This window comes from Antechinus flavipes, chromosome 2, assembly GCF_016432865.1.
Source record: "Antechinus flavipes isolate AdamAnt ecotype Samford, QLD, Australia chromosome 2, AdamAnt_v2, whole genome shotgun sequence".
In the NCBI taxonomy this organism is placed as follows: Eukaryota; Metazoa; Chordata; class Mammalia; order Dasyuromorphia; family Dasyuridae; genus Antechinus; species Antechinus flavipes.
Window position 1 is genome coordinate 300,342,706 of NC_067399.1, and position 288,358 is coordinate 300,631,063.

Here is a 288,358-nt window from a genome sequence, read left to right on the forward strand (position 1 = left end):
AAGTGGGGGCTGGTGCAGCTCTTTGCGCTAAGGCTGTCTAATGGCTGGTGCTGAGGATGCTGGGCGGGTATAGTTTAGATGTGTCGTGGGTGTAGTGGTGGAGAAGGAAGGGGCTTCCGAGCGCGGACTGCATTTGTGCTAGTCAGTGTGCCAGGCTGACGTGCGCATGTATGTGTGTGCTCACACGCCTTCGATGTGTGTAGTAATACTGCAGTGGGCTTCTCCCTCTCACTATCCTCTCAGCACATGGACTAGACCATCTGGGCTGCAGAACCTCGCACCTGACGGGATCACATTTTGGATCAGTCTGGCTTATCTTACTGGGGTCTTCCTCTCCAACAATCCCCCAGCAAGATCTTACTTTTGATTCCTTCCAGGGTGCAGCTGCCCTTTACACAAATACAACTAAATTTAATAAGTCCTCCTCTAGTCCCTTCTTACCATATATATATATATATTTTTTTTTCTTGGTGGGCTTTCCTTGAGGTTGCTGAGCCAAATCAATCCAGGCTTTTCTATTATTTGAAATTAACTCGTTGGTCTGCAGCACTGAGGCAGAGAAGTTGGGGACCTTATTTCATTTTCTCTCCCTTTTTGGGCAACGGAGCAATGAAATTTCCAATCGAGACTCCAAGAAAACAGGTGAACTGGGATCCTCAAGGTTGGTGTTTCTTACTTTTCACTCCCTCTTCCACAACTCCTCTCTCTCTTTCCTAGGATTGGTGACAGCATGCGGATTTGGAGTAATCTTTTCTCCATGTGCCCTACTCCGCGAGTAGAAGGAACCTTACCTCTTGTCAGTGTGTGTCTTTAAGCTTGAAAATGCTCTTGGGAATAGCGGAGCAGGTGGGGGAAGGAGGCAGGAGTGTATTCATTCTGAAAATCGACACTACTATTATACGTATTTTTAAGTTCTGGGATTTAAAATATACATATTTTATAGATGGATTACTCAAAAGATATAGAAAGCTAGATGAATGAAATGCAGCAAAATATATAATGATGGCTGTATTAAAATATATTATTTTAATTTTTTTCCAGCGAGCCCTTATGGCTCCTTTGTTTCTGGTGATCTTTGTCTCTCTGGTAAATGGGTGGTATACTTACTTGGAGTCAGATGTGGCTGTCTGCCTAGCGTGTCCTTAGTGGGAAAGGTATCCTGGCAGCAAGCAGAGATAAAAAAAAAATCTGCTGTAACATTTCCCTCAGGGATGGCTCATGTCTTAGAACCCGTTATATAATGGAGCCCAAAGGGACCCTTCCAAGTCTTGACTCAATCTTATTAATATTGGAGCAGTGATTACTATACTCTTACTTTGACTACCTCTGCTATTCCACTCAGGAAAGAGAAGATAGGGTGGGGCGTAGAAAGGAAATATGTACTCAGCAAGTGCTACTACTGAGGTTGGAAAATGCTTCTTCAGCCCAAGAGGGAAAGGGTAAAAACACATTTGTGTTTGATAAGTATGGGAAACTGTTCCTGAAATTAGCATGCAGATGTTTAATCTCCTCCTAAGTGATTAGTATGGGAACAGAACAAGTTAAAGCCATATGTCCAGTTTTGCATCAAGAATGCTCTTTAGTACTTCTCCAAGGGAAGTCTGAAAGATGACATAATCTAGACAATTAGTCTGTACTCCAGGTCTAAATTTGTGTTTGGTGTGTGCAGCAGTGCTGGCTTTTTGTTGTTTATTTTTCCCACCATGTAAAAGTGCATTTCCACTTTCCTCCAGAAGGGAGGTAAAAAGGAAAGCATTCATTTTTTCAACAAATGCCTCATGAACTGGTTGACTTCTAGGGAGTAATATTGCTTCTTTACACCAACTCCTCTGGAAGCTTAATAAACAGCAACCTGACAATTGATCTTCAAATCTATCCTGGAAATAAGAATGTGTCTTTTAAAATACATTTATGAACAATGTCTTATAGGTTCATACAATATTAATAGACACAGTTGAATTCTTATAGTGTCTCACACATGGTGAATGCTGAATAAATGTTTATTGACCAGTCACTCAGTGGAATAGATAGAAATTCCATTTTATATATTCAGAAACAGATTATAAATGGGATGCTTATATTCCTCCAGCAATATTTGTGAATATACATAGAAATTAACATCTTTGTATAAATATTGATATATTATAGCATATAACATATACATTATATATTATATCAATTATTTAAATATTTATATGAATATTAATATATGTTATATGCTATATAATATTGACACTACATATAGAATCTACTTACAATATAAATATATAAGCATATATCTATCAATCTATGTATATGTGCATGTATATGTATACTTACACACACATGTCACCAAAGGTGAGCTTGGTGGGAAAAAATGGTAGGCCATAGGTAGGCGACTTTTCTGCAGCCGCACATTTCAGAGCTCTAACTGCGGTTGGGTGAATAGCCCCTTTCCCTAGGACACTGAAATTTAGAAGGTTCAAAACTTTAATGTGCATCTTTATTCTTCGCAGCACTTTAAACTTCTTTACAGAGAAAATATCAATAATCAATCATTAAATTAGGAAGGTTAAAAAATTATCATTACTTCTATTTCTTTCTCTTCCTTCTCCTCCCTACTCATGGGCTGTGATACCAGAAAAAAAATCTCTGGTTCTCCCTTTTCTTGCTTCTTCCCAGGAATTGACTTGTACACCATAGACTTCCAGGGTCCAGCAGTCTCCCTCTTCTGATTGATTTGAGAACATTTAGTGATACTTGCCTAAGGTGTTTATTTTGTATTCCTTCTCTAGAGGCAAACATTGCTAGTAACAGTTTTGTCATACTCAGTTTTCATTCACTTGTAGTTGTTTAGTTGTTTTCACAGGTGTCTAACTCATTGTGATCCCACTGGGATTTTCTTGCCAAAGATACTGGAGTGGCTTCCTATTTCTTTCTTCAGCTCATTTTACAGATGAAGAAACTGAGGCAAACAGATATAAGTGACTTGCCCAGGGTCATGAAGCTAGAAAGTGTCTGAAGCCAGATTTGAATTTAGGAAGATTCCAGCACCACTACCTACATTAAGCCACTTAAACTACCCTTCATTCATTTACTCCATTGTAAAGCGAGGGTGAATAAAATGAGTGAGGTGTGGTGTTTTTGCATTTCAAGGAGTAGAGGAAAGAGGATAAGCAGAATCATCTTTGCTTAACCAAGTCATGGTCTCAGTGGCAAAGGCCTATCAAAGACACTCAAGGGATAAATTCCTGGGAAACTCAGTTTTCTAGCATTCAGAATTCTCCGAGGACTGAAGTGGAAACAGATGGTCATAAGGAGAGGAAAACTGATAGATCAATGATACAGGTTTTCATGAAGTTTTTTTTTTTTTTGCTTCAACTAAACTAAACTAAAAATGGCTCCCTTATCACTTTTTTGCATAAATAACAATATCATAAAACAAAATAATAATATCATAAAATAATCAATAAACCAGTCAATAGATGGGCCACCTACTGTACTGGGAATACAAAGGTAAAAATGAAAACATTCCTGGGAACTTGTATTCTTTTGGGGGAGACAGTATGTATCTAAATACGTGTATGCAAAATAAAGAGAGGAAGAGAACCTTTGGTTTTTTTTTTTTTTTGGATTGTTTGTTTTTGGTATAAGGACTTCCCAGTTGAGGAAACTCCCCTTACCAATTCAGGTTGTCAGTTTTTGCACAACCTATAGTTATAGAGAGATGCCTAGAACATTGAGAAGTTAAAAGGTTTGCTCAAAGTTATACAGTGAGAATATGTCCATGGTAGAGCAGGAATCCTATTCTTCCTGGTTTCAAGGATACATTTTATAAAGGTATACATCATTTTATTGCACTTTGTTTTATTGCACTTTGCAGATATTGAGTTTTTTAAAAAACAAATTGAAGATTTGTAGCAACCCTGTGTTGAGCAAGTCTATCAGTGCTATTTTTCCAACAGCATATGTTCACATCTTGTCTCTAACACATTTTGGTAATTCTCACAATATTTCAAAACTTTTATTATGATTATATCTGTTATGATGATCTGTTATCTTTGATGTTATTATTGTAATTGTTTTGGGGCATCATGAGCCACACCCATATAAGATGGTGAACTTAATTAACTACAAAATGTATGTCTTCTAACTGTTCCATTGGCTTCCCTAGCCCATGAAATACAACAGTATTGAAATTAGGCCAATTAATAAGTCTCCATTGCTATCTAAGAATTCAAGTGAAAGAGAGTTCACTGATGCATCAAAATTCATTGTTGTCTTATTTTAAGAAACTGTCACCAAAATTTTCAGCCAACTACCATCCTGATTGGTCAGCAGCCATAAACATTGAGTTAATACCCTCAGTCACCAACAAGATTATGATTAGCTAAGGGCTCAGATGATGAGTAGCAGTTTTATCTATGATATATTTTTAAGAAAGGTATGTACATTGGTATTTTTTAATTATAAGCTTTTCATTTACAAGATATATGCATGGGTAATTTTTCAGCATTGACAACTGCAAAACCTTTTGTTCCAGTTTTTCTCCTCTTCCTCTCACTCCCTCCCCCAGATGGCAGGTAGACCTACGTTGGTTTTTTAAAAAAGATATAATATGATTACACACTTAGTAGACTGCAGCAGAGTGTAAACATTAACTTTTTTATTTTATTTTATTTTTAATAATAATAGCCTTTTATTTTTCAAAATACATGCAAAGATAGTTTTCAACATTCACTCTTGCAAAACCTTGTTAAACATTAACTTTTATATGCACTGAGATGCCAAAAAATTCTCATGACTGTTTTATTGTGGTGGTCTGGAACCAAACCCACAATATCTCTGAGATATGCCTGTACTCCATTCCATGGTGCCCCTCTACAAGACATATACAAAATAAATGCAAGGTAAATACTAGGGTAGGGTGAGTAGATAGCTACTCACAGTATATAGCAACAGTGTATTTAGAGAGAAGAGGACAAATAGAAGAAATACTGTGGAGGTAGAAATGATAAGATTATGACATCTGTTACTTCTTTTTGTAAGAAATCATGGATTTATCTGCCCTTTCAAATTTTTTTCCTTTATGAAATTTATTTAATGGTTAAGAAACAATTCTAGGGAGTAGAGCAAACATTATGATATATTGAAAAGAACATTGCATGCACTCAGGCTTAGAGTACTTGAATTTTATCCTGTATCCACTAATTTACCAGATGACCTTAGGCAAATTACTTTCTTTCTCTAAGTTTCAGTTTCCTCACCTGTCATTTAAGGCAAACCCCAATGTGGCCATCTCTAAATCAATTCCAACTCCAAAACTCTATGATTTTCAGTTGCAATATCAGCTATTGTTCGAAAAAATGTAATATGATGATTGTTGAGAAATTGCATTGAATTGAACCAAGACATGGTGGCAATCAAATACTTTATAGAATTATGCACTAATTATGATATTTTGTTTACAGCCCCATTGCCTGACAATTTAATAGCACAAAATGAATGTAATTTGAGAACAGATTGACTTTGATTGCACTTAGGTGAATTAAGTGAAGTACCGTCAAGTACCTTAGGTGTCAAAATCAGACTTAAATTTAAATTTATTATTCTTTCATAGGGTATGACCTTTCTCAATATCTATAAAATTAAAATTGCCCCCAAGTCTTCCACAAACCTTTTATAGCAGAACTTTAAAAAAGCATAATGATGTCCTTTTAATATTGCCCTTTGGCCAATGGCTTCTACTTGAAAATAGGATAGACTGACTAGAATGGCTGTCTTTCACCTCTGTTAGTAAAGTTCAACAAGTGTTATTCTGTCCCTTAAGTTAAAATAAACAAGATATCAGATATTGGATGAAACATTAGAGCTGGATGGGACCTTGGAAATCATGTAAGCTGAATCCATCATTTTATGATTAAGAAACTGAGGCCTACTCATTTCTAAAATATATAGAGAATTAACTCAAATTTATAAGAATTCAAGCCATTCTCCAATTGATATATGGTTAAGGGATATGAATAGACAATTTTCAGATGAAGAAATTTCTAGTCATATGAAAAGGTGTTCCAAATAATTATTGATCAGAGAAATGCAAATTAAGACAACACTGAGGTACCACTATACATGTCTCAGATTGGCTAAAATGACAGAAAAAGATAGTGATGAATGTTGGAGGGAGTATGGGAAAACTGGGACACTAATGCATTGTTGGTGGAGTTGTGAACTGATTCAAATCATACTGGAGAATAATTTGGAACTATGCCCAAAGAGCTATCAAGCTGTGCTTACCTTTTGATCCAGAAGTTTTTCTACTGGGCTTATATCCCAAAGAGGTCTTAAAGGAAGGAAAGGTATTTTTTTTATTATAGCTTTTCATTTAGAAGATAAATGCATGGGTAATTTTTCAGCATTGACAACTGCAAAATCTTTTGTTCCAGTTTTTCCCCTCCTTCCTCCCAATCCCTCCCCCAAGTGGCAGGTAGACCTACGTTGGTTTTTTAAAAAAGATATAATATGATTACACACTTAGTAGACTGCAGCAGAGTGTAAATATTAACTTTTTCATTTTATTTTATTTTTAATAATAATAGCCTTTTATTTTTCAAAATACATGCAAAGATAGTTTTCAACATTCACTCTTGCTTGTGCAAGAATGTTTGTGGCAGCCCTGTTTGTAGTGACAAGAATCTAGAAACTGAGTGGATGCCTCTCAGTTGGGGAATGACTGGAGTTTTGGTATGTGAAAGTGATGGAATATTATTGTTCTATAAGAAACAATCATCAAGATGATTTCAGAGAGTCCTGGAGGGACTTACATGAATTGATGCTGAGTGAAATGAGTAGAACCAGGAGATCATTGTACACAGCAATAGCAAGATTATACGATGATCAATTCTAGACATGGCTCTTTTCAATAATGAGATGATTGAGGCCAGTTCCAATGATCTTGTGATAAAGAGAGCCATCTCCACCCAGAGAGAGGACTGTGGGGATTGAGTATAGATCACAACATAATTTTTTCACTCTTTTTGTTATTGTTTGTTCCATTTTATTTTCTTATTTTTTCCTTTTTGATCTGATTTTTCACCGGCAGCATAATTGTGGAAATTTATGGAAGAATTGCACATGTTTGACATATATTGGATTAATTGCTGTCTAAGGAAGGAGGTGCGGGGAAGGGAGGAAGAAAAACAATTTGGAACACAAGACTTTGCAAGGATGAATCTTGGAAATTATGCATATGTTTTGAAAATAAAAAAGCTTTAATAAAAAATTTGGAAAAAAAAAGAAACTGAGGTCTAGAAAGGTCAAGTGATTACAAATCACATAGCTAGTGGCAGAACAAAAACTTGAACTCATGTTTTCTGATTTCCTACTCAAGTGTTCTTTCCATTGGATCACTCTTCTCAGTGAATAATGTGACCCCGCAAGTAAGGAAAAAGAAAGGGATTTATAAAGAACAATAACAGAAAAAGACAGATTCGCAGAAGTCTCTTATGTTAAAATGATGCATTCAGTATGCTTCAAGTTCTCTGGAATTATCAAATAACAGTTCTTAAAATCTTCATATTTATGTTTGAAAATCTGGCACTGAAAAGGCTGTAAAAGAGGTTAGCAGATCTCCCCTGTGCAAACATATGCTTAGCATTCAGTTAATAGACAGGTCCATATTTTCACCTAGGATTGAAGCACTTATTAGCTATTCCATTCTTGTGAGGAAACATGGCAAAGTCTAGGTAGCTAGGCTAAACATAGGTCCATTTTTGGGAGGGGGGCTAGATTTGAGACATTTGTATGCTATTCTATTTTAGTAGAAAAATATGGCAAAGACTAAGATGGTTAGTCCTGGATTTCTTTTAAAAGGGGCATTCTTATTTTACATTGTAAAAGGGTACTCAAAGGGGGCATATTGGCAGAAACAATGATAAAGCATAACCCTTACTGTCTCCCTAGGTACTCCTCTAAACTGTCTTACTAGGTTAGGAAGAATAATTCTGTAGTGCATAATCTATGAGTTTAAAGAATATATTTCCTTGTTCAGGCACTCCTATTCTGAGAGCCAGAATGAATATGCTTAAATTGAGTATATGTTTGATAAAAGGCAGAATTCAGGTCACATACGGCCATTTGTCTTACCCAATAGTAGTAAGATTACACTAATTTTGCCTTTGTTTATCATTAGGCAGAGTGAAGGAGGTATGGTAGAAAGAGCTCTGTACCTGAGAATAGTAAGATCTGGGTCTGAGCCCTAACTCTGTCAGTACTGTATAATCTTGAGCAAATTACCTCTTCTTTTGGTCTTTGGTATTCTCATTAGTAAAATGAGGAATTTGGATTATATGACCTCAAAGTTCTTTTTCTAACTTTAGCATTTTGTGACTTTACATTTAATGATTTCAATAAATTTCTGAAAACAAAAAAAAATTATTTATTTTTATTTCTGAATTTAAAGATTACCACTCCAATTTGGGACTGTTGCCAGAATAGCCAGTTATATTTATATGGTGGCTTTAAAACCAAAGCTCTATATACATATTATGTTAGATAATCTTTTGTCCTGTGAATTTTTTTGTAGCCACACTTCATGTAATATTGTTCATAATTAGGCAAAATAGTTGTATCAACTTTTAAATTTCCTCTTGTTTTATTTTGACTTCTCCCTTTTCATTTTTTAAAATATTGGCTGTTTGGTTTCCCTCCTTTGTTTTTTAGCATATTAGCTAATAAAATGTCTTATCTATTTTACTTAATTTCCTCCTAAGGTTGCTTTCACTATATTCCAAATGTTTTGGTTTATTTTCTCTCTATTATAATTTAAAAAAATATTATTGTTATGCTTTGTTTTGACTTGCTAATTCATTATATTATTTAGCTTCAATTTAAGTGTAAATCCTGTCTTCAAATGATTTTATTGCTCAAAATTTTATTTCATTATGATCAGCAAATGAAGCATTTAATATTTCTATTTTTTTTGCCTTTTTTCTGAGTTTTTTTTAAATGTCCTGGAATGTGGTCTTTTTGTATAAGTGCTCTGCACATTTGAGAAATAAACACATATATCATTTTATATTTCTATTTAATAATCAGCAGAGATCTATTATATAAAGTTTTTCTAAAATTTTATTCCTCTTTAGCTTTTTTCCTATTTACCTTTTTGTTTGATTTATGTTGGTCATAATAGAAGGACATTGAGATCCTCAACTATATAGCTTTGTTATTTCTCACTGTAATTCAATTAATTTTTCCTTTAAGCATTTAGATTCTGTGGTAATGGGTGTATATATATATATATTAAGTATTTGTGTTATTCCATTGTCTATGGTTTCTTCCAGTATAATATAGTTTTCCTATTTTTCTCTTCTATTATTCTATTTTTATTACTACATTTATTACTACCTATATCTTTCAACACTAACACTGTATATGTCACCTTCCCTTTATTATTTTTCTCTACACTTCCTCTATGTTTTCATGTTCTTTTCACACATACCTTATAATTGGGAGTACATTGTTAATCTGCCTTCTCCCTTCTTACCTGGTATATCCCCCTTTCCTTCCCTTTTCTTTTCTCTTAAAACAAACATAACAAAATGAAATCATACCTAGGTCTTCTTTGTCTTACTTAACTTCCTCTGTGACCTTTGACAATAGTAGCATTCTGAAGGGATTTTACTCCATCTTATAATATATGCAGTTCATCATCATTTTAGGACCTTCTAGTTGCTCAAATGTATTTTTCATTCTAGGTTTCATTTGATTCCTATGTTTGTATTTTATAATTTCTATTCTAGTCTTGTCTTTTTATCAGGAATTCTCTAATTTTACAACAGATGTACTTTCCTCTTGTACAACAATATTTAGTTTTGTTGGTAAAGCGTGCTTGGCTGCAAATTCTACTTTGTGGGCTTTTTTTTGTAATATTATATTCCAAGATTTCCCCTCCCCTTACAATAGTTGTTCTTTCAAACATCTGAAAAATTCAAGTGGAATAGACTGCCTTTAGAGGTGATCTTCATTGGAGAACTTCAAGCAGAGGCTAGATGTTGTTTGCTGAATATGCTGTAGAGGAGATTCTTTTCATGTATGGGTTGCCTTATTATTTTTTTTTTGTCTTTGATTTGGAAACTCTGGATATTTGATATTATATTACTAAATGTTTTCAGTTTGAGATTTTAGGAGGTGATTGACTGATTCTTTCCATTTTGACTTTTCATTCTGATTCTAATAGATCTGGACAATTTCTCTGATGATTTTTTTTGAAATATGGTATATAAAGTTTTTGTTTAGTTATAACTTTTAGACAGTTTGGTGATCCTTAATCTATTCTTATTTGACCTGTTTTCTGAGTCTGTTATTTTTGAGAGTAGGTACTCTACCTTTTGTTTTATTTTTTTGTGCTAATATTTTATTTTTCCTCATGAAGTCATTGATTTGTTTGGTTCATTCTGTTTTTTTCCAGGAGTCCATTACTTGGGTAAGTTTTTCTATTATCTGTTCTAAGCTATTTATGCTCCTTTCAATATTTCCTTTCTGAACTTTCATTTTCTTTTCACTTCTTATCTCTTGCTTCATTTCTTTGGGTTACTCTTTTAATTATTGTGGCTAAACCATTTCCTTCCATTTTTAATAGTTCTTGTACTCTTATTCTGGGTTTATGTCTTAAACTTCTCTTATCCCATTAAAAATTTTTATTTCATGTTTTTTTTTTAAATTTAGCCATACTGCTAGTGTCAGTTTTTAGATTTAAATCTTGTACTCCTGTTCAATTTGCTCGTTTTTGGAAGGTTTGGTCCTCCTCCCCCTCCCCCCCCCTTGTGCTGCTCCTCCATGTATTCTGGTTGCTATTCTCATTGACAATTCAGATGAAGCACCTTGCATTAGGGCCCTACCTATCCTGTCTATCTTCTGTCTCAATCTGCTGGTCCATTGTGGGTTCTGCTTTTGCCCAGTTCTTGTCCTCTCTTTAAATGATTCCATGTCAAGATTTTATTCTATGTCTTGCTGGGATCTTGAGGAGGCTTAGTGTAATTGGTTTCAGACCTCCTACAAATCCTACTCCTCATTCCTCACCAGGTTCTGTGCTTAGGCATGTTGTTGACCCTTCTGCCACAGCTCTTAGTACTTCATGGAGTGCATTTCCAGGCCCTGACTTCCTGCCCAGTGACATGAACAGAGTTTTCTCCTGTTATAAACTATTAATGTTTCTTGAATTGTTTTGAGGTAAATATTTTTCTAGAACATGTTATCATTACTATAATTATTTTCCTCATATAATGTTGCTCTAATTATAAATTTTTACATAACAATTTATGATTTGCAAAATCTTTTATATTTGTTATCTCATTTGATTCTCACAGCATCTTTGTGGAGTTGGTAGTACATAAATTACTATCTCCATTTTGTTAATAATGAAATTAAATATGTTCAATTTAATTTAATAACCATTTATCAATATCGACTATGTGCCACATTCTGTGTTAAGTACTAGGATATATAGGCTCAGTAGTTTGTTTAAGATTACACAGTTAATAACAGAGATGGGATTTGAACCCAGGCCTTTTAAATCCAAATCCAGACCAATTTCCTCCTTTTCTTCATTAAATTTTATTAACACTTTTTGTTGTTTAAGTTAGCTATCTTCCTAATATCACTTTCTTCATACAGTAAAGAAACAAAGCAAACCATTCTAGAAGCTGCATCTGACATTTATTTGCAACATTTCATACTTGCAGGAAACAACTGTTTCATGGAGAAGAGGAATGGATGTTTTGTAATTGGTTCTTTGGAGCTGAGATTGGTCATGGCAATTAATCTGAATTCTGATGCCTTATTGCATTATTTTCATTTATTTTTTTAAGTCATTGATCATATTCTTTTTAGTTTTGCTTGCTTTATATTGTAGCAGTTGATACATGCTCCTCTGAATTCTTCACATCCTGCCTATCTTATAGAGTGCTTTCTTTTCCAGAAACAGAATGCTGGAAGTTTTCCAAAGGATTGCTAATTTCCAAAGATATCAGGCTTGGCATTTGCTTACATTGATTATTCATGCTGAATAAATATTTGGAGCCATCTGTACATTGGTCAGAGAAGAAATGCAAGTCCTTTTACATGTCTCCACCCTCTAAAAAAAGTTCATATTCACAGTGTCATGCTATGGAAAGTGCTATAGACTAAGAAACATGAAAATGTGCCTCTTAAATTTATGATCAAGGATAAATTTCTGAGCTTCTCAAACTTTTCATTTATAAACTAAGGACAGTAATACTTGCAGTACTTGCTTTCCAGGTTTGTGAGGAATGAACTTTGTAAACTTTAAAGCATCATAGACATGTGAGTGATTGCTGTTGTTATATTATTATTATAATCTTAAATCTGTTCCTTACTAACAAATGACTTAAGCTCTCTATAAATGATGGACTTGGGTCAGGTGATCTGGTGATCTCCTAACTCTAAAAATACACTTTCTAATATATTATATACTTATATATTATGCAATATGCTTCTATTATATAAATATAATATATAATTATTCTCTACCATTGCTTATTATTTAAAAGGCTATCTGTGAAAGAGGGATTCAGCTGGTTCTGTTGGCTTCAGAGGGTAAACTAAGAGTGGGGGGTTGAAGTTTCAGAAGGACAGATTTGTTTTGTTTTAGGGGGAAAGTTCATGATAATTAGAGTGGTTCAAAAGTCAATAGGTGCTCTTAGGAACTTTCCTATCATTGGGAGTCTTTCCCTGAGAGCATACGTGTCCACTTGTCAGGGATATTGAAGAGAGAATTTTCATTTGGATTTGAGCAGATGCTTTTTGAGATTCACTCTCAAACTTCCAACTCCAGTGACTCAATGACACAATGATACAGAATTAGATATAGCTAAATATTTGCAGTTTAAAATGAGATGATGCAGGATTGTGGGACAGTAGGTGTGACAATAGCATCAATGGCATTAGTGTTCCATTTTTGACCTGGGAAAATGAGCAGAGGGGAGAGGTCCTGTCAAATTCTAGAAACTCTTCATCACAGAAAAATATTTATTTAGTGTTGTGTTAAGCACTGGGAATAAAAATAGAAAATCATTATTAGTGGAAGACTACATATAGGACAATTTAACAGAGAAGCTGCAAAGACTGCTGGTCCTTATGGCACTAAGATAGGGCTTGATAGTGAGGGGCTAGGAGTACTTAGGATACACTGTTGGTAAGGGAAGAACCCTTCAGGTAGGATCTGCATAGGTCAGGTTAAGATAGTGCTGTTGACAGACGGAATCTGATCTTGTGGATTCTGTATTCTGGCTCCCTGTTATGGTTTCCAGACCAATTTGGGTTGGGGTAAAGAAAGAGTCATTTATTTGCCAAATTTTATCTCATCAAATATAATAATGTCAGAAAATAAACATTTTGAAACTTCAAGGATCTATAATTTTATTAGCATGTTCACTTATTCTACCAATGCACTGAGTCAACAAATATTTTTCCAGTGTCGGGTACTGTGTTAAGTACTGGGGTTTCAAAAAAAGGCTAAAGACGGTCCCTAGTTTCAAGGAGCTTACAATCTGATGGGAGAGACAACATAAAATACCTATGTGTAAAAAAAAAAAAACCCATGTAAACAAATTTATAGATAATCAATAGAATAAGGAGTTTCAAGAGAGGTCTATTTTATAAGGTGGGATTTTAGCTGGAAATTGAAGGAAGCCAGGAGGGAAAGATGAAGAGAAGCAGCATTCTAGATGTGAGAATCAATAAAATGGAATTCCAGTAGTCTGGAGATGGAACTGAAAGGAAGCAGTATTACTGGAAAGGGAAGGAGCAGGTTATGAAAGGCTTTGAATGTCAAATAGAAGATTTTATATTTGTTGTATAAGTAAAACATTAGCATTTATTTCTATATACAGTTATCATCTGGTGGTTAACTTTGTGATGATAACCTCAGTCTGGCTCCTTTTACTTGCCTTCTTTGCTGGTTCTTCATTCATAATGTGTTCATTAATTGTAAGGGTCCTCCAGGACTCTGTATTACTGAAGTCACTGGCTTTGACCTCTTTGCTAATGATTCCCAGACCTGTATGTCCAATCCTAGCCTGTCTGTCTCTTTCCAGTATGACACCATTTCTCTCTGCCTCTCTCCTCTGCTTTTCAAGGTTGGAGGGTAGAATACCAAACTCCTTTCAAACCTTCCTTTATAGAGGGCAGAAACTGAACTCTCAGATCACTCCACTATGTATCAGTTCCTGTGCCTGATTTCAATTCCAGGAACTAGTCCAGGGAACAATATACCCCCTGGTATTCCCTCCTCTCACCCCCAAGTCACAAACTCTTGAAGGGCAGGAACTTTCTCTTTATTAATTGTATCTCCAGCACTTAGCTCAGTATCTGGAATGTAGTAGGTACTTAATAAATGTTTATAGGATTGATATGGGTTGGATAGAAAGGAAAAAGATACATTTAGAAAGGAAGATGATAAAAAAACATAAGATATCAACAAAAATTAAAAGAATTAAACAAAGAAATATTGATTTTGAATAAAAACAAACAAGCATATATTAAGGTACTATGCTAGGTTCTGGAGAAACAAGACACAGATAAGACTTTACTGCTCTCCTGAAACGACTCAATTGGATATTTAAAAAATTACTTCCCCCCAAGCAGTTTCCTAAAATATCAAAAATAAAGGAGGAGAAAATCCAAAATCCAGATTGAACAAAGCAAAATATACCACTGCATTACCTGAGGGTGTCTAGTAGTAAGGGAAAATTTGTAGGATGGATGCCAGGGTAGAAGTGAGTCTTTTCTTGGTTCCCTAGGAATATATGTACTATGTTGTGAAAGAGAGGGTTTGTGCTTGTGTGTGTGTGTGTGTGTGTGTGTGTGTGTTGGGAAGATCTGGTATAGCCTTTAAGCTATATAATCATAGACTTATATGATCATATAATCAAAGAATTTTCAAGATGGAAGGGATCTTAGAGATAATCTAGTACAATACCTTAATTTTACAGATGAAGAAATCAAAACCCAAGAAAAAGAAGCTGCTTGCCTATCATAAGCTTCCTAAGGATTGGGAGCAAGATGTATTGGATAAAAAACTAGATTAGGCATGTAGGAAACTTGGGTTTGAAATCTCCCTCTCCACTTCCCTCCTGCTTACCAGCCTTGTAACTGTGGGGTCATGAACCTCTCAGGAACTCTTTCTTTATCTGTAAAATGAAAGGGTTAAACTTGAGGGACTCTAAGCTTCCTTTCAGTTCTAAAAGCTCTGTCTTTTCATCTTTGTATCCTACCCACCTAGTCTAGCACAGAACTTCATACATGAATATTCAATTGCTATTATGCCTAAGGTCACACAATGAGTTGGTGGCAGAGCCAAACCTGGAATGTAGATCTTCTAACTTCTCATACTTCTTCAACTATTGGATGCTATTTCTTATAAGCACAATAGGTGCTAATGTCTGATTTGTTCAACAAAATTTGTCTAAGTCACTATGATGGTGTTTTAGCTACTTTTTTCTCCATACAAAAGATGGCTTTCTTCATAGAAGGAAATGAAAATTCAGAAATAAAGATAATATAAAAACAAAATATACCAATAAAATATTTTTAAAGAAATAAAAAAAAAATTTTAAATAAAAGCAAACAAACATATATTTAGGCACTGTGCTGGGTTCTAAGAATACAAAACAATAATATAGTACCTATGCTAGTACTGTTACCAGATTAATATTAAAACATAGATAACAGGATATAAACATAGGACCCTGGCCACATTACATCCCTGCTCAAAAGAAAAAGAAAAACCAAAAACTCAATAAATGTGTTTCATCATGGGATGTGCCAACATTAGTAAATACAGAGTAAATTTCAAGAAAGAGATGAGAGAGATCAGTAACAAATTTGAAAGATCAGGAAAAGAATCATTTTAGAGAAGACACGTTTGAGCTGAGCTTCAATGGGAAAAAAGGGGATTCTGAGAGGCAGAGGAGGTCAGAATTTCAGATAGAAGAGCATTTCAGCTATGGAGTACAGGCTATACATTAGGCTCTTTTTTTTTTTTTTTGAGTCCCCTACCTGCAACAGATAGTAATGATGAAAATATCATCTATGCTCTTGAGTTCTTTTAGTTCTTTGTTTAAAATTTCAAGATTCTTAAAAATGCTTTATGAGTTTCATCTGGTGGCACCATTTTTTTCACTACATAATTATGGAAATGATTCAGGTAGGGAATGACCAGAAGTGAATACAGATTTTCAGATTATTTTTGTCGTATCCTAAAATCTGTTGCATACATCAGATTGACAAATAATTACCTTGGATCTTGTCAGCAGGAAATCACCAACAATATATTATTCATTTCTTCTCACCATTATCAGGCAACTTCTCATCTAATGGCATCTGTAGATAGACATCACTATTTCTTAGAGCACAAAAAATTGTGCCTCATTCCCATTTCTTATCTCCAAGTGTTTATTTGTCCTTCTTTAAGTCATATTCTTCTGCTCTTCACCTTCCTAACACCCTTCTACTTGTTCTACATCTCAGCTTTGTTTTCTCTCTGAAGTTCTATTTTAAAAAAATACTTCAGATTTCATTTGCTCCGATATTTTGGATGGAAGATAAGTTCCTTGACTTTTACCTTCTTCTTTAGCCTGTAAAGCATCTTTAACTTTGTGCATGTATAGTTGTTCTTGATACTGAACAGAAAGACCAACATTTCACAGCCTTTGATGATCACTGAACAATTCTCCTTGTTCTTGAAGCCAGACCCTCAGTTCTTTGGCTTTTGTTTTGTTTTGTTAACTCTCTTGAACTAATATTTGTGGCAAACCAATAGTAGCAAATTTCTTATTTGCCAAGTTCAGGGTGTGTTGGTAAATGTTTAATAGATGGTTTAGATGAAGGTGTGAGGACAGAATGTAGGTACACATACTTTTAAATTAAATCTGCATTTATTAACACTTTCTTAATCTAGACAATCAGCAAGACAATAAACCAAGTCCTAATTTGTAGAATTTGCTGATTTCTGAGGGGTAAATGCTCATACTCAAAAGTTAATAATGGGCAACATACCAAGACCAAGTATTTTTATATATATTTGTTTGTATGTTGTCTCCTCCATTAGACTGTAAGATCCTGGAGGTCAAAGACTGTTTTTTCCCTTTTTTGTGTGTATTCTCAATACTTAGGACAGTGAATTACACATAGAAGGAGTCTAATGAATGTTGATTTATTGATGAAGGCTCTTGAGCAGTTTATTTAATTAAAGATAGACCTATTTTCTCAATATCAATTTGTTCTTTCTCCAAAGATTTGAAGAAAATTATGTTTAATTGATAAATTTTGGCTAATAGAGATTTCTCTATATTTACATAGTGTCTTAAGCTAAAGAGCTAATGCATATTATCTTATTTGACAACTTATATTAATGATAACTCAATCTTACAATTGAGACTTTTGGGATACCTTGTATATTGCCGTACATTTTGGAAAGGTTTTTTTCCTTCCCAAAATAGCTCTTTGATGTATATTGTGAAAATATTATTATCTCTCTTTTATAGATGGCAAAATTAGACACAAAGAGATAAGTAATTAAAGGCACTGACTCTGGAAGCAGAGAACTTGGGTTTATATTTTATCAGTGATATTTCCTACTTCTCTCTTCTTGGGCAAGCTAATTAATCTCTGGGTTTCAGTTTCTTTTTCTGTAAAGTAAGGGAGCTGGCCTCTAAGGTCCTTTCCATCTTGGGAGCTTTAGTGCTTGAATTCATGATTTGAATATCACATAGTGATAACAGTTTTCAGTAGTTATAGCTTATAGCTTACTGATAATGAAAAAGTTAATGACATTTTTGATTCTTAATTCAGTTTTAAACATAGACCTAAGGGTTAAAATAAGGCTAGGTGTGTATTACTTACGCTGGTGAAAAATGTTTCACATGACTGACCCTTATGAAATGAATGCTATCTCTGTCAAAATTAACAAAAAACCTATGACAGCTAGATGTGAAGTCTGTGGATTTCAAAGAGGAAGATGGATTCACATAATTTATTTTAAAACTTTATTAAGAGAATTTGAATTTGAAGATTAAGGGTAATACTTTACTCTGATGGATCCTAGATAATCTCAGAAAAGCAGATATGTCATTGATGAAGCATGATTCATTGTGAATCCTAACATCATTGAATTATAGAACAGGCTATTACCTTAGTAGTCATCTAGTCAAACCTCACCCTAAAACAAAAATTGATGTACAATCAATGAACTGTATATATATTGTCTATATTATATTTGAGAAAGCTCCCCTTGAATACTTTCAGTGATGGAGAACTCACTCTTGTAGTAAATTAATTTATTTCATCTTTACATGCCTTTAGTTATTATGAAGTATTTACTTATATTGTGCTGAAATTCATCTTCCCTTAACTTTCATATATTGACTCTAGTTGTATTAATAAAAGCTGGGAATAACAAGGCAGTTCCAATAGACATGGGATGGAAAATGCCTATAAGATCCAGAGACAGATGTATGGAGACTAAATATGGATTAAAGCATAATATTTTCATCATTTTGTTTGCTTGTTTTTTTCCTCATGTTATTCCTCCCCCCAATTTTGGTCTGATTTTTCTTGTATAACATGACAAATAGGGAAATATGTTTAAAAGGATTGCACCATATCAGATTGCTTGCTGTTTTGGAGAGGGAGAGTGAAAAATTTAAAAGTTTTACAAAAATCTATGTTAAAAGTTATCTTTATGTGTATTTGGAAAAACGAAATACTTCTGAAATAAAAAAAAAGCTGAGAATAATAGGTATGCCCATTTAATGTTTCATTCTCCTCTGTTAATACTTTGTAAATTCAGCTGTGTAGATTTACATATGGCTAGGATGTTTGAAACATGGAAATCTTTGGTATAGTCTCAGGTTTAAAATTTTATCATACAAAACTCCTGAGTTTGTCTACCCTTTAAGGTAAGAGGAAAATAGATATTTTTCTTGATTATTGTGCATGGTATTTTCTCTGTTCCCTCTGAGCTACCTAATCAATTGTGATGCACTGCCAAGTTTTTGATCTGTAATTCTAAAGTTTTAAGTACTATCGCTAAAACAATTGTGTATAAGTAGAATGTAAGCTCTTTGAGAGTAAGAGTTATTGTTATTATTTTTTTTTTGTAGTTACATCCCCAGCCCCTAGTACAGAGCCTGATACATAGTAATTACTAACTTGCTAACTGATTGAATGAACAGGAAAGCTGAATGGATCACCATAAATTCAGATAGAAAGGTTAGAATGAAATTAGAATTATGGAAAATTTGCTAGGCAGGGTTAGGGAATTTAGGATGAAGGATTAATGAAAATTGCAACCTGTAGAAAACAGTCAAAAGAAGTCAATTGCTCAGATCTGTGGTGTGAAACTCAAGTAGAAATGGGCAACTAATCTGTACATAAGGTCCCTTCTGGGTCACAGATTGACTTAGTTTTAAAATGTAATGTTATCAGTGCTTTTAAGATATATTAAATTTATTTTGTTAAATATTTCTCAATTAGATTTTAATCTTGTTTGATGGAAGGGTCAAGTGCTGATCAAAAGCCAATAAGGACCCTTTGAATGCAGACAATATAGAACTAACCCTCCCGGGGCTGAACTGCTATTTAGTTTAAAAGGCAACAAAAATTTGGGAAACTTTAGTGGTTGGAGTCAGAGGTCTCAAACACATGGCCCTTGTTTATTTGGGCAAGCTGAATCTGAACATCTCTCATTTTCTCCTGAAGACACCCCACATCCCTCATCACTCTCCCCAATGGTGATCGACCCTTCTTGTGCCCCCTAATTCACAAGGCTAGGAGGAAGAATTGATGTTCTTGCTATTTCCCGATGCTTGATCTTCCAACTTTATACAACAATCTCTCCTCTGAAATTCACACCATCTATTTGTATGACACTGTTTCTATCAGTGACTATGTTACTTACTAACCTCCAAGAAACTTTCCTACACTTTTCAGTAATTTCAGAAATTAACTTACACCCCCTCAGTCTCTTCTGTCATCTTTGGTGTTTTTAGTGTTCATGTTAATGATTCTTTTAATACATGCACTTCTCAAGTCATTACCCTCCCAAGTTCCTAAAAATCTTCATCTTTAATCTATTTTACTTAATCACAAGAGTGAATGATTCTATATCTAGTGACCTATGATATGTATTTGAAGTGTGCTCCCTCTGCATCTCTTAAATCCCTCACACCAGTGCAATGGGAACTTGATATTAAACATTTCTTTCTTTCTTCCTTTCTCCCTCCCTTTCTCCTTCCCTCCCTCCCTCCTTCCCTCCTTCTCTCCTTTCCTCCCTCCTTCTCTCTCACTCTCTCTTTCTCTCTCTCTCTCTCTCTCTCTCTCTCTCTCTCTCTCTCTCTCTCTCTCTCTCTCTCTCTCTTTCTTTCTTTTCCCTAGAATAGCATTAGGGAGTACAGTGGATAGAGAACTGGGTCTAGAGTCAGAAATTCAAATCTAGCCTTAGGCACTTATAAGTTATATGACCATGGTCAAGTCACAACCTCTATTTGCCTTAGTTTCTTCACCTGTAAAATGGGGATAATAATAGCATTTACCTCCCAGGCTTATTGTGAAGATCAAATGAGATAATAATTGTAAAGCTCTTAGCTTGGCACAAAGTATATACTATATAAATGTTAGCTATTATTATTAACACAATGCCTTATTCACAGAAGGTGATTAATAAGTGCTTGTTGAATGGAACTGAATCTTTATCTGTTAAAATCCATCTCTTCTTTTAAGGCCCAGTCATGGTGAAATGTCATTCAAGAAATCTAATTATTTCATTCCTACAACTCAAAATATTTCCTTCCTCTCATTTTCTTCTAGCCCTTTTATTGGACCTTTGCTCTGCTTTTGTAATATTTATTTTGAATCACAATGTGATGAAAAAATGCCACCCCCTCTTCTTGAGAGAAGGGTTTACATATTTTTTTCATCTTTATGCCCCAATCCTCTAGCATTATTGCTCAGCCACTTTACAGAGTGAGAAACACTTGGATTCACATCTCAGATATATGTTGGTTGAATAACTCTGGAGGTCTTTTAACCCCTTTGGGACCCAGGCAACTCTCTGTACTATAAATTGTCTAGATAGGTACACTGGCAGATGAGGTTCCAATAAAGATAACATATTTAGAGGCTATCAAATCTGATTCCCTCCTTTGATAGATGGGAAAGTAGAGGCATTGAAGTAGAATGAATGAGTTTCTCAGGGTCATGCAGTAACTAAGGGAAGATTTGAACATAGTTCTTTTTAAATCCAAGTTTGCTACCCTATTTGCTTTTTCCACTCATGACTCATTTTCACCTGAGAAATTTTTAAATGACCTTAAGTATGTAGGTTATGTAATATAGGTATACAAATAAAACATTTACTGATAATAAATAAATAATAAATAAAACCATATTTGGTTATGAGAACATGAACCAGAGATTAAGAAACTGGGTACTATACCATATTGCCAGAGTTTCTCATACCAATTAAATCATAGGTCTGACCTATAAAAAAGATTTGATTTGAATTTATGACCTAGACCAATGACCTCCTTGTTGATGTAGTCACCTTCTTAGGGTAGGACTAGTGTCTTGATCACAAGAATTCTAATTTTTTCTATTAAATCTATTAAATTAACAAATATAATCAAGATAGTTTGTATACCTCTTTATCTTTTTCTATATACCTATATATCTATACATATGTATATACATACATACATATATAGGTATATATGTATGTGTGTGTGTATGTATATAAATTGACCTGTCTAGTCCTTTTGACCATTTCCTTCAAAGGTCTTGGCAAAGAAAAGGAAGGAGTGTATAATATTAGTGCCAAAGAACTTTAAAGTTGGTCTAGTCCAGTTCCTTTACACATAAATCTGGAGAGTTACATAAATGAAAATTATGGGAGAAATAAATTCTCAGTTTGAAGCCTAGCAATTCATTCAACAGATATGAAAAAAGCACTGTTTTTCCTAGTCTCCTTCATTGGTGAACTACATCACATTTCAATGACTATAATCACCAATCTCTTTTCCCTATAGCAGATTATAAATTTCATAGAGAACATCATTTATTTTGATAGACAAAAGCACTTTGTGAAGAAAGAAGTTAGGATGCGTCAGTTGGCTCTTTGCCTGTGATGTGTATCTCTTCCAATTGCAGGTACCTAGGAACTAACCAGGGTATGACAGGCCATTTACAGAGAAGCAAGCATATCCTGTGAAATAATGTAATCTCCCTTTACCTTGTAACAAGCCCTCTTCTGTCCTATACTGTTCTGATCTATGCTGGGAAATTTACTGTTTTATCTTTTGTGTCAATCTATTTAATGCAAATGTGTTTTCCTCATTATTTCTATGAAAAATTCTACATAATCATCAAGTGACTTATGGACTTCAACTTTACCTATCATTATATCTGTGTGACATCCCTAAATGCTGGATTTGGCCTCAGAATTAGTTTGAAAGTCTGTAGAATGCTTAGGGGAGCAATTCTTTATGAGTGAATTTTATCTTATATTCATATGTATTTTCCCCACAATTCATCAACAAACACTATTAGCAGATTTCTTTGAAAGAAAAAAAAAATCCTTCAATGCAAGGTAATGGTAACACTATTGAACTGTGGAGGATCATGATAGATGAGGCTGAGACTTGTAAAATACTCAAAGCTTTGTAGGCATGGCAGATGCCAGAGTGAGCCAGGAGGGAAGTGAACAACATGGCTTTTACTTTGAATGATTATGGCAGTTCCAGGCAAGGACTCATGAATCATCTAGTCAGCCCCAAGGTGGAATCATTCATGCTCAGTGTGGGAAGAAATTGCCTAACAATTCCCTCTGGATTTAAAGGGTCTTAAAGGGAACTTAAAGGAGTTCTTCCTATCCATATCCACTGTCTATTGTTTTTGTTTCAGTAAACAAACAAACAAACATTTAGAGGATGTACAATTGGTCTTTGAATAGAGTGTATGAATTTCCAGGTTCTGGTTATAGTGTGATAAGGAATAAATATTTTATTTAACTATCTAGTTGACAAAGCAGGCTATATAAGATAACAACTCTTTTCCTTTTCTTGCTCTCTTCATTCCATGCTCTTCTAAAGAAAATCTCATTATATTTTTGCATTTTAAAAACACAATCCCCTGATTTTCTATTCATCTCATAGGCTATTACTTTCCTTTCTTTTTAATTTTAATATCTGTTCTCTTTATTTATGGAATAATTTGTGGGTATGGCAGGGGAAAGATAGAGGTGAGTTTTCTGATCAAAATGGTAAGGAAAAAAAGAAGTTCAAAAGGATCTAGTATCTTCATGTAGCCTTAAAACAAACAAAAAAAAGGGGGTAGGTAGGAAATAAGGAGGATAGAAATAAGCATTTATTAAGCTTCTACTATGTGAGTCATTGTGATAAAAGCATTACAAGATCATCTCATTCAATTCAATAAGATCCCAAACCCAATGACAACAGTAACAATAAAATTACACAAGAAAATGAAAGTAAACCTAAATGGAAAATTAGCAGATTGAAGAAGAGTACTGAAGCAATTTTAAAAAATAATATGAAGAAAGTGAAAAAGTAAAAAGAAGCAAGGCAGATAAGAAAAAATGGAAAGAATATTAAAATCATCTTCAAATGGAGAACTTATACATGGAAAGAAATGAATCTAGAATTAAAACTTATAAGAATTTCCTAAGATGAATTTTAAAAGAGCTTTTAGAACCCTCTCCCAGAAATGAAGTTAGTATTTAAACATGACAAAAAATGATAAGGGTATGATTAGAACAATTACCAACATGGATCATTCAAAAAATAGAGAAGATATGAATAATCATAGAAGATATGAAAAAATTGGTAAAAAAGAAATCAAATCAGAGTTATTACAATGGAAAATTAAATCATAGATAATGCACAACAACTGGAAAATATGTGATTGAAGTCATTGATATGATGTCTAGATACTTTCAGAATTATTGATATCCTATAAGAGTTAGAAAAAGAAATCTGAACTATTTGGCAGGATGTCACTAAAAATAAAATTTCTAGAACCAAGAAAAGTGACAATATGCAAATAGTAATAATTCAGAGGGTCTAAAGAAGAAAATAAGATTCAGTGCCTTATATATATTTTAATTAAATTTCAATACCATGATGATTAAGAAAAAAGCTTACAATTTTCAAGAATAAGAACAGAAATAATATTTCAAGAAATGCCATGTAGGATGACAATGAACTTCTCTAGAAAGAAAAGAAATAATCAGAGAAACTGGAATAAAACCTTTACAAAGTTAGGAAATGTAATCCATGAACACAGAATCAGCTATTTAACAGAATTTATTATGCTATATGGAGATGAGTACCAATACAAAAAGCACTTGAAATTTGGAAATTTTGGAGAGGAACATACAGTTTAAGGAAGTCAGTAAACAAACCAAAAAAAGAAAAAAAGAAAGTTAGAAAGTGATTAAAACAACTCATACTTTTCAAATCAATATAAATGAGAGCCTCTAATAATTGTGAAGACGCTTTTATACATTGGTACATGAAAAATAAGAGAAATTTAATGATTGGGGACAGAATAATCACAAAATATATCCCTCTAATCTCTAAAAAATCCCTAAAAGGAAGTCCAAATTAAAAAGTCTTCTATAGTTACTATTTTTTCTTTTTTATTATTATTATAGCTTTTTTATTTACAAGATATATGCATGTGTAATTTTTCAGCATTGACAATTGCAAAACCCTTTGTTCCAATTTTTCCCTTCCTTCCCCTTACCCCCTCCCCCAGATGGCAGGTTGACCAATACATGTTAAACATGTTAAAGCATAAGTTAAATACAATATATATATATATATATATACATATATACATGTCCATACAGTTATTTTGCTGTACAAAAAGAATCAGACTTTGAAATAGTGTACAATTAACCTGTGAAGAAAATAAAAATTGCAGGCAGACAAAAATAAAGGGATTGGGAATTCTTTATGTAGTGGTTCATAATCATCTCCCAGAGTTCTTTCTCTGGGTGTAGCTGGTTCAGTTCATTACTGCTCTATTGGAACTGATTTGGTTCATCTCATCACCGAAGAGAGCCACATTCATCAGAATTGATCATCATACAGTATTGTTGTTGAAGTATACAATGATCTCCTGGTTCTGATCATTTCACTCACCATCAGTTCATGTAAGTCTCTCCAGGCCTTTCTGAAATCATCCTGCAGGTCATTTCTTACAGAACAATAATCTTCCATAATATTTATATACCACAATTTATTCAGCCATTCTCCAATTGATGGGCATCCACTCTGTTTCCAGTTTCTGGCCATCACAAAGAGGGCTGCCATGTAGTTATTATTGATGAAGGAATTTATTCATATTGCTTTTTTAATATTTGCGTTAATGATATAAAAATAAGAAAGTTATATTCCTTTTTCAATTGAAAACAATTGCACAAAATACAAGGATAGGGTTCATTTACTAATGAGCTGAATTTTGCAAAAAGAAGAAAGAAAAAGAAAGAAGAAGAATTAGGTAGTAGATGAAAAATGATTAAACCATGTACTGCTTATAGGAAATATGTTCAATCAGAAATATCTAAATTAATTTAAAATGACTTCAGATAAAAAAGGTTGTATAAAATTCATCATGCTGCTACTGTTTCATGAAAAATTGAAATGACATTTATGATGTAAGTCAAAGTTAAATTTAAAACATTAAAATTACACATTCAGAATGAGAAGAAGTCAATTTAAATTTATACATGAATTGTATATGTATGTGTATATATACATACATATACCTAATAGTTCCATAGCAAAATTCTGATAGGAAAAACACCCAGACTTACAGTAAGAAATGGCTTAAAAACTCAATAATACTGGGTAATGCTACATGATAAGAATATGAGAAATTCCACAAAAAGATGACTTAGAAAGAAACCATAGATCTAAAGAAAATGTTAAATAAATAGTATTTAATGGTTATATGGAGAAAACAAAGAACATGCATTATTTTTAATGACTTCTGGAAAATAAAAATAATCACTCCTGGGTCAAAAATAAAATGTAGATAAGTAGATGAAGAAAAAAAGATATTTTATATTCTACATTCATAAACCATAATGACAATAAGTTTAGTAATAAATAATAATATGAGTAAAGGTACAGGTCTATATGGAAACTCAGAAAAGGTTGATTAAATCCTATGTAAAATTAAAAATACAAAAATAATAGAATACAAAAGAACAAATGATAACATAAACCCTACATATAAAAAATCTGTTTTATATAGCTAACATAGTATTTAGAGAGTTAAATGCCTACTTCAACAAGAAAAAGACAAAACTTAAATTGAGTATTCACTTTAAAAATGCATGGGAAACCCCCCAAATTATATGACATTAGAAAAATAACCAGTCATTGGAAATAATAATTCAATTAAAAGCAAGAAAATAATTAAATTTGGAAATATCAATTCAATTGAAAGCAAGAAAACATTCAAAAGTCATAAATATATCTTAGATTTAAAAATTAAAAAAACAATCAAATCAATAGGCATTAAGTATATTTTTTTAAAGCATAAATCACTAAAATGAGAAGTGAGAGATCAAAATAAGGGCAAACATAATTCTTTTTAATTGAAGAAATTATTTGTCATAGATCTATGTTAACAAATTTGAGGATTTAAAAGAAATGGAAAGTTATTTGCAAAAAGAAAAAATACTACAGTTAACAAAGGAGTGGATAAATGAAACAGAGAATGTAGGAGAAAACTGACATACCATCAAAAAGATATTTAAAAAAATGAGGGAAAATGAATTTACAATAACATTGTACCAAATTTTTAAATAAGTAATTCAAGTATATACTTTTCCCAAAACATAAAGATGCTAAATGTAATTCCTTTTCTATAAAGCAAATAGAGTATTGATTACCAAAATGGACAAAGGTTGAGAAAAAATTAGAAACCAATATCCTTAAATAGAAAATGTAAAGTTGCTAAGTAAAATTCCTGCAAAAAAATGTTTAGTAGTATATCAATAATTATTCTCAAATAATTTTGATTTGAATTCAAGTATTGATTAATATAATAAATCATATAAAATGACTCCATGAATATATAATTAGAAACAAGTAAAAGCCTCAGCAAAACACATCATTTATGTTAAAACATAAAAGTATGTAAAAATAAGGAGCTATTTCTTTAATATGATAAACTATGCATTTAAAACATGAGCTAATATTGTGTATTTACATGAGAAAAACACTAGAAATCTAAACAGATATGATACTTTTGCCATTTTTATTTGACATGGACTTAAAAATGTCAATAATACTAAGCCACTAAAAGAAAATTAAAGGAATAAACATTAATAATGAAGATGTTAAAATATTTCTATTTGCTGAGGAAATTAATTTATATGTAGAAAATCAAGACAGATAACAGAATTAATTGATACAACAAATGATTTTAGTAAAGTAATGGGATATAAAGAGTAATACTCCTGACAATAATAAAAACTTAACAAATATTTGGGCATTTACTTATCAAAACACAATATAGGGAGACTCATCATGCAATAAAACAAACAAACTGGAGCAGAGAGAAACTTTCAACAAAGTGAACAATGAGTAAACTGATACTTCATGTGTAAAACAATAAAGGCTTAGATTAGAATGATCACCAAGGAAATAAAGAAGTGTTAAACTTGAGAGAAAATGAAGAGAACTTTGAATAATGGAATATATAGGGACATATGAAAAATAAGTTTAAAATATGTAAACTTATAAGTCTAAGGAAAAGAAGGAATAGTGGTACAATTAATGACCAGAAAACCGAAAAAGGTCTTGTTTAGATGGAAAGGTAAGACAATGAGCTAAAATTTTAATATACAGTGTCTCATTTTAAGCTGTTTTAACATATTAAGGATTATATGGCAAGACATCTAATTAGAAATAAATCCCATGATGTTTCAAACATAGTATGGAGTAGTGGAAAATTTTTTAGATTACAAAGTAAGATATCTAGCTTCTAATCTTGGTTTTGCTGCTACCTATACCATCAACAAGGATATTGTTGATACTCAGTGCAAGGCGTTTGGAAGAGTCAGTTAAGAACTGTGTCTAAAGGACTACTGGATTCTGCCCAAGTGATCAAAGTTGTCTAAATTTGATGATTTGGACTAATATGCCCCAAAGCACCTCTCATTTAACTTGTCAAATCAGCATGTACTTAATTGGCAAAAGTATAATAAAGATGGATCAAGATAACGGAACACAGGGAACTTCTGACTGGTTAATTGAGAAGCAGATGCCTGTCTTGTGGCCTATAGAAGCAATTTAGATGTACTCTAGGATTGTTAACTCTTGAGAACTTGTTCTTTGAATTTCTTTTTATCTTGAAATAATGGGCAGAGAAAGGGTATTTCTCTCTCTTAACTACTTAACTACTACTCCCAGCCTCAACCAGGAGCAGCAAGGACAATTCAATTAGAAGTACAAGGTATATTCTTTGATGTAGCTGGGTCTCTGCTGGGTCTGTATCCCAAAGAGATCATAAAAGAGGGGAAAGAATTCACATATGCAAAAATGTTTGTCGCAGCCCTTTTTGTTGTCAAGGAAATGGAAACTGAGTGGATGTCCATCAGTTAGGGAATGGCTGAATAAATTGATATATGAACATGGTATATGAATGTAATGGAATATTATTGTTATGTAAAAAATGATGAGCAGAGTGATTTCAGAGAGACCTGGAAAGACTTACATGAACTGATACTGAGTGAAGTAGCAGAAACAAGAGAGCAATGTACACAGTAACAAGAAAATTATGTGATGATCAATTGTGATGTACTTGGATCTTTTCAATAATGAGGTGATCCAAAGCAATTCCAATGATGTGATAGAAACTGCCATTCATAACTAGAGAGAGAACTATGGAGAATGAATGTGTATCAAAGCATAGTATTTTCACCTTTTTATTGATGTTTTTTGTCCTTTCTTGCATTTCCCCCCATTTGTTCTAATTTTTCTTATGCAACATGACAATTATGGAAATATGTTTAGAAGAATTGCATGTTTATCCTATATCAGATTGCTTGTTGTCTTGGGGAGGGGGTAGGAGGAAAGAAAGGGAAAAAATTTGGAACACAAGGTTTTGCAATGGTAAATGCTGAAAACTGTTTTTGCATGTATTTGGAAAAATAAAATGAAATGCTATTTACAAAGGTACATGCTAAGTACATGAGCAGAGTCTGTTTTTTGCTCTTTTAAAAATATATTCTTACTGCTTAGCACAGTGCCTGGCACATGGTAGGTACTTAATAATATTTGTTGATTTGTTGACTATATAGCAATCACTTCATCTCTGTGGACTTCAATTTCCTAATCTATAAAATGAGGAGGGATGGACTAGATCTTGAAAATCCCTTCCAATCCTGAAAGTCTGGTTCCCTGTTCTGTAGAAAATGTTTTCCTAGAGAAAAATGTTCTTCAATTATTGATTTTCTGCTTCTAAACACCGTAAGAATAAATAGACATATTGCTTATTCAAAATTATGTATATAATTTCATGTCTATGAGATCATGGATTTATATCTGAAGTGTTCATTAGAGGTCATGTAATCCAACTTTCTTATCTTACAGATGAGGAAACTGAGGTCTAGAAAGGTTGAGTAGAATGCTTAAGATCATAGGGATGACAAATATCAGAACCAGATATTGAATCCAGATTCAACTTCCACGCTTTTTTCATCTTTCCAACTCTCAAACCAAATGTTAGTCTGAAACTTCCTTGCTTTTGGCTTTCTGAAAATCAAGGTAACATGATCACCATTAACAGAAGTGGACCTACAGCATTCTTTGAAAAGGCATCTAAACTATTAGTCTTTTGATACCACTGGCACAATAGCTATATTGATCTAAAGAGTTGGTTCATGGTTCATCACTGGTAATGAACCATCGACCAACTCTTTAGCTCAATATAGATATTATGTTTATTATATACATACTATATATTATATATAATTGTTACATATAACATTATTATAATAGAATCATGATAATAAGAGTGTATAATATAATATAGACATTATATAAAAATATATGATCTCAAATTAAGAATTCTTTTGGGAAAGCCTTTGTTTCTTTGAATTCTTATGTTCCTTATTCCCCACTTGAAAAGCTCTGGGAATGATATTGTTATAGTTACTCTAGATATAATTTTGTTGCTACAAAAAAGAGGGTAATGATAAAAAGAAGATTTGGAAAAAAGCCAGAACTGATTCAGGCTTAGCTAGGACAAGACCTGGTATCTGGCTTTCCAGGACAGAGTGAAGCTAATAGGATGTCCCTTCTATGTATGTGGCAATCTGTGAGTTTCCAAGATGATTTTTTTTAAAGTCTTGATTCCCTGAGATATAACGCTTCTTGTCTTGCTCTCTTTTGTGTTTTTCTCATTTTCTTTCATCTATTTATTTACATAGTGCCTATCACTGCAGTGTCTAGAATGAAATGCACTATTTTTAATTGAAATGAATAGGGCACAATAGTTCTTCAAAGCAACTCAGGGCAGAAAGCAGAGGATGTATGTTTTTTAGCTGAAAGTTAGTGGAGGAAACAGTGACTCATTCTGTTCATCTCTAGCACTACTTAAAGGGTTGGTTGAGTTTCAGGAAGCCACTAGAAGTCTACAGCCAATTTACTACCATAAGAGAAGGAAAATGAGATTGTTAAGTGGATTTGTATTCATAATATCAAAGAGCTCTATAATGCCTTCCAACTCAAAGGAAGGGAGGAAAGATGTCCAAAGACAAACCAGACAGCTAGACAAATGTTAGTGCTCAATTGACTATTACATGCTATTTAACCACATTTCTGATAGAGAAAGATGTTGTATAATGAAGTTTTTTGGTTTCTGAAACTTTCATTTTGCGTCACTTGAGTTTTGATTTTTAACTCATGTCACTGGTTAGATTAAAAACCTTGCAAGAAAAATTGCTGGATACATTATTGGATGCCCAACTCCTTCCTTCCATTTGGGTCAGGGTTACTTTTGAAGTTCAAAAATAAATAAAGACGAGAACCAATCAGATTCTCCTATTTTTCGTCTTTCTTATATTAGCTATATCACAAATTTTCTTTCTGAGTGATTTTGCCATCACCAAAAATGGCTCATAAGTTTCCTCTTTTTACACAAAAGGCACCATCTTTGATGCATATACCAAGAGATGTTTCAAACATCTAACTTTTAGGGATTCTAGGGCAATGACTGACTGACTGAAATGGTAAGCATAGGACAGAAGGCTCATGTTTCTCATATCTGCTTAGCATGTGGAAATGGGTTAGAACAGACTATTATAGAAAATCTCACTCAGGCTGAGGATATCATGTTTTTGGAAACGGAGAGATCTTCCCAGCAATTTAGGAACCAAGACAAAATAATGAAATTGCAACAAATTCCATTGATTAGTAGAATACAGGCAATTAAGTATCCTAGAGCTTTCTATTGCTTCTAATTAGCATTTTTCATTTGAAACATCTAGCTGGCATAATGGATCAATGTCAAGAAGACACCTTCCTAAGTTGAAATCTAGCCTCAGATACTTAATAGCTGTGTGATACTGGGCAAGTCATTTGTATCTATTTGCCCCATCTGTAAAATAAACTGTAGCAGAAAACCACTCTAGTGTCTTTGCCAAGAAAATACCAAATGCGGTCATGAAGCATCAGAAATGACCAGAAAATTGAACAAAAAGCATTTCACATTGCCAGGGGAAATGGTCTTGAGGCTTGCTCCATGGGGAAGATGATTAAACTTTTATTCAAAAGATTTTAAAACTTCACATTGGGATTCTACTTATGAATGTCAACTTCAATAAAGTTAGAGGAGGAAAACTTTACAAAAATCTAATATTAGGGAGAAAAGCCTTCAACTTACCAATATAAATACTTACAAAGTATATGCATCCTTCACCAAATAATATACATTTGTATATATTTTCCGAGGAAGGCTAGAATTTGCAGTTTTAAAAATCTAAGATAGCAAATATATTCATATATAGATATGTAAAATAATTTTATGTTAGTTATGTATGTTATATGTGTTTATATATCATTAGATTTACATGTGTGTATATTTGTGTGTTTGTATACATATATGTTTAAACACACATATACATATAAACAAAGATTTATAACTCTACAAGGATCTAGAAATATGGGGACCAGAGACCTTGGGATGAATTGGCACAATCAGAATTTTATTGCCTTGAAGACATCAAATATAACACAAGGAGCATGGAGAGTGAATGGGACCAGGCTATACAGTTTCTACAGGATGGGGAATGAGTCTTTCTTCTTCAGGATTTTTGCTCCACTTTTTTTTTTGGCTTTCTCTTTCTGTACTAAAATTCAAGGGATGTAGCTATGTTAGTGATAATTGTTGAGTATAGGAAACATTAAGTGGAATCTGGGAAGGAGATCTGTAAGGCTGGATAATGTTATGTAAAATTGGGAGGATCCTCAGAGATCATCTATTTGTAAAAGTGGGAGTTTTCTCCCAAATTAATATAATCACAGAATATCCAGATAGCTTGATGATATTAACCAACCAAAAATATAAAGTAGGTATAAGCAAGTTTTTAACAAATTTGAGAAGATTTAAGTACATTGGTTATTGGATAAAGGTGATGCTACAAAGGAAATAGCTCATTTCTGAAAAAATCAGAAATACTTCTGCTCTGATTTAGTCAGTCAACTGGTAAACCAGGGAGTTGGGAGCTAAAACTCTAAGGAAAAATCATTGTGTGTGTGTGTGTGTGTGTGTGTGTGTGTGAGTGAGAGAGAGAGAGGAGAGAGAGAGAGAGAGAGAGAAAGAGAGAGAGAGAATTTCTTTCTCCTAACTTTCTACTACCATGTTCTTCCTGCTCCTCTCTATTCTTCCTCCTATACCCCAATGAATCATGTTATAGGAGACAGATTGATTCAGCAGGTGATCCAGAAGTCCCACTAGAGATTTCAGTGTTGAGGAAAAAGTTTAGCATTAATCATCAGAAGATCAGTGGCTAATGATATATGACAGTATCTTAAGTATTTTAAGTACTTAAAGACAGATGAAGAAGGATAGCTACCTGACTATGCTAATAATTTTAGGGAATGAGACCACTTATGATAGAGTGCTGGCTTGTAAGCTCAATGGAAGTACCATTTTTGAGAACACAGTAGAGCATTTGTTCCTAATGTGAATATCATGAGGACTCTATGAAGAAGTAAAAAGATTTCCAGGAATCATGAATTGTGAGATCTCAAGGAGAGTTTTTATTTATTTATTTATTTATTGGGGCAATTCGAGTTAAGTGACTTGCCCAGGGTCAAATAGCTAGGAAGTGTTAAGTGTCTGAGGCCACATTTGAATTCAGATTCTCCTAATTTCAGGGCTGGTGCTCTATCCACTGCATCACTTAGCTGCCTCAGTTTTAATTTATCTTAAGGAAAAGAACTAACCTAATATGCATAGGGATAGGATTTTAGGAGCTAGTTCAGCCTTGCTCCTATCACACCATTTTATAGACTCAAGAGGAAAGTGCTTTGTAATGTTACATGTTACATGAAAGAAAGTCAGATATTTTTAGAGATTTCCATTTTTATGCCTAATCATGAAGTAGAGGTAACCATGTATCATAGGGCAAGCCCTGTCAGGTTCTACTGAGCTAGAAAGACTTTGAGAGCTGGCTATGTGACAGAATGTCTGCTGTCAAAAGACCATGAGGTGTATGGAGAGGTTTATCAAAAATAGGCTGCTCACTAGGTGATGAAATCTTTGGCCATGGAAACCCAAGAAACAAAGAAAAATATGCAATGTCTTTGAGGTTGGGGGGAAAGGTCTCTTCTACTTTTGTAGGGATGGTGATAGAGGTCTAATAAATATTGAGTTATTTCAAATCCCACTGTGAACATTCCTTTAACCATTGATTCTCCAAATGTGAGATCATTGTCCAATAATCAATGACATACTGCTGCAGCACAGTTTCTTAACATTTTGTGTGCTATGGATCTCTTTAACAATCTGAACTTAGGGACCCATTCTCAGGCAAATATTTTTAAATACATAAAATAAACTACATAGGATTACAAAGAAAATTAGTTTTGTTGAACTATAGGTATTCATATCTATTTCTATCAATCTCTCTAATTATCTATCAACTTATTTCTAATTATCTATCTATCTAATCAAATTCATATATCCCAAGAACCCCTACTCTAATGGAACTGAATCATATGAACATTGACATTCTCAATATAAATTAAGATAATTTAATGGAAATCTAGTAGAACAATGTGCATTTTTCTTACTTTGTGAGAGTCATCTGTACAGTCACTGAACTCTTCCCAAACAAATTTGAATAATAATGAATTCAATGCCATCATCAGTATCATAATTAAAATGAAAAAAATTACTAAATATCCAATATAAATAGCACTAGGGAAGAAAAATTACATGCCACAGCCCATGCTTTCTAGGGATGTGTAGTCTAAAACAGCAAAGATATGATAAATATATATATATATGATATACACATATATAAAAGGTGGAATTATAGATAGTAAAAAAGACTAGAAAGTTTAAATGATTATTAATGGATAATACAATATTCAGGCAATTAATTCTTTAGGAAGAAATAAAAATATATCTATTATATCTTTTGTTTCTGTATTACCTACACCTGTCTCTCTTTTTCCCTTCCCATCTCTCTCTCTCTCTCTCTTTCTTTCTCCTCTTTTTATAGATGTCTGTCTGTTTGTGTTTATTTCTTTCCCAACAAGTCAATCTTTCTTAAAAACAATTAAAAATAAAGAAGGAAAAAATGAAGTTCAGCTATTTTATTTCTTAATGAATCCTTTATTCCCCTTTCCCTTCCCCCCTCCTTTCTCCCCTTCTCCCTCCCTTCCTCCCTGCCTTCCTTCTTTTCTCTTGTATGAACTTACATAGATATATTGGTAAAAGAAAATTAGTATTTTTAAATTATCTATTATGTGCTACATTGTTTATGAATATTATCTCATTTGACCCTACAACTGTGGGAGGTAGATGCTATTATTATTCCTATTTTAGAGTTGAGGGAATATGAGGCAGTCTAAGGTTAATTTACTGAGGTTCACACACGTAGTAAAGGTCTAAGATTGGATTTGAACTCAGATTCTCTGGAGTCATGTGTCAGTACTTAAAAGAAAAAAAGCTTTCTTTAGTGTATTTGTGACATATATATGAATATATGTATATATACATATATACAAAATGTATAGAAAGGTATGTATATATTTGTACATATATCACAAATATATATGCATACATATTAAATGATAAATAAATACTTATACATATATATCAGAATTCTTTTTGTTCCTCCCACCCCACCGTCTGGTTCTTGGTAGAATGCCAGATAACTGAATTACCAGAATAAGTGATCTCTGGATAAATGAAGTATTATTGTATTTGTTCAACAATTAATATATTTGGTATTTTGTAGTTTTAATCCAAATAGAGTTGACATTTCATTGTAACAGAAATAGTCTCCTACCAGAAAACCTTACAATCCAATCATTTTTTTGCCCTGGAACAAGTTGAATATATAATTTTCCTCAAAATTCCTCAAAAATACATATAATAAATATAAAAATTGGACAATTAAAGGTATTCAGAAAAGTCAAATTCTGCAGTGATGCTATCTTCAAAAAAAGTGGCAGCTAGATGAAGGAAAAAGAATACTAGAGTGCAAATAACTAGCTCAAAGTTTTAGTGTAAACTCTGCTACAAATTTGCTGTGACAATTCAGGTGAGCTACTCCACATCTCTGGCCCTCAATTTCCTTGACTTTCCAATGGTGGGTCTGAATTATGTGATCTCTGAGAGATTTAAAAAAAAAAAAACTCTGTCCACAATTCTGAATACCAATATTTCCTTGACAGAAGGATTTTTATGCACTTTGACAATAAACTATTTTGAGTGTTCATGATCTTCTGGTGAAAATAATCTATTGGCAGAGGATAATGATCCCAGAGCAATATGGGCAATGGTGCAAAGACCTGGAGTCAGTTATTTAGCAATTGGTTGAGTTTCAGTCCCTTTTCCTATCAAGAGAAAAGTTGATAGGGAACATTGACCTAGAAACTACAGATAGTGGTGGAACTTCTGAATAGATCCTATAATTAGTTTGGTGTGTTTCTGAAACCTATTTTTACTTAAAAGAAAAATATAGTCCCTGCCCTCAAGGAGATGACAATCTAATGGGGGAGACAACATGCCAAAAAATGTATATTTTTGATATATGGGATAAATTGGAGATTATCAACAGAGGGAAGAGAGCATTAGCTATAAAGGGGTTAGGGAAATACTACTGGTTAGGGAAATACTACTTGTAGAGAGTGTTATTTTAGTAGGGACTGGAAAAAAGTTAGAAAGTCTGGTGGTAGAAGTGAGAAAGGAAAGCACTTCAAAAATATGAGGTAGCCAGTGAAAATTCATGGAGCTGTGTCATAGAATGTCATGGGTTAGAAACAACTGGAAAAAGGCCAATATTACTGGATCACAGAAGTGATGCAGGAGTGGGCTAAGGTGTAAAGACTGGGTAGGAGGAAAAATGAAGGATTCAAATGCCAAATAAAATCTTTTATGTTTGATCTTTGAGGTAAGAGGGAGCCACTGGAGTTTACTAAATAGGGGAACATGATCAGACCTGTGGCTTAGAAATATCAGATTGACAGGTTAATGTAGGATGAACTGGAGTGGGGAGTCTTGAGACAGAGTGACTCGTGGCAGGATGTTGCAATTTTCCGGTGAAAGGTGATAATGGCCTACTCCACAATGGTTGCAGTGTCAGAGATGGGAAGGGAGCACAGGCAAGGAGATATTATGAAAGTAAAATTGATTCAGGAAATAATAGCAGTCTGTGGCACCTGAAATCAGAAGAGGCAACAGTTCTTGGTATTCCCTTGTGACCATCAGCACATTTGTATTATATCTCACCTGAAAACTGCTAGCTCTGTAAAATTGTGGGCACAAACCCAAGAATTTATCTTTGTTCATGCAAGGTATTTTTTTTAATGACTTGGACTGGTGATTACATTAGAAAATCTAAGCTTTCTACCAATAGGAGATCAACACTTGCTTGCTCTTCAATTTCTATTCTTTTTTTCTCCCCCAGTAGTATTTCATTTTTAAAAATACATGTAAAGATAGTTTTTAACATTTATTTTCATAAGATTTTGTGTCACAAATTTCCTCCCCTCCCCATCAATAAACAATCTGATATAAGTTATATATGTACATATACAAGTTAAACATTTTTAACATAAGTCCATATTTGCCATGTTGTGCAAGAAAAAATCAGAATAACTGGAGAGACTTATATGAACTGATGCTAAATGATGTGAGTAGAACCAAGAGAACATTGGAAACAACAAGATTATGTGATAATCAACTGTGATGAATCCTGGCTCTTTTAGACAATAACATGAATCAGACAATTTCCACTAGGTTTCTGATGGAGACAGTCATCTGCATTCGTAAAAAGGACTGTGGAGATTGAATGTGAATCACAAATATTTTCACCTTTTGGTTGTTGTTTGCTTGTTTTTTGCTTGTTTGTTTGTTTCTTTTTTTCCTTTTCGATATGCTTTTTCTCATGCAGGATAACAATTGTGGAAATATACGTAGAAGAATTGCACATATTTAATATATATTAGCTAGACTTGCTGTCTAGAAAAGAAAGTGCAGGGAAGGGAGGGAGAAAAATTTGGAACACAAGGTTTTGTAAGGGTGAATCTTGAAAACTATCTTTGCATATATTTTGAAAATGAAAAGCTACTTATTTAAAAAAGAACTAAGCAGATATCTATCATGCCCTGTATGTAAAGTTCCTTTCTTGCCTCTGTGCCTATATACATGTTTTACTTCATAGTTTATCTTATCTTGGTATTCTTACTCCCTTTGGATCCCAATTGATCAATAAAATCTCTGTTGACCCCTTAAAAAAAAGAAAAAATCAGACTAAAAGGGAAAAAGCCACAAGAATGAAAAAGCAAACAAAAAAAAAAGTTGAAAATACTTTGCTTTGATACATATTCAGTTTCCATAGTTCTTTCTCTGGATACGGATAGCATTTCCCATCCAAAGTCTATTAAAATTATCTTGGATCAACTCATGCAATTTCTATTCTTACAGAGTTGCTAGGACACTGAGAGATTAAATGACTTCCCTGGGAACACACAGTAGATATTAAATGGAAGACTTGAACCTACTCTTTTTTTTTTTTTTTTTTTTTTTTTTGGCAAGGCAATTGGGGGTAAGTGACTTGCCCAGGGTCACACAGCTAGTCAGCTATGGAGTACTAAGAATTTGGTCAGACATTGGAGATACTGAGGTCATCCACTGCATCCTGGGCCATTGTCATTCATCCTGACTTTTGTCTTGCCACTGGACTTTGATGACTCTTGAAGAGAGAGCAAAATCGACAGCTTTGTGCAGCCTTGCCTCACTTAATCCAATTTAAGGCAAGATGTTGCTCCATGATGTCATTGGCCCTCTTCAAAATTTATCCTTAACAACGCAATTATGTCAAGAAATTGTAATAATTGAAGGGTATAGAAAGACAAAAGGGAAGATATCCCTGATTTTAAGAGACTTACATCCTATTGGGGAGAAATTAGTACATTCATGATCAGTTTAGGAGGGAGACAGAACTAGCAATTAGGGGAGATCAAGAAAGAAACCTTTCATAGAAAGTGGCACCCAATTTGACCCTTGAAGGAAGCTAAAGACTAATTATACAATCTAGTGTATTAATGATGGCTTTTAATATGATTCAATGCATATTTTCTTTGCTTCAAGATCCATCCATGCCATGTCCTATAAAAGTCTTCCTTGATCTCCTAAATAGAAAAGATGCTTTCTTTCCCCATCTTAGGCCTCTAACTTTTCCTGTGTACCTTTCTATTCTTATTGGTTATCTTCCTAATCCACTCAAAACTCTCTATTAAATTTAATCTCTTTGAGGGCAGGAAGTGTGTAGGTTTTCATATTTATATTCCCAATACTTAGTGCAGTGCCTCATTGTTTAATAAATTTTGTTGAATGGAGTTACTACCTAACCAAGCATTTTTTAAATCTTGAGTTGAAAAAAATTCATTGAATTTCTTTCTTCCTGAGCTTCAAAAGTAACCAAACCCACATACAGGTTTTCAACCTTTTAAAGGTTTTATGCCAAACATCTCATTGTCATATTAAATGATTTGGCTGTTGTTTAGTCATTTTAGTCATATCTGACTCTTCATGACTTCATTTGAGATTTCTTGGCCAAGATATTGGAGTAGTTTGCCATTTTCCTTTCTAGCTCATTTTACATATGAGGAAACTGAGGCAAACAGGTTAAGTGACTTGTCCAGGGTCACACAGCCAGTCAATGTCTGAGGCCAGATTTGAATTTAGAAAGATGGGTCTCCCTGACTCCAGGTCCAGCATTTATTTCCTATTTTCCAACCGACCCATTAAATGGTTAAAAAGTTTCTAAAAATTTGACGTTAACTAAGTGTAAATATAATAGAAACATGATGTTCAAAGTTACATAGCCATTTAAGTTAAGACTCATTGATCTGTGACTCAAAACCCAAGTCTTCGGATACCAAATTCAGTGATTTTCCTATCACATCATAAAATCATAACTAAATGGTCTAAATTTTGGTAGGTCAAGAAGACTTTTCTTTCTACTGCAAAGGGACTAGCCAAAGACCATTCATTCCTGCCTTATGATGTGAAATCAAATGTTCTGATGCCATCTTGTTTATGAAAGCAATGATTTCTGAGATTACCACCATAGTTCTATGCAGTGTGGTAGTGGTGCAATATCATTGGAAGCTTCCCATGCCCCATTTTCTAGTTTCCACTGGGGAAAAATTCTCTCTTCCTATCTTCTAGTTATAGCTTTAATTGTAAGAAATGTTCTCAGATTAGCTGATGAATAAAAGCTATAGTTACAAAAGGAATACATCATGATACTGGTGTTAGGAGACAAAGATAAAATCCAATGAGATAATACTTGTAAAACACTTAGCTTAATGCCTATTAAGTATTTAGTAAGTATCTTCCTATCTTCCTTCCTTTCTTCCTTTCTCTGTTCCTCCCTTTTTTCCTGTTCCTCCCTTCCTTCCTCCTTCCCTCTCTCCATCCTTTTCTTCCTTCCTTCCCTCCCTCCCTCCTTTCTTCCTTCTTTCCCTCCTTCCTTCTTTCTTTCCTTCCTTCCTTCCTTCCTTCCTTCCTTCCTTCCTTCCTTCCTTCCTTCCTTCCTTTTTCATGAACTTTACTCAAAGGAGAGCATCTAAAGCCATCACATGAATTCTATTTATTTCTTTTACTATAATACAGCAATTCCTAAATAACAGAATAATGTACCACATAGCAGAATTTTACAGCATTTATAATTAGATCTAAATGTGCTTATTGGTCAGTATAAGGATAGAGGCTAACCTGTTCTTTCATTTACTAATACTTGCTAGGTGATACCTTTTCTGAAAATGTATAATCTAAGAATCACTGGGATTCATTGAGAGGTTAAATAACTTGCTCAGAGACATGTAACCAATTAGATTCAGAGGTAAGATTTAAATTCAGGGCTTCTTGACTTAAAGGCCAGTTCTTTATTCATTATAATTGGCTTCTTATTGCCCATAGAACAGTTCAGTGATATAGTGGATAGAATTCCAGTGGCCTGGAATCAAGAAGACCTGCATTTAAATTCACTTCAGACACTTAATTACTGTGTGACTTAAACCACTCATCTTTGTTTACCTCAGTTTCCTCATCTGTAAAATAAGCTGGAGAAAGAAATGGCAAATCCAACATTCTTGCAAAAAAACACCCCAAAATGAAGTCACAAAGGGACATGAATTAAATGACTAAACAACATTGATCAATATATCAAGAGAACTCTTCGTTTCTATTTCCAGTTTATGTCACTGGCTCAGTTTGTAACTTTTTATTTAAATTGATTTCAATTGGGTCTAACCTGGAGAAAATGAACAGGATTAATTGGGCAAAAAATGTCTTGGGTAAAAACGTGTTGCGAATGGAGGATACCCTTCTTGGTGCCCCAACAAATAAAAATTCTTCAGAACTGAGAGAGTGTAGAAAGAGAAATCAATTCAATTTCTTAGGTCTATTTTTATATAGTTCCTCTGCATCCTTTAGATTGCATGACTGAATTAACATTTTCCAGAAAAAAATGATCACATATATCTTTAGCTGTTCATTTTACCATTTTCACACCAAGTTTCTTTGATGAGAAGTGACAAAAAGAAACAAAACCTGAAATGTAATAATCACTTAAAAAAACAAGTGAATAGTTATTGACTGTGATATTTAGTTCTTGGTTGTCTGATAATAGGAAAGAAAAATAATATAGGTAAGTGAATTCACAGAATGACATAGGAAAATCATTATCCCAGAATCCTGGGGTGGGAAGGGACCTTCAAAGGTCAAACTTAATTCTAATTCTGAAGCAATTTAATTTCAGCATGAGTGAATGTGGATTTGAGTTGGAGAACCTGGGTTAAATATCACCTTTTATCTACTTGGAGTCAGAGGATCTAAAATTGAATGGAGGCTCCGGGAAATAGTGAAGGGGTGGATTTCTCTTCCTCTCTTCCTTCCTTTCACCTTTACTTCTACACTCCCTCCAGAACTTGTGGAGCAGGTAGGCAGAAAGAAATTATGGTTGTTTATTTTTCTTGGTCAATCCCCTAGGAATTACCAAGAATAATCCTTCAAATGTTGTGGAGGATCACCAGGAACACTTTATCATTCACTTCGCCAATACTTTCTCAGGTTTGTCATGTCTTATCACCTGCCTTGTTTATAAGTCTTCAAGATTCCTAGGTACTGCCATATGAACTAATTTTACTGCCTAAAGACCACTTGGTCTTACCATCAACCCTGCCTCTAAATCTTTAGGACTTCCAGCCTTTTCCATTAGCCCTAATGTTAGATTTTCTTATCTGTAATTTTCTCTTGTCATGTCATGGAGAATAAAAACAGTACTTATAACATTTATTTCATAGGAAAGATGAGAAAATAAAATGAGATTCATATATAATGTGTGTGCATATTTATGCAAGTATGTATATAGACAGAAGGATATAGATATATATAAACACTTCGCAAACCTTAAAGTCTTACAAAAATGTCAGATGTTATTTTAAATAGCATTTACAATAATAATAACAACAATAATAGCAAACTTTTTTTGGCACTTTAATGTTTACAGGATGCTTTATAATTTTTTTATCTCACTTGACTCGCTGTGACAAAACATAATCTTAAATTCTCTTTTAAAGTTATCTTCTATATATACATTGAAATTTTAAAAGATTATGAAAATATGACTACAGAGACTATAGAGAGAACTTTATTCAGCAATCTTCTATACAGTGATGTCAAATGAGATCAAATAGGAGAGTTATGCTCACCAATGTAGTGGAAAATTATATTACAATTACACAAAGTTGAATAAAAAAAGAATTCCTATGGATAATGAGGTTTTCCAATTTTTCTAGTTATGGATAACAATTTACTAATTCCAACAAGCAGAAGACACTCCTCAATGTAATAATCGGTATAAGAGATTGGTCAAAGTATTCAGACTGGAAAAATAATGTGGATGAATAGCACATAATGCTCACATTATATCACATACTTGCTTAGTGAGTATCAGTATAAATATCCTGAATAAAGTTTTAAGGTGAACAATAAACTGGACCCAGAATTAAGTAGGAAGAAAAGATAATGCTAAAATACACTTGGGAAATTGTACAGCATCTTCAGTAATCCTGAACCTCTATCTCTACCACAAAAGTAGATTTTCTTAAAATGTCAACATTTCCCCAGTGATGCCAAATTGCTTGTAAAACATGAGATTTCAAAATCTCATGAGAATCATCATAGTTATAGACAAACCAAAAGTAATAGAAGAAATTTGGAAAAAAGACTCTAAGTTGATATTGTTACACATTATCACTGAAGATATGCATATAAGAAGTAGAGTAAGAAACACTATTAAAGACATGAAAGATCAAACATGTGATTGGATGATATGTTTAGTTGTTTTTAGGTTCTTTCAGATTCTTTTTAACCTCATTTGGGATTTTCTTGGCAAGAGTCTTGTAGTGGTTTGCAATTTCCTAATCTAGCTCATTTATAGGGTCTTGCCCAGGATCACACAGCTAGTATCAGAGACCAGATTTGAATTCAGGAAGATGGATCTTCCTGACTCCAATGCAGATCATTCTATCTACTGTGCTAATAATATATGGCATAGCTATAAGTTAAAAAAAAGAGGAGGGCCATATTTTTCACTTTATTTCCTTTGTTTTTTTCTTTTATCCAATTCTTGTACAAAATGATTAATATGGAAATGTTTTGCATTATTGCACATGTATAACCTACATCTGCTTATCATTGAAAGGAGTGGGATAGGTAGGAAGGGAGGGAGAGAAGGACGGATAGAATTTGGAAACTTAAAAAAAATTTTAAGACCTCTTAAGCAAGAAAGATATGTAGCCTATGGGTCATCTCCAAAGGATTTATGGAAAGATATGGACAAGATTCACAAAGTATGAAAAAAGCATTAAAGTTTTCTATTTTTGTCAGAAAGGAAAATGCCAATACTAAGGAAATTGTAGACTGAGAGTACTAAAGTGATACTGGATGACAATACCTGAGAAATGCACAAGAAATGTGATGAAAATTTTAAGGAGGGCATGTACATTTTTGTCAAGGGGGTAGGGATCAGGGAAAGTTTTTTGAAGCGGGTAGCATTTATACTAGACTTTGAAGGTTGAGTATGGTTTCACTTCATGGAGATATGGGGGCAAAGCATTTTTAGGCACAGGAAACTGTAAGCAATAGTGAAGTGAGGGACAAATACAGTATGTATTTGGTAAATGTCTATGAATCTGGTTTGGTAAGATCATAATATGAAAATAAATAATATTAAATGTAATTCAGAGGATAAGTAAGGACCACAGTATAGAAGACCTTTGAAAGCCAGCTTAAGAATTTATATAGAAGGTGCTGGGGTATGTGTTGGGGGGTCATTCAATGGTTTTGAAAGGAGGAAGGGAAGGAAAACACGTAGTAAGAACCTACTGTGTGCCAAGCACTGTGTTCAATGTTTTACCATTACAATCTTATCTGATTAGCAAAATAATTCTGGGAGATAAGTACTATTATTATCCCCATTTTACAGGAAAACGGAGACAAGCAGAGATTAAGTGACTTTCCCAGGGTCTAACATCTAGGAAGTATCTGAGGCTGGATTTGAATTCAGATCTTCCTGATTCCAGACCCAGCACACTATCCACTTTATCACCTAATTTCCAAGAGAGGAATAGGACCTCTATGAATTAGGGATGGGGCAGTGTGATTGAGAGGCTTTTGTAGAGATATTGAAGGTGGGAAGGATTGGTTAAAAGGATATTGTGCTAACTCAGATAGTGTTTAGGTTCTGCAGTAGAAATGGAGAGGAGATTATGAGTGAATAAGATTGTTTTAAATGTTTTTCACTTTTTTAGATTAGCCTGAGAATTTAACTAAATTATAGTATTCTATTTTTGGACAAGTGTGTTTCAAGTTCGATGCAATTAGCTTACAAGTGATATTTTGGAACACAACCTTTCCTGAAAATTTTGGACTGTATCTATTTCCCATATTTATACCTACCATTAAGCACTCATAGTTGCTGCCAAACTGGATTGATAGAACTTTCACTCACAAAATCTTGAGTCCAGTTTCTTTTTAAAATGAAATGAAAAAAAAAATCAAGGAACACAATGTAGACCATGGAAGGACCATTGGCCTTGAAGTCCTGAGTCCAAATTCTGTCTCTGATACTCAATATGTGTGTGACTTTGGATAAATTATTTAATTTCCCTAGATTTCAGCTTCCTTATCTCTTCCAGTTTGAAATCTGTCATTGGCAAACAAGAAGAAGCAAAACAGTATAGTACAGTCATCTTGGAACTCAGAGTGAAGAAGAAATGAATTCAAATCTGGCCTCCCTTATAGTATGGCTCTGGGTAAGCCATATCACCTATATCGGCCTCAGTTTCTTTAATTGTAAAATGGAGATTACAATAGCACTTACCAGAGTTGTAAAGATCAAACACAGTATTTGAAAAGTTTCAGATACGTAGCAGGTGCTTAATAAGTGCCTATTTCCTTTCTTCTTTCCTATGATCTGTAAAAATTAGGGTTTGAACTACATGCTCTTTGAGATCTCTTCTAGATCTATCGGTAAACTTACATCACAATAAAGTAAGTCCTTACACAGTTGATTTAAAACCAAAGGGCTACTTATTAGCCTTATGGTCTTGGATAAATTATTTACCTCTTCACAGGTAGATTTCCCTATTGGCAGAATGTAGATAATAATACCTACATTACTTACCAGAGTTCTTGTAAGACTCAACCAATGCTCTATAAACCTTAAATCAGCTTTTCAGTATTAGCTGTCATTGCTATATTCATTTATTACTGCTTTCATTCTTTTCTTTGCTCTATTTTCTGCCAAAAAAAAAATACCAAAAAAAATGAAGATGAGGAAACATAACCACAAGAGCATATTTCAAATTTCTTCTTTCCAGATAATTTTAAAGCAATTAAAGATGGCTTGAATACAAGATGCTGGACTGACTTCACTTCAGCAAAAAGCAGTTAGGAATAAGTGTCTTTCTTGGCTGGAAACAAGCTGCATCATCAAACTTCACTAGCTAGGCAGAATGGTTCTCCCCTGGTACTGTTCAGAGTCACGTATCTTGTGCCTGGCAGGATGCAATGTTGTAGGTGTTTCAATTCGAGGGCTGGAAGAGACCTTGGAGATATTGAGTTCAGGAAGACTGAAAATACCAGGATTACAGATTTAGCACTGGAAGGGAACCTTAGAGGTCATCTCATCCCAGCTCCATAGTTTACAAGGGAGGTAACTAATAGGCCTAAAAGGAGTGATTTGTTGAAGGTCATGGAGGTTAGAGGGTTCAGAGATGAAATTCAAACCCAGGTCCCTATGTCTCCAATGTCAGTATTCTTATATATTGAGTATCAACCTAATAATTTAGAGAGTGATTCCTGAGGTGTAGTCATGGGGGTTTGTGAGCTTGAAGGGGAAATTTTTTATTGAAATATATTTTAATATAACATGTTTTATTAATATATTAAGATATGTTAAATCTATTTTATTATAGCATATTATAATATACTATATTATAATTCTTATTTTTTACTTAACTCTAATTAAAATTTAATATATTCTTTAATTATAACTCCCTCCCAAAACCCCAAAACATTACTTTGAGTGTTTATAATATGTTTTACTAATATATTAAATTTATTTTATTATAGTATATTGCAATATACTATATTATATAATAATTCTTAATTTTTTACTTAACTCTAATTAAAATTTAGCATTCTTTAATTATAACTAACTTCCCCCAAAAACCTAAAAAACATTATTTTGAGAGTGTTCATAATATGTTTTATTAATAGATTAAGATATGTTAAATCTTTTATTATAGTATACCATAATATACTATATTATTTAATAATTCTTAATTTTTTATTAAACTCTAATTGAAATGAGCATATTCTTTAATTATGACTAATTTCCTCAAAAACATTATTTTGAGAGTGTTCATATGTTTAATATATTAATATATATTAAATCTATTTTTATTATATATTACAATATACTATATTATATAATTCTTAATTTTTTTTTACTAAACTCTAACTGAAATTTAGCATGTTCTTTAATTATAACTAATGCCCTCAAAAAAAAAAACCAACCCAAACCAAATAACATTATCTTGAGAGTATTCAGAACATAAAAAGAGGTTGAGTCCCTGTGCAAAAACAACCTAAACAACATTATTTTGAGAATATTCAGAACATAAAAAGAGGTTGAGTTAGCTTTTCATTTTTGAGGGTTCCTTGAAAATACAGATTTATTTGTGATGTCACGTATGTCACTTTCCCCTCCTGTTTATGTTGTACCTTAGGAGAACAGGGAGATATTGAAAAGTATGGGTGGTTAAATGAGTAACTAATCCTTTCCTGCCTTGAAGGAAGTCTCAAGGAGAACCTCAAAGAGACCAGACATGCTTTACAGACTGGAAAAAGAAGGCTGAAAGCAGACATTCTCTGCCCTTTTAGCCTATTGATGGATGGCTTTTTCTGTTCAGTTATCCCCATCACCAGAGTCATGGAATGAAGGAGCCTGAAGGCAACGGCTTCATCATCATCTGCAATAATGAACAGTTTCATCCCCAAATGAAAACACTTCAGCACCGAACCAAGGCATTTATATGTGAAATAATCAGAGAAGCTCAGCTCAGTTCCATGCATATTCCATGGAAGGTCCCTTGAAGACCCATTCCCATATAAAATTAAATCTAACATTTCCCCTCAAAAAAAAAAATATATATATATATACACACATACATGTGTATATATATACATAAAATATATGAATATAACAATGTAAATGTTAATCATTCTATTAATCTTCAGTTATCTGTCCTTATGTCTAATTTCTGCATATTTTAAAAAAGTTAGCCATTCCTGTGTATTAAAATATGGCAAAGATATAAACACATAGTCCATACTCTCGTAAATTTTAAAATTTCATAGAGCAATAGTCCTAGGGTTGCCTCAGCAATATTGACTTTTGATGAGACCTGATCCTAAAAATTTTCTCCTAAGAATCTTTTCTAAGAGTGTCTAAAATTCTATATTAATTTCTATATTAATTAATATATTAACTGATCTAACCTTCCAATGGTCCTGACCATTTGGTCTAGTTGACCAAACTAGATTTCCTGAAGCTCTCTGCAATCTTTACTGTGTGTGTGTGTGTGTGTGTGTGTGTGTGTGTGTGTGTGTGTGTGTTGGGAGAAAGAATGATTGGTTCTGTTGGAACAAGATGGGAATCCAGAAGGTAGCAGCCCAAAGTCCTGAGGAAACCTGGACAGTATCCAGGCTGGACAATAGCCCGCAGCTCAGTGGTTGCTTAGCTCTTGCACAGCTTACTCTGCTGACTCTTGGGCATTGATTGCTAATATTTATATAGCATTTCATACACGATAAAGCACTTGGTATGTTCAAGCCTCACAACCAAGTAAGGAGAACAGAAAGGAGTCAGCATGGCCTGTTGAAAAAACCTTGGCCTTGTGGTCAAAGAAGCTGGGTTGGAATCTTACTTCTGATATTTATACCTAATGTGATCATGGGTAAGTTATTGAACCTCACTGAAACTCAGTTTCCACTGTTATAAAATTGGGGGGGGTGGGATTGGGCTCTATGATCTCAGAAGTCCCTTCTAATTTTAGATACATGATTCTGAGATAAAATCAATAAGTAGCAGAGCTGTTATTTTTTAATCCATGTCCTACAACTCTAAAATCAATATTCTAGGATTGTAGAAGTGAAAGTCATTTATTCCTTACTTATAGAAAACTCAGACCTGAACTCAAGGGTGATGATGTCTCTGTGTGTGTGTGTGTGTGTGTGTGTGTATGTGTATGTAAATTTTGCAGTCAGTAATTGAATAATTTTTCACATATGCTTATAAAGGGTATTGAGTTCAAGTATGACCTCAGACACTTACTGGTTGTGTGACATCGGGCAAGTCACTTGACTCTGTTTGCCTCAGTTTCCTCATCTGTAAAATGAGTTGAAGAAGGAAATGATAAACCATTCCTGTAAATTTGCCAGGAAAACCCCAAATGGAATCATGAAGAATCATACAGGACTGAAACCACTGAACAACAACAATACTTATAAAAGATATTAATAACCTTAACAATCTCTTCCTTGTTTTTGGATTGGTGAATTAGTACTAATTTTCTTTAACTACTTCTCTACTCCCTAAGGAATACATGAGAACTCTTTTCTCCTGTTATATTCCTCTTTTCCATCATCCTATTCATCCCTAGCCATCGATGACTGCATTTGCAGTAAATCACAGGAGTGCTGCTGATGTCAGCAGCACTAATACTGCATTAGAGAATTCACTTTAGAGGAAATTAATGTTAGACTATCCAGGGGTCTGGGGATGCTGCTGAATTTAAAATCCATGTTGTAAGATACTGTCTGGAAACACTTTTATTTTTCTGGATGAAGTTTCTTATTCATTTTTGCTCATACTACATCTGAATATTTTAAAAAGGCCATTTTAATTTTTTGTAGTATTATGTCTTTCCAGACTGATAGCTGAGGGAGCATTTCAGGGCAGTGAAATTTATTGTACTAGGAGCAAAAATACTTGAGTTCTGTTCTGGCTTTTGTGGTTTGTTAGCCTTGGGATCTGGGCCAAGCCACTTGCTTTTTTGACCCTTAGTTTCTTCATCTGTAAAATGAAGACAATAACCTGTCTCAGAGGGTTCTAGTAAGAATCAGAGGAAATAGCGGACAAAAAGGATGATGTGAGCAGAAACCTTTAGGTAGAAACATTTGGGAAAAAAAATCTAAAGTATAATAATTCTTTGGGCAAGGCATGGGGGAGGATGCAGCCACCATCTTGTTCCTTGGAAGTAATTAAGGTGAAGCAGGATGACTTCTGGTGAGATTCTAGGACTTCTGTTGCAACCCTTCAGAAGATGGAATAATTGAACTGTGACAAATGGACCCTTAGCTAGGCTAGTCATTAGATATAAGATATTATGCATTGGGAGGCTGATGATTGAAAGCTTTCCAGCCTCCTGGGACCTATGAGTGCTTGTGAGGCCGTATATAGCCTTTCAGAACACAAGGTCATTTCCACAACTCGATTAGGAATTAGGCTTAGAATAGCTAAGTGACTTGTTCAGGGTCACAGAGCTAATAATAACTTATTCTTATATAGTGGTTTAAGGTTTACAAAGCCCTTTATTAGCATAAAATGCTCTTGACATAATTATTACTATTTTTAAGGATGAAAAAAAAATTAAGCCTAGAGATGTGGACTGACTTCCTAATGGCTAGAATTTGAATTCAGGTTTCTTCTAACTCCAAAGTTCTTTCTGCTCTGTCAAATCAGCTTTCTAGTTAGGCAAGGTATTCAGCTCCCCGATTACAGAGCTAGTCTTTTTTCCCACAATACAATTCTGCCTGTGCTTTGAAGGAAAGTTCATTTACCTCATTAAAATTACTGAGGATTCTCATCATGCAAGTTTCCTAGAGTTGGTTGCCTTTTCCCAAAGGTCTAATTCTCCATAGAAGATAACAATGGGGAGAGGATGGTAAGAGACTGTTTATTTTGTGAAGGTGTGAATAAAACCTTACATAGATCACATTTATTTAATAGCTAATATTTAAATAGTGCTTTAAAGTTTGCAAAAGTACTATTCATATACTACCTCACAGGATATTTTTTTAGCAAGTTTGAGAAGTAGATGTTAACCCATTTTAGAGAGGTGGAAATTGAGACTTGGCAAGGCTAAGTGCATTATGGAAGGTCTCACACCTAGGATGTGTAAAAGCTGGGATTTAAACTTATTTCTTTTAACTCAATAGCTTATACTCTTTTTAAGGCATAGTATTATGTCTCTCAAACAGTGGACCAGGGCCAGTTTTTTTCATAGGCAGAGCAGGTGCTCAGCTGCAGGGTTTGATTTTTGAGAGACCAGGACTTGCTATTTAAAAATATCTTTGTCTGGTTAGGTGCCAGTCACATTACCTGAAATTCCACCATTCTAGAATAATTCCACAGTGTTAATCATTGTTCCTCCCTACGGTCCTTTTTCAAATGGTAAATCTCCTTGGAAAGGGTGACTCATTCATTTGATAGCATATGGATGTGTTTACCAAAGATTCTCCTAATAGGAAAAGCCAAGAAACTATGAGATTACTGCACACTTAGTGGAGAGGTTATTCTGAAGGAGCCATTGGAGTGAGAGGAAGAATTGGTGGAAGGGGCAGTTCAGGGAATGGCATAGTACAGGAATGGGGGTGGTTGGTTAGGGAATTAAAAACTAACTTTAGTTATGCAGTATGTTGCATTTCTAATGCTTGCTAAATTGGCAGACATCAGTAGATCTCACTTCTCCCTCCCCTTCCTATTCTTTTTTTGTAATTCAGGCTATTTTCAACTCTGGGGAAGTGACTTTCTCCCTTCAACCTCCATTTTTTGGACGAGTGGTTTTCTTCCCCCCCCCCCAAAAAAAAAATCTGTATAGTAATGGCAGATGCCTCTCTCAATGCCAGTCCAGTCAGTCAGCTGCTTAATCCCTGTTGCTGACTCACTTGCCTAGAGAAACTCTGATAAATATATTCTCTCTGCCTTAGAAAATTGTTAAAATGAATAAATAATATTATTTTTCATCCCAAGTCTAGCCAAGAACCATATATTAGCAAAATTTGGAAGTTTTCAATCTTTTCCTCCTCTCCCAAACTTCCTAATCACCTTTCTTAAGGTGAAATTTTAATAATCTTTGGTTTAGTTGTTTGTTCTTTATGTTATATACACAGCTACACAAAGAAAGAACACTGGGAAATGAATGTAAACTGTCTGCATTTTTGTTTTTCTTCCCAGGTTATTTTTGCCTTCTGAATCCAATTCTCCCTGTGCAACAAGAGAACTGTTCGGTTCTGCAAACATATGTTGTATCTAGGATATACTGCAACATATTTAACATATATAGGATTGCTTGCCATCTGGGGGAGGGGGTGGAGGGAGGGAGGGGAAAAATGTTATATACACACATACATACATGCATATCTATACAGACACATTATATATGTGTATATACTGAGACATAAATTAGAAAAATATATACACACAAATATATGTATATATACATACATATATGTCTCATGTTTGTTGAATTAAGGAAACAAAGCAAGCTCTTAAACACAGAAAAGTAAATAGGTTTATAAGAAAGAAGAACAGACCTTTCAATGTTTTTGGAAGAAGCAACAGACTCCAGAAGTAGAAACTTTCCTCTTAGGAGAGAGTGAAAAAGAAAGATGGGTCTGTGAGACAATCATTAGTTTTAACCTGCATTCTGTTAGGGTTTCACCATCTTCGGATCTGTCCAGGTAGCCCTGAGCAAAGGTTCAGAAAAAGCTCAAGATGGAATATTATATATGGAGAACAGTAAGAAGGTAATTTGAGTTTGAGTAGTTCACAAACTGCAAGATTGTGAAGGAGAGTAGTGGGTAGTGAGCCAGATACTCCTTTGGGGGCACTGCTCTTCCCCCTCCAAAAGTGACTTTGTATTTATTTGGGGGGTGTGTGTATACACCCCCCCAAATATATATATATATTCTTTATTAACCTGTTCTTTCTTCTCAAGAGAATGTAAACTCTTTGAGGATAAAGTTGATTTTTATCTTTTTATTACCAACATCTCAAATAATGTCCAGCAATTAAATGTTATTGACTAAATGATGGGTTTAAATAGGACATATATGACTGTGAATTTGGTATAGTTTCAGTTTCGCCACTTCTCCTCCAAGTTTCACTTGAGATGATGATGCTAGAAGTGGGTACCTCCTGATCTAGGTAGAAATCTCTCAACATCCTTAGTGACATCTTCCCTTCCCTCACCCCTCCAGATTTACCCTGACCTTAGGACTCTTGGAAAGGGATGATTCTGAATGGCAAGCTCTCTCTTTCCATTCTTTGGAACTAGAGAAAGAAAAAGAAATAAGATGCTAAGGGAACTAATGAAGTGGACACAGTAAAAGCATGATACCCTGGGGAGGAGCCATCATTCTTCTCCCCAAAAAGTATTTATTTGGTGTGTATATATATATATATAAAATATTATATATACATACATACATACATACATATATCTTTTCTTTATATATATATATATACATATATATGTATATATATACACATATATATGTTTTCTTTGTTAACCTATTCTTTCCTCTTAAGAGAATGTAAACTCTTTGAGGGTAGGGCTGGTTTTTGCCCCACTAGTGGGTTGCAATCAGGTTTTACTTAAAAAACAGAAACTAAAAAGACAAACTTTTCCTCTAGCTTTTAAATGTTAGAAGCTTTAAGGCTATTAACATTTTTTTTCAGAAACAACAGGCCAAAATCAATATTTTAAAAGTGAGGAGTGATGAACAATATTCCCTTATTTGCTTTATTAATTGCTGACATGTATAGCTGTGAAGTTTGGGACATACTTTATATATATTCACCCCTGAATCTTAAAATAACATATGCCAGGTAGGTGCTAGATGTATTTTTAATTAATTTACAGATGAGACATTAGGAAAAGTTCAATTACTTCCCCATTGAAAGCAGGATTCAAACCCAAATTACTCTAAGTAACTCTGAACCCAAGGTTTTTTTTAACTTTACAGCATTGTATCTCCCTCATCCAGGCAATTGACAGTCTTCTTGATTTTTGTCTTGCCACTGATCCAATGACTCTGGAGTAGAGGGTGAGGATGATGACTTTTTAAAGCTTTACTTCACTTAAATTCAATTCACCGGCAAGTGAAGACATCACCTTCATAATGTCATTGGTCTTCTTCCAATCAAAGGGTGAACAAAAACAACAAATACTCTCCTTAATAATAGAGAAAGTGGAAGGGCATAATAATCATGGCAATCAACCAATCCATAATGATAGCTAGCATTTACATAGTGCTTTAAAGTTTGCAAAGCAGATTACAAATATTTCATTTCATCCTCACAACAATCCTGGGAGTTAGGTACTCTTATTATCTCCATATTACAAATGAGGAAACTTGAGTCAGATAGAGATGAAGTGTTTTGGCTCAGGTCTTACAATATTGAGAGTCTGAAGCTGAAAATTTGTATTCAGGTCTTCCTGATTCTAGGAAGTTCAATCTCTTCACTTTGGCACCTACATGTCTAGAATAAGTCACCTACTTGTGGGGCAGGCAGCTAGACTGCAAGTGGAGAAAGCACCAGGACTGGGGTCAAGAAGACTCATCTTACTGAGTTCAAATCTGGCCTCAGATACTTTGTGATCCTGGTCAAGCCACTTTACCCTGTTTGCCTCAGTTTCCTCACTTGTAAAATAAACTGGAGAGGGAAATGGCAAACTATTCCAATATCTTTGCCAAGAAAACTCTAAATGGGATCGTGATGAGTCAGACATGACTGAAAAAGAGAAAATTGTGAGTCAGGAAAGTTGAAGGGTAGAGAAGAGTAGGAGGAGAAGATATTAGGAAGTATTCTTTTAAAGAAAATAGTATACAATTAATTATTAAATTCAATTCCTGCTATACAGAATGAGTTACTCCCAGTTTGTATAATATTTGCCATTTCATCCTAGGGGACGACCACAGGATTTTTCCATGAAACTTGCAGATGAAGCCTGTAATATGTTTTGTCTCCCATCAGAATATGAACACCAAGCAGGATCTCTCAGTTTTCTACTTGTATCCCTACTCCTTACAATAAGATTTTGCAAATAGTAAGCCTTTCAATTTTTTTCCCATTCATTTACTTATCATTATTGCAGCATTAGTTATCAATTTATTTTAGTCCAGCTCTTGGATAGGAACTTCCTAATGAATAAACTCCCTTGATGAATATAGATAACATATAGTTTTAAAGAGTTTTCTGGGCAGGGGTAAACTGGATCCAATTCTAACTAGATTGTTTCAGGATTTTTAAATTTTTGGTGTAATCATTTATACCTCAGAAATTAATTTCTACCAATTAGGGTTTTGATTTGTTGTTTTGTTGATTATCTAGACTTAATAAAATCTTAATAATGCAGATGAAACTTAAAAGTATGTGCATATATTTCCTCTCTTCCATCAATCTGATTGTTAAATATTTACCAGCATACCCATATATTTCTCTATAAACATGCTTACTTTCTTAACACTCCTGCTTGAGCCCAGCAGGAGTGAACTAGAAGGTTGGAACAGAGTTCATCACCTGACTAATAATTATTATTAATCATAACAATTTAGCACTTATTTTAGGCAACTAAGTTTACAAAATGCTTTAAATTCATAATCTTATTTGAGTCATACAATGTCTTCTGCCACAGGCCACTAAGAATAGGTGACTGTCCAGGTCATATAACTAGCATAGTTCAGAGGTGGGACTTTTAAGTCTCTTTGAGTTTGAGGTCTGCTCTCTATCCAGTACATTCTCCTGATTCTCCCATAAACAAAATTAATTCCATTAAATCAGCCTTCTTGAGATTTTGCAACTATGAGCAAATGCCATCATCTACTTAAGTAACAGCATTGCACCATACAATAAATATTTATTTATTAGGCTTTATGGAGGTAGAGACTTTGTTATCTAAACCCTCTGCCTCAACCAATGCCTCGAAAAATGTTCTGCATGCAATTAGGTGCTTGGTTAATATTTGCTCAGTTGAATTTGAGAACTATGAATGAGATGGTATTTATTGGTGTCTTAGAAACTTAAAGCTAAGAAAGGGGTCCTTCCAAATCATTTACACAAGACCAACCTACTCTTCTTAAGTATATAAATCTCACCACAAATGTCTCCCTATTTTTTGATTCTGACTGTTTCATCCTAATTGAAATGAGAGGCAGAGCAACCATCAAGAACAAGCCCAGATTGCTGGAGTATATTTAGTCCAAAATGTAGGCTGCTTAGTTCAGTTGGTGTTTGTTAGTAGTAACTTTCCTATTGTCACTACTAATCAAAAACACTGTTTCTTAAAGCAATTAAAATCTCATATTCAAAATGACCTCTGTGAAGGAGGTTGGGAAAATCCCCATGATGTTATGGTACCAGGCAGACTTTCCAGAGAAGGGTTCTACCATTTAGTCCCTCCCTCCTGGGAAGATATACAGATTACTCTCTGTCTGCCCCACCCTTTTCATTTTGTGGGGATGTGCCCCTTGGATGGGCATAGACAGAGTACATTGGGAAAGTTATTTCTCCTAAACCTTGTTGCAACATTAGTCCCTCTCAGCTATCCTTTTTATAGTTTCCAGTGGGACTCAGTAGAAAGAATGGTGAATGAGGTCACAGTGAAGAAATGGGGAAAAGAATAATTAGATCTTGAAAAAGAGGGACAGAATTATAGCTGTATTTCCTGGCCTATGGGAGGTATAACCTTGGATTGAGAATCTACTATATCATCATTCCACTTGTCCCTCTAAATGAGAACTCCTATTTGGGGGTTCCTGTTCCCAGCTTCTCTCTTTTTAATAACCTAACAACTAAAACCAACAAAACCCCACTCTTAATATTAAAGTGTTAGATTTAGAAGACCATCCTTTGTAGTAAGAATGTCGTGGGATAATAGGATCATAGATTTAGAATTCGAAGAGATTCCAGAGGCTATCTACTCCAACCTTTTTATTTTATAATTGAGAAAACTAGTTGAAGGAGATTAAGGAATTTGCTCAAAGACACCCAAGTAGAGAATATTTGGAGTCAACCAGTTACTCAGGCCCTCAGACTCCAATGTCAATTCTCACCCTCTTAATCCTTCCCCTCCTTTTCCTTCCTTATCCTCCCTTTTCTCCTCTTTTTCCTCTTTCTTCTCCAGGCTTCACTTCTTACCCCCTTTCTAATTAGGATAGAAATTAAAGAAATGTGTGATGGAAGAAATGCAATCCTCTACCAACTACCATAATACATTAGGAATTTCTTTCTTTGAATCTATCTTTCTATTATGGCTCATTTTGGTGTGGAGGTGACCCTGGAGTTTGGCGGTCGGTACTATTGGAACATAAGTTCTGGCAGGGTCAAATAAATTGGATAGGCTTCAAATATAGCCCCAGATAAACTCTGTACGCTGCTATCCTAGTCTAGTGGAGCATGAAGAGGCCTAAAGCCACAAGTATGGCCACCAGGTGAAGGATTCTCTGGCCGTGGCAACTTATGAATTAGACATAGTGACTAACCATATGGTTGCTTTGAGTCTTTCTTTCTCTTCCCTCATTAGGAGGATGTGCCTCTGGGGAATCTAGTTAGGTGACTAAACAAATCATTTCCCCTAACCCTGATACAATACTTGTTTACATTTGATAAATATCTGTTCAATGAGTAAATTAGAAATTTATTTAGCCATTCTCTCTGTTCTTCCTCCTTCCCCCAAGCCAATTACGCCTAAATTTGTCTATATAGAATGAATTCTTTTTTTACATCTTCTCATTGAGGTAAAGTTAGAGGTCTTGATCATAGGGGACTTCAATTGCTGTGGGCCACATTCCAGGCTAGCCAAGTAAATTCATCCTCCCAGTGTTCTAGTGCAGATTTACTTGTCTTCTGTCTGTATCAATATATATGTATGCCCTGCTACCTGCCTGGGTAACTGTGGCCCTTTTCTAGATGATTATCTTCTAGTCTAGAGTCAGGAAAAAGAGACCCTTTATATGTTATACATTTTGAAGTGATAGAATCTATAGGAAAATAGGATAGACTTTTAAAAAATGAATAGTGTTTTAGGATAAGGCAAGTCTATTAAAATCATTATCAGCAAGGAGAGTACTATCCCAACTTCAAAGCCAAGGAAAAGTGAAAAAGTTAAATTTGGTAACTAACTAGTAATGAAAACTTATTTAAGTGATTTAGCCAGTATGCTATACCTATTGTTTTCACTCTGCTCTGTTTTCACACTTTTGTGTCTACCAAGTACTTTGATTTTTGAGGCATGAAACATGATTAGTCCATAATCAATTTCTAGGATTCATAAATTATTAAGACATTTTACTGAACAAAAAGTCATTGGTAAGAAAACTGTAATAGTCAGCTTTCTTCATAGACTAGTTGTCAGCTTGGGAAAATGTCCTCCTCATTTGGCCTCTGAAGTATCTTCTGGCTCTGGATCTTTGATCTAACATTGTAAAGTACAGAGATATCAAATAAGATGTCCTCAGTCACATAGCAAATTATTGAGAGACTCTCAGGACACTGAAGAATTCTGAGAGGCAGTGGTTGATTAAAATATCTTTGAAATATTCTGTATCTTAATAACTAACATTAAAATTAACAAAGAAGGTAATTTTGATTTAATTAATTATTAAAATAAACCAGTGAAATTATTATTGCCTCCATTTTACAGATAGAGAAACTTAGAGAAACTAAGCAAGTACTAGTAAATGATACAGTCCCATTTTGCCCAATGTGATAGCCGCATAGGTTTAAGATAAGAAGTACTTGAATGGCATCCAGTCTGGCTAGGTGGCACAGTATATAGAGTGCTGGACCTCAAGTCAGGAAGACCTGAGAGATTTACTAGATGTATGACATTAGGTGTCATCTAACTTCTTGGTAGCTCAATTTCTTTTTTTTTCTTTTTCTTTTTTGCTGAGGCAATTGGGATTAAGTGACTTGCCCAGGGTCACACAGCTGAGAAGTGTTAAGTATCTGAGGACAGATTTGAACTCGGTTTCTCCTGACTTCAGGGCTGGTGCTCTATCCATCTAGCTGCTCTTGGTAGCTCAATTTCTGAGAAAATAAGTGGCTCAGTAGATAGAGTGCCAGAGCTGAACCCAGGAAGATTCATCTTCATGAGTTCAAATCTGCTCTCAGATACTTATTAACCACATGACCCTGGACAATTCTCTTAAGCCTGTTTGCTTCTGGAGAAGGAAATTGTATATCCCTATTTTTGCCAAGAAAATCCCAGATAGGGTCATGAGAGTCAAACATGACTGAATAACAACAACAAGAACAAAGCTCAATTTTCCCATCTGTAAAATGGGGATAATAATAATAGCATCTATTTCCCAAGGTCGTTGTGAAAATCACATGAAATAATATTTATTAAAATGCCTGACACATAGTAGGCATTATGTAAATATGTAATTCTTTATTTCTCTTTCTGACTCCAAGTTCAGTGCTCTGCAGAGTGCTGCCTAGATCTTCTAGATTCTGAAACATGCAATTCCATATTGCTATATTAATGAAGTAAAAAAAAAAATTAAGAATGTTCTGCAACCTTTTGGTAGCTTTTCCAGTATGCCAAATATTCCCAGTCTCTGCCCCAATCAAGTTTCTAGAACTTGAGATATTTTTGATTCAGCTCCCATTGGAGTTAAATTATTTGCTCCTCTTGGGCAATCATATTTGCCATCTCCTAATATCTTATTTACACAGCAACCTGAAAGGACTATGACAGTCGTTTTACAAAGAATGAGAAAAATGAAGAAAGGCTGAAATCTGGGCGAAGGGGGCAGGGCATTGATTCCTATATGAGCATAATTTTCTGTAATACATTGTAAAATTATGTAGAAAAGGTTATCAAGAACTTCCTGCCATTACAGTCAAGGATAAGGGAGAATTGGTTTATTTTCAAGATAATGAAATCGTCTCTACAAGGAATAATTTACTTTAGAGGATATCCTGAGATCCATTAAATTCAGGGAAAAATCCAGAGATGATACACTGGGGAAAAAAATCTATTACTAATAGATGGAAAGGAGTTCTTCTACATTTTCACATTTTTATAATTCTTCTAAGTTTAATAATTTTTACTAAAGGCCTATTTACTTTTTGAAAGTCATGGACCCTCCAGAAAAAGTTAATGGACATGAATACCACTCGCCATGGTCAATTTTCTTCTTCCTTCCTTGAGGTTAGGAAAAAGAGACCCATTTATATGTTTTACATAATGAAGTGATAGAGTTTATAAAAAAAAATAGGATAAACTTTTAAAAAAGGAATGGTGTTTTAGGACGAAGCAAATCTATTAAAATCATTATGACTACCAGCAAGAAGAGTACCATCCTAACTTCAAGCCAAGGAAAAGTGAAAAAGCAAAATTTGGTAACTGTCAGAAGGGTAAAATTTCTTTATTGTATTCAGATTTCCATCTTTATTTTTTTTTCTTTGCCTTCCATAATGCACCTGTATTTCTGGATAAAGACTAAATATTCAGCTTGTCTTGATTTTAACTATTTTGGGGTCTTATTATCATTTAGCTCTTGATACTTGCTATGGCACAGACCAGCTATACAGGTGATGTTTTTTATTATGCTTATTTTCCACAGGTGTTTCCTTGTTCAAGTTTAAGTCAAAGGCACAGATTTTTTTCAAATATACAAATATTTTTGTGGGTATCATGCTTATCATCAAATAAAATCCAAAGAGAAGAAAAATATAGAAAATTATGGAAATAGCTTTATAAATTTTGATATAGGAGGATGAATAAAAATACAGATAGATATTTTATATACATGTGTGTATTTCCCCCCTATATTCCATGGCTTCTCATTCTGTTACTCAAAACAGGCTATTAGCAACTGATCTGATGTTTTAATTGCAGAACTGGGAAGCCAATTTTAATCCCCAAGTTTGAAAGCTGTCCCAAGAAAGACATCTGTGCTTTGTTTTAGGCAAATCTCGATTTTTGTATCTATAAACAAATTTTATTTTTCTCCCCTCTTTTTTTCAGTGGCTGTTCCTGCGGCAGCACCAACTTGTCAGCCCAAGAGTGTCACTAACGGGCACTACCCAGCCCCACGCCTCTCGATTTCCTCTCGAGCCACAGTGGTTGCCAGTATGGAAAATACCTCCCAGGGCTTACAGACCGTCATGAAGTGGAAAACAGTCGTGGCCATCTTTGTAGTTGTGGTGGTCTATCTGGTCACAGGAGGTCTTGTCTTCCGGGCACTTGAACAACCCTTTGAGAGCAGCCAGAAGAATACAATTGCCTTGGAGAAGGCAGAGTTCCTTCAGGACCACAAGTGTGTGGGCCCACAGGAATTAGATACACTGATTCAGGTGAGCTATGAGTGAGTCAACAGATTCTTCTACTTGTCAACTATAAAATAATTATTATACTGAAGAAAAAGGCTATTTACTGTCAGCTTTCTGGATAATTAAGTTTTGCATTTCATGGATTTTTTTGGGGGAAAGGATTGTAGATCTGGTAGAATTTGATATTAGAGAGTCATATGAATCTACTTAAGCTGAGTCTGCATACATTAGGTAACTACTGTGCATCATAGAAGATGGATATGATAACCAACTAGTAGATTTTATTCAGCATTATCTTAGATTTTCAAGTCAATAAATAATTTTTGAATACTAGCTCTGTGCTTGAGACTAGGCTAGTATGTTGTTTTAGAGACCATAGAAAGGGAGATTGTCAAGAAAAAAGAGGGGCTTATAGTTTTTAAAGCTTGGGAAAAATTAAGAGAGAAAAAGACTGAGAATTGGATTTGGTTAGCATTAGTGTTGCCTGAGAAAGCAATTCCATTAGAGTGGTGGGGACAAGAGCCAAGATTCAAGGTGTCACAGAAGCAGTGAGTAGAAGAAATGGAGGCAGTGGGTGTAAGTTACTCTTTGAGAAGTCTCAGAAAGTAAATAGACAATTAGAAGGGTAGCTAAGTGAGAATAATTGAATAAAATGGATATTATTTTCAAGCTGTGGGAGAATTACACATTCTGGAAAGAAGATAAATTAGTTTCTCTTTATACAGCATTTGCAATTGTAATTTGCAATTGAGGAGGGAATAATTGAGTGACTATGGTCCTAAAGAAAGTGGAAAGGATGTGCTCAAATTCATATGTATAGTAGTTTATTTTGAAAAGGAGATGGAGGAATGTCTCATCTGAGACCTGGAGGGCCTGACTCTACATGGCAATATACTATCTAGAAAAGCATAGAATGTACAAGTGCTTCTCTTTTGGGGCTCCACCTTCTTCCTCTATCTTTTTTCTCTCTCTGATTTACTTCTTCCTGAGGCCCTGTTCCTCTAGGTCTTTTGTTTCCAAGATGCAGTACTATGTTATAACAGAAAGAAAGAGCCATGTAGAAAGATGATCAGAATTCAAAGTGTAAAGACTTTTCTTCTTGATGGGAGATAATTTTGTTTAGGAGAGTATTCTCTCTTTTAAATTTATTTTTGTTCATCTCGGTAAGAATGATGAGATCATGTATGGAAATCACTTTGTAACACTTAAATGTTACATAAATTTAACTTGCTTTTCCTTAAATATTCATTTAGTTTTTGATATTTTTACCTTCCAAGAAAAGTTTGTGGCGGTTCTTTTTATTTTCTTTTATAATTAGTCTATACTTTTATGGCCACACCATTTTTGCTCAGACTTCATCCCACCTCTCTGAGGACATACCTGAGTCATACCCTAAACCTAACTATATGCCTAACCCATTTTATATGTGAATTGTTGCTTAGTTGTGATGCTCTTGTCTTGTATTGGTACTTCTGATTTTTTGAACCCAAGTATAGAACTTTACATTTAGCCCTATTAAGTTTTGTTGTACCAGGTTCAGATTATTATAGATTATTATGATCTTTTGGGGTCCTAGTTCTATCATCCAATATGTTATTAATTTCTCCAAACATTTTGTTACCTGACATTTTGATAAATAAAGCACCTATTCTTTACCAGAGGTCTAATTTTGAATACACAAAGGTCAAGAATAGAGATGTAGTAGCATGTGCATCCAGAACCAATGGAGCAAGACTTCTTAATCTGGGGTCCATGAACTTGTTTTGTTTAATATTCTGATTAACTTTATTTCAATATATTTGGATTCCATTGTAATTCTATATATATCTTAAGCATTTAAAAACAGTAATGTGACATGGATCTCTATCATAGGGGCCCTACTGACATAAGAGCTTTATTTCTTATCCTGGCTCTTTAAGCTGAGTGATGGTGTTGTTGGTCAATTCCAGAAGCAAATCCTTCTGCTTCAGCTGCTTCTAACCTCAGAGCAGGGAGAAGAAGCAAAACTCCAGGGATATCAAATAGAAAGTCTTCATATAGTGTAGTTTTCCCTGAGGTTGGCCCTACACTGAGATGTTTATTTGAAAACTAAAACAGCATTTTAATAACAAGAACTACAGAGGCAGAAAAATGCATTTAGGAAAATGCTTTACTGGGCAAATAAATCATTTCACCGGGAAGCTCAGCTCTGATGTTTGGCACAAAATATATATGAATTGCTTATCCTCTTTGGAAAAACCCATAGCTGGATGAATAATTGTGCTACTGAGATTGGATAATAGTGTTATAGATTTAGACCTGGAAGGGACATTAAAGATTATCTCATCCAAATGTTTTCCATTTTATAGATGAAGAAACTGAGGCAAACAGGATTAAGTGAATTGCCTATGGTCACACAATTAATAAGTGTCTGAAGACAGATTTGAATTCTTGAGTCTTTTTGACTCCAGTGCTGGCATTTTTATCCACTATACCACCTAGTTACCTCAGACTGATCAGAGATGTCAAAGACACAATACCATAATAATACTCCTGAGTACAATCTGAACCAGATTAAAATTTAGTTGGAAAATATTTAACAAAATAAATATAAATACAATAGAACATAAGTAATATAAACATCTATTTTTCTAAGTCAACATTCAGCTTGCAGTGATTTTTTCACATGACTTGATGGTCTTTATGTCTCTTTGAATTGAATACCACTGGACTAGATGATGATTTATAATCCCTTCTGGCCCCAGGGTCATACATACATACATACATACACACACATATACATATATAAAAATAACTTTACATATGGGAATATGAAAAAATCTATCATTTATTCATGGGGAATTCTTGGTAGGAGAATTTTGTCCATCAACACAGACTATTTTATCTATGATATAGTAGTAAAGTCTTAGGGAATTTGCCTGAATCACTGAAAAGTTAAGTAACTTGTTTAGGGTCATATAGATACTATGGGTCAGAAGCAGGCTAGAATTCAGGTATTCCTGACTCTTTAGGCCCATCACTTTAAAGTTCCATATACTATCTGCATAGCATTACTCAATATTTGCAAATCTTGTCATTTGTTTGGCTAGCACTGACTATGGGAAGTTTTTGACGGCTCTTATGATATAGAACCTTTTGGGGGCCTATAATACTTATTAAAATTAATTACTTGCAATTGCATCTTTGCCTTTAAAATATATAGAAATACAAGTTTTCCCACTTTAGAATTAAACATGAATTTATAACTGTGTTCCACAGTTATTTTTAAAAGAGAGAAGTTTTTCTTTTCCTTTTAAAATCCAAGACCAATGTTCCAAATTTCTCTTTTATGAAAAACTAATTTATTGGATGAACCAGCATATTTTTCTTACTAATATAAGACCCTTAGCATTCTTCAGATAGAGTTAATTCTGCAATTAATCAATAATTATTTATTAAGCACTTATTATGCATTATCATTTTGGGCTTCAGTTTCCTCATATGCTAGTAAGAGAGTTAGAATAGTTGATCTCTAATATGTCTCCCAACTTTTCTGAGTCTATTAAGTCTCCTAAGTAGATCTATATCTTCTTTAAATATTTTCAAATTTTTAGGGGCGAAAAAAAGAGAAATAAGTTCTTTTACCTCCTAACAGGCAGAAAAGACATTTCTTAATTCATTTTCCATAAAGTCACAAAATAATTCTTTGGGTTTTTAGGAATTCCTTGGGGTTCTTTATCACTTTGATTCTAGTTCTGAGAATGGTTTTTTTTAATTTAGAGAATATTAAAATGTATATTCAGATTGTTTAAAAGCTTAAACCATAAAGTTGATAAAGGAATTAGCATTATTATTACTTGCAATTCAAAAATAACTTCATAGGAATTTAAAGAGCTCTATTTTTATAGACTAGTATCAAGAATATGGCTGTATATATGCATGTATCTTCATATATGCACACATTTATCTAAAGATACACATATTATCTGTATAATATTATATAAGATTTTCAAATCTTATAATTTGTTTGGCTACCATTGATTATGGGCAGTTTCTTATAGCTCTTAAGTTATGGTACCTTGAGAATCACATGTTCCTAAAGCAATTGCATTAATTAATAATATTTTTATATTATATAAATAATATATATCTATATATATAATATAATATTAATATATTATATAATATATATAATATATAAATAAATAAATATATATATGATATATATAAATATATATCATAATTAACACTAATTGCTTGCAATTGCAGCCTAAACTCTAAAATATATATGTATATATGTATATACATATATGTACAAAATCACATAAAGAATTATAATCCATCTCATAAGAAAAATTACATTACTTTTTGTAGAGTTTGAAATGTCTTTGTGGCTCTTTATTTGGATGACTTTCCTACACAAAGTTTTCTAAGCTGGCCGAATAGTCTTACTGCAATGCACCAAGTTCTGAAATGACTGGCAGATAATAAATTGAGGACAATGGCATTAATATGGGCCTTAGCTCTGCTGAATGTACTCTTTTCAAAGTTAAGTTTCAGGATAGGTTTCTTTTCATTAGGAGCAAAATTAAACCACTCCACATTTTCCATATGTGCAAAATCCCTCAAATTTCTTCAATCCTTTCCTTTCCTTTTCATTTCCACTGCAATCTTTCTCTTTCAGATCTCCATCTTCTCTTCCCAAGACTATTTCAGTAACTTTGTCACAGAATTATACAAAGAAGATTTGAAGGGACCTTACCAGCTATCTAGTCCAATTCATATTTGAAAAGGAATCCTCACTAAGATAATCCCACAAAGATATCTGTCTTTTGCTTGAAACTCTCCAATGGCGGGTAATCCATTGCTGTCTAAGGCAACTTATTCCATTTTTTGATAGCTATAATTATTAGAAATTTTTCCTGCCATTAAGCCTAAATTGGACTCTTTCCAATCTCCAACTATTTGCTCTCGATTCTTCCCTCAGAAACCAAACAGAATAAATCTAAATCTGATTCCACATGAATAATTCTTTAAATCCTTGAGAACAACTAACATATCCCATTTCTCTCTGCTTTATCACTCCACCCTAGTATTTCTCAGGTCTTCTCAATGCTAAATATCTCTAGTTTTTTTTTTTTTCAGATGATCTTTGTTTAACATGGATTCTAGGTCTTCACTATCTTGGATACTTTCTTCTGGAAAACTCTCTAATTTATCAGTATCCTTAAACCATGGTAACTTAAACAGAACATAATATATCAGCTGTTAGGTAAGAAAGGCAGAGTCTAGAGGGAACATGATTGACCTCCTTATTGCTGAAAACTATGCATCTTTTAATGTAGCCTAAGATCACATTCATTCTTTTTGGTTACTACATCACATTATTTACTCCTATTAATCTTACAATCCTCTAAAATTCCCTAGGTTTTTTTTTTCCCTAAACAAACCACTGCCTAATTAGGCATTATTCATTCTGTAATTCAGAAGCTGATTTTTCTGAATCTAAATATAAGACTTCTATCTCCTTGTCTCCAAAGCATCCTTTACTCAATTGTCCAATTAATTTTTCTAAATTCAGATGATGGGATCAATCATGTCACAAGGTCATTTGCTGTTGTTTTGGAAGGGTCTTCATAGACCAAGTAGAGTAGCTACCATATTTTGTAGAGGAGGAAGTTGAGACCAATTTGCATCTTTTGCCCAAGGACACTTAGGTAGTAAAGATTTGGATGTACTCTAACTCCTCTAACTCCAGAGTCACTGCTCTTTCTATTATATCACACTGTTATATTATTATTATTTTTTTAATAAAAATAAATCTTTGGTAGCTACTCATTGTTTATAAACTATGAACTCCTGATCTTGTCATTCAAAGTCTGCCACAGTGTGGTTCCAACATCCCTTTCCTTTCCATTTCATCCCATTCCACAAGTTAAATTTTATTCAGCAATTTCTATGTACAAGGCATGGGAATACAAAGAAAAAAACAATTAAAAAAACTTTGACTCAAGAAATACAGGAATATAACACTTAAAGAGATAAGCATATATAATTTTATAGGCATCAGCTCTAATAATTGGAGTGATTAAGAAAAGCTTCATGAAAAGGTGGTAGCTAAGCTGAGCTTTAAAAGAAGCTTAAAATTCAGAGGTTTAAATGAAGAAGAAAATTCATTCATTTTAGATTTGAAGGATAGCACATTCTAAGGCACAAATATGAGAATTGGAGAGTTGAATTTGGGAAATACCTAGAAATATGATTTGGCTACTACATAGAGTGTATAAAAAGGGAGCAATATGAAATAAAGTTGGATGGAGCCAGATTGTGGAGGGCTTTAAATGCCAGGCTAAGAAGTTGGCTTTTTATCTAAAAAATCCCTGACATTTTTTCGAGCAGGCATTGGTATGCCTTAGGAATATTATTTTGGAAGCTATGGGGAAGTGTGAGTTAGAAAAGAGAGAGAATGCAAGCAGTAAGAACATGTATGGGTATATTACAATAGCAACAATGGCAAGAGATGATGAAGAACTGCAGTAGGACAGTGATTTTGTAATTGGAGAGACGGGGATAGAGGCAAGAGCCATGAGGATAGAACTGACAAGACTTGGTAACTAATTGGAATGGAGAGTTGGTGGTGAGGGAGAGGGAAGAATCAAGTATGACTTTGAGACTATCAACTGACTGCTTATGTCCTTAATAAAAATTGGGAACTTGCAAGGAAGGGTTGTTGTTTGTTCTTCTTTCTTGAAGAGGATCACAACATCAAGGAGGTGATGCTATGACTTGCAAGTGAATTGGATTTCAGTGAGGGAGAGTTGTGCAAAGTCACCAGCTCTTCCAGAGCCGTCTGGATTCGGTGGAAAGATAGATATACATCAGGATCATCTGGTGCAGTAGGAGGGAGGAAGGTAGATTTTGGGAAAAGGCAATGTACTTTGTTTTTGACATAAGGAGTTGAAATCTTTACAGGACATCTGGTGGATTTACAGATGGGGTTGTCCCGCAGTCAACTGATAATATAGGACTGGAATTTGGAGACTGGGATGCATATGCAGAGAGAAGATCACTGAATCCATTAGAGCATAGTAGAGCAAATTAGATCACCAAGAGAAAGGATGAAGAGATAGAGAAGAGGGTACAGGAGAGTCTTGAATGACACACAATTAGCATATATCAAATATGACCCTTAATCTAGTGTTTTACTTCAAAGGGAACTGAAAAGAAATGGCTAGAATGGTTAGAAAGAACAGTGTCAAGTCTTTGAAATCAATGAATATCTTAGAATAGGGTATTTTTATTGCTGTTCACAATCTCAAAAGCTACAGAGAGATAGAGAAAGATGAAAACTGAGAAAGACTTTTCATACTTAGCAGTTGAAAAGTCATTGATAGTCTTTGAGAAAACAATGTCAGTAGAGTAGTGGTGTTGGAAAACATTATAGGCAAGGGAGAAGGAAGTAGGGAAATAGAAGCAGTGAGCCAGTAATTTTTTTCAAGGAGTTAAGTATGAAAAAGAAAAGAGATATAGGACAATTGCCTTAAGGGAAAAATAAAGATATTTTAAAGATGAGACGAGTATACTTATAGGAAGAGGAGGATGGATGATCTTAATGAATCCTTTCAATTACTGATCCTATGATTTTCTGTCCTTGTCTTGTCTTATCCCAGCTATGAACAAAGTTTTGTTTCTGCTGTTTCAGTATCTGCCACTTCAGAATGTAATCTCTTCATCCTCTTCAACCCCATATTCAGGTGCCACCATTCTATGAAGCCTTCTCAGACATTCTCTTGCTTTCATTCAGTTGAAGGTTATTTCATTGTCCTCAGATTTCTAAAGTATTTTGGTTGGACCTCTCTTTTGCCCTCATTATTCTCTTTTTGCATAATTATTATTTATATAGATATATCTTTACCCTACTCTGCCTTAGATTGAGGCAATGGAGATATCTAAATGGCATCAGGAGGTGAGGAGAGAGATAACACTGGTCCAGAACACAGATAGTCTTATATGTTCTTCCTAGTAAGGTCCCACTATTTTCGACATAGATTTACCTAAGAGAATAGGGAAGGGCACAGTGTAACACTGTTGATGTTTACTGTGTATTAAGACCTTCAGCAGCCTGAAACATGCTCACTGAACAAGACTACCCTCAGGAACGTGCATGACACAGGGGAGTACAGACACTGACACAGGAGGAAAGCCACTTGTGTAAGCACACTCCCTAGAGTTGTACTACTTTGCCACACAGAAGTATCTACTTGATTCTTGACCTTCCTTCCTCCCTCCCTTCCTCTCTCTCTCCTTCTTTCCCTCCCTTCCTTCCTCCCTCCCTCTCTCCCTTCCTCCTTCTCCTCTTCCTTCCTTCCTTCCTTCCTTCCTTCCTTCCTTCCTTCCTTCCTTCCTTCCTTCCTTTTTTCCTTCCTTCTTCCCTCTCTATCCTCCTTCTCTCCTTTCTCCCCTCATTAAAATATAGTCATCTTTCCTATATGAAGACCACGTTAAAAATTTCTTTTTGTCCAGTTATTTTAGTTATATGTGATTCATTGTGACTCCATTTGAAGGTTTTCTTGACAAATATACTAAAGTATACCTCAGTTTCCTCATTTCCAATAAGGTAGAATAGGGAATGGTAAACTGCTTTACCATTTCCCATTCCACCTTATTGGAAATGAGGAAACTGAGGTGAGCAAGGTCAAGTAACTTGACTAAGGTCATACAGCTAGTATAAGTGAGACTGGATTTGAACTTAGGTCTTTCTAACTTCAGGCTTGGTACTTTATCCACTGCACTATTTAGCTGCCCTGGTTTAGAAATAGTGACCCCATAGAAGCTTTGGCTAGCTCCAATTTTATAATCTGGCTACAAACAACTTTAGAAGCAGAAAGAGAGACTGATAATCTCTTCAAGGTTATAAGCAACTAATGATTCTTAAATGATCATGGCAACATTATCGTATGAGTTAAAGCTTTAAAATTATGCCCTTGTAATTTTTTAGGTTTTATTTAATTAGTTTTTTTCCATCTTTGATTCTTCCAAGTCAAATGCCATTTCTTTTCTTCCTTACAACTACAAGCAAAGGGCTGAACATATAGTAGATTCCTAATGTAGTGATTTGAATGTAGTGATAACTGGAACTCTCTTCCACAATTGCTATTAGGAGGGGAAGGCTCATGAGGTATCAGACTCCTCCTTAACTTTAGTATAGTTGAGATGATCAGCTATCATGGATTTTATTCACTTGGTAGGAGACTGAATTGAAGTTCCTTCAAATTTATAGATTCTATGATTCTATAAGGAAGGATGAAGAATGAAGAACTTGAATGTTTGCAATGTGTTTCTTTTGTCATGGTCCTTCTGCTATTATAAGAATATTGTATCATGAACTGTAAATGAGTCATGATAAATATTGTTTCTGATCCATAGCGGGGGTTTTGGACCTTTTTTCTGTTCTAGACCAACTTTACCCAATGGCACTCTTGAACTCTGGTAAAAATAGTCTGACCCTTCTTATTATCTTCTCCACTCCCGATAATCAGATAGGATATTTAAAATTTAGATTACTAGTAATAATGATTCTAATGATAACTTATATTTAGATGATACTATATATATAACTTTAAAAATACTGTCAGATACTATCCCATTTGATGATCATAGTCACCTTGTGAGATAGGTAGATCAGCTATGTTCCTTATTTTACAGATGAAGAAATTTGGACTTGGAGCTTCTTTCTGATTTCTTTTTTTAAAAAGATTCTTGCGATTTCTATTTTATATCACCTACAGTTCTTGGAAAATATCCCTTCATCTTTTATTTGAAGAGAGCCATCTCTTATAAGAAAGAATAAAAAGAAAGGTGGAAGTAATAGCAATAAAATTGCAGCAAAAGTTATATCTTATTTTTAAAAAGTCTCTTATTTTAGGTTAAATAAAAGGAGAGATTAGTTTCTAACCCTGAAAAATTTTTAAATAGAAAACTGCCTTAGAGATCAAGTCTGTCAATATGATGCCCACTGTCTGATGCTAAAAAAAAATTGGGAGAATTTGCTAAGTTGTAGAGTAATTGTTATGAGATTCTAAGATACACTCTATGTACTGGCTAAGGAGGAATACTGTGGATCATTTTGAAGATTGTACACCAGTACTAAATGCAATACCATTTTCTCTTCCATTATATTTTCAGTGGGTCTGAGATATTTTTTCCCTGTGACTATTTCCTTTTTAAGGTTTTTTTTTCTTTAAAACATTTTTTAGCATTCATTAAAAAAAAAAATCTGAGTTCCAAATTCTCTCCCTCCCTCTTACCCACATTTCACCCATTGAGAAGGCAAGCAGTATGCTATCATTTATACCTGTGAAGTCATGAAAAATACATGTCCATATTGACTCTATTAGAAGCAAGAAAAAAAATTTTAAAGCAAGAACAATAAAGAAATGAAAAAATATGCTTTAATCTATACTCAGGATCCATCAATTCTCCAGAGTTGAAAAGTAATTTTTTTTTTTTAATGATGGGTGCTTTGAAAATGTTTAGGATTGTTGTCTTGATCAGAAAGCTAAGTCTTTCATAATTAATTATCATTATAGTATTGCTGTTATTTTGTACAATGTTTTCCTAGTTCTCACTTTATTTTGAATCAGTTTATATAAGTTTTCCTAGGTTTTCCTGAAACCATCCCTCTCATCATTTCTTATAGCCCCATAGTATTCCATGACACTCATATACCACAACTTCTTCAGCCCCCAATTGATAAGCACCCCCTCAATTTTCAATTCTATGCTACCCCAAAACAAAAAACAAACAAAACCTGCTGTGACTTTTTTGTACGAACAAATCCTCTTCCTTTTCCCCCCCTTATGTCTTTGTTATACAGCTCTAGTAGTGATATTGTTAGGTCAAAGGTCAATTTTGCAGCTTTTTGGGTATAGTTCCAAATTTTTCTCCAGAATGATTAAATCAGTTCAAAACTCTACCAACAATACACGTGTCATTTTTCTATATCCCTTACATCATTTATAATTTTTCTTTTCTTTTTCTATGTTAGCTAATATGACAAGTGTGAAGTGAAACTTTAGAAATGTTTTAATTTGAATACTTGAATAAATAATGATTTAGAGCATTTTTTCCTATTATTATTCATAGCTTTGATTTCTTCTGAAAACTACCTCTTCATATTTTTTGACCATTTATCAGTTAAGGAAAGGCTTTTATTTTTATAAATTTGACTCAATTCCTTGAATAGTTGAGATATTATCCTATATCAGAATCTTGCTGTAAATTATTTTACCCAGTTTTCTGCTTGCTTTCTAATTTTGGCTACATGGGTTTTGTTTGTGTAAAACCTTATTTTCATATATTCAGAATTATCCATTTTACTTTCCCTGATCCTCTCTATCTATTGTTTGGTCATAAACTCTTTCCTCATCCATAGATCTTGGATAAATTTTCCCCTGGTCCACTAGCTAACTTATTTTATCACCCTTTATGTCTAACATTTACCCGTTTTGACTTTATTTTGGTATACAGTATGGGATGTAATTTGTTAAATTACTTTCCAGTTTTTCCCAGCAAATTTTGTCAAATAGTTAGTTCTTGCTCCCAAACCTGAAATTTTTAGATTTACCAAACACTAAATTACTATTGTCATTTGCTAATATGTATTATATACCTAATCTATTCCACTGATCTACATTCTATATCTTAGCCACTACATTTTCATGATGACTGCTTTGAAATATAGTTTGAAATCTAGTACTGTTTGGCTTCTTTCCATCACATTTACTCCCCATTGATTCCATTAATATTCTTGACTTTTTATTCTTCTAGATGAATTTATAATTACTTTTTTCTATCTCTACAAAATAATTCTTTGGTAATTTGATTGGTATGGACTTGTACTAACAAAATTCAATCCTCAACCCTTCCTTTTATAGATTAAAAAATTGACATAGATTGAAATAGTAAAAGCAGCCAAGGTGCTCAAGTCTTCTCTATTCCTGAGTTCAAATCCTGCCTCAGATACTTTCTAGTTGGGTGACCCAGGGTAAATCATTGATTTTCTCCATTTCTTTATTTAGAAAATGAAGTTAATAATGATACTTACCTCCTAAGGTTGCTGTGAGAATAAATGAGATAATATTTGTAAAGTGTTTTGCAAATCTTGAAATATTATATAAATTTTGTTGTCATTATTAATACTGTTGTGTGACTTGGCCAGAGACACTCTGCTAGTAAGTGGCAAAACTAAGACTACAACTAACGGCTTCTTTCTAACTTTCTCTTTGAGTGTTTTATTTGGCATTTGTTGTCAACTTCTTTTAAAATTTTTTATTGATGTTTTTTGTTGGTATTTACATTACAAACATGTTACAGAGTATTGCCACTTCATAAGAAATCTGTCATACCAAAGTAAAATTTAACAAAATATACAACATATTGTCAACTTCTTACTCATCCTCATCTCACATACCAAATTTTTCTATTTCTACCTACACTATATCTTTCCTGTCTCTTTCCTCTATTCACATAAGCACATCCTAATTCAGACCTGCATCTCTTCTTTTTGGGACCAGTGCAATTGTCTCCTAATTGATCTCCTTGCCTCAAGGCTTTCCCTTCCCCAGCCACACTCCACAGAGCTGCTGAAATTATTTCTCTTAAACACAGTTCTGACCATATCATCCCCTTACTTAATAAACTCCAGTGCTTCCTTTTGCCTCCAGGATAAAATATAAACTCCTCATTTTACCTTGTGATGCTCTTCACAGTCTGGCTCCAATCTACCTTTTCAAACTCATTATGTGTTAGTCTGACACTCTTATCTGCAATCTAGCCAAACTGTTTCTCACATACCACATGTAATCTTTCATCTCCATGTGTTTTCATCTTCATCTCCACCTTGAAGAATTTATTTCATTTTAGATTTATTTCATCTTTTACTTGAACCTTTCCTCATCTCTTCAATTGCTAGCATCCTCCATCCCTAGACTACCTTACATTTAATTTGCATTTATTTTGTTTATTCATATATATTGCATATATATATAAATATATACTTAGTATTCAAAACAGGTAACACTGTGTCCTGCATATAATAATTTAATAAATAGTTGCTGATTAATTGCTTTTGGCAAGGATTGAATTTTATGGAATTCATTAAAGCCCTTTACTCTCTGGCTCCAATCTATCTATCCAGGCTCTCTGTTGCCCTTCTCACCTCTATTTTCCAGCCAAACTTGAATGTGCCTTTCTGATTTTGTCTCGTTTTCTTTAGCCTCTTCAGGGCAAGAGTCACATCGCCATTTTATTAATAAGGAAACTGAGGTTCAGAGACAGCTACTGTCTTGCCCAAGGTTACACAGAGGTTGGACAATTATTAGGAGTTCTTAATCCAGGGTCTATGAATTTGTTACTAAGATATTTTGATAATTTCAATTGAATTAGTTTTCTTTGTAATTCTATGTATTTTATTTTATGTATTTAAAAACATTATTCTAAGAAAGGGTTCATATATTTTATTAGACTGACAAAAAGACCCATAGTACACAAGAAAAATTAAGCACTTCTGGATCATATGATCTTTTTAGATTTGACATCCTATAATAATGTGATTATTTAGCAATTGACATGACACTGAATCACTTCTAATTAGACTATGCAAATCCTTACACTTTTAAAGAACATCTAAATGATCCCACCCTTCTTTTTGCTTCCCTCTTTTCTGCCTTTCTATCTTCCTGATCTGTGTCATATTAAATGGATTATCTTTTGTTCAGGAAGTTTCAATAACAAATAAAACAGCAGCAGGTGATGCACAGTATGTTATGCTGAACACCATTGCCTGCGTTAGGGGTTTGTTTGTTTCAAGTGATTGAGCTTTCAGAGAATGCTGTAATGCCTTTTAACAGCTTTCCCCAAATAAGGAGCCTTGCTATATCACAAGTGAGGTGATCAAGCAGAAAGTTATTTGTATTTTACAAGACTGAGCCTGTAGTGATGTTTAGCTCCCCGGTGGCGTCAGGAGCCTTATTATCATGGTCCCTGTGCCTGTTGATTCTGTCTCTGGGAAGTCAAGAAGACCTAAATCTCCTTAACTCAGAAATTAAAAGAGTAATAATGAAAATGATCATGGTTCTGGAAAATGAAATTGCAAATGGGGCAAGGCAGGAAAAATAATTATGCTTGTGTTCATCTTTTTTAATAAAGGCACAAGTCATTGAGTCATTAAATCTGGAAGGGACCTTAGAGATTATCTAGCACACTCTTATACTTATTTAATTTAATTCAGCCAGCATTTATTAAACACCTATAGTATTATGGACACAGAACCAGGCTTTGGGCTTACAAAGAGAGTGAAACAATTGCAGAACTCGAGGAATTTACATTTTACTTGAAGGAAGCAAAATAAATATAAATTTACAACAGGAATCTAGATGATGCAGTAGATAGAGCTTGGTATTTGGAGTTGAGAAGACCTGAGTTCAAGTCGTGTTTCTGATACTTACTAGTTGTTGAACCTTTCTCAGGTTCAGTTTCTGCATCTGTAAAATGGACCTAGTGAGTTGTGAAGATCAAATGGCTTACTTAACATATGGAAAATGCTTTGAAATCTGTAAAACACCCTCTAATTGCTATTTTTCTGAACATACCAAAGTAAATATATGCAAAATAATTTTGGAAGTAGAGAGCATTAACAATTGGGAGGATTAAGAAAGACTCACCTTCAAAGTTGATTATTTAATCTGAATCTTCAAGAGAGCTAAAGGCAGTGATGAACAAAGGGATGCCAAGCATGTAGAACATTTTGTACACAGATACAGTGGAAGGAGATAGGACACAGTGTATGAGGCAAAAACAAATAGGGACAGTCTGGCTAGAATGGGAAGGGTGTGAAGTGAGTAATGAGAAATGAGCTTGGAAGGATAGATTGAAGCCAATTGTGAAGAACTTTAGAGAGACGTTCATATTTTATCCTAAAAGCAATAGGAGTACATGGCAAATAGTAAGTACTGAATAATATTTTTTCATTCATTCATTTGTTCATTCTGAATCATGGAGGTGAAATATTTATGGATAATGACGAAGTCAGGGATATGGCCATTCCTGTATTTTAGGAATATATGTTTGATTGCTATGTAGGGGAAAGAATAAAGATATAGAGACTATATGAAGAGAAAGATCAATCAGCAGATTATTGCAATAGGTCTGATGAGAGATACTAAAGATTTGAACCCATAGGGAGCAGATAAGAGGGCAGATGGGAGAATTGTTACAGAAGTAGACTAGACAAGATTTATCCCCCTAAATGGGTAGGGGAGAGGAAAGCGCCAAGGATGACTGAGGTTGTGAGTATTTCTACTGAAAAAGAGAACTTAGAAAGAGTGGAGGATGAGTTAAAAGCTAAAGGGTAAGATTTTTGGAAAGAGGTAAAGGAGGTCAAAGCAAGAAAAATGTGGAACAACTGAAACTGGATGTCGTGGTGAGAATAAAATATGGTTTTAGGATAGATGAGGCCCAGGGAGAGATGGAAAGATAGGTGATTGTGGTCAAAAAGGAATTTGAAAGCTCTGCCATGCCTCTAGTTCCTTAGTTAATCCACTCGGGCTTTGGAATTCTTACCCTGAGGCTGAACTATTTTGATTAGTGAGTGAATGAATACAAACATACTTAGATCACAATAAATAGTATGTGTCAGGCCAGATCATGTTTCACATCCCATCCAGCTATATACTGGTAACATCTTACCATTGCCCTTACTGCTGCAGACATATTTCCTCTCCTCCTTGAAGGTGATTTTGCTTTTGTATTTGTACCCTCACTGTACACGGCACAATGCCTGGCAAATAATAAACTTGTATGTGGTCCTCTTTGAGAATGAAGAACAAATAACAATATGTGAGGAGGAGTAGTTGCTTCATTGGGAACCTAATTGGCCAGTTCCAGGTTAGGCAATAGTTTCTTTCCTTCTTTTTTCCCTCCCTCCCTCCTTCTTTTTTCCCTTCCCTTTCTGTCTTCTTCCTTCTTTCCTCCTTCCTCTTCCCTCTCTCCCTTCTTCCTTCCTTCCCTTCCTTTCTTTTCCCTTCTCTCTCCTTCCTTCCCTCTCTTCTTTTCTTCTCTTTCCCTCTCTTCTTCTATATTGGACCATTATGTATCTCATTGAAATAAGTCTTACAAGTTGCTTTGACAGAGTAGTTACATTACTTCTCTTCTGGACAAAAAAAAAATGGCTCTGAATCTCTGTGGCACCATCTCCATTTCTTTGCTTCTTGTTCTAAGAGGCCTCAGTTCATGCCCTAGTATTCTATTCTAAGCTGGTACATGGTTATAGGAGTAATGAGAGAAGTGCAGAGTAAGTTTCAGTTGGCTATGCTTATTATTCAAAGAATTGTTAATTTGGGGGCAATAGAATTAAGCATTGAGAAACCCACAGTAAACAGCTGTAACTACAGCAAGACAGAAATAGATGTAATGTATTTTTTATTCATCATTTAATAAAACTGGGCAGTAGACCTAAGATAAATTTAATTGTCTCTTCTTTCTTCCTCCCTGTTACCTCCTGCTTGTCTTTATTTTTCATGGAGTCTGTGTTCTTAGGAATCTCAGAGACAAGGTCTAGATGGCTGTACCAGAATAGTCAGTTAATTTAGTTAAATAGCTTGTCTGACTGCTTCCCCACCTATTCTCTAAGTAACAAGTACAATGAGGATGGGAATGGTGAATGTGCGTGACTCTTTCCTTTCATTCAGTAACATCAGATATCCCAGGATTTGTTTATGTTACCCTATTCATTACCATAGGTAGGAGCTGGACTAAATGTGCAGGGTAGGAAAGAAAACAGAAATAGAAGATTGTATTTTCTGTAATTAAGATCAGGGTTTTTACAGCCTTTTTGATAGTATCCTCTATTATGAACTCTTCATACATTTATAACTTATTTCCCTATTTTATCTTATCCTCTTATTATATTTCCATATAGTCTCATATATGGGAATATATATTGTCATATAGGACCTACCTAACTTCCTAGAACTTCCTAGAACTTAGAGTTCCTGTGTAGCTAGAGTCAGGAAGACCTGAAATAAAATTTGACCTCAGAAGTTTACTAGCTTTCTGACCCTGGGCAAATCACTTAATCCTGTTTGCCTCAGTTCTGTGGAATGTGCTGGAAAGGAAAATGGCAAGCTACTCCAGGTATCTTTGCCAAGAAAACCCCAAATGGGGTCATGAAAAGTCAGACATGACTGAACACAAAGTATGGTATAGGGTACAGAGAACTGAAGCCAGAAAGATTTGAGTTCAAGTCCCGCTTCTGACACATACTTGAAATAAGATTTCTGGGCAAGTCACTTAACCTTTAAGTGCTCCTGGCAACTCCCTAAGACTATACCAATCAGAGAAAATGCCAGTTTCCTTTGGTAATAGGAATTTTCTCACCTGGGAGTTCTCTTTGTCAATTGGAATGATAATTCTGGTCTCTATGTGTCTATCCTGCCACATTGGAGTAGCAAGAGAAGACTTGATTTTAATCTCCCCTTTACTTTCTGTTGGACTTTTGGAAGATCATTTTCACTCTCTGGGCTTCAGTTTCTTAATCTGTTAAATAAGGTTGGACAAAATCCCTCATATCCCTTCTAGCTCTAAATCAACAATCCATTTTATTTCCCTTATTGTACTTATCATATACTTTTTGAAGGCATCACTAAGTGGCTTTTCATCTTCATATTACAAAAATCTAGCAAAGCATCTTGTATAAAGAAAGTCCTTAATGTTGAATTGATTTCGGTTGTATTGAATTGAACATCATTACCAAACACATTTGTTACATTAGCCTGAAAATTTTCTTAGCCTCATGGAGCCCTGAAAATCTTTACTTTTTCTTCTGTGCATTATTTGTAGGTGAAATAATGTTGAAATAAAGATAATGAAAAGCTATTTGTGGTCAATAAATTAATATTGAGCTTCCTATAAATACTGTGGTCCTCTATCCCTCACTTAAGGTCCTTTACACACAACCATATAGTTAAATATGTTACATGAAGTAGGCCCAGAATTTCATAGGAACCTGGGGATCCATAGGATCCGCAAGAACCACTTTTTGATCCTTTGATGGTATTTCTGAGTTGTGGTTAATATAGCTCACCAATTATCTTTTTCCTACCTCAAAGAGAATGCTCCAATAATGGAAAAGAGCCTCCTCACTTTTTGCACATTATTGAAACCGCAAGCCAAAACCAAAAAAACAACAAAAAAACCCCCTTGGAATAATAAATCATGAATTCCCAAGAGTACTCTAGAAAAAGTATATGTGGGCCTCATACTCTAATTTCATTGACAAAATGAAATTCTTGCCTTTTATCCCTGGAGTAAGAGCTATTAAGGCACTTTCTTCTGATGTGAATGGCTTTGATTGTTCAGTCAACCTGGTGCCAACTTACCACTGCATGCAGCCTTCTTTTCTTTTGGAGGGTAATAGTGAAATATAGAAGTAAATGACCTCACACAATGCACAGATCATAGAAGAAAAGCCTGAGACAGTTAGTATTCCCCTGGGCATCATAGTTCATTCCAGGATAGCAGAAACACTTCAGTGTTGCCCTTGAATATGCAGGATTGTGATATATGGAATTCTGTTTTATTGTACTATGGAATTGTTGCATTCTTGTTGGCCCCAGAATAGAAGAATTATTGTCTCCCTCCCACTTTGTCATTTTCCAATCAGCTATAGAAATGTTTCACTCAGTATAGGTTTACACTTTTTTTTTAATAACTTTTAGAACTAGGAGAATGAACTAGGATGTTAGAAAGAGACATTTTTTTTAAGAACTTGGTGCTTTAAAATCAACTAGACCTATTGAGAATGTAAGATCGTGTGTACTATATTTGCCCATGTAGGTTTTATGTGTCCACGTGGGTCTATCTAGTTGTGTTTTTCAGGAAGGCATGGATAGGTATTTCTAGTGTCTCCTTTGTTTACTCTCTTTAAGGGACTCTTTTATTCTTTCTAGGAAAGGAATCATAAAGTTGGCAACATGGTCTGGCAATTTTGCTTTAATCAGAGAAAGGATTCCAGAATAGAATTATATCTATTTACTCCTCTAAATATTATTAATTTAGGGGAAATAATTTTTAAGTTGAAAGTGAGGTTCTGATCACTTTTCCTTTATGAAGAAAGAGTGCCCCAAGGTATTATTTCTAAGACTTGAGTCCTTTCCCACCAGATGCCAGTTCTTCAGTCAACACATATAGCAAATAAACCATTTACCTAAGCCAATACCAATTAGAAATCAAAGAATGTAAACAGAAGAGAATATATAGCAGATAATACAAGAATTGAATCAACATCCCCACTGGGAAGATCTCACTCAAGGGAAAATTCTCTGAAATCTCTATAGTAATAAGATAGGGATTAGGGACCATGATTGAAGTTCCAGCTCCTCTATATGCTGGCTTCTTTTCAAAGCCTTTCTTTCCCTTAAGGGATATGAAGAGAGCCTATAATTTCATTTCTTCTTTCTTGAAACAGGTAAAATACTAGGATCTCTCTTCTCCCAACTTTCACTAATTCCATGTGAAGTTTCAGGCATGGAACATTGAACAATCAGTCTTAAGCACTGACGAGTGACTCATGCAAATAGTCTTTTAGAAGAAGGTTACTTTAGATTTATCTAACTCTGTGAATAAAATAGTGTAGTATAGCAGAAAAAAAGCACTGGTACTAGCCTAGGGAGAGACTGAGTTGGAAACCTGCCTCTCTATAAGCTCCTTTTCTCTTTTTCTTTATCTTAAAATCCTGTGACATTCTCTCTCATTGTCTTCCTTTCTTCCAGTCTCTAACAAGAAGTAGCCTTTCTCCTTGCCAAGGGAAGTCCTTGTGCATTTGCATTTGATTCCATCCCTTCTCTTCCTCTAACAGATGATATTCTCAAATCATCCTCTTCCCCTCTTCTGCTGGAATATTCAACTTCTCCCTATCAACTTGGCTCCATTTGTGATTCCATTTAGGGTTTTCATGACAAAGATACTGGAGTGGTTTACCATTTTCTTCTTCAGCTCATTTCACAGATAAGGAAACTGAGACAAACAGGTTGACTTGCCTAGGCACAACACTAGTAAGCATCTAGAACTCAGGAAGATGAATCTAGCCCTGGTACTCTATCTACTATACCACCTTGCTGGCCTTTTTTACCAGTAGGGATAGTTTATAAATACCAAAAAAAAAAAAAAAAAAAAAAACCAAACCTCACAACCTGATGCAATTTCAAATGGTTGGACTATGAATTCTAGTTAGTCAGGGTATAACCTTTAAGGAGTGTCTGGTTATGATCTCATATTTCACACATTTTTAAAAGCAGGAAACAATGAAAAAGTAACTTATCCATGATAAATTTTTTAACTGTTCAGTCAATTGGCTTGATATTTCCAAATATCCAGACATTTAGTATTGTATAAACAAAATAGAAAGAGTCTGAATTTTTTCTTTTTTTCTATTTTAGACCAGATGTTTTGTAACCATCCAGATACAGCCACCAAGAATAGTTTTCAACAGTTAATACTATGCTCTATTTGGTATAAAAATACTCACATTTCAACAAATTCAATTATTTATTACCATCTCCATTTAGATGTTTCTCAATTATGCTCAATGATTGCATCATCTCCCCTTTTATCTAAGTCACTCTTTTCTCTAATTATTTAATTGTTCTTCTCTTTTCCCCCCACTTTCCCCCTTTCATCTTTATTTTCCTCTCCTATCAATCCCCAGTGGAAATCTTTCAGGAATCTCAGTTTGGTGAGGTGAAAGTTCATCTTTCTATTCAGTCCTTATCAGATTATACCCATTAATTTTCCATCTATAGCACTTTCAAATCATGGGTAGTATTTCCCTTGATTTTTTCATTTATATGGAATCTCCTCCCCTCAAACTCATGTATTTACATGCAATAATAGATATTTACTGAACACTTAAAAAAAAAAAACAGACTTTTGATTTCATAGCTGTAGAGAACTCCTAATGAAGAAATTTCTTAACTAATGCAGATTAGCAATAACTCTGAAATTTATAGTCTTAGAGAGTTACTTGGGGGCATTGAGAGGTTGTGTTAGAAAAAGTTAGACTTTTTCTCCAGTCCTCCAGGTGAGATTGATAGAGCCCATGAGTTGGAGTCAGAAAGAACTAAGTTCAAAATCTGTAACAGACACTTAATATGTGTGATTTTGAACAAATCATTTAACCTTTTTTTGCTTCAATTTCCTCTCTGCAAAATGGGAATAATAAGAGTACTTATTTTCAAGGAGGAAATGTGAGCATCAAATGTGAATAATTAAAAAGAGTTTTGCAAACTTTAATACTACAGAAATGCTAACTATTTTTATTATTATTATCACTGTTTCTTACTTTATGACTAATTATCTACTGACTCTGCAATATTGCTTACTTGATACATAAAGTCTTACAGTTTGTAAAGCACTTTATATACATTATTTCGTCTGATCCTTATAACAGCTTTGAGATTATTACTCCCAGCGTTATTATTTCTACAATTTAAACAATAATGAACAGTTATTCTTGAAAAGAACTCGACAATTAACTGTCATATTTCTCCTTTCACTATCTCTGTGATTTTCTCACCCAAAGCACTACACTGTAGGGACAACCCCTTCTCCCCACCTTCCATATGTATTATGTTCCTCTAACTGAATATAAGTTCTTTGAAGGCAGGGACTTTTTTGTTTTTTATTTTTGTTTTACCATCCCTTAGTAGGGATGGAACATAGGAAATTGTTAATAAATTATTTTAATTCATCCATTTATCCTCCCATTTATTCAACACTATGCTGCATACCATAAATAAAACATAGTAAAAAGATTTTCAAAAAAAGATTTTCAAAGATCAAGTTTCAAAGAACTTATGTATTGTTGGCATTGTATTAATATTTGAAGGGCCTTAAAATAATCTTCTTATAAATCCATACAATAATTAGAGAGCAACACTATGTGATCAGATGCAAAAGTTGTAGTATATATAAACACTATAGAATAGAGGAACAGAGATGGATCAGTATAGACTAAGAATTTGAGGAATTTTATATGGAAGACATGGAGAGGTTTCAGAAAGCTAGAAGGGAGGAAATAGAATCCCCTATTCTTATGTATAGAATGTTATAACTAGAAAGGTCCTTAGAGAATATCTAATCCAATTCCCTCATATAAGAAATAAGGAAATGAAAGCCTAGAGAAGTGAGTGACCCTTATTAGAACCAGAAATCATTTATCTAATCCAGAAAAAGTCCATACTGAGCCTCAGACAGAGAAAATAACATGACCTAAGGCAAAGAGGTGGGACAGAACAAACATGAAACAATGAAGAGATTAACCCTACTTGAAAGGAGAATTCCTGTGGAGAAATAGAGGGACTTAAGGTTGGCTAAGTAAATGTGGCTGTTTCAGAATGACCTTTGAATACTGGGAGAAAAAAAAAAGGCACTTGATGTAATAGTCAGTGAGGAGCCACTAAGCGTTCTGGATCACTGGAATGATCTAATGAAAATGTAATATAGAGGAAATAATTTTGTGAAACAAGGTTCACTTTTGTCTCCTTTTCTTTGCAGCATGCGCTTGATGCAGACAATGCTGGAGTCAGTCCCATAGGAAATTCTTCCAACAACAGCAGTCACTGGGATCTTGGAAGTGCCTTTTTCTTTGCTGGGACAGTCATCACCACTATAGGTACTCCTTCTTTTGATTTTTTGATTAAAATTACTACTGATACAAGTGACAGGCTCATAAAAAGCTTGGTCACCTTCACACCCAAAGTTTCAAAGTTTCACATGAAAACATAAAGCCTCCAGAGTCACCCAAGATATTCAATAAACTTATGTATTGTTGGCATTATATTAATATTTAAAGGGTCTTAAAAATAATCTACTTATAAATCCCTACAATAATTAGAAAGTAATATTATGTGATCAGATGCAAAAGTTGTAGTATAGATAAACACTATAGAATAGAGGAACAGAGATGAATCAACATAGACTAAGAATTTAGTCTATATTCTAACAATACTCAAATATGGAGTTTGACTCAAAAATGGCATATCTGTGAAAGAAAAAAGAATGTACAGAGACATGATCTGTGATTTCATCAGTGCAAAGTTCCCATTGTGGGAACCCCTTCCACCAATGTCTTTTTTTTTTCTTTTTTTCTTTTTTGTCAGAAGGCAATTTGTTGAATTAAGTAACTTGTTCAAGATCATATAGCTAGCAAATGTCATAAGCAGAATTTGAATCCAATTTTTCCTAACTAAAAGTCTAGCATTTTATTCACATTCACAATACCTCCCAAAATGCATGTGAGTATATATATACATATATATGCATGGTGTATATGTGTATTCATCAAAAAAGAAAAATTATGTGAATTACAAGCTCATACTTCAATTTTTTGCAAATCTGATGCGGCCTATGTTCAAACTTATTCTTTGGCTGTAGAGTCTTCTAGTAAAAGTTAAACATAGAACAAAAGAGATCTACTTTTTAGAACAATGAACTGGAAAACATACAATATTGACCACCTACTATGTGTTAAACATTGTGCTAAGAACTGAGGATACAAAGAAAAGCAAAAAATATCCCTGCTGTAGTGGAGCTTATAATCTAATGGGGAGATAATGGGCAACTATGTACAAGCAAGCTATGTATATAGGATAACTTTGAAAATCAACTGGGGGAGGGGGTATGTAGCTAGGTGGTGCAGTGGAGGGAGCCCCAGTGCAGAAGTCAGGAGGACCTGAGTTCAAATCTGATCTTAGACACTTAACACTTCCTAGCTGTGTAACCCTGGGCAAGTCACTTAACCTCAATTGCCTCAGCAAAAAGAAAAAAGAAAAAAAAAAAAGAAAACCAACAGAAGGAAGACAGTAGAATTAAGAGGGGTTGGGAAAGATTTGGAAGGGACTGACAAAAGAGTATAGTGAGTAATAATTACAGTAATGATAATAGCTTATTCTTGTAAAATGCTTTACTGTTTATTAGATACTTAGGGAATGACCAAACAAATTACTGAGTATTAATAGAATAGAATATTATTTCACTGCAGAAAAAAATGTAAACTGATGTTGAATGAAGTGAGCAGAACAAGAGAACATTGTACCCAGTAACACCAAGAATATGTGATGATCAACTATGATAAATTTAGCTCTTCTCAGCAATGCAGTGATCAGGACAATTCCAATAGACTTGGGATGAAAAATGCCATCTGCTTTCAGAGAGAACTATGGAGATTGAATGTGGATTGAAGCATAATATTTTCACCTTTTTTGTTTGTTTGCTTTTTTTTCTTATAGTTATTTCCCCTTTTGGTCTGATTTTCTTGCACAGCATGACATATGTAGAAATATGTTTAGAAGGATTATAAATGTTTAAACTATATTATATTGTTCTCTTGGGGCTGGAGATGTCGGGGACAGAGGGAGAAAAAATTTGGAATACAAAATTCTACAGGAATGAATGTTGAAAACTATATATGTATTTGGAAAAATAAAATACTATTGAGAAAAATTAAAAAGGATTCAGGATACAATATGAAATGAGTACAGGATCATGATACTAGAACTGAAAGCAACCTCAGAGGCTATCTAGTCCAATCTCATAATTTCATAGATTTATAGGAAATTAAAGCCAATCCAAAATCCCACAGCTAGTAAAACATTTGAAGAGGGAATCTGAACATGTCTTCTTACTCCAGAGTGAATGATCTTTCCATGTACCATAATGAGTACAACTTTGAAAAGGAAAATCTTAAAAGACTTAAGAAATCTGAGCAACAACCACCTTGACCCTAGAAGACTCATGTTAAAGCATGATTTCTACGTCTTGATGGAGAGGTGATGGAGGCAATAGGAGTTTACATTTTCAGACAAAACCAATATGTAAAGACTTATTTTGTTTGACGATGTCAACTTGTTACAAAAGAAGAAAAAGAAGGAAGAAATAGTATAGTAATGTCAAAAAAGAAGAAAAAAATGACATTTGTGAAATATTTAAAGAAAATGGAAAGAAGAGATCAGAGAGAAGTTTAGAAATCAACAAATAAGTGAGACAGGTCAGGAACTAATATGTTGAATTGAGTATATATTTTCATTTGTATATAGTAATATTCACAATTTCATGTATAATTTTTCTGTTCTTTATATATAGAAATGTTTGTGTTCCTTGGAGTTTGTCACATTCATAATTACAACAAATACAATTTTTAAAAAGTGTTTTCTTTATAGTTATCTCTGGCAAGACATTTTTCAGTACCTACTTTGTTCCATGTCTGAGAAATATTATCTTATTTGATCCTCACAATTAGATAAGTGCTTTTATTATCCATGTTGTACAGCTGAGGAAATGTAATTTGCCCAGAATCACATAGCTAATAACCATTTAAGAACAGATATGAACTCAGTTATTCCTGACTCCATGCCCAGCACTTTAGTTACTATGTCTCCCAGCTACTTCCAAGAAAGAAGGAATAAACAATCATTCAGACTCTGAGATTTTGGTTGAATTTAAAATCTTGAATCCCTTGAAGAGAAGGATAGATCATTGTTCATTTTATGTTCCATATGTACCCCGAATGTTGAAATACTTCACACTATACCAACAGCAGAGGCTGTCATTCACTATTAGTCAAGAGATGTTCTGTATATCACCTCTGACACTTTTCCTTTCATTAACTAATGGAGTCACTGTTGGATTTCTTGTTAGCCTAGAGACTCAAAATTAAGTTCTTCTGTGTGTGAATTATATGTTTCTGAGTCTTGTGGGAAAAGCCTTGAAGGATTTATTTAGTAAGGTTAAAACTGTTTCTGCAAGTCAAGTTAAGAACTTTATTTGCCACAATTAGAAGACATGGTGATTTTGATATGGGCATAGAGGGAAAAAAAATACTCTTCTTCCTTAGAAAGCATCTTGTTCCCTATAGATTATGATGGCAGTTTATTGATTAGTTAAAATCCAAGGTGAAGTCCAAGAGTTGTGGAAAGCTGCCCAGAAGGAATTATAAAATATCTTCGGGAGTTCAAATGGAAATAAAACTTTATGTCATCCTGCAGTTCACACTGCAGGGACTCATCCCTGACACAATATGGAAAGTTGCAAAAAATTTAGAGGATCTTTGAATTCTCTTTCCCTAATCACATTCTTGAAAAACATTTGACATTGATAGATAGGACTTAGCTTCTATCTGATGCTAGACTTTTTATTTTTGACTGTAGAATTTTAAAAAGTAAATAGATTAACTCTCCATTTATCAGATAGGAACTTTCGGAAACTTCAGCTACCTGAAAGACATGAACCTGGAAATAAGCATAGAAATTTGAATAGTGAGGAAAAACCGATGTCAACAAAATCCATTCATTTAAATGAAAGAAAAGGAGGAGATCATATCCTAATTAATAAACTGCAGCTGATCAACTGAGTTGAAGACAATCTGAGCATCTTGTTAGTTATTACCTTCTCTTCCTCTTAGCCTCCTGCCCTTCATAAAGCATGGTTAGGATGTCACTTTGCTGTTGGTAACTGGTGGAGAAGGAGTGAGTGGTTATAATAATAGAATGTCAATCAGTTTTTGAATGAACATGGGAACAGAACAAGAAGAATGTTTATTGTCCATAGGATCTGAGTGTGATGATGTTCTGTTTTTGTGCCTGTGTTTCTATATGGGTTCCTGACAATTTTGTGGGTGTCCTTGTCTCTAAATCTCTGGAAAGACTGAAGGCTCTCGCAGAGACAAATCACCCCCAGCCTATATGATTAGCTCCTATGTGTCTAGTACTGATAATAATAAAGCCATGATATGGTACAATTTTGAGCTTCTGGTAGTTTCTCTGAGGATAAATAAAACACCAGGACTAGGGGTAAGACACCAGAAATGAAATTCTCACTTATCTGTGAGAATAAATGGCTCTGTGAGATTTAGGAGTGTTTTAAAAATTGAACAGATTTGACATAGTTAGCATAGCAAGCAACAGTAAGGTCATTAGGGAATGGGGAGCTAGTTTGGAGACAGGAGGCTCCATTTTCAAATACTACCTCTGCCATACTAACTATGTGACATATTAGCAAGTAATTTAACTTCTTAGTGTCCTAAGCAACTCTTAACTGTGTCTATCTATATGTTACAAATGAGTTTTGAAATGTATTAATGGAGAAAATTTTCACAAGTTTTCCTACATAAATGAAATCACAGTTTGAGATTAAAAGAATCTCTAAAATACTATAGACACACACCCAATTACATTAAATTGTGATATCTAGTTTCCTCAAGCACCATAATTAGATCCCTGAGTTACCAAGAAAAATGTATTGTTTATTAAGTCGGGAAGTTTCAACTCAAAGTCGTAGTGCAGTTTTAAGCTTTAATAACTTAGGATAACAATCCTAATACATTGCAAAACATTAATTATGAAGTGTATAGTAATTGTATAATAATGTCTCATTCATCTTTGTATGTTCTAAGCATTTAATGCAATGTTGTGCAGCCAGTTAACATTGAGTTGAATTGAAACAGAAATGAATTGTTTTGGCCTTAGTGGATCTTATGTGAATTTAATTTTTATTCAAGTAGCTTATCTCTCTTTCTGTCTCTCTAAAATGTCCATTATTTATTTTTAACAGTCTTATTTATTTTTGAGTTCTAAATTCTTTCCCTCCTGCTTACTTCATCCTTACCCACTGAGAAGGCAAACAATATAATAACAATTATACATATGAAATCATGCAAAACATATTTCTACATTATAAAAAAATCAAGAAAAATAAGTGAAAAAATTATAATTCAATTTTCACTCAGAGTTCGTTATTTGTTTTTTGGGAGGTGGATGGTATTTTTCATCATTAGACCATTGGAATTGTCTTGGTTCATTGCATTGAACAGAATAGCTAAGTCTTTCAGATTTGATCATCATTCCAATTTTGCTATCACTATTTACAATCTCCTAGTTATGCTTATTTCACTTTGCATCAATTCATATAGGTCTTCCTAAGTTTTTCTGAAATCATCTTTCTAATCATTTCTTATATCACAATACTATTCTATTACAATCATATGCCATAATTTGTTCACTCATTCTCCAGTTGATGGGTATCCCCTCAATGTCCAATCCTTTGTCACATATAAAGAGCTGCTATATATATTTTTGTACATGTGACTCCTTTTCCCTTTTTTATGATCTTTTTGGGAAGTATACCTAGTAATGGTATTTGCTGAATCAAAGATGATGCACAGTTTATAGCCCTTTAGATGTAATTCCAAATTGTTTTCCAAAATAGATAGACCAGTTCACAACTCAACCAACAATTCATTAGTGTAATTATTTTTCCCATCCTTTCAACACTTGTCTTTTCTGATTGGTGTAAGAGAGTACCTCAGAATTGTTTTAATTTGTTTTTCTCTAATGCTTAGTGATTTAGAGCATTTTTTCATATGATTATAGACATTTTTGATTTCTTCTTTTGAAAATTGCCTGTTTATATTCCTTGACAATTTATCAATTGGGGAAGGGTTCTTATGTTTATAAATTTGACTCAGTTCCCTATATGATTAAGAAAAGATAATTTTATCAGAGAAACTTGCTGTAAAATATTTTGATGTTACTTTATTATTAACATTTTGTCAAAAGTTTCCCTGATACTATCTTTTAGTTGTCTGTTTTTGATTTTGTTTTTTTCTGAGGTCATACTACCTTTGCCCTTTTAACTTCAGTTGAAGCATATTAGATTCTGTTATATAGTTCTTATAGTTCTCTCTGTGTGTTTTTCTGTTTCAAGTATGCCTCTTGTAAATAGTTTCTGGTTTCTGATCCATTCTGCTATCCACTTCCATTTTATGGATGGGTTCATTATTGTGGGATGATGACCCCTTCATTTTTGTTTTGTGATCATCCCACAATAATTGACTCACACCCATGCTTTTGCCTATGTGGATTGCTTTTAACTTGCCTAAGAATGATAAAGTTCTCAGTAGTTACATGTATCAGTTTTTTTTTTTAAGGATTTTTCTTCATGTTTACCTTTTTATACTTCTGACATTATGTTTAAATGTCAGATTTTTTTTTTTCTGTTCAGCTCTGGTCTTTTTGTTATAAATGCTTGAGAGTCTTCTATTTCATTAAATATCTATTTCCCCACCAAGGATTATACTTGATTTTGCTGGGTAGGTTATACTAGGTTGTAATTCTAACTCCTTTGCCTTCCAGAATATCATTCCAAGCCGTCCACTCCTTTAACATGGAAGCTGCTAAATCTTTTCTGAACCTGGCTGTGACTCCATGATATTTGAATTGTCTCTTTCTGGCTGCTTGCAATATTTTCTCTTTGACATGGAAGCTCTGGAATTTGGCTATAATATTCCTGAGAGTTTTCATTTTGGGATCTCTTTCAGGAGAAGATTGGTAAATTCTTTCAATTTATATTTTACTTTCTGGATCTAAGATATTGGGGCAATTTACCTTTATGATTTCTTGAAATATGTTGTCTAGGTTCTTTTTTTTAAAAATCTTGCCTTTCAGTCAATCTAACAGTTCTTAAATTATCTTTCCTGGATCTATTTTCCAGGTTAATTGTTTTTCTGATGAGATATTTCACATTTTCTTCTATTTTTCATTCTTCTGACTTTGATTTATTCTTTCTTCATGACTCATGGAGTCATTAATTCTCTACTTGCCCAATTATAATTTTTAAGGAATTATTTTCTTCAATGAGTTATTGTACCTCTTTTTTAACTTGGACAATTTTGCTTTTTAAGGATTTCTTTTCTTCAGTGAAATTTTTGTACTTACTTTTCCCTTTGGCTTATTCTGCTCTTTAAAGATTTGTTTTCTTCAATAAATTTTTGTGTCTCTTTTACCAAACTGTTACTCCTTCATTCATAATTTTCTTGTATTGCTCTCATTTCTTTTCTCAATTTTCCATCAAAAACCCTTATCTTTTTCTTTATCTCACTAATTCTTGTTGGACTTGGGTACATTTAGCAATTTTCTTTGAGGCTTAGCTTATAGCTATTTCCATTTGATATCTTCTTCTGGTTTTGTATTTTAATCTTGCCTGCTACCATAGTAGCTTTTTTGGTCAAGTTCCTTTTGGTTTTTTGTTATTTGCTTCTTTTTCAGTCTATTTCTTGACTTTGAATTTTATATTAAACTTGAGTTCTGTTCTTCTTTGTGTTGGAGACACTGTCCCAAGCTTCAGGCTTTTTTTGTGTGTGGCTATTTTCAGAGGAAGATGGTGTGATCTGAGGAAAGGTGGGTCTTCAAGGTCCCCTGCTAGTGTTGCCACCCTATGTGCTCTGGGCTAGCCCCTCCCTTTGTTATAGATTTCTCTTGCCAACCTCTTAAGTTAGAAAAATGTTTCATCCTGAGTTTTTGTTGGTTTTGCAACTTCAAAATTGTATTTGAAGTATGATTTTAAAGTTGTTTGGAGAGGAATGTTGGAAGAGTTTGGCTAGGTTGATACCTCCAATCTAACCCTAACCCTAACCAATTCATCTTGGTTCCATCTCCACACTAATCAAGTAGTTTTTATTTTTATACTAGTGATACATAGTTCTGAAGTAGATCATAATGCTTATGCTTAGGTGACTAAGACATTTGTTTACTTTTTAGTTTACTCTTTTTGTCATGTTATAATTTGCCATCTTTCTGTATTGAAGTATGGGAACCATAAAGTCAGTAGGTATGTAATTTTTCCAAAATAGAATGTGATTTTATTTGGATTGTGAAATATTTCTTGTAGAATTATCTGTTTTCATGACTTTGTATTGCCCCTTTATATTTATTTTTGATTTTAATCTTAATCAACCAAAAGGTGACTCATTTTAGAATAATAGAAATTCAAGTACTTACTTTGCTGCTCAAAGCAAATGGATAAAACATGCTTTCAGATCAACTTTTAAAGTCAATTCACTTGATAATAAATGAAGGAGAATTCTCACAGACAAAGCTAGGAATCAAAAACAGGTATTCTCGATCCAAATGCAATACTTTCCCCAGTGGATCATAAAGGTACTATACTGTTGGCAGACATGAAAATGATTCTGTTTTTGGCACAAAGTAATTGTGTTATTCCCCCGTTTGATTACAGTATGGGTTTTTTTCAGTGGTAAAAGGTAGTCAGCACTTTCCTTGCTGAAGTGACTTTTAGACATAAATCACTTATCTAGTACATTTGCTTCATAGAAGCAAAATAAAATGACTGGAAAAATTATCATTAATTTTTAAAATTAAGTTTTACACATGTTTTTCTCTATATTTTACAAAAAGGGATTCTTGACAGAATCATAACCAGAAGGGAGGTTACTGTAGTTTGAAACAGGTTACTGAAATTTAGAAGGTGCTGACAATACTTCTGTACTTTCAGAAAGGTAGAAATAATTTATTTTCTCATAATTCTTTAAAAAAAAATTCCAGATATCATATTTCATCAAGGTAGAGATTCACAATCACACCCTTTTCATTGCTCTCTTGGAAATTACCACCTCAGTAATGGTGTCCTTGGCCCTTCACACTTAGGGATCAATATTCTGGGTTACTCTTCATTTCTGCTCATTTACATTTGTTTTAAAAGGTTGTCATCTGAGTCCATATCTAATGCAGCTTTCCCAGAGCATCAAAATCCCTAGTTATAATTCTGATTCTAGAATGAGACACTTATGGTTGGCTCAAATGCAAATGGATAACACATTGCAGAGTTTTTTCAAAGCCACAAAGATAGAAAATCATAATGGATTCTCTCACATTATCCAAATAATCACATAAAAACCAAATTCCTAATTTGTGCTACTCATTTGGAAGTTTGTTTCACAAAGATGGTTACCAGAAAGACAGATAAAACTCAAATGACAAAATTACTCATTCTTCCAGTTCTTCTGGACAAACTTAATTTTGAAGAATTCAGAGAAATTTGGAAAAACTCATAAAAACTGAGGCAGATCAAAGTAAGCAAAATGAGGATGATATTCTCAGTATGATCACAATTGTATAAAAGAAACATTGAAAGATTTCAGGACTGCAATCAATGTAGTGATCAGTGGTGTCATAAAGGAATCAACAGAAGAGTATCACAGCAGAAGAATTATGGACTCTATGGGTAGAATGAGGCAGGCATCTTCAAACATTGCCAAAATGTTGACTTATTCTCTTTAACTCCTTTTTTTTTTAATGTCAGAATTCTAGGTGAGAGATAGTCACTGAGAAATGACAATGATTATTTTTAAAAATTTATTCTTAATTTATGGAACAAAATAAAAATTTCCATAACATGATACCATAAAAAAGATGATTGCTTATGGAACTGTAAATCTACTTTGTATAACTTGTTATTCCTCTCAAATATATAACAAAAATCATCTTATAATTTTTTTCCTCCTCCTGTCTTAGAAATGGTTACTATCAGACATATATATGCATATATGAGTATATATATGAGTAAATATATAAGCATATATGTAAGTAAAATTACTCTCCCTATATTTTTATTTATCATTTCTTTCTTTGGAGACAGATAGCATCTCTTTATGTGTCCTTTATAATTAATTTGGATACTTATTATGGTCAAAATAACTAATTTGCTCAGTGGTTCTTAAAACAATATTACTGTTACTATATACAATGTTCTCTTGATTCTGCTCATTTTACCCTTCATTATTTGGTGCAAGTCTTTCTATGTTTTCTAAAATCATTGAACTCATTATTTTTATAGTATAGTAGTATTCTATCACAATCATAAACCACAACTTTTTTAGTCATTCCCCAACTGATTGATATCTTTACAATTTCCAGTTCTTTGTCACTATAAAGAGAATTTCTATAAACATTTTAGAATATATAGATTCTTTTCCCTTCCCCTCCCCCATTTATCTTTGGCAATAGATCAAGTAATGATATTGCTGAATCAAAGAGTATAAGTTATTTAATAACTCTTTGTGCATAATTCCAGATTTCTCTCCAAAATGATAAAAGGACAATAAAATACTGGCAATACTAGCATGGTATGATGGAAAGTATCCAAGAGTCTAACACTCTGGGTTCAAATTATTCCTCTGATTTTTATTATCTTGTGACTTTTTGTAAATCACCTAACTTCCCTGAGGACCCATCCTACACAATGAGGAGTACTGGATTAGATGATCTCTGAGGTGCTTTCCAGCTTTCTTTCTTTTTCAAAAATGAAATAAACTAGTTTAACATATCTAAAAATGTTCTGCATTCCAAATCCCTCTTTCATCAGCAATACTTTTTTTCCTCACTTCCATTCTATTCCAAATCAACAAATATTGAGTATGATGATACATTAATGGCACTTGTGCTGATTATAAAAATGGATTTGCAGTATTAATCCTTGAGATCACTAATATTAGAACAAAGGGGGAAAATAAAAGATGGAAGTAAGATTTATATAGCACCTACTATGTGAAAAGCATTGTGCTAAATTTCTTATAAATATTGTTATTTGATCCCTACTATGTAAACAGATGAATATTTGGACTTTTCACAAATGAAGCTCTTACTCAAATTAACATTAAATATTTATGACACATCTGTTATATGCGAGGTACTGTGCAAAGCATTAGAAATATAAAGACTAGAAAGACAATTTGGTCCTTAGTCATCAACTTACTGCTTTTTATTTTGCAGTTCTAGATCTTTGCTTTGGAATGAAGGAATAAAGCATTTGTTAGGTTTACTCCAGATAAAATCATTGGACTAAGCATTGAGGATATAAATAGAAAAGCAAGACAGCTCCTATTCAAAAGAAACTCTAATTCTAATGGAGGAGACAGCACATATCTGTCTTGTCCGTCTCTACAATATTTGTTGTTCCTTAAGGGGAAGGACTCTAGATTTCCTCATCTTTGCATATGCTAAAATATCTTGTGCAATACATTGATTATAGCTGGTACTTGATGTATGCTTTTCAAATTGAATCAAATTAAAGACAGTCCTTGCCCTCAAGGAGTTTGTGATCTTTTATATTTCAAGACGTAACATTTTATAGTACATTATAGTTACAGTTTATACAAAAGATTTCTAAATAGTACATTTGTTGTAACTGAGTTTTTAACAGGGATTTACCAAAATTTTAATGCTTTAAAAGTCAAAATGCTCATTTTTTTCATTGTTCATTCCTTGCCATACAACTTACATGATTGACAGGAATCTTCTGAATCTATGTAAACTTTGGATCTTTGGATAGATTTCAAAGGTGGTCTCTGAATGTAGATAGGAACAATCATAACTTTATGTCAACCTATTTCATTTTCATTGTAATCTTATATTTTAAAAATACATTTTAAAAAAGTATTCTAAGAAGAAGTCCATGAGCTTCATCATTCTTTTGTAGGTTTAAAAAAATTCTTTAAATGTGTAAGTTTTTATAACTAAAACTCTAAATAGGCTAACTGAAGAAGTAAAACCACAAATTCACCAAAACTAGAATCATTTATTATGTTCCTTCATGCATCTAGTTTATAGGATTAACACATAATAATAGTAGACATTTAATTAAGAATTTTAAGATCTGTGAAATATTTTACATTATCTCCTTTGAATCTTAAGTCTCCCAGAGAGGCAATGTAGGTTAGAGAATAGAGTCAGAGTCAGGAAGACTTTGGTTTGAATTCAATCTTTAACATATACTGGCTATAGGTTATGGTTCTACAGAGGTTGCTGAATCCCAGTCATCTCTTTCCTACTATTTAGTGTTGATCTATAATGGCAAGAGAGTGTTTCTTCATTGAAAATTCCCTATACCAATGTCTGATTTTTAAAAAATCATTTAAACTTTCATAATGATTAGAATTGCAGAGGAGGAAACCAAGAAGAGAGGTGAAATATATTGTTCATGATACCAAATAAGATATTCCTTACTCTAAAACTAGAATTCTATGATATTGTGTTGTTAAATAAACTAAGGAAGAAAAATTATTGAGATCTATATTGTCTTATGATTTATTTTGTTAAATATTTTAAATGGTAGCAGTAATTTCTGAAGTTCTTAAAATGAAGAATATAGAATTCTGGACAAAGAGAATAAAACCGACTTTTTTATTCTTTAATTTGATTTCTCCAATGCCTTATGCTTCCTTCTCTTTTTCTATTAAAACACTAGGATATGGAAATATTGCTCCAAGCACTGAAGGAGGCAAAATCTTTTGTATATTGTATGCCATCTTTGGAATTCCACTCTTTGGCTTCTTATTGGCGGGAATTGGAGACCAGCTTGGAACTATCTTTGGGAAAAGTATTGCAAGAGTGGAGCAGGTCTTTCGTGTAAGTACTGTCAGACCTCTGTCTAAATTATTTATTGCCATGACAACTTTTTAATTCTCCACATCCAGAATCCAGGAAGAACTTTTAGTGACACATTATGTTTTAATTGAGTAATTTAATTTTATGACCTTATCCTACATAGTTACTAATGCTACAACAGATGTACAGTGTTCATGATCCTGGAAGTTTAGTAATGTCATATTTCAAGAAATACTTTTGTAATAATCTGAACCTGACTCAGGCAGGTTCCCGGAAATTTTGGTCTTATATTAAAATGAAATGAGATAATGATAGGATTTTTAAAATAATCAACAAAAAGAAGCTTACTTAACAATAGTATGTAAAGGATACTCAACAAAGCTACTTTATTTAGCTCTGCCTCATCTTTAACTGAAAGGTATCTATCTGGTCAGCAAGGCAGATTATCGGGATTCCCATGACTGAGACATCAGCCAAATATGAGAAAGGCCCTGACTCCATGTTTGCCTTTTAGTAAATAGGAAGCCAAGCCAATGAGCCTTAGTTCCTTGGGTAGTCAAATCACATGAAGAAGGAAAAGGAATGTTCAGGAGGCTAGACTTATCACAACATTTTCTCTAAATAGTGCTTCTGGGCACACAAAAGTGAGTTTAATATTTATTTATCACAACTCCAGAAGTGAAGTGATTTCTTAAAGCAACAGAAAAGACAGATCTTTTAGAATAAAATTCTTCCCAGAATCCTTGAAGTCACACCATGTGACTACGTTCTTTAGGTGTAAGACTAAATTTAATAAGAGAGTATATATCACATTTTTCATTATTAACATAATTCTGGATGTCTTTTAAATAGTCAAGATTTTAAAGTGATTTCAGACATTAGCAAGAATCCATCAATGGCCTTATGGTTAGTACCAACGGTTATTTATTTGGACTAGAGTTTTCTTCCACTACAACCAAATATTATTCTCTGATAAAAGCATACAATTAATGTACTGAAATACTGGAATTTTTTTTTTCCTGGAGCATTATATTGCTAAAGTTTAGGACCTTGTCTTATTTTTAGAATTAGCCACAGACAGTTTCTTTAAATGGGCCAATCTCCAGGGATTGAACTTCCTTTGGAATTTGATGCTGAACACAGATTTTTGGCTTAGTGTGCCATCCATTCATGTTTTATCTGAGTAGGTCAGAGAATTGGCTTTTAACTAATCTCAAAATATTTGCCCTGGAGTACTGCTTGCCCTTACAGGGATGCACCTGATCTCTGTAGTAATCACTATGGAAACTGTGTGGAGCTCAGCTAAAAGCCTTCTCATTGATGTTCACAGCTTCCTAGAGATGTAGCATTTTGAAAAGTCTTTTTGAACTCCTTTAAAAATGAAAAAAAAAAAAGGTTATTTGACAATGATTTCATTGTCAAATAATAGCACTCATCTTGAACTTGGGAAATGTATCATTGTAACGAAACATCCAGAAAACCAGAATCCTAAATGGAAGAAACCCATCTCAACTGGTTCTACCATTTTTCTTTTCACTTATTTTTTCCAGAGCTCATGTTTTTTCAGGTAATTGCCACAGTAGATAGGGCACTGGATTTGGAGTGAGGAAGAGCGAGTTCAAATCTGTTCTCAGACACTTACAAGACATATAATCTTAGACAGGGTTTGAGAACTCTATCTACTTCAGTTTTTCTCAATTATATAACAAAAACAAAAACAAAAACAGCCATAATAATAGAACCTACCTTCCAATATTGTTGTTAGTATCAAATGAGAAAATATTTGTAAAGTGCTTAGCACTGTGTTTGACACATAACAGGTGCTTAATAAATGCTTCTTCCTTTCCTTCTCCTTTGTAAAAATGAGATGTTTATGTAACTTCTAAGATCTTTTTCAGTTTTTAAAATAATTTTTCTACATAAGGGAACAAATCATTAAAAATACATCTATTCAATCAACTAATTATTATTTTAAAGCACTTACTATATGTGTTGCACTGTAATTCTAGGAATAAAAATATAGTGGTAAAATAATCCTTATTCAAGAAATTATGAGGCTGCTTTTATTCCGTGATTCTTATAGTCTATTCCATAGTAGATTTCTGAAGACAAAAAGATAGCCAGTAGTAATTATCCCTTTAAACCTAAGCATCTAAAAATATCTGGTTTAACTGAAGTTTGAGATGGACATTTATAATTTAGCATTTTATTTTGACAGTAATTCTGGTTGATATGAAATTTTACTGAAAGGTCTGATTTAATTCATAGTGATGAGATTTTCTCATATTCTTAAACTGGTTTTGCTAATATAAATAAACCATATTTACTTGTAAAATGCTTCAGCATTATGTTGGAAAATGAAGTGATTAGCATTTAGAGAGAACCAGTAGAATACTTCCTAGCTATGCAAATTATCAACTAACATATGCTCATTACATGTGGAGTTTTGGTAGAAAAGACAAGATCCAATAATTTTCACTGGGGATATTTTAAGATTATAATAATACCTTTATGTAGCAATTAGGGGTTTACAGAATGTTTCCTTCACAAAGATTTTTCAGAAGTATGGTGAGCAAGTATTATTACCCCCATTTTAGAGAGATGATGAAACTTAGGCTTAGAAAAATTACTTGGCCATAGTCAGACAGCTATTAAGTGACATAGGGAGGACTTGAAGGAAAGTTTCTCCATCATTTATAATCCTTGTGTAACTTGTAAGTGTCAAGTCCAGCATTTGAACCAGAATTTTTTTACTCCAAATCCAGGACTATTCTCACTATATTTTATGCTATCCCCTCCTCCTACCACACACATGTATGAAACAAATAATAACTGAATAATATACTACTCTATTCACATTTCTTATATTTCTCATCTTCATAACTCAGAGAAAGTGCTGCCTCTTACATAAAGTCGTTCCTAATCCCTTTAGTAGATCCTTCCCTTCCCTCCAATTACCTGGAATTTATTTTGTGTGGAGAAGTAGTGTCAGATAATAGAGAGCTGCCCCTTAATCTGTTTCAAATCCCACCTCTGGCTGGGCAGGTCACTTCATTATTTCTCAGTGCCCCAGACTAGTAATATCAAACTTAAGAGGATACAGATCCTTGTGAGCTGCATGTTGACTTAGAAAACCACAAATCAACACTATCTTTATTGTATTTTTATTTATTTTATTAAACATTTCCCAATTCCAGCTTAACTGGGTTCTGCCATATTAGAGATTTTTGTCACTAATCTCTGCTCTAGAACAGTGTTGTCAAACTCAAATAGAAAATGGGTCACTAATCATATATAACAATTTCTGTGACAGCATATTGACTTAGTTTTAAAATGTAATGTTATCTAGGGCCATATGAATACTGTTTGACGCCAACTTTTGCCTTAATATTGAATCTGTTTGACATAATGTGTAGACCATAACATGCTACAGAAGCCCCCCAAAACAAGACAGAGTTCTTTCCTGGGTTCATCTACTCTCTGTTATTGGACTTTGGATTAAATTCAGTAGCAGCTGTGTACTTCTTCACAGTGATCAGAGAAAATATTTCAACTGTTTTTTGTGAAATCAAGAGACACCTTTTTTTCTTTCCTTCTGTTTCTCCAAGGGTGAGACTTAGATGTTTACTTGCTCTTTGAGCCAGAGGACTGGGTGTGGCTGACTAATGATGATGATGATTGTAATAATAATAACAATGTAAATCATACCAGACTTATAGGTGCCAACTCCTAAAGGATGGTGACAATTCTAATCTGTTACTAATAGTCAATTAGTGGATTAATCATTCTGTTCTCTAAGAGGTAATAGGTTCTGTTTACCAAAGGCATTCTGAGGGCCAGGCTCTATACCAGGCATACTTGAGTATCTAAGTATGAAAATTGGATCTTGAAAAGAATCATTAGCTTCTTCACATATGCCTCTGAACTGGCACACAGGAGTGAAGGAGTTAACCTAAATTAATTACTGTTTCATGGAAATAAAATCCTTCTTTTAGAAACAGGGTGTTATTTTCAGCTCCATGTGTTTAACTTCAGCTGCTAGTTCCCATTAGTAATAAAAATGTTCATCAGAGATCAGTTAACACTACCAACTTTATATCCCAATAGGCAGTGGGTACACTTTGGTGGGCTGAATTTTTAACACTGAGAAATAACTGACTTTCTGTGGGAGGAAAAAAAAGAAATATCAATAGTCATTTTTGTAAAATATCTATAACTGTTTCAAGAAGCATATGCAGATATATATATATATATATTTATAGACACAAACTAGTGTCTATGTGAATATATATATAGTAATCAAAGTGTTATAAAATTCTGAAAGGTGCCATATTATAATTAGCATTAGATAATAGAGTGACTGTTTTCATAATGGTCAGAGAGAATCATAGCTCATTTAAGGAACTGTTTTCTTAATCAACCAATCAGCAAGCATTTATTAAGCTCAAGGCTAATGCTTTAGGAATACATAAGCATTGTACTAATGCTCTGGGAATATAGAGGCAAAACAAAATAGTCCTTTTCTTCAAGGAACTTAAATTCTATCTGGAAAATAATAAATTAAAAGATGTGAAATACATAAAAAAATTTCTTGTGGGGGGAAAAGGCATTAGAAACTGGTAGAGGACTAGGAGGGAAATCCCTTAGGAGTTGCATTTTTTACTGAGAATGGAAGGAAATTAGGAATTTAAAAGGTGGAGGTGAGGGAATGCATTCTAGATATAGGGAACAGCCTGAGCAAAAGCATGGAGAAAGTAGAGTAAGTATATATGTTCAGGTTCTGCTTCTGATGTTTACTATTTAAGTAAATTTGGGCAAATCAGTTAATTTCCTGATTTTCCTTATCTGTAAACAAAGGAGTTAGACTAAAGGATTTTGAAGGTATCTTATAGCTATATGTAAAGGATACTCCTATTCTAGGGATCCTATATGTCAGCTTGGTTGGAAAATAGAATTTGTGAAAGTAGTTACGTGTATTAAATCTGAAAAGGGAGGTGAGAATTAGATTGTGAAGGATGTTCAATGCTAAACAGAGGAATTTTTATTTTATTCCAAAGGCAATTTGAGAGCCATTGTAACTTTTTGAGTGGAGGAATAACTTAGACTTATGGTTTAGGAATATACATTTTGACCTGTGTAAAGAATGAAGTAGAGAAAGAATAGAGGTAGGTAGACCAATTAAGAGGCTTCACAATATTCCAGGTGAGAGGTGATGAATCTGAATTAAATTGACAGCTGAATAAGTGACAAGAAGAAGATGACTATAAAAGATCATAAGGAGTTAGACTTGTCCATATTAGTTAACTGATTAAATGGTGGGGAGGGGAGTGAAATTGAGAGGAAAAATTTGAGGATGACTTCAGTATTGAATATTTAGATGACCATAAGAATGAAGGTACCTTTAATAGAAATAAGAAAATTAGAATGAGGGGGTGAGGTTTTTAGGAAGAAATAAAACAAATTCTATCTTACGTAATGAGTTTTGTGTAAAATGAGATACCTTTTGGTTATCCATTGGAAATGTCCAATAAGGAGTTAAAAATATGGTATTTGTCCTTAAGGGAAAGAAAGACCAGGCATCTAGAAGTTATCTCCTCCTTGCCTCAGGATTCATTTTCAGGATCTCTCCACCACCTTTAGCACCTCCCACTATGACTAATTTTTGGGGGGAGGGAGAGATATTCACAGTCCTGTTCCAAATCCTGTCATCTGCCAACTATTTTTCTAGTGCCAGACCATGAAAATTGCCCTAAACCTTAGCAAGCCTCCAGAAAGCATTAAAATACTAGAGTAGGAAGGAACAAAGCCAGTAGCCTAAGCCATACAGCCGCACAGGTTCCTGTTATATAAGCATTATTAATCTAAACTACTCTAAATTATTATAGTCATCTTAGCAAGGCCCAAATAACAGGCTTCAGATGGAAGAATCTTTCTTCTGCATTTAGGTTTAAACTATATTTACAAAAACAGGCTGCAGAAAATCCCATGATATCATGCCATAAAATAGTTTCCTGGGTTGAAATGAGGGGCAGTGATAGTCAGAAAGAGAATTTCTGCCTCTTTTCCCCATTATTTTCAACAAAATGTAATGTCTTGCCATTCCATAAGACTTGGTTCTCTATGACCATTTTCTTTCTTCCAGGCAGTACTTCTTATTCCCCAGTTATCCCATCAATCTTCTTATTTAGGACCCTTCACTTTCAGATAGGTTCTTTTTTAAAATTTCATTTATTTATTTATTTATTTTTCAAACAGGTTCTTAAAAATGAAGACCGAGATCTCTTTTAAGTGGGCATTAGCTCACTTTATAATTATTATAAGAAATTCTGGAGATTAGGTTCTGAAGGACACTTAAAAAAAAAAAAAAAAAAAACAAACCCTAAGTACTTTCACTAATATCCATCCCTTCCACAAGCATATGATCTCAGCCCAGCCCCAACTTTAGCTGCTCAGGAAGAAATTTAATATTGCTATTATCTCCTCTTTATAGATTTTTCTTTAATGACTAATTAATAGTGTACCTTTGATGTTTTGCTTTCAAGAATAAGATAATTGCAAACAACTTTATTGGTTTTTAAGTCTTCCCTACCTTTTTTCTAAATAGCTGTGCAGCTAACCTAAAACAGAACAGGGGAAATGGTATAATTTTCTCTGTCATCAAAAACATTTAAATTGTAGGGATGGAATTTTCAGGATGGCCTTTCTAGATCTTTCTTTTATTAATGGCAGTTTTTGCATTGAAATAATGATCTGGATCCAGGATCATTGCCTTGGGATGAGCCATCAAGTTGGTCTTAGGGCAACTAGGTAGCATAGTAGATAGACTTTTAGATTTGGAATCAGGAAATCTTAATCAAGTCATACCTAAGCTCAGGTGTCCTACCTGATGCTAGCCATTTGATCCTGAGCAAATCATGTAATTTCTATTAGCCTCAATTTTCTCATATGTAAAATGGGTATGATAATACCTTCCTCACAGGGCTATTCCAAGAATCAAATGTAATAACATATAAAGTCCTTTGCAAACTTTAAAGTATAATATTATTGCTAGCCCTTGTTATTATTATTATTTGTGGGAGTGGATTTAGTGAAATACTGACTTTGCTAGGGACCCTTTAATGTGTTTACCTATTCAATAAGAGATTGGAGACAGGTTAGATTGACATTTTCACACCTTATATTATTTTACAACTTAGAAGTATCTTAGAGTAAGAGTCCATAGAATAATTCCATCTGCAATATCCGTGATAGTTGGCTAGTTACCCTTTGCTTGAATAATTCCTTTCAATACTTCACGAATCTTAGAAGAATCTGTTCCATTGATGAGATTCTGTGATTGCTAGAAAGTTCTTTATATTGAACTAAAATCTTCTTTCCTTTTACTTATATCCCTTGATCTTCATTGATGCTCCTTAAAGACATAGAAAAAGAAAAAGTTTTAGCTTTTTGTCACATGATCATACTTCATATAGTTGAATAAAGCTAACATGTATACTCTAAGCTTTTTTTCATCCATATTCAGCAACCTCAATTTCTTCAACCGATAGTCATGGGACATGGCAGTGAGACCCTTCCAACTCCACCTTTGCATGTGCTCCAGTTTGTCAGTGTCCCTCTTTAAATGTAACATACAAGAAAGAATAGAGCACTAAGAGTATGGTTTGATCAGTACAAAATATAGTGAAATAATTATCCTTCTTGACTAGAATACACTCCCTCATTGCTGCCTGTTGACTTTTTCTCTTCCATCAGGGCCCAACTCTCCTTCAGGTATTTGATTTTTCAACCAAAATTAGTTAGCTATTTTTTTACTTCATCCTTTAGAAGTCCTAAGGATACCTTCCATTTTTGTAATATAATAATTCAACACCTATTGAAATCCTTTTCTCCTTTCCAAATTCCAACTCAGGTATCACCTTCTTTATAAAGATTACCCTTATCTTCTCAGTTGAAAATAATCTCTCTGTCCTCAAATTCTTTATTCTTAAATAATTATTCCTGCATTATACTTTTTTGTGTACACATTATTGTTTTTATTGTTTGTCCTTCACTTACCAAGAGAACAATGACAGAGTTGCATAGTCATTGGTCTCACTCTTTTTTTTAAATCATTTAAGGCCAGTGGCAAGATAGAAGTTGATAACATATATTATATCCTTCCTTTTTAGAGGGATTTAAATAGAATATATAGATCCAGGCTTTGAACCCATATCCTCTGATATCAAATATAGTGCTTTTTCACAGTATCTACTTAAAGAAAAGAACTGTGTTCTTTTTTATTTTTATTTTTAGTGACTGGAACAATTTTTCACACATAGTATGCACTATTGATAGTTCTGCATTCCCTAGCTCTAACACAGGGACTTGTAGATAGTAAACATTTGTTATATATTTGAATGAAAATGAATCACAACAATATTTTATCTTGTTAGTTTTATATCTTTCATAAAGTACTCAATTTTGAAATCTTTATAGATGCTTTATGTAAAAGAACTTTCCTCTCTTTGCTATATCATCTTTTCCTTCTTTTTAGCAATGACCTTTGCCCCCTTTTCCCATCCCCCCCCAACTTCGTATAGCCCTTTTACTAATGGAGTTGTAGCTTCATATTTGATATAAACCTGAGGGTTCAAATATATACAGTTCTTTTTATTAAAATATTCTAATAACTCCATTTAAATACATTTTCCAAGGGTAGTTAAAGAGTAGTAAAAGCCATCAGCAAAGAAGTTAAAAGCAATGGCCAGGAGATTCCCTAAGGTCTCAAGTGCTCTCTATCATAATTTAAAAAGCTTCTTTTACATTCTTCTTGCTCAGGGGTATGTACCAAGTCAGTTTACCTGGGAGTAAAGATAACTCAGTCTGGCCCAGGTCTATATCCCAGTGTGCTTGTTTTAAAAAATCCCAGCTAGTATTGGAGGGAATATAAGGGCTAAATCACTCTGCTTCTATTCTGCCAGTATTCTGCCCTACAGTAGCACTTATCATGTATTATTTTGCACCACAATTATTTGTGTGTATGTAACATTGTATGCAAGATTATAAACTCTGGAAAGGCAAATGTCAAGGGGCAGCATATTTGCTTCATAACATATTTGTGCATTATGCATTTAATTTCACACGATGTCTAAGGACAAAATGTAGAAAGGGATATTTACTCATTTGAAAGTCATGACAAGAAAAGGCACCACAGTCAGTCAACAAGCACTTGTTTATCATATGCTAGGCACTATGCTAAGTGCTGAAGATATAAATCAAGGCAAAAATAGTCCCTGCCCTCAAGGATCTTGAATTCTGATGAAGTATACAACAAGAACAGGTTCCATACCAGATGTTTACAGAATATATGAGGTAATCTGAAAGGTACTAACAATTGGAGAAATCAGGAAGGACCTCTTTTAGAAGGTAGAATTTGAGATAAAACTGGGAAGATAAGGGTAATCTTTATAAAGGTGATACATGAGTTGGAACTTGAAAGGGAGAAAAGGATTTCAATAAGTGTTGAATTAGTATATTACAAAGGAATCCAAAGAAACTAAGAGAGAAGGAAAAGCCTTCTAGTTAGTGCAAAGGCATCGAGATGGTAGATAAAGTGTCATGTGTCAAAATCAGTGAATAAGCCAGCATGGTTAGAGCATAGAATATGTGGAAAATAATAAAGGATCCTGGAAAGATAAGATGGCCTCCGGTTGTAAAGCTCTTTAAATGCCTAATAGACTATTTTGTATGGCATCTGGGTGGAGGAAGGGTTGGAGTTGGAAGAAAACTGAGAAAATGAGATCAGTTAGAAGGTTATTATAATAGCCAGAGTGAGAGGTCACAAAGGTCTAAGATGTCACTGTGTCTATGAGTGGAGAAAAGGAAAAAAAATAAAATAAGAGAAAGATACAACTAGAGTCATTTTAACAAACATGTTAACATATTAAGAACATATTATCTACAAAGAACTGAGTTGGCATAAGAGAAATATAAAATTTAGATAACATCTTTTCTGCTTATGTCCAGGTAGATGTTCTATATTGTCCCTTTGTCTACCTCATCTCCATATTTTATTTGATCTATCTGGACAGTACAACTGTCATAGCTAGGACATTTTATGCAACTGAGTTAATTACTCATATTACTGGGGAAAATATTTATTTCATTGGACTAAGGAGACAGTATATTAGAATAAAAAAGAGTACTTTCACTGGAGTCAGAGGACATGGATTCAAATTCCATGCCTATAGTTTTACTGCTTTTGGCACATTAGACAAGGCATTTAACATTCTAGAGATTAAGATTTCCCATTCATCCCATCTTGAATGAAGCATTGGACCAGATGGTTTTTATGATCCCTTCCAAATCTAGATAAGTGAATCTATAATAAATCTAGATAATTACCTCATTTTTTCCCCTAAGTTTGACTGTGGGGATCTAAAATTTAAGTGCATAGACACTAAGATTTGAATTTCCTATAAGAGAAACAAAAAATGTGTAACCTGAAGTTTCACTTTTGAGAGATATCAATTCTACCTTCCTTTAAGGACCATTTAGTAACCTGAATATAAACTCCTGTTTTTTCTGGTCTTCATTTAGCTTCCTGCCATTCCTAAATAGTCCCTTGAGAGCTATTTTAAGAACTGCTGCTGCCTTGGTTGCCTTGAGTGAGTAAAAAAAAAAAAAAAAAAAAAAAAAAAAAAAAAAAAAAAAGGCTGTGCAGGTATTATTTGGATTGTAAAGAAAATGGCCATTACTGCAGTATAACTGAGTGTGGAGAAATGCTTGCTGCACCATCCAAATCAGGCTGACTATGCCTCAATAATTGGCAACTTTATTTTGTGTCATTTAAATAAATTTTATAAAACTCTTCTAACTAACCTAAAATGCAGGTTTTTAAGAGCTGTATATTACTTCTCATTAATCATATAGTAAAACACACCAGAGTAGTAAAAAGAACATATAATGGAAGAAGAATGGTGTAACTATAACTAGAGTTTTGACCATAGATTTTGACCCAGGATACTAGCATCGGGGATGGGGTATGACACCTTATCTATGGTAATATGGAGACTACCATCCATACATCTCATAATTGGAAGCAATTGCCATCCCTGCATCTTATACTCATAGTGTTTTGTTATCGATATTAAAAAGTCTGTTATTCTTTTCCTTATTAAATTGTCCTCTGTATCATTACTGCTATTGTCTTTGTCTCAGATTATAAAATTCACAGTAATAGCCTGAGGCATGGCTCTGCCACTAAAACTATCTATGAAATTATAGTTCAGTATTTTAACATACATTGGGCTTAGCTTTGTCTTCTGTAAAATGAAAAAATTGGGACTAGATAATGTTAATTAAATAATGATTGCTAAGACTTAAAGATTTAAAGAAGAATTAGGTGTTAGTCATTGATCAATTAATTTAATCAACAAGCATTTTATTAAGGACTTATTATGTGTCAAACATTGTGCCAGTAAATGGGGATATGAATACAAAAACACAATAGTAATTGCATTCAGGGAGCATAATTTCATTTAGGAAGAGATTATGTACACATGTAAGTATATATCAAATAAGAAAAAGTATTTTTAGTCTATGGAGGAATTGACAACTGCAGAGATTAGGAAGTGCCTCTGTGGTAAGAGCAAGATTTGCTATGTAGACTAGATTAGTTTTTCCTTAAAATACATTAAATCTATCAGCAAAACTTAACTGATTCAGGGAACTAAGGTTCAGGGAGTTGCTGTTGCTTCCTAGTGGCCTAAATTCAATTAACTATGCCCTCAAAGATACAAGAATTACTTTTCCTCAATTGTCCCACTGACATGACCAACACAATCTGAAAAGCTGTGCTAAATTGTATCATTGCTGTAACCTTACTGAATATCCTCTTTTTCCTCTTTCTACATTTAAATGAATTTCCTTTTGTTAATTGTTAAATGGGCCTCAAGCAATTAGGTAGTACAGTGAATAGAGTGCCCAGTCCTGAAGTTAGAAAGATTTATCTTACTGAGTTCAAATCTGGCCCCAGATACCTATTAGTGTATTACTCTGCGTGGTCATCAGTTTCCTCAATTGTAAAATGATCTGAAGAAGGAAATATCAAACCATTGCAGTAGCTTTGCCAAAAAAACCTCAAATGGGGTCAAGAAGAGTTAAACATGTTTGAAATGACTGAACATCAATATGATGTCATTCTCACCTGAAGCACCAAAATGACTTGAATCAAGTCCTGACTGCAATAGTCTCATGAAGAGATGGTATTTGAGCTTAGTTTTCCAGGACGCTAAGAGGCAGAGATAAGAGAGAAATGCACTCTAGCCATGGGAGATTAGATTTGGGGATGTTTCATGGATAGTGTTCAGGCTATGGGAGAAAAAGGGAGCAGAGATTACTATGATATTTTTGAGAAACTGTTTTCTGTACTTGATGCATGAGAATTTAGGAATGTAGAAAGTATTTTAAATTATTTTAGAAGAAACAATTAGCTTCTTTATAGATATACACTGAAAACTGGACAATATAATATTAAGACTTTGGCTTTGTGTATTAAATGACCTACCTGATTGTTATTTTAATGAATTTAAGTTGTTTTGATACAAAATAGTGTCTTAATACATTCTCAAATGGGAAAAAATACAAGACAAAACAAAACAAACAAAAAACGTTTCTGGGTTCATTTTGTGGAACTCCTTGATTTTTCAGCACTCCAGCATCAGGACAGCTCCCCAATGCTGAAGAGGGCTAGGTAATTTTAATTTGCAAGGAGTAGTGGTGTATTTACATAGGAAAGTCAAAATGGGGGCTTCCCTTTCTGATGTCTCAAGTAGAGATATGCACCAATCATCAAGGTTACACAAAAAATAAGAAGTTTCTGGACTGGCAGATTCCAGAAAAGGGACAAGGAGCTAAAAAAAGGATGTGGTTACAGAAAAGGCAGAAAAGATTAGAGAAAAAACTAGGTTTGAAAACCAGTGTTGGTTTTTTTTTAATTTTATGATGATAATGTCTAATGTATCTTCTAAATTGAAAATTATATGGCTTAAAATGGCTCTGGATTGTTTGCAAAATCTTTTGTAGGTGTGAACGTGGCTGGTTTAAGCACTGACCAACCATTTTTTTTAAAAGCCCAGATTATTCAAAACTAACAAGAGGCAACTGGAAAGAGAATCTACAAAGATTCTAAGTTTAAAAGTCACTTGGAAAGTTAAGCTGACTGGTCTAAACAATGTTTGTAGCAGTGGACTTAGTTCCAGACAACTTGGTATAATGGATAGAGATCCAAAAGGACTTGGGTTCATATCTTGCCTCTGGCATGTACTAATGGTATTTTCCTGAGCCAGCCACTGAATTGCTCAATGTTGTAGGCAAGTCTTTTTTTTTTTTAATTATTATAGCTTTTTATTTACAAAATATATGCATGGGTAATTTTTCAGCATTGACAATAGCAAAATCTTTTGTTCTAAGTTTTCCCCTCCTTCCCCCTATTCCATTTCCCAGAGGGCAGGTTAACCAATACATGTTAAATATGTTAAATACAACATATGTATACATGTCCATACAGTTATTTTGCTGTACAAAAAGAATCAGACTTTGAAATAGTGTACAATTAGCCTGTGAAAGAAATAAAAAATGCAGGCAGACAAAAATAGATGGATTGGGAATTCTATGTAGTGATTCATAGTCATCTCCCGGAGTTTTTTCCCTGGGTGTAGCTGGTTCGGTTCATTACTGCTCTGTTGGAACTGATTTGGTTCATCTCATTGTTGAAGAGGGCCATGTCCATCAGAATTGATCATCATATAGTATTGTTGTTGAAGTATATAATGATATCCTGGTCCTGTTCATTTCACTCAGCATCAATTCATGTAAGTTTCTCCAGGCCTTTCTGAAATCATCCTGCTGGTCATTTCTTACCAAACAATAATATTCCGTAACGTTCATATACCACAATTTATTCAGCCATTCTCCAATTAATGGACATCCACTCAGTTTCCAGTTTATGACCACTACAAAGAGGGCTGCCACAAACATTCTTTAGGCAAGTCTTTAGATTATAAATGCCAATAATGGAAGAAAAATTTTCTTCATTAGCAAGCTTCCTATTTGAACAAAATCATCAATCTATTTCCTGTACTTATAGAGATACATAGAGTTCCTTATATGGAGAAACAGGAGAGTGACCCAGATGATTGGTGACTAGTCTTCTTGACAATTGCTTGAAGTTGTCTCCAAAGTCTCTGAAAGAAAGGGTAAAAGAGTTATTAAGCATCTTTGGTTTTGTTCCAAAGAATATGACTAGGAATAATAGAAAGAAATTATATTTAGATTACATATAAGGAAAAGTTTAAAAACTTCCTAACAGCTAGAAGCTAAGATACAATGGGCTGCTTCAGGAGAGAATTGCTTCCCTCTTTTAAAAATTCTTTATTTTTATTTTATTGTTAACTTTAATTACGTAAAAATTCTTTAACTTTAATTAAAATTAATTTAGAAATTATATTAATGAGCTTATTATCCAGTGCTTAACAGAGTGGTTAACATATAGTAAGTGGATAATTAAGAAATATTGATTGATTGAACTTAATAAATATTAATAAAGGAAAACATATAAACAAAAAAAGAGAATTTCTTTGAAGCTTTTTATATAAACTTTTGTTATATATAGTGTTTTCCACTAAGGATAGCTTTAAAAAAAGATTAACATTTAACATGGTAGTTCCAATACTTCTCAACTTTTTTTCTTTCAAATTTATGAAATGCCTAGTATGTGCCTGGCACTGGGCTCAATGCTTCATAAATGTTATCTCAAAAACCCTGGGACTTTATTGCCTCTCACAATAGAATCCAAATTAGCATCAAGTCTCTGGTCACTCTAGACACCCTCTAGATGCTAAAAGCAATTTTCTTTAAATGCAGATATGACTATATCTCTCTATTCAATCAATTCCAGTGGTTTCTTGTTGCTACTGGGATAAAAAGTGAAACCATTCTGTTTATCTTTTTAAAGCCCTTAATTGTCTTATTCCAACCTATTTTTTCAGCATCTTTGGATCTTACTTTCCCTTCACACATTCTGTGACTTAGTTACACTGGCCTACTTGTTTCAGCAATACTCTATCAACCAGTTTCTTGCCTTTACAAAAAAAAAATTCTACATAGCTAGAACATGCTCCCTTTTAACTTCTGCATCATACAGTCCCTTTCTTCCTTTTACAAATAATGTAACTACCATTTTATGCATGAAACCTTTTTTATATCTCCCCAAATGCTAGATCTCTCCCTCCCAAACTATCTTATATTGAACTATTAGACCTCTGAATCAATGGTAGCAGTGCAGGTTTCCAGATCTTGCAGCCTATAGACATCAAGGATGACTTGAAAGGTCATCTGGAAAGGTTTATTGCACTAGAATGTGAAGGGAACCTCAGCAAATCAGGAGTGGGCTTTGGGAGCCACTGTATCAGCAATGTGGTAGCAGCAGCTTCTGGACGTTTCAGCCCATAGGAATCAAACAGCTGATTAGAAGGAGATTATAGGGAATTCCTTTGCTAGCACTCTGTTGCTTTGCCCATACTCTGATCTTGGTTGGCTCACAGTCCCAGGGTGATGAGGAGCACTACCACATTGAAACTTATAGCCAGAGTGCACTAAAGATGCTTTTCAAAGTTCCAAGGAAGAAAAGAATAATTATGGCCACTCTCAGATCAGAAGATAGGTCAGAAGAGTAGTAAACACACTTCTTGTGCATTATATCATCTCAAAAGAATTGAAAACTTACAGGTCCAGAGAAGAATCTCTGCAAACAGCTGCACAAAACTTTTAAAGTTTGGGACATTGCATTCTCCACCCTGGAAACAGAGCTCTACTTTAATAAGAAGTTAAACGCTGATAAATAAATTGTGGAAAATGAGCCAGCCACCATAGAAAGTTACTATGGTGACAAAGAAGATCAAAACACATACTCAGAAGATGATAACAAAGTCAAAGTTCCTATACCTAAAGCCTCCAGAAAAATAAGAATTGGTCTTAGGCCATAAAAGAATTCAAAAGGAATTTTGAAAATCAAAGAAAAGAGGTAAAGGAAAAATTGGGATGAGAAATGAGAGTGATGTAAAAGGAAGCACTAAAAGCTAATGAGAAGAAGAATGAACTTAAAATCAAAATTGGCTAAATGGAAAATGAGGTTTGAAAGCTCAGTGAGGAAAATAATTTCTTAAAAATTAAAATTGAACAAATGGAAACTAATGACTTTATGAAAAATCAAGATACAATAAAACAAAACCAAAAGAATGAAAAATTAGAAGACAACATGAAATATTTTATTGGAAAAACAACTGATCTGGAAAATAGATCCCAGAGAAATAATTGGAAAATTACTAGATTAATTGAATGCTATGATAAAAAAAAAAGAACCTAGACATCATCTTTCAAGAAACTATCAAAGAAAACTGTCCTCATATTCTAAAATCAGAAGGTAAATTAGAAATTTAAAGAATCTACTGATGATCTCCTGAAAGAGATCTCAAGATAAAAACTCCAAGCCATATTCTAGAACTTCCAGGTCAAGGAGAAAATATTACAAATATCCAGAAAGAAACAATTCCAGTATGTCTGAGCCACAGTCATTATAACACAAGATTTAGTAGCTTTTGCATTAAAAGATCAGAGAGCTTAGATTATGACATTCTGGAGAGCCAAGGAGTTAGGATCACAACCAAGAGTCTCCTATTCAGCAAAACTGAGTATTTTCTTCAAGGGAAAAGGTAGAAATTCAATTAAATAGAGGACTTTCAACTATTCATGATGAAAAGGCTAGAGCTGAATAGAAAATTTGACTTTCAAATACAGGACTCAGGAGAAGCAGAAGGAGGTAATCAGGAAAGGGAAATCATAAGGGACTTAATAAGATTGATCTTTTTATATTCCTACATGAGAAGATAATATTTGTAACTCATAAGAACTTTCTTATTATTAGGTCAGCTAGAAGGAGTACATATAGACAAAGGGTACAGGCTTGAGTTGAATATGAAGGATAATAGCTAACTAAATAAAGAAGTGAGAAAGGAATGCATTGGGAGAAAGGGAAAAGGAGAGGTGGAATGATATAATTATCTGCTATAAAAGAGGCAAGAAAAAGCTTTTATAGTGGAAGCGGAGAAAGAAAGGGGAGGGAGAGTAAGTGAACCTTACTCTCATCAGAATTGGCTCAAAAAGGAAATAACATACACACTTAATATGTGTATACAAATCTAGTTTCCCTGCAGGAAAGGACAAAGAGAAGGGCAATTGAGAAGGGCAATCGAGAAGGGGTAATGGTGATAGTAGGAAGGGTATAGTGGGGGATGGGATGGTCAAAAGCAAAACACTTTTGAGGAGGGACAGGATGAAAGGAGCGAGAGAATAGAATAAATAGGAGGAAATACAGTTAGCAATAGCGATTTTAAAAATTATTTTGAAGTAGGTTTCTCTAACGAAGGTCTCTTTTCTCAAATGTGTAGGATACTGAATGAAATTTAATAAAAACTAAGTCATTTCTTAATTGATAAATGATCAAAAGATATGAACAGTTTTCAAGCTATTTATAACCATATAAAAATACTCCAACTCACTATTATTTGAAGCAATGAAAATTAAAACAATTCTGAAGTACACCTCATACCTATTAGGGCCAAAAAAGGAAAATGATAAATGTTGGAGGGAATGTGGAAAAAATGAGACACTAATGCATTGTTTGTAGAATTATGAATTGATTTACATATTCTGCAGAGCAATTGTAGAGCTACTACCAATAGTGGTAGTGTTAGGTTAAAGGGTATGCAAATAGTAAAGGACTATTTTTATTATTATTATTATTATTATAGTCCTTTACTATTTGCATACCCTTTAACCTAACAATACCACTACAAGACATGTATCCCAAAAGAGATTTTTAAAAAAGGAAAAGGACCTATATATACAAAATTATTTATAGCAGCTCTTTTGTCAGGGCAAAGAATTGGAAATTAAAGGAATATTCATCAATTGGAGAATGGCTGGATAAAATATGGTATGTGATTATGATGGAATACTATATGCACAGAGATGGAATGAATCTCTTGTTTCCTTCTCTTGGAGCTCGGCTGGCTTTCTGGTGAGTCTTTCAGACCAGCTTGGTCTCAGTGGGGGGCGTGCAGGAGCCCAGCCACCTACCACAGTGGTGTGAGATGAAGATGAATCTGGTTGTCCACTGAACTCTCACTCATAGCTTTATCCTTTGAAAACTCTTCGTCTGCCACCAGCCAGCCAAGTGGAATATATTCTGCCTTGCCTCGGAGAGAGGGCTTCTGGCATAATTCCGCAAAGTGCTCTCTGTCTACACCAGAGTTGCTCCTCTCCAGTCCAGCTGAACTCTCCTCTGCGACCAGCCAGCCAAGAGGAAAAAATATATTCTGGAATAGCTCTCTCACCTTATATGTGAATCTTCTGAGAGAATGGGATTATGGGTTTTCTCCCATAGTGCTCTCTGGCCCAAAGAGCTTTAAGGGAGGTCTAACTCCCTTGAAGTTAGAAAGTTTACTTTGTGAAGCTGGCATACTTGTGAACTCCAATGAGTAAAGGTGTGAACACAAGCCTTGTATTAAGTAGTTCTACTTAGTACCTTATTTCAGGTTCTGCCCAAAACATCTTCTTGTAAGATTAGATCAACTCTAATTAGTTAGCAGTTTGTAAAGATTCCAACATCTCCCCCTTTCTTTTGTTAGATGAAAACACCAAAGGAAATAGAAATCTAATCAGATTAGTGGGTTTCTGAAGCGGTACACATAAATCCATCAATATGGGCCAGAACTTTGTAACAGATATACATGGTATACATAAATCCATCAATATGGGAGGCATTATACATACTTTACATAAGCACATAGCAATATAACACAGGCTAGTAGTAATGTAACAAATAACAAGAATCAACCTGAAAATTTACACATGTCCATAAGTCCTAGAAATAGTCCATAAGCAATCCATTGTCCATTAGTTCATGTGCCAGGAATCTAATAATTCCTGTAAGCTCTGAAGTACTGCAAAAAGTCTCATCAACAATTTTTCATCTCAGGGAACCCAATGATTCTTGCTGGTTTTTCAAGAACTAAAACAGTTTCATCTTGTGTTAGGAAATCCAATGATTCCTGAAGATTTTAAAAGTCTTTTTAACAGTCTCCTTGTCAGCTATGCTCTTTCAATGGTGAGCACAATCAGCAACAGAACCACCCGATATTTCTTGGGTCTTCTCCTTTGTTTCAAGGGTCTGCTCCATCTCTCTGCGATGGACAAGGCGAATGCGGCTCATAGGCACCCATCTGATTCCTTCTCCACATGTAGAGATGCAAGCAAATCCTCTCCCCCAAGCAGTTAGCCTATCTGGTCCCTTCCATTCACCACTTTCTGGGTCTCTCCACATCACCTGGCGATTATCTAAAGATAGTGGAGCTGCTCGCACTGGACACTGCTCTTCTGGTGGGTTATAAAACCTGTCTGCTGGAGCCAGTGCATATATATTTCTATAAGAAATGATGAACAGTATGTTCTCAGAAAAACTTGGAAAGTCCTCCATGAGCTTATGCAAAGTGAAATGTACTGTGTACAAAGTAATAGCAATGTTGTGGGATGATCAGCTGTGAATATCTTGCTATTAATAATAGTGTATGAATACAGATGAAAGCATACTTTTTTAAACTTTATTTTTCTTGAGGATTTTTTTGGAGGGAGGGGAGATCTATATATTTTTTTGCAATATGACTTCTTATGAAAATGTTTTGCATAGCTTCACATGGCTTTCTCAATGGGGGTGGGGAAGGAGGGAGAGAATCTGGAACTTATAGTTTTAAAAAAAATGTAAAAAATTGTTTTATATTTAACCAGGGGAAAATAAAATATTTAATTAAAAAAGAATTTGCAACGTTCTTTATATAATTCATTATTTTATTTGATCTTCATTACAATAGCACAGGGTACTCTTATTCTTTCCTTTTAACATATGAGGGAACTGAGTCCAAGAGAGGTTAATTTACTTTTTTAGGGCCACACAGTAAATGTCTGAGGTAGAATCTGACTCTTCTTTGCTTTATGTCTAGCATTTTATCTACTGGCTTGTAAGCTGCTTCCAGTCCTTCACCAATTGCTATTTTCCTTTTGCCATTTTTCTAATACTAAGGGTATGAGGTAAATCTGAGAAAACCTTATTTATTTTTTCTTATTCAAGATTTGTACCATTTTTCCCATAATTGCTGATAGCTTCCTTTTCTTTTAGAACGATTTATTCATATACTTTGACCATTTATTTACTTGAGAATGGCTCTTAATATGTTGTATAAACTTTTTTATATCTTGGAAAACTGATCTGTGTCAGAGAAATTTAATGCAAAGATTTTTTCTAGTTCACTAATGATTTAATTCTAGATGTATTAATTTTGTTTGTGTAGAAATTTTTCAGTGTCATACAAAGTTATTTATTCTTGTTTGACTAAGAACTTTTCCTCATTTATGGTTATGAAAATTTTCCTCTTTTTTCATCTCATTTGCTTACAATATCATCTTTGATATCTACTTGGAGCTTTTTGTATTGTATGGCATGAAAGTTTGGTCTAAACCTAATTTCTACCCAATTGCATTATAGCTTTCCCAGAATTTTTGTCTAATAGAGAGCCTTTCACCAGTAATTGGTGTCCTTAATTCTACTATGCATTACGTTACTGAGATCTGTTATTTCTAGGTTTTGTTCTGTTTTGCTGACCAAGTTTATATGACTTAACCAGGGTTTTCTAAGTAAACCATATCTTCTGTAAAAAAAAAATGACATTTCCCCCTCTTTTATCTTTATTTATTCCCTTAATTTTTCATAAAATCTTACTGCTATAGTCAACATTTCTAGAACTACATCAAATAATAATGATGACCAGGAAATTCTTAATTTATCCCAATCTTATTGATAAGTTGCTAGCATTTCTCTTTGATAGATGGTGATAGTTCTTGTATTTAAATAGATATTATGCATCATATTAAGGAATGGTCCATTTATTCTTGTACTTTTTAATGTTTTCAATATAAGGTAGAATTATATTTTGTCAAAGATTTTTCTGCATGTGCTATTTTTATCAAATAATTTTTGTTGTTTGTTATTAATATTACTATTATGGTTTTCCTAGTATTGGACTAAGTCTGCATTTTTGTAATAAAACTAACTTGGTTATCATATGTAATTTTCTTAATATGCTGTTATAAATTTTCACTATTATTTATTGCATCATTTTCATTTATGCTCATTAGGAAAAGTGATCTATGGTTTTCTTTGCTTTATATTTCCCTGGCTTAGGTATCTGTAACTAAGCCTGATAGCCAGAGTTTAATAGAATCTCTCTTCTAATTTTTGCAAATAAATTGTGTAATATTGAGATTAATTGTTCTTTGTGTCTTTGATAAAATTTATTTATAAATCTATTTGGTCCTTTTTTTTTCCTTTGAGGGTCCCTTTATGGCTTGAACAATTTCCTTTTTTCTGATATTGAGTTGTTTAACTTATCTATTTCTTGTTCTGTTAATATGTCTTTTATAATACAAATATTAATCCCTTTCATCTATTTAAAAAATAAGTTCATTGAGATATTTTGTTTTTACATTAACTAGGTTTCCCCATTTCCCCCATTTCCTTCTTCCTCTTTATATCCCAGAAGCCAATCTTTTATAAGATTTTTTTTAATGAAAGAAAGAGGAAGAAAACAAAAAATCTTTAAACCAATCAACACTTAAAACATCTCAGATTTTATGCAGTGTACCATCTCTTTTCACCCTAATTCTTTGTGAGATGAAATTTGTTTGCAACGTTGTAACATTTAATTGTGGTTGTTTTTTTCATTTACATTGCTGTAGTTATTTTGTATATAATTATCCTAGCCCAGCTTATATCACTTTGGATCTGAACAGCAAAAAATTTCATATCTATTTTGCATAAGCAACATACATACCTCAGAGGATTTTGTATGCCCATGACTAGCACTTAATACTTGTCAATTCATTGAATGATTGCTTTTAAAGTATAATTTCAAATTGCTTTCCAGACTGATTAGACCAATTCATAGCTTCACCAACAGTGCATTAGTGCACCTGTCTTCTCATAGTCCCTCCAACTATTACTAATTTAATCTTTTTCTATTTCCAACAATCTGGCATGTGTAACATGTAATTTTAGTATTATTTCAAAGCTCATTTCTTTTATTAATGATTTGGAACATTTTTTTCATATGACTGCTGATAGCTTAGATTCTGTTATTTGAAAACTGAGTATTCATATTCTTTGTCTGTTTACCTATTGGGGAATGACTTATTCATGCATATGTATATGTATTTGTGGCAAGTTCTCAACTAACTTGGAAGTGAGATCTTTATTGGAATATGTGTAGATTATTTTCACAAAATAATGGGTTTTTTTCATTTTTCATTTTATGTCACTATAATATTGTAATCCTCTATATGTGGAAAAGTGTGTCTACAAAGAACTGATATAAGATGAGAGATGATCTTTTTCTGTTTCCTGAAACTTTCTCCTGGATTCCAGTTTTCCTTGATTTCCTCCCATTGTATGGGTACAAATAAGATAGTATATCTATTTGAGTTAATTGAATTTCCCATTTGAGTAGAAATCTCAGTTTTTGTAGGAACAATTTAAAGTGCATATTACTTTTTAATATAAAAATTCCATTTTATATATTTAGTAATATAGTAGAAAATATTTCAAGCTAATTTTAGCTCTTTTATTAAGGATTTGATGTTTTTGATGTCAAAATAGAAAATATAAACATCTAAAATATATTCTATGATATATATATGTACATATACTATACATATTGTTGTATGCCTTAGGGCAACTTTCTTTTCGATTTTCAAGGATTTCAAGTTTTAGAGGAATTTTTAAAAATCATCTAATCCAACCCCCTAATTTTGTAATTTGGGAAATTAAGGCAGAGGTAGTAAGTAGCAGAGCCAGAATTTAGACTAATATCCTCAGCTTCCAGGCTTATCCTCTTTATTATGCTACCCTTCTTTTCCTATAATACTAGCATTCTAAAAAATTTCAACAATTCCTAATGATCCCTTTAAAAAGTAGTTATTTTTATTTCCTACCTACTCTTTAAAGTCCCAAGGAAATGAGGAAAAATGAGGACCTGTACAGATGGCATTATGTGTGAGATACCTCCTTCTGTGGGCACTCTGTCATTAAAATTGAGAGGTTGCCCAGGAAATGATAGAACTGTCTTATAGCTCCTTTTCACATTAACCTCCTGTATTATACTGTAAATACATTCAAATTTAGCTTTTCTGTCTCATGGTAGAATAATTGAAAATAAACAGCAACCTTAATGAAATTTTTTTCTTTAATGAAAAGATTCTAATGTGCCACAGGTAGCATTTTTTCTTGAATTAAGTAAATATTTGTAGTGAAATGATTATTTTAAGACAAGAAATGGGATTTTGATCCCTAAATCATTCACTGTTTATGTAACCTTAAGTGTCTTATTTTATTTTTCCAAATCTCAGTTTTATCATATTTAAATGAGACTGAAAATACTTGTATCTTACATAATTATTGAGAGGAATTATATTTTTGGTTTTTAAAAAAAATTAATAGTATTTTATTTTTTTCAAATACATGCAAAGATAGTTTTCAACATTCACCTTTGAAAAACCTTATGTTCCATATTTTTCTCCCTTTCTCTCCTTTTCCCTCTTCCCAAGAAAGCAAGCAATCCAATACAGGTTTAAACATGTACAGCTCTTCTAAATATATTTCCATATCCACCATACAAGAAAAATCAGATAAAAATGGAAAAAAGACAAGAAAGAAAAAGACGAACCCAGCAAAACAAAAACAAAAACAAAAACACTACCACTAACAATAAAAGAACATATTATGCTTTTAATCTGCACTTAATCTTCATAATTTTCTGTCTGGATGCAGATGGCATTTTTCCATCCCAAGTCAATTGGAATTGCCTTGAATCACTTAAATCAATTAAAAAAAAGAGCCAAGTCCATCACAGTTGATCATCATATAATCTTGTTGTTATTGTATATACTGTGCTCTTGGTTCTGCTCACTTCACTCAACATCAATTCATGTAGATCTTTCCAGGCTTTTCTGAAATCAACCCAATCATTTTTTATACACAAATAATATTCCATTACATTCATATATCATAACTTATTCAGCCATTTCCTGATAGGCAATCCACTAAATTTTCAATTCCTTGCCAGCACAGAAAGGGCTGCTACAACATTTTTTTTCACATATAAGTCCTTTTTCCTCTTTTATTATCTCTTTGGAATACAAACCCATTAGAGACACTGCTAGATCAAAGGTTTTGCTGGTTTAGTACTTTGGACATAGGAAGAAGGTATTTCATAGACCTTAAAGCACTATATTAATGTGGGATATTTTTATATTTTCCCATTTGGGTAGAAACCTCAAATACCCTTTAAACAAAGATTTATCAATACTTTTTATTTCATACACCACAGTTGTTTCCAAAATATTTTCTCTTCTTCATGAACTCTAAGGAAATAAAACCCGCTTAAAAAAACCATATGGAGGTAGCTGGAATGAGAGATTTTGAAAAATTGGAATGAATGAAATGAAAAGATGGAAAAAATTGGTAGTTCTAGGTGAAGAAAATGCATAGAAGTAAAGGAGGTCTTCTTCCTCATCACAGATATCTTTTCGCTCTCTAAACTCTCTAAAGGGTTTAGAGAACACTGGACTTCTCTTCCCATTGGTGTCACATAGCACTAATAAATCAATGGGAGACAATACCTGCATTGAGAGCTAAGAGTATAGGGACATAGATTCATTGTGCTTAAGGAAAACTCCCTGAACATTAATCAAATAGGAGCAAAGGACTTCTAGCAACCAGCAACTATGAGTTACTTCTTTACTACATGTGTTAAGTTTGAGAGCTCTTTCCCCTGAGCTTTGTGTGTAACTTTCCATGTTTATGTTGCTGTAAACACCTCATTGATATTGTTCTCCTTACTAATCTGAACTTTAGCATCCGTGTTTGTACAGACTATTACCAATTAACTGGGAGTCATAGGAATGGTTATTGTTTGCTAGAAAACATACTGCTGTGCCTCTGGTTAGGAACTGGGCACTGCATCCCAGAAAAGCTGCAGAATAGATTAGAGTCGGCAGGATGTCATTAACTAAACGGCAATGTAACCAGAACACCATCCAGCTGATGTTTTTCCTCGTGTAAAATGCTCCTGAGCCTCTGAATTTTCAGACAAGATTCAGGCCTTATTTCAGTTTCCTTTTTTTCTAGGCAAAAATATGTATATATTTTTAATTATTATGAATTTGATATGTATCAGCAAACATTAATATTGCCCTACACAAAAAAAAGAAAAAGAGGATTGCTATTTGGCTTTTCCTCTGGCATTTTTTTTTCACTGTATTTATCTTATGTACATAGTACTTTACATATTGTTCCCTTCATTAGAATGCGAGCTCCTTTAGGGGAGAAACTGTTTTTGCTTTTATTTATATCTTCAAGATTTAGCACAATGCCTAACATATACTAAGAACTTAATAAATGGCTGTTTGTTGCTGCAAAGCTGTTAATTTTCACTATGTACAACTGGTTTTTTTTTTTTTTTTTTTAACATTTCAATTCTATCATGGTAGCTCAACACTGTCCTACTTGTCTATGTTCTGTTGTGAAATCTTCATGCTTTCTTGTGTTTATTTTTTTTATAATTCATTTATGTTCTTTTCTTTCTTCCTTTTCTTAAAAAAAATTATAATCACTACTTCTGTGGTTTCCTAATTTGCCCCCTTTCATTAAAAAAGTCTTCTCTTGTAACAAATATTTGTAGCCATACAAAACAAATCAATAGATTGAGAATATCTGAAAATGTACATATGTCATTCTGCAACATGAGTCCATCACTTCTCTATCAGAAAAAGGATAACATACTTCATCATCAATTCTATGGTGTTGTGATTGGTTATTGTGTTGCATATTTTTAAGCCTTTTGAAGTAGCTCTTTTTTACATTTTTGTTATTGAATAAATTCCCATGTTTTTCTGAAATGTTCCCTTTTGTCCTTTCCTTTGGTGCATATTATTTTCTATAATGAGATTGTTTATCATTTTACATGATTTAATCAACATTTCTGCATTTGTTTATTAAACTTTTGTATTCTAGTACATGGTTAATTTTTGCAAAGGTAACATGAACAGTTGAGAAAAAAGTATATTCCTTTCAGCTAATCTTCAATATTTGTAAAACAGCTATCATATATAATTTTTCTAAAACTCTATTCAAATTCTTAAGTGCTTTATTATTTATCTTTTTGTTAGATTTGTCTAGATTTTCAAATGATACATTGAGGTCCCCAATTATTATATTTGTCTTTGTAATTTTATTAACTTTCCTTCAAGTACTTAGTTACTATGGCATTTGTTATGTGGACATTAGGAACTGCTATGATTTCATTATTTATGTTGTTTTTTAAGTATAATTCAACTTCTACTTTCCCTATTTATCTCTTTTAACCCTGTCTTTTTTGATTTTTGTCTTGCCTGAGATCATGATTACTACCTTTGCTTTTGTATTTTTCCAAAAGCAAAATAAAGTCCTCTCTAAGTCATAATTTTTACTATATAAATCTGTATGTTTCAAGTGTATTTCTAGCAAATAACATATTGTTTGATCCTGCTTTTTCATCTATTCTTTTAGTCTCCCTTTTTATGGTGAATTCATACTATTCAAGATCACTGGTATTATTGCTAATTATATATTTTCATCCTTCTTAATTTCTTATTCTTTCCCCCCTTAATACCATTTTATTCACTCCATTGTTTTTCTATTTCTAATCAACCAGTATCAGCCCCATTGCCACATATAATATATATATTTGTACACAGCTGAGAAGGAAATAAATGATGTAACTATAACTGAAGAAGGGACCACTCATGCCACACTGAGAAAATTCAAACTACTTTTGAAATTTTGGGGCTAACCAAATGATGTTAGGCCATTATCATAACTAGCTCATAAGTAAGACAAATACTGCTACACTTAACTTGTGTTTGACCTTTTGGTCAATCAGTAAATATTTATTAAGCACCTACTATGAGCAAGGCACCATGCTAAACTCTGAGAATGCAAAGGAAAGCAAAAACTAATTCCTGCCCTTAAGGCGCTCACAATCTAATAGGAAAAGATAACACATACAAAGGAAGTAAAAAGGGAATACTTGACACCCCGGCAGGAAGAAGTCCATGATAGCAAAGCCAAGCAGACAATGAAGAGATGGTTTCCTAGCCACCTTACTCTGGAAGGGAGAATCTCAGAGAAGCCCTTCATTGTAGTTAGGTAATGTAGTAGATAAAGTACTGACTTGGAGTCAGACAGACCTCAACTCACATCCAGCCTCAGATATTTACTACCTGTGTGACCCTGGACAAGTTACTTTTGCCACATAACATTTAACTTTGAACTGTTAGTAAGAACAGTATCATGGCTAGATTCAAATTTTCTTTCTGTACCCTCTTTCTTGTTGCTTTCAGATAATCAGTAAGCATTTATTAAGGACTACTGGGAGTACAAAGATAAAAATTCAAGAATCCCTGTATTGAGGAGTTTACATTCTATTGATGGAGACAACATGCACACTTAAAAGAATATATGTATTAACCTATATCTATCTAGCCATCTATCTATCTCAGATATTAAATTACAAGGTAATTTCTGAAAGAGTAAAAAGCAAGGAGTAGGGATAAAGATTATTAGGATGATCCATAAATTAGGCAGTTGAACTTTGGATAATTAAGAAATACCCTACCTTTTCTCCCTTCTTTTTATTATTATTATAGGAATAAAAATTTAGAGTTAGAAGGGACCATCTGATCTAACCCTCTCATGGAGGCCAAGTGAACTTAAATGATGTGCCAATGATTGTCAGAAACAGGAGTTTAATTCAGGTCCTCTGAATATAGAACTGCTTACCATAAAATGGTGTTAGGACTATTCAATGAATTGCTTCCTGTCCCTGCACAGATAAGACCACTTGCATATATGATGATAAAATTAATGCCCTTTTTGCGGTGGAGCATCTGGCATGAGGCACACTCAGCAGAGGGCATAAGAAACCTACCCACACATTTGTATTTTTAGCACATATGCATATTTCATTCCTCTTTCTTCTGTGAGATCAATACATTCTAAGAAGAAACTATCTATGCCCTTGGGACTAGCCTCCTCCATAACAGATGGACTTATGCCTGTCTTACTCATCATATTTGAGCCATTATTGATTCCTTCCATCCAAAAATAAAAGACATGAATAAAGGGGAATTTGGACTTGGGATAAATTACATGGGTCATCAGACTTGATCCAATCTATCTATAGCAAGTTAAGGCTTACACAGAGAAAAGAATGAATCAGGCCATGATAGTAATCTAAATTAACATTATAGACAATAGTGGCATTACTTCCCAAATCTCTTTCTCTTTGTCCCTCTGGATGTGTGCTTAGCTGATTTCTGGTAATAAGGAACCAAATTTCCATACTTTTCATTTAATTTATTTTTGTATTTCAAGCCCAGTACCTTTTCTCTTCCTTTTCTCCTTCCTAAACCTAAGTAATGTTTATGGGCCAGGATGTTTTTGTCTCCCTTCTTTTCAAATCTTGTCTATTTTTAGATTAGTTGTAATTATTTAATTATGAAGACTAGAGACAATATTTATAGAATTATAGGATTTGGTACTAGAAGAGAATTTATGGATCATTTAATCCAATACTTTTATAGATGGAGCAACTGATGTCTATAAAATAAAGGAAATGACATGAGCAGGACCACACATCTAATAAATAGAATATCTGGGCTTCCTGCTCAGGTCTTATGGCTTCAAAGAGAGTTTTGGTGACATCTGGGTGGCACAATGATTATAGCATCGAGCCTGTGGTCAGTAAAACCTGAGTTTAAGTTTGCCATCAGATGCTTACCTGCTATGTAACCTTGGGCAAGTCATTTATAGTCTATTTATCTCATGTTCCTCCATTGTAAGTGACAATAATAATAGTATCTACCCCCAGGGCTTTTGTGAGGATCAAATAAGATAATATTTGTGTCTGGTTTACAGTAAGTACTTAAAAATGCTTATTTCCTTCTTTCCTGAGGATACAAATATAGAAATAAAGAAGGGAATGTGCTTTAGAGTGGTGGAAGGTACTAAGTACTGAATTGGAGTTAAAATTGCTTTGATATTATCTGTTACTAATTAGTCATGTAACTTTGAAAAAAGACATTTTTATTTCTCATGCCTTTAGTTTTCTCAACTATAAAATGATGAATTGTATTATATGATTTCTAAGAATTCTTCCAGTTCCAACTTTGTAGATTCTATGAATGTTTTCTTTATCTCTTAGCAACAGAGAGCTTAGAGTGTTCTATTGCTTATTGACTATGTGATCTGATAAAAGTTTAACTTTTCCGAGACTTTATTTCCATATATATACAAGTGGAGATTAAATGAGATAATGGTCAGATGTGGTTGAACACTTCTATAACGCCTGTTTCTGGAGAGCTTGAGTTTGGGAGTTCTGATCTGCAGAGGGGTTAAAGTTTATAGGACATGCATATGCATTGTCTGAGACCTGTATGGTCATCTCCTAAAAGAAGAGTCTACTGGGCTGCCTAAAGAGAGCAATCTGACTCAGGTCAGAAAAAAATGAAGTGAGATTAAAGTGTCCATATTGATCATCATTGGGACATGCACTTTTAGATTCTGCTTAGGTAAGACATTCTCAAGGCAAGATTCATTCTCAAGAAAAGGACACAGAGAAGAGAGAGGAAAAGGAAAAACAGAAAGGAGAGAGAAATAGAATGACAGAGAGAGAGAGATAGACAAAGAGAGAGGGAGGAGAGACAGAGAAAGAAAATATGTATGCATGTAAATTACTCTAAACATAAATCAACATAAGATTATGATTATAAATGTGTTATTCCCTATTCCTTCATTGAAATGCTAAGAACTTTCTAGGTATATTAAAACATTTATGAGCCTATAACATCTATGAACTTTGGGTTTCTTTCCACTGGTACATCATCACTGCCTTTTTCAGTAGAATGGTATCATAAATATAATGTAAGGATTATATACTTGATTTTTCTGGTGGAAAACAAAGGCATATTTCATCTTTCTCAGATGGTGAAAGTATTAAAATATCATAGATTTTTGAGCATGAAGGGAGTTTAGAGGTCATAGGGTAAAGTCCCCTCATTCTTTATAATTAAGGAAATTAGAGCTCAAAGAGTTGAAATTATTTGCCTAACTCCACATAAATAGCAAATGGAAAAGCTAGGATTCATATAGATATTACCATTGCCGCTGCAGTTTCTGACCTGGCAATCAAGATCGCAAGTTTAGGCACAGCCCTTTTGTGTATTGCATTTTTGAGTAGGAAATTTTCGGTAGCCTCCATGGGGATTTAGCTGCATGACTCCCATTAATATGACTTCAGAGCAAGTATTCTTGCCATGGAGACAGTAAGCAAACAGGCTTTAAAAGCACTATTAATAGTGTACAGAACTGCAGGTGCTACTTGGCTATTCTTTGTGATGTTGAGAAAATGAGACAGTAACCAGATCTTGGATCTTTGCAGTAAACATAATGATGGTGGTGAAAATCAACCTTTCTCTGAGGCTGTTCCTATTACCATTCCTTCTTGAAGAATCATCTTCCGTTCAGCCACATTACCATGGTGATGTGTTTGCATCTCAACAAAACCATAAATCATAGCTCTGAATGGCCAAAATAGACTCTAGAGTTTTCCTCCCATGCCATTATGAAAGAGCGACAATGTATCATAGTAAAAAGAATATTAACCTTGGAATCAGAAGATTTCACTTTGGGTCCTAGCTCTACCATTTATTGTGGTATTGTAGGAAAATAATTTTATTTTTTTAAATTTTTTTTTATTTTGGGGGAGAAAATAATTTTAATTTGGACTTTAGCTTCCTTATCTAGCTAGACAGGTAAGTAGTATAGAGGATGGAACACTGGGCTAGAAATCTGGAAGTTTTATCTTTCTGAGTTCAAACCCAGCCTTGAATATTTACTAGATGTGGGATCCTAGGCAAGTCACTTAATTTTACTTGGCTCAGTTCCTTATCTGTAAAATGATCTGGAGAAGGAAACCAGTCCTATATCTTTGCCCCAAATCCCCCAGAACCAAAAACAAAACCAAAATCTAACCCTCCCAAAACCTGAAAAGGGACCATGAAGAATCAGATACAACTGAACAATTACAATTTTTTCTATTTCTATGAAAATAATCATTTTCTATCTTGTACTTTTTGAGAAGCATCCATATCTATGGCTTATTGGACAAGAAAGCAGGTCTCAGAGTTAGGAAGGGCTTTGGATTCTGAGCAAGTCACTTAAGTGCCTTAAACAACTCTTAAAGACAATTAGTTGTAGCTATGTCCCATCTGTAGTGGTAGAGGCAGTTTCCTTAGAGACAATTCTGTGTATCAATGAAATCATAGGTCTGATCCCCCCAAATTGTAACACTTCGTACAACTTATATCACAAAATTGTTATGAGGAATATAGTGTAATTGAAAGAAAACTGAATCAGGCTGGATGTAGTTTTAAAATCCTATTTCTGACACACTAGTTTTATAACCAGGGACAAGGACTTTACCTATTACTAGCTTTAGTCACCTATAAAATGGAGACTAATAATACCTTTATCATTTGTTCTACACCTACAGGGTTGTTGTAGTACTTATTTGAATAAAGTATATAAAGTTCTTTTCAAAAACCTATTAAATGTCATACCATTATTGTTAAATGGTAAAGTGATGTGGAAATACAATTTATTTTAGAAGGAAAGAATGCTAATATATCCTGCTAAGTTTGGACTAAGTGGAAGTTAGTTAAAATCATAGTTCTACCATTTACTACCTGAATGACCTGAATGATTTTTGAGTCTATAGTTCATCTGTAAAATGAAGGATCTAGATTAGATGATCTCTGAGGTCCCTTTCAGCCCAATATTTCTTATCTTATTTTCCCATGTTTACAATAGGATGCCATTATTTTTTTAATTTAATAATATTTTATTTTTCAAATACATGAAAAGATAGTTTTCAGCATTCTCCTTTGTAAAACCTTGTGTTCCACATTTTTCTCCTTCTCCCTCCCCCTTCCTCAAAAAGCAAGCAATCTGATATAGGTTAAACATGTCCAATTCTTCTAAATATATTTCCATATTTGTGCAAGAAAAATAATATCAAAAGAGATAAAATACATGAGAAAGAAAAAAAATCCAGCAAGAAAACAGCAACAAGAACAAAAAAATGAAAATATATGCTTCAATCCACATTCAGGCTCCATAGTTCTTTCTCTGGTTGTAGGTAGCATTTTCTATCACAAATCTCTTGGAATTGCCTTGAATCACCTTATTGGTGAAAGAAGCCAAATCCATCTCAGTTGATCATCCTATAACCTTGTTACTGTGAACATTGTACTCAGTACAATGTTCTTTTTACTTGGTTCTTACTTCACTTAGCATTACTTCTTGTAAGTCTTTCCAGGCTTTTCTGAAATTGGTCTGCTAATCATTTCTTACAAAATAATAATATTCCATTATTTTCATGTACCATAACTTATTTAGCTATTCCCCAATGCCATATAGGCAGCCATCATTTTGATTAATACCATTGATATTCTCAGTGCATAGAACCACACATACACATACACAAATCCTAGGCCTGGATCAAACTCTAGTAATATCTCAATTCATAGGAAATTCAGTAAGAAAGCTAGAGGACCAAGAGTCATAAACATAAGATTATAAATAATAATAATTAATTTTAAAAAGCAGTGTTGCACAGAAGTAGGTAAACCTAGATTGAAGTCAGAATTTTTCAAAAACCATTTTTATATTCTCACCAAAAAGGAAAAAAATAACAATGACAACATACAACATTCAGTCTTAGAATCATAGCATTTAGAGATGGAAACTATATTAATGGTCATTTAGTTAAATTGCCTTATTTAGCATTCAAAAAAACTAAGACTTAAAATGGTTAAATGATTTGTTTAAGAGCATTTGGTATCTGACCAGGATCTGAGCTCAGTTTTCATCTAATTTTCAGCTACTTGTCTTTCAATGACAAACCACTACCCTCTGAATTCAGAGAAAAGTTTGATTTTTTTCCAGGATTTCTATTTTATTCATATATCTCATAGGAAACATTTCATAGAGTTAATTTCCCCTCTTTTGTTTATATAACTTTTTTATTTCCTTGAGAGAAAGATTCTACAAAAACATTCAAATGGAATTTTGACAGCTAAATGAAAATATATACTGAGCTCTTCAGAAATATCTGTAAACTGTCTTTATAGAGGATGGAAATATAATTATGCAAAGCCATCTTCACATAGAGTGAATGAAAAAGAACATATTATAATCATAAACTTAAGAAGAGAAAGCCTGGTATAATATTGTCAATAAAGACCTGGCCTTTGGGCCTAGAAAGCCTTCTGTGCTTGAGTAGTCATGGCCATCTCCATTTGTCTTGATCTATATCTGACCACTGAATTCAGATGGTACTGGAGGGGAAAATGAGGCAAGTGACTTTGCACAGTCTTGCCTCACTTAAATCATGTCATCACCTTCCTGATGTCATGGTCCTCTTCTAGAATGAAGGAAAAACAACAACAACAGAGTGCTGGACTCATTCAGGAAGATGAATTCAAGTCCTAACTCAGACTGTGTGTGACCCTTATCTTAGTGCTCTTACTGCCTCTTAGTGCTCTAATCTAATCCAGGGCTTCTTAAACTTTTTTCCACCTGCAACCCTTTTCACTGAAGAACTTTTTGTGCATTCTTGGGTATATAGATATATAAAATAGATATAGAAATCAAACATTTATTGATAATAAATCACAATTTTATAATTTCTACTTTTAGTTATAGGATCCCACATGGGTTCATGATCCATACTAATCAACTCTCAGACTATCAGATTGAAAAAAATAATTTTCTTCACTAGGGAGTTACCTATACCAAACATAAATATCTAATGCCTTCCTGTAGATTTAAAGCTGGAATGGGTTTTAGAGACATTTGACTTCGTTTCTATCTTACTGAACTTTAGGGGGTTAAATTACTTTTCTAAAGTCATACAGGTAGGAAGTAGTTCTGGTCCACTGATTCTTAATATACTTTCCACTATATCAATATATATCTATGTATAGAAATATAGTTCTGAAAAACCAGGCTTTGATAAAATGGAGCAATTTGACTATTCCTTTAAACCCAAATCATTCTGGTTTTCACTGATTGGTCAATAAAAGTTCCAGTCCAAGCCTTATTTGGTCATTGTTTGGGTTTTGATGGTATAGAGTAAATGTAAATAGCAACTCTTTTTATTCTGGCCAGAAATTCTGAAGGTTTTCCCCTTCCAGACTGATTCTTTTGTGAAGGCAAACTAGGTCATCTTTTGCCTCAATTCTTGTTCAGCCTTTAATTATCGAATGCTACAGACATTCTGAGACTTCAGAAAGACCTTTTAAAAAAAAGGTCAAAGTGTCCTACTGCAACAAAGACCATCTCCAGTCATTCTGACCTATGTCTTGCCACTAGATGACTCTGGAAGAGAAAGGGAGGCTGATGACTGCACAGCTCTGTTTTGCTTAAATCCAGTTCACTTACAAGTTAAAGCATTACCTTCTGAGTATCATTGGTCTTCTATAAGAACAAAAAATGAACAACAGTATCAATTATAGAAACAAACTAAATAACAGTGCATTTCCAAAATTAGGGTCATATCATCTCTCTCTCTCTCTCTCTCTCTCTCTCTCTCTCTCTCTCTCTCTCTCTCTCTCTCTCTCTTCCTTCTTCCCTTTATCATTATCTTTTCTCACTCTCTTCCTCCTTCCTTTTATTCATTTCTTCCTTCCACCCTCATTTATTTCCTCCCTACTTTTTTTTTTATTCCTTTCTTATAATATTATTGGCTAAAGTTAGGTTCTTACCATTGGAATTATTGAATGTAAATCAACTAAATTTAGGGTTTTTTTCCTTGCTACCACAAAAAATGCTGTTAAAATATTTTGATGTTCATATAGATTCTATTCTTATCATCCCCTTGGAGTTAGTGCCTAGAAATGGAATCTCTGGGCCAAAGAATATGGGATTTTTGTCACTTTCTATATATTACTCCAAATTACCTTTTTTTTTTTGGATTAGTTAACCTAAAGGATACATGGAAATTCAACAAACCAAAAAAGGGAGTAAAGACATCTCAGGTCAGGTCAGCAAAATCTAAAATGGTTGAAATGGAAAAGATCAGATTATGTTCAAAGGAAAGAAAATATTTCAGAATGTACATGGTGATAGTGGGGTAATATAAAATAAAATTGCAAAGATGGAGTGATACCAAAGGTAGAGGGCCTTAAATATCAGACAAAAGGATTTGAATTTTACTTGATTAACAACAGGGAGCTACTAAAAATTTGTGATCAATGGATGTGAATGATCAAGTTAATACATTAGAAAGTAACATGTAAATAATGTAAAAAAATAAGTGGAGGGGATGGAACAGGAAGAAAGAGGAGACTGGAACTCTTTTCATAAATAGTTACTATGTATGACCTTCAGCAAGTCATTTAATTTCTGCTTGCCTTATTTTCTCAATTTTAAAATGGGAAAAGCAGAGATATCCATTTCTCAGAGTTGTTACAAGGACCAAATATATGTAAAACTTTTACTACAGTGATCATTCTCAATAAATTCTTGTTCCTTCCTCTCTTTATTCATTCATAATAATATGTAGCATCTATATAGTGTTTTAAGGTTTTCAGGGCACTTTACAAATATCACTTTCATTTGATCCTTACAACAGTCCTGTGAAGTTGATACTGTTATCATCTCCATTTTACCTTTGAGGAAACTGAGGCAGACAGAAGTTAAATGACTTGCCTGGGTTCATTCAGCTAATAAATATCTGAGTATGGATTTGAACTCAAATCTTCTTAATTCTAAGTTCAGCTCTCTATCTGCTGTGCCACCTAATTACTTCTAACTTACTTATTCATTTCACATTGATTCAGTGCCTATTTTGTACAGAGTATTACACTACTTAGAAGTTTCAAAGTTTAGATATAGCATAGTCCCTCTCTTCAAGAAGTGTTGGAATCCTTACTAACTGCTAAGTAATTAGAGTTGATCTAATCTTACAAGAAGATGTTTTGGGCAGAACCTGAAACAAGGTACTAAGTAGAACTACCCATAATCCCTCTCTCTGGAAGGAGCATAAATAGGCCAATGGGCCAGTCGGAGGGTTCTTCAGAGAGTGAAGAAGCTACAAGTCGAGATTTCACCGGAATGACATGAAGATTGGAGCTGGCTGGAGGCTGAAGAAAGAAGAGGCAGAGGCTGAAGGACCAGACCTTTGGATTTGGTGACATTCGGAGGGAGCTCTTGGAACCAAGCAGAGAGATAGGCCTCTAAGCTAACCGGGCTATATTGGAAATAATAAAAGATCAGAACTTTTATCACCTGGCTGTATTTTGAGAAGAAAAAGCTCACAACAAAGAAGCGACATTAAGAAGTTATAAAAATAGGATAGGGTTCATGACATTGGGAAGAGAGAGGTAGGGACATATGTATGTAAGAAATATTATGGAGATAGAATCTACTTATAATGAAAATTAATCGGAGATGAAATGAAGCAGAAGAACAAGTTAAGAAAATACCAGGGTTTTGAACATATGTGACCAATCAGCAATTCGCTTAACTGCTATGCTTTCCTAATCTATAAAATGAGGGATTAGGTTAAATGTCCTCTAAGGCTCTAAATCTATGATCCTATGGAAGATTGAGTGACTCATGGTGCTACTGACATAAATAATAAAGTTAGATGAGTGACAGGTCTCCAGGAAGAGATCATAAGGGTAGTTTTGAACATATACATTTTATATTATTATATACACTTTATATTATTATATACACTTTATATTATTTATGTTAGTCCAGGGATGTTTAAGTTTAATCAGATCTTGGCATTTGAGAAGCTTTCTGCTCCCTACTCTGGCTGCTAGTAAATGGAGGTGATTTTGCCTAGCAACATCACTGCATAGAAACAGCAGAGTTCTGCATGTGGTAAGGGAAAGAGAGTGGGGGTGAAAGGGGAGGTAAGATGAGATGAAAGCTCATGGCCTATCAGAACAGTGCTTTAGTCGGATGCCAATATCAGGCATATCATCTGCAATTCCCTGTAGTTTCAGAAGGATAATGAAAAGCTGGAAGAGAGGGGGTAGAGAAAATTAATAGAAGGGCAAATAAAAAGACTTCAGAGATTGTAAGCTGAGATTGTGAATAGGCTCAATTGATACAACCAGAATAATAGGAGAAAGGATGAAAAAGAAGCACAGTTTTTCACTGAAAGGAGAGAATTAAAAGAAAGGGAAGGATGTGTCTATTAAGATGGCTGGAGAAGGAACAATGACCCAGAAACAAAGGGGTAAAATTCTAGGCTAGATATCAGGAAACATTCCTCAACAGTGGATATTGGTACTATTGGGAAAAATATTTAGACAATATTAAACTGTGGAAACTGAAAAATCATTATAGAAGCAATATAAACTGGCAACCTAAATGATACTAAGAATGGTTTTGTTGCTTTATATTTTTTTAAAAATTCACTAAGCCTATAACATTCTTATCAGTTCTTTCTGCATTATGGAGAAGAACAGAAATGTATATAACTGAAACAGTAGATAATCAGACTAATAATAATAACTAGCATTTATATACACTTTATAGCTTGCAAAGTACTTTATTCTTGTTATCTCATTTGATCCTGATTTATTTTGTAGTGCTTATACATGTAGTTTTGAAGACAGGGACCTTTTTTGTTTTGTCTTTGGATTTCTGTTGCCTAATATAATACCACAGTGCTTTACACAGTACTTTTACACATATTTATGGAAATATATGCTTGTTGTATAAAATCAGATAGTCGATTAAAAAAATAAAAGCATCTGCTGGGGAGACAAAAAGGTGAATAAAACATGATCCTTGCCTTCAAGTTTATTTTTAATTGTATTTTATTTTTCTAAATACATGTAAAGACAGTTTTCAACATACATTTTTATAAAACATTGTATTCTAAAATTTTGTCCCTCTCTCCCTTACCTTCCCCTTCCGCAAGACAGCAAGCAATCTGATACAGGTTAAATATGTGCAATCCTTTCAAACATATTTCCATATTTGTCATATTGTACAAGAAAAATCAGACCAAAAAACATAAGAAAGAAACATAGAAACAAAAAGGTGAAAATACTATGCTTCACTCTTCAGTGTCCATAGTGCTCTCTTTGGATGTTCTCTTCCAACTGAAGTTTATTGGAATTGCCTTGAATCACCACATTGTAGAGAAGAGCTAAGTCCATCACAGTTGATCATCATGTAATCTTATTACTGTGTACAATGTTCTCCTGGTTCTGCTTATTTCACTCAGCATCAATTCATGTAGGTCTTTCCAATCTTTTAGAACAATAATATTCTATTACCTTCACATATCAAAACTTATTCAGCCATTCCCAAGCTGATGGGCATCTACTCAATTTTAGGAACTTATAGGAAGGGAAAATAAAATATACCCACAAACATCTCTACTACTAGTTGTAATTTGAAAGGGATATGAGAGATCAGGTCAAGAGGTCAAATAGTGTTAGAACTGAAAGGTCCCTTAGAATTTGTCAAATCCACTTCCTGATTTTATGAATGAGTAAACTGAAGTTCACTAAATTTAAGTGATTTGCCAAAGATTGAAAATGTTATTTAAGTTATATTAGAAGTGATGTATTACTTAAAACTAGGAGAAACTGGAAAGGCATGGAAAAAATGACATTTGATTAGGACCGCAGCCCTGAATAGAGATTGCACTGGTGGAGCTTCCACTACTTTAGTGGAAGGGTATAGGGGGAATGGGGTGAGAAAGAGAACTTTCCACATAGAGAAAACATAGTGAGCAAAAGTGAAGGAAGAAAATAGATCTATCTGGGGAACAGAAAATAGCAGTAGTTTTGGAAAAGTAGGTTGGACCAGAAATTATAATTAGAGTGATACAACAGGAATGTGTCTCAGGATAAAGAAGGTTAGGATAGCACTTTAATTCCTGCATTATAGAACAACTGAGATTAGTACCTTCTTATTAAAAAAAAACTAATAAAACTAGAAAGTTATACTATATAAGAAATAATGATAAGGATTTATATCCTTATAGGAAGGTTCAGAAAAATCTCATGAAGACATATAACTGTTATGGAGTGGAAGGGAGCGGAGAACATTGTATTAGTAACAGCAATATTGTGAAGATTATTAATTGTGAAAGACTCAGCTATTCTGATCAATACAATGATCTTGATAATACCAAAAGACTCATGATGAAAAATTCTGTCCACTTTCAGAGAGAACCAATGAACTTTGAGTGCAAGTTGAAATGCATTTTTTCACTTTATTTTTCTTGCCTTTTTTTAAAGAACATGACTAATATGGAAATATGTTTTACATGATTTTACATGTATAGTGGTTATCATATTAATTTCCTTCTCAGTTTCTGTTTTCAAAGGAAGGGCCAAAAGGAGGAAAATAATTTGGAACTCATTATTTAAAAATGAATGTTTTTTAAACAATACCACTACCAGGTCTGTTTCCAACATGATTAGGAAAAAAGAAAAGAAACTATCTGTTCTAAAATAGTCATTCTCGGGCAGCTAGATGCAGTGGATAGAGTATCAGCCCTGAAGTCAGGAGGACCTGAGTTAAAATCTCACCTCAGACACTTAACAACTTCCTAGTTGTGTAACCCTAGGCAAGTCACTTAACTCCAATTGCTTCAGCAAATAAAATAAAATAAAATAGTGGTTCTCTTTGAGGTGGCAAAGAACTGGAAATTGTTGGAATGTCTACCAATTGGGGAGTGGCAGAAGAAGTTGGTATATGATTGTGATGGAATATTATTGTGCTATAAGAAAAAATAAATTCAGTGAATTTAGAAAAAACATGGATAGACTTGGCACAAAATAATGAAGAGCAAAATAAGCAGAATCAGGAGAACATTGTACAAAGTAATAACAATATTGTTTAAGAACAATTTTTAGTGTTTAAGTCATTTTGACTATTATAAATATCCAAAATAACTGCAAAGGACATATGAAGGAATATGCTAGCTACATCCATAGGAGGAACTAGTAAATAGAAGTAGATATAGAATGTTTTTACACATATACACATATCTGTATCCAAAAGTAGCTGTCTCTAGGGTGCAGGGAATGGGAGAAAAAGAAAATTACATGATGGCTTTAATATATATATATATATATATTTAAAAGAAATATCAAATTGTATATTATATATTTGTAGTTTCATATACAATCATCTTTTTTCTATATATGTTGTTATAGAAATGCTTATTTTATTTTTTAAATTCAAAATAAAATAAATATATATTTTTAAAATGACTAAAAATAGATTAAAAAAAAACAAAAACAAAAAACAAAAAAAAGGAAAGCTCTCAGATTCTTCATCCTTGTTGGCACCTTTGTCTCAGTTAAGCTCTTTCCTGAATTTCCCCATTCTTTCCTTCCCCCAGTAGAAATCTTTTCCAACCTAAAGCCAGAAAGTAACTCAATGTTTCTGTCTTTCCGTGAATACTTGTGGGGTTACTTCCTTGTAGCTTCCTATACTAAATTTGTCATAAAAATTGATTGGAGGGAACATTTTATCTTGGTCAATCCAAGTATTATTTGAGCTCCTCATTTTGTGCACAGGAATGACTAGTTATGGTTTTGTTGGGACAAAAAAGAGAAAGATCTTGAATGTCAAGCTGAAGAGTTTGGATTTTGGTGGGTAAGTTATAGGAAGGTTTTGAAAATTTTTAAGTGGAGGAAGGGGTAATATAATCAGAGCTATGTTTTAGGGGAATTAATCTGATGACTTTGGAGGATGGGTGAAATGGAGGAAAATCTAACTTGATGGAAGCTATTAGAAAACTATTGCAATAGTCAGCTGAAGGGTAAATGATGGGTCTGAAATAGGATGATGATAGTAAATCTACAAGCATCTTTGCAGGTATTTCAAATAGAAATGTGTAGCATGTACAAGAGATTTAACTTCCTAATTCTTTAAAATATCCTATTATTAAAACTTTCCTAAGCAGGTATCATTTGAACTAACCATTGCTGAATTGCTGGATACTGGGAAGAAAGCAAATTGTGCTGATAACATTTTGCAGCATAATGAAAGGACCAAATTCATCTAGAAGACCTGGGATTGAGTCTTGGCTGCAGTACTTACTAGCTGCCATTTACTATTATTAAATGAGTTCCTAACTTCTTTAGGCCTCAGTTTCCTTATCTGTAAAGTTGAGATAATAATACTTGCATTTGCTCTACAAATATGAGCTATTAGTCCTTAACAAATAATCCACAACAAAATGAAAAATCAAGAGTATACACTGTATCCTAATCCTTGCTACAATTTCTTCCTCTGTTTTGCCCTGTAGTCTTCCTTTCTATTGTTCTGCTGAGCTTTAGGAATAATATTAGCTTCCTCTATATTTTCAGCTCTTCTTTTTAAGCCTCAACTTTATTTGGATTTTAATTGCATTCAGATCCTAATTTATTACTTAACAAGTGTCTCATAAACACCTAATTAATTTTGATTTCCTTATGTGTTTGAGAGTGGTTTATAAAGGAAAATAGGATGATGTTCCCATTGCTCGTAATTAGAGTTCACTTAGCAAATAAACATTGTGGTTTTTACTCTGATGAAGTCTCTGGTCAGAGTTGTGATATTTTTTTTTTAACATCAAGTAAAGGAATTCCACATTTTTAAGCAGACTCAGAAAACTTCCTAATGAAAATCCATGGGCTGGGGGAAAGTTCTCCTGTGTTTACCATGTTTTACCTTGCCATATTTCACAGTATGATCTAATGAGAAGAACATTGGACTTGGAATCATAAGATCTAGGCCCAAATCGTGTCTTCATCTTGCTGCATGCTTTGGGACACATTGCTTTATTTCTCTAGCCCTTGCATTTCTGATGTGTGCAATAGGTAGGACTGTATCTTGGAATATTTTTACCTGGGGCAAAGAAACCTGAGAAGGCAAAAAGTTGGGAGAGGAAGAGGGAGAAGAAGGGCATTTGTAAATGCCATCATTGCAAAGCTGTAATGGCAAGGGAAGGAAGTTCAATCATTAACATCCCCTTCCCCATGATGATGAGGTGTGAGAGAAACCCTCAGAGAGCCATTGGTACCCCAGGTGGGGTCAGCTAGGGAATGATCTTGAACATCCTTGCATTTTGTTTGTGTGAGTCAGTGGAATTTCTGTTGTTGTTTAGTTAAAATGGTATAGGAAAAAGAATAGAATAGGACAAATTGAAGAACTGTCATAGGTATGGACCTCTCTATCTTACTGAGCTTAGAAGCAAAGTCTTATTTACTTTATCCTGGTTGCAACTTTTGGAAATAGGAAAAATAGTTTTTTTGACTTCTTTATAGGATTGTTGTGAGGTTCAAATGAAATGTAAAAGCTCTGTGGAAACATTAAAACACTACACAAAAAACAAGTTATTGTTACTTGGTAATCATTGCTTTCCAAAAAAAATAAATCTTTAATATTAATGCCATGTAAAATTTTTAAGTAGATTTATGTTTATTTTATTTAACTACCATTATAAGGTAGCTAGGTGGCACAGTGGATAGAGGACTTAAACTGGAATCGAAAAACTTACTAGCTGTGTGGGCCTGGGTAAGTCACACAACACTATTTGCCTCAGTTTCCTCATCTATAAAATGAGTAGGAGAAGGAAATGGCAAACCACTCTAGTATCTTCACCAAGAAAATACCAAATGAGATCACAAAAAATCAGGCTCAACTGAAAAAACAACTATGAGAGATTCTTTTTGATAAATTATTTGCCCTGAACTTTAATAAAAGGTGAGTATTTTATTAAGAATTTTAATGTAGATGATCAATATTTCTTTTTTCTTCTATAAATATCATTTTAGAGATATAGCTCAAGGGAGTGGAGAATTAGAAGGATTGATATGGGTCAAGCACACCGATATTCTGTTATTCCCAGTTACTGATTGAAAATATATATCTTTATTGCAATATTGAATATATCAAGGGAAATTATAGCTTTATAAATCCAGTAAAAAATAAAATGATTTTATGAAATGGGATCAGGAAATTATTTAAAACTCATGTTTTTAATAAATCTTTTTATTATAACAATTTTAGGAAGACTTCTTTAATTGGAATAAGGAGAAAGGTGAAGAAAGAGAAGATTTTAGAAAATCAATTCCTAGCACTTTGTGCTTCTGAGATATAATCATTCTCTCAGCAAAAATTTTGATGGATGAACTACTTGGTTACTCTCAGAATCATGAAATACCTTCCTTATGCAGTTTTGCAAAGGGTTTATGAATTTGGTCAAACAAGGATAGCCTTATTTGGACAGGCATTTCTTTAGGTATTTCTCTTCAACAGAACCATAGAAAATTGCGAAGGAATATTGGAAAGCACTTAATCCAGTTTTCATTTAGTTGTATTTTATCTTTCCACTTTAAATACCAAGTCACTATTTTTCTACTTTAAAAAACATTTTAAAATGTTTTGTGTCTTTTGAATAAATATCATTTTCTACACCAACACTCTTCAGATTCAACCCTTCTTTGTAACAAAACAAAAACATTCAAGACAGAGACCCTGTTTGACAATATGTATATGATAAAAGTATAGCATATATATATATATATGACCAGCTCTAATTATTAGAATATATATATATATATATTCTAATAATTAGAGCTGGTCATATATAGAATGGGCTTTCTTATGAGTTTTACCTCACTGGAAACCATCAAGGAGTGGCTGAATAAATATTAGTCAGAGACATTAAAGAGAGTATTAACATTTTGGGTTGGTTTGAATGGATTCTAATATGCTTTTCAACTTTTGAATTATCTGATTCTAGGAAATATGTTTTAAGGAAGCAGTTGTAGAATGATTTAGGGTATTTATAAAACATGATCGATCTCTGACATCTAAATAAAGATAATGAAAATGATTTTACTCTCTTCTCTTTTCTTCTAGAAAAAGCAAGTGAGTCAGACGAAGATTCGGGTGATCTCAACCATATTATTCATCTTGGCAGGCTGCATTGTATTTGTAACAATTCCTGCAGTCATTTTTAAGTACATAGAGGGATGGACAGCTTTGGAATCCATATACTTTGTGGTTGTCACATTGACCACTGTTGGCTTTGGTGATTATGTGGCAGGTAAGAAATCTAGGATCTGTGTGTGTGTATGTGTGTGTGCATGTGTATGTGTGTACATGCATATGTATTAAAGAGAAGGAATGGGAATATCTTTCTTAATGAAATTTTTCAATTGGTCTGCTGAAATATCTTTGTAGAGTCTGACAATCAAAATGGCGCAGAATACTAGTGCTTCTTCGTAGCTAGCCACAATAGCGGCACACTGGGTCAAAGTCTCATTTAAAATCCTTAGGCTTGGAAGATGCAAACAGTACCAAGATCCTGCAGCAGAAGAAAGATAGGTTTGCACATCTCTGAAGCTTATTTCTCTTACAATTTTATGAATTATGTATAAGTGAAATTAATCTCCTTCTAAACACTAAATTCTCAACTCTTTTAGTACATGATAGACCAATATCACCAATGAATATTGATAAAAATTATAATACCAGCAAAAAGATTAGTAATTTATTCAGCAAATTTTTCACTATGATTAAGTTGGAAATATGTCAAGGATAAAAGAATGTCCCACATCTGGAAAGCAATTCTTGGAATTAATTATTTTAATCATATTAAATCAGAAACACTGATTATATCAATTATTATATTAATAAATACAGAAAAAAATCCATTGGCAAAAGACAATGTTCTTATGCTTAAACCTTTCCCTGACCCCCTCCAAAGTATAGGCACAGAAGGGCTACTTTTTCATTTGGTTGAAGGTATATAGTGAAAACTAAAAACTACTGTAGTTTGCAATAGGGAAACTTTAAAGATTTCTTGGAAAAATAGACAGTAAAGTAAGGCTGCCTCCTTTTCCCATTGCCATTTAATATAGAAAGGCTAGAGATAGTAATAGGACAAGAAAAAAGAAATGAAAGATAAAAATAAAGGTAAAATATAGACAAAATTATGCTTATTTGGTAATGACATGATGCTTTACTTAGAACACCAGAGAATCAGCAAATAAATTAATTTTGATAACTTAGATAATAGCTCCAGGAAAAGAGTAGAATATATAATAACCTATAATTTTAATAGAATTTTTATATATTTGAATAATTTCAATATGACAATAACAAATTTAAGATGAAATTAGATTCAGTATAGATATAATATGAATAAGATATCTGGAAATCAAATGTTTTAGTGCTTCTTGACTCAATTAATAATGGTATTTTTTTGCCTGTAACTAACACAATATACTGAAGATATTTTCTTACAGGATAGATTGCAATGGATATTTGAGATTGCTGGTGATGCTGACAAACATCTGAGACTTTCTCTGACCCAGTTTATAGACTTCTGAGGACTATTTGGCATAAGGTGTCATAACAGTAAAGAATTGAAATTGAATACATATTTGCAATGGGCAGAATGGCAATGACTTTATAATCAAAGAGGTCTTGTTAAAAGAAATTTAAAAAAAAATTGTCATCAGATTTATCATCCTCAAAGTAGTGGTGGTGGTGGTGATGGTAGTGGTAGTCATGGTGGTGAATTGGTGTTGGATAACAGAGTGGGATTTCATTTATTTTCTATATAATCTTCCCTAAGTGTAATTTGAACATAATTGTGGGACAATATGGACATCCTACTTCTTCCTTCTATTTTAACTTTCATTCCATTGGGCTCATTCCTAGCTAACTAATTAACTAATTTCCAACTAGAAAATGAGCCTTTTCATCATTAAAATAGCCACAATGGAATATTTAATATATTTGACCAAAGCTGTCATTGTTTTTGCTGGTCTTTGGCTAAACATTGGATAGAAAACTCAAAAACTGCGTCCCTATCCTATTTTGGTTGTATGTACCAGAATGTATGCTCCTTAAAAACAGGGGCTAAAATTTTTTCTTTGTATCTTAGAGCTTAGTATGGTGGCTGGCACATAATAGGTGCTTAATACATGGTGGTTGTTTGCTTGTGAATGCTATAGAAAAGAACTCAGTGATAGATGATCTCTTTTATGGAAAGCTATCCAGAAGGAAAGTATAAAAAGGCTCCTATAGGCCAGATAATACATAACAGCACTATTGCCTGCTTTCTAATTGCCTGACTCAGAGGACCCACCAGGTTATTATTTTGTGTTACTCCCATTGGTTTGCATGAAGCTTCAGGCTACTCTTCTTAAGATCAATCACTAAAAATTAGAAAGCTGAGGTGATTAATACTAATTCAGCATCCAAACTGGCAATTGTTCCCTTGCCTATTCTTTCCTTTTGTTCATTCAGAGTAATTGTCCATTTGAAAACATTCACTTTTGAAAATATTAGTCTCATTGGAATGGACCTAGCTGCCTAGCAAAAAGCTGGGAGTCAGGTGAACAGAAAATATGCATCAGATAATAAGAAAAAGCTTTGTGAATGCTCCAGTCTGCTTTCATTTACTATAAATATAGGTATGATTTCACAATTATAAATATTTGTAAATAGGAAAAATCAATATCTTTGATAAAACATAAAATGCGACTATTTAATAATTTTGAATTTTTGATAATTCCACAAATGTATTGAAGCACTGGAAGGCATAACTTACATGAGATTGGTTTATAAAGGAGAATTATTATAACAGTCTTGACTGTCTTCAAATTCAAAGCAGCAGATCTTTAAAGGACAGTTCTGACTAGAATTTTCAAGAACATCAGCAACTTGCAGCCAATTTAAATGGTACCAAAAACATCATTAGCTGATGGGTTGCACCAAAATATATGGTTAGAATAGAATGATCATTCTACTTAGAATGGAGCTGCATGTTAGGTGTATCTTCCTATCTTAAAACATTTTTGTAGGTTACTGACAAAGTAGAAATGAATTAATCAGTTAGTTAATAGTCAACAAACATATATTAAGAATTTATTATATATCAGGTGTTATGCTAAAATGCTGGGGATACAAATAAAGATAAACCTATTCTTGAAATTTCAACCATATTATTAAAAAATCATTTGAATGGTGACATTATGGAAGATTTCCCCTTTCCCATAATGTCCTTAAACATCTCTACCTTAATTATTTCCCTTCCTGTAATTATATTTTCTAGTACTATATATCTATGTCAGTGGCAATATATTACAAGGGCAAAGAGCACTGGTTCTAGAATCAGAGTTCAATGTTCTCTGATGACTAGTTGTCTTGGGCAATTCACTTAAATACCCTTGATTTCAATTTCTTCACAGGCAAAGGGAGCAGGTTTCTAAGAGTCCTACTAGTCCAAAATCTCCAATTCTTTCACAAAGGTGACCAATATTTAATCATGCCCAATTTTTAATATGACTTAAAAAATTTAAATTAATTTTAAAATGTAAAAATAAATTCTTTCTCAGCTGAAACTCATGATCTGAAGACAGACATGCAGATAACAAGCATTTATTAAATGCTTATTATATACATTTGAATTGGCACAGATGCAGTGACCTATAGTGATGATTTTTAAAGGATGATTATTTAAAAGAAGATTTTTAAAAACTCTCTGAGGGTTTCTTACATGGCTAAAAATCTCTGCCATGTGTTAGCTTCAACTGGTAAAAATAGAACATGACTGATTATAGTGGGATAATGTGTGTAAAGTGCTTTACAAACTTTAAAACACTATATATATGCTAACTATTATAAGGAACACATTTCATTTGTGCTCTGAAAATTCTAGTGATTGAGATTAACTTCAAGGTTTTTTTTGCCTCCCAAATCATTGAAAGGGTCCTGGAGCCTTATCAGAACAAATATGTGCATGAGAAAAGGCAGGATTTTAATTATAACTAATTCATAGTAATACTGCATCAAGTGCATCAGGGAATCAGGCAATATCATTTAAAAATAAAAATCTAGTAGATGCTTGATCACTTGCCTAGTTTGGCCTGGTAGCCTTTCTACTAGATTGCTCCACAGCTAAGCTGTATGAGAAAGATTATTTCTGCTAACTGGGCTGAATAGAATTAATTGCTGGTTGATTTTGTTATCAACTGAATTTATCCCCAGCTGAGTTTTGCTGCTGCGATACCATCTTGCAGCCTGACTTTGAGGGAACACTGCTCTGCAGGATTCTAGAAAATAGGCACACAATGAAAATGTTCACTAATTGCATTATTCTCTAGCACACCCTAGTGGACATCATTATTGGGTAAATGGCCTGCAAAGGTCAATGTTTACTTCAAGGTGGAATGGCTGCAAATAGAAACATCCTGGAGAGACCTTGAAGAACAAGAATCTGTATTGCTCACTGGGCAAGTGCTTCTGGAATTAGTCCTTCAGGAGGCTGTTGTAAGAAGAGTAATGAAGTAAATTGTTGGGGGCTTGTTATTCACTTGGCTCTTGTTGGAATACTTGGATTTTTAGAAAGTTGGCAGCAGTTGTAGAACTACAATCAGTCAATCATCTTTTAAGCACCTATTATGTGCCAAGCACTTTGAAAATATTATCTTATTTGATCCTCATGACAACCCTGAGAGGTAGGTGCTATTATTTATTTTTATTATTATTCCCATTTTACTACTGAGGAAATTGAGGCAGACAGAAGTAAAGTGCCTTGACTAGGGTCATATAACTAAGTGTCTTCAGCTTTGACCCTAAGCCTTTATCATTTCAAGCCCAGAGGTCTTTCCACGTGGGAAAGCTGCTGAACTCCTCAATATCTAGGTATCTCTCTAAGACTGTAAGTAGTCAAGAGGTTTCCTAGGAAGATAAGATCTCAGATCACATCACTTCTCCCTGTTCCTGCCTCCACTCATTTTATTTTCCTCTAAAATCCCCATCTCTTAAAATGGTGTAGTGAATAAATAGCTGATTGATCTCAAACTCAGAAAAATCTGAATTAAAGTCTTGTTCCTGATGTATATAGTAGTTGGATGATCCTAAACAAGTCACTTAACTGAGGACTTCCTAAGTTTTTTCCCCTTGTGCCTCCTTTTTGCCCAGGTAATTTTTACACAACCCCACTCAAAATCTGAGCTGAGGTGTTTCTGGCAGCCTTCATGCCCGTTCAGTACAAAGTGCATATGTGTGTTCAGAACCAAGGCTGTAGAGAAGCTGTGCAATGCAGCACAGACAAGTACTGCCAGAAATACCTCAGATTCATTGTGCGCTTGGTTTTGAATTAATTTTTGGTCATTACATTTAGCAACCTTTTACTGTTGCCAAATTTTCTGCAAATCCCCCAATTCAGTTATATAACTCCATATGGGTTCATGACCCACAGTTTAAAGAGTCTTTGCTTTAGACAACTCTTGAAGGCTCTAAGTCACAGAGCAAGTGCTGACTTGCCTTGATGGAGTTTCTTCACCAGGGAGTTCCATCCTTATACCAGTAAAATCACAGGTTTAGTCTTTATCTCTATCAACATGAGTTTAATGGTGGTAGATGTAGCCAGATCCTTGGGGATTTTTTAATTACCAACATACAATGGAAATTATAATTATGGAGCTTAAAATGAAGGCACTCTACAATCACCCACATATGCCATACCAGAAATGATAAATTCTCTCCCTCTCTGTGATGAGTAATGATGTCTGCTGCAAGAGGAGTAAAGATGGCTGACTTTATTTATTTTAAAATCTTTCTATCTATTGTTCAATTTTCATGATTCATAAGTTGTATGAATAATTCAGAATTAAAATTTTAAATTTTGATCATATTTGTCTTCTGCACAAGAAACTCTACTGGCCCCTTTTTTGCCCATAGAATATAAAACAAGCTTCTTTGTTGGACCTTCCAAATCCACAATATAGCTCCAATCTATACCATTCCAGACTTAGCATACATTACTCTCCTTCTTGAATTCTATAGTCCACCAAATTGGACTAGTCACTGTTCCCTGCACACAAGGCTCAGTAGAGGGAACATTGAATCTGCAACAGTCAGGAAGACCTGAATTCCAATCCAGCCTCAGACACTAACCTTTGCTTGTAGGAGCCTCAGGAAATCATTTAACCTCTCTCTGCCTCAAGAAGGTGCTAATGATGTAGAGTTAATGAAGCTTCTGTAGTCCATACATCTTTGGCATGTCTTACCTTATTCCTAATATACATTCTTGACTATATATTTCTGATCATCCTTACTCGTTTCCTCCTTTTTCACTGAAGTATTTAATTCAGAGGATCTTACTGAGTCTTTTATAGAATTCCCTCCCTTCTCTTGTGTCAGATGTTGATAAGTCAATTGAACTTATTTCTGCTTTTTGCTGAACAGTAAAAAAGCAGAACACTGCAAAATGATCAGATGTCCCATGAAATGTTTCTTCTTGTCTTTGGACACAAAACAAACTCCATCAATTCCTTTATTGGACTTTCCAAGGAGAACCTGAGACCTTCCTATCATTTGGCTCCAACTTTTTTTTTCCAAGTTCTATTTAGAGGGAAAATGTCAAGACAGATATGATTCATTTCCTTCAGCAATATTCAACTCTTTAATCATTGGACATAGATCTTATGTTTATTCCAGCAATTGCAGGGGGTGGGGCTTAGGCTTAGTCTTTTTTTGTTGTTGTTATTTTTAAATTGAATTTAGATTTTAAGGAAGCCAGGATATAGAATTTTTTTAAATTTAATTTTATTTAATAATAACTTTGTATTGACAGAATCCATGCCAGGATAATTTTTACACAGCATTATCCCTTGCAATCACTTATGTTTCGTTTTTTTTTCCCCTCCCTCCCTTCTCCCCCCCCAAGATGGCAAGCAGTCCTATATATGTTAAATATGTTGCAGTATATCCTAGATACAATACATATTTGCAGAACCGAACAGTTCTCCCGCTGCACAGGGAGAATTGGATTCAGAAGGTAAAAATAACTCAGGAAGAAAATCAAATAGTTCACATTCATTTCCCAGTATTCCTTCTTTGGGTGTAGCTGTTTCTGTCCATCATTTATCCAATGAAACTCAGTTAAGTCTCTTTGTCAGAGAAATCCACTTCCATCAGAATACACAGGATATAGAATTAAGAAACAACGGCATTCCAGGCCTAAGGAACAATTAGTAAGAGAACTGGAAAATGGGGTGCCCTGTGTGGAGAACATCAAAAAGGCCAATGTCCTTGGATTGCAGAGTATACAGAGAAGAGTAATATATGAGAAGATTGGAAAGGCAGTAAGGCTTTAAAAGCCAGACAGAGCGTTTTATATTAAAGGGAACCACTAGAGTTTATTGAATAGAGAGATGACATGGACAGAATTACACTTCAGCAAGATTGATATGACAATTGAGTAGAGGACAGATTGGAAAGGAGGGAGACTTATTTTATTAACTTAATTATGTAATAGCTACATAATATATATCATAATATGTAATTTTATGTTACTATCAAAAGTAGTTGATTTGTAACCCACACATATGTCCTTGTTTCTCTCTGGGAAAGGAATTGGATCTAAATGAGTGGAAATTGGTAGGAGAGGATCTTTGTCAATTCTATAATAAAAATGGGTCTAACTCAATTTCCAAAGACATACTTAATACATATAATTTAATACAATTGGCATTAGGAAATTTTATAAGTATTAAAATAAGGAAAAATCAAAAACAGCAGGAAGGAGAAGTGCCAACTAAACTATGTGATAAGAATGGAGTTAAGTACAATTCTGAGTATGATATTTCACAGCAGGAGGAATTAGGTCATTCCACATCTCATGACCCTCCCCCCTCAATTAACCCTTCCTAGGTGGAGGAAGAAGGGGGAGGGAAAGAAGCAGAAACACAGTCAGCTTCTCCTGTAAAACAGAATATGACAAGATTAGAAAAAGCATTAATTAAGGCAAAAAATGAAGGAGAAGACATATCTAATTTTATAAATACATATCTTGTGACTGAAAAGCTTGACTCCAGGTCAAAAAAAGAGAGAATACACTCCTTTTAATTTGGAAAAAATTAAAGATTTGAAAAAGGGTTGCACTCTTTATGGGGCTACATCCTCTTATGTTAAGATGTTACTAGATAATTTGTCTTATGAAATCTTAACCCCGAATGACTGGAAATCCATATCTAAAACATGTCTAGAACTGGGACAAAATTTATTGTGGCTTTTGGAGTTTCATGAATTATGTAGGATTCAAGTTCAATGCAATAGGCAAACAGGAGCTATTGGACAAATAGCTTTTGACCAACTAGCTGGTGAAAGTCAATATGCAGAGAGTTCAGAACAGATTTATTATCCCATAACAGTGAATGAGCAAATTTCCAAGGCTGTAATAAAAGCTTGGAGTTCTCTTCCTGGACAGAAAGATGGAAATAAAGCTTTTACAAAAATAGAGCAAGGCCCCAATGAACCTTTTGCTGATTTTGTGGGACGTTTGCAAACAGCTGTAATAAGAACCATTAGAGACAATGCAGCAACAGAAATAATGACTAGACATTTGGCTAAGGAAAATGCCAATGAGGTTTGCAAAAGAATTATATGGGGGCTAGACAAAGATGCTCCTTTAGAGGAGATCATAAGATTCAGTGCCAGGGTGGGCACAAATGCTTATTATACCCAAAACATCTTCTTGTAAGATCAGATCAATAATCTATCAACTCTAATGAGTTAGCAGTTTATAAAAATTCCAACATCTAATGAACAGGATTTTTTTTTCTCTTAAATTTATTGTTAAAAGTGGTGGCTCATTGGGTAGAAGAAGTGTCTAGATTCAAAAATGAAAATAGCATGAATATAAAAGATATCAATAAAAACAATCTTGCAAAAAATTAAAATTAGTATCACAGGGAGTATTCATGGTGATAGTGAACATGTTGCAATGAATAACTGTAAAACTTTAAAGAAGAACTTGATGAAATATTTTATTAAGTAAATTTATGATTGAAAAAGATGGGCTGGTCACATGGTGAGAGCTTGGTATAGTAAATAGAAGGCTTGATTGCTCCAATGCTATCCTTGTTGTTTTGAGAGAAAATGAGGAAAGCCCTCAGGACCTTGGGTTGGACTCTGGTGTAAAATTGTAGAAGGACATGGACAAGCATTCAATAGTAATAGGCAAGCACAAAGGAATTTTAATCTTTATCATTAAAGGCAATATCAGAATCTATGAAATCACAGATCCACTTGAATATTTGAGTAACATTTCTTACTCTCAGCCCCACCTTAACTCAGATCAGGCAAATAGATGTTATATATTTGCAAATAGATGGTATATATTTGTAAATAGGTGGTATATATTTTATACAACTATTTGAAAATCTTGTGCGTATGTGGGATTAAATAATTTGACTATTGAATATTCACCAAAATCAGTGCAGCCAAATAACTGATCAGTTCAACATGTCAAATTATTTTCATTCTACTGATTAATTGTAAAAGAAAGAGATGGAACATATCATTTCCAATTTCCTTCTGTTCTCCAACTGAAAGCTTTTTCTCTCCTCTCTCTCTCCCCCAACTTTCATATTGTATGGTCATAATTGGTAGAAATAACAGGTTCTCTAGAAACAAACTATGATTGATATTAACTCAGATTTACCTGAATAGAGAATCAAGGAATTATAAAATTTCTGTTTTTCACTTTAAACCATTCCCTTCCTTTTTGGTTAAGTGCATTTATGGAAAAATAGAAATGAGGCTATTAAAGAATTCCAAGCCATTTAAGATGATTTCACAATGTTTATTTTGCATTCAAATAATTAGGGAAGTTAAAAGTAATGGCTCAGATTACTCCCTTTGGTTTAATTTAGTATCATTATGCATAATTTAAAGTGAAATGTAAGTGAATAATAAAGTTATTCATTCAAGTTTTCCATGACATTGTGTTTCTTAGTTAAGAATGAGAAGACAGTCTAAGATCCCTTCTAAGGGACAAATATGTTTTTCTTAGTGAACAGTAGAAAAGTCTGTAGCATTGAATAGTTCTATTAGTCTGTATCCAATAATCTTGTTAATTCATCTATCACTTCCATATTATGACTTTCATTATCGAGATTTTGATATATCATTATCCCTGGGTGCCAACCAGAATATATAAAAGAAATATAAGAAATTAAATGAAAATTTGGGAAGTCATATGAAAGCTATAGATGACACAGAAAAGATTTAGAAACTCAGAAACACATAAAATATATGGATGATGTTATTTAATAATCCAAATTTTATAATAAGATAATGTAGAAACCACATAAAAGAAAATGAAAAAAATCAGACTCCTTTTCTGGTACTAAGAGAGGGAAAATTTTTATGTAGCTTTCCCAGGGCATGGGGGGTACTATGCCCCTATCTCCTGTGATGAGAAAGGAATAACTGAATATTTTAATTTCATGGACTAAAACACATGGGATGTTGCAAAGCTAATATATAAAAATAATCACAGTAATATTTGGTTCTTTTCAGGGGGAAATGCTGGTATCAATTATCGAGAGTGGTATAAGCCGTTAGTATGGTTTTGGATCCTGGTGGGTCTTGCCTACTTTGCTGCTGTGCTCAGTATGATTGGAGACTGGCTTCGGGTTCTGTCCAAAAAGACAAAAGAAGAGGTATGGAACTTTTCCCACTTATGCAGTTATTTCAGGAAATATCAGATCAAAACAAAGATAGTCTTAATCTCACATTTGTGCTTGTCCTGACTCTCGTAATTCTTACTAAGTTTTGTCAATTTGCATTTTTTTCAAATTATATTTTTAACCAACATACCAAATAGAGTATTAATCTCTAAATTCTTTCCTAGTAGGGAAGAAAATATGGATTCTTAATTATTAATCTTGTAACATTGAATACCTAGTTTTTGGATATATCACACTAAATAGTATAAAAGGAAAAAGAAAAAAAAAACTTGAGGAATAGCAGAACATGAGTCAGGATCAAGCATTGGTTGATTTATATGTGAGACTCTCTTCTATTAGTAATCAAAGAAAGAAATCTGGAGAAGAAAAGGAAGCTTAGATTAAGAAAAGTTTTCTTCAATTGTATTTATGCTTATATGATTAGGCAATGCAGATATAAGGATTCTTTGTTGGTTTGTTAATATGAACCTTTACTATATTGCATACCAAGTCAAACAATAATGATCAATCCTGAGAAGGAGTTAAAAGATCAGGCAATCTCATTATCTCCCTTGTGCTTTAGCTCAGCAGAGAGAAATGTGTTCCAATTGCTAAATACAGTTTATCCATAAGCATCAATTCTTTTGAAAACCCAATGAAACACACTAGAATGAAGAAAGGCATCCTGAATAAAAAATAAAAATATTTAAAATGGCATGCTTTTTATGAAGAATAAAAAGGATAAAGAAATAAAATGGGATCTTTTGCTGGCATAGAGACAAGAGGCCTAAATGGCAAGGATAGGGATGAGGGGGTGAACATCATGGTACAATTGAAACAATACAAGGTCTGGAGTCAGAGGATTTGTGTTCAATTTAAGCCTCTGATGTTTACTACTTATGTGACTTTGGGAAATTTAACCCCTGTGTATCTCATTTTCCTTATCTATAAAATGAGAGAGTAGGAATAGATGGTCTTTTCCAGCTTGAGATATGTGAGCAGATGGAATTTAGGAGGCACAAGTTCTTGTACCCACTAAGCCACCTGCTTGTTGGGTGAGTTTATACAAATTTTATACAAATTCCTAAACTTCTTTGGATTTGGGTTTTTTTTAATTTGTTAAATGTTTAGCTTAGACTAGGAGATCACCAAAAATCTTTCCATCTGCAAGAGTGTCAGTGTCAGTGTCAGTGAGAAGGACAGAATAAAGAGAAAGAGAAGTAGAGGAAAAAAATTAAAGAGAAAACAATATAAAAAGTAAAAAGATAGTGGCAATGATGGGGTACAAGAAGTTATGAAGGTGGGGAGTTCTCCAGAAAGAATTCACCCACTCAGCCTATCTTCAAGTCAAGAGACAAAAATTTTAGTATGATCTCATAAGGTAGACTGAGTTCCCTAATGAAACTTTCAGTCTTCAAGGAGAAAGATGGGACCTTTTCTAGGAAAGAAAATAAAAACAAGTGGTAGAGTAGGGGTGAAGATGGACAGTCTGGAGGAAGAGATGGTATGGAATGGGATTGCTGATCAAGAGATTAGATGTCATAGTACTGATAAAGATTAGGATTTGGTAGGGAAGGCATAAGAAGAAATGAAAAACCAATGCATTATGATTGAATAAGGTAATTAAATTTTTTTTTTACCATGAAGGTGGTATATTTGTGATAGTAAGATCAAATTAAAACAATCTTTATGTATGGCTGAGATGGAGTAGAGGCTTTGAGATATCATGGAATATGCATAGGTTGAGTTGGTTACAGTATTTGAGTCAATAATTATATGGAAAGAGAACAGGAATTGGAGAAGAAAGAAAAATTGTGAGCCATGTACTGAATTCATTGAGGAAGGAAACGGAATTATCTAGGAATCTATAGACAACAACTATTAAAATTTTAAGGTAATGGTAGGCTTAAATAGCATGAATCTTAAAAGTAGGAGAGATTACTGAATCAAAGTAGGAAAAGAACTTGGCTTTGGGGAGCAAAGAGTAATATGATCACCCTGTTTCCTTGCATGAGCTGAGGAGAGTTAGTGAAAGTGTAGCCAGAGATGGAAGAAATGGGTAGGAGGGCTATGCCATCAACATAGGAACTATAGTAAAAGTTATACATGATTGCTGAATGAATAAATTCAATTTGGTCATTTATTAGAGATAAATGCACAGTGGTAGTGCTTTGCTAGGTGCTTTGAGTGATGCAGAGGTTAAATAAAATATGGCAACTGACATTATAGAGTTTATAATCTAATAGAGAGATGCAAACATATTCTGATAAATTTAATGCAAAATATAATGTGATAAGTACATAAGAAGATGAATTTCCCACTTCATTTTTGTTGGCTTTGGGCACAGAGTCTCATTTTCCTGGTTGGCAAAAATAACTATGTCAATGTCTTTTCAATTTGGAATCCCGAGTTATCTAACAAGATTGGTAGAAACTGCTGCTGGAGAGAGAAAAGGGAACTGTATAAATATCGACTTTCTTGTCTCCAAAGATTCAAGTTACTTGTCCACTTAAGGGAGCATGTTATTTGTTCCATTCATCAAAGCCTACTGAATTCTGGGTCTTTGTCCTTGTGTATTTGAATCTCCCTCTGCTGTTATAGCGTGAAGCATCTGGTACAGCAGAAAGAGCAGCAGATTTGGAGCTCATGGCCCAGAATTTGAACCTGACTGCCTGTGTCATTGTGGACAAGTTGTCTTAGATCTCTAAATCTCACAGTCTCTTACTATTGCTTAGTTGTTCTCTATGACCTCATGTGGGGTTTTCATGGTGAAAACTTGGAATGCCTTACTATTTCCTTCTCCAATTCATTTTTACAGATGAGGAAACTAAATCAAACAGGCTTAAGTATTATATATAAGTAGTATTATATATAACAAGGGGTTTATATTTTATTCATCTACTAGACTTTGTTACGTGAAGGCAATGATTATGTTTTATCTTAGTTTTATATCTTACCTCATTCCTACTATAGTACTCTGTGCTCAATAAGTATTTAATGTTTATTGCAAGAATGAACAAATGTATACCTTTCCTTTGTTTAGTACTTTACAGTTTCTGAAGTACTTCTTTATTGTTTTCTCACGTGAGCTACATACTAGTCCTGTGAAATAAGCAAACCTAGTATATTTATCTCCATTTTATAAATAAACTAGGACCTAGTTTCAGGTTAAGTGATGTAGCCAAAATCACAGAGGTAGAAAGATGTTAAAACGACATGGGAATTCATGTCTCTGGGATCCTAACTCCATTGATTGTCAATTGTACTACTTCTAAAATGGGTAATTTTGTATAAAAGAATTGTATATGTTTAACATATATTGGATGACTTGCTGCCTAGAGGAGGAAATGGGGAGAAGAGAGGGAGAAAAAATTTGGAACACAAAGTTTTTCAAGAGTGAATGTTGATATGTTTTAACATGTATAACACATATTGAATTGCTTGTCATCTAGGGAAGGGAATGGAGGGAAGGAGGAGAAAATTTGGAACACAAGGCTATGCAAGGATCAATGTTGAAAAATTATCCATGCTTATCTTTTGAAAATAAAATGTTTTAATAATATTAAAAAGAGTGAATGTTGAAAACTACTTTTGCATAATTTTGAAAATAAAAAGTTACTTAAAAATAATAAAATGAGTAGTTCTTGAACATTGATAAAGGAACTTAAATAATCAGATATATTGCAAAATGTTCCTCATGGAATGGTCTGATTTACATGTATGTTATCACAGCATGGGTGCCAAGAACAGTACTATGATGCATCTCTAATGTACTTTTTAGTCATTTCTTGGGGGACAACTAATGGTGAGAAATTGAATTTAATATTTCTAAGAGCTCTTCAGATTTCAACTCCCATGACTTTATGAATCTCACTAATTACTGATCAATCAGTTTGAGAGTTTCTGGTTTCACAAAAAGAATATAAATTTCTAGATTCTTAAAATTGAAAGCTATCTCAGAGATCATTTAGTTGAATCTCTTCCTAAGGAAATTGAGGCCCAGAGAGATTTGGTAACTTGATCATATTTGCACTCACTAGTCAGTGACAGAGCAAATATTAGATTCCATGATGACCTTCTGATATACTAGTTTGAAATTACAATATACTCTTCCATATCTTATAATTTCATTTTAGCTCTGATATTAGTTGTGTGACTATGAGGAAGTTCCTTAACTAATCTAAGCCTGTTTCTTCATCTGTACAATGTGAATTAACTATCCTTTTCCTCCTAACTTGTAACTTGCTTGTGGGGACTGTGTTTTGTATACTTAAAGTGTTTTAGAAATATAAATTATTACCTGTATATCTCTCTGCCCTCATTCATTAAGTCATTCATTTAGAAAATGTGTATTAAGTACTTATTATATACAAAAAACTAGATCAAATATTGGGACTACAAAGATAAAAATTAACAATCTGTACCTTCAGGGAACTTATATTCATGGTATTTCTTGGCAGTGTTTGGAAAGTATTTTGTAAACTTTAAGGCACTATTTAAGTACCAACAAAGGACCATTACAGCTATAGAAATGTGTTATTATTATTGTTATTATAGTTATTATCTTTAACTTATTAATGTTATCCTATTAATCCTATTTATTCGACTACAATTCTTTATTTATAAATAAATCACCCACACATAAATTATTCATAGGAAGATAACAGATGTGAAGCCGGTGTCCTAAAAAGAATTAGATGTGTAATTAAAATCAAGCCTTTTCTCCCTTATGGTATCTTGAATTTTGTTTTTGTCCAGGTGGGTGAAATAAAAGCACACGCGGCTGAGTGGAAAGCCAATGTGACAGCGGAGTTCAGGGAGACACGGAGACGCTTGAGTGTGGAGATCCATGACAAGCTTCAGCGGGCAGCCACGATCCGGAGCATGGAGCGCAGGCGCCTGGGGCTGGATCAGAGGGCCCACTCCTTGGACATGCTATCTCCTGAAAAGCGCTCCGTCTTTGCTGCACTGGAGACTGGGCGCTTCAAAGCTTCATCACAGGAGAGCATCAATAACCGACCCAACAACTTGCGCCTAAAGGGGTCAGAGCATCTGAACAAACATGGACAAGGAGCATCTGAGGACAATATCATCAACAAGTTTGGGTCTTCTTCTTCCAAACTCACCAAGAGGAAAAACAAAGATCTTAAAAAGAGTGTCCCAGAGGATGTTCAGAAAATTTACAAGACCTTCCGGAATTATTCCTTGGATGAGGAGAAAAAAGAAGAAGATTCTGAAAAAATGTGCAACTCAGACAACTCAAGCACAGCTATTTTGACTAACTGTATCCAACAGCACTCGGAGATGGAGAATGGTGTGATACCTTCTGAGACCAAAGAAAGGGAACATGAAAACAAATCATTACTTGAAGACAGAAATTAAATGTAATGTGATGTTAGTGTTTTTATATACATATTGAGACATGTGCCTTATATGAACCTCTTTAATTAGTCTGAATTACATAGCATTGAAGAATATTTCACTGTGCCATAAATGACTGAAAGCTGGCTCTGCCAAAATGAATCAAAGTACAGCACTTCAAATAGTGACAGTAGAACACACACTGGGAGTTTCAACAAGTAGGTTACCATGGTGAAATGTTAAGGGAGACAGTTACCATGGCAATACAACTGGAAGGTTACCACCCTGGCATTATAGTTGGGGGGGAAAGGGCAGCTATTTTTTAGACCAGCCTTTTGAAAGAAAAAAAAAGGTGAGAATTATGTATCTTATCAGTGGAGTCCTATTTCCTGAACATCTTGTATGTTTCCTGAATATACATAGTGAAAAGGAAATGATTGGGGTGAACTTATTAGAAATTCATTTTACATTTTGGCAAGTGCTCTGAGCTTGATTTTTTTTAGAATCATTTAATGCATAGTCTTTCTAAACTCCAAAAGAATGTCCATGGAACCTGAGACCAGCTGGATGTTGGAAGCAGATCAGAGCAAACATGTTAAAAGGTGCAATTACTTTTCTCATTAAAAAGAAAGAAAAGAACAACAAAAAACATCACACTGTGGATATCACCTTAACCAATGACAAAAAAATATACTGAATTTCTTTTTTTTTCTCTGAGGGGTAGCCCAGATGAACTGGATAACAGGCAAAAACTCAGCTTCAATTACTGTATTGTTCAATGGCAAACCTTGTGTTTTCCTTAATGTGTCCAGTGTCAGGCAAACTGGTTTTAAATTCTCCCTTTTCAGGCTTTCTGGCAGAATTTTGCTTTTAATGTGGGCAGATAAAGGGGTTGGGGGTGGGGTGGGAAGCTACTGCCTTGCATGTTGTCAGCATCCTGCAATTGACTATAGCTGAATATGACATTTTACAAAAACTTATCCATTTCTGATACCTAGAGATAGATGAGGACCATGCATCATTAGCATCTCAGGGCTCTGTCACTTTTGGATGGAGTGGGGTGGAGATGTGAGATCCAACCCTGATGATTCCAAACAAGGGAAAAACCTGTACATCAACCAAATTTAGTCAATTAAGAACAATATGTTTTAAGTGCTTAGAGTTTAAGTGCCATTAATATGATTCATTATATTTTGTCATCTTTGAAGAAGCATTTTCATTTTTTTTAAAAAAAACTTTTAAATTTGAGCTTTCCTTCCTTCCTGAAGAATTCTGTTTTTTTTAAAACTCCCTTTCTCTCTTATTATTTCACACTTTCTTCCCTAGAACCTGGACTTGGTTGGTGATGTCAAGCCAAATGATGAACAAATAACCAAAATGTGATATTCTTGAATGTTCCACAAACCCCCCAGAATAGGGGAGGGAAACAATGACCCACTTAGTGTGTTGAGACAACCACTTAAATTGACTTTTGCTAAAATAAGTAAATGCTAGTGAGTTTAAGGTCCCAACACTGTGTGCACTTCAGTCTTTACTATTGTCTTTTGTCAACTTTATATATTCAAAATGAGGTATATTTGATTGCATGCTCTCATTGATCCCCTAATCTTTGAGCAGATCAAACAAGGATTCTTTGTTAAAGGTTTTCATGATTCAATTCAATTCCATTTATTGCCTTGGGGTCGTGTGGTCAATTAACCCAGGAGAATGATTTTCCATAGGATCATATTACTAAAAGGGACCTCTAGGCATGGTCTAGTTTATCTCCTGGTTTCCAGGCCAGGGACAAATGTATAATATTCCTGACCAATGGGTATCTGTCTAGTAAGATTTTCCAGATTGGAAATCTTCTTGACCATTTCCCATATAGGTATGGCTGGGCAGATGTAACACATACAATGGTGTTTCCTTTCTCCAAATCTGGAGTTTTTCTTCTCCAAACTTACCTGTTCTGTTCTTTAGGCTCCATTCCATGTTTTCTCTTGGCTAAGGACTATGGGACAACTATGGGAGAAACTTCTAGGACTTTTGAAAATAACTAGTACTCTGCCTACTCCAGATAGGATTATGGTCAGCCCAAATAAATGTCTGAATTAGGTGTATTAGGACTTTGACTCATAAGATCCTCTAATTATATAATGGAACCCTGTGTAGCTGTACATAAAGTTATACAAGAATAGCCATAGTTTTTACTATATGTATCCACCCATCCTATTAAGATGGACTGGCAAATCTAATCCATGAGTTCACATTAAACCCAGGGGAAATTTCTGAATAAAAAGGCCTCCAAAATCATTGTTAGTGGGTTTCACACTTGCTTGATTTCCTAATCTAAATTCTAGATCCTTGATAATGACTCTTTCTCCATTTTACTGTCCCACAAACTGCAGCATCCTGGAGGCTTATTCCTTCCTCTGCAAGCAAGCTTTAGTCTATTCAGGGCTGCTTGAGATACAATTATCCTTATGTGTTTCTAGCTATCAAGATTGGTGGTAGTGACAAGGTAGAATCTGGCAGTGAGAAAGTTACAAGAGAGAAGCACAAAGATAACATTTGAGGCTGATTATAGAATATGGAACTGCTAACCCCATAAAGATCCAGCCTAATATTTTATCCCCAAATTTAGAATGTATATTTTGTCATCTTGAAATGTATATATTACCCATTTGCTTGTTAAAATATATGAACACACTATCACGCACTTTATTGTTCACCTTATAGAAACACAACATTTGGAAGGAATAAAACAATACAAAATATAAAACTGCATTTTACACCAAATGAAACATGTACATTTGCTGGATTACTAAATATAAGATTTTCTGATTGCAACAGATCCCAAATAACTGAAGTTACTAATACAGCAATAAGAGGAAAAAGCACACATATACACATATGTGTATATACAATACATGTATGTATATATGTATATATACATACATGTATGGTATAATTCCATCCATGTATAAAATAATCCTCAGATACAAATAATGCTTTTAGCCTAGAAAAGAAAAAAACAAATTAAGTCCTACAGTATAGACAGATCTAATAAGAACACATATCAAAAAGTTTTAGAATGTTTTCTGAGAAATTGGAAACAAAACAAGGGGTTCAATCCCTATTTTTTTTCACACAAGATAACACCTTAGCAGAAGTACATGTAACATTTTTTTTGAGGGGTGAGGTGGGACAAACAGGAAATTGATGAAGGATGATTTCTTTTCAGGATCAAGTTAAAGTTACTTTATGGTTCTGCTCCTTTTCTCATCAAAAAAAGGAGAGAGACCTTTCTTTTAGCTAGAGACTTTGACTAAGCACATGGTTAGACTTGCCAATTACAAAATGATTTTTGTTTTCCCTTTATTTTAGTGTTTGATTTCTCCAACATCTCCAAGTCCTTCAAGGAGCAGGCAGAAGACAAAAGTGATTTTGCAGAACATACACTTAGTATGCACTTAGGAGATGAACTGAGTGTCCAGGCTTTTTAGAAAAGATAGGTTGATCTGGAGGAGAAGATGGCATGGATAACCTCATTGACTAAATAAATGATATTGGAGAAGTATAGTAGAAAGATCACTTGGGTCTTTAGCCCTGATTCTGCCCCTCATCAGCCTATGTTGTCTTGGGCAGCTTGTTTGCTTCTCTAGACTTTGGTGTTTTCATCTGTAAGACAAGGAGGTTGGGCTAGAAGATACTCCCTGAGGTCCCTTCTAGCTATATGAACCTATGAAGAAAATTTCCCTGGTCCACTGTCAATCAATTAATAAACATTTATTAAATGCCTACTATATTCTAGGCATTATGCTACATTCTGGGGATACAAAAAAGAAGCAAAAGATAGTCCCAGCCCTTAAGGATCTTATAATCCAATACTGACTCATGAATCATACTGCTTTGAGATGGAAATATTCAGTGATTCTGATATGTTTTCTATAATTTTAAGAATTCTATTTCCTAACTTTCATGACTTATTATATATTATATGGATAGAAAACCCCCCTCCCCCCGCATGTGGGAAGCCAGACTGGAAATAAGGATGATGTTCTCTCTAGAGCTTACAATTACCTTCTCTAAAGGAGAGAATAGTCAGATGACTTCATGCCATGTTGACATAATCTTGCTTGTATTTAAACTAATTGAGACCTTTGACCTTGAGCTCACTGGCAGCCCAATGAATGAAAACTTCAGTTTAACATTAAATTAATTTGTGTATTATAAACACATTCAAATTAAAGCATAGAAATACACATAAAAGAATGGATTACAGTGAATGCCATGGAATATAATGCCATGGAGAAAGTATTGGCAGTTATTTACTTGTGACCCTCTAAATTTCCCTTCCTTTCTTCTGAGATGACATTAATTCTGTCTAAATCAGTGCAACTCATTTTTTTTGTCTGTATTTGGTTTCTAGTATTAATAATGATATGGATGGAGGTTGGATTGCTATAGGTTATCACTCAACACATCAAGTAAAACTATAAGTATCCTATGATTCTTGATTTACCATACATTTCCTAACCATAGGAGAAAGATATAAACCAGAATGAAAAAAAAAACTGACAAAAAGCAAAACAATGAACAGGGTGAACTATTTTTCTAATTTTTTTTCTCATGGCCATTGGCATGTTGCCCTTTCTTATTACCATGAAGCAACTAATAGAAAGACAAATTTTGGGGCAATATGAGTGAAGTTGCTTTTGGTGCAATACTAGGGCTCATCAGCAACAGCCTTAAATTGAAAAAATGCTAAATCTCTGACCCTCCACAGATATTAACGCTGCTTGTCAAAACTAGGGAATCGCATGCACTTAACATGATTGTAAATAAAGCTGTGCACACATTTCATTTGGAAACATGTCCTCAGTCTTTGCATGGTAAACTAATTGTGTTGTCCTTCACCGAAATGATACATTTCCCTTTAAATCTTGGTCCTCCTGTGTCAGTATGAAAGTCACATATCAGCGTTGTAGTCTTAGGATAAATAATAGATGCTTCTAATTTGACTGAAAGTGAGTGTCCTTTTCACAGGTGCCTAAGAGATTTGGAATTTACTTTCCATGCTGGGTTCCTAAATCAGAAATCTCAAGCAGGTCTCCGTGCATTTTTTTGGAAAGACATCACACTCCATCTCCAACAGTGGACCTATGCCGCAAGGGGTAACTGCAAAACCTCTCCTTTGCTATAACAGCTATGTTTCTAAAGAGAGGTGTGCACTGGTGCCTAAAAGTGATATGCAAACCAAACATACCAGCCTTCAGTCCTTTACTTAATGAGCTTAAGTCCCAGAGCCACATGAAAGATTATCATATGATGATGATGTTCAAATCATGCGTGGAAATGTTTTACATGTTTTATTTCTCTCTGTAGGATTTCATGGTGCTTTAAAAAGGCATTTACAGAAAAGGGAGGATTTCATAATGTTATTAGGAAGAATATAAAGCAAAATTGCTTGTAACATTTCAATAAGCTGTGCTGCTATTGTCTTTCTCCAATGATGTAATTTTTTTCAATAATGGAAAAAATATTGCAACAAAGATCTTCTGCCTTCTCTGTTGTCCTTTCTCCCCATAATCACTAGTTTCCTTGGGTGACTGGGGTTGGAGTTTTTTTTTTTTTTTTGTTATCTGAAACCAGAGGTAGATAAAGCATTTATTAAATGCTTACTTTCTATCACATACTGTGCTAATAGAAAAATAATGTAATGAAAATGCTTTGGTTACTGGGCTTTAATATTATCTTGGTTATACCCATTTTCTTCTTTTTTTTTCCCTCTTTGAATCAAATAATATGCTCAGTGAGAAATAACAGCAAATCTCTATTCATGAATACTCTTGGGATTGCTTACCATGGTCATGGGGTAGGAGGCTAGATCTTCTGCTTCAGTTCAGTTTGACAAATTTAAGCACCTACAACATGTAAAATATTGTGCTAGGCCTAGAGTCTACAAATACAAAAATAAATCCATCCTTGTCTTCAAGAAGTTTGCATTCTATTAGAGAGACACTATATGTAGACAGGTAAGTCAATACAAGATAATTTGAGAAGGAGAAATAACTGATTAGTTGGGATAGGAGCTATGATGATCAGGAGAATTGTCTATAGGAGATAGTACCTGAACTGCACTTCAAAAGAAGCTGGGTTCTAGATGTGGGGGTCATCTCTTGCAAAGAATCAGAGGCAGATTATGGAATATCACATTTAAGGAATAGCTGGTAGGTTAGTTTAAGTGGAATTCAGAGTTTGTGAGGTGATGGTGATCATGTGAAATAAAGGTAAGCAGGAGCCAAATCGTAGAGGATTTTAAATACAAGATTGAAGATTTGTATTTTATCATAGAAGCAATAAGAAGCATGGAAATCTTCTCATTAAGGGAGTGAATGATTAGATATGTCTTAGAAATATTACTATTCACTCGAAAGATAAATTGGATCTAGTAAGAGATTCCATTGGTGTTTATTGTCACAGGATGGAATAAAAGAATCAGTTAATGGGAGGATCAGAACACTGATGAGCTCCAGCTCTAAACTTCTGGAGACTAAGATTGTGGTTTAATAGAATCAGTTTTCTGTACTAATTAGAGAAGTGGTCTATATGCCAGACATTGTGTTAATTGCTTTACAAATATCTCATTTGATCTTCACAGCAAACTTATGAGGCAGATGCTATTATTTTCCTCATTTTGCATTTGAGGAAACAGAAGGCAAATGACTTGCTAGAATCACCTATTTAGTGAGAGTCTGAAGCTAGATTTGAACTCAGATCTTTTTGATTTATATCCCCTGGCTCTATCCACCATGCTACCTAGCTGTTTGTAATGATCATCTATAGATAATTCTGTAATAGGTAGGGAGAATCATCATTGGATAAGTCTTTCCAATTTGACTTTGGGTGGCTTGTTCTAATATTCCACCTGAAGGGTTAGCTGGACTAGATGTTGCAAGTCCAGGAGTCCCAACAAAACCACCCTAATTGAATTATCATAGTGGTCTTTCCTAGTGCTGGCACAGCCTCCCTAGTAATTGTGGTGGGACTCTCTGAGTCACCTTGATCTTCTATTACATTTCAGGTGGAATGGAAGGAGGCATTTGCCTTTACGGTAAAGCAATCATTCCAGGACGAATTATTTAGAACATATAATTTAAAAAATAGCTAGTAAACATCTGGAGAAGAAAGCTGTGATCACAAAGAACCAGAATGGTTTCATCAAGAACAAGTCATAGCAAATCAATCTCATTTCTTGTTTGAGAGTATTATTGGACTAGAGATCAGAAAACAGAATGAAATGGTTCCTGGATGTCTCATAATTAAGCATTAGTGGATTAGTTGGGTGGATAAAGATAATCAGTATTCCTGGTCTGAGAAAAATTTAAATGCCCCAGTTGAATGTAGACCCCTTAAAGGCAAGGAGCAGTTTTCATTTTGCCTTTGTCTTTTCAGCATCTGGCACAATGCCTGGCATGTGGCAGGATCATTGGATTATAGTTGTAGAGCTCTATGAGACCTCGGAAGCCAGCTATATCAACCCCTTCATTTAACAAATGATGAAAATGAAGCCCATAGAGGTTAAATGGTTTATTCAAGGTCACACAGCTAGTCAGTAACAGAACTGGGATTTGAACTAGGCTTTCTAACGACAAAGCCAGTGAGCTTAAGGGACTTTGCAAAAACCTGTTTAATTGAATTGAGTTTCTGGGAATATTTGGTTATTTTACCAATGAAAACATACAGTAGCTGGGTTAGGTTTCTGATAACAAGGGCATTCGCTGCTCAAATAGCTCACAGAATTCTGGCATTCTTGGGTAAGAAAGTCAGGCCCTTTATGAAATTTTCAGACACAGAGTTACAGAATATTAGACCAGGAAGGGACCCAAAATATCCACAAGGTCAACTCATTAATTTTCCAAGGACCAAAGGGAGGAAGGGACTTACTCATGGTCCCAAAGTAGAAGAGTTAGGACTCCAGTAGAAATCCATTGACTTCTAACTAGTGCCTTTCTAATACAACCACGCCATCTCCCTTAAAAGTAGCCTCAAGGAGAAATTGAAGAGTTGTTGGATGGGGGCATTTAGCTTATAAACATGATTTTCCATCTGGGTCATCCATTTAAGGAATGTTGCCAACATCATCAGGATCTGCCAACTGGGGAGAAGACAGGAACTGAGTGGGTGAGGCAGAATAAAAGCATTTCTGGATGTCTCAGATTTAGAGTCAGCACATGCTCATGATTAATAGCAATTAAAAGGGTCTAAAGGAGGTAACTCTCCAGTGGAAAAAAGACATAATCCATGCTGTGATCAGACAATAACTAAAATGTGATGGAAGGGCAAGTCAGAGATGATGATGGTAGGTAAATAAAACATTAGTCAGGAATTGTGAAAGAAGTTATCTCAGTGATCTAAACTGAGGTTAAATCAATATAGAATAGGTCTGAGGAAAAATCAAATAAACAAAACATATTCAAAGAGAACAATACTAGACTTTGGCACATGACTTTGGGTTTTACACATCTCTGACCAACCAATCCATCAATCAACAAGCATTTATTATGTACTTTTGAGCATACAAAGAAAAAGCAAAAGTAAGTAAATAAATCCTGTCCTCAAGAAATTTACATTCTAAAGGGGTGAGTTATATAGTTATAAGAAATTTGTATTCTAACTAGAGAACTAGTAATTCTAATGAATTAAAATGAGGAAATTCTAATAATTAATAATTAATAATAATTAGATTATATTATCTAATATAAATAATAATTATTATATAGTTATAAGATTATGACATCATTCATTTGGTCTGAAGATCATAGAAACATAAATTTAGAATTGAAAGGGACTTTAAAAGTCATCTAGTACAGCTCTTTCATTGAACAAATGAAGAAACAGCCAGAGCTGTTATATTACTTATCTAAGGTCACACAGATAGTTAATGATGGTCACATTATATTAGCCATGTTCCCTACTCCTTTTGTTGCATTGGCTTCACTGTGAACCCAGAGAGTGCTTTTAAGAGGACCCTAGTAATAGCAGGCTTTTCATAGCTATGTTTCTGCACCTTTTTCCACATAAGACCCACATGGAAGCCAAGAGGAGGAGAGAAAAGGCCAGTTTTCAGGAATTTACTCTGTCCAGGAGTCAGGAGTAAGGTAGTCAGATCTGACCATGACCCTCTCTCCCCATCTCACAGGATAAGAAGATGACAAGATGACCACTTGCCAATCATAGGTACTGTTGCCCTCCCTTTGGTGTTGATGGGTTCTAGGCAAATATGTACTAGTAAATATTTAATAATGACTCAAAAAGAAGTGAGCACATGACACAATTTTAAATTTAATCTACATTATTAACATTTTTCTTGATTACTTTTCTGAGTCTAGACAATAAAACATAAATCAAACCTTAATTTACAATGTTTGCTAGTTCAGATAAATGATCACACTGAAAATTTGACAGTTGGCTCTCTGAAGAAGGTTAAAGGTGACTGCAGTACATAGGGCATATCAAATGCGTTCCAGGGTCACAAGCTTTCACAGATCCTGGAGCCTCGGGTTGCTATGGAGTGTTCTTTTGTAGTTTCTGCAGGAGAGACTGCTTGCATGGGTCGAAAAATGCAAAAATAGTCAGGGGATGGACAAAGCTGTACTATTATATACCCATATGTTCTTTTAGTTAGGGAGGTGGGGACTTTATAACTCACCAAGAAAGTCTGACTTTTGGGACAGCCTGTACACAGAGGCCAGTTTTAATAACTTCCCTGTAGGTGTGTCCCTTAAGCAAGTTTACAGTATTCTGAGGTGCAAAATGTTGAAGAGATGGTTGGGAATGGTGATCATCTAAACCCTACTTGAATATTCCAGTGATGGGCAAGCTATTACCTCTTACTGCATAATTGTATAATTGTATAGCAATTTCTTTCTGGAATGCTTCCTTGTCTCCCCCCCACTGCCCTTCTATCTTCTTGAAACAATTCTTCTCCTCCAATCTGTCTTCTATAATATTCCCTTTCTGGATGACAATTTTTTTCACTCCATCCAGAAGAAAAGTATGTGAATTATAGGCAGTACTTTAGAAAGGCAGCCTGATACAATAGAAGAAATATGTCTCCAGAGTCTGATTGCCATGGTTCAAATGCTGCCTCTGATATTTATGACTTATATAGTCTTATATAAAGCACTGAAACTCAATTTCTTCATCTGTCAAATGAGGGGTTTGGATTAAGTGGATCTTGAGTTCTAGATCAATGAAAGATGATCTCAATGACCTACTTATAATTGAGCAAATGCAATCTTGGAACACATGGCAGAGAATCTTGTGTCACAGTCCCTTGTGTGGTAGAGCTATTGTCTGTGACATGCTATTCCAGACAAAAGACTTCCATGGAATGCAGCAAAATGTGGGCAGAAGATAGCCTTTCTCTTTGCCAAGATGAATCCCTTTGCTTATGAAGCCCAGTGGTTCTCAAAGTATGATCTAGAGAATCCTGGGGATCTCTGAAACCCTTTTAGAGGGTCTACAAATTCAAAAATAGTTTTTATTTCCAATGTGGTAAATGTCTATAAATATAATCCAGATAAACAAAAACGCTTTGGAGAGATCCTAAATAATTTTTAATAGGATAAAGATACTGAAAACAAAAGTTTGAGAACCATTGGCTTATGCCTTCAATCCTAAATCTTCCAGGAACTTAACCATCTTGGATTATTATGTCTGTTTTCTGTCCTTGTCTCTGTCTCTGTCCCAGTCTGCTCTCATTCTCTGTCTCTTGCATCGCTGTCTCTTTTCTGTCTTTCTGTGTCCTTTGCCTAAAAGGGGGAAACTAGAATTCCACTAATCTCTCTTTATGTTTTTGGGGATGATCCTTTATTCAGAAGGATGCTTCAGAGGGATAGAATTCTGTAGCAAAATTCCTCAAAGACTCAATGGGAATCCTTTCAAAAAGAGACATTTTTGTTTTTGAAGCAGACCTTTCTCTGCCCTGAGATAATCTGACCCAAATTATGAATGTTATGGGAAAACAAGGCTCTGCAATGACTTGGGGTATGGAGTGTGGAGGGAGGCAAGACAATCTGGGAGACAGAGAATCTTGTGGCACAGCCCCTTGTGTAATAGAGTCATTGTCTGCTATTTCAGGCAAATGATTTCGGTGGAATGTCAGAATGTGGCTGGAACACAACCTCCTGGTTGTGAAAATTGCTCTGGGAATTTATTAGCACTTCTTGGAAGGGGCTTATTGCAGCACTGTAAAGATAAGGATCCTGAGGCTCATAAAGGAAGAGATTTGCTTAGGGTCATATAGATAGTAAGCTGTAGGGCTGAAATTAAAACCCAGGTGCTGTTACTGCAAATCCACAACTTTTTCCACTAGGCTACTCTGCCCTTAGTTTCTAAGTAAAATGATACTATTCATTATTAATTTTCTTATACTTAAAAACTCTTCTATATCTTCTTATATTCTCTTCTTTATTTTGGTGCCTTAAATAGCTGTTTTCTTAGCCAAGATGAATCCTTCTGCTTATGCCTTCAGTTTTAAGCTTTCCAGGAACCTGCCACCTGGGAGCATTATTTGTCTGCTTTCCATCCTTGTCTTTATTCCTGTCTCAGTCTTTGTCTCTCTTTGTTCTCTGTCACTATTGCCTCTTTGTCTCTTTTCTATCTGTCTGTGTCATTTTTTCTCTTTTCCTCACTTAGAGAATGAGGTCTCTGTCTGCCTCTGTGTCTCTTTTACCTCTCATCTCTTCCTATTTACTGCCTCCTTTGCCTCTGAGGGCTCAAGTCTGTATCTTCCTTTAAAAGACTTTAACTCCTGAATGGGTTTTCCTCAGACAAACTGAGACCTGGGAAAAAACATAGTTTAAAAAGACCAAGGTCTCCCAATGCATCTGGGGCCACTGCCAATCACCTTGGTCTATGTTTTACCACCAAAGTCCAATGACCTGGAGGGGAGGATGAGGCTGCTGACTTTGTACAACTCTGTCTCATTTAAATCCAATCCACTTGCAAATTAAGACATCACTCTGCTGATGTTACTGATTTTCTACAAGATGAACAATAACAACCTGGCCACACCATCCCCTCAAACTATCTTCCTAGGCTTCTCCCCTTGAATGACAATGGTAGAATTTTCCATACTCTCTGCTTTCATTTTCTCATCCCATACACACTTCTTGAACTCTGGTTTCAGAACCCCTATTTCACTGAAACTAATCCCCCCAGCACTACCAAACCTTGCTGATTTGCTTTATCAAATGGCCTTTTCTCACTTTTCATCTTTCTTGAGCCCTTTATAACTTTTGAAATTGTTGGACACCATTAATGATGACTACTTTCTCCTGTCTTCACTTCTATAACATTGCTCTTTTCTAATTGTTTTCTCTATGGCCTAAATGATTTTTTTCATATTCTTTATAATATTATCACATATCTCCCAGTCTATAAATTTGGCTGTCTCAAAAGGCCTAATGCATATCCAACTAGCATGTATCTAGTATTCACTTACCTATATACATGTCAATAGTAAAATAAACTCTTTAAGGATAGGGACTATGTCATTTTTATTTTTATGTTCCCAGTTCCTGCCACATGGATACTTAATAATAGCAAGTGGTATTTATAGAATTTATAGCAAAATGCTTCACAAATATTATCTCATTGAATCCTTACAACCACTCTGGAAAATAACTAATATTATTTCCCCCATTTTACAGATGGGGGACTGAGGTTAAATGACTTGCTCAGGGTTACTATCGGCTAATAAGGTCTGAGACTGGCTTGAAATGAGGTCATTCTGACTTCAAGTTTATTGTTCTATCTATTGGGTACCAGCTGATGTAGGTAGACATTTGATAGATCCTTATTGAATTGACTATTGTTCCTTTATATGGTTTCAAGCTGATCCCCAAAGTTCATTGGAACCTAGTTTATTTCTAGTGAGCCTAGGAATTCTCTTGGTTGGCTATATACCTGTAATTTCCTGATTTACTATTCAAAGTAATCTATCTTTTAATTTATATAAGACTATGCACACTACTCCTCCCCCAGTCCACATCTGATAAAACAATTCCAACACCCTAAATAGCCTGGACCTGATTCTTCATTAATCTCAATCTAGCAAAAGAGAGTAGCCTGGTCTGGTCAGGAATAAGTGAGCGTCACCAGAAGGCTCAGACCTCAGAGTGGGAGCTAACTCACAGTATGGATGGGTCCCATTGAATCTCTGAGTATAATCTAAGATCTCATTGTTTTTTGGGCCTGCCGTATCATACTGTGGTCTCAAATTGAGCTCCAATTACCAGATCTTTTTCTTAACTGTTTCTAATCACATTTCAACTGTTCTTATATGTCTGGAGTTTTTTTCCCCTAACATCACATGTAGGATTTTTCAATTATCCCTATTTTGTTAATGTTCAGTCATTTCAGTCATATTCACCTCTTATTGACCCCATTTGGAGTTTTCTTGGCAGAGATACTGGAATAGTTCAACATTTCATTCTTCATATTATTTTATAGATGAGGAACTGAGGCAAACAGGGTTATGTGACATGCCCAACGTCACATAGCTAATAAGTGTCAGAGGCTGGATTTGAACTCAGGAAAATGAGTCTTCCTTATTTCAAAGTTGTCATTCTATCTCATTACATCATCTATCTATCTCATTATCCCTATAATATTAAATTTTATTAGTTCTAGGGAACTGCTTTGATGTACCAGGATGTAGGAGCCTTGAAGATTTTGAGGAACTTGAGGCTGCCATTAAATGTACTTAAGTCATCTATAAATTAATAAACATGACACATGTAAGCATTACATCTTCTAAATGTTAATAGAATTGTCCAATATTGGGATTAGGGATTTTGATGGATCGTTGGTATTAAATGGCAAATTAGTTTGAGCTTTAACGCTTTCTTAATTGGTGGCTGCTTTTAGGCCTACAATGTTTTGTGTATGAATCATTATCCTCTAAGTAAGTTTGTTTATGTGTCAAAAGAGTTGTCCTCCTTTTGAGTAGCATTTAAATTTAAGTTACGTTTGTTAGTACTTGAGTTCAATTTAAAGCTGAACTAAAACTCGTTTTTTAGACAACCAGCTATGATTAAGTTCGATAGGCTTTTCACCCCTATTGTAAAATTATCTCACTATTTTGCTACATAGATGAGTTCGTTCTGACAACTGTTCTACAATAGCTCACTTAATTTCGGGAAGATGGGCTTTAATTCTTTTCATCAGGGTTGACTAGCTAAATCATTATGCAAAAGGTTGAAGGTCTAATCTGACACATATACTTTTATCTAAGTCACTATTAAAAAAATACATTATCTTTCTATATCTTCAGCTTGCAAAAGTTGAATGAGAGTGAGTCAAGTTACCAGGGGTAGCAGACATCTGTTATAAAGTGATACCCTCCTTAGGTCCAAATTTTGAGGCCTTATCTCTTTATGGTAGTATGAAAGGGTGAAAACTGGCTTGATTGACATGGCTGGAGGGCCTGACAATGCAACAAAGCTGGGTCTTATAAAGCTTATAAAACTATATATACATATATATGGATACATATATATATCCATATATATGTATAGTTGTATAGTTGGGATTCAGTTTCCTCTTTCTTGACCCTCATTTTTCAATCCTCCTTAACGCTATCTAGAAGATATCCTCATTCACAGAATTCCCAATTCTGATATTTTTCCCTACATATGATAAGCACCTATTGGTGCTTTTCTGGGCTCTTTGTCTAGAACTCTATATAAGTTTGAACCCTAATGTTCTCTGGGTCATCTACTCATTCAGGGTAATGAATCCCCACAGAAATTCTTGGGATATTTTCTGTAATTGTGGAGAAGTTATGATATGCATTCCCCAAGTATGAAATCAGAGCTTTTCTGAATACATTGAAATACTGAAACATTTTGAAAAATACAGCATAATTTTTTTTCCTTGGGAGTTGCACTATATTTAACCAAAATATATTTCAATAAAATATCTCCAGGCTAGCACATTATTGATAGTTCCCTATATGGATGGAAAATTGTGCTCAAGGCCAGATGTATACAAAGCAAAGGGAAAATGGAAGCTTTGGATAAGCCTCAGGATAAAAACCATAAGACTAAAACTTCAATCCAGGGATTTGTTTCCATTACAAAAAACCATGGAGCCCATAAAAGTTATTTAAAGAAGTGGGTCTCCTTCCAAACATCCAGGGAACACAACATGAGCCAATATGAGTTAAACATAATTTTTCCTTTATTCCCCAAAACCAAGAAAAACAATAGAACTAATTTCTTCACATATAAAATCTGAGCATAGCAATTTTTAATTCTTCAAATAGTTGAATAACACCTCAGTTATCTGTCTGAATATGGGCATCTAGGTAGGAATGTGTTAAAGCCAGCTTTTTCTGGTTTGAGAAAGCATTATTAAATTTTCAGTAAATTGAAATTAAAATTTCAATGTACATCAAAAATCAGCAATTGCTCCAAATTAGGGTGTGATTTATTGTTTTGTTGTTTGCTTAGGCTTTTAAAAATGCCAATAATGCAGATTAAACTTAAAGTGTATATATATATACACATACACACATGCTTTTGTTTTGGTTCCTCTCCCCTCCTCATAGCCTAGTTGTTAAACATTTACCAGCACACTCCTATATTGGTCTATAAACATTGTTTGAGCTTTGCAGTAGTTCAATAAAAACTCAAGAATGAAATCATCACCAGACTTGTAGCCAGGTGACTAGAGACTAAAAATAATAATATCGACATTTATATACCATTTTAAGGTTTGCAAAGTGCAGTAAGATTACTATTTTATTTGAGCATAATAATACTCATATCTAGGACACAGAAAAGACTTAAGAAGTAAACAGAAAGGTCAAGGACTTGTTATGATTGAAATAAAAGTAAACTGAGGTACAAAGTTTCAAGTATAGTCAATTTATTGGCAAAGTATAAATTTGTCATCAACAAAATCTTATCCTTTTTAACAAAGCTAAGTCCTCAAAATGGACTTGCATTCCTTTATTGTAGAACAAAGGAGGCAAAACCAAAAAATAGAAGTCAGCATCATAGATGAGGAAAACAATATGACTGGTCACAAAGCTTGTAACATCATTGATGTGAAGAAAAAAATGATTGGCTGGAAATTAGGAATGAGAGGCCATCTTGTCCTTCAGAAAGGTTCATCATTTGAGTCCACCTGCCTAAACAATTTAGTGATAGCGGAGTAGACTGCTTTGGATAACAAATCAGTTTCTCTGACATTCACCTGCATTCTTCAAGAATAACAGATTTCCTTGACAGAAGAATAGAACAGTGATTATCAAATTATATGAAATTCTAAGCTTAGCTCAGAGACAATGAATGATATAATGGACTTTCCAGTTTCCAAACTGAACTCTGAGATGAATGAAACATGACTTTGACAGTTATAAAAAATGTTGGCAGTGATACAGAGTGGAATCAATAGCTAGATGGAATCAATTTGATTTTCACAATTTGAAGATTCAAAGGGAAGACTTTTATTTTCTCTACTTTACAAATAATTCTGACAAATCTTAACCTGGTTTCCAAAGCTACAGCAGCACAAGCAATAAATGTAAAAGAAGAAGAACTTTTAAATATAATTACACAGAGAGTGGTCAGAGGGGGCAGCTGGTATCAAATTCCTTTCAGCTCTTCAAAAAGCATAGCAATCATAAATTCATTTGTTGATTTGGACCTAGAAGGGACTTAAAAGGCCATCTAATCTTATCTCTTAATTTTACAGGTAAAGAAACTAAGATCATAGAGTTTGTAATTTTCCTAGGGTCACTAGGGTAGTAACTATCAGAGGTAGGATTTGAATGGAGATCTTCTGATTCCAAAGTGAAAGTGTTTTCCAGTTTGCCATATAACTTCATCCAATAAATGTTTATTAAGCACCTACTATTCTTATTAGCTACAATATTAACTTATTATTATTACCTTATTACCTGGGCATTGGGGGGGAGTCAAAATATGTAATGCAGGGTGGCAATCTAGAACAGGAATAGAAGACACATACTCAAATAAATATAACACAAATTCTCATATAAAGGTTTGAGTAGTAGAGCGTGGGACAGGAGATAGCATGAGTTGAACAAGATTCAGTCATCACTTTAACTATTATCATTTTCCTATAATCCCAGTTGGAAACCGACCCAGGACCCTGAACCTGGAAGTCTCGAAATAGTAATGTACCTCAAACCACTAGATCTGCTTCTAGAGCAGCTCCTTCAGCCATTATCAAAGGGTAAAATCACTGTGGAAAAATTACCACCAGTAATAATTGTCACTAACAGACAAATGAACATAGGAATCCTGAGAATGGCAGCACTTTGTTTCCCAGATAATCCTTCCTAATTCCAATCCAGTCCTCACAGAAAACTCCTATGGAAAAGGGCAGCTATCACCACCAATTGCTTTTCAAATGCCGCTTGTAGTGTAGGCAAGCCAGCGAGATGCTGGAGGAGAGATAAAAGGCAGAATGTGCTAGGCAGGTCAAATCAAGCACCACCTCTTAATCACCATATCCCTCAGACCTTGATGGAGATATCCTAGAATCTTTAGTTCCAATGCTTCAAGACCAGTGCCCAAAGCCCTCATTCTGGGAAACCTCTCTTGTGTAGACATAATCTGGCAACTATTCCTACAGGTGCTACAGCCACAGCTACCAAAAATCCCAAAAGGAAGCTGCTTGTTGCCAAAGTCCTTGGGGTTGGCAACTGATTCAATATTAGAAATTTAAGATTTTATCAGTATAAAAACATGAAAGAGATATTGCCATCTGCTTTGCTGCTATGTCCTAAGAATCATAGAATATTCCCATTTAAACTTCTGTATGTATTGTCTATCCCACTGGAATGTGAACTCCTTAAGAGGAAGGTCTTTTTCATTTTACTTTTCCATTATCTCCAGCCTTACCAGAGTGCTTTTACTATAATAGGTGCTTCATTAATGCATTAATTATTCAAGTTCATAAGAAAATTATATATAGAGAAATAATTTCTTGTTGTGCGATAGGAGCAGGGGATCAGGGAGATAGCATTTGAACAAAGCCTTGAAAGATGTGTAGAACAGCCACATGGCAAAGTAAATAGAGTGCTGAGCCTAGAGTCAGAAAGGCTCATCTTCTCGAGTTCAAATATGCCACCAGACACTCACTAGCTGTGTGCCTGAAGCAACTCACTTAACTCTACTTCATTTTCCTCATTTGTAAAATAAGCTGTAGAAAGAATGGCAAACCATTACAATATCTTTGCCAAGAAAACCCCAAATGGAGTCAGGAAGAGTTAGACATCACTGAAAAACTACTGAATACCAAGAGAAAGATGGGTAGAATATCAAGAGATAGGTACAAGAAAAGGGAAGGGAATAGGTATTTTTATATGGCTCCTCCTACGTGCTGGGAACCATATTAAGCAGTTTTTGAAAATATTGTCTCATTTGATTCTCATAACAATCCTATCAGGTAAATGCCATTATTATTCCCACTTTACAGGTGAGGAAATTGTGGCCAACAGAAGTGAAAAAAACTTGCCCAAGGTTACATAGACTACATGGTTGTCTGGATTTGTACTCAGGTTTTCCTGATTCTAGGCTTAGTGCTTTAGCCACTAAACCTTCTTGCTGCTTCTGGTAAAGCTTTTCAAGTATAAGAAAGGAAGTTGTGTGTGTGTGTGTGTGTGTGTGTGTGTGTGTGTGTGTGTGTGTTAAAAGACAAAACTGAAAACGTAAAATGAAGTCAGGTGACAGTGGAAGATTTTGGATTTATTTGTTAATTTTTTTAATTGGTTTGTTTTGTTAAGTTTTTATTTGTTTGTTATTTGTTTTGTTTTGTTTGTTATTTTTGTTATGTTTTGGTAGTTATTAATGGCTTCCATACTATTTAGGGATATTTAACTGTGGAGCAAGTATACTTTGTCCTAATAATGTCATTGGAAGAAATAACAAATTTGGAACCAAAAGATTTTGTCCTGACTGTCTAAATAATCTTAAACATCTTATTTTGCCTTCTCTGGTGAATATTTATTAAACTCCTACTATATGTCAGATATTGTACTAAATGATGGGGCACAAAAAGAATCCAAAGACATTTCCTGCCCTCAAAGAGCTTTCAATCTCTTGATTACTACAAATTGATTTACTACAAATATAGTAAATAATTAACAGAAGGAAAGCACTGAAATTAAGAGGAGTTGGGAAGGATTTCCTGAAGAAGGTGGAATTTTAGCTAGAATTTAAAGGAAGCATTGGAAGTCAGTAGATAGAATACAAAAGGGAGAATGATCTGGGCATAGCAGACAGCCAGAGAAAATTTCTGGAAGCAATTAATAGAATGTCTTTTTGGTGGAACAGACAGGAGACCACTGTCATTGAATCAAAGAATATATGTCAGGCATTAAGGTATAAGAAGACTGGAAGGTAAGAGGAGACTAGGTTAAGAAAGACTTTGAATACCAGAATTTTTTTTTTTTTTTTTTTTTTTGCTGAAGCGATTAGGGTTAAGTGACTCCAGGGTCACATAGCCAGGAAGTGTTAAGTGTCTGAGACCAGATTTGAACTCAGGTCCTCATAACTTCAGGGCTGATGCTCTATCCATTGCCCTACCTAGCTGCCCCAACCTGAATGTTTTGTATTTAATCCTGAAGGAAAGAGGAAGTCACTGGAAGCATGATGTGAGTTTAAGACATCAGAATCTCCATTGACCTCTAGAACTATTAAAAGATCACAATCTTGAGCTGGCCAAAAAGCCATCTAGTCCAACATGGTCTTTTTACTGATAAGAAAACAGGCTGGAGATGGTTAAATGATTTTCTCAAAAGCAATCAATGAGTATTAGTGGAAGGATTTGAACCCAAGTCCTCTGCCTGAAAAAACCAAAGTATCTTCCAGATTACCACAATGCTTACGAAACAGATACATTTCCAGTGAAAGGAGAACCTAAAGGCTCCAGAAAATATTAATTCATATTTAATGTTTAAAAGGTTGTTCGCCAAAAGGTTTTGCAAGAGTCAATGTTGGAAAAAATTATCCATGTGTATGTTTTGTAAATAAAGAGCTTTAATTTAAAAAAAAGAAAGGTTGTTCACTCTTTTTGTAAATTTAACCTATTCTACTGCAGGAGGAAAGAACATTAGTTACCATTGTCTTTCTAGCAATTTATAATAATAATTTCTACTGGCCAAGTAGGTCAGATTAAAATAGATTTCATTCCATTCTGCATCAGTAGAAGAGAAATCCAGGAATGTAAAAGAAATGAAGAAAAATCACTTTTTATCACTAAGAAGTCTTCTGAAGTGGTATTAAGAAAAAATGGAGGATATTCATTTATTTTAAGAATGTAGCTAATTGGAAAGATTGGGTAGAAATTTTATGATCCTTATTTTACAAAAGAGGAAACATAGGATAGGAAAAAGAGTGATGAAAGAAAAGAGGACCCAATGAAACACGTTTTAAAAATATGCATTAGAGAGAAAAGTAAAGTCCAGAAGAGGACATTGACAAATAGGGAAGATTTGCTACTATTAGGTTAAATTTATATATATGTATATATATAAATATAAATATTTATTAGGTCCAATTTATATACGTGTGTATGCATGTGTGTATATTTAGTATATAAAAACATATTAGCACAGTGTATATCTGTGTGTTTGTATGCATGTATATATGGGTGTGTATATATGTATATACAATATAAATGCACAATATACATATATGTATATGTGTATATATACACATATATATTTGAATGTAACTCTAATTACATGTGCTGCTCATCTGGACAGTGCTGTGATGGAGAAGAGGCTCATCAAGAGTCATGACAGGAATAGCTAGAAAAAGACAAAAAAAATTGTACCTGCATTATCATTGATTATACCAGACTAAAATTAACAATTAAAATTCTTTTCCATTAAGGATTAGAGTAAAATGATAGCAATGAAAAGACAATGAATTATAAGGGGACACTTTATTCAAGTAAGAAGAAAGCAAGGAGTTATGTTGCTACTTGCTGAGACTGAATTAGACTCTACTTAACTCATCCCTCTTCTAAAAGGAAGAGAAGTGGTTTGCCAGCACTAAGGGAGATATAAGCTTTTAATTAATTCTTGTCTGGGGCAGCATCTACTTGCAACTTTCATCTACATGGCAGCACTAACCAGATAAGAAGTCTGTGAAATCAGGACTAATTTAAAAGAAAAAATAACTGTTTAACAGATGTTCACTATTCCACAATACAAATTTCTTTTTTATTTTTCATGTTCGTTGATGCTTGTTAAATTAATAATTATGAAAACAATAATATTGGAGCTGAATTCGGAACAAATGTGAATTTGAATCCTTCCTTTGTCATTTATTAGTGTCAGACTATGGACAAATCAATTAAATTTTGAGCCTCAGTTTCTAAAAATCTGTCAAATGGGGCCGAGATCTATAGAACTTAATACACAGTATCATTGAGAGACTTGAATAAGATTGTGTAAAGGGCTTAGTAAGCCTGGAAGCACTATATAAATTCCAATTGTCATTAAAAGGTCACAAAGCATTTTATTTACATTATTGCATTTTTTTTCTTCATAACAATCAAATAACAATCATGTATTAAGCATCTACTTTGTGTTAAGCCACACAGTTTTAATAGAAGCTGGGGTACAAAGATGAAAAATTCTGTATAGAATCACAATTATTAAGTGAATGAGGAAATATTTGAACCTAGTACTTTCTGACCTCAACCTAGTGCTCTAACTTCCTCATTTTATAGCTATAGAAAGTGAGGTCATAAGAAGTCAACTGTCTTCTGCAACATCATGGTGTAGTATATTATGGAGCCTAGTTAGAATAATACTTTTAAAACTGTTTAATTCACCCAAAATAAATAAGGCTTTTTCTTCCTTTTGAATTTAGCAACTTTTCTTTTTTTTTTTTTAAGCACTTATTTCTATAAATCTAGGGGCTTTTGTTTATAAATTTTTCACATATATTTCCTAGTAGGTTCACTTTGTAATAAGACTCTCATGAATTAATTTGATAAGCCTGAGGCAAAAGATAACTTTAGAATTTCAATAAGATTTAAATTAATTTTGAGTTGGAAATCACTAGAGAATACTCTTCGACTTTCTGCAATCAATGGAATTAGTTGCCAATAGAACTATAAACACACAATATGAATACAATTTATAGGGTGTATTTCATCATTTTAAACAGAGCATTAATTCATGCCTTCAAAATCATTCTGTTCTTTAGTGTCTTGGTTCCATGAAAAGAAGAAAAACAACAGCTCAAGACATATTTTTCCCTAATGGATGGACTCAAATATTAATTCTACTGTGAGAGCTGTTATTGAAATAAATGTGATTTATACCTAAGATTTTAATTCATAACCATTTTTTCATCCTGAGAATGAAATTAGTAAATGTCAATTAAAAAGTTCAAGTATAGACCTGATTGGATGTGTAGAGGGGACCTTATGGCCTCTGAGCTCCCTTATATATGTAATACTATGACCATATGACTTCCTCATTTCTTCCCTTCCATCCTTCTTTAATTAGGCACTATGTGGAACATAGACTAAGATATGATAGCTGCCCTCAAAGAACTTATTTTCTATTTGAAGTTACAGTAATAATATACAGGAAATATATAGAACAATATAGATAATCATAATTAATTGCTAAGAAATGTAGTACAATTATAAAAGCAATATAAATTGAGGAAACATAATGATGTGACCTAAAATAGTCAGATCAATATTTATGGAGGAAGCAGAATTTAAAAGAATTGTGGTATTTGAATAAGATTTTTAAAAGCCCTTCCCCCCAAATAAGATAAACTCATTTGATCCATTTTTGTTCTAATTCTTTAACTGTTTTCAGTTGTGCCTGACTCTTTGTGACCCCCACTTGGGGTTTTCTTGGCAAAGATACTCAAATGTTTGCCATTTCCTTCTCCAGCTCATTTTACAGATGGGAAAACTGAGGCAAACAGGATCAAGTGATCTGCCCAATGTCACACTGGGTTGAACTTAAATCTTTCTGACTCTAGGCTTGACACTCTATCCACTGTGTCACCGAGTTGCCCCTTGTTTGTTCTAAAAGATTACCATTAATGGGAAAGAGAAAGAGGAATGAAATTAACAATGATGGGAATAAAATCATAGAGTAAAGGCAAGTTGATGATAATTCATGAGTGGTACAATTTTTTTGGAGGGGAATTGTGACTTCTTTTGAAAATAAGTAATTCTTTTTCCTGCCTATCGATATGTAGCTGCTTCTTGGTTTGCTTATGTGTGGTACTTTTTCTCAGGGAAGTTAAAGAAAGCAATCTGTCTCTTGTTCTATATGAGACACACAACATTTCTACACCCAGGGGACATTCTGTAGTTGCCTTTCTTAAGCAGATCAGTAAAATAAAGGAATGAAAGAATGACTTTTTAGATCACTGAGTAAGTCTTTCCCGAGAAGGAATATAGTTTTTTCTCCCTACCAATACTTGGATGTATGAATGAAACATATAATACCTACTTAAGTAACATTTAGCTTTCTATTATTTGAAAAAATGGTCCCGTTTTCTTGGGTAGGTTTTAAGAAGGGTGATTTGAAATCAAGTATTAGTTTCTGATTGGTGCCTTTGGAGCCAGCTAGGTGCTCAGTGGATAGAGCCCGAGCCTGAACTTAGAAAGACATGAGTTCAAATAGCTTTAGGCATTTACTAGCTTTGTGATCCTGGGCAAGAACTTAATGCTATTTTCCTTAATTTATGGGAGAAAGAAATGGCAAAACATTCTAATATATCTTTGCCAAGAAAACTCCATGATCAGTATTGGTTTACTAGTTGGCAGGAATGAACAATAAATTGGTTCCTCAAATTGTGTCATATGGATGTAATAGAATAATATTGGGCTATAGAAGGCAAGTTTTAAAAAAAGCTGGAAAGGCTTACATGAACTAATGCAAAATGAAGTGAGCAGAACCAGGAGAACATTGTGTACAGTGTCCACAATATTGTGTTATGAACAACTTAGCTCTTGTTGGAAATACAATGATTAAGATAATTCCAAAGGACTCATAATAGAAAAGCCTATCCACAGCCATAGAACTAATGGAGTCTGAATGCAGATAGAAGCATACTATTTTCACTTTCTTTATTTTTCATATTTGTTTATTCTTTTATAACATGACTAATATGGAAATGTTTTATATGATCACACATATAAAAACTATATCAAATTACTTACTATCTTAGAAAAGAGGTGATGAAGGAGGGAGGGAGATAATATGGATCTCAATTTTTTAAAATGAATAACAAAATATATCTTTATATGTAATTGGAAAAAATAAAATACTATTTAAAAAACTCACATTTCCATAATTCTTCATCTGTCTTTCTGAGTCAGATTCCTAGTCCAACTAGCTTATTGGGGCTGTATGGAGTTGTCTAGAAGAGGTAAAGTGGAACTAGAAAAGAGGAACCAATGTGGTGCAAGGGAGAGAGATGGCCGTTTTCTTAGTCTATACCTGCAATAAAATGCAAGAATATAACTTGAATGATAGATATTGTGAAGGTATCAGTAGTTTATGCCTTTCAGATTCTCTCCCTGTTTGCCCAAGTCTTTTGATAAGTCTGTAACTATAACATATTACCTCTCACACAAGCGTTTGTTAATAATAAAGATGTATACAGGGGCAGGTAGGTGGCTCAGTGGATAGAACACTAGCCCTGCAGTCAGAAGGACCTGAGTCCAAATCTGGCCTCAGACACTTAATACTTCCTAGTTGTGGGACCCTGGGCAAGTCACTTAACCCCAACTGTCTCAGGGGGAAAAAGTATACAAAAGGACAATACAACCTTGAGAAGAGACTCAAGTAGATGTTGGCAAATGAATTGAGTCAATGGCTGAAAGAATAGCATCTTTACAACATCTTGGAAGATGCTCACTCAGCCTCTGCATAAAGACCTCAACCTACCGGGAAATTCTTCTCTCTCGGGGTAACACATTCCACTTTGGGAAGTTGTTGTTTTTAGATGTTTTCTAATTTTGACATTGTCAATGACATTTCGTAATATTGTGTTGCCACGGTGACTTCATAGTTTTTTCCCCCATAACTTAATTGGTATAGTTTCTGCCCATGTCATCACTTCTACCTCCTGCATTTAAAGGATAAGTAGAGTCACCAGTTTCTCTTCTTCCTTCATTATGTCTTTGGGCCCTTAAGTCTTCATGAATCTTCATAATGGAAAGTCCTCTAAGGCTGCTTCTTGTATGGTTTAGAGTTAAGAGGAAGAGATTGAAGAAGACCCAAATGCTTCTATAGTACATCAAGGAGAATAAAATTAGACTCTCCCACTATACTCAAAAACAGCTCTATGATATAGATAATATAATTATTATTATTTCCATTTTCCATATGAGGGAACTGAGGGTCTGAGAGCTGAAGTCCTTTGTTCATTGTCACACAGTTAACAAGTAATATTATGTAACTTTAACCCAGGTCTTTTTACCCCATGTCCAGCATTTATCCCTCACTATACCATCAAAAAGTTGCTATTAGAGGGAGGCACTTTTTCAACCCCATTTAACAATTGACATTAACATAATGCTTAAAGTATGCCAAATGCTTCATATACATTATCTCCTTTGCTCTAAGTACTGCCAGTCCCCATTTTACAGATGAGACAACAAATTAAGTGACTTGCCCCTAATTACACAGCAAATAAGTATCAGAGAGAGAATAAAACTCAGTTTTCCATGACTCCCAGATCAGCACTAAACCACAAGCTACTTTGTTTAGAAAATAAGTAATTTTTTTCATCAAAGGCCTTTAATTTTTGAATGATATAGAGGGAATGTATACTTTGCATAAAGGCTAGATCAGGTAATTTTTTCAGATCATTTTATTTATTTATTTGTAAAACAGTTCCATAAAAGTCATGTTGTAAAAGAAAATATAGGTTCACCCATCTTCCAAAAAAAAAAAAACCCTCAAGAAAAATAAAGTTAAATAAAGGTTTCAATCTGTATTCAGACACATTCAGTTCTTTCTCTGGGTTATGGATAACATGTTTAATAATAAGTCCTTCAGAGTAATTGTGATTCATTGTATTGCTGAGAATTGAAAAGTCATTCACAGGTGATCATCCCCAAATTTTGTTATTAATATGTTCACAGCACATTTCACTTTGTATGTAGAACTTTCCAGGTTTTTCTGAGGGCAAACTGTTCATCATTTCCCATAGAACAATAATATTCCACTAAGATTCTTTTATATGAATTTATTATATACCTGAACTCAGGATGAGGTACAGTCAGAAGTACCTCTAGGAACTCATGTGTAGGTCTTGGCTATATAGTGTCAGGATATCTGGTTGGAAATGAAAAAATCTAACTAATTTAAATCAGTTTTTAAATAACTTACCTGAGAGAAGGGCTGAAATAGGTTATGTGAAATAATATGAAGTTGAGTCATCAAGCATTTATTAACTGCCTACTTTGTGCCAGGAAAAGTCCTGGGAAATAAAGTCAAACCAGTGACCTCAGTTACATAGAAAAGAAATCTCTACATAACAATAGTTGACATTTATGTCACTGGATGAAAGAACATTTTATTAAGCACTTAACTCTCTGCAAGCAGCTGGATAGAGCACTAGGCCTAGAGTCAGGAAAACCAGAGTTCAGACCTTGCTTTGGATACTTACTAGGTGTGTAAGTGACCCTGGGCAGGTAACTTGACCTCTGTTTGTCTTAATCCACTGGAGAAGAAAATAGCAAACCACTTCTAGAATTTTTGCCAAGAAAATCTCATATGGGGCCACTGAGTGACTCAACAACAATCTGCCAAGTGCTATGTTAAATGCCAGTTTTGCAAAGTGCTATAAGACTTAGCATGTACATTTCTGTGAAGAAGAAATTATTATTTCTATCATATATCATATGTTTTCTGAATATGTACAGAAAAATTATTTTCCCACAGTCATATAGTAAATGGAAGAGACACAATTTCACTGACTCAGCTCCAGTATTCAAGTTCACTGACTCCTGCTTAATACCTTCTGATTTAAAGAAAGCCAAGGGGCTCCTAATTCTCAGCTTCCCACAAGACAATCCTGAAACCAGAGTCACTCCTAGGAGCACTCTACCTGAGGGATCCACCTACATCTGTCAGAAAGTCCTATCACAGAGCAATCAAGTATGGCTACGGCTAAATGTCATAAACTAGCCAAAAAGCCAAGGAGAAAAAGGAGTTTGTGTGGAGAGCCAAAATACAACGATTTTAGTGAAAAGTAAGGAACACATTTATCTCCCATTCAGCTGTGACATGTGACCAAATGCACCTCTGGAAATTGCTGTACTTTGTCCATCTGCTTAGCCAATGATGCTGATGAAGGGCTAAGATGAGATCTTGCAGGTCCATTCAAATGATATGACAGTGTTTATATATGTACTCGTGTTTCAAAAATTTAGGAATATTAAAAATACTATAGGACACCAGACCTGACTTTTATAGATACCAAATTGTAGGGGGAAGGGGGAGGAAAGAGATGGCAAAGAATTTTCTTCCTTCCCTCTTCATATTCTCTTATTTTCAAAAAATAAAAAAATAACAACTCGCTTAAGATAACTAGACTAAGGAGTGAATTTAGTATTATTGTGAGAAGCTGTGGTGCAAGAAAGAATTTGTAGTCAGTTAGGAAACAGGGGTTAGGAAGCTGGGTCATAGCCCTGATACTCTGATATTTACTTATTTTGTGATCTTTGAACAGCCTGTTTCTAGTGCTGCACTCCTGTAAATTCTTAATTTACTTCAAAGTTCAGCTCAAAGGTTACCTTCTACATGAAATCTTTTCCTAATTCTTCCAGGTAGTTAATAAAGCCTCTTTCACTCTTCCAAAATTATTTTTCTTTATGCTATTATATATATTTTTTACATATGGAAGCACCAGGAGCATTGGATAGAGCTGGCCAGAAAAATCTGAATTCAAGTATGACCTCTAACATATATACAGTCTGATTCTGGGCCAATCACTCAGCCTCTAAGTGATCTATGAAACTCTCCAAAACTCCAAATTGTAGGGAAAGGATTAATCTACTTTGGTAGATGAAATTTCCTCACATGGGAATTCTCTATCCAATTATATCAAAGATCTAGTTCTATAAGCTTTTAAATGGACAAGAATTATTTTATTTTTCTTTCTGCATGACCTGCCCCAGTATAGTTCTCATATTATTTCTGTTTTCTTCACTACAAAGAATGGTAACAGGGAGTTACTAACAGAGATAGTAACAGAGTACCTTGTTGGCCTTGATGTATTCAAGCCACTGGCCCTGATGAATTACATCCTCTTGCTATGGAAAAGGACATTCCTCCAACTTTTCTGCTCCTCACATTCCATACTGTCCTATGACTCCATTTCCCCCAAACTTCTCTAACCAAAACAAGCCTTTATTCCCTCAAATTCTGATTTTGCTTAAATCCCATCCACATCCTTCTCTTTCATCAAGTTCAAGTCAATTCCACAACTTTGTTAACAATAATGGGAGAAAGCTGCAATAGGCAGAAAGAGGGCTGGGGATGCTGTCAATATCTCTGATGCTTCTATGTCCACCCACTTTATTTCCACACATTCCCTGAAATTTCCTCCCTGGTTTTTCTCCATCTTTTCTGACCTTGTATCTATCTCAGGTCTTCTGATTCCAACCAAACTTTGACTTTTGATTCTTTCTCTGAAACTACTTCTAAAAAGGAAAATATTAGAAACAGGGATTTAGAATTAGAAGAAACTTTTAAGGACTATCCAAGTTTCTCATAAAAACTGTCCTTGAGTCATATAAATAGAGTAAATGATAGAGTTTTTTACTTGAACCTCAGGTCCTTAGGTGTCTTCCCTCTTCCAAATAAATTTCTTCCTCTCACAAACATCTCCTTCCTATGCCCTGTTGGGCACAACTTAATTTTCCAAATGAGTATGTTCTCAGTGGTCCTCAAAGTATAGTCCAAAGAATTGTTGGGGTCTCTGAAACCCTTTCAGAGGGTCTACAAATTCAAAATTATTTTTATTTCTGATATATTAAATAGCTATAATTATAACCCATGTGAACAAAAATTCTTTGAACAGATCCTCGAAAGTTTTTTTTTTTTTAACAACATGAAGATACTGAAAACAAAAGTTTGAGAACCAAAGTAATCTAACTCCTACCTTAGTCTAGTGATTTCAGTGGGGCTGTCAGAAAGGGAGAGGGTGACTGTCTTTAAACATTTCGACAGTAAAATAATAATAACACATACACAGGGGCAGGTAAGTGTCACAGAGGATAGAGCATCAGCCCTGAAGTCAGGAGGACCTGAGTTCAAATCTGATCTCAGACACTTAACACTTCTTAGCTGTGTGACCCTGAGCAAGTCACTTAACTCCAATTGCCTCAGCAAAAAATAAAATAATAACACATACATGCACATGCATACACACAATTTGATTTTGTATCCAATGTCAATAATGTTTGAAAGGTGTAGCAAAATGAGAAAGGTGCTATACACTGCTTTTTTCTGAAAACAATCGTTAAATATTTACCAGAATGCCTGTTACTGCTGTATGCACATTGCTTGAACTCAGCAAGAGAGCAATAGAAGGCTTAGAGAATGATGATATCTTCAGACTAAAGGACTGGTGACTCTAGGCTAATAAAAAATAACAACAATAATAAAATAGCTACCATTTTGATAGCACTTTAAGGTTTGCAGAGTGTTTTATATCCATTATCTCGTATAAGCTTCATGACATTCCTGTCTGCACCACTTTTGATAACTATCACTTATTTAACAGGAGACCATTATTAATGCCATCAAGTTCAAGTCAATTCCACAACTTTGTTAACATTAATGGGAGAAAGCTGCAATAGGCAGAAAGAGGGCTGGGGATGCTGTCAATATCTCTGGTGCTTCTATGTCCACCCAGAACCAGAAATACTGCAGTGATATCTGGGGAGAGAAAAAAAATGTAGGTATTACTGATGTGTGAAATTAAGCAGGCATTCTCAGAATCTCAGAATGACTGAGTGAGAAGGCAAAAAAGGAGGCAGAGATTTGGAATCTCCAAGGACCTGTCCATTCAGCACTGAGTGTCAATGTACACTCCTGGTGTGCCAGTCCTCAGGGGAATAGGGATCTGTGGATGGATTTGTGGTAACTCCCCCAGAGTCTGGTCATGGGTCAGACCAAAAAAAAACCTCTCATTTCTCTGTCTTTCTTTTATTGCAAGCATACAAAAAACTTTATTTATAACAGACTTGTGTGGTACAAAGTGCTTATGTAATTATTTCCATTTCGCAGTTGAAGAAACTGAGGCAGCAACCTAGTGTAGAAGTGTCATAGCCAGGTCTCAAAATCCTGTTATTCTGATGTAATCTTAACATTATGCCTTATTACTATCTAGAAAGTATCTGTGATGACTTTATGCTTTCAGATTCAATGGCCATTGTGTACCTGCCAAATCCTATCTAAGATTATTCCCAACACTGATGCCCAATGATGGGGATTATACTTCACACAAAATCATAATCTTTCATGAAATCACAGTCTCTCTTTGGGACTGTGCAACTAGCTATAAATTACTCTCCAAATCTCTCTGTGTCTCCCATCTTGGTTATCAGGTTCATATTGAATTATTGCTAGATTTAGACCTCTAACTTGTTCTTTTCTTCCTTTCCAGATCACTGCTGGTTGCTAAGCATAGACCAAAGTTTTATTGAAGCAGCTGTGATTTGGAGTGGCAAAAAGCCTTTCTTCCAGTTTGAAAGACTATTTTTCACACAGCATCAATTCTTCATGCTTATCCCTCTGCCTTTTCCAATTACCTGTTATTTGGCCCTCTCTACACATTTTTATTGCTTTAAAAATCTTCCATTTGATTTTCATTCACCTGAAGACTGTGATCTTTTCCCCTGCCCTATTTTCTCCCTCTTTATCTCTCACAGTTCTTAGTTGCCTTATCTCAGACACTATCTTTTACAGGTGTTCTTTTCTAATCCTCTGAAATGCTAATATCTTCTTTTTCAAATTATTTTTATCTTGAATATAGTTTTTGTACTTCTCTCACAATTTCTTTTTTCTCCATTAAATCCTGGATTCACACAGCAGAACAGATTGAGTACCAAGAAAGCCTTGCCAGCTTAGAGAATAACCAATCTCTATTTTCTTGTAGTCTTTAGCTCTATAAAATCTAGTCATAGGAAAGTCTAGTTAAAGCTTAGCTGTTTGGCACATGTATAGAGTCTCTAGATTGGAGGAAGCAGAAAAGGACTCAATGTTGATTGTAAACCAAGTCCTAGATGGTTATTTATTTCGTCCGCCCTAAATACATGCTTAAAACACCAAAACCCCAAAAGAAAAATGCAAAAATAAATTTTGACTTCTGTTTTATTTATATTAAGATGTAATGTAGTTTGTCAGGCTATTGAAGAGTTTGCATCTCATCTCAACTTTGTGCTCTCCAAACAATTTCCTCCAGGTCCACATCTTCTGGCAAAGCTAGCCTGGAGTTAACCTCTAACAAGTGGTCATTATCTTTGATGCAAAAATTACCCCTGCTTCTAATCACTTATAAACGAGGGGCCAGAATCTTCAGACTTCTTTAACTCATAAGGTTGCTTCTAGAGCTGGACATATCTACCTCAGTATCACTATTCCGTCATCTACACTCAGGAAAGGAAATGTAAAGCAAAAAATGCACCCAAGAGATCCAAGATCCACACTCAGTCTTGCTTGAACCTAGACATGTATCTTTTTAGCTGCCATTGTATTCTCAGCTGCCATGTGGGTAGGGTGAGGGGAAAGATACCAATCTCTGTCCTCTCTGGGAAGCGTTTCAAATAGTCCTGACATCTTTCTTAGCTAGAAAGAAAAGAATAAAATAGAACATAGCCATTAACTTGTTAAGATATATACAATCAGTATTTCTTTCTGCTCTGTATTTAATAAGGGAATTGATTTTCATGCCCAAGTCCCTTCCACATAGAATTGTTCCCCTGGAAAATGGCAGGGTACCAACCTAACACTCAATGAGGTATACACTAATCCACTATTTGATGCACACATGTTTCATTTGTTAAAAATAAAAGCTGAATGAAAGCATTCTTATCTTTAAACCTTTGGATAATTCCTGGAACATAATATGAGCTTAATAAATGGTTGTTGATTGGTTAATTGATTTTTCCCTATAGGCCTTGGTTCTAGTGGCTTGCCATATTTTAGAAGCAGTGATTAAAGATCATTGTTTTACTCCATTTTTAGCTTCTTCCAAGCATTTCAAATATAGCATGTCATTTGTAAAGAGGTACAGAGAGGGAGAAAACAAATAACTGAAACATGTCCAACTCTTTGTTATCCCATTTGGGATCTCACTGACAAAGATACTGGAATGATTACCATGATGGTTGCAAAGGAATTATTTGAATCCCTGCAATATGTTAGCCCCAAAGGAAGCTCCAGGGATTAAGGAGGAGTACAATCTGGTCCTTTCCAACACTTACAAGTGAATAGTGGGCTGTATCTGTGAAGAGGACGGCAGTTCAAACATCTGGTTCTACCTTCATAAAGGCAAGGCACCGTGTTGCCCTAACAGTACCCCATAAGCTAGGTTTAATTGAGATGAGTTAATGTTTTCTTCCCTCCAATAAAAGACTAGCTATTTTCCTAGTTCTCCCATAAAAAATATAATATTAACAAGGGTTGTAGAAGAAATTAAATAGAATGTTTTTTTTTGTTATCTTTTGATTTTCTTATAGGGAGAAAAGAAAGGGAAGGGAAAAGGATACACTATAGAAGAGCAGGTAAATATGGGGAGACCCACCTCAAATAATGAGAGGATATCAGTAGAAAGTTATACAAATGGGGAAGGATTGGGGACAGTGGGTATCACTTGAATCTCACTTTAAATTTTTATTCAGAATGAATTAAGCAGAACAAGGAGAGCAATTTATTCTATAACAACATTATAAAAACAAACATTTTTGAAAAACCTAAGAACTCCAATCAACATGATAATTTACCTTGATTCCAGAAGACTCATGATTTAGAATGCTGCCTACCTAGTGATGAGAGAGGAGATAGACTAGATATGCAGAGTAAGACAGGCATTTTTGAACATGGATTATATGAGAATATGTTTTGTTTGCATATTTGTTGCAGGGATTCTGGTTTTTCTTTTTATAATTTCTGGTGGGAAGGACGCAGGGGAAGAGAAGGCAGATGCCTGTTAGTTGAAAAAATTTTTTAAAAAAAGTTAAGACAAAAAAAATGGACTTCAATTAGTTGACTGCTAATGTTTCTAACAGTGTTGAAATGTTATGATTCTATGATATTCTGCCACACCTGCACTTTCTCTGATGGGCCTATTCACTTTGTCTTAATGAAACAATGATACATTAATGCAACTCTGATTCATTCAGGAAATGAGCAGGTGTACATATGTAAATGGATCCTGCTGATTTAAGAATGAAGCAAATGCACATTCCCTGGTGTATTTGGTATACTCATGTCCTGTAATTGTAAAAGAATGGACAACTGAGATGGAAATGTCTTCTTATTGAATTACTCATTTAGTTTGTCTGCACTGCCTTTTAAGCTTACTGAAGCTGGGCTTTTTAAGCATTCTGAAGTCTGTTATAACAGAATATGTTCTCTTTATTGAGGAAGCATGATATGGAGAAAGAGAGAGGAATAGGCTTCAAATCTTGCCTCTGCTACTTATTAACTGTATATTCTTGGACAAATCAATTCCTAATCCCGTTTCTTTATTTGCAAAATGAAGGGAATTGGAATAGATTCCCCATGAGGGTTTTTGTTGCTCTGGATCTATGGTTCTATGCTCTTGCAATCTTTCACATATCAATGGAGAGGAGTAAAATATTGCAATCTATGTGAGTACCACATTTCTGTGCCTTGGATTAGAACTGCTCATAAATATAAAAACTTGGAGAGAACCAAAGCTACATAAGGAATATGACATATCTTTTGAGTATCAGAAATGGAAACTCAAGATTTCCATGTCAGAGTAGGCTTTCCTTTCTGAGACTTGCCATTGATTCATTTTCCCTGTTCTTCAAGTAATGAGCTGAACCTGGTGAGAAGCAATTAAACATCCCTACTCACAACAAGGCATTGGAAAGAGAAGTGTCAGCTATAGAAATTTCATTTGCTCTAGGGCCTTCTCAAGTCCAAGTCTCATGCCACAAAGACTGAGACCTATATCCTGAGTTGTTATATCTTTTATCAAGTGTCAGTCCTCATGGGTACTATAAATTGAACATAAATTGGGAATTGTGTTGTATCACACATATGTGTGCTGCATTTCTTACACGATGTTCTCTTTTAGGAATGGCAATAAGGTGTAGGTCAGGAAAGGGAGAAGGAGTCTAGGGAGAAAAGAAAATGAACTGGAACTTTTATGTTGAGAGGAGGCCTATTTACTGCTTGAAAAGAAGCCTGAATTTAAGGAAATCTGGGGCATATATATTAGAAATGACCTATTATATTTTGCTTATTTCTTTATTAGTTATATAAAAAAGAATAAAGCAACATATACAGTATCCAAATGTGTCTATATGTTCCCACGATGGTGGTGACGGGGAGGAGGGGGGAGAATTAATGCCATTTTAACATAATTACATTACCATAATTTAGTGAAAAAAATATTAGCTGAAGGGAGGAGATTGACTTTATCGATAGTGTCAGTGCTCAGAGCTATTCTGATTGAGTAACTACAAACTAATCAGAGAATTGTAGATAGTCTTAACTGTTTCATGTATCATGGATCCCTTTGAACCTCTCAAAATGATGTTTTTAATTGCAGAAAATAAAACACATAGTATTACAAAGAAAATTAATTATATTGAAATATAGTTATCAAATTTTTTGAAAAAATTCATGGACCACAGGTTAAGAATCTTTGGGCTAGAGAGGTATGTCAATTAAAGGAGAAGTAAAAGCAGGTGATACAAGGGCGCTGCTCCTCTCAGGACCATGGAAAGCTCTGCCCTCTTCAGTAGGTTGAAGTCTATACCTTCCACGATGAACATGGGTCTTGTCCAGAGCCTTATTCTTCTTTGTTGAGGAATAAAAATGCCTTTATTTTTAAAAATCCTTTAGTACTGGGCATCAACTATGATGCTTTGAATATATCAGATTAATGAAAATTTAATGGTCACTATGCCCAAAGTCACACTGCTAATTAGTGGTTGAAATGACCCTCAAACAAATTACTCCAACCCTTCCCTAATATTTTCAGTTGTAGAACTGAAGAAGAACAGGCAGAGCCATAATTAGGAATTCTCCCTCCTGAAGCAGATTCAATTCTGCAACTAAAGGTGGAAGGAAAGTGGCCACTGGTTGGAGAAGATATTTTCTTTCTAGGAAGCTACTGTTAGATGTTTCCCTATTGTGCTGCTTTTGCCATCTGCTGCTGGGCTACATCCTCCACTGAGCCTCTGGTATCATCTGCTACTTTTCCACTGACCTGCTTCTGTTAGATTTCTCCTCCAAACTCTTTTATGAGATCAGCAATACTTGAGGGGAATTTTTGTGAGTCAGATTCACAGCTTCACTCAGAAGCAATGAGGTCTCTTATAGTTAATTATTCAACCTGCACAGTATCTCAGAGAAGTTATCTTACTTACCCATGGTCAATTGTTTTTAAATATTACAAACAGAATTTGAACATAGGCCTTCCTCACTCAGAGTCTAGTATTTTATTACACTGCCTCTCTCATCAATATATGATATAATATAAACCTCAGGAAATATATTGTATTATGAGAATATAACAGAATTTGGCTGTATCAAGAACATTTTAGAATATTCTGCAACATCTTTGTAGGTCAAAGTCTTCCAAACCTATATTCAACTATTTGTAGATTTTGAACATCATTCCGTTGTGAAGGGTACAAATCATGATTCTGATTTCGCACCTAAGAAATTTGTAAAGAAAATAAATATAGCACCATGGCAATATTCTCTAATAGCTACAGCACAAGTTTGGATGATTTGATTTTAGAATATATTTAAGGACAAATTATGCTGAAAGATAAAACCTATTTTGAGAACTCCAACTGCATTCTGAATGTAGTTCCCTTGCAAAAATGGTTTGGTTTATTAAACAAATATTTCTGGGTAGGTATAAAATGAGACCATTGTTTCATTCTTTCCACAAGTATTTATTAAACAATATATTTCAGGTGCTAATCTAGATGCTGGGTATACACAAATAAATAAAAAGAAATTTGTGACTTCAAGCTGCTTCTGTTTTAAAATAAGAGCATTAGTAACAGTAAAAAGGAATGCTACACAGAACTATGGCTCAAATTGGAGTATCTTCCTCTGCTCTCTTGCTTGGAAAAAGAAATTTACATAACTTTGTTGTATTTTAAAAGAAATAGCTAGTTATATATAATAGTTTCATGTGCAATCATCTTTTTTCTTATTTTGTGTTATGTAAATACTTGTTTTATTCAATAAATTAAAAATAGAATTTAAAATAAAAGATATAAATGGTGCTGAGGATTACTTGGTCACTAAAAGAAGATATTATTCCTTGCACAGCAGTACAGGAATTTTATTTACTTGAAAATGGTGACATATATAAGCAAGAGAGAAAACAGGTAATCCATCATTTAAGTGAAAACCAAGTCATTTTAACAGCAGTAAAAGGGGCTGTAGATAACTGTTTGAAGAATGTGGGAGCATATTAAAAATGAAAAAAACATTCTGATCAAATAACATGAATTATTTATCATTGAGATTTCTTTTAAAATGTACAACTGGGTGAGCTCAATCATTTGCTGCAAAATCAGTCTTTTGCCTCAGCTGCCTGGAATCCCACTCTCTCAGAATGATGAGGTGACAGCTCAAGATTAGTTGTAATGAAGGCCTTATAGTCACTGTTCTTCACAAAGGAATCTTAACAAGAAACCACAGTGAGGTAAATAAAATAAATAAATACATGACCTATATTTGAGTTTTGTCCTTGCTATTAAATACTTATGCCACCTTGAAAAAGTCATTTAGTTGCTTATTCTTAATTTCATCCAATAAATCTAAATGAGTATAATAATATTTACTCATGAAAATAGATAAGAAGTTGTAGGGTGTTGTGGAAAGAGTGATAGATTGGAAGTCAGAGGACCAAGGTTCAACTTTCTGTCTCTGAAATTACTTTTGGGATCTTTGATAAGTCACTTTATTTTCCAATAAGTAAGTTAATAGAATTAGCTTTGAAGACCTCTTAGGTCCCTTAGTATTCTAGAATTACAATCCTATCAGATTACTGTGGGTCTTAGTTTATATATATAACTAAGACCCAAAATATGATATAATCATTCAGGGGTCCTCAAACTATGGTCCGTGGGCCAGATGCAACAGCTGAGGACATTTATCCTCCTCACCCAGGCTATGAAGTTTCTTTATTTAAAGGCCCACAAAACAAAGTTTTTGTTTTTATTATAGTCCGGCCCTCCAACAGTCAGAGGGACAGTGAACTGGCCCCCTATTTTAAAAGTTTGAGGACCCCTGATTAATGTGTGTGATATTATGGAAAGAGTTTCATGTCTGGAATCTGAGGAACTGGATTCTGAGAGAAATGATTATTTCTTTCTTATGTTTAATACCTAAGTATTGAATTAGGGTTAAGGTTTTCCTCCTTTTCTACTTCCTCAGACAAAATGTGGCCACCTAGCCAGAGAAAACTAAGATGTCATCAAAATGTAGAAAAATTCTAAGTTTTAGTAAATGGATGAACTCTTGATCATTGTGTTTATTTCAACAGATCTGGGAAAATGTAGACTCTCCCTTTTGTCAGACAGATGATGTGGAAATTGATGTTTCTTTGATCAAAATTTTGAATATTCAGTATCTCATACTAGAAGATTTTCATTGGAACAAACCTGATTCTCAATATAAAATGCATTCTCTCATTGATTGTTAACCAATCATAATCGATTGCCACTCAGAAACACCTACCTTTTTAAATAATTTTTTTCTAATTAAAATTCTTTTTACTAAATGAATTTATTTATTTAAAATAAATAAAAAATAGAAAAAGAAAAATAACAAAAAAGAAAAAATTGCCATTTCTAGTGTGTAACAGAACATGAGAGGATTAAAAATATGTAACAACAAATTTCCATTTCAAAAAACCATATATAATGATGGATAACACCATATTCAGAATTGTCCATCTCTTCTTTGCTTCTGTGTAGGTTTTCTTTTCTTCTCTGCTGTGCACTTTTTACTTTATTTTTTTTTCTCCTTTCCTCCTTCCACCTCCCCCAAGTAGGCTACAGTTAATTATAATTATATTTATGTACACATTGTTATATTTGCATATATGCACACACATGTATATACATACATACACATATATACACACATGCATACATACACATAGACACCTATCATAGTACACATATATACACATATGCACTCATCTGTGTAAGTTTTATACTATGCTTATTTTCCCTCTGATTCTCTGAAGGTAGATAACATCATCCTTCTTAGTTCTAAGTCTGTTCATATTTTCTAGATCCACTGATTTATCATTTCCTATACCATAGTAATCTTAAACTATATTCATTTTAAGTGGTTAAAAAAGTAATTATGTGGCTGCCATATAATCAAGATTTATAACTCTTTTCATTGAAAAATTTTTAAACTTTGATTTTGTCTGAGATCAATGATTACTACACTTACTTTTTTCTCTAATAAATTCTACTCCTAGCCATTAACATTATGTTTGTGTGTATCTCTTGTTACCTATTCCTGCCAACTCTTCTACTTTACCTCTACCCATTAACTTGTATTGCTATTACTTAACTTCCACTCTGCCCTAAGGATCTCTCCTTAGCCTATCCCCTCATTTCCCCTTTTTCTTTATTTTTATTTGCATATATATTTTTGATGAGGCAATTAGGGTTAAATGACTTGCTCAGGATTACATAACTAGGGAGTGTTAAGTGTCTGAGGTCATATTTGAACTCAGGCCCTCCCGACTTCAGGACTGATGCTCTATCCACTGCACCATCTAGCTGCCCCTTTATCTTTCTATTAATCTAACCACCCTTCTATACACTGCCTTATCTTCTTCCCTTCCTCTCTTATTTCTTTATAAATTTTGGAGAGTTTTATATCCTTCTGGAGATATATATATATATATATATATATATATTTCTCTCTTTAACCCATTCCCAACATGAGTAAGATTTCAGAGCTACCAGCCTTTACCCCTTCTAATTCCTCTGTGTCAGTTCTTGTTCTTGTACTTGTACCTCATTTGTATAGCATCATTACTATTTTTTACTTTTTCCTGCAGAATTTTGCTTTTTTAGAATTGTATCATACTCAGCTCTAACCCAATTCTTTTTTTTTAACTACTCAATTAGTAATCTTAGACATACAAATTGTTTATGTTTTATGATTTACATTTCTACCTATAAAACATAAACAATTTGTTCTTATTAAGTCACTTAAAATAAATCTTTGATGTTTACTTTATATTTCTCTTGGCTTTATATGTCAAATCTTCTATTAAGTTCAGTTTTTTGTTACAAAATCCTGAAAGACTGGCAATTTGTTGAATGTCCTTTTTTGTTTATCATTATGCTTAATATTTCTGAATATGATATTTTTGACTGTAACCCTAATTCTTTTGATTATATGCATATAATCAATATATATAATATATAAATAATATACAATACATATATATAATATTCTAAAACCTTTACTTTTTTATTTAGCTATTGATAAGTCTAGTGTGATTCTAAATGTAGCTCCAGTGTATTTGAATTTTTTATGCTAGTTGTTGCTTGTAAAATTTTTTCTTTGATCTGGGATTTTTGAAATTTAGCAATAATATTCCTGTAGATTTTCTTCATAAGATTTCTTTTAGGTGGTGATAGGTAGATTTTAAAAAAAATTTCTATTCTTTCCTCTTGTTCTAACATTTCAGGATGATTATCTTTAATTATTTCTTATGTATGTCAAGATGTTTTTTTACACATAGCATTCAGGTAGTCAAATTATTCTTATGTTTTATCTTCTTGATCTTTTCCTTACATATGTTTTTCTTATATTTCACATTTTCTTCTATCTACTTCTATCATTTTTGAGTTTGGGTTCTAAGAATTGTTTTTGGATAGGTAATCATTTAGGTTATTTCTGCTTGCTCATTTCTTTTTTAAATGAAAGCTTGTTAATATAATTAACTCTAGTCCTGTGGTGGTGGTGGAGGAAATGATGCCTCTGGCCTCAGGTCCTCTTTCAGTTCTTTCCTCTGACCTGGAACTGGAAACTAAGACTTCCACCCTCCTATAAGTGCCCATATTTCAGTGATTTCCTGAGGCTTAAAATGACTTCAGAGTCTCCTGCTCATGGTTCATCCAGTAAATTATTTCTTTATCTATAAACTGTATATAGAATCTAAACTCCTTGAAGCCAGTGAGCATTTATTCCCATTTGTGCTGAATTTTTAACTTAAATATTTAATTAGTAATTAATTAATAAATAATAAATATTACCCCTTGTGGTTAGTATAGAGCTCATTTTATATAAGTAGCTTAATAAATATTTTAATTGAATTTAATGCCTTTAATAACTTAACTTACTGCTTTAGTATCAGTATAAATACCTATAAAAACCTATACATATTTGAGTCACAAACTATTTCTTAGACAACAACTTATGGTCAAGATTGTTTTTGCCTCAGATTTGTCATTACTAGGGGATTTCTTTTTGCCTACCATGTCCAGTTTCCTTACCTTACCTTAAGAATCTCAATATTATCAATAAATCCTTTTCTACTTCGATCCCAGAAGTTCATGCTGCCTTCCTGTGCAAAATATGAATTATGTAAACATGATGCTAGTCCCTGTGGATCACCATATATAGAGAAGGCAGAGACTAGACTAAAAAAATTAAAGTTTTTTTATGTCTTTATAAAAAAATAAGTTGCCATTGGCAGCTGAGGTCTTTTCTTTTTTCTTTTAAATTAACATTTATTTCAGATAATGATTTAAACATGATTCTGCTTGAGAATCAATTGTATATGATATGCATGCATATATAACATGCCAACTATCTCCTTAAAGTGCTTCCATCATATTCCTCTGCTCAAAAATCTTCACTTTATTACATATATGGTAAAACCCAAGTACCTCCACCTGGCATTCCAGGTCTCTGGCAAGCTGGGTTCAAGCTATTTTTCCAAGTTTATCCCCTACATTACTTTATCCCCTTACATAATTCTCCCACTCCAGCTAGACTGACCTATTTACTGTAGTGCAAATGTCCTTGCACATTCCTCCCTCCTCCTGCTTTTTCCCCATCCTAGACTGCACTCCTTTTACATCTTAGCTTAGTGAACTAAAGTTAGAGTCAGAACATCTTCAGCTAAAATCTCTCTTCTGACACATATTGACTGTGCGACTCAGGACAAGTCACTTAATTTTCCATTTTCCTAGGCAATTCTCCAAGATATAAATGATAACAATTACAGATCTTTGTGGGTAGGGGGAGATTCCTTACTGGAAATTTGCTACCTCCAATGAAATTATAGATTCAGTTCAAAAAGACAGAAGAAAACAAAAAATAACTAACTCTCCTCATGTCTGGAGAAGGAAAATATTTGGTAAATTTGATAGGGCTTGAAAATAGCATTACATGCAATGTAAATGTATGTATCAATATACGTGTAAGTTTTTTAGATTGGTGATATATTCTCTCTTTTTTTCTGGTACAATTGGGACTAAGTGACTTGCCCAGGGTCCCACAGCTAGGAAGTGTTAAGTGTCTGAGACCAGATTTGAAATCAGGTCCTCCTGACTTCAGGGCTGGTGCTCTCTATCCACATGTCACCTAGCTGTCCCTGGTGATATATTCTCTAAACAAGACAGCAGCTGGCCTAGCTCAGTTATTTTACTAAACAACATTTAAGATTAAAGAGGAATTCTCTTGCAGACATGGGCTGCTAAGACCCAGAATCATGGAAACTTTGGATGATCTTCTTAGGATTATAGAAATTTTAGAAGACTTTTCTAGTAGAAAGAGAAGCCAGAGATTAGACTACTGGTAAATTCTGAGGGAAAATCAGATTATCATGATTTTAGGGTATGGGGGAGTAAAAGAAGAAGGAGAGATAAGAATGAGATATAGACAAAATGGAGTGGAATGAAGAGTAGAAGGAGAGAAGGTAAGTACATTGCAGGTGTAGACAGAAGCTTAGACGAAGATGAACAATAGTGCACAGGTATGGTACTTGGTAAAATGAATTCCATAGAAGAGTCAATCTCCTCTATGAGATAACTTAATCTTCTTTCAGCCTTTTATATTTTGTTAAAAATGTTTGTGTCCCTATATTATTTGATAATGCTAATAAGTATTATAGCCAATAAGATTGATTTTTTTGTCTATGCCTATAAATTTAGGGTTTGAGATTGAGATAGGTGAAACTAAGATTGAAACTTATTTATCTAGGATGTGTATGTATGTGTGAGTTGGGAGTGGGTTGTGTTTAAAACTGTTTCTGCAATTTTTATAAAAAATTCTCACGCTATTGCAGCTATATTTGAATTTGAAAAGATAAAGACTTAATAGAAGGATGAGTCAGTAGTACTGAGTTGTGAGGCAGCTTTGGTCATTACTGAATGCATCTAAGACAAATAACCACATACCAAGAGAATTTTGACTGTTACTTCCAGAAAAGGAGTTCATTCATTCATCCAATATTTATTATCCAATATCTACATTTATGTGTAGAAGATTATGCTAGGCACTAGGGGAAATACAAAGGTCAGATATAAACCCTACTCTCATGGTTTTTGTAGACTAGCAGGGAGACAAGACAGTATCATTAATATTAAATGCATTAGATAAGCACAAATGACATATGCAGGGTAAACTTGTTTCTGATCACCTAAGTTTTTTATTTCCACTACCTAGAAACAAATAAATAGCTGAATAAATAACACAAAGGGCTTTTAGTCAGGAAGAGCTGAGTTCAAATCCTTCCTCAGAAACTTACTGCTAATGTGACCCTGAAAAGTCCCTTAACTTCTGATTGCCCCGGTTTCCTCATGTGTAAAAATAGTGATAATAATACCAAAATCCGATTTTGGTGAGGATTAAATGAGATAATATTTATGAAGCACTTTACAAACCTTAAAATGCTAGCAATTATCATTATTTTTTCCATTACTATATCTTTCCACATGAAGATGATTGAAGTCATCCTAAAGTCCTGGGGTTCTCATAATTTGTTCTAATACTTCTCTTTAGATGATACATAATATGATTAAGATAGTCTTTCTTCCCTTAGAATTTTTTTTTTAGTTTGTATTACTTAGGGATATCTTCGCCCAAGAAGATGCCTATCTATCATTCTTAATACACCTGATCTACAATTACATAGAAAAGCCCAATCTCATTTTCATTTACATAATTTTGCTCCTTTAATCAATGAAAACTTCAACTCTTTGAGGTTCTACATCAGTTATTTAATTATTTTTAATAGGTAACTTGGTTGTTTAATTAATTTATACCACGTCTAGAAGACAAAAAACAAAAATCAGCCTGAGATCACCAGAACTGTCATAGACACATGGATTCTAGCCAAAGACTTATACTTACATTACAGCTAATTGGAATCCCAGCTGTTCAAGGAAGCATTATTATTGATGAATTGACATCTACTTCCTTCTGTGGTCACAAGAGGTCATGGGTTACTGGGCATTTAGAGGCTAATAGGTCATATATAATTATGTTGTTTTCAAGAATTAAATTTAGTATCTATGGGAGTTGAAGAAAGGAATTTAAAGATGTCTCTTTAGTTTTTCTAAAATCCCCCTATGAAATTATTTTTAAATTGGTTGTTTAGCTGAAAAACTAAATTTCTAATCTATCACATGATAAACAAAGAAAATCTTAGAGAGTTGTTTTTGATATATCAAGATGGGAAGGTAACAAATATTTATTTAGTGTCTATTATGTGACAAGTATTGTGCTAAGTGCTTTATAAATATTATTTGATGTTCACAACAACCTTGTGAGGTAGATGCTATTATTATTCCCATTTTATAGTTGAGGAAATTGAGGCAAACAGATCTTAAGTGATTTGCTAAGAGACACCACCTAGTATGTTGGAAACCAGAATTAAATCATGTCTAGGTTCTCAGGTCTAGGGTATAGAGGATAAAAGATTGGATGTGGAATCAGAAGGAGCTAGGTTGAGATTGGACCTCTGACATTTATTAGCTTTGTGACCCTAGACAACTTAATTATAATGCATAGGTTTCAAGCAATTTCCTTTATCACCCAAATCAAAAACATATTTGAAATCTCAGATCCTTTACATATTTCATCTAGACACTCCCCTTCCATTTACAATTTGACAAGCTATTTACAGTGCCTAGAAAATCCTATGGAAACAGTTGGATAGAGTGTTGGGGTTAAGAGATAGGAACATCCGAATTCAAATTCTAATTCTGATGGTTATCTGCTGTGTTACAATGGGCAGATCATTAAATTGCTTGGACTCTTAGAGAGCTAAGACTGCAATCTGATTTTCTATTGTTATGATCAAAACTTCCATAAGTGTAAGGACCATAGTATTGGAAAATAACTAGTAAGTCAATTAATCATGTTTTTTTGCACATTTTTGAGGCTTTTTGAATATAAAAGTAAAATTATTGCTAAAAGCAAAATTATGATCGAGCTTTTGGAAAACAATAGCAGTTTTCAAAGTAGCAAAAATAGTCCATTTTGATGTTTGCTTAAGAACTTACACCCTCTGTTTTTGTTCTCTTAATGTTCACATCCATTTCAAAACCGAGTCCTGTGGGGTGCATCTAACCTACAGCCAGAACATTTGGAAATGATAGTTTTAGTAAGGCTTTGGGATTTGCAACACAACCACAGCATGCTTGTTTAAAAAAAAAAAATACACTAGCAAGTAAGCATAAAGCCAGTCCCCAAGACACTTTGAAAATGAAAATGAAATCTTTTTCCTGCAAAAGTAATAAAATTCCATTGAATTGATGGGTCAGAGCTTCGGCCAACATATGCAGTATTTTGGGTTGCCTGGCAGTCAAATATATGGTGAGATGTGCTTTAAACTGACAAAGACGGATGATCATTCTGTATCATTGCTCTGAAAACTATAAAAAGAAGGACTGCACAAGACATCTATCATGTTCCTCCTTTCAACATTTAATGCATTTGAGATGCCTTTTTTCTTTTGTAGAAAAAAGGAGGATGGTAAACAATATTTTGGCATTCATTTTGGTTAGCTAAGGGGAACAACTAAAGGAAATGATCAATGAAATGTCTGGTAATCAGTTTGCCTTGAATAGCAAAACAAGAGCCAGGGAAACATATAATAGGTGTTTGTCATTAAATCTGCTTAATGGGAATGGGATGCAAAGAGATATTCCCTAAATGAAGTAGAGAGACTAAGTACAAAATCTTTTTTTTTCTTAAACAAATGTTTTATTAATACCTCTTTTACTTTATTGCATTGGTGTCCCTTACTAAAAATTCCCTTAAACCCTTTTCATTTCATGATACTCCAGTACAATCCATTTTTTTTTATAACAAAGATGTTTAGGAAAGCAGAACATGTTAATGTACTGGTAATGTTTGACAATATATGTCTCCTTACTACTATAGTCTACCATCTCCCCATGGAAAAGAGGAATGCACGTTTGACCTTCAGCCCTCTGAAACCATCTTTGTTCAGTGCATTGATCAGAGTGCTAATGTTTTCCACTACTGTTTTCCTTATAGTTTTATAGCCATTGTGTAGATAATTCACCCCATTTTTTGTACCTTTAGTTCATACAAGTCTTTCCAGATTTATTCGTTTTTTTATATTTGTCATTTCTTACAATGCAATAACATCCAATTACATTCATATAGCTATTCTTTAATCAATACGGCCCTCACTTTACTTCTAGTATTTTGCCACCACAAAAAAAGCTAATAATATGTGTATTACACATATGTGTACATATGATATGTATATATGCTTTGTTGTTTCTTGTTCATCCTTTGTTTTCAAAGAGGTCCAATGACATCTTAAGGTGATGTTACTCTGCATGAATTGTATTTAAGTGAGATAGAGTAGCACAAAGTCATCAGCCTCACACTCTCTTGCAGTCACTGAAGTCTAGTAGCAAAACAAAAGTCAGGACAATGGTGATGGTTAGGATGCATTGGATGACTATGGTGTCTGACCAAACTCTAAGTGTTCCACAGCACCTGCTTCAGCCACTTTTGTGGCTATTGGATCAAATTGTTCTTATCTGTACCTTCTGCCAGTGGAAGTCTTCACATGCTAAATCTGAAGTCTGTTGGTTACTCTCAACCTGTTTTAACCCATCTACTGAGACAATTTTACTGGGGTATGGCTACTTACTACATATGCTACAGCATCTTGGAACCGCAGGTGAAATATATATATGAACATGTAATATATGTGCACACATTATAGTATGTATATGTATGTGTGTGTGTGTGTGTGTGTGTGTGTGTGTGTATTGTGTAATTTTTTCCTCTATTAGTTGCTTTTGGAGTATATGCTGGTGTCACTGTCAAAGGGTATATAATTCCAGCTTAATTCCATTCTGTTTTTCAAAATAATTAGACCAATCCCAACTCCATCAATGGAAGTTCAGAGTCTTGATGAAGCACTCCAGAGAAGTTTAAGATTTAAAATTAGACTAGGAGAAATGCCAAAAAGAAATGGAAATATGAAAGCCTAGCTAGGATTTATTCCTGAATCAATGTCATGATCTTTCAGGATAGTAAGTTTTTCTTTGAGAATCTATAAAACTATTCAAGCAATCCTTGATTGAATCAAGGGCCCACATTATTTTGAGCATGGGGGGAGTTTTCCATTGAAAATGTCATTTTCTAGTTTTGTGATTACAGCGTGGTAATCAGGTATGTTGGGGTTCACTTATAATACAATCGACAATCTATTTGGCTCATTTGCCTCTTTATTCACATTGGCTCATTAAATCTTCTCTTTCTTCCTTTCCTTCCCCTCAAAATATCTGATTATTTTACATTTCTTAGCATTTTAACTCTACAATATCTCTCCCATCCATTCCTCTTCTCTCTACTAATATGACAATCACCTTTTTTCTGGACCTCATCACCTCTCTCCTATTTAATTATAAATCCTCCTAAATTAATTCTCTGCTTCCAGGCCTTTTCCTTTCACAATTTATATTGCTGCTAAAATATTCTTTGCAAAGCATAATTCTGATCACACCATTTCTCTCCTCCAAAATCTTCGCCCCCTATTTCTTCTAGGACAAAATATAAATTCCTTTATTTAGCACTTGGAGTCTTTCACAATCTGGTTCCCATTTACCTTTCCAGAAATTCCTCTTCAAATATATTGTATATTCTTTCCTGAACATTTCATCTCCTTTTTCAGGGACTTCCCTGCATGCCTACAGTACCTTTTCTTCTTACCTCTGCCTCCTAGAAACTCTAGCTTCCTTCAAAGCTCCTCTAAGATGACATCTATGATGAATTTTTTTTGACACTGATTTGTTAGCATGTTTTTCTCCTCAAATCATGAAATTTTTACTTGTCTATATAAATATTATACCTCCTGAGTTGAATGAGTTGCTAGAATTAGTAAATATGTAAACCCACAGAGAACAGGCTTATTGGATAGAGTGCTGGGACAGGAGTAAGGAAGACTCATTTTCCTGAGTTCAAATCCAGTCTCAGACACTTACATCTGAAAAGTCCAAGAAACACAGTTTCTGGGTGATTAATAATAAATTTAGTAATTATGGCTAGCAAGTAATTAGTAAATAGAGGATAGGCACTCTTGGAAAGCAGAGATGCCTCCTTCCCCAACAATGAATGCTCAAAAAGTATTTGAAAAGGGGGATATATATCTGAGGATGAAAATCAACTATGATTGATTAACAATCAATGAGGGGGTGAATATATTAATGAGGAGGTAGATAAATAGTCTTCAGCTCCTCCTGCTGAGACTGTGACCTGATTTTGAGATACAGCTGCCTCCAGCTATCTGAACAATAAGGTGGTACAGTGGATAGAAGAAGGGATTGGAGTTAGGAAGAATTGTATTCAAATCTGATTCCACATCTGAGATCAAAACTGGTCCATGAGACCCTTGGCAAATCACCTAAATTCTATTTGTCTTAATTTCCTCATTTGTAAAATGAGGATAGTAATAGCACCTGCCTCCCAGTATTGTTGTAAGATGATGTTTGTAAAGGGCTTTGCAAACCTTAAAATGCAATAGAAATGCCAGTTATTCTTGAGAGAACTCCTTATTTTTCATTTTGTTTTTATAACCCTGTCATCTAACACAATGCCTTGTGCACAATAAGCATTGAATGAATATTTATGGAATTTCCAGGATTAGGAAGCATTAGTGGAGGAGTATATCATCTATTGTCATGAAGAGATCCCAGAGGGCATTAAATCCAACCTCTTATTTTATAGATGAGAAAACTGAAGCCCAGGGAAATTCAATGACTTATACAAAGTCATATAGGTAATAAGGGATGAAGTTGGAATTCTAACTATGGATGCCTACAACCAAACCCGTATTTCTGGAACTTTTCCCTTGTTCTACACTACGTCCCCCAGGCTTTTCTATTGGATCCTCCTATTGTACTCATTACGATTAGAGTGTGAGCTTCTTTTTTTCTGAGGCAATTGGGGTTAAGTGACCAGAGTTACTCAGCTAGGAAGTGTTAAGTGTCTGAGGCCAAATTTGAACTCAGTTCTTCCTGACTTCGGGGATGGTGCTGTATCTACAGACTGTGAGCTTCTTAAGAGCTTCTTGTATCCTCCATTCTTGGCCCATTACTTTACAAATAATAGATACTTAATAAATACTTTTATATTCATTCATTTATTCATCCTTCCATATCTATTCATTCATTTCATCTATCCCTCCATCCATCCAGTAATTCATGTCATTAATTTATTCATTCATATTTAAAATTCTCCTCTACCTCATTTACTTTATTCAGAATTTTGGTTTTATCCCTCTTCTTTTTTGTCCTCTTTCTATTTCAACTACAGACATGCCTACCTCTAGTTTGGTTTGACTGTTTTAGTTCTTTTTCTGATCTCATCATAGAGCATCAGGATTCCCACAGAGCATGACTTGCATTGAACAAATTTACTACTCACACAGAATTATGAAAATCATTTTGTAAGGTGTTTATGTATGAGTGGAGATTGCCTGCTGAGAAATATATCTGCACCCTACCAAGTATTGACTGGAAGATTCTGAAACAGAGGGTTGTCACAATTATATTTCCATTATGCAAAGTTGACAAAGGTATTTCATAAAGGCAATGCGAGAGATGTTTACAAAGCTCCAATCTATATAATGTGGAGTTAAAAAAATATTAATGACAGAATAAGCGGTCTTTCCCTCCTCTCTCATGCTTAAGACCATATGTTATTTGTCTAGCAACAATTCATTGAGATATACAAATGTTTCCAGTCCTGAGAAACAAGTGTTGAATGACTAGCTGCTTAGATTAGCTCAAGGTTATTTAGTGGCAGTGTTGAATTATTCAGTTGCTACTAGGGAATCAAAGTCCTAATTCTTATTTTTTAAAAATACTTATTAGGCACTGTTAATTCTGCTATGGAGTTCTCATCCCATGTTCAGGATAATGAACAATACTACGTAGATAGGATCTGTATAAAGATATAGAGGATTGGAAGAGATTTTAGAACTCCTCTAACAATTCATCTCTGTAGCATATATAGAGCCTAGTTAGGTTAGACTGTGAAGTGTTATATGATTTGTCTTTTTCCCTTATTACAAATTATTTATTCCCTATGCTCCACCTCTTATCTTCAGTGTGCTGAGAGAACTATACATGGCAAAGTCTTTTCCTTTGATATGTAGTATGAGAATGTAGAGATGAGGAAAGGGTAGTGTGTGTCATTGTATGACTCAAAGGGAGACAAAGTAGGTCTCTCTAGCCTCTTTTTACCCTACAATTCTCCAAGGAAGACTAATTCCTGCTAATAGATTTGGGCTAGAAGATTGGTAACCCTGTACTTCTCAGAAAGATGGGGTACTGGACTAGAATTATATATGAAATAATATATGAAATATTATTAGGCTAGGGAAAATAATCAAATTTAAGCTAATCTCTAACCACTGTTTCAATATTATATGGGAAAGGAGGATTCTAAGCCTTATAGTCAAGTTTTGACCCCTTTCCTACCAAATGCCAGTTTCATAATGAATACATATGGCACTTAGCCAAGAATCCTCATTTTCCCAAATTATTAGTAAAATAGAAATTAGAAACAACATATAAAGAAGAATAAATATCTGAAAATATGAAATGAAAGAATTCTTCTTCTGAGCGTAAGGTAACTCAACTCAATTAAGAGAGAAAATTTTCCAGAGTCTAGTGTAGCTAGCTAGGCATGGGGACATAATAGAGATTTACAGCTCCTTTCATTTCTTCCTAAAGTCTTTTCCTTCATCAACCCAAAGTGGGGTTGGCCTTTTTCACCTTCAGTCTTGAATTTGGAAGCCAGAATCATGCAAAGCAATTCAAAATTGGAAAAGAACTCAACAACTCATTGAGAATGCTCTCCTCTCAGTAACACCCTCCCACTCCCCTACCTTATTTTGATATAGGAACATAATAGAACATATATAAGAAATAATGAAAGATATGGCTTCAGAAAAACCTGAGAAGGCCTGCATGAACTCAGTAAGAATGAAGTGAGCAAAACAATGAGAATAATCTATACAATAATGTAATGGGCTGAGGCTCAAGTTGATGCGCTGAGATCCCAAGCACATGAGGCTAAATAGTAATTGTTTCATACTCTATTAATATATAAGCTTGGAGAAAGAATGGCCCCCGCCCACTCTGTGCAAGTCCTGATGTGTTGTATAGGAAATGACGAATTTGGTGGGTGGAGGCAAGGGAGTGGAAAGGGAAGCAGAAGGAGAGACTGCTGGCTGGCATCTTGACACAGCTGCTCATATTGCTATTGCGACCGCCCTTCACCTCTAATCCCCCTCTGCTAGCTGGTTTCCTGTCTGCTCATATTGCTATCGCAATCCTTCTTCACCTCTTCACTTCAATAAAGATTGAAGATTTTTCCCTTAACCTGAATTCCTGACTCCGGCTGATTTTAAATACACGGTCATCACACAAAGACAGACAACTTTGAAAGACTTAAAAACTCTGATGAATGCAAGACAGTATATTTTTTTCCACCAATAAAGAAAAAGGCCCATGCCAATGATTTGGGTTTGGAGCTACTTGTGTTTAGACAATTCTAATTTCCTTGCTGGGTTTGCAAAATTCTCATTGTTTATCTATCATTGGTCATCTTCCAGCACTTAACCTTCGACTCCTTTGTGTAGCAAACAGCTTGACCCATTAGCAGTAAAATATTATGTTATCATCTTGGGCTCAGCTGTGATTCCTAATAGACATATCAGCCAAACTCATATAATCACCCTCATTTTATTTTCCCATTTTAGCCCAGAGAGGCTAAATCAGTTAACTTGCCATTAACAAGCTATGTGGTATTGGGCAATTACCAGTTCAATAAGACATGCTTTTAGTTGCTTAGAATGAACGGCCATGTTTCTTTCTATTTAACAATAGAAATACCAAAATAGAATATCAGATTGTAGAAACTAGTGTAAGAATCTGAATAATAGTAACAGATTCTAACCATTCCAATCTCAGCCCTGAGTTTGACTTATTGATTGTTGTGTGCTTTCTAGAGCCCCCATACTGGGGTGCCAAAATATAATGTCTGGACTATCTCTCTGGAGAAGTGATGAGGTGAGACTCATGTGGATGGTCAAACATGGAGTCTGTTTATTACAAATTATCTCAGCCTTATATACCCTAATACCTTTATATAACTAAAGCAACACTGCACATGCACTACCTATATACTGCCCATGAGGGACCACATAAACAACTTTTTGTAGATGACTTTTTGCCAGTTAGTATCACAATGCTTTAATTACAACACAGCTTATCAAAGCTCTCTGACTTCTCAGGAAGGCTGAGAGTCCTTAGGGGAGATAGGGAGCCGATGGTTGTCAGTAGGTTCCCTCTGGGCTAAAGGGTCTTATACCTCACCCAGAATTTCCCCGCTATCTGTGGCACTCTACAATTGATCTTGAAAAATGACTTGATGACTTTATACCCTAGCTTTTCCAGCTCATCAAGAATGCTAAAAGTAAAAATGAGATCATGATATAAAACATTTGGAGCTTTCTGTGATGATGACACTACAATAACTTATGACTATATTATCATGAAACCTAGTTCTTCTGTTGGACAAAAGTTATTTAATGTCTTTGAGATTTCAAAGTGTAAAGCCATAGTAAACTGCAGCATAATGGTTTCTTGCATATCCTTAACAACTTCTGTAATGGAAACAATGAATACCACCACCCAATATTAATTCATTAAGCCCTAATCTTTGATTGCTCTCATTTCCTTTTTTGAAAATTTTAGCATATAGACTGATTGAGAAAATATTATAAGGAAAGGATAGTTGAATTTCAATGAAGGATTTAACAAAGCCTCTCTTTAAAAAAGCCTCATGCATCTTTATATTTACAAAGCTTATGCATGGGTAATTTTTCCAACATTGACCCTCACAAAACCTTTTGTTGCAAAATTTCCCCTTCTTCACCCCACCTCCCTCATCTGGCAGATAACCCAAAACATGTTAAATATGTTGAAATATATGTTAGATCCAATATATGTATACATATTTATATGGTTATTGGGTTGCGCAAGAAAAATCAGATCAAGAAGGAAGAAAAAGAAAAAACTGAGAAAAAAAAAAACAGAGAGAGTGAGAATGCTATGTTGTATTCCATCCTCTGTTCCCATGGTTCTCTTTCTGGGTGTAAATGGCTTTCTTTATTACTGCACAACTGGAACTTGTAATGACCATGCTATCATCCAGGATACCTCAGAATCATCCAGAGTCAGGATAAGCAAAAGTCCGTCTTTATTCTTGGTCTTAGACTCAGGATTGAATAGGGTGGAAGCAGAATCTCCCTGACCACCTTCCCCCTCATCTCCCACCAAGAGTGTCTCTTGCTCGTTTTACTCCTGCCCCTAGTCCCTCCTACAATCCTCTATATACCAATCATTGAGCCAGTACAGATAGTGGAAAGGCCCATTTTCTAAGCATACACCCATAAAGTATTGTCCAATCAGTAGTTAGCCTCAAGCATTCAGCAGTCCCGACCTCAGCGCATCAATCCAATAGTTTCAGCCCTCTACAGGAACTGGTTTGAATCCTTTCAATGTTGAAGAGAGCCACATCCATCAGAGTTGATCATCATATAGTCTTCTTGTTGGCATGTATAATGATCTGTTGGTTCTGCTCATTTCACTTTACATCAGTTCATGTAGGTCTCTCCAAGCCTCTCTGAAATTATCCTGCTGCTCATTTTTTACAGAACAATAGTATTCCATAGCATTCATATATCATAATTTATTCAGCCATTCTCCAATTGATGGGTATCTACTCACTTTCCAGTTTCCTGCCACTACAAAGAGGGCTGCCACAAACATTTTGGCACATATAGATCCCTTTCCCTCTTTTAAGATCTCTTTGGGATATAATCCAAGTAGATACACTGCTGGATCAAAGGTTATACATAGTTTGGTAACTTTTTGAGCATAGTTCTAAACTGCTCTCCAGAATGTTTGGATCTGTTCACAGTTCCACCAGTGATGCATCAGTGTCCCAGTTTTCCCACATCCCCTCCAACATTCATCATTATCTTTTCCTGTGATCTTAGCCAATCTGACAGGTGTATAGTGATCTCTCAGAGTTGTCTTAATTTGCATTTCTCTGACCAATAGTGATTTGGAGCATCTTTTCATGTGGCTACAAATAGTTTCAGTTTCTTCATCTGAAAATTGTCTGTTCATATCCTTTGACCATTTGTCAGTTGGAGAATGGCTTAAACTATTATAAATTTGAGTCAATTCTCTATATATTTTAGATAGATATATAATATATATTTTATTTATCTATATCTATATAAATAGATAGATAGATAGATATAGACATATATATATAATATATATCTATTTATATCTATCTATCTATCTATCTATATTTAGATATATATCAGATCTTTTGGATGTAAAAATGTTTTCCCAGTTTACTGCTTTCCTTCTAATCTTGTCTGCATTAGTTTTGTTTGTACAAAAACTTTTTAATGCAATATAATCAAAATTATCTGTTTTATGATAAATAATGATCTCTAGCTCTTCTTTAGTCACAAATTTCTTCCTCCTCCACAAATCTGAGAGGTAAATTATTCTGTGTTCTTCTAATTTGTTTATAGTATTATTCTTAATGCCTAGATCATGAACCTATTTTGATCTTATCTTATTATACAGTGTTAGGTGTGAGTCTATGCCTATTTTCTGCCATACTAATTTCCAATTTTCCCAGCAGTTTTTGTCAAATAGCTAATTCTTATCCCAAAAGGTGGGGCTTTTCAGTTTGTCAAATACTAGAATGTTATAGTCATTGGCTATTTTGTTCTGTGAGCCTAACCTATTTCACTGATTAACTAGTCTATTTCTTAGCCAGTGCCAAATGGTTTTGATGACAGCTGCTTTATAATATAGATTTAGACCTGATACAGCTAGGCCACCTTCATTTGCTTTTCTCTTCATTAATTCCTTTAAAATCCTTGACTTTTTGTTCTTCCAGATGAATTTTGTTATTTTTTTCTAGTTCAGTAAAATAGTTTCTTGGGAGTTTGATTGGTATACAGTAAATGAATAGATTAATTTAGGGAGTGTTGTTATCTTTATTATATTTGTTCTACCTATCCACAAGCACTTGATATTTGTCCAATTTCTTAGATCTGACTTTATTTGTGGGGACAGTGTTTTGTAGTTTTGCTTATATAGTTCCTGACTTTCCCTTGGCAGATAAATTCTCAAATATTTTATATTATCAACAGTTATTTTAACTGTAATTTCTCTTTGTATCTCTTGCTATTGGATTTTGTTAGTGATGTATAAGAATGCTAATGATTTATGTGGATTTATTTTGTATCCTGCAACTTTGCTAAAGTTGTAGATTATTTCTAATAGCTTTTTAATTGATTCTCTGGGGTTCTCTTAAGTATACCATCATATCATCTGCAAAGAGTGATAATTTGGTTTCCTCATTACCTGCTCTAATTCCTTTAAGCTCTTTTTCTTCTCTTAATGCCAAGGCTAGCATTTCTAATACAATATTGAATAGCAATGGTGATATTGGGCAACCTTGTTTCACCCCTGATCTTACTGGGAATGGTTCTAATTTATCCCCATTACATATGATGCTTGCTGATGGTTTTAAATAGATGCTACTGACTATTTTAAGGAAAAGTCCATTTATTTCCTATACTTTGTAGTGTTTTTAATAGGAATGGGTGTTGGGTTTTATCAAATACTTTTTCTGCATCTATTGAGATAATCATATGGTTTTTGTTCATTTGGCTATTGATATGGTCAATTATACTAATAGTTTTCCTAATATTGAACCAGCTCTGCCTTCCTGGTATAAATCCTACTTGGTCATGATGTATTATCCTCCAGATGATTATTTGTAATCTCTTTGCTACTATTTTGTTTAAGATTTTTGCATCAATATTCATTAAGGAGATTGGTCTATAATTTTCTTTCTCTGTTTTTGTCCTACCTGGTTTAGGTATCAGTACCATGTCTGAGTCATAAAAGGAATTTGATAGAAGTCCTTCATTCCCTATTTTTTCAAATAGTTTGGAGTTAATTGTTCTTTAAGTGTTTGGTAAAATTCACATGTAAATCCATCTGGTCCTGGGGATTTTTTCTTAGGGAGTTGATTAATAGCTGGTTCTATTTCTTTTTCTAAAATGGAACTATTTAAGTAATTTATTTCCTCTTCTGTTAATCTGGACAACCTATATTTTTATAGATATTCTTCCATTTCACATAGATTATCAAATTTATTGACATAAAGTTGGGCCCTAATTGCTCTAATTTCCTCTTCATTAGTGGAAAATTTTCCCTTTTCATTCTTAAGACTAACAATTTGATTTTCCTCTTTCCTTTTTCTAATAAAATTTACCAAAGGTTTATCTATTTTGTTGGTTTTTTCATAAAACCAACTCTTAGTTTTTTTTTTTTTTATTAATTCAGTAGTGTTTTTAGTTTCAATTTTTCTAGGTGGATAGTTCTCCCTTTTCATTTTTGAGACTAACAATTTGATTTTCCTCTTTCCTTTTTCTAATCAAATTAACTAAAGGTTTATCTATTTTGTTGGGTTCTTCATAAAACCAACTCTTAGTTTTATTTATTAATTCAATAGTTTTTTCTAGTTTCAATTTTATTGATCTCTTTATTTTTAGAATTTCAAGTTTTTTATTTGATCGGGAGTTTTTAATTTGTTCTTTTTCTAGGTTTTAAGTTGCAAGCTCAATTTATTGATCTTCTCTTTCTCTATTTTATGCAAGTAAGCCTCTAGAGACATAAAGTTTACCCCTATTACCTCTTTGGCTGCATCCCACAAATTTTGGTATGTTGTTTCATTGTTATCATTCTCTTGAATGAAATTATTGATTGTGTCTATGATTTGCCATTTCACCCATTCATTCTTTAGAATGAGATTATTTAGTTTCCAATTTCTTTTTGGTCTATTTTTCCCTGGCCCAGCTCATGCATCTTTGAAATATGGTCATTCTAGAGATTATTGGGACAAAATAAAATATGCTGACATGCACATAATTTCTTAATAGCTATCTATCTAATTAAGAATATTTTGCTGGAAGAATGACCAAAAGAAGGAATAGAGAGCATAATAAAAAAACTAAATGGACAATTTTGGTTATGTAAAATTTTAAAAGGTCTTTGCATCAACAAAACCAACATAACTAAAATTAGAAGGGAAACAATTAATGAGGAAAACATCTTAACTTAATTTCTATGATAAAGGTTGCATAGCAAAAAAATGTATTTATGTATAGATAGATATATTTGTGTGTATAAAGAATTTATTTAAATTTATAAGAACAAAATCCTTTTCCCAATTGAGAAATAGTTTAAAAATATAAACAGGCAAATTTCAGGATATGAAATTCACATCAATAATCCTATAAAAAATACTCCAAATTACTAATAATTAGAAAAATTCAAATTAAAGGAACTTTAAAGTTCCATTTCATAAAAACTAGATTGTTAAATATGATTTTTAAAAAAGGAAAATAACAATTGTTAGTACTGTAGGAAAAGAGGGGACAATGACATACTGTGGGGAACTGACTTGGTCCAGCCATTCTGGAAAGCAATTTGGAACTGTGCCCCCAAAGTAACTATATTGTATCTACTTCTTTATGCTATAGTATTGTTATGCCTCAATTTCCTTGCATTAGTTTCCTTGAATTGTTCTGCTTCAGTCTCCCTGGTGGCAACCCCACTTCCCGACCCTTAGGACTGAGATAATTAGAGATGGGAGCCCTGACCACTAGTATTCCAAAGAGTCATAAACTGCCGATGGTTTATCTCAGATACATGGGCATATCTCCTACTTCAGATATTCTGGCTCCTAGTCTTACCAACTAATCAGAATTTATGATCCTTTACCCCCACCCTGTCAAAACCAAATGTATGTCTGTTCCTGGAAGTTCCCACTCACCAATACTCTACCCCCACCTCCCCTAGCCTTTGTTTCCCTGATCCTGAAGCCCTATAAGAATCCCTAGAATCCCTCACTCCTTGCTAGATACTTTGAGACAAGAGTCCGATCCAGCCAACTAGATCAAATTCTCCTCTAATAAAATACTAAAAACCTCTAATCTCTATCTTGCCTCAGTTTCTCTAGCATTACAGTGTCAGAGTCCTATATACAAAAAGATCAAAGAAAAAGGAAAATGTATGAAATATATATATGTTTTATAGCACATGGATTTGTAATGGCAAAGACTTGTAAACCAAATGGGCCCTTAATAATTAGGAAATGGTAAAAGAAATTTTGATATATGAACATAATAGAATATGTATAAGAAATGAGGAAAGGTATGGTTTCAGAGAAACCTAGGAAGGCTTATATGAGCTCATTCAGAGTGAAGTGAGCAAAATAATGAGAGCAATCAATACAATAACAACATTTTAAAGACAAACAACTTTGAAAGACTTAAGAACCCTGATCAATGCAATGACAATTCCAGAGAACTAATAATGAAACATCCTATATACCTATTATTGAAGAGATTCTGGATTCAACATATTGAATAAAACATACATGCTTGGATATAATCAGTCAATAAATATTAAGTGCCTGCTCTGTGTCAATGTGGAAATTTATTTTGCTTTACTTTTGCAATTTTGGGTACTGAGCTTTTATTGCTCTTTTTCTTTTTACAATAGCAGGAGGTGAGAGAGAGAGAAAATAAGTGCTTGTTAATTAAAAATAAAATTTAAATTAAAAAAGAATATTTTATTCCATTACATAGGGATACATCTGAGATGCTATTTAAAGGAACAATAAACAAACTGGAGCAATCTGATTGACTGTTTTGAGTCAATGTATGCTATCCATAAATGTTCATGATTTCTAGTTTGTTTTCTATTTTCCTAATGGGAATATTGACTTTCTCTACCTTGGTTTTCAATCTCCTAGCTATTTGCATCCATGTAATATCATGAATATTCCCTAGTGGGAAATGTAATACTATGATTTGCTTGACTTCTTAAATATTTTGTTTGTAGATTCTAGAATTTACCTCTTTTAGGTAGAAATAAATCCATCTAATTATTTACAGCAATAGCAAACAACTTGGAGTGATCTTGTTGGTTTTTGAATTATGTATTTAAATACTTGAAGAGTTATCACAAAGAGGAAGCATTAGATTTGTTCTTTGAGCACTAGAAGATGAGATTTAGAACATGTATGAAAACTTTTGTTTCATACAAAGGGCAGCTGTCCAAAGGTGGAATGCACTGCTTTGGAAGTTGTGACTTTCCCAATACCGAGAAAGGTCATCAAAAGCTGGATGATCACTTGTTATGGGCTTAGTGGGAAAACACTCATACTTTGAAGAAAATTTGTACAAGATATAACTTCGGAAACCACCAAACTATTGTTTGTTGTTGCTCATCCTTCATTCTTTAAGAGAACCAATAACAACTGAAGAGTGACATCTTAAGTGAATTGGATTTAATGAACCAAGGCTGTGCAAAGTGACTGATCTCACTTTTCTCTAGAATCACAGGAGTCCAGTGGCAAGATATAAGCCAAGACATCTGGCCACCAAATTATAGAATCTTAGAGAAAGTAGAAAACACAGAGGTCACTTAGTTCAATCCTACCAAAGAAACTCAGATTCTCTGAACTTTTAAAAGCTACAAAGCCTCAGTTGAGTAAAAGGAAATTGGAATGTTCATCCCTATCCCTAAACAACTTCAGGATTTTCAGAGAAAGAGGACAGAGTATAAATAGAAGTAATGGAAAGACAAGAGGAAGGAAAATGGGAGGGGAAGGAGATGAAGAGGAAATAAGAAAAGGAAGGAAATAGATGAAGAAGGGGATAAGGGAAAGGAAGTGAGGGACCAGGTATTTATTAAGTGCCTTCTGTATGTCAGGATCTTTGTTGTAGTTCAATTAATCCAATTTCACTTGATTCTTCACTATATATGGGGTTTTCTTTGCAAAAACAAAACAAAACAAAACACAAAAACATTGGAGTTGTTCACCCTTTCCTTCCCCTGTTCATCTTACAGATGAAAGAATTGAGGCAAATTAAGTGACTTATCCAGGGTGACACAGCTAGTAAAATAGCTGTCTGAGGCCAGATTTAAACTCAGGTCTTTCTGATTCTTCACCTGGCACTCTATTATTCTGCCACTTACCTGCCCCTGGCATTATGCTAAGTGCTTTACAAATATTCCCTTAATTTGATTTTCATAACAAGACTGGGAGATAGGTGCTATTATATTCCCATTATATGGAGGAGAAAATTGAGAGAAACAAAAGTTAAGTGTAATCCAGGGTTACATAGTTAAAAAATGTCTGAGGTTGAATTTGAACTAAGGCCAGAATCCAGGACCAGAACATTATCTACTGCACTACTGAGCTGCCCTAAATGACACAGGTGGAGAAAATGAAGGGAGAATAGGAAAGAAGGATTCTGGATCTAGATATACATTTAAATCATAGTTTTACAACTTACTATTTATAGGATCTTGGGTGCTGGTTTTTCCTTGAATGTCTCTTCTACTACTAAATGTATGATCCTCAATTCTGTTTTTTCTTCCCATTAACTTCTCTGAATTTCAAATATGGTCTATGTAATTTTTCTGAAGGAGAGGATAATCAGGCTCACATTTTGTGAAAGGAAATCCTATGATGGAAATGCAGGAAAGAAACCTCCTAATCAATCTTGCTCATATTGAATTACATGATCAGTCCATTAGTCTGTTAAATGTAGGATCATGCCTCTAGCTCCATCTGGTATTGATGCTTTATGGGGAGAAAAGACAGACCACAATGCCCCTAAGTGAAGAAGGTTGAAGGGAGGGAGGGAAAGGGGAATAATTGCTTGAATTAGTTGATTAAATATGTCCAAATATATTGATTATTGTGATCCATCAGTATATTTTTCCTTTTCTCTGACATGTAAGTTTGGGACCCATGGAAATATAAGAAAGATAATAACAGTAAGATGGGAGGCCATGAATTCTTTCTTTTTGGAGAAATTTAAGCAGAAGTTGGCAGATCACATGTTGTGTAATGATATAGGGAGAATTTCTTGTTATGGGTTAGAGTAGAAGTTGTCTCTTCCAACTCTCAAATTCTGTGATACTGTTATTATTTAAATCCATGGCACATTGCTGTTTATGTTAAAGTGTTTTCTAATGTGTAAACCAGAATTAGGATGAAAAAATAAGAAAGTTAGTTCCATTGTAACATTTAATTTCCTTTTTCAACCCTTGTCTCAAAAAAAGGGTTCTTCCAGTAATACTCCAAATATTTTATAATTTTGTCCATTCTTAGACAATTCAATTTAAGCTTATATGTTTTCTTCATTCCTAAATTGTTTTATATGTGTAACTTATATGTACACCAGCATAAAATAAAAGCTTCTTCAAGTCAAATACCATGTATTTTGATTTTTTGCATTTCCCAGGAATGAGAAGCAGTGTGATATACTGGAGAGAAACCCAGATTCAAATCCAATAAGACTTAGCTATAAAGCTTGTCTCTAACTGGACAAATCATTTAACCAAGACTGAAAGTTTCAGAGAATATGACTCTTTATAGAAGGAGTTGTCTGATCTAGTAGTTCTCTGCTAATGAAAACACAAGGGGAATCTCTATCCCCATCTCTAATATACAAGACTGGGAGATAGGTGCCATTATGTCCCCATTATATGGAGGAAAAAATTGAGAGAAACAGAGGTTAAGTGGTTTACTTAATGAAGGACAGTGCCCTTCATAGTACATACACCAAAACATAGTGTTCAGTTTGATCAAATTCAATTGAAAGGGAAGTATAGAGAAATGTATATGTTGTTGTTTAATCATGTCTGATTCTTCATGATCTCATATAAGGTTTCCTTTGCAAAGGTACTGGAGTGGTTTTCTACTTACTTCTCTTTACAGATGAGGAAACTGGAGCAAACAGAGTTAAGTGATTTGCCCAGAGTCATATAACTAGTAAAAGAGTCTGGGGTTACATTTGAACTCATAAAATAGGTATTCCTAACTCCAAGTCCAGTACTCTATCCACTATGCCACCTAGTTCCCCTGTGAAATAAGAACCAGAAAAACAATGTGCCCAGTGACTGCAACAATGTAAATAGAGGGAAAATACATTAAATACTGAATATTATTACTGTGATAGATAAGCTTGACCCCAAAGAAGAAATAGAAGAATGCATCTTCCAATCTTCTCTACAGAGACAGGGGACTGTGAATATGGAACATAGAACTGAACAATGAGCTGGGTTAAGTTTGCTGACCTATTCCTCCACTCCCACCTCTGTATAGATATAAAAGAGAAGGACATTTTGGAAAATATAGGTAATACAAAAACGTTCATTTATATCACTAATTTTTAAAAATGTTGAAAAACAATTCAACAAGTATTCTTAAGTGCCTATTACAGTATTACAAGACACGGGGATGGATACACACATAAAAATGAAAAGGTACCTGCCCTTAAAGAGATTACATTTTAATGGTGTAGGGAATGATGGACAGCAGGTACATAAATAAATACAAAATAGTTTATGAAATTAGAGTACCAAGAGCTCATTGAACTGCAAGGTAATTATTTGTTGTATCCTACTTTCTAGAGCCCCCAAGTTGGGGTGACAAAACATACTGTGCTTTCTAGAGCCCCCACACTGGGGTGAAAAAATATATTGTCTTAGTGGAGGAGTAGCGAGGTGAGATTCCTGAGGATGGTTAAAATAAAGAGTCCATTTATTCTACTCTTTGCTATCAGATATCACTCTGCTTCAATCACAACACGGGTTATCACCGCCCCCTGACTTCTCAGAAAGACCGAGAGCTCTTAGGAGACTTGGGGAGCAAAACCAGACATTGTCAGCAGGTTCCTCTGGGCTGAAGGGTCTTATATTTCACCCAGAGTTCCCCTCTATCTATGGCCCTCTACAATTATTCTTTACTAACTTTTTGTTACCTTTTTTGTCTATATAGCATCTACCATTTAGCAAGATAAATTTTAATAGTTAGCATTTATATAGTACTTCAAGGTATGAAAAACATATTATAAACATTATTTCATTTAATCCTTGTAACAACCCTGTGAGGCAGAAAACTGCGAATGAGAGAAATTATGTGATTTGAGTTGGATCATGGAGGTAATATGTATCTGAGAGAGGAGTTAACTCCAGGTCCAGCATTCTATCCCAAATCATCCAATTTTTTCAGGAATTAGTAGAATATTTTGGAATCTCATTTTAATTCTGATTCCTAAAGTCCCCTAGATTTGTAAAGCTTTGGTAGACAGAATTACTCTAGCATCACATTGCTGGGGGATATGTTGCTTTTCTTGAATTCTGGAAGGATGAGGGAATTTCTATTTTTGTATTCTAGGAGATGAAGAGTAAAAACTATAATCAGTACAAAGCTAATTAGCATTAGCTTTGCCCTAGACTGCTGAATTTAGAGGAATTAAAAGCATTGGCAGCCCTTCTGCAGTTAGAAACAATAGAACTTAGTGCCTAGTTTAAAGAATAATTAATAAAATAGGAAGCTGTACTTGCCCCATCATATTCTCTTATGTCTCTGTACACTTGATTCCCCTGCAAAGGACTTGGAGAGTCTCAGTCTCCCTTTCAAGGGAAGTTATCCTCTCTCCTCTAAAGTGAGAGTGTATTTTGTTCCTCCTCTTCCAGGAATAATTTGTGGTATTTGCATTAGATACAAAAAAAGAAAAAAAATGTGATATATCTCCATTTGTATGCCTTTGTTTTATCCAGTTTCATCTGTCTTTTTTGTTTCACCTGCCTATTTAATTACATATGTATGAAGAGGATATGTGTTCCCCAAACCAATGGTTCTCTCTGAGTTTCAGGATATAAGAAGTGAACATGCTGTGCTTGCTACTCAGCCATCCATAACTAGCCTAGCATTTCAAGCCATGAAAGATGATGTACCAGGGTGATGTTTGGTCTATCTGGTTATATTCAGAATGCAGCAGGAAAAATCTCTACATTTGTAGAAATAGCAATTGAATACAATATTAACATTTGCCACTTTACAGATCATAGGCAAGTTATGGCCTCACTTTCTTTCAACTTCCCCGCCCCCCCCCAAACAAAAACCAGCAAAAAGAACCCAGAAAGATATACATATTTTTAAACAACAGGGATTGGAAAAATCCAAAATGAATCAGAAAGTTTGTCATCATTTATCATAGCCCCCATTGTCTGAAGCATAATTGTTAGACCCTCAATAAATATTTGTTGAATGAAAAAAATGCAAACGTCCTTGGAATATATCTAACCCTCCAGATCTAGTAAGGTGTTTGTCTTCCTTTTCCCTTAGTTTTATAGTAATGTGTATTCTGTTTTATGCTTTTAAAAGCATTATTCTGAATGGTTAAGAATCCTAGGTCTAGATGATTGTTCTAACATAATTCATCAACAACAATTAAGTAGTGGAGTGACAAGCCTTGAGAGGTCTTAAAAAGCCTAGGGATCATCTTCTTGATAGCAGGTAACTATCTATTTCCTTGTTTGTTTTTCAGTCAGTACCAGAAAATTCAATTGTACAGCAGTTTTTTGGGAAAGATGGTGTAATTGAAGGATCACAGAATTTGGAACTGGAACCCAGGCTTTGAGGAAGATACTTCTCTCTCTGAGACTCAGTTTCCTCCTCTATAAAAAAAAATATTGATCTTGATGATCTCTAAAAGCAGTCTAGAAGCAGGTGAAGTGGACACCCTGGAAAAAAAAAAGATGAGTTTAAATCTGACCTTAGACGTGTTACCCTAGGCAATTTCATTTGACCTGTGTTGTAATGCCTCAGTTTCCCTGAATTATATGCCCTGAATAAAATTATTATGGCCAAACTCCCCCTTCCTGGCCATTAGGACTGAGTGAATTAAAATCTTGAAGCTCTGACCACTTTATATTCCAAAGAGTCATAAAACTCCAGGTGTCTTACCTGAAATGCCTGCTGGGATTTGCCCCTCAGACACATCTCCTGCCCTTGACTTCCTTATCTTGGCATCCTATAAGGACTAAAGTTATGATCCTTCCCTGGAATTATGGCTTGTCCTCCATCCAGCATCCTTGTCCCTTCCTTATCTGCCTTACTCAGGACATATATCCTGTGTAGCTAAAAGAACATATAAAAGGTCTGTGCCTTAATTGCTAGGTGTCGGACATCTTTTGGACATCCTGTCCAATAGGTTAGCCCAAATTCTTCACTATTAAAATATTAAAAAACTAATCTCTGTCTTTCCTCAGTTTCTCTGGCATTACAGTGTCTACCTCAGTTTCCTCAACTATCAAATGGGAATACTTCTAATACCTTCCAGGATTGTTGTGAAAATTAAATAAGATGATATCTATAAAACAGTTAGCACAATGCCTGGGTCATAATAAGGATTCAATAAATGTTTCTTTGTTTCTTCCTACTTTTCTCCCTCATTTTTTCCTTCCCTCCCTCCTTCCCTTCCTTCCCTTCTTTTCTTTCTTCCTACCACTTTTCTAATATCTCTTCCAGCTCAAAAAATCTCTGAGGTTGTTCTGCTAATTGCCACTTTGTCACCTCTGTAGAAATAATGAACTATGTCCAGAATTATCATTGTAAGAAAATAGGATTATAGAGCTTGAAGGGGTCTTATGAGACCATTGATATCAATCCACCTATTTTTTCATATATGGAAACTGAGACACAGAGATGTTAACTGTGTCATCTAGGGATACACAGTGATTTAGGTGGAAATCCAACCTAAGTTCTCCTGACTCCAAGAAATCTAGAGCTCAATGTATACTACATGCTGCTGCTTTTTCTGGAGCTTGATATTACTCTATCATTGACTGCAGAACTCCATTGTCATTGATGAATTAGAAAGGTTGACTTCAAATTTTTGTTTTGTTATATACATGCTATATATGACCTTAAGTTATTTAACTTTCCTGAGCCTCATTTCTCTGTCTATAGAATGGTGAAATGAGCCTATTTCATATGGGTTTCAAGGAGTATCAAATGATTCTACTTTGGGAGAGTGAATCTGCATTTGATATTTCTTTGGTTTAATGGTAGGGAAATTTTTTCTATTAATGAAAGTCAGCAATTGTTCTATTACCTATAGTTATTAGAGAGTGGTCATGAGCTCATGGTACACAGCATTCCCCAGTGTAGCCTAAACTAGATTAAAATGCATCTGGGAAATACTTAACAAAATAAATGAAATGTAATAAAATAAAGATAATACTAATATGTGGTTTTTCTACATCGATATGTAGCCCACAGGGATCTTTATGTACTATTTAATGGCCATTGTTTTGATTGGAACTTGACAATATTGGCCTAGGGCACCGAGTGGTTAAATTGACTGGCCCGGAGTCATCCAGCTTGTATGCGGCAGAAGCAGATCCTAGATTTAGATATTGCTAATTATGAAGAGAACACTCTGTCCTCTAGACCATACTGCTGCTTCTTTAAGATGGCTGGGAGGATTAAAAGAGATATAGATGTTGGGCATTATGTGAATGGATGCATATGAGCTATCATTATTAATATTTCATTATGATGCTCTTCTTGTGGTTAAGTTGATCTCATGTCTTTTTTTCTCAGTTCTGTTGATGTCATCCTAACTATGAGAGGCCAAGCCCCTGAGCATAATGATGTTAACAAAGCCCTCAACCTTCTTAGAGGATCTATTACACACCCTTCCCCCCAGCTTCCCTTTCAACTTCTCTGTATCAGCAGCCTTATCTAGGTCTCTTGAAATTATTTGATTGCTTTGAAATCAAATACTAACACTTTTAATGTCAAAAGCCCCAAAATAGGATGAGAGACAAATGAGTGATTTGTAAGCATGATTTTGGTAGCCCAGAAAAGAATACTATATATCCATTTTCTTAGATATTTTCTTACAATTGTTTCATTAGCATGAAACCTCAATTTCTTCTGTTTGTTTTTAAATAGACTCAGAAGGTCCTGATAAGTCTAATCCATCGACTAATTCAATGAGCTAATGCACTCATTTCTCTAGCAATGCCCCTTGTTGCCAAATGCTGCCCTATAGCTGTTCATTAGTAGCTGCCTGGAGCTATGTCAGAATCGAGCATTTTAATAGCATGTCTATATTTAACCTATATTGAGTTGTCTGTTTAACTCCTAACAGTGATCTACTGAGTTCAGCATTTCCTGGAGATTAATTACCAACTGGGGTTAATGATACTTTGGGCCAATAACACCTCCAAGTAGTTCATTCATTTCCAGGAAATGTCTGGTGCCTTAATCACAACTGCTTAAATAAGAACTTCCCACCTCCTTCCCCAGTGTGATGGAATTTGTCTGGGCTTTTTTTTTTTTTTTTAAGGGAGGCTCTAATCCCATTCCCATCACCTGTCAATCACCCTGGCATTTTCTTGTCTTTATCTGGAGAAAGAACAGTTGCAATGGAGATCCTATGTATATATAGAAGACAGCTGAGTGTAAGAGGTCAAATTTTATGGGTGCATGTACATCTTGGTGCACATTTAATCCTAAATGCTGCAAGTTCACAATTTGGTTTTGCTAGTTCTCTCAGTTGATCAGGTCTTGGGCCACTGATACAATATGTAGGGCACAGTGCAACAAAATGCAATCCAGCACCCTTTGGGAAATAAAAGTTTACCTAAGAGAATTCTGCCCTCAAAGAATTTAGAGACAGGTAAGGCAATCAGATATTCTTATGGATAGTTATAAAAAATAATAAGATGCACACATTCAAGCTTTACAAAACAGCAGTTTAGGTCTGAGGGAAAAAGTCATTACTTGAGGTTGGGGTGGGGGAGGGAGGATTAGAGAAAATTTCCAAGATGAGATAGTATTTGAGTTAAGGATTAAAAAAAGTGGTCAGAAATTTTACAGATAAGAGATTAGAAACTGGGTCAGGTTGTTCTAATAGGTCTTTAAGGAATTCTGCAAACATACTATTTGGGTATCAGTAGAGAACTACCTGTAATTCTTCACTCTTTCCTGGAGCAATTTGTTTCCTGTTAAGCCCTTGTTTTGATATGTAAGTGGTCACATAAAATCTGTTTCTGACTCAAATACTAGTGGTGCTTTGGTTTTATACATTGGAAACACCATAATTCCATGGAAGAATGTGTCAGATTTTAAGAATCTATGCTTTGAAAAGGAGAGAATTGGAGAAGAGTTTACGTATCCAAATTTCTTAGATGTAAAGCTGGTTTTTCTTTCTAAAACATCCAAATCCTGCCATCTTAGTGATTAAATATTCATAGAAGTATCACATTCTTTCCTTCTCCCACATGGAAACAATTTTTTTCATTCTTGTGAGTGATGTGTTGGTAAATTAAACTAGCTGTAATTTTAGACATTTGTAATATTTATGAAGTGTGCCAACTTTGAATAGAAGTGAAGAAACACCATGTATAATTGCATCAAGTTTGTTTTTTTTTTAATTTTCATTTTGAATAAAATTTTAGAGCATTTGGTTCAGTGGATAGAATTCTGGGGCCTTGAGTCAGGAAAACCTGAGTTCAAATCTAGCCTCTGACTTATTAGTTGCACAACCTTTCAGAAGCCACTTCACCCTCTTTGCCTCAGTTTCTTCATCTGTAAAATGAGATGGGGAAGAAAATGACAAACCAGTCCTGTATTTCTGAGTGTCAAACACAAGTGAAATGACAAACAACCACAAAGATCTAGAGAGAATCAAAATTTTTAAAAAGACTTTTGGTATGAGGTAACTAAGTAATGCAATAGATATAGCACTGGCCCTGAAGCCGGGAAAATTTGAGTTCACGTCTGAACTCAGACCCTTATTAGCTGATGAGGTCAGGAAAGCAATTCCTAGTTCAAAAAAAATCATGTGATAAATTCACAATGGCCATTCTCTTCACCAAAAGATAGATTTATTTAAGAAAAGAGATTACAGACAAAATAAGAGATAAAATAAGAGGCATCAGGAGTAGTAAATATGAAATAGATTTGAGAGCACAATAGGATTACCAAGGAAAGGACAAAGGAAAAGAGTTTAGAAGAATCCATAAAGGAATATTCCATGAACCCTGAGTATGCCATTGACTGGAAGCCTAAATCCATAGAGTTTAACATACTAACCAGTGTTAGCTATTGTAAGGAGAAAGATGCCATTGAAGGGAAGACCATATGAGGGAGAGAGAGAATACCTCACAACTGGCTTGTTCTTGGAAAGGACTTAGCAAAAAATTTTATCAGGAGAGTATCTTTTATGAGGAAAATATAAACTTGGGGATTTCTCAGGAATGGGAGGAAGTGCCAGGGAAGAATTTGATAGCTCAGAGCAGGTATCAAGGAGGAGAGATGAAATGCACCAGGCAGATCAGGTCATCTCAAAGGTTGTTTAAAGATGCCCAGAGATTGAGGGATAGACAATGGAAGTTGATAAAGAGTTCCCTTCTCGGGAAGCAATAAACTGGGAAAACATTTTTACAGTCAAAGGTTCTGATAAAGGCCTCATTTCCAAAATATATAGAGAATTGAATCTAATTTATAAGAAATCAAGCCATTCTCTAATTGATAAATGGTTAAAGGATATGAACAGACAATTCTCAGATGAAGAAATTGAAACTATTTTCAGCCATATGAAAATATACTCCAAATCATTATTGATCAGAGAAATGCAAATTAAGACAACTCTGAGATACCACTACACACCTATCAGATTGGCTAGAATGACAGAGAAAGATAATATGGAATGTTGGAGGGGATGTTGGAAAACTGTGACACTGATACATTGTTGGTGGAATTGTGAATACATCCAGCCATTCTGGAGAGCAATTTGGAACTATGCTCAAAAAGTTATCAAACTGTGTATACCCTTTGATCTAGCAGTGTTTCTACTGGGCTTATATCCCAAAAAGATACTAAAGAAGGGAAAGGGACCCACATGTGCAAAAACACTTGTGGCAGCCCTTTTTGTAGTGGCCAGAAACTGGAAACTGAGCGGATGCCCATTAGTTGGAGAATGGCTGAATAAATTGTGGTATATGGATATTATGGAATATTATTGTTCTGTAAGAAATGACAAGCAAGATGATTTCAGAAAGACCTGGAGAGATTTACATGAACTGATGCTGAGTGAAATGAGCAGGACCAGAAGATCATTATATACTTCAACAACAATACTTTATGATGATCAATTCTGATGGATGTGGCCCTCTTTAACAATGAGATGAACCAAATCGGTTCCAACAGAGCAGTAATAAGCTGAACCAGCTACACCCAGGGAGAGAACTCTGGGAGATAACTATGAACCACTACATAGAATTCCCAATCCCTCTATTTTTGTCTGCCTGCATTTTTGATTTCCTTCACAGGCTAATTGTACACTATTTCAAAGTCTGATTCTTTTTGTACAGCAAAATAATTGTTTGGACATGTATACATATATTGTATTTAACTTATACTTTAACATATTTAACATGTATTGGTCAACTTGCCATCTGGGGGGAGGGATGGGGGGAGAAGAAGGGAAAAAGTTGGAACAAAAGGATTTGCAACTGTCAATGCTGAAAAATGACCTATGCATATATCTTGTAAATAAAAAGGCTATAATAAAAAAAGAGTTCCCTTCTCACAATCATTCTATACAACAGGATAGTCTGGAACTTGGTTATACCTGATAACAGTTATATTAGCTTCTTAATGACAAGGGAAGTCTATATCATTAAGCTGTATGATCATGGACAAATCACTTAACCTTTAATTGTCTCAAAAGGTACCCTGCATTAGCTCTTCACTATTTAGCCCAAGGTTTTCCAAAAGTAAGAGTTTAACAAATGTTTTTGAATGAGAAATAATTTTTTTTTTAAATGTGGTGACCAAAAGAGACTCCAAAAAATCCTGTTTAGGAATGTGTATCTGAGTTTTCATGTCTTTGTTGAGTCAGAATAACATTTCTGTTGTCTTGTTGAAGCTAAAAAATAATATTTTTTCATGTTATAGTGAGGGACATGTAGCATTTTATTGTTTTCTGAATGAGGAATATGACATTCAGGATAAGAAATGAGATATTTTATAATGAAGTTTTATTGTGTGTTCATGATTTGTTGTTGAGAACAAGGTTAGCAAATGCAATTACAGGTAAACCTGAACTAATTGACCACAGATCTAAAGCTGGAAAAGATTTCAGATTATACCTAGTCCAAATTTATCAATTTAAAAGTGATGTCACTGGGAACCCATACAGTTAGTGACTAGCCCAAGATCACATAGCTAGAAAGTAGCATGGTCAGAAGTTGAGCCCATGATCTCTGATTCCTTATCCCTTACTCATTCATTACTCATTGAACCACACTGCCTCATCTCAGTGTGGGCTGGTTCCATACTTGGTGACTGGTTGGAACAGCTGTTGCTGGGGAAGCAACCAGACATCAAAAGCAGGACACAAAGAAGAATCTGAGAGACAAAGTTACAGCCTAAACAAGGACAATCCAGTGGGTGGTGAGTTGGTGGGGTTTGGGGAGTGGGGTGGGGAGATTGCTTTTGGACCCAGTTAGAAAACAATTTTTTTAACTGAAAATGAAGGGGGAGAAGGAGGGTAAATTGTCACTTTATAAATCCATAGGAACATAATATGAGAATGCCTGGACTAAAAGTGGGTTGAAAAGTAGTGCAAATATAAGAATAGAGAACTTATCTAAACCCTAGACTCCTACACTTAAAATTACAGGATAGAGAACAGATTCCAGAGAGCTTACATATAAAAACTTGTCCAGCCAAATATAAAAGGAAGGAATTAGAATGGAATTAATAGCATGGACACGGTTGGGTATGAGATTAGGTAACAAGTGAGCTAAGAAGTTTAGATTGGAGGATTATAGGAAGATGGCAGCATGCGAGGACTAAGAAGACCTCAGATCCCAGAAAACACTAAGAGATGGACAACTCTACTAATTGAAAGAAAAATCACTTCCAAACTTCCTCATCTATTAATTAATCAAGAGAGGGACCCCCTTGAAACTTGTGGAGACATCAAGATTGGAAAACTAGAGAAGGGAAAATTATCAAAGAATATGAGGTAGAAAGAAGTCCCAGAATTCTCAGCCTGAGTTCCAAAGGACCCAACACCACCAGCCAGCTTGAGTCTGGGACAACCAGGAAGAGAACAATCTTAGTTATTCTAATGGATTCTATCATGGTAGCAATGGACTCAGTCAAGATCCTGGAAAAAGACCTTAGTCAAAATCCAGTCTAAGCAATTTCTGAAGCTTTTGTTGGGAGCCCAGCTTGAAACAAATCTCTGAACCCATTACTTGGGGGACAGATCTCAGCCAAAACTCACAGGAGAGAGAGATCCCAGAGTTCTATGAAAAGAGAAAGCCCTCAGGTAGAGATCAACATAAGAACAACTCCTCTAGTCCCTTAAAAGAGAGGCTTAATCTGGATTTTCACACTCAGGACCAAGTAGCCTATGCCCACACCATTCACTTGTGAAGTCTGACTCAAGAACCCACCATGAACAAACTAAGAAAATTTCTGAATGCCATGAAAAACCCTAACCCTCATCCTAAATCAAGTTGAAGTAATAAAAACTAATAATTGAAAAAATAATAAAATAAACAACACTCTCATTTTTAAAAAGAAAAGAAACCCCAAATATTCAAGCACCAAATAGGTGCTTTTTCTATTTCTATAGTAGAAATATAGTACTATATTTCTAGAGAAACTAAAGAAAGACAATAAAGAAAACTAAAGCCTAATAACACTAAGAAACATGATGCAAAAATTTTAAAATTAAATTTTGGCAAGTGAGCCACCATAACAGATGAGAAAGAATATTGGAATGTAGGATTAGTTCAACATGTAATATATCATATCAGTAATATAAATAATCAAACCTATATAATGATATCAATGGATATTCAAAAAGATTTTGAAAAAATCAACACTTAGTTCTATTAAAATGTCATAATAAAATAATATCAATAAATAAAATATATGTAATAAATTATAATTATAAAAAATTCTATAATATAATAGTAACAAATGGAAATTTCTTTAATATAATAAATAGCATTTATCTAAATCCAAGAGCAAGCACTATATGTAAAGGAGGAAAGTGTCATGCCTTTTCAATAAGATTAAAGCAAAAGCAAGTATGCCCAGTGTTGCCATTATTTAACATAATGCTAGAAATGCTAACTATAGAAATTAGACCAAAAAAATTAGGTAATGAACATAGACAAAGAGAAAGCAAAATTATTTCTTTTTTGAAGATGCTAGGATCATGCATTTAGAGAATTTTACACAGTTAATGAAAAATTAATTGAAGTAATTAATCACTTCACTAAATATAGATATAGATAAATTCACACAAATCATCAACATTCCTTTATATAACTAACAATACCCAGCAAGACAAGGAAGAGAAATTCTATTCAAAATAACTACAGAAGTTTTAAAATACTTTAGAGTATACATTCCATGATTCACTCAGGAACTATATCTAACTACAAAACATATAATTATAAAAATATAAAAACGATATAACTTATAACTATAAACTACATACTATATAAACTATAAAGATATAACTATAAAATATTTTATGGAAGTAGAAAAATAGTGGAATTAATATTGAGGAGCAAAAAGTCAAATATCTCAAGAGTGATAATGAAAAAAGTAGAAAGGAATAACTTCTATCAATACCAGATTCCAAACTGTACTATAAATCTGTAATCATTAAAATTATTTTTAATGGTTAGAAAAATAGACATTAATGGAACAGATTTGGTACTCAGTATATAAGCAAACTAGTATAGTAATATAATCTTTGATAAACTCAAAAACACAAAGGGGGAAGAACTCATTATTTGACAAAACTTTCTGGGAAAGTTAGAATGCAGTCTGGTAGTACAATTTAGACCAATACCTCCCATCATATACGAAGATAAGTTCCAAATGAATACATGTCCTAGAACAGTTACATCATAAACAAATTGGAGTTTTTTCCAAATTGTCTTTTGCATTTTTGGAGAGAAAAGAATTCATAATTAATTAAATGATAGAGAGGGTCACAAAAAATAAAATGGACATTTTTTTGGGGGGGTATGTTTTGTAGGAAGGTGAGGCAATTGAGTTCAAATGATTTGCTCAGGGTCATACAGCTAGTAAGTATTAAGTGTTTGAGGCCATATTTGAACTCAATCCTCCTGACTTCAGGGCTCTATTCATTGTGCCATTTAGCTGCCCCAAATGGATAGTTTTGATAACATAAAATTAACAAGTTTTTTTCCCATAAAGAAGTAGAATATATCATAAAAATTAGAATCCATTTAGGTAACTGGGGAAAAAAATCTATATCCTCAAAGAAATTAAAGAAAGAAAAAAGAACCTTTATCTATAAAAATATGTATAGGAACTCTTTGGTAGCTAAAAAAATTGAAAATTAAGAAAGTATCTTTCCACTGAAGAATAAGTAAACAAATTATGTAAAAGGAATGGCATAAAATATTATTGTTCCATAAAGAGTAATGAAATGGATAATTTCAGAGAAATTGAGAAGACTTTATGAAGCGATGTAGAGAAAAAATGAATAGAGCTAGAACACTTATATAATAGTATTACAAATAAAAATAATTTTAAAAGATTTTAGAACTCTGATCTATATAGTGATAAACCACGAATCTAAAAGAATGAAGATGAAATGTACTTTTTGTTTCCTGAAAGAGAGGGAATATGCTTAAAATGCAAAAAGAGACATATATTTTCAAACATGGCTAATTGGGAATTTGCTTTGTTGAATTATGTGGATATGCATTGAGGGATTTATTTTTCAGATTTTAAAAACAAATTCTTTAATGGAGAGACAGATTAATAAAAATACTTCTTGAAAATAAATTATTGAGAAAGAAAAAGATTAGGTGACTTCTAATTGGCACTGGGAATCAAGAAAAGCATAAGAATTTTGTCATCTTTTAAAACTGTTACCTTTTTAATCTATTGTTATAATCCTAACACTCCCATTATATGTGTTACTGTAAGTGTATTATAGTAAATCTCTATTTAGAACATCTAAATAATGAGAGTTTTCACTGGGGAGTAGGGAAAGGGAGGAAATCTTTGCATTGAACTAAACCCTATCAGCGCTGACATATTTCCTGTAAGTGAAACCAGATAAAGGGAATTTGCAGCTAAAGAGAAGAAAAGCTCACAGGTTCTCCTTGGAGAAACCAAGAAAAGAGTTGATATAATTAATTCTATTGTGCATACAAAAGTAACAAGAAAATTAGGATGAAACATGCCAGAACTTCATGGGGCAATTGATCATCTCTCATTGTAATGCTCTCAGTGAACACATACAAAACAAACAAATAAAACATAAAGGTAATTGCAGCTTATGCATCAAAATCTGTAGCAAAGGGTGAAGAGGGAGCGATATATTCTAGAACACAATAAAAGCTTCCAAATTAAATTTATGTTCATGAATACTTGATGATTCAGGGCAAAGATGGCAAAAATGTATGTTGGACAGTGTGACTCAAGATTAAGAAACAATAAAGAGAAGTCTTATATATGACACTGAAGTCTCAAACACATATCATGAAGTGCTAGAAATGGAGTATGACAAAAACAATAGCCAACATGTAATAAGCACTTACATTGTGCTTGGCACTGTGCTAGGCTTTAGGGACATAAAGATTTAAAAATTAGTTTCTACACTCAAGGAACTTACATTGTACTGGAATATTGGTATTGTGTAGTGGGATACACAAATAAGTAGAGCAGGAGAAAAGTTAAAGAAGAAGAAAGTTTCAATATTTGGGGGAATCAGAAAAGGCTTCATAGAGGAGGCAACATCTGACTTGAAACTTGAAGGAAGTTGAAGATTTTAAGAGGAAGAAATGAAAAGGGAGAGGATTCCAAGCAGTGGAATGGTTTATCAATTAATGAATGTGGAAAATTGAGTATCAGCTCCAAAGAAGTTTGGCTGGAACATAGAGCTTTATGAAGGTAGCTGACAGATCTCAAATGGATAGAGCATGGGGAATATCAAAACATCTTGTCTCCTTCGGTGCTTTCAAGTAAGAGGTATTCTCTTCTTGTCCTGTAGAATTCCTAGTCCTATCTCATTTTTGACATGCCAGAAGCATCCATGTGACAATTTTAGGAGGAAACTAGCAGCACTACAGTTTGAGGCTAAGTTGTTCTTGCTTACAAAGAGAAAAAATTCAATTTCTTACAACACTTATCCACTGTGTCATTCTTTGAGAATTAATTGATTAAGATAGAAGTGTCTGAATTAATATATAGTTTTTTTCCCCTGAATTCAATGTTAGCCCTTTAAACACCTTTATATTGACAAATATATACTGTTTTAGTAATCTCAGAAACAGATCATTATTTTGGAGGCTCAGAGACTAGAGGCTATATCAAGAAGTTTCTCATAATTAGTCTAAGGAATATATTAATTCAAAGATCTTGGGTCTTATTGCAGGTTAGAAGGTTTTTCAAAATTAATACTTATTCCAAGAATGGCTTTGAAAGAATATACCATTTTTTGAAAGTGTAGGTTCATGAGAAAGAATTGGTCAGGTTTTTTTTTTTTGCAAAAATTACAAAGTAGAAAAACAATGGAATTTTTTTAGCTTGTAAGCATGAGCTTAAAAGTAATTATATGCTGAAAAAAGCCATTAACATGAAAGCAAAAAAAAAATACAAAAAAGTATAATCAATATAAATGTTTCTTCTTCTTAGGAAAAGAAAGATCTCAAATTTAGAGGTTATACTTGTGGTTCTGTGAAAAATAAGTGATAAATCCAGTAGGTCTTGGTTCAACTTTTAGTCTCAAAATAGTAGAACCTCAAATTATAAGATGAATTAAGAAGTTAAAAGGCACTAGTTTCTCAGAATAAGACTTTGAAACAATGAATGGAGATTATTTTGGCATCTTTATAGAAACTTCCTTGGAGAGAGGAAAAATTAAAGATAAATAGAACTTTTAAGAGAGTTTAATAGTAATCCCACGCTTGAATTAAGGTGGTAGTCTTATAAATGGAAAGGAGACGTGTGACATATGTAGAGGTTGAATCAACAAAACTTGGCAAATGATTGAATTCAGGGAATGAGGGATAAAGAAACACCAAGAAAGAACCTGGATAACTGGGAAGATGAGAGTATTCAGACAAAACAGAAAAGTTTAGAAGAGTAGAAGATTGAGATAGGTAGGAATGCTGTAAAATGTTCTGTTTTTGGATATGTTGAATTCAAAGTTCCTATGGACATCTAGGAAAAGTCATCCATCTGGCAGTTGCTATGCATGACTGGAGTTCAAGAGATTTTAGAGTCCTTTGTATTGAAAACACATTTGAACCAATGGAAAATGATGAGATCAATACAAAATTAGAAGAAAGTATAAAGAATAGTAAGAAGCATGGCCAGCAATTCAACACTTCCAAGATGACCTATTCAGACTAATAGTGCAAAAAAAAAAAAAAATGATTAGCAGATAAAGGAAAAGCCCTCAACTCAAGACTCTCACCATTTCTAATGTAAATTCAACTCACATAAAACAATCGCTTCTGTCTCTGCCAGAAAAGTCTTGATCTCTTTGCCAAGCAAAAAGATGTGGCAGCTAAGGACATATATGAGTGTAGTATATAAATCTGTTTGCAAAACCAAATAATAGAGGATTATGAAAAATATCAATTTATAAAATTGTAAGAAGTGGTAGAGGAGTGAAAGGATGCAATAATATTGATGTGAAGCCTAATTAAGCCAGATTTTTAAAAAAGGTATTTAAAAGTGAAACTGGAAGGAGAGAAACAGAAAAAATGTATCATCAATTAGTATTTTTATAACAAACTATTTTCATCAATATTAGAATCACAACATTTGGACACTAATGTCTCAACCCTAATGTGTAAGTTACATGGAGAAGCAGAATAGTACAATTGAAGATTAAAATGGGAAAGAGAAGTTGAACCATATAAAGAAAGAAGTTTTAATTACATAGCATCATTTGCCCTTTCCCCTTGAGATACTTATAACCAGGGATATAAATATAGATTAGATTAGATAAACGGACTTGATGATGAGATGCAGAATTCAGGGATAGTGTAACAAGTCTGAAGGAGAAAGGGCATAGAGGAACAGCTGTTGGGAGTGAAAAGTAGGCTTTGATATTTGATGTGACCACCTGATAAGGGCAGGAATCGTTTGTGCCCATGCCTTGGCAAAGGCTTGATACAGTATATTCTATCTCCAGAGAGTGGCACTTGTCCACCACTGATTCCTGACCTTAGAGCATCTGTTGAAGCAGCAGGGGCAGCCATGATTTTTGGTATAGTTCTCAATCACTTGCAAGGCTAGCAGCAGTAGTTAACAGCTTTAGAATGAATCAATTGTGACCTACGATGTCTGGCAAGTTTATATCTCTCTTTATTCACTGCTTTCTGTCCACTATAGTAGCACTGAGTAAGGATTTGAAGTGCTCCAAGGAGATTCTAAAGTGAAAGGAAGGATTTCTACTCAGGAGACTGACATTTATGCTTAAATAAATGTTAAGAATTATATGTCAACTCTTGCTGACATATTTTTTTATATCACTGATCATTTTTCTTTTTCTAATTAAACTATTTACTTCCATTACACCAAAAAAGCTGAAGAGAATTGTGAATAGTGCAGAATATGAGGAAGTAGGGACTTTCCAAGAGAAATGAGTGCACATGAGTCAAACAGAATACAAATTTGGAGTGATAAGACCAGAAACTACTATTGCATTGGTGAGAGAGACTTATTAAACATACAAACCAAATCCATGCTGGATGCTTGAAGGAATTTTGAAAGTATTCTGAAGATATCTAAAAAAAGGAAGGATAATGAACAATTTAAAGAAATCATAGATTGCATTAATGCCAAATAATGGCTATTGAGAAGATTTCAATAAATATTGATCCATATGTATGCCTGCTTTCTCATCTCTATAAAAAGCTTTATGCATAAAATATGCAGCCCAGACTGCCTATGGAGATGGTGCCTATAGAAATGGTACCCAACAGGGTGATATCATTCTTTTCTTTCTTTTTGGTTTGGCTCATGTGTCCTTCCCATTGGAGAGTCAGTCATAACTAAAGTCTTAATTAACTAATTAACTTTTCTCAGAATATGGGGATAATTCTATCAGGATGAGTGGATACATCCCTACTGTTTATATAGTACCTCATGAATTCCTACCAATGAGCTTCCCATCTCTACAAAATCAGTCTCAATGACACCATTAACTCCTAAACATGAAGCATTCACTAAATGAAAACACAAAAGCAACTCAAATCACAGCATTTACTGAGTAGAAGTGAAACACAAGAATAATTATAGCATTTATTCAATAGAAGTAAAGACCAGACCTGAAATGATTATAACATTTACTCAATGTAAGGCAAAAAGCAAAAATAATTTCAACTCATTAGACGTGGAAAAATCCCAGGAACAACACTTATTCAATAAATGCAAAGAAGAGAGCAGAAATAATCACATTACTTTGGAGGCTGAATGTGGATCAAAGCATAATATTTTCACCTTTTTGTTTGTGTGCTTTTTTCTTTTTTGGCCTTTGGTCTCTTTTGGGCTGATTTTTCTTGTACAAGACAACAAATATGGAAATATGTTTATAACAATTATACACATTTAACTTATATCAGATTGCTTTTTGTCTTGGAGAAGGGAAAGGGAAGGGAAAGAAGGAGAAAATAGAACACAGAATTTGGAACATAAAATCTTACAAAAATGAATGTTGGAAACCATATGTATAATAGGAAAAATGAAATACTATTAGAAAAAAAGAAATAATCATAACATTTGTTAACTAAAAAGCAAGAACAAGGATAATCAAAATATAATATCCCACATGTAATCTTGGGTCACAATCTTCTACCAAAGCATACAGTATCTGTGAGAAAGAGTGAGTCCACACAGAACATATTGTTATGATGAAATAAACATACCAAGTAGTCACATCCTCACAATGACTTATTTTCAGAAACAAATCCTATTACATTTTATTTGTTCTTCATTTAGAAATTAAGAATAACCACATTCTGAAGTTTAACACATACAGTGAATACCTGTATTCAAACCCCTAGAAAAAGAATTATGGTCACTATAAGGCTCCAGCTTAACACATTAGTATTGCCTATTAACCTTTAAGGCAAAATGAAATCTTTGACTTAAGGTCTATTGCTACTAAGATGGTTCAAAGACGTAACTTCAATAAATATTACTTATTAATAGAGATGATTTAATAATTTTCAAGAGTGATAGCCACTCTTACTGATTACTGGTAGCCAGTAATCTATGGGATAAAACTCACTCCTTGGTATGTCAATCTATAAGTCCTCCCTTTGACTAGATGTGGTTCTAATGTCTCAAACTTCAGTATTTTGAATTTTATCACATCAGCAGGGCTAATAAGATTTTATGATCTTGCCCAAAAAGAAAGTCACAGATAAAAATAACTCAAATATATCTTTATTATTTTTTCTCTCAACAGTAAGTTATTATTACTCACTTTAGAGCGAATACACCCCATTAAGTATTTTCAAACATTTTGACTATATTCTTTTAAGAATTCAATTCATAATTTAACAGTTACTTTTCTCACAGCATTTATGATAATGGTTTCTGAAATTTCACAATGTAAGAAAAAACTTTAGAAACATTAATAACATATACAACATCATGTATTTAAAACAAAACAAAACTTACTATCAGTCAGGTGATAGCAATTTAGTCAAAGGTCTTTATAAATTATCTTGCATAGAGAATCATTCATTTCTATCACTTTTGGCATTTTAGATATATTGAATTCAAGATTAGTAGAGAATACTTACATTTACTAAGATTCATATGGTGCTTTTGATTCATTTAAAATCACCCAAAGAGTCACTTCAATTCCTTTGTGTTCTAATCAACCCCTCTGGAAACTTTAAGAGAATGGATCAAGTGCATATCTCACTTTTCCCCAAGACATCTACTTTTCTCTGAAGTTTTAACACCAAAACTCTTTGTCTTGCATTTCTATCTCCCTCCTTTGGAAAGCAAAAAGCTCTATGGTTTGGGACATTCCCTTCAAATGGTCCTTCCAGAATAGAATGTTAGTGTTTTCACCCAAATAATTTCATGCAACAAATTTATTTCTGAGCATTTCTATTTGGTAAACATTATAACTTAATACAATATTATCTATCTGAAATTGTGAACAGTTATTTTTCTAAAAATTTCTCAAAAGTTTCTTATCTCAATCAAACTTTTTTCAATTCTCTTTTCTAAAACTGCAAACCTTTTATTTTCACTCCCCCCCAACATTCACACTACTGGTGCAAACAGATTTTGATTTTCTATAGCTTTTTTAAACGTTTTCCTCTTATCTTTACTTATTTATACTTTCCCTCTTTCTTTCACTTTTATATATCTTCAGTGGCTTTGATTGAAGTTTACCAACTTTGAAACTAATCTTTCATTTTATATTCTGATTCTTATTTCTCTTTATTTTTACTATTTTCTTAAATTCACCTTATCTTGTTTCTTATTTTCTCTTAAAACAAATTCTACAGAGTACCCAGTTACTGCAAATTTTACAGAGTACTCCTGGCACTCCCAAACTCATTAAGATAATTCAGCATTGGGGCAGCTATGGGGCACAGTGGATAGAGCACCAGCCTTGAAGTCAGGAGGACCTAAATTCAAATCTGACCTTAGACACATAACACTTCCTGTCTGTGTGACTTTGGACAGATCAAATCGCTTAACCCAATTGCCTCAGGAAAAAAAAAGTTCAGCATTTATAAAGACATTCAAAACAAGATTTGAGAATTTATAGTAGAGAACATATTTCAGTCATAAATTTAATTTTTAGTCAGTTTATAATGTCAGGAATTTCTGCACACTGGAAGATATAATTATCTTCTCTATTATCTGTCATTATAATCTCCAATCCCAGCCAGGATTAGAAATGCAGAGAAAGACTATTTTTCTGAAGACTGAAAATTCCTCAGAAAAGTTTTCACTCTGTGTACTTTTTCCAGTCTTTGGCTGATCAGGCAATAGGAAGAAGTTAGTTTGATTTACCAAGACACAAAAAACATAATACAACCAGACCCATTTGCTGGCAAAGTTTTTTTTCTTCTTATCTCCCACTGAAAGTTTAATCAAAAAGTTTATGTGTATAGTTTTCTGAAAGCAATCTCAAAGCTTTGAAAGAATTTTTATTATATTAATAACCAATTATTAGGATCCAGGTTTTTTTTTATTTCCTCACTTAAGGCTCAGCCCCATAGAAAACCATTTCTGAAAGAGATGGCTGAGTGATGGGATTACTCCTAACCCTTCAGGAACATGCTCCTCAATTATGAACTAGACCCTATCCAACCACTATAGGGGGAAATATAAACAGAATTCAGTCTAGGTGAACTTTTGCTACCCTAACCCTCCAAACCTCTAAAACTCCTTGTAAATCCTCTCCCCATTATATTTCAGGAAGCTCTAGCTCATGAAGGGAAAAACAACTAGAGTGATCTGGGTGAAGGTGGATTTCCCTGTCCAGATTGCGGGAGGCAGCTGTGTCTAGTGAGAAAACTATGTTCTCAAAAGGAAGAGCCAAAGCTTTTTAGCCCATCCCCCCATGAATTGTTTACCAGGTCATTGGATTCTATAGTTGTTATGTAATTGAAGGGAATGAGAAAAACAAGATTGAGGAAAATGATTTATTATTAATGGAGGGAATTAGGAGTTAGTGAGGTGAGGAAGGAAGTCTCATAACTTTCTTATTTTCTGGGGAAAGTCAAGTACCAAGAAATTGGAACTTAACTTCATAAAATGGTCAATAAAGGCAAAATAGAGTTATTCATGCTACTTTTAATTTTAGGGTAGGGAAATCCATATGTCCAGGGCAACTCTCAACAACTCTTTTTGAGGTCCTTAATCTTCTGAGAAAATAGTTTGTACATATCACTTGTTGGATAAAAGCACTTCTCTGCTGCTTTCCTTCTGTATCTCAAAGTTCTTCTGTTGGGCAAAGCTAAATATCTGCTATTTTCTGGCTATAAAGCAGGGATAAGCTCTTAGCATACGGTCACTTCTGGCATGATACTAAGAAAGTGTCATCCTCTTTCAATGGCAAAATTTCCTTATAGAAGAGAATTATTAAAGCTTCCTGGTTCTGCTCTAGGGGGTCTCAGGAATTTCTTCTTCTGAGAAAATAGTTTGTACATATCACTTGTTGGATAAAAACACTTCTCTGCTGCTTTCCTTCTGTATCTCAAAGTTCTTCTGTTGGGCAAAGCTAAATATCTGCTATTTTCTGGCTATTAAAGCAGGGATAAGCTCTTAGCATACAGTCACTTCTGGCATGATACTAAGAAAGTGTCATCCTCTTTCAATGGCAAAATTTCCTTATAGAAGAGAATTATTAAAGCTTCCCGGTTCTGCTCTAGGGGGTCTCAGGAATTTCTTTCCTTAAAACTGCTGATAGCAATACAGTCATGAAATGAATCAGGTGGTGAATAGTATCTGAAGTCAGGAAAACCTGATTTCGAAATTGACTTCAGATACTTATAAGTTGCATAATTTTGGACACTTAACCCATGTCTGTCTCAGTTTCCTCAACTGTAAAATGGAGATAATAGTAGCACCTACCTTTCAAAGTTGTGGTGAGGATTTAATGAAATAATGTTTACAAAATGCTTAGCACAGTACTTGGTAAAGTTCTAATCAACCCCTCTGGAAAATTTAATTTAATTTAATTTATGCCCTTTTTCTTCCTTCCTTTTTCCAGAGAGCTCTTCAAATAGCAAGGAATTCCTTTTTTTTCCCCCCAATTAGTTCTCAATTATGCAAATGCCTTTCTTCTAATCAGCATGGTTTCCCACTTCCATCTCCAACCAGAAGCCAAACTTGTCTTTCTCTATTTTCTCCCTACCAAACTAATAGGTAGTATAACCCCCAAGGTATTTTTCTCTCTCAAGATGTAAGGAGCAAGCTGCCTCTCTCTAACCAATCAGCTTCTAGAAAAACAATGTCTCTTTTTAAATCAGTATAAATTCCAGCAACATAGTTGCATATTCTGCCTATGAACTTTCACTCCAATTTTTATTATTTATTTATCTTCTGTCACCTCCAATACCTTCTGTCCCAGTGCCTCCTGTTCTTGGCTTTCTCTCTTATATTTGGGTTCATCTGATCTTCTCTTCTGGCTTCATATACCTCAGATTAGAGTTTCTACTAAATAGTAATCTGTGTCTAGTTTATGATGTGAAGCCATATAATTTCTCCTATCAAGTATGATCCCATCAGTCCTTACATAGCTTCCCACAGGCCCCAGTTTATCAATTTATGATATATATAAGTGATATACTTAAAAACTCTAAAAATAGACATATGAAAATAAATTTATGGACTTAATGCCTTGAAATCATTATTGCCCAAGTCAGTGTTTTTTCTTCAAACCATCTCTTTTCGGTATATTTATTTAAGATAGTCTTCTGTCAGCTTCTCAGAACAATGTTTTTCTGCTTTCCACTTTATGTTAAGTTCAGTTTTCACTACAAAAATGTTCTTTGCCCCTTTAGATAACAAAAATGTTCACATATTCAAAGTATAGTACCATATACTTGTAAGAAAAGGGCTGATATAGGCTGGTCATACTCTTTTCTGTTCCACAAAGGAGCTCATCTTAGTTCCCTACACAAACAACTTTCTATAGCAGGACACCATATGTCACCTAATTGATAAAAGCTAAAAGAACATTTTTACATAGTTTTAACTTAGACAAAATCTAAAAGTCAGTTACCTAAGGCAAAGAGACAAAAAGACAGAGACAAAGAGAAATCCCTTCAAAAATTCTGCAAGAGATGTTTCCTAAAAAATCATGAACACTTAGTTTTAAAAGCACTGACAAGAACTGAATGATAGATTGTGAATTATCTTTTCCCCTAGATTCATAATTGTATGTAGATCAATAAGCAGTCATTTGTTTCTGAGTGCATGGAATTACTAATGTCTTATCTCCAGTCTATTCAGACTAGAGGCTTATAGCATGGAATTTTGGGGAGCTTTTCAAAGCTGGTGGTATAGAGTCAACTAATTGTTAGTGAGAAAGTGTTGGGATTAGGACTGTAACTTGTCTGTAGTAAAATGGTCAGTGATAAGTTGGATCCAAAGGAGTTAGAGACAAAGGATAGATCCATAAAAATAAAAGGTGACCAACAGCAGAATAACAAAGCAGCCTAAGGACCAAAGCTAAAAGTAACATTCTTTTGCTTGGGGTAAATGTAACAAAATATACCATGAAAAGAAAAAATTCAATTGAAGGTGAAGGTGGAGTAGGAAGGAGCTATCCTGGTTTAGGGATATCACAGGAGGAGATACAATATCCAGTTGATTTCTATTTTCACTGGTCTTTTTAAGTGGGTACTAAACTCAGTTCTTTCCATGTTGCTGAAGTACCTTCAACAACCTAAATTTAGGTGCCCTGGCCCAAAGCCTTATTACTCCATTCTAGTTATGACTCTGATGAAGTTGTACTGAAATAGTTGGTAGCAATGTAGCAAGAAGAGTTGGTGAAAGAGTGAGTTCTCCAAAGCAGGTGGCAATAAAACTAGAAATAGGATAAGTCAAAAGAAGTCTCCAAGCAAATAATGCAAAGAACTTAATACAATTTATTGTACCTGATGACCTGGGATCATCTCTGGAATTAAGCTATGGCATATAAGACTGGTCCTGCTCATCTTTCTTCCTGAAGAGCCAAGGTTGTGAAAAGCATTGACTTACCTTTGCATGTTTTTAATCAATGGATAGCTAAATTGCTTTTAAGTTATATGTGTTATGACTAGGACACTTAAATTTAGAATTGAAAGGAAGGAGACAAACCTCAGTGTCCACCAGAGTAGCTAGTTTCTTTTCATGTATTTCTTCATAGTCTCCATTGCTCTAGCATCCCTTTCAACTCTAGAACCATGTTTTTCAGATAGAGTCCCAAATTGCTACAATAAACTCATTGTAATTTCTGACCTCACCCACACCATCTTTCCTTTTTGCCAGAATTTATCATATCACCTAATACTGTAGTATTTTTCTCTTTTTTCTATCATATCCTTTTCCTCCTCCTCCTCTCCCTGGTCCACTCTTCCTCTGTTTGTCTATCTGTCTCTCTCAAATTCCTAGTCCCATTCATCCCCAGCACTGCAACAATGTACAAATCTTTGGTTATTATACAGAAACTAGAAATGTTGGAATAATGATCTTCCAAATGTTGGGATGATACCTTGCCCTTCAATACAAGACCAGACTACTGTATTGGACACACATGTGCTATTCCTATTGTATTTGAGGAAGTCTGCAGGAATTAGAATGGCTCAGTGTACATTGAGTTCCAAGTTTGTCATCATTGGCAGAGATGAATCCTCTTGCATTGATTCTTCTAAGCTTGTACTTAATATCTAAAGTCAGAAGAAAGGGAGAAGAATCAATCAATCAATATTTGAGTACTCACTATGTATTGGACCTTGTCCTGAACATTGGGGATACAAAGATATGTGAAGAACTGAGTATAAATTACTTTTCAAGGAATTTGGCTGAGAAAGAGAAAAGAGACATATAATTATGGTTAATAATGATGGCAGGATCTAGTAAGTATTTTTAAGGACAGGGAAGTCTGGGCATGTTTGTAGGTACAAGGGGAGAATCTAGTAGATAGGGTAAGATTGAAGATTACAGAAAAAGTGGGAATGATTGTGGGGGTGATCTCAAGACAAAGGATCAGATTGAGAATAGAATTAGAAGTAATGAAGGCATATTCCATTTTACATCCCTGGACTTTCATTATTTTTTTCCTTCTCTATATTTTAACCTTAGCATTTTGTATCCCTGCATATTATTTTGCAAGTTTTCCACTATCTAGCCATCCAATCCCATAACATATGGGCATCACATGGTCAATTAATGAAAACTGTTGGAAAAATCCAATTCAGAGAAATGCAAAGATAATGTCTACTCTTATATTCTCCTTACAGACCTCCATTATTCTTGTACTAATGAATAAATCATCTGGCCTCTTTAGGGAAGCATATCTTTTGTTAACTATTTTTACCTTCGAGAGAAGATCTTATGTTATAGTAGATTAGACCTAGAAAGGTCTCATTTTACAAAGTGGAAAACCGAGGTCAAGAGAAATAACATGAATGGTCCAAATAATTACCATGATAGTCCCTCAAATAAAATGGGTAATTATTCTTCTGGTTCTGTGATGCTAGGCTTTCTGATGATAGAAAAATCCTTGCTTTCTCTGAACTTCAGTTTCTGTATCTATAAACTAAGGCCATATAATATAGTAGGAAGAATATTGCTATGTGATCTTGGATTTATTATCTTCTTTCCTTAACCGTTTGTGCCTCAATTTCAGCTCAATTGTGCCTCAAACTCAGCCAAGAATGTATCCAAAAGATTGTTAATTTGTCATAATGTAAGTTCATAAGTTCCTTTCTAGGGTATGACTGAGGGAGGGAACACAGGCTAAATTAGAGTAGAAATTTGAAGATGGGGATAGAATGGACTGTAGATGTTTTAGTAAAAGGAATTAATATTTTGTTGAAAAACTTAAAAGCTTTCAGCAGATCTATAATATGATTCCTTGTCATAACTCTTTCAAGAAAAATCTACAATTCTTCCCATTTTAGAGCTAAGGACACTATGATTCCGAGATTTTTCCTATGATCACATATCAAGGTGGGGATCAAACCCAATTTCTGCTGACTCCAAGTTAGATGCTTTCTCTGTTACATCATAGTGTTTCTCTAGAAGAGCAGCCAAGTGTTGTATTGGATAAACAGAGAGAAATAAAGTCAGGAGGACTTTAATCTTAATTTTACCTCAGATTCTTATTATAACTAGATCTTGATTTGTTCAAATAATGAATGTTGCAAAGTACTTGCATGTTATTTGAATTCTTACTATTCAAAATTATAATTAGGTAAGATATAGTTATCAATTCCAACCTAATGAAAATGTGCAGTGTGAATTTGAATATGGCCAATTCAAGGGAATTGGTTATATGTACTAATCAGGGCCTAATTGTAGCTGAGTGTCCCTGAGTAAGCCACTTAACTCTTCTCAGTGTCACCTTCTTTGTTTATAAAATGGGATAATAATAGCACTTTACTCACAGGTTGTTGAAGCTCAAATGAGACAAAGTAGAAAGCACTCGGAAAACTTTAAGATATTATATAAATGTTTGCTAATCAAAAAATAATATTAACAATAGTAATAAAAAAAAGCATATGATTTTTGTATGAGCAATGCCTGCCATGTGAATGAACATATTTCATAAAGGTTTCTTGGAAGGTCTAGTTGCCTAAAGTTGCTGCTATGGACCATGAGTCATAAAAGACTGAATTCAGAAAATTTCCACAAACTTTTAACATACAGCAAGTCAGAGAGTGATTCCTAAGGGGTTTCTTTGAGGCTCTTAGAAATAGTATATCTTTAATGGGCATCATCTTTAGTGACCCTGACAGCATCTCATACTGCTATAGAAATAGCATCACATCACCATTTCCTAGCTTAAAACATTTTGTATTTGACAGGATGCCCACTGTGTCATGTTAGATTTCTCAAGAGGCACTTTCCCCTAGAATGATGACCCGCTGAGTTCTTCTCAAGGGAGCAGTTTGAATTGTTCTTTGAGGATGGTTTATATAGTACTTGACAAGGGTTGGGCGTATATCATTTTTGGCCATATTTTCCTTTTTCCAAGAACTGTGGGAAGAACAAAAGATTTGCTTCAATTCAACGTCTCAGACACTGTGTTAGGTTCTGGGAATATGATAATATGAGAATAAGAAAACCAAAAAAAAGTCTTGTACTCAAGGAACTTACATTCTACTGAAGGAAAACATGTACACAGATAAATAGATATGAAACATAATAAACATGAAAATATATTATTATTATTAAGTAACTATAAATTAATTGGAAGGAGACGGCATGAAAGCAATTGGAAGAATCAAAGTTCTCTTCTGTGAAGTGTACCTGAGCTGAACCTTGGGAGGAATACCTCCAAGAGGCAGAACTACAGAAAGAAATATGGTGACTATAGCTGACAGAGAGTGACTATAGTTTCCTCCTCCTCCCCCTTTCCTAGACCTATGAATTGCCTGAGACTGATCAGATGACACCATCTCTACTCCACCCCCAGCCTCTGACTATTTTTGTTAAAAACAAAACAAAACAAAAGCAAAAAAACAAAAACCCTTTCCTTGCAACATTCTCAAACTTTTTTTTTGGTTGTTTTGCAAAATAATTTACTTAGTAAAACCACAGAAAGTCCCAACTCCCTCCCACCTACAACTAGTTCCTCCTCTATAAGAACACTGGGCCCAATCTTCTCTTCTAACATCCCAGCACTTGCTGCTGAGGATACCCCAAGTTGCCATATCCTTGCCTCCATTAAAATTGGCAATTTTTAAATATATTAGCTGTCTTCTTTTTAATTCAGATTGACAAATGCCACATAGATTAACAAGGAAATGGAAATGAAGAGTTTTGGATTATATCCCTGATTCTTCTGCTACCTGGGAATGGCAGGAGGCACAGGAGCAGATTTCACAGTGAAGAAGGCCTTCTAAGCCTGCCTGAAGCCATAAGGTACACATTTAAGAACTGGCTCATTCATAATATCTTAGAGTAGGAAGATATCTCAGAGTTTGTCTAGCCCAGCCTCTCTCTTTAAAGCACAAATCACCTCTACAGCATCCCTGACAAGCAGTTGTCCAGTTTCTGCTGAAAGATTTAATGCATCTCACAATAACAACTCCTCAAATAGCTGAAGGTAGCCATCATGTCTCTCCCTCCTCCCTCAAATATTCTCTTCTCCAGACTAAACATCCTTGGTTCCTTTAATCATTCCACCTATGACATGTTCTCAAGATAATTATAGGCATTTTACCACACCAAACTACACTTTTCCTGTAAATTTATGTGGTCCTCTTTATCCCATAATTCAAATCCTAGTTTCCCTCTCCAATTCTTTTATCCTTTTTATTTTTCCCTTGAAACCTCCTTAGAGTTTAAACAGGGAAGAGACCTCATAGAGTTTATATCCAATACCACATGCTGATTTTTAGATTATTTTGTATTTTGTGCAATCAGCTCACTTATACTTTCCATAGTAATGAAACTAGGATTTGATGCATGCCTGGATTATCTAAAATTGAGGCACCCATGTGGTGTGGGAGATACCAATGACTTGATTCTGTGACAGGAGACTTGTTATATATGGGGATAGTCTGTTCTCATGTAGGTGGGAATAACCTTTTTTCCACTGGCTACTATTAAAGAAAACCTCTCTGAGATGTTAAATGGAAGAAACCCCATGTCTAAAAGGGGGACCTGGAACGAACCAGAGTCTGTCACAGTTTACACAAGTTATAAATGCATTTATTTGCCTAAGAAGAAGTTAGAACAATGTCTATTTTGATGTGTTCAAGGCCCACTTGGATATTTATATTTTTTAAATAAAAGGAGGCAGGGAATTTGGGGAGAAAGAAAATACTTAGTCCTTGTCCCCAGGAGAAGGGAAAATCCAGGAAGGGAAGTAAGGAATTCTAGGTATCATATATGTGATATAACTGACAGTTCAATGCTTGAGAAGAAACAATAAAAAAGGGGATGTTAAACAAAGAGTCTCTACAGATAAGTATGTTTCTCGAGAGTCCATAAATCACCAAATGGTTCAGGATCTACTTCAAAGCTGATATAAGCTTAATTGGTTCAGAGTTTCTGGTTTTCTGCATATCTGCAAAGGATTGTTGGTATGTCAAGCCAATACAGTCAGTTCTCATAAAATTCTTCTGGTACCTGGATAATTGATGGGGCGGGAGAAGGAGACTCAGAGATATCAATGTAACCATTTCACACTATTTAGTCAGAACAAAGTCTTTAAATCTATCTAAATCTATCTGACTGAGGCTTAGTTGGTGAATGACTCAGTGCAGAGTGCCACACTATCATTAAGCTAGATGGAAGAACCTACGGACCTCATTGTCCTTCTCTTATGCTCTGAATCCCTGAACACAGACTTGGATTTGTGATCTGTTTTGTTTGTCCTTTTATGTTCAGGTTGTGGATTATCTAACTCAAGGCTTGAGCCATGGTGACCTTGGATCTCAGGATTCCAGGCTGGAAACTATCACCAGCCCAGCATAGAAGCTCTGAGAATTCAGAATTCTAGGAAACAAGCTCAAGGGGATGCTTTGGAACTTGTGGGACTAATTCTTCATTGGCTTTGATCCCTTACTCTCACTTTTGAGAGAGCAAAGTAGAGGCTGAGATTAACTTCAAGTTTTTTTTTTTTTTCTGTTCTATTTACTAGGGGTAGGTGTGGGAAAGTGGAGGTAAAGAACAGCAAGAGGAGACATGACTGGTTAAGCTATAAACCTAATATCCTTCCCCTTGCTGGAGGTTGTATGGGAGATTTGCATCATGAGGGAGGAAAATGAAATTAAAAAACAGTCCCTTACTTCAAAAGCAACTTTCTATCTCAGGATTTATGTGCCTTTGGGTCTTTCCCAATTATCACCCTATGAAGGCTTCACTGATTACACTTAGAGCTCTAGAACTGGAGCCAAGAAACCTGAGTTCAAACACAGCCTCAGATACTTATTAACTGTGTGACTCTAAATCACTTAACCCTGTTTGACTCAGTTTTTCTATCTGGAAAATGAACTGGAGAAGGAAATGGCAAAGTACTCCAGTATCTCTGCCAAGAAAACCTAAATAGGCCCATTAAAAAGTTGAAAATGACTCAACAACTAGGGATTACAGGCTATAATTATAGTGTCTGAGTCCTTCCTAGAAGTCCCCTGGTCACAACTATCCAAGAATAAAAAATCCCAGTCCAAGCCCATTCCCACAATTTTTTTTAAGGCTCTTACAATCACAGTCCAGGATCTCCCTGGCAACCTTCCCTAATTATTAGGATAAAATTCCCACTTCAGATCCCTGTAGTAGGCCAGGACAGAATAAGGCTGGCCTAATACTTCAAATCTGAGTTTGGAACAAGAAGAGATATTTATAGTTCACCTAACACTTAACAGAAGGAACTTTCTAAGCCCTAATGGGGGAAGGATTTTCAACAAGTATACAGTGTTGATTCAACTGAGTATAGGTTCCTGTCCCAGATTTGTCAGTTCTGTTCTCTAAGTCAGAAATCTCTGTCATTTTCAGTTATGTGTGACTCTTTTTTACCCCATTTGGGTTTTTTTTTTTTTGGCACAGATATTGGAATGGTTTGCCATTTCCTTCTACAGCTCATTTTCCAGATGAGGAAACTGAGGCAAACAGGATGAAGTAACTTCCCACGTTCATACAGCTACTAAATATCAGGATGAATTTGAACTCAGATATTTCTGAATTCAGGACTGGTGCTCTATCCACTGTGTCATCTAGTTGCCCTTACAAGTCAAAAGCCTCAGAGAGAAGCTGGAAACTTAAATAGTTAAAGGTCCCATTGTTTACTCCCTGAACTAAGAAAATTACAAATAAGGTTTCAATGCTTTTTAAGGAAAAGAATTACCTAATCAACATGGTGAAAGACCTTGCTAAATTTTTTCCTATGATAACACTCCCCCCAACTCAAACCATATGAAATATTCATCCTTTGAGAATGAAATCATCCTGCTTCTTCATTGGCTTTGATCCCCATACTCTCACTTTTGAGAGAGCAAAGTAGAGGCTGAGATTAACTTCAAGTTTTTTTTTTTTTTCTGTTCTATTTACTAGGGGTAGGTGTGGGAAAGTGGAGGTAAAGAACAGCAAGAGGAGACATGACTGGATTTCACAAACTAAACTCCCAATTCTTGCATCAGATACTCAGGAAATAGGAGTTCAATCAAATTCTTTAATCCAACTATTCCCTTTTTGGATTAATCCTTCTCCTATCACATTCAATCCCCATTGTGATCTCTCAGATTTATATCACTAGGGGTAATTTTTATTATAATCCAGTTTATCACTAAATTATGAAAAGCTGATGTTTTCTTTGGAAAAGGATTCTCCTTATGGCCTGGTGATAACTAGTTGTAACATTTTACAGACAACAGGACAGTATTGGTAAGTCAATCTAGAAGACTGACTTAAATTGTTAATTCTATAGATGATAAAAATCATTGGTTTCTATAAATCAGAATGTCTGAGTCAGAAGAGATTCCAAAAGATTTCAGAGGCCATTTGGCCCAATCTGTACTTAAACACAGTATCCTCCAGCTGATCATATAGCTTTCAGATGAAGATTACTTGTGAAGAGTAATCTAATATCACCCAACACAGCCCATTTCATTTTTGAATATTCCAATTATAAAGAACATTTTTCTTTCTCAAGAACCTGAATCTATCTTTTTGCAACCTCTATCCATTCTTCTTGGATCTATCCTTTATGGGCAAGTTGAATAAGCCTGATCTTTATTCCCACATAATAAGCCTTCAAAGATGTGAAAGTGATTATAATGTACTCTCCCCCCACCCAATTTTCTCCTTTTCAGTGTGGTGGGGGTGTTTACTTATTTTAGTTATGTCCAACTCTTCATGATCCCATTTGGAATTTTCTTGATAGAGATAAGTGGTTTACCATTTCCTTCTACAGCTTATTTTACAGATGAGGAAACTGAAGCAAACAGAGCTAAGAGACTTGCCCAGGGTCACACAATTAGTAAGTGTCTGAGGCCAGTTTTGAAATGACAAAGATGAATCTTTCCAATTCTACACATGGCACTCCATCCACTGGACATCTAGTTTCTCCAATGTAATCATTCCCAATTCCTTCAACAAATTCCCATATGACATGGCATTTAGATACCTTTCCAGGAAAAAATAGTGGTAATTTCAATTAACTTTGCCTGAGTCAGACCACATCCAGACACCACATCTTAGGAAAGATATTGATAAATACACAGAAGAGTATTCATAATGGTGAAAGACCTTGTATTCATGTCATGTGAGGATTGATTGAAGGAAACAGAAATGTTTAATCAAGAGAACTTTTAGGGGAGCACTTTTAGGGGAACATTATAACTATTATAAGGTTTGGAAGAGAGATTAGATTTGTTTTGTCTGTCCCTAGATCATAGGTAGGAGGAATGGGTAGAGGAAGCCAAGAGACCAAGTTAGGGAAAAACTTTCAAAAGAATTAATTTTTCCCAAAATGAAATGTGCTAAACTGAAGTCATTTGTGAAAGATGAGAATATGTATGACTTATGGGAAGGTCAGTGTGGATTCTTAGAAGCTTGAATTTTCCCTGAATTACAGTTTAGAGAATGTGTACAATCTCTATACACAGACTATATCTGTCTCATTTTTAATGCTCTTTCAAAGAAGAGAGTCAAATAATTTGGTAAGTTCTGAAAATAACTTGTTAAGTTTCTGAATGGCCCAGTTTTGAGCTGCTTGCTCTTAGGAGATGGAAATGTTTGGTGGGGAAAAGTATGTGGGCACAAGAAAACATAGGATCTATAGCAAGAGCAAAATAGTGAAATCAGAATGTAAATATAAATAGGCTCATAATAGCAAAATGAGTATCAATCTTCATCAGTAGAATTGTTAACAATGATCTAATCATAACTTTTTTCAAATATTGAAGCAATAAGACAATTCATAAAGTCTATTGGGAGTGTGCTTTATCAGCCAGAAATCTAACTCCTTTGATATCAACATGAATACCAAGAATTAAGTGGAAAACAAAACCCCACAAGCTTTCAAAAAAAGTTTTATTGATGCCTTTTAGTTTCAAATTGTTATGGGACAGAACTCTAAAACTAGGATTCTTACAAGGTGTTAACTCAATGGAATTAATAATACAATGGCTATCTAGTTTAGCATGGTGATTAATAGTTCTCTAGTTCAGTACATGTACTTAGTACTTAATATAGTTCCACAAGATTCACACCTATGATAATGTAATTATAATAGAGTATATAACAGCCAGCAGGAACTGAGAGACAGATTCATTCCATCATCCACCTTTGTGGTGGCTGGAGGCTGAAGCACAAAGCCCTCAGACTCATAGAGATTCATTCACTTCATCTCACACCACCTTGGTGGCAGGGCTCCTGCAGTTCTCCCACTAAGACAAAAGCTGGTTTAAAAAGCTCTCAAGAAAGCAAGCTGGGCCCCAGGCAAGGAAACTGGACTGTGAAGGAAATAATAAAGAATTTGGACTTTAACACCTGGTTATTATTGTGATGATTACTGAAACGAAGGTTGGTCCAGAAACCTCCAGAAAACCAACCAGAACACTACATCAAATCAGTCATTTTTGGAAATGACCACACCCACTGCCTGCCCTCATTGTCTTCCCAAGTGAATCTTCCTTATTACAAAGAAAAACTGTTTGACAAAAGCAACCAATATGGTGATGTCATCTGAAAACGGTAGTACTTACCTATCTTCTGAGAGCAGACAGATATGCTTCATTATCTGTCCTCCAGACAAATGTTGGTAGAGAACACATTTCTTAATCATCTATTCTATGCACGGAACTGTGCTGTCTTACATGTTAGTAGAAAGACAAAACTCCAACCCAGATAGCTGTAATAATAACTTTATATGATAAATGCATTAGAAAGTTACAGTGAATTGCTACATGAAGTCTAAGGAGGAATGTTATTATTTATCGCAGGATTGTAATGTCCAGACTAGCTCTCTGGAGGTCAGGATCAGCCTTGATCTCTTAGTGGAGGAGTGACGGAGGCATGAGAGCTGCCACGTGGCTGGTCAAACATGGAGTCTGGAATCTGGAATCTTCTCTTGTGTCTGTGGCTGAGAGAGAGTTCTAATTCTGAGACTTCCTTTAAATACTCCAGTAGGATTATGTCATTATATCACATGGAGCATGCACAACCACACTGAATATTCACAACTGTAGAACATTACATCACATTATTATCTTAAGTATATGCCAACTAGATTGATTACATCATTACATTACATTAAGTATGTGCTTAGAGAACCATTATCTCACCTTGAGTAGGTATTTAACTATAAATACCCTGCTGTTCTAGATTTAGATACACCTTTTCACAGTTCCTGCTCTCTACATCTCTCCCTTTCTTTTGTTTTAGAACACAAGTGATCGTAACCTCCCTGACTTCTCAGGAAAGGAGGTAAAAACACCGAAAAGGAGGTGATCACCCCCCGACTTCTTAGGAATGGAGGTGAAAAACACCAAAGGGAAATGGGGAGTCAAACCAGATATTGTCAGAGGTTTCCTCTGGGCTGAAATGGAAACAGATATACACAAATCCGTCAGCATGGGAGGTATTACACAAGCACATAGTAATATAACACAGGCTAATAGTGTTGTAACAAACAACATGAGGAATTATACATGTCCACAAGTCCTAGAAGGAAGGTATATAGATAACAGTCACACATACACCTCCTTCAGCAGCCAAGAGATAGTCCAAAACTAATCTATTGTCCATTACTACATGTCTCAGGATTCCAATGATTCCTGAGGGTTTTGAAGTTCTGCATCCATCTCATTAACAATTTTTGATGTCCATGAGTCAAATGCCATAACTGCCATGCTCTTTCAGTGGTGAGCACAATCAGCAATGGAACCACCTGATGTTTCTTGGGTCTCCTTCGTTTCAAAGGTCTGCTCCATCTCTCTGCAATGGACAAGGCAAATGCGGCTCGTCAGCACCCATCTGATCCCTTCTCCACTTGTAGCGATACAAGCAAACCCTCTCCCCCAAGGAGTTAGCATATCTGGTCCCTTCCATTCATCGCTTTCTGAATCTCTCCCACATGGCGATTATCTAAAGATAGTGGAGCTGCTCACACTGGACACTGCCCTTATGGTGGGTTATAAAACCTGTCTGCCGGAGCCAGTGCATCTTTATCAAAAGTCAAAAAATTAATAGTATAAAGAGCTAAATATAAAAGTTATCTAGGGTTATCTGTGACTCCCTCTTTTTTTTTTGTTTTTGGAGGAGCATCTTAATGTTTCTGTTTCTCCTCTCTACTATTGCCTGTCTGTCCTTGAGGATTAAAGTGTGTGCCATTGGTTTAATTTAATCCTTGAGGATTAAAGTGCCATTGGTGTGTAAAATCTTATTTTATGCACAAAAGTGTGCAAAATGTTTAGAAGTATATGCAGGTCAATTATCTATTTTTATTGCTTGTGGCACATCCATCATTGCAAAAGCTTTTATAAGGAATTCAGTGATCACTCGGGCTGTCTCTTTTGCTGCTGGTATTGCAAAAATGAATCCTGAAAAGGTGCTCACTACAACATAGATAAAAGACAGACGACCAAAAGATTTATAATGCCAAATTTCATTGGGTCTCAAATCTTGAGGGTTCTTCTCTGAAGGGAGTGTAGGAGCGTGGAAAGGAAGGCAAGTTATATAGGCTTTTACTATGCTCTTAGCTTCCTCTCTTGTTATTCCAAATTTTAAACTTAAAGCTCAAACAGCCTGATGATATTTAGAATGAGATTCTTGGACTGCCTGAAATAAAGAAGTATTGGCCAGCATAGTTAGAAGGCTATCTGCTTTTGAATTACCATGAAAAATAGGACTTGGAAATCCACCGTGAGAGTGGACATGCAAGATATAAATCTTACCTGGATGCTTTCTCACTTCCTCTTGAAGTTCCTTAAAGAGCTGATTATATATTAGAGGCTACAAATTTTACTTTGGATTGTGGCAATTATTTGTACCACACCTACTGAATAGGCCGAATCAGATATTATATTTATATCTCCTGGGTAATAAGTAAGAGTTAGAATGATTGCATACAATTCATTCTGCTGAGTGGATTGAAAAGGAGTTCTGACTACTCTTTTTGTAGTTAAGTCACGAGAGTATACAGCACAAATATTATATTTGGATGCATTTGTAAAGATAGTTGGTCCTTTAAGAGGAACTTTAGAAACCTTTTCTTCTAGAATCCATGGCCAATTATGTAATTGTCTGTTTATCTTTAATGGAGACCCATGTGTAAAATTTGGAGCCATGGCTAATAAAATTTGCCCACTCTGGGATGGTTTCACAGCATACATTAATTTGTACATTAGTATAAAAGGTATATATCTTGTCAGGTCTTATCCCAGATAATTGTACTGTTTGCTTAATGGTCTTTAATAAAATTCTAGCCACTAGCACTGGATAAGGCTTTGTTCTGGTTGTGCTGGAAGGTTCAGCCATTCTATCACACTGTCACCTTGATGAAGGACTGCTGTGCCTATTTCATAGCAAAAACTGATATTTCAAATGATTTTTGAGTGACTCTTTCAACCACATTTGATAAAGCCAGTTCAACTTCTCTCAAAGCCTCTTGAGCTTCTTTTGTAAGCTGGCATGGTGAAGTTAAAGCACTGTCTCCCCTTAAAATGTCATACAATGGTTGCAATTGATAGGTAGTTAAGCCTAACACTGGACTCATCCATTGGATATCTCCAATTTTTTGTATATTTTATGTATAACCACAACAGAAATGCATTTCTCAAGAGTTCCTTTTACCTTTTTCTACTTCTCTTGAGTCCTGTTGTTGGAAATCAAATTTTTTGTTTAAGTCTGTTTTTTTTTTTCCTTAGAAACAGATGGAATTCCTCTATTTCATTAAATGTTCATCTTCTTCCATGGAAAAAAATACTCAGCTTAGCTGGGTAATTTATTCTTGGCTGCATTCCAAGCTCTTTTGCCTTTCAGAAAATCTGATTCCAGGCCCTTCGATCCTTTAATGTTGAGGCAGCCAGATCTTGCGTCACCCTTATTGTGGTATCTCAGTATTTGAACTGTTTTTTCCTGACTGCTTGTAAAATTTTTTCTTTAGTCTGAAAATTCTGACCACAAAATTGGCCACAATATTCCTCGGAATCTTTATTTTAGGGTCTTTTTCAGAAGGTGTTCGATGAATTCTTTCAACACCTATTTTCCCTTCTGGTTCCATTACTTCTAGGCAGTTCTCTTTGATGATTTCCTGTAAAATAGTATCTAGGCTCTTTTTTTCATCCTAATTTTCAGGTAGTCCGATGATCCTTAGGTTATCTCTCCTAGATCTATTTTCCAGGTCTGTTGTTTTTCCAAGTAAATAGTTGGCATTTTTTCCAATCTTTCATTTTTTTGGCTTTGCTTGACTGATTCTTGATGCCTCAATGAATCAGTCATTTCTATTTGTTCAGTTCTGATTTTTAGTGAGTTATTTTCTTCATTAGCTTTTTTTACTTCTTTTTGTATATGTCCCACTGAGTTGTTTTGCTCTATGGAATTTTTTTCCATTTCACTAATTTTTTTTTTTTTTTAGTGAGTTATTTTCTTTTTCCAATCCGCAAATTCTGTTTCCCTGCACTTCTTGGGAGTTTTTTTTTTTATCTTTTCCAATTCACATTTAGGAAGTTGTTGCTTTCTTGCATAGCTTCTCTTTCCTTTCCCCATTTTTCTTCTAGTTTTCTTTTAAGGTTTTTAATAGTCTCTTCTAGGAGAGCTTTTTGTATTGGAGACCAACAATTGTCTGGAGACTGTCTGCTATTAGTCTCTTCAGGGTTGAAAAGCTGTTCTCTTTCTGTATAAAAACTATCAATCATTCTTTTGATTTTTTTACTCATTTTGTTAAAGCCTGTAAGGTCTGCCTTCAGAGCCAGGAGGTTACCAGCTTCCTCTGCAGAGCAGTGAAAGGTGTATGGACCAGTAGCTGTCCTGCCAGCCGGCTACAAAAAGCAGCGAGGTACTGGAGTGCTCTGGGAAAGAGTTTCCTACCCGGGAGTAACTCAGGCCTGCAGGGCTGGGCTGGGAAAGTGCCGGGCAAAGAATCTCTGTTGTGTGAGATAACGACTGCCCTGGGGCTGGATGCTAAGCAGTGAAAGTTTTACTACCCCAAGCCAAATCCCGCCCTGGGGCTGTGGGTATTAGCAGTTAAGCAGTGAATGGATTTGCAGGGATGGGAAGTGTCTGCCCACAAGAAGCACAGTCTGCTGGGGAAGTTCTATTGCCCCAGGCCGAGCCCCACACTGTGCTGATTAGAGGCTGCCCAGGCTGTGCCCCCATGCTGTGCAGATTAGTAACTGCCCCCGCAAAAGCCCTGAACTCGGGAAGTGGCTGCAGGGCTGTGTTAAGGGTCTGCCTGAGTCACTTCCGAGTTTGAGGGGTTACAGCCAGATCTTGTTAGGTTCTGGCATTTTTAGAGTACCCTCTGTTTCAGGCTTTAATCTTTCTGCCAGTTTACTGCTTTGTAGTCAAGGCAGAGCAGTTAGCCTATAGCAGAGTCATCTCTATACCTTCTCTAGCCACAGAGATCACTCCCGCCCCTGGTCTGCTCAGAACGCTAGTCTCTTGCTGCCTGTGCTAGTCTGTTCCTGGCCCCTCAGGACAAACCTTTCCTGGCGATCTTCCAGATTGACTTCGGCTGGTAAGTTGTATTGCTTCTCATCTTCATGAATTTAAGCAGTGAAGAGCTATTTTTGAGGCTGTATTAAATAGTTGGTTATGAGGGGAATGAGAGGAGCTTAGAGAGTCGTTTGCCTGCTCCTTCATCTTGGCTCCGCCATCTTGGCTCCACCCCCAGAAGTGCAGAAGTTAAGATTTAGCAAAGAGAGTGAATAAATTATTAGAGTTAAGAGAAAAAAAAAGAAATCATGGTATCTCTGAAACCAAGGGAAGAAAAGTATCCAGTGAGGGGAAGGGTCAAAAGTGTTAAACAATTTTTTTAAAGACAACAAGAACAATGTGGGAAAAGGTAGGGGAAGAGCAACACATCTGATGGTCAGAAGGTTATTAGTAATCTTTCAAAGATTGGTTTCAGTCAGGGGAAAGGTAGACCAAGATGGATGGAGTTGATGAGAAAATACAATAGGAAATGAAAGCATGGAGCATAATAAATTGCTTAAGATGTTTAATCCTGAAAAGGAAAGGAGAGAGAAAAAGATTGGGAGACCAGCAGAGACAGACACGTCATATTAGCTGGATAAATTAGGAAGGTTAAAGGAAGGTTTTTTATTTTATGTTTTAGGAATGAGGAAATTGTATTAATGGTAGGAGGGAAGTCCATGTGGTAAAGGAGAGACTGATTAGTCTAGTCATATGGCTGGAACTTCTCATCTTCTTTAACTAGAAAGAAGAGCAAAGGTGACAATATAAGTGTAGAGGGGGAAGATGCAGTTCAAAACATTTATTCCATATATCTGACTTAGTTTGGGCATTCAAAGGGTCTTCCAAAGATCAGATGAAGTGATCAGACTTAACCTGTTCAGCAGCAAATGCTTTCTAAATGAGTACTTTTATAGTAAGGGGGGAGGGAAGAAGGGGAGTCACATCAAAGAAATGAAGAAAAGTCTGTCCCCAAAATTGTCCCGTTGGGGGTCAAATTAATTGAAAGCTATTTTGAGACTCAAATGACTGGGCCATGGATAGTGAAACTAGCAACACAGCATTGATTCTCTATGTGAGTCCTTGTTTGAGAGATCTTTTCCAACTTGTGGGATTCCCAAATCTTTCATGAACTGATGACCCATCCCTTATGAAGCACAATGTCATAGCATGACAGCAGCAGAATTTTTCTTTTATATATCCAGTTCTAATGCAGATCAGTGATATTTCATTCTTTCCTTCATATCTCAGGAATTTTAGGGGAATGTTTGGTGGGGAGAGAGAGACAATGTATTATTTGAATATTCCACTCCCAATTTATATTTTGGGATCTTTGAGCATTATATTTTTTTGAGGGACTCAGAGAAAGATAAAAACAAAGGGTCTGAAACCCATGACTAAATTTGCAAATTTACTCTTCATTGAATGAATACAAAGGTCTGTTCTCATGGTTTTGAGCTAAGTTATGTGACATTTTATTTTGTACTTTCCAAAAGACAAGAGTAGCAAATAACAGCAAAGTACAAAGATGCCATTAAATTTGTCAATGGCCTGGATTTATGACAACTTTCAACTGTCCCAAGCCAGTCTCCAAACATTAAATTTTAGCTAGAGTTTAAATACAGGTCATTTCATAGAACATGTGCAGTCTAGCCTTATCTATTTCTGGTAGACCATGTCAGAGTTTGGGGGTCTGCTTTTAACCATGTGTGACTCAGCAGTGAAGGGTTTATGTTTTTAGATGATTTGTTGGGGACTAAACAGGAAGAGCTGATGGGTTAGTGGATATTTAAAAAGGAGTATCTTCACTCTTAGATCTCTTCATCTCCAGTTTCTGATCTTGTCAAATCTATTTCTAGCATCTTTACATAAGGGTAGGTGTTTTCTTTGTTCCCCACCCTGGCTAGCATGCAGGGATGAGCTCACATCTAAATCATATGTCCTGTCTTAGCAAGCCTGAACTTCTGTTTGGGTTGCCTCCTTTGTGTTTATTTCCTGATCTTAGGTAAATGAATATCTATGACTCTCTCTCTCTCTCTCTCTCTCTCTCTCTCTCTCTCTCTCTCTCTCTCTTTCTCTTTCTCTCTCTCTCTCTATCTCTGTTTCTTTATGTCTCTCTCCCTCCCTTCCTCCTTTCCTCTCTGTCTCTTTTTTTTTTCTCTCTCGTCTCTTTGTCTCTGTCTTTTTGTCTCCCTCCCCATCCATCCTCCTCTTCTTCTTCTTCTTCCTCCTCCTCCTCCTCCTTATTCCTTCTCTCTCTGTCTCTCTCTTTGGCTCCATCTCTCTCTTTGCCTCTGTCTCTGTGAATCTCTCTATTTCTCTCTCTGTCTCTCTGTGCATCTCTGTGTATGTCTCTGTTTCTGTCTCTCTCTATCTCTTTCTGTCTTCTCTCTCTCTCTCTCTCTCTCTCTCTCTCTCTCTCTCTCTCTCTCTCTGTCTCTCTTTCTCTCCCTGATTAAAAATGACCTTGTGAGTTTAAGAGATCTGGAGGTCCTGGATCCTTTTGGTCAGAGCTGACTGGTAACTCAGGGAGGAATTCCCAAAACCTACTCCAGTGTGCTTGGAGAGGGTAACTACCAATAAAAGGATGGCCCCAAGCCCTGCCTTGTCTTGCCAGGATATACTTTGTGGCCAACAGTGCTTCCCTCTCCCACTGCATTTAACCTTACAGGTAAAACCTCTACAGAACAGATGCAGCAACATACAAGATAAACTTATTAGTTTGAGGAAATTGGTTTTTTAAAAGTAAATGGTCAAAAAACCCCAAATAAAACAAAATCCTCCAAAAATTCAAACCCTCAAAAAAAAAAAAAAAATCCAAAACAAAGATCAAGCATACTTTGAGGGTCAAAGACAGGGAATATCTCTTCTTCTTCTTTTAGTAAATGGAGAAAGTCTATTTTTTTTTTGGATGAGAAAAAAATTACATTTTTATTTACGGTGTTTTGCAAATTAAATTTAGCATTTTCTTCTTCTTTTTTTTTCCTTTCCTTTTATTTATTTATTTATTCATTTTTTAAAATAACTTTTTATTGATAGAACCCATGCCAGGGTAATTTTTTACAGCATTATCCCTTGTATTCACTTCTGTTCCGATTTTTCCCCTCCCTCCCTCCCCCCCCCCTCCCCTAGATGGCAAGTAGTCCTTTACATGTTGAATAGGTTACAGTATATCCTAGATACAATATATGTGTGCAGAACTGAACAGTTTTCTTGTTGCACAGGAACAATTGGATGCAGAAGGTAGAAATAACCCGGGAAGAAAAACAAAAATGCAAGCAGTTTATATTCATTTCCCAGTGTTCTTTCTTTGGGTGTAGCTGCTTCTGTCCATCTTTGATCAATTAAAGCTCTCTTTATCAAAGAGATCCACTTCCATCAGGATACATCCTCAAACAGTAACGTTGTTGAGGTATATAATGATCTCCTGGTTCTGCTCGTTTCACTTAGCATCAGTTCATGTAAGTCTCGCCAGTCCTCTCTGTATTCATCCTGCTGGTCATTCCTTACAGAACAATAATATTCCATAACATTCATATACCACAATTTACTCAACCATTCTCCAATTGATGGGCATCCATTCATTTTCCAGCTTCTAGCCACTACAGACAGGGCTGATGGAGAAAGTCTAAGAACTATGTAATAGAATAGAAAAGTACTAGCCACTGGTCTCTTGTCCTTCAACATCTGTGAACTTAAAACATGCAAAAGTAAAACATGAAATTACTCTTCTTTTCCTTCAAAACTGAGAAATGTAATGTCAGACTATCATGTCTAATCACATGCTAATCTAATCTTTCTCTAACTATGAAAGATAAGCATGATTCTTCTTTCAGGATTCTTAATTTTAATTTTTTAGGTGAGTGCCTGAGTACATTAATGACCAGGAGGCATTTGGCATAAGTAAAAATAAGATCAAGTATTAACAGTTTTTAATTAGGCAAATTCTATAAAGACTCTTTGTCATCTCTGCCATCCACCCCTGCAAAATATGTTCTTAACTTTCTAACTTCTGCTCTTGTCTTATGAAGGCACATTTGAAATGCTTCTCACCCCAGTCTCTCATCTTCAGCTACTGAAGTCTTACCCATTGTTCAAGACTCAACTCAAATATCATCTTTTTCATTAGTCCATGCTTGATCCTCTCACCTGGAAATGAATTCTAAATTCTCCTTATACCTTATTCACATTTCTTTAATGTCTAGATGTAGTTCTTTGAATAAAAGTTAATTGTTGACTTATCTTCATTGTAGTGGGAAGAATAGTGACTGGGAAATAAAAGATCTTGAGTTCAAATCCTGTTTCTGAATCTTATCATCCATATGACCCCTACTGAATTATTTAATTTCCTGGAACCTCTAAAATGAGGGTGTTTGAATGAATGTCCTCGGGGTTTTGATTGTTTTTGGTTCTGTGAAGACACTGACCAAGTCTTACTAACCTTTTCATCTCCCTCTGCTGCTTAGCATTGATATAGTTATGTACTTAAGGAAAGAAGGAAACAAATATTTATTAAGTAACTACTATGTGCTAGGAACTATACTAAGCACTTTACAAATTTCGTTTGATTCTCACAATCTACCTGGAAGATAGCTGCTATTTTTCCTCATTTTATACTTGAGGAAATTGAGGCAAACAGAATAACTTGCCTAAGGTAACAGAGCTAGTAAGTGTCTGTCTTCCTAATCCCAGGTTCAGTGCTTTATCTCCCCTATGCCACTTAGCCAATTTAGCATCTGAATTGCATATATGAGATATTTTACATGTTTATTTAATATACAGATGTTAACATTATTTCCTCTAATTCTAAAGCTATTCCACATGTAGGTAAGTGAAAAAGTTTTTAAAAAATAATATTGTAGACATAAATGAATGTAATTTGCTATTCCAGTCTAAGATTGAAGTCTAATTTTAGAGATGGTCCCATAGGGCTTTTCTGTAAGTCAATGTTTTGCTATTCTTGAAGTTGACAGTATAATGAATGAATGCTACACAGAACTACTAGTCAAAAAACCTGGTTTCAGAGAATAGGAAGACTGGGATTGTAAAATTAAAAATCCAGAGGCATAACAGACCCCAGAGTCTATCTAGTCCTGTCGTTGTTTAATCATTTTAGTCATATCCAATTCTCTATGACCTCATTTGGGGGTTTTCTTGACAAAGATATGGAAATTGTTTGCTATTTCCTTCTACAACTCATTTTACAGATGAGCAAATTGAGGCAAATGGGGTTAAGCGATTTGCCTAGGGTCACATAGCTAGTAAGTATTTGAGACTAGATTTGAATTCAGGTTTTCTGTCTTTAGGTCTGGACTGTTCACTGAGCCTGTTAGTTTCTTTTGTTTAATACTACTTCCCATATTTGACATATAGAGAAATTAGAGCCCATGGAAGTTAAATATTTTTCCTAAGTTCACACAGATAGATTCAGAGTTGAGATCCTTGTATTCTGAGTCCACAACCAGAACTCTTTCCCCTATACTATATTGTAGGAACTACCAGGGTTGTGCCGCAAGATGCTAAAATATAGATGGTAGTAATAGCTCTTATAATTTTTTAGTAGCTACAATTGAGTTTAACCTCTGATTAGTAAAAATACTTAGTTAATATAGGCAATGGCTAGATGGCAGGTCTTACTTCCTGCCTATGAGCATCTTTTATTTGCATGGATTGCCTTGGGAATAAAAGTATCTAATAATTGTATAACCGGGTTTTGAATGTTTCTTCTACTCATTTGTGCTCTTGTCGGTGTTCTATTCTATAAAATGAGGTTTCTATTTCTAAGGTTCTTTCCAGCTCCAAAATTCAAAAATTTTATGATAAAATGTGCACCTGATATTTTTAAACTTATCTCAATGCTCATTGCTGTGTTATGGGAATTTTTATTTCTTTTTTTAAAAAAAATGTTGCTATTATTTTCACCTTTTGTTGCTGTTTGCTTACTTTTTATTTTCTTTTTCATTTTTCCCCTTTTTGATCTTATTTTTCTTGTATAGAATGATAATAGTGGAAACATGTATAGAAGAATAGTGTATCTTTAATATATATTGGGTTACTTGTTGTCTAAAGGAGAATGTGGGGGGAAGAGAGGGAGACAAAATTTGGAAACCAAGATTTTACAAGAGTGAATGTTAAAAACTATCTTTGCATATATTTGGAAAATAAAAAGCGATTTAAAAAATTATTATTTGGGGTTTACCGTCATTCCTTCTAGAACTTTTGGTTAACTAAAAGTTTATTTTCTTTTAATATCAATGTCACCTGACCAAAATGTGTCTCATGAAATGTGAAGATTTACTTATTATTTTAAATGTTTCTTTGATAAGAAGATAGAGGAAGAATCTCTTCCCTTGACAGCATGTAAATGTCTCCTTCCAATCACCAACTTTATGAACCCTTTAAACACATTTCAATCTGGAACCTGACTTAGTTTACCTAGAAAATCTATTTAATAGTGTTGTTTATGTATGAGATTATGGCTTTTTAACTAAATTTATTCTATTTTTATGACATTGAAGGAAATATGGGATTATGAATCTGTCTTTTCTTTAAAGTCTAAGATGAATGTACAAAATCACAATAAAAAAAAATTATTTCACTCATGATTTTGTCTATATACCAATGGACATTCAGGTTTATTTAATTTTATTTTGTCTGAAATGTGAATATATGTTAAGACATAATAAAGGTTAAGGTTTCTTACTCCTATACTTTCTGTAGTGGTAGATTTATTTCAATAGCAGTTACCCATCACATGAACTCAAAGAAGAGATTTTTCTCCTAACAGTATATATACTAAAATAAATTGCCAGATCTGACCTTATTAGCAAACTAAGCAGTCTTATCACAATAAGGGATCTAACAATTTGAAATTAATGATATTTTTAACTCAACAAATGGCCCATATCATTGGGAATAAAATTTGGCCAAAGACTGCCCTCCAAATTGTAATGGAAAATAATTTGTGTATCTGTCCTTGCTCCAAAAATATGAGGGAAGATGTCCACATTGTTTAAAAACAAGGGATCAAAGTGAAGGATCTAAGATATATTGCAATAAAAGTAATTTTATTGATGAAATTTATTGATGAGTGTCATTTTGCTGCTATGCTCTTTGGTTTGTGATGTAAGAGAAAGTTATGATACCTCCTGTTTGATTTTATAACCACCAGCGGCTGAAGAGTAATGAAAGTTTCTGAACTATGGTTGTCCATTCATTTTAGACTGCAGAGACCTTCTAAAAATAGATTTTTGCCAGTTTAGAGGCCAGGCTTATTTAGTTCATCTGGATAAAGGTGAACAACAACAACAACATAATCTCAAACCAAAAAATCAAAAAAGTATGTAAATTTCAGGACTGCCAATGAGTTCTGATAAAGCCCACAGTTTAGCTGGTAAAGAAAAGAAAAGAAGACAAGAACATAAAAAAGAAAAGAAAAGAAGGCGGGAAGAGATGAAAAGAGAAGAGAAAAGAAAAGGTGAGCAGAGATGAGATGAGAAGAGAAAAAAGAAAAGATTGTCAGATGAGAAAAAGAGGAACCATCCTTGTAAAGTAGGGGATTTTCTTATAACAGACTTCAGAGTCTGATAATTTCATGAGAGGAGATACTACATTCTTGGATGTAATGAAAAAAATTCAATAAGCAAGCATTTTATTAGGTACCAACTACAGGACAGACAATATGTTTCCTAGTGCTGAGAATACAATGACAAAAGAAAAGCAATTCCTGCCTTCAGGGGGTTTACATAAATCAGGAAAGAGATCACAGGATCACTACAATAGATGATCTATTTTTGAAACTGAAAAATTCATCTCAGAGTGGCTAATTTAGTCAGAATCTTTTCTAAACTTCATGAGGCAGGGCTCAGAGGACAGGCATATAATACACTCTTGGATGTGTATTTTTCTTGTGTTTGTTATTATAGTGAACCTGTGATTTCATTGGTATAGGGAATTACTGGGAATTCTTAAATTTGTGTGTGTGTGTCATGGACTCTTTTTGCTATTCAATAAAGCCTATGGACCTCTTCTCAGAATCATGTTTTTAAATGTGTAATATAAATGGTGTAAGATTAAAAGAAAAATCAATCAAATTGAAATATAGTTATCAAAACATTTTTAAAATTCACAGACCCCTGAAATCTGAAACACTATGTTAAGAATCCCTGCTTTAAATCACTGCAGATGTGTGACTTCTGTAATTTTATAGTCTTAGAGAACTGTTTAGGACATCAAGAGAGTAAGTGATTTCTCAGAGTTTCACAGATAGGCTGTCTCAGAGGTGGGACTTGATTTTAGGTCATCTTGGCTTTGTTCTTTTAATATTTTCTAAAAATTTAGTCTGGAACCTCTTTTTTCTTGCTTTTGCTGAGAGTAATAATACTTTTCTGAATAATTGTGTCTGAGAATTATCAGGCCAGTACACACAGACTTACAGATAATAAATGACTTAGTTGACAGACATTTAGGTTTCCAGGGAGCCTCTCTCCCCAGCCCAAATGCTCTAGTTTTATTATTAAAACTAAAATTAAACTCAGTTGAGGAAAAATAGTGTTTGTTTCTTGTTGCTCTTCCTAAAAATATATAATGGTGGATGAGGGAGGGATAATTTTCAATGTTTCATTTTATGACAATCATTGTGGCAGCAACCACTATTTAGCCAAGTTATTTGGAGGACACAGTTTGCATGTATTGGAAGCACAAAAAGACACTTGAGTAATGAGATAAATGAGTAAAAGCTCTTTTTTTCTGTGTCCTCTTCTTTTCTATCAGAAGCATTGAGGTAAAAAAAAATAAAAAATAAAAGAGGAATCTATCAACAAATCTCTTTTGAATAAACCAGTTTAGGATGAAAGAAAATGTGTATAGGTACATAACACAGTTCTTCCTCTTCTCCCATTTAGAAAAACTAGCCAATGCTTTGACAAGTATTTAAGAGGGGATAAAGAAAACAGACATTCTTGAGCTGTTGGGGGCTCGGGACTTTTCTCAAATTTTCATTGATGTTTATACATTTCCAATGAAAATTAATGATAGTGAGTGGCTGGAACTGCTAGTATTTAGGTTTATAAAACATTTTACTTATCTCATTTGATCCTTGAAAAATCTCTATGAGGTAGGTCCTTTATTATCCATTTTTTACAATAAATAAACCAATACTTACCCAAAGTAGGATTCAAAATCAAGGCTTCTCAGTTTCATGGCTAGCTCTTCATTCACTATATCAAATAGTTGTCTGTGGACTTCATAATTCAGAACATCTTAGTATCACCCCTATAAAAGTTCATCCTCTGAAATCCTTTGATATTTTCTTAATTATTTGAATTTTAAAGAATACCACCTACTGTTAGAACTTGAAGGGCCTTAGTGAATCCCCTCATTATATGAGAGATGAAAAATTGAAGGCAGAGGTCCAAGGTCAAACAGAGCATGAATTTGAACTCAGATCTTCTGATTGAAAAATTAAAGTCAGCAATAGACACTATGTTTATATATATATATATATATATATATATAAAAGAATATAAGCTTCTAGACATTAAGGATTATTTATGCTTTTCTGTATTCCCAATATTTAATACAGTGTCTAATGCCTTGTTAGTTTTTAATAAATCCTTGTTGATTGATTGACTGACAAATTTTGGGGAAGTGGAAAATAGGGAAAATAGGCAGTGAAGGTGGAAATTCTGTGAAGTCAATGCTGGATATAAATAGTATAGTTACAAAGAGCACAGGTCTTTAAGAGTGTTTTAAAATTCTTACAGAATCAGCATTATTTATTCCCTTTTAAAGCTAGCCAAATGCCAATCTCCAATCCTCTCTCTTTGTCCCTTCCTCCAAGAGCAGGGTAGACCAGGATATCAAGGAAATTTTTTGGGCTTTGATAGAGCATCATTCCAGGCAACCAGACTTTTATTTGTGGCTTAGCTGTTGCTATTTACTTTCTATTTAGGGTAAATCATTGCCCCTATTCTTTGGGCTCTTTGCCAGTCCTTGTGATTTCCCCCACCCCCGTGAGGTAGCCAGTAAAAGTGACAATCAACAACTCGAATACTTCTTTTTGTTTTCAGTTCTACCCTACTGTATATAGAATAGGATTTCATTACACTTTATTTGCTAGCTGTATGACCCTGGGCAAATCACTTAACTGCTCTCAGGTTCAATTTCTTCATATGTAAAATGAAGATAAGAATAACACTTACCTAACACATTTGTTATGAGGATCAAATGAGACAGTATATGTAAAATCCTTTGCAAAACTTAAAGAACTATATGTATTATCTTGTCCTATCCATGAGCTATTAATACTTCTTTAATTATTCAGGTCTGGCTTTATTACTGCTTTGTATTTTATTGAAATAGTTCTTGTTTTAAATATCTTGGTAGGTAGAACTCTAAGTACTTCATACATTATGAAGTTATCTTATATTTACATTAATTAATGCTGAGTGAAACAAGCAGAACCAAGAAATCATTGTATACAGCAACAGCAAGATTGTGTGATGATCAGGTATGATGGACTTGCTTCTTCTCAGTGGTTCAGTGATTCAAGGCAATCCCAAGAAACTTTGGTTAGAAAATGCCATCCAAATATACAGAAAAAGAACTATGGAGACAATGTAAATCAACAAGTACTATGTTCACTTTTTTCCTTCTGTTCTCTTTTTTCCCTTTGATGGTTTTCCCTTTTGTTCTGATTTTTTCTCTCCCAATATAATTCATAAGGAAATATGTTTTAAAAAAAGCAATGTGCATGTATAACAAATAAAAAGTGATGTTTCTAAATGTAACAGGAAAATAAAAAAATTAAAACAAAAAAATTATTTTAAATAGAATTTCTTTATGTCTTCTTGTTGGGTTTTAATGCCATTACACAGAAATGCTGATGGTTCATATCTCTTTTATATCCAAAAAGTTATTAAGCTGTTCATGCTCGACCTAAAGATATACTTCAAAGAAATCAAAGAAAGAGGAAAGGTTCCTTTATATACAAAAATATCAATAGAATCTCTTTTTGTAGTAATAAAGATCTGTAAACTAAAGGGATGCCTATCTGTTGGGGAATGCTTAGTAAATTGTGGTGTATGAATTTTGTAGAATGCTATCTTCCTGTTAGAAATGATAAAAGAGAATAGTTTCAGAGAAACCCAAGAGGAACTGTATGAATTAATAATAGAGAATAAAGTAAATAAAACTAGGAAAACAAATTATGCTATACTATCAACATTATGAAAATGAATAATTCTGAAAGACTTAAGCTGATCAATGTAATGATCAACCATAATTCTAGAGCACTGATGATGAAGAGTGTGTCTACTTCAAGTCATAAAGATGATGGGTAAATGTGCAAAATAAAAACCACATTTTTTGATGTGGAAAATTGGGACTTTGTTTTATTTGACTATGAATATATGACATGAATTCTTTATTTCTGACTTTTTTCTTTTTCAGTGAAGGAATAGGCAGAAGGGAGAAAAAAATGCTTGATAATTAAATGTGTGTGTGTGTGTGTGTGTGTGTGTGTACACATATACATAAACAAGTAGAAATTTTCCTGGACATGAAAGGTAACTTAGAGAAAAAAGGTGAGGGATGATGATCTGCAAATACTACAGCTATGGTCCAAACTGATAGTCATGTTGTCATGGTAGTGGGTGATGGATAAAAAGGAAGAAAAACTTTTGAGAGATATTTTGCAAATTAAATCTATAAGACTTGATAAAATGAATAGATATGCTCAACAAAAGAAAGGGGAAAATCAAAGGTAGGGTAGAATGGTTGAATGGTGGTACTTTAAACAGAAATAGTGAAATTATAAGAAGCCTTAGAAGCAAAGTTAGGGAACTCGTTTTTTTAATATCTTGATTTTGAAGTACTTATTAGTCATCCAAGTAAAGATATTTTATAGGCAATTGAAGATATGGGTCTGGAGCCTAGAAAAGAAGTCACAAATAGAGATTTGGGGACAATGCTTACATAAAAGTGGTAGTTGAAGTCACAGAAATGAATAATATTTACAAAAAGAATGTTGAGAAAACAGAGAAGATGTTTAAACATAGACCAGTGAACAGCAGCTACATTAAGGAACTAGTAGGCAAAGAAATAAAATCTGACCTCAGATATTTACTAATTGTGGGATCCTGGGCAAGTCAGTTAACCTTTTTGCCTCAATTTCTTCATTTATAAAATGCGTTGGTAAATAAAGACAGACCACTCTAATATCTTTGCCAAGAAAACCCCAAATAGATTTTCAGACACTATTAAAATGACTGAACCAGAGATAGATAAGAAAACAAAGAAGATACAGTTGTAAATATAAGAAAAACAGGAAACGATGGTGTCTCAAACCAAAAGAGGAAAGATTACCCAGTAAAAGGAATGATCAACAGAATCAAAATTTCTATAGGTGTCAAGTAGGACAAAAATTTAAAATGGTCGTTGGGTTTGACAATAGAGAGTTATTGGTGACCTTAGAGAGAACAGTTTCACAAGGAGATCATTGTACACAGCAATAAGATTATACAATGATCAATTCTGATGGACGTGGCTCTTTTCAACAATGAGGTGATTCAGGCCAATTCCAATGATCCTGTGATGAAGAGAGCCATCTACACCCAGGGAGAGGATTGTGGGAACTGAGGGTAGATTACAACAAAGCGTTTTCACTCTTTTTGTTATGGTTTGCTTGAATTTTATTTTATTTCTGATTTAAAAAAATTTTTTTGATTTGATTTTTCTTGTGCAGCAAGATAATTATATAAATATGTATACATTATATTGGATTTAATATATATTTTTACCATTTTTAATATATATTGGATTACATGCCATTTAGGGAGCAGGTGGGAGGAATGGGAGGGGGGAATTGGAACACAAGGTTTTTCAAGAGTTGATGTTGAAAAAGTATCCTTGCATGTGTTTTGAAAATAAAAAACTTCAATTTTAAAAAAGAGAGAGAGAGAGCAACTTCAGTAGCATCCTGGGAATAAGAGCCTAATTACTGAAAGTAAAGGAGAGAATACCTAGTGGGAAAGTGAAGGCATCAGTGCAGACAACTTTTTCAAGAAAATTAGCAGTAAGGGCATAGAGAAGATGAAACCATAATAGGATAATGTAAAGGCCATGGAAAAAATTTTTTAAAAAATGCAAAAAGGAGAAGAAAGATTGATAATGCAATAGAAACATGGGGTAGCTATTAGAATATGATGTTAGAGGAAATAGGAGGAACAGGATCAAAGACATATATAGGTAAAGGACCTAGGTTTTAGTAAAGAATATATAAAGTTCTCTGACTAGTGGGAAGGAAGAAGAGAGAAGATGTTTCTGAGAAGTTTGGAGAAATGGAAGAGGAAAGACAAAGGAGTCAGAAATTTCAATCTTCTCCATTAAGTAGGAAAATTACCTGTTTTGATAAGTGTAGTGGATTGAGGCAGAGGGTAGAGGGGATAGGGAATGATGATGTGTTTGATAACAAGAGGAAACATGAAAGACTTTTTTAGAATAATCACTATGGGAAATGAAATAGCCAATAAAAATGTAATAAACAGAAAGTCAAGCATCTATAAGGGCACAAATAAGATTATATACTATAAATTTGTAGTGAATGAATCAGTTTGATAAAGACAGAAAACAGACAAATAAATAAAAGAACGCCATTAAGTACTTATGTGAGTTTATATGAGCTATGCGCTGAACACTTTGTTAAACACTGAACATACAAATACAAGAAAACAAGAAGTATCCTATTCTTAATGGAAAAGACAAAATATAAAGCAGAAATGGGAAAGGGTGTGAGTAGAAGGATATTTGCTGGAACAAGGAAAATGAGGTACGTAGAACAGTCTGGAAAGAGAATTGAGCTGAAAATGAAATGAATAGTATGGTAGTTACCCCTCTTTTAGTGATTTTCTCCAACAAAGTTCAGTTGTCTGAGAGCAGGAACAGAAAAACTAGAAGGCAAAGGATCGTTAGAGAGGTGTTTTTGCAGAGTAGCAATAGTGGCAGGTCAGAGACACTGGGAATTGATGGAGAGTAATAGATATTTATATAGTACATTTGCTGAATAAGAAACATCTGAATTGCTTGCTAAATGAAAAGGATGATAGCCAAAGATAACAATTGTATAGAACCCAAATTTGTTTGTAAAATCTTATAGAAGAGGATGATAAATAGTTATGAATAATATCGATCTAACTCTAAAGTAGAAAGAGGCAGTGGAGTGTAAAACCAGTTTAAAAGAAAACTTGCCAAGATATTGAACGAATAAAGGAAGTCATTTCAAGGACATTTGAGGATAAAAAAAGGAAGAACAACAAATAGAAGAAAATGGAAAAAATTTGTGAAGAATAAATGATGAACTATTTTCATCATATAGGGTCCACATTTGGATCAATACTGAATTTTCTCATATACAAAGGTTTGCTGATAAGTGGTTATCAACTAAGTCTCTGGGGGAAATATATGCATGGCCATCTTTTAAATTTAATCTGCATTATTAACATTTTCTTTATAATTTTCTTAAGTCTAAACAATAAAAAAAACCCAAATCAAGCCCTGTTTGTTAACATATTCTAATTTCTAATTTGCAGATGTTCAGGTCGAAATTTTAACATTTGGATCTAGTAAGCCATTTTGAACTGACTCACACACAATTGCTTATAGGAGGGATAATAATACTAAAGACAACAAATGTAGAAAAGGAAGCCAATTGGAGCAAGTATAAATAGATGAGATATATTTTGAAGATGACACAATGTGCCGATTTTGATCATAATCAAATTTTTTGAAGGAAAGCAAGATACAAAAGGTATAGGGGGGGAAACCTAGTTGTCTTGCTGATACAAAAAAAAAATAACTGAGAGAACATAAGTAATTAGAGATCTATGTGCTCACTGTCTTATCCATACAGAAGCTTTATGAGAGCTGTCTTTATAACAATCATCAAAGGCATTCTTAATAATAATTTTATTGTTTAGTATTAGTAGAAATAAGTAGGTTTCCTGACATTCAAAAAATGGACCTTTACTATTTTGATATTTACTGAAACAAATAGAAAATGTCTGATGCTCTTGGCTTATTATTTGTTAGCTATTAAAAGATATTTGATTGGGGCAGCGAGATAGCTCAGTAGATAGAGCACCAGCCCTGAAGTCAGGAGAACCTGAGTTCAAATCTGGTCTCAGACACTTAACACTTCCTAGCTGTGTGACCCTGGGCAAGTCGCTTAAACCCAATTGCCTCAGCAAAAAAAAGAAAAAACTTAAAAGACATTTGATTTAATAAATTAATTGGTCCTTTGGCATCTTATCCCTCATCAGAGCAAATGAGAATAATATGGAGAAAAGGGTGTTTGCATCAGAGAGAGTATTTGAGCTTGAGCCCTATCAAGACCTTTTCTGGTTTTGTATTGTTTTTCCTACACTAAGTATTGATGATTAAATAGCAATTCCAAGATAGTTGTGTCCAGCCATGGAGGCCAAAATGTGAATTTATTAAGTCCAGAGATCCTAGATCCATTGGTCATAATTGCCTTATAGCAGAGAGTTTTTACACTGGAGAAAATAATCATTAATAGGTTGAACAATTTAACTCCTTTCTAAGTTTTCCACAACACATGGACCTGGAGAGAAAAATTTGGACAGTGCAGAGATGAGGTGAAATGGAAAATACCTATTCATCATTCCCTCAAATATATCTTTAAATTTAGGGACCAATCTTCCAAAGAAACAGTTATATTTTTGCTGTTCTTTGTTAAATTTTCTTTCAATTAATTTTAATTATCTTTCTTCAATAAATTTTCTTTCAATTGCCTGTGTTACCACTCTTTTTTTTACATGAGAAGAAATAGCTACCCTATGTCTTATCTGTACTGAACCATGGAAGAACTTAGAAATGGGCAAAAACCCAAGCTTTAAATAATTTTCCTGGGGCCCTTAGGCTTAGACATTAAAAAAAAAAAAAACAAAGAGTTCTCCTTATAAGTTGTTAGACTTAATCATGTGTGAATCCAATTTGTGTATCTGTACCCAGAACACAGTAGGAAAAGGGAAAGGGAGAGTTTATAACACCATGGTCATAACAATTCAAGTTATGTAGTTAAATTATTTTTTTGATCTTATTGAGTCATGTCTAACTCTCTATGACCCCATAGACCAGTGGTTCTCAAAGTCTGGTCCAGAGCATGCTCAGAATCTCTGAAATCCTTTCAGAGAGTCTACAAATTCATAATTAGTTTTTATTTTTAATGTGATCAATATCTATAACTATAACCCACATAAACAAAAACTCTTTGGACAGATCCTCAATCATTTTTAATAGGAAAAAGATATTGAGGACAAAAGTTTGAAAACCACTGCCATAGACTTTTTGTTCCTATGTTTTCTTTTGTTTTTTGGCAAGGATACCAGAGAAGTTTTCCATTTCCTTCTCCAACTCATTTTACAGATAAGGAAACTGAGGCAAAGGATGGCATGACTTGTCCAGGGTCCACTCCCCTTCTGACACCAATTAATATCGACTAGAAGGAATTGGCCTCTAACTTGTAGATACAGAGAGTCAAGAATTAAAATAGAAATTTCTTTTCTTTTTTCTTTCTTTTTTTTTTTTTAATATTCCAGTAGTCCCCCTTTTTATTTTTCTTTCTTCCTTTCTTTTTTTAAAAATAACTTTTTATTGACAGAACCCATGCCAGGGTAATTTTTTACAACATTATTCCTTGCACTCATAGAAGTTTATTTTCAAAGTGAGAAAAATCACTTGCAGGTAAGGAGAGAAATTAGACACATTTGTCCAGGTCCTGCCCCTAGTAAGGGAACCCAAGGCATCGTGGGGAGATCTCAATACTTATACTAATGACCTGACAAAGATGGGTCACAGCAAGAATGGGCCAAGTTAGATGCATAACAGGTTTCATGACAGAACATAGATATAGCAGATCCTTGTCTGAGCCAGAGAATACCTGGTGCAATAATTATGTAAAAAATTTTGAGATCTTGCCAGAGGGAGAGATCATCCAGAGTTTGAGCACAAAGGACTGTTGTTATACCAAGTTCAGAGCACAACTTTCTTGCTGACAACTCTAGAAAACAGTGTTTTTGATTCAAACTAGTTCTAATGATCTTGTGATGAAGAGAGCCATCTACACCCAAAGAAAGGACTGTGGGAATTGAGGGTGGATCCCAATGTAAAATTCTCACTTTTTGTTGTTGTTTGTTGAATTTTATTTTCTTTCTCATTTTTTCCCTTTTTGATCTGATTTTTCTTGTGCAGTAAAATAATTGTATAAATATTTATGCCCATGTTGGATTTACATATATTTTTAGCATGTTTAACATATATTAGATTACTTGCCATCAAAAGGAGGAGATAGGGGAAAGAGGGAGGAAATTGGAACACAAGGTTTTGCAAGGGTCAATGGTGAAAAATAATCTTTACATATGTTTTGAAAATAAAAAGCTCCAATAAAAAAAGGAAAAAAAAGAAAATAGGTTGTCTTCTTATCTTGACATTTCCCCCTTTTAGCCAAAAGGAAGGATTCTGAAAGAACCTCTCCTTTTCTGGTCAATAAAAAGGGCAGGTATAAGTCAAAATGCCATGTGAGGGCTAGGACAAGGTGTTGAGTTGAATAGGTCTTGTCTATTAATGTTTGATTGCAAGCAGACAAGATGAGATAGAGGAGGAACAGAATAGTTCGTCTTACTTATACACTTATTTACTTACACACAAATCAGGTGGTTGGGCACATAACAAAAAAAGGAGGAAAAAAAAACCCAAATAGGTCCTTATCCAAGAATCTTGAATTCTGTGTCTGTCAGCTGTCACAACTCTGTGCTGGCTGCTTCTAGGTCCTTACTAGATGAACTCTGAGGTTTCTGCTGTCCCTGAGGGGTTCTATCATCCCCTCAGGAATAAGGACTTTCTTCAGATAATTCAAGAGCCTGTACCTACAAGTTGGGAGCTTTGGAAGTAAACAGAAAGACCTAGTAGGATCCCTTAGAAATTTTGAGTGATTGCTTGAGATGTACAATTGTGAGAAAATCCTTGCATCAGTCTTTGGATCTAAATTTCTGGTCACCATCCTTGGTTAAAGATCTCTAAACAGTTCAGTTTCCTAGACAAGCAGGGCTAGGTAAATAATGAAATAAGATTTTTCATAAATTAGATTAAGTTGGATCACATTATTGTCATGTTGCAGATAAGATTACTTAGAGGGTTCACAGTGGGCTAGTTTTGAGAAAAGAGATTTACATGTCACCAAGGCAACCAGGAAAACTTAAACATGAACTCTATGAAACAAAAGACAAAGCAATAAAATAATTATCTCCAATATTAACTAACACTGTCTCCTTGTATCCTAGTAACCCATTCTCCATATCCATTTAACTAGCATATTTTGCATCCCAGAGGTCCCATGTGGTTATCTGGTCTCTAGATAGCTTTCTTTTCTTCATTTTCAGGACAGCTCCAAAGGAGGTTTTGATTTTCTGGTTCTAAACCTGGAAGTTCTGAGATAATTCTGACAATTAAATCTGGTTCTCCAATTGTAAAATTTCAGAGAATTTCCATTAACAAATCATTTGTTGTTCTAGCCTTACATAAATCCTGTACCTGGTATAAAACTATATTTTAAAAATTTATGAGGGTCCAACTATAAAATGAGCTCTTTTGCCTTTTAGAATTATTAGGCAGATACTTTAAAATGGAAAATGTGCAAAATACTTAATCAAATTTTGAGAATTTATTACTAAAACATACTCAAAGTCTGAATTTCCATGACAGATAAATGTAGAGGCCAATATATTCACATGTATATAGTATTTAGAAAACTTTTTTATATTTTTATTTTATTACCTTGTCTAACCATTTTCCCCAAAGAAAGATATTTCCCCTATATTACAATTTAACCACAGATACAGGTTAAAATTATAAGATGTTCATCCTTGTATCTTATTATACCAACTCAGAGATGTTCCAGTATTAATCTGTTATTTAATAGATTTAGTATTGTATTTTTAGAACTTCGTGATTATAGAAATTTATTACAAAAGGAAGAAAGAGGAACATAGTTATAACAACATTATATATCTACCTTCTGAATCCAATTCTCCCCGTGCAACAAGAAAACTGTTTAGTTCTGCACACATATATTGTATCTAGGATATACTGTAACCTATTCAACATGTAAAGGACTGCTTGCCATCTGGGGGAGAGGATGGAGGGAGGGAGGGGAAAAATCGGAACAGAAGTGAATACAAGGGATAATGCTGTAAAAAATTACCCTGGCATGGGTTCTATCAATAAAAAGTTATTTAAAAAACAACAACATCATATATCATGATAGGAGGAAAAATTTCCTCACCTGCATTTGATTCCAGGCATAAGTCACATCTGACAGCCAATCATATAATCACAGGATGTTAAATACCAGATGAGGAAATTTCCTTTTCAGAAAGTAACTAGCACAATGGGGAAATGAGTCAGAAGGATCCTAACCTAGGCCATAGATGGTTTTCCCCAAAACTTTTCCCAGGCAAAGATTCATCTTCTGCAGTTCTGAGACTATAGCACATGCTATTGTTTACTATTGGTATCATGACAATTTAAACAACTATCCTTATAATCAAAGCTCAAAACAGTAGTAAATTATAGAACCAGGAATTTTTACCTTAATAAGAAAAATTTCACCAACCATAGCTTAGGGCTTGAATATCTTCCTTGATATTTCCCCACTGGTCAATATTTCACTTATCCTTAATTTATAAATTCAAACTACCCATATTCTTGGGCTCCAGACATGTAGCAAATACCTGAGAGTTGATCACATCTTTAAAGCACTATATATGTTTTCATAATAGCCAACATTTTTCAAAAGAAAATTCACTATCATAGTAGACTGATTATTGTCTGCTTTACAGCAATATATATAAATTAGATATTTAAGAATTTTCAAATATTTATTTTTAAATATTTGAGTTTTCAAGTATCTATTTTAGTACATCTTTTTTTTTTCTTTTTTTGCTGAGGCATTTGCTGAGGTTAAGTAACTTGCCCAAGGTCCCACAGCTAGGAAGTGTTAAGTATCTGAGACTAGATTTGAATTCAGGTCTTCCTGACTTCAGGATTGGTACTCTAGCCATTGTACACCTAGTTGCCCCAATACATCTTTTTAAAAGCCCAATTCTTGTGCAATGGCATCCAAATTAAAAAGTTGTTTTGTCTAATAGAATTTCTGTTACAATGGTCTCTCAAATTTCACAATATAAGAAAATTTAGAAATACAATAATAACATAAAAATATCATGTATTTAAGACATGAAACAAAATTTCAATTGATATCAACTGGATTTCCAAATTATCACTCATACAAATCATTGATCTTATTACCTTTGGCATTTTAAAAACATTTTAGAGTTATCAATATGGAGCAATAACATTCAATTAAAGAAATAATAATAGTGTACTGCTTAGCATATGCTAAGCATTTAGCATGTTGTCTCTGTATTAAGCATGTTACAATCATGATTTTGATCCTCACAATAGCCCTGGGATATGAGTACTACTGTTTTTCTCTTTACAGGAAACTGGGGCAGAGATAAGATAACTTTCTTAAGATTACATAGCTAATACAGCATTTCTTTTTTTTTATTATAGCTTTTTATTTACAAAGTATATGCATGGGTAATTTTACAGCATTGACAATTGCCAAACCTTTTGTTCCAATTTTTCCCCTCCTTCCCTCCATCCTTTCCCCTAGATGACAGGTTGACCAATACATGTTAAATATGTTAAAGTATAAGTTAAATACAATATATGTATACATATCCTAACAGTTATTTTGCTGTACAAAAAGACTCAGACTTTGAAATAGTGTACAATTAGCCTGTGAAGGAAATAAAAAATGCAGGTGGACAAAAATAGAGGGATTGGGAATTCTATGTAGTGATTCATACTCATCTCCCAGAGTTCTTTCCCTGGGTGTAGCTGGTTCAGTTCATTACTGCTCTATTGGAACTGATTTGGTTCATCTCATTGCTGGAGATGGCTATGTCCATCAGAATTGATCATCATATAGTATTGTTGTTGAAGTGTATAACGATCTCCTGGCCCTGCTCATTTCACTCAGCATCAGTTCACGTAAATCTCTCCAGGCCTTTCTGAAATCCTCTTGCTGGTTGTTTCTTACAGAACAATAATATTCCATAACATTCATATACACAATTTATTCAGCCATCCTCCAATTGATGAGCATCCACTCAGTTTCTAGTTTCTGGCCACTACAAACAGGGCTGCCACAAACATTTTGGCACATACAAGTCCCTTTCCCTTCTTTAGTATCTCTTTGGGATATAAGCCCAATAGTAACACTGCTGGATCAAAGGTATGCACAGTTTGATACTTTTTGAGCATAGTTCCAAATTGCTCTCCAGAATGGCTGGATGTGTTCACAATTCCACCAAAAATGTATCAGTGTCCCTGTTTTCCCACATCCCCTCCAGCATTCCGCATTATCTTTCCCTGTCATTCTAGCCAATCTGACAGGTGTGTAGTGGTATCTCAGAGTTGTCTTAATTTGCATTTCTCTGATTAATAATGACTTGAAGCATCTTTTCATATGGCTAGTAAATAGTTTCAATTTCTTCGTCTGAGCCCTTTGACCATTTATCAATTGGAAAATGGCTTGATTCTTATAAATAAGAGTCAATTCTCTCTATATTTTGGAAATGAGGCCTTTATCAGAACCTTTGACTACAAAAAATGTTTTCCCAGTTTATTGCTTCCCTTCTAATCTTCTCATTCTCATTCTAATCAATTTGATACAATCAAAATTTTCTATTTTGTGATCAATAATGATCTCTAGTTGTTATTTGGTCCTAAATTCCTTCTTCTTCCACAGGTCTCAGAGGTAAACCATCCTATGTTCCTCTAATTTATTTATAATTTCATTCTTTATGCCTAGGTCATGAACCTATTTTGATCTTATCTTGGTATATGGTGTTAAGTGTGGGTCAAACATTTCTTTTTCAACACATGTATTTGAGATTCTGATCTGAGATGAAAGAGGTTAAAAGAATCAGAGTGAGAGGGTTTCTGATCTGCAAGAATATTGGGTGATCTCTGGCTTAAACAATTATTCAAGATGGGGTTAGCAAGAGGCTGCAAATTATTTAATTAAATAATTAATTTTTTTCCCCTCTTCCTTTATTGCCTTAAAACAGTGAAACTATTAATCTTGCCATTTCTTCTTAAAAGTTTTAGAATTTAATTCTTTTTTTTCTTACAGAATGGTATCCTAAATTTACTAAAATATTTCAGAAGGGAGTGAGTTCCTGGAATTACTCTGCAAATTCCAGAAAATCTCACCTGCAATTTTAAAATGATTAATCATCAAACTTCCAACATTTATTAAGATGCTTTTAGTAGTTCTAAAAAAATTTGATTATCTGATTTTATTTCTATAATTCCAGCATAATCAAAGCTGAAATGACAGGGAGGAAGTATCTTGCAGATATTTTTTTCTTTGCTTATAACCTAATCGCCTGTGGAAAGGCTAAAGTAAGAGTTAAGTCTTGCTTATTTCAAATATAAAAGTTCATTAATCTTTCCCAGTGTTCTAAACTTTGGCTGCCGCCCTTAGGAGTTTTTCTGACTGGTTACCTTTTAAATATTTTAAAGCACCAGAATCTAGCTCACGACACAAACACACACAGACGTTTTACATTTTACAAGGACACAAATACAGACAAAATGATAAAAACAGACACAAACAATCTTAACAAAGTGCACAGTTACAATCCATAGGTAGACATCCATTTACAGGTTTAATAAAAGCATAGAGCTAACCGAATACTCTCTTAAACTGTGATGTATGAAGCTGGAACAGAGCAGGTCAGAGCCTCCTGGCCTTCAGAGGCTGGAGCCAAACAGAGCAGGCAGGAACAGGTGGTGGTGAACACAGTGTGCAGAAAGGATATTCTTTCAGGTCACTGGAGGACCCCAGAGTTTTCCTCACAAAGAAGGGTGAACTTGACCAAGGCAAGAACTCAGTGATTGAAGTAAGGACAAAGGCAAAGAACTCACAAGACTCCGTGAGGGGTTGGACTCTGGAGAAATAAATCTTTGGAGGCACATAGTCCATTCCCATAGGTACCAGGAAGTCTAAAGGATATTTATCCCTCTTCCCTTGATACACATTTTTTCTATCAGTTAAAAAGAAGTGGACAAGAATGGTGAGGATTGAAAGAAATGCAACATTCTCAGGGAATAGACTAATTTCATTAACATAAGGAAATGGAAATTGAAAATTTCAAAAATGTAGCTCCATTTTCTGACAATGGAATGGTGGAGAAGGTGCAATGGCAAAAGACAAGGTGGATCTAGCTAGGTGAGAGGTAACTGATCTACATAGAGGGTGTAGGAGAGCTCAGAAAGTGGTAGTATGTCTGTTCTGATTATGTCTGAGATTGTAGACTGGTGACTGATATTGGGAAGTCATTTCCATAAAAAAATATAAATAGGGATTGATTTTTAAAATCCTTTTTTAGCTCTTCCAAGAGAACCTTTTGAGGCTGAAACCAATTCACATGCTTCTTTGAAGCTTCACTTGTAGGCATTTTGTGTTCTGATCTTTCCTGTCACCATGACAGCTTTCTATGGTCAGGGGTCTTTTTGCTTTTTTGCTCATTGTCCTGAGCCAGGACAAAGGGGCTTCCACTGTTAATGTGTGTTGTAGCCAAGAGCCTTCCACTAGATTTCCCATATCGCATCTGCACTGGGCAACATTCCCTTTTTACCCAAGAGAGACAGACTTTTCCTAAAGTCCTTCTGTGCTATCTTAAGCTGGAAAATTATATCACTTTGAATTTTTGTGGTAGAAGAAGTAGAAGAAAAATTATTGAGGAAAGAAATGAGAGCTATGCTGGAGGATTATTTTTTTTAAAGTCAACAGCTTGGAAAGGAAGCACAAATAATAACTGAAAAAAAGCTCATTCAAAAATAAAGTTGGCAAAATGAAAGAATAAATCCACTAAACAAAACAACTCCTTTAAAAGTAGAGTTGAACAAATGGAAAGGTAGGTAAAAAAGTTAACTTGTAATGCTGGGGAAACTGAGGCAAGATAGAGTTTTTAATATTTTATTTAGAGGGAGAGATTTCATGGGGACAAAACAGGATCCATGTTGACCCCAGCAGGCTGGATTGGACTTGTGTCTCAAAGATCCAGCAATGAGCAAGTAATTCCAGAGACTTTTACAGGGCTTCAGCAATAAGGTAAACAAAAGGAAGGAGGGTGGTGTTTGAGCACCAGTAAATAGGAACATCCAGGAATGGACCATAAATTCTGTTCTGACAGGTTGGGGGTAGGGAAAGATTATAAATTCTGATAAGTTGGGAGGACCAGAAGCCAGTTGTCAGGTTCAGAGAGTCCCATCTAAGTTTCTGAGTAAACTATCTGCAGTTTATGGATCTATGGAATACTAGTGGTCAGGCCTCCCAGGCCTAATTATATCAGTCCTAAAGGTCAGGGAGAGGGACTGCCATGAAGAAGAAAACAAAACAATTCAGGGAACATGAAGTAGAACAATTCAAGGAAACTGAGGCAGAACAATTAAAGGAAACTGGCATTATAGACTGAAAAAAATAATTTTTAAATTGGACAAATGGAATCACATCAAAATTTTAAAATTAAAAAAATTAAAAAGTAAAAGATAATATAAAATGCCTCATCAGGAAACAACCAACTTGAAAAAATAGATCCAAGAGAGATAATATAAAACTTATTGGGCTACTTGAAAGTCTTGATTAAAAAAAAGAGGCTGGACATTTTTCAAGAAATCGTCAAGAAAAACTGCCCTGATATCCTAGAATCAGAGAGTAAAAGAAGAAAAAAAATTAATTCCATTTTAGAAAAAGAAATCAAACAAGTTACCAATGAATTCCCTAAGAAAAATTCTCCAGTGCTAAATGGATTTACAAGTAAATTCTATCAAACGTTTTAAGAACAATTAATTCCAATACTATGTAAAATATTTGGAAAAATAAGAGGAGTCTTATCAAATTCCTTTTATGATACAAAAAAGGTGCTGGTAACTAAACTAGGAAGAGCCAAGATTGAGAAAAAAATTATAGACCAATTTCTCTAAAGACTATTAATGAAAAGATCTTAAATAACATATTAGGAAAGAGATTACAGCAATTTATCACCAGGATAATATACTATGACCAAGTGGGATTTATATCAGAAATACAGGGCTAAGGTTTAATATCAAGAAAACTATCAGCATAATGGACCATATCAATAATAAATGCAATAATTATCTCATTAGATTCAGAAAAAAGCATTTGACGAGATACAGCACCCATTCCTAATTAAAAAAAAAAAAACAAAAAAAACTAGATCTCTTCGATAAAGAGAGCTAATTCAGTTTCAATTGATCAAGGATGGACAGAAGCAGCTACACCCAAAGAAAGAACACTGGGAAATGAATATAAACTGCTTGCATTTTTGTTTTTCTTCCTGGGTTATTTATACCTTCTGAATCCAATTCTCCCTGTGCAGCAAGAGAACTGTTCAGTTCTGCACACATATATTGTATCTAGGATATACTGTAACCTATTCAACATATATAGGACTGCTTGCCATCTGGGGGAGGGAATGGAGGGAGGGAGGGGAAAAATCAGAACAGAAGTGAATGCAAGGGATAATGCTGTAAAAAATTACCCTGGCATGGGTTCTATCAATAAAAAGTTATTTAAAAAAAACACTAGAGAGCATAGAAATAAATGAAATTTTCCTTAAAGTGATAAGTAGTGTCTATCTCTAAGCAAGCATTGTATGTAATGGAGATAAATTAGGAACATTCCCAATAAGATTGGGGATAAAAGAAAGATGCACATTATCACCACTATTATTCAATATTGTACTAATAGCTTTAGCAATAAGAGAAAAAAAAGCAATAGAAGAAATTGAAGTATTCAATATTCATTCACTAAATCACTATTTATTAGAGAAATCCAAATTAAAACAACCCTAAGGTACTACCTATTAGATTGACTAAGATGACAGGAAAAGATAATGATAAATGTTGGATGGGATGAGAGAAAACAGACACTAATGCATTGTTGTTGGAGTTGTGAAATGATCTAGACATTCTGGAGAGCAATTTGGAACTATGCCCAAACGGCTCTAAAACTGTGACTACCCTTTGATTCAGTGGTTCCATTATTGGATCTAATCCTAAATAGATTATAAATGAGGGAAAGGGATCCACATGTGCAAAAAATCTTTGTAGAAGCTCTTTTTGTAGTTATAAGGAATTGGAAATTGAGTAGATTCTTATCAATTGGGGAATGACTGAATAAGTTATATTATCATATATTATATGAATGTGAGGGAAGATTATTGCTCTATAAGAAATGATGAGCAGTCCATTTTCACAAAAGCCTGGAAAAACTTACACAAACCACTGCTGAATGAAGTGAGCAGAACCAGGAGAACATTGTGCATACTAACAAGATTATGTGATGATCAACTATGATAGTCTTAGCGCTTTTTAGCAGCAGTGATCCAAGACATTTCCAATAGATTTGGGATGGAAAAGACTATCCAAAGAAAGAACTATGGAGACTGAATGTGGATCAAAGCATACTATCTTCACATTTTTCTTTTTGTTTATTTGCTTTTTCTTTCTAGTGGTTTTTTCCTTTTGTTCTGCCTTTTCTTTCCCAACACGACTAATATATAAATATGTTTAAAATGATTGTACATAAATAATCTATGTCAGATTGCTTGCTGTTTTAGGAAGGAGGAAAATAAGGGAAGGAGGAGAAAAAAATCTGGAATTCAAAATCTTATAAAAATGAATGTTGAAAACTATCTTTATAAGTAATTAGAAAAAATAAAATATTAAGGAAAAAAAGGAACTATCTATTAGGTTAATGATTCCCAATTTGGGGTAACATGCATCTCTTACTATTGAGAAAAAAAGAAACTATCAAGTTAAAGGTTTCCAATTTGGAGAACATGCAATTCTCATGCATAACTCATTATGAGTTATGTTAAGAGGAAATAGAGAATTTCTCTCTACATATAAATATTTAAAATATATAGAAAGGTAAGGAATTATGTTATTCCTCTGAAAATATTCCAAAAATAATAGTGGTACTCAAAAATTTTTGGATTGAACAAATGAATAAATATATAACAATTTGGTGCTCAAAATGTTATGTGCCAATTAAAATTTTCTTTGTGAAAAATTAATCTTTTAATTTTAATTCTTTTGTGCATATGTATGATGTTTCAGAATTTTTTCCTCATATTGATTAAGAGGAATGAGAAATTTTTACTTAAAGGGAAAAAAAGGTTGGGAATTCCTCCTCTGGGTAGTTACAATCTCTACTGGTAGATGGAGAATCATTAATGAAGTTAAAAAAATGTTGGAGAAGCTTTGGTACAGTGGAGGGGGTGTTGTTAAAGATATAGTTTCGAATTCCATCTTTGACACCACCTATTTAGTTTAAAGAAAGTCACTAAATTTTTCTAGAGCTTAGTTTGCTGATCTGTGAAATAAGGTTTTGGGACTAGATGGTCCCTACAGTCCCTTTCAGCTGAGTTCGAAATCCTACTTCAGACATTTATTAGCTGTATGACCTGAGGGAAGGCACTTAATCTCTGCCTGTCTCAGTTTCCTCATTTGTAAAATGAGAATAGGAATAATATCTACCTCCTATGGTTGTTGTATCAAATGAGATATTTGTAAAGTGCTTTGCAAATCTTAAAACATATAAAACATATAAATGCTAGTGATTATTAGTTTTTATTGTTATACTGGCTCTAGAGTATTGTTTGTTGTTTACTCATTTTCAATTGTGTTTTACTCTTCATAAGTGATCCCTTTTGGTGTTTTCTTTGCAGAGATACTGGAGTGGTTTGCCATTTCCTTCTCCAGCTCATTTTACAGATGAGGAAACTGAAGCAAATAAAGTGATTTATTCAACATTACACAACTAGTAAGTGACTGAGGCCAGATTTGAACTAAGGAATATATGTCTGTCTGACTTCAGACTTGGCATTCTATCCACTGTGCCACTTAGCTGCCTTAGAGTTATGATCTATAATTATTAAAATAGGTAATAGAACAAAGCCTTAGAGCTAAAAAAAAAAATAGGTTTGGAGCATTCAATCTGAGTCTTTTCATTATTTGAGGTAGAACTGATCATAAGGGAGATAAGTGTCTGTAATTTTCTCAGAATTTTTCCCCAAAGTAGCACCTTGTGATAACAACTGGAGATGTTAATAGTTTGTAATCGAAACCAATTCTCTTCTCAATATACAAGCTGCATTTTCCATTAAAGCAGTCAGAGCAGCCTTGCTATTTATTGTATGTTTCAAAAGAGGATTGACCTCCAGCAGCTGGCTTCCTTTTGTGTAGGCTTGCTCATTTGCCAATTTTCAAATTTATTCCACCTAAGTGGTCCTTGAAAAAAAAAGAGAGAGAGAAGCTAGACTTTTCCTGGCTTTATTTATATAAAGGTGTTTTACTCCAGTAGCTGCTTTCCAATGTAGAAGCTATTACAACAACAAAAAAAAAGTAGTTAGGAGAATTTAGTCTTTATTTAGTGACTTGTCACTCAAAAATTCCCTTCAAGTAAAACCAATTTCTTAAATTGATAGGATGACAATAACCAAATCAGTTCTCTGGAGGATGTACTGTATGATTTGACCTCTATATGAAAGACCGAAAACTACCAGAAGACTTCTCAGATGTGATACAGCTTGTGTGAATAGCTGTTTACATTGTGTGGATTATATACACTCAGATCCTCAGTTTTTCTATTGTTCCTGATTTCACAGAATCATAGAATCATATAATTTCAGAGTTAAATGCATCAGATTCCAACCATTTCCAAAGAAGAATACTCTCTACCACAAGTAAGACAAATGAATAACTAATTTTGTTTGAAGACCTCAAGAAAGGGGGAAGCCATTACTGCTTCCCAACAGCTCATTCCACTTTTTTATCCAAATTGTCTTAATTATTAGGAGTATCCCAGTGGCTCAGTGGCTTGAGAACCAGCCTTGAAGTCAGGAAGACTCATCTTCCTGAGTTCAAATCTGACTTTAGATATTTACTAACTTGTGTAACTCTGTGTAAGTCACTTAACCTGTTTACCTCAGTTTCCTCATCTGTAAAATTAACTGGAGAAGGAAATGGAAAACCACTCCAGTACATCTGCATGAAAACCCAAAATAGGGTCACGAAAAGTTGACTGCCTAAATGACTATTAGAAAAATGGTCATAACATCAGGTTTGAATTTGCTCCCGTATTTTCATTTACTTAATGGTGTTTGAATTTAAGAAATTCAAGTAGACAAAAGTAAAATGTCACCTGTTCTGAAGGAAGTTGTAGTTTCTACTTATATTCAATCACACTCAGGATTCTATTCAATGTCAGTATGAACCAAGGTATTCTTCACAAGATTAGAGATTTAAAGTTAGAAGGGATCTTAGAAGTCCTTGATCCTAACCCTGTTATTTGGATAAATGGAGAGTTTGAAATAGCTTACCCAGGGTCATACAGCTAATATCTGAGGCAAAAATTAAATCCAGATCTTTTTGACTCCAGGTCTAAAACTCTATTCATTATGCATCCTGCCATGAAAGTTCTAGCACTTTGTCATTCCTATGTTCTCTCCTTTGATAGACCCCTCAGCAATATTCTGAAGCTCTCAAATAAACCTCAAAGGAAATGACTGAAGAATCAATCCATCTCAGTCCTTATCTTATTTCAGGATTATAAATCTATATCTGGAATGTGACTCAAAGGTCATTTTATAGTGGAGGAAAATAAAGGCTAGGAAGAATGAATAATACACTAACTAGAGGTATGTAGGAAATGTAGTGGATAGGGCAGTGGGCCTATAGTCAGAGAAGTCTGAATTCAAATCTAGGCACTCACTAACTGTGTGAACGTGGGCAAGTCACTTTACCTCTGTCTCAGTTTCCTCAGTGGTAAAGTAGGGATAATAGTATCACCTACCTCCCAGGATTAGTGCAAGAATCAAGTGAGATAGTATTTGTAAAGTGCTTTAGCATAGTGTCTGGCATATAATAGGTGCTCAATAAATGCTTGTTTCCTTCTTTGCTCAAGGTCATGCAAATCATAGGCAGCATAAGTAGGATTTGAACCTATATTCTCTGGCTCCAGAGTCAGTATTCTTTGCACTATACCATGTTGCTTTCTACATTTAGTTTCTCATAGAAACATAATTATATCCAGTATGCCCTGCATATACCTCTCCCAAATTAACCAGTTCAGATATAGGGAAATTGAGATTTCCATTAGCTAAAAAACAATACCAATGCTACCAGGTTTTTGTTATTACCAGATGTGTATCATAATGACAGGAGTTTGGAGAGGTGGGTGGAGAACACTGACTTTCTCCTCTTAGTCTGCCTCTTGTTGTGGTTCCAATTCATTCATAGTTTAACTAGAAAGGATTTGGGGAGTATAAAGTATCTATAAAGAAAGGCTAACATTATTACCTAATTATAGGGGTCAAAAGGAAAAAAAAAATCACCCTCAAGGCACATTTCCTGGCTTTTGTTATAGCTAAAGAACTGTGAATCTGCTTTTATCAGAACTGGTTCTAAACACTATCTCTTAACAGATTGAAGCTAAAATCATTTGACTGGCACTGAAGAAAGGAACCCAGAAAAGAAGAACAGAGAGGAACAAGTTAATAAGCCCACAGAAATGAGAAGGGCACAGGGAAACAATGAACACTTTGATCATCAAGGAGCAGAACTAGTATAATGCTGAAGAAACTGAAATAAGATAGAGATTAGAGAGTTTTTAATATTTTATTTAGAGGGAGAGATTGTGCTGGGGGCAAAACAGGATCCATGTTGACTCCAGCAGGCCGGACTGGACTCTTGTCTCAAAGCATCCAGCAGGGAGAGAGAGATTCCAGGGATTCTTATAGGGCTTCAGCAATAAGGGAAACAAAGGTAGATGAGGGTAGAGTTCTGGTGAGCAGGAACTTCCAGGAATGGATCATAAATTCGGTTCTGACAGGTTGTGGGTAAGGAAGGATCATAAATTCTGATAAGTTGGGAGCTAGGAGCCACTGAGTGAGATAGGAGATACCACGCCTCCCCTCCCCCCCAATCTTGAAATTAATCATTAACAGTTTATGACTGTTTGGAATGCTAGGGCTCCCAGCCCTAATTATTGCCATGCTAATGGTCAGCAAGGAGGGTTGCTACCAGAGGGACTGAGGCAGAACAATTCAAGGAACTGAAGCAGAACAATTCAGGGAAACTGAGACATAACACTAGGAGAACAATGTGATGATATAATTGGAAAAACATTAGGGGTCCTTCAGAGTCAGAAGTATGAATTATACCTGTTGGAAGCAAATTTAAAAATTTTTTATGTTCAGTAACTTTAGGGTGATTGAATAATGTCATGGAAAATCTGGAATATGAGTTCAAAATTTTAAAAAGTTTTATTCCATTTTCTGTGAATATAGTTGTGAATATTGTAAATAATCTGAATGAACGTAGTCATGAATAATGTGAATATACTGTGAATATAGTTGTTAGAAACATTGGATAATATTTGTTGAATAAATTAAAAAGGCAACTCAGTCTAAGTGGATCATTTAGAATGCAGAGAGGACAGTAAGAATAGCACATATGATGAGTATAATTTGTTTCTAGAGAGAGTTGTGAGTAAATAAATATAAGATCCCCACCAAATAGGACAATACATCTCTAAACTATATGACTTTGCAATAGTCACCTTACAGATCTGGAATTCACTTCTTCCATACTCCACCTCACACAGTGTCTTTTCTCCTATATTGATATGAAGCTCAATTATCATCTTCTGCATGAAACCTTTTCTGATTCCTTCCCCAACCCTCAAGTGCTAGTATTCTTCAGAATTGCCTTGTA

General features: G+C 34.3%; 1 protein-coding gene across 1 annotated transcript; it reads left to right on the plus strand.

The window, feature by feature from the left end:
* The first annotated feature begins 243 nt into the window (after positions 1 to 243).
* On the plus strand, positions 244 to 156,867 carry KCNK10 (potassium two pore domain channel subfamily K member 10). The gene is made up of 7 exons (XM_051977456.1): positions 244 to 661; positions 60,456 to 60,784; positions 83,351 to 83,468; positions 95,891 to 96,051; positions 140,237 to 140,423; positions 150,704 to 150,846; positions 155,611 to 156,867. Exons 1-7 carry the CDS (start codon positions 610 to 612, stop codon positions 156,232 to 156,234), a joined length of 1,614 nt encoding a protein of 537 aa, XP_051833416.1. The 5' UTR covers positions 244 to 609; the 3' UTR covers positions 156,235 to 156,867.
* Positions 156,868 to 288,358: the final 131,491 nt, after the last annotated feature.

Bases quoted from the DNA above. Each gene is read 5' to 3' on its own strand.
- KCNK10 (XM_051977456.1), top strand. From the start codon at position 610: ATGAAATTTCCAATCGAGACTCCAAGAAAACAGGTGAACTGGGATCCT. The intron at 662-60,455 runs GTTGGTGTTTCT...TCTTTTTTTCAG, and splicing joins GGTGAACTGGGATCCTCAAG to TGGCTGTTCCTGCGGCAGCA. The intron at 140,424-150,703 runs GTAAGAAATCTA...GGTTCTTTTCAG, and splicing joins CTTTGGTGATTATGTGGCAG to GGGGAAATGCTGGTATCAAT.